Source organism: Leptinotarsa decemlineata, unplaced genomic scaffold (assembly GCF_025532065.1).
Source record: "Leptinotarsa decemlineata unplaced genomic scaffold, Ldec_3_MD MMD2_tig00000090_RagTag_RagTag, whole genome shotgun sequence".
In the NCBI taxonomy this organism is placed as follows: Eukaryota; Metazoa; Arthropoda; class Insecta; order Coleoptera; family Chrysomelidae; genus Leptinotarsa; species Leptinotarsa decemlineata.
In genome coordinates this window covers 2,153,804-2,442,161 of record NW_027412541.1, presented here as the reverse complement: position 1 = coordinate 2,442,161, position 288,358 = coordinate 2,153,804, and the positions used below count along the sequence as shown (strand labels likewise).

At 34.0% G+C, this 288,358-nt stretch overlaps 3 protein-coding genes and 2 long non-coding RNA genes across 8 annotated transcripts; 3 read left to right on the top strand and 2 right to left on the bottom strand.

Moving 5' to 3' along the window:
* The first annotated feature begins 13,910 nt into the window (after positions 1-13,910).
* Positions 13,911-33,971, top strand: LOC141481220 (uncharacterized). Its single transcript, XM_074172422.1, has 5 exons — positions 13,911-13,944; positions 14,869-16,698; positions 17,596-18,313; positions 21,521-21,689; positions 33,609-33,971. Exons 1-5 carry the CDS (start codon positions 13,911-13,913, stop codon positions 33,969-33,971), a joined length of 3,114 nt encoding a protein of 1,037 aa, XP_074028523.1.
* Positions 33,972-41,232: 7,261 nt separating this feature from the next.
* LOC141481180 (uncharacterized) lies at positions 41,233-107,008 on the top strand. 2 transcript variants are annotated; one of them, XR_012464792.1, is made up of 4 exons: positions 41,233-41,529; positions 79,034-79,142; positions 82,131-82,341; positions 106,518-107,008. It is a non-coding gene; the product is annotated as an uncharacterized lncRNA (long non-coding RNA). The 2 variants fall into 2 exon arrangements; XR_012464791.1 differs by lacking the exon at positions 82,131-82,341 and having other exon boundaries at positions 41,238-41,529.
* On the bottom strand, positions 78,839-97,233 carry LOC141481181 (uncharacterized). The gene is made up of 3 exons (XR_012464793.1): positions 97,081-97,233; positions 82,106-82,278; positions 78,839-79,166 (listed from the first exon to the last, which is right to left on the bottom strand). It is a non-coding gene; the product is annotated as an uncharacterized lncRNA (long non-coding RNA).
* Positions 107,009-142,688: 35,680 nt separating the features above from the next.
* Positions 142,689-238,138, top strand: LOC111514125 (obg-like ATPase 1). The gene is made up of 11 exons (XM_074172326.1): positions 142,689-142,845; positions 154,579-154,764; positions 165,804-165,860; positions 181,927-182,054; positions 183,833-184,008; positions 193,734-193,811; positions 198,694-198,791; positions 212,806-212,949; positions 224,708-224,804; positions 228,838-228,967; positions 237,887-238,138. The coding sequence occupies exons 2-11, from the start codon at positions 154,580-154,582 to the stop codon at positions 237,985-237,987; spliced, it is 1,194 nt and encodes a 397-aa protein (XP_074028427.1). The 5' UTR covers positions 142,689-142,845; position 154,579; the 3' UTR covers positions 237,988-238,138.
* On the bottom strand, positions 237,940-287,241 carry LOC111516888 (uronyl 2-sulfotransferase homolog pip). 3 transcript variants are annotated; one of them, XM_074172324.1, is made up of 5 exons: positions 284,100-285,019; positions 281,393-281,550; positions 278,334-278,474; positions 238,487-238,653; positions 237,940-238,427 (listed from the first exon to the last, which is right to left on the bottom strand). In XM_074172324.1, the coding sequence occupies exons 1-5, from the start codon at positions 284,439-284,441 to the stop codon at positions 238,276-238,278; spliced, it is 960 nt and encodes a 319-aa protein (XP_074028425.1). In that variant the 5' UTR covers positions 284,442-285,019; the 3' UTR covers positions 237,940-238,275. The 3 variants fall into 3 exon arrangements, with proteins under 3 accessions (XP_074028425.1, XP_074028426.1, XP_074028424.1); XM_074172325.1 differs by lacking the exon at positions 278,334-278,474 and having other exon boundaries at positions 284,100-285,034; XM_074172323.1 differs by lacking the exons at positions 237,940-238,427; positions 238,487-238,653 and adding an exon at positions 256,879-257,728 and having other exon boundaries at positions 284,100-287,241.
* Between the last annotated feature and the right edge of the window lie 1,117 nt (positions 287,242-288,358).

The window sequence follows — 288,358 nt, the reverse complement described above, 5'->3', positions numbered from 1 at the left end:
TATTGCGTAACTATTCTATTATTATATGGAGGTGCCCCATCTTGTTGAAACCACATATTCAGTCGAGTTTGTATTGGTGAATTCTCCAAGAGATTCGGCAACACATGTTGTAGAATAACCAAGTACCTTTCCCCATTGAGGATTCCTTCGAAAAGATGGGTCCTATCAAATAACCATCAATGATTCCGCACCAAACATTAACCCCCACACAGACTGAAATCCCGTTTCTTACACCCACTGAGGGTTCACATCAGACCAATAGTGACAATTATGTTTGTTTATTATACCGTTGTTATGGAAACGGCTTTCATCACTCCATAATATTTTTTTCAGAAACTGATCGTCATCATGAATACGGGTGGACAACCATGCAATGAAGTTCAATTCTCTATCAGCATCTCCTAAATATGGGAATATACACTGCAACATTGTGATTCTGATCAGTAGCCGTTTTTGGTTTTTTTCGCTTCCGTTCATTAAAACATCCATTTTGTGTCAAAGATTTGGCTAAGCCAACGAATGATTTGTCTGACGGTAATTTTCTGTCAGGATACCGATTAGCGTAATAATAATAATACTATTTATTCACCATTTGTGATACATAGCGTATATATGGTAGGTCAATGATTATTTACAAAAAACAGTACGTCACTTATGAATAAAATTATGACATCAAAGCTTAAATAAAAATTAATATTTGCATATACAAAGGTATAGGTACTTTCTTGGTACCCCAGGTACCCAGGTGCTGGATCTCTACGTAAATAAGAGGACCCTTCGACACCAAAATCATCTGCCCTCACGAAATATGGATATTCTTTTTCATTTTTAGATATTTTCCCGCGGAGTTTTATATGGGACACCCCATATATATATATATATATATATATATATATATATATATATATATATATATATATATATATATATGTATATATATATATATATATATATATATATATGTATATATATATATATATATATATATATATATATATATATATATACAACTGCGGTAGCATAAATTTCGAAAGCTATCCTGGGATGCCATCGGGAAACGAATACACAGGTTTCTAAAAATAATATGAAATCAAGAAAGGTTACTGCAGTCGGTTGATTGGTCAAACCACCAAAACTTACATAAAAACTTGTCAAGTTGACTTGGGTGTCACACCAATAGGTGGTTCCACTTATTTCTCGGTTGAGTTTACACAGTTATTTTTATCAAGTTCTTTTCTTGGTTATTCACATTTTGTTTCAATCGAGGACCGTCTGCCCGGTACTGACGGTGCCCATTAGGCTGAAACAACTGTCTATCGGTGACCCTTGAATTGAAATGTTTTATGAATACGATGGAACTGTATGCACCCACCTTTACTCATTTTACACAAAAAAATATATAGAAATATCTTGCTTCACATGCCAGTCATTCAACTGCGATTCTCTATACCAGAATGAACAGTGGAAAGGTCGCTTACAAGCACCAACAAACGTAATTTTACATTCGATCAAGACGGAAAATTGAATTTCTATCGGCGAGAATATCATCATCCATCTGGAAATTCTTTTGATATTAAGTGAAACGTTATTGTGATTTCTCATAAATAATATAGACAAAATTCAATTCTCGATGAAAAGTATATGCATCATAAAATTACGCCTTCGGATGCGAATACTTCAATGCAGAAAGTAATTTTTAAATTTTTAAATTAAAGTAATTTTCATCGTTCAGTTCGAAAAGTCAAATGTGAATTTCAAATAAATTTTTGAATTGAAATGAGTGTACGAGTATTTTTTAGAAAATACATTTTTTGGTTTTCTAATTCCCCATTTTTATCAAAAAAATGAGGGAAACTTTCGAAGTTTCCCACATTTTTTGTATGAAGATATAGAGAAGTGAAATATCAAAAAGGATTTTTCGAATATTTTTTTCTATTATCATCTCTTATCAGAAAACGTTATTTATGCGACCTCTTCCCTTGCCTGGAAATACTGAATTTTTTTCTAGCACTCCACTCTCAAAGTCACTAATATATAGTTTCATTAACAGTCGATCTAAATCCATACAGGTATTTTCTTTCCTTGACTTCCTGACACAACATTGTTAGGTTGTTGTCTTCAAGCATAGGACATATATTTGTAAATGATTTTTATTCTTCATCTAATAAAAAATATCATTAAAAGGCAACAATTCCTGTTAAAACCAATTCACCCTACGCTACTGCTTTGAATGACCTATTCGGACCGCGCTGTCCTAAAGTTGCAATTTGTTCCTTCTTTAACGCGATGTCGGCATGACGATGAGATGCTGGCGCCACCGACTTAACGCGGCGCTTTTGTCTTAGCCCCATTTCTAATTGAGTTTTTGTTAATTTTACGATTGTTTCACTTCGCCGAAAACTAATTTTCATATTTTCTGTAAGCCTAACTTCCTGTAGCATTTAATGGTTTTTGTATTTAATCTAATTGATTTGCTTTGTGTAAAAAATTATCCGCAAGTTCAATTCCAACTTTTAGATTCTGGTATATCATACTGAAAATGTTTCAACTGATCAACAATATTCACCAAAAATTGATAGGTGGTTGTTATATTCAATTTGATCATTACTTTCTCACAAAATCTATATTAATTGGGCAATTCTATTTCAATTCCAATATTTAATATATTACAGGAGATCATTACCAAAAACAACACAAAAGTGAAGGAAAACGTAGAAATATGTTAAGTATTTGCTATTACATGAATATGTTATGCACTCGTGAGTGAAATTATTTCAATTGCAACGCTTAGATACTACAAAAATCGATAACCAATTCTGAGGTTAGATTTCCATTCTTCAGTCATTTAACGATCTTCCAGAAAGATGATTTGTATTTTTCTAAACATAGCTGTTCGCTGAATTTTTCCTTTTAGATTCACTTGTCCAGAAGAAGAAAACAGAAGAAGAGGTAAAATAATTTTGCAATAAATAAAATATACAACGAATATCTGAATGTTTTTCCTGGACCTGCTGTTCGAATTGAAAATCAAGATTTTGCCCACTTGGTGGTTCTTTCGAATGAGGGTTGAATAAAAATTATGAAATATTTTTAGGCGTCGAATATAATACTAATAAGCAACGTGAAGTACTACCTAAAATCTTTGACAATTATAAACTGTTGCAAATTTCTGATGGTAAGCAAAATGTGCTTTGGAACATCTGATGAGAGTGGACAGTTTTCGTAAGAGTGATCCCACTGGCTAGGGAATCCATAATCGTAATAATCAGTTTCCATCTCGTTATGTCCAAGGAAATTGTGATTCCCACGTGAGTAATGGGTATTGTTTTTTCACCTCTTCTGAAATAATGAATGCAGTTTTCTTTGAAGAAAATAAGCAAATAAAGGTAACCTTCCTATAATGCTTCATCTGATGGTAAACATTAAATTTGGATGATTTTTTGTACGTTCAAACAAAGAGTAATTTTGACGAAAAATGAGAATTGAAAGTTTCTGTTTTTTACCACTTCCATTTGCAACTAACGTTACTGCAGTTTCATCCATACATTAAACTCATAATGTATAAGTTTGAAAATGTCATTATACGACGAATCTGCAGTAACGTTAGTTACAATAAAAGTGGTAAAAAAACATAGAAACTTCCAATTCTCATTTTTCATGATGATTTCCTACCACGTAGTAACGGCTACATCAATTTATTGAAAGGGATTTCCTAAAAACATTAAATGTGTTAGTTGAAAAATTTATACCATTATAACATTCAGTACAAAATATTTTTCCATTCTGTATTCTGATGAAACCATCAACAGAACTCAAATCTAAATGTTACCAATAATTCATCGAAAATTTCGAATTTCCCATGAAGTGTCACAACCTAATGATGACGATAAATGTGAATAAATTTTCCAGTCATTGAATGCTAAATGGCCGGGTAGTGAGAAAATGTTCATTGAATATGTGCCTATGCGGTGTGATATTCCCCTAAAATGTTTCCACAAGGATAAGTTCGAATAGTGACCTAAGCTAATTGACATTTCGCACCCTACAATCGAGGCTGGATATTTGACAGCTTTTATTGTTCAATATTTTTGTTCATTCGCATTCCGTATTTTGGTATCGTCATGAGTGGAGAATAAGCGAAAATTGTGAAAGTTAATGAGTAAGTGAAGAATAAAACAGACCAAAAAGATTTCGAAATGATCCAAAGAAACAATTGAGTTGCAAATATTATAAAAATGCAACGGCGCATGTATTGTTTGATGGAATTAGACAGTCTGTTGCACTGGTCATGAACAAATTTTCAGTGGAAACACCATGGGCTCATGAGAATGCAATGTCTTTCGAAGACTTCAGAAACCAGCAACTTATTACCGTGGATGTGTTCATTTGAATTCAATGATACATTTCCATCAAGCAGAATGGTACAAATTGTGACAGTCAACATCATTAGGTGAGAATCTAGTCTTTCCTCTTCAAGGTTTTCTTTCTACTGAATTTTGAGAAGAGAGTGTTTGGTTAGGTTTTTTAAGATGTAATCAAATGTGATAAATAATCTTGAATTTGTTATAGTGCAGAATTTTTTTATCCCAGCATATCTTAATACATGAACCTAAGTTGCGAAATCGTATTAGTAAGACCATTTGTAACCAACTCAAGAACGGCTAGACCCATTTTCATGATTTATTATTTGTTGGATTTATATCCGCCCGAAGTATAGCAGAATAATTATTGACAAAATATTTGAAGAAATTGAAAATTAATATAAATAAAATGTCGACGTTGGGTTTGTTAGTTTATGACTGTTGTCATAAATGAGTGTTATATTATAATAATAGAAAAGTTGGCAATATTCATCTTAGTGTTATTCACAATGCGGAATATTGTGAATAATCCACTGTATATGCAGACTCATACAACGAGAGGAGCGTCGTCTTCAGTGTTGCCAGGTCTAATGTTTTTTCAGGAGATCTCCTGCTCATTTGTCAAAACTACATGCAGTCGTACAAAGGCTCACGAAATCTCAACATTTTCTGAAGATTTCTATACTTGAAAAGAAGGTGAGATCTTGACAAAAGTTGAGAGACTTGTTCTCAATGTCTCAGGTGAATAATGAACCTGGTCTAAACATTAGTGGTGGTAACAACTAACCAACTGCCCTGATCATTCCAGAATGATACTGATTTTAGAAACAAAAGGATTGAGATTGCCAACTTAGTGAAGATCCAAAACGTGGAATGTCTCTTCTTCACTCTCATGGAAAGATTAATATCCCAATATGATAGGTTGAACCAAACTAACCAAGTTGGAGCATTATTAGGAGACTGAAACTGCTGATGTTGACTTGTTGTGCAAAACGCGCATCGTAAGAGTGTGCTCTTGTTCTGGTATATAGTAAAAGTATTAGAAATATCACTATCAGGAAATTCCTTTCCAAATATCGCTATAATATACATCTGCAGACCAAATAAGGAATTGGTTGGTTTTTTGAATATTTTTTCTGGATTGTTGAAAACGCATCAAGGAAACAAATAATTACTGGTCACCAATAACAAGGCCCAATGCAATAGTCCACTATATCACCCTGTGGAGAGGATGGCATGTTTTGTCATTGAATACATTTTGCAAATTTGGTCAAGCAGATCTAAATGAATTGTGGACAGTATATGTGGAGAAATCGGAAGGCTAGAAAAAATTAACGACTACAGTGAAATTGGCCGCGGTGGTAGTGCGCCCGACTCACGATCGGAAGGCAGTGGGTTAGATTTCCGCCGCGACCAGATATTTTTCTCGAGAGAATTTATCTGGTTGAAGCTGGGATGATTCTGCAACCGTGTTAGGAATCACACATTAAAAGGTAAAACCTCGTTAGTCCTTAGCTCGCATAAGTTTCTTAACTTCTGAGAGTTGTCGTTCGTATGGGGGTGACAGCTGATTTTAAACAGTCATCCAGAGAGGTGTCACGATGTACAGTTCATCGAAAAAAAGAAGATTGAGCTTAGCGAAACATGCACTAGTTTTGTAAATTTGTTTATATACTGACTGACAAAAAAGTAAACAACTATATGTTCTTCCAGGTCGAAGCGTGGGAGCAAGTTATGCTCTGCGAACCTCCCGTTATTCTCATATTGCATCTGAAAATTTTCAATTGCATCTACGATGGTTGCACGAAGATTATCAGGGCTTTGGAGTATGAATTAGACTAAAAATTTTATTCGATACTGTAATCGTGGAAAACACAATAGGTATCCTGAAAAGAAACAGTAGGTACGAGCTATTCGACGTCTTGTACCACGACAGCAAAGAGGCCAACAAAGGACACTACGTAACCGATGCCTTGTCAAGAACATTTTAAATTTTTCTGGTATTTTTTATTGTATGATATCTTTAATCAATTTTATATGTGTTTGAGTATTTTAACATTATTTGTACCCTATATATGTATGTGTGTATATAGATATGTATATGTGTGAGACCTAATGTTCTTTAGGCAATAAAGCATCTTATTACATTACATTAAGACCGTACCTACTACTTGCTAAAGATCCAAGGAACGTGAGTTCCTTACTTATTGTTCTAGAGGGGCAGCGGTACTATCCAACCTAAATAATGCCCCGTAGGGGGATGAGCTCCCTCCATTTTGTTGTAACTTATATTTCATTTTCCTTTTGAATAAATAATTCCTCATATATCAATATGTACGGTCGGTTGGTGACGAAAAAACATTCTGTTCTCGAGAATGAATATTTGATTTATAAAATTTATAAAATCTGTGTGACTTATTGAACTGATAAAGATGCTCTGAGTGTATAGAACTTGCCGGGTTTCCAGTTTAAAGACTTCGAGAGATCGAATTGTTAGGTAGCATGAAGCCGGTCTGTGGTTAAGATAGATAGATAGATATCCTTCATTAGTTCTTTGTAGGTGTAGAACATGTCAATTACAGTAAACATTACAGAAGTAGTAGAAAATCATGAAGCAGTATCATTAATATTGGTTAAGAATATAAGAACATAAATGGCCACAGATGTATAAATAACAAGGTTATCACAGTCAATATACCTATATTAGATACATAACACGAACATATACATCTATATGTAGGGTTCAAAAGAGACTAAACTGCGTCACAATGCAAAATGATACGACATAAAATATTCAACGCCAACAACATCAGTTTAAATTATCATTGAAAAATTCTTCCAGCGAATAATAAGCTTTGGAGAGAAGCAAAGTTTTCAATTTATTCTTCAGGATGATAAAAGACAAAGTTCTGAGAGATTCAGGTATCTTGTTATGAATATTAATGATTGAAAATTATATATTTTTTGAAGATGAACTATGTCTTGAAAGACCCGGTCAATTAGTGCTTTTATAATGCTGATGCTTATTCAGGTTCATCAGGGTTGGAAAAGATAACAATAGTTTAAAGATGCCTCAATAAATCAATAAATAAAGTTCAATTCTCTCAATGATGCTGGGTGCGCCTATGACTAAAACGTATGTGAAATGTCATTGCACGACTTCGGAATCGTGATCACGACTTGCCGAAAATCGACATGAGTCCTGTAATTTGATATACCAAATTATACATCATCAAATACATACTCGTATGAGTGTTGGCCGAATATAAATGCCTCAAATTTGGTAAATTGTAAGGTGAGCTCCATATTATCATGTGTGTATTGCCAATGAAGTACATTACCCATATTGTTTATATTCTAGTGTAAAACATAATTTGAAGATAGTATTGGCCATATGACGAAGCATGAAAATCATTGTTATTATGATGGTTAAAACTTGTGTGTTATCAAATGGTGTGTTGGAAGGTGGTACCTAACATCTGTTGCAATTTCAATTCACGAATTTATGAAAATGGCATTCGCACTTCAATGGTTGCAGTAACCAACAGTGAAAAAGATAATATTCTAATGAAAAAAATATAAATCTCTCCAATTTCGAATGAATTCAATGGTATAAAAATAACATACAATAACATAACATACATACCAATAAAATTAAATAGATATGATATTTTAGGTTTTTCTGGTCCCATGTGAATGAATACAAAAACTGTTATAAAATACCAAATGAAATTTATTCTAATGATCTAGTTGGCAGCAACGGAACTGATATATGTAATGTATTCTCTGATTCTCATTACTGTTTACTCAATCGATCCTTTTGACAATGTACCAAAATACGCTCATCATACAACCGTCAATATAAATGAATTCAATATAAATTTAGCAGATGTTTTTAATCGAATCGTTGATTTGCTACACCGGGAAAAATGATTGAAATTTACCTCGGAATTTTCATTTCGAACGAAGAAAATTACTTCAGTTTTATTGAAAATATACTTTCTCTATTGAATAATTCACATCCCCGAGCGTAATTTCAGTAGGCAATGTACTTTTCATTGAGAATTAAATATTCATCTAATATATGTGTGAAATCATAACGTATTATTTCATGTGAAGAGAATTACTAACTGGACGATGGGTATTCCCCCTTAGTGAAATGTAAATTTTCGCCATCTCTTTATCGAATGTAAAATCACGCTTGTATTTGTGAGCGATTATTGTATTGTTCATTCTTGACTACAAAAGCGCATTGGTTTGTCTAACGTGTGCATTAGAATATTTTTGTTGTTGGTGATAATAAGTAAAGAAGGTGAGTACATTTCTTGTAAAATTTCAATTAGTAGTCCAATAAATAGATGAATTCATTGAGTTTTCTCGTTATGCATTATAGAGTGTTTTTTTATTACAAGTATATCCTAACCTCACATCGCGAATTATTTCATACTGTATGGAATAGTACAACATATTTTAACTGATTTTCAAATAATTACAGAACATATATTTGAAAATGTTTGTGATAATTACTGAATGGTATTGAGAAAAAGAGAAAAAGAGATATACTCGATAGCAGTGGCGTGAATCATCATTGACGCCGTATGCACGATCCATTTTAAAAATGACTTTCGATGAGGAATAAAGTTTCGTATTGGTGGTTGCAAATATCGGACAATGTTAAATCGTAATTTCATTCACCTAAAAAATATCTGAACGTTTTATTCGTATCTCTCATAATTTTGGATAAATTTGAGGATTTGTGATTCTTATTATTGAACTTGAAAACATTTTTGCGATGGGAGGCAAGTAGGAACTCAAAATTGGAGAAATTGAGAAACACTTTAGTACCTTTTTGTTTCTGTTGAAGAGGTGAACAAAACACTTCATCACCACTTCATACCATATCATTATAGCTATACTTGCTATATTTCAGAAAATGTTGGAAAACATTTGGAAAAATCAAATTTTTTATTTAAACGGTTGAATATGTATCAAAAATTTTTGAGAAATATTAATATTGAAGTCAAACTAGTAGTAGTTTTTCTCTAGGAATGTGTGTTCGTCAACTTACTGTGTTTTTAGATTTCTAAACCTATTCATTTGATGAAATTTCATTTCTCTTTTAGGATAATAACAGCAATTGAGGAAAAAAGAAAAAGAAATATTACTTTCATTTCTCTTTCCGAATAATACCACCATGAGCAAGAAAGAAAATGTGTTAATTTGAAGAATGGTTTTTTTATTTTCTACTGTTATTTGACTTTTATAAAAGAATTTTGAAAGAAAGAAAGAATTTCAAGAATGTATATGAACTTATTTTGTATATACATATTTTTTTAATATATCAATGTGTAATATGTCTTGTGCATTCAATTATCTAAATTATGAGAAAAATGGCCAGTCAACATCCGATTGAGGTATCATTGTCTTCAAATCTACTCTGAATACGGACCTTCTTACAACGGAATATCCCAAGGTAATATAACCCGTAAATGGAAAATTACAATGTAAAATTTTATCAGAGTATAGAATTCCACTGTGAAATTATATAAGAGTGTGAAATTCTGTCAAGAGTGTAATATTTCGATATAAATTTATATCGCAAATTTACCCTATAAAGTTTTATTTCAACACAAAAGTACAGTCAAAATGAAAAATTACACTGAAAAATTCCACACTTGTCTTCGGGGTAGAATTACAAAATAATATTCCGCATGGAATGTGAGATCACACACGAAAGTAATTTCTCGCTAATATGGGCGGTAATTAAATTGCCACCGGTACCAGTGGAAATTTTTTTACCAGTGTATACTAATTAAATTTTGGTCCAGATGCTATCCCTTTATATTCCATCTAAAGTTCCACCTTTTTATTCTTCAAACCTATAGACTTCTGAATTTCATCAGTTTGGACTTCCATTGTCTGAGATAATATAAAATGATTTGAAATCCCTGACAGAATCAATAAAATTGAACTAAATAGCTGAAAATAACAATTATTTTAAGCAAAACAACCCTGAAATGAAATAACAATAAAATAAAATACAAACCATTGAAGAAAATCCGCATTGCCGATCGGCGGGAATAGCAGTGCATGTTTGGACTCATCAAGATAACATCAAGTGATCCCAAGGTGATATCATCCACATGGAGGAATACTGGTTTAGGAGGAAATCCAAAGAAGCCGCATATATGTTCTCCAACAACGCATTCAGTTAAGATACCAAAGAAATACGCAACATATGAAAATCCATAATGAAGCGGAAAACGGCCAACTACCGCCAAACAGTCAGCTCCTGCTAAACCGGTGAAACAGAGAGAGGGAAGAGGGGGTACTTGAAAGCACTCGAATGACCTATAAATAGTCACCTCTTTGAGGAATAAGTCCATTCATCACCCCGAAGACGACTGTCGGTACTAACAATCGAAACGTCGGCGTCGTGAAGTAACTTGGTTTGAAGTCTTCCGATTTTCATTTTTCATCGTTGAATTTTCAATTGTTGCTCGTATTTTATTTTATTGTTATTCATTTCAGGTTTTTCGCTTAATATAATTGTTATTTTTAGCTAATCAGTTTCATTTCATTGATTCTTTCAGGGATTTCAAATCAATTTATACCATCCTAGACAATGGAAGTCAGAACTGATGAAATTCACCATGAAACACTGTCAATCACCTTCAAACTATACACTTCTTATATACAAAGTTTTTAGAAGAAGAAATTTTTCCTAACTTCTGGAAACACGGCTTCATCACTTCAATTTTCAAATCTGATCGAAATGACAATTCAATATGTATTCAATCAGATTATATCGTCACAATAAATATTTCGTGGCTTTGCAGGAAACTCCACCTACGATACGGGTTTCTTACAAGATGCTCTTGATAACTTAGTTAGTAGTGGTTGATTCATACCGATCCGAAGTCCTCCTCCCACCACTCTACCTTGGACCACGTCACACGACCTTGACGTGGTAACCTCCAGATGACTTTGACCTCGACCTTGTATGTATGTTGCAGCCACAAAAAAGTCTCGCTTGTTTGAAAACAGCCGCTCGTTTTTAGACAAGCTTTATGTTTCGTACATGCTCATAACGTTTCGAATAGCTTATCCAACATATCTAATGTACAAGCTGCCGCATCGTAGAGAAGGTGTGAGAAACGAACCGAAGGCATGATCGAGGTATGATTGAGTCGTGAAAATGAAAAAGAGTACATTCGTAACAAGCTGCCTATGCTAATCTGAGTATAACACCATTAGCAGTCAAATAGAAAGGGAATATTTTCTGATGATACTCTCATGAATATTAATTTATATAGTTTTGAGGTGCCCTTATGAGTGGCAATGTTTCTACTTTTCATTTTAAACACAATTTTTTCATCGATTATCTCCACATCAGCCGCACCCATTTGCAAATTCCCCGTTTCAGTGTTCATGTATAGTATCGTATGAGGGATTTCCTGATAGTTCCTTTTTTTGCACCCAACCACCATCATCAACTGATTCAACTAACTGTATATTTGATGTTATTTTTTAAAAAGCTTGAAGGTCCTTTGTAGAAACCCCTTTGACATCATTTTCCCCGTGATTGTTTCACACGTTCTTCAAATTTCGGTTTGAACTCACTTTTAATATTAGCTTTTGCAATGTATGGTGTAGCAATATTTGTTTTTTGCATACATCTGCTTTATTTGACATGCTCCTTCAGTATTGGCTGATTTTGCTCGCAATAACTTGACTCATAGATTCTCTCGAGTGCTGATTGATCACCTAGGCAACAACTTTTGACATAATTGAATATCTTTCGAATTACATCCATTGATTGAATCTACTTCTTTTTCAATAATATTTCATAATTTTTCCCTTCGTAATATATTCACTTCGAAACTATGTATGATGAAGTGTCGTCTACACTACCTAATATTTAGATGATGCAATTTCTTCAAGAAGGTGGAGGGTATATGAAAACATCGAATCCTTTTCGATAACTTCCATCTCGCATTTCTCTATCCTTACTAAAAATCCATATTTATTTTCCTAACATCTCGCATACAACTCGTGCACATCTGATGACACATGATCGGAAAATATATTGGTGAGATTCATATCATCTTGTTTGAACAATACTATGCAATTTTCATTATTTCGGATTAATGGTTTCGGTGCTCGTGAATATGTTTGGGATAGCTAAAAACAGTCATGACGACTCATTCTGAAATATGATTGTTATGATTTGTGGTAATATTTTGGTGACCCACCATGTTTCATTTATTATCATAGGTGTCTGCGCATTTGCTCGGCCCATCTGTCGGGTCAGCAGTCAGTCATCAGTTGACATACGTAGCATTAACATCCATTGTCTCAAGCTATACATTTTTCAATATTATATACTTCGAACAGTATTCATCATTTTATTTGTGGTTCAATTAATCACATGCATGCAATCATAATAATAATTATGAAAATCAACAATCACAATCATTCCACAACTTTAAACATGGTCCTTCGATAGCCAAATATCATTAAAACGGTTGAGAATCAGCATCGATAACATACAACAAGTACCAACAAATCATCGATCAAAATATTAATTCAATCAAGAAATCATCGCAAATCAGACGTTACAAGCCGTCGATTCCAGGCACTTTCAAAAAAAGGTTGCAATCGAGTATTGGACAAAGAAGTCAACAAATACAAAAACAATTCCTAAGTCGAGATAAGTTTTTCTACATCCGACGAATAAAAAGAGATCCTAATTTCCACAATCCGTAAGTCAGTTTATGTTCCCTTTTTGCATTTATTTACCGTCAATATTTGTGTAGGGGATTGGTGGACTTATGTTTTACCTTTCAATTTGCAAATTATTTAAATTCATTTAACACAAATAAAATGGACGAACAATTAAAATCATTAGTGGCTCGCCGTGGCCAACTAAAAGGCCAGGCCACTAGATTTGCTAATTATTTGCTTGATTCTGGGTTACAGCATGATCGCTGGGAACTACAGGAAAGAGTAGCTAAACTTAAAGAAAATTGGTATGAATTTGAAAGAACACAATCAGCCATTGAATTATTAGATGATTCTGAAGCACAGCTGGTGGAGAGGGAAGCATATGAAAAAAAATATTATGAAATGATTTCCAAATCAGAAAATATTTTAACACGTTATGTTAGTGGCACCTCTTCTCCTGCAGCATCGAATCCTCTTAATGAGTTCCATTTGAAATTACCTTTAATAAATTTACCTGAATTTAATGGATCATATGGTACATGGTTGCAATTTTATGAAACATTCAAGGGTCTTGTTCATGAAAATTCTGTTTTGAATAACATTCAAAAATTTTATTATTTGCAGTCGTGTTTGAAGGGTGATGCTAGGCAGGTTGTGCACTACTTAGAAATTTCAGAAAGTAACTATGATATCGCGTGGAACCTCTTAAAAGAACGATTTGAAAACAAAAGGGTAATCATTCACAATCATGTAAAAAATATTTTTGATTTTCCAAATATACAAAGGGAGTCACATATTTCTTTGAGAAAATTATTAGATAACATGTTAAAACACACTAGGGCATTGAAAGGTCTTGGTGAGCCAGTGGACAGTTGGGACACTTTGTTAATTCACATCATTACAACCAAACTTGACTTTCAAACGCAGAGAGATTGGGAATCCTCAATCGACAAAAACACGAATCCTACATTCAAGGCATTAGAATCATTTATTATTAAAAAATGTCAATTGCTCGAAAAACTCGACAGTAAATCTATTCAAAAACCTAAAATTAATGAAAAGTCATTAACTCATATCACAGTCAATGAAAAAACTTGCATTTTTTGCAAAAAACAGCACTTAATATATCAATGTTATAAATTAATGTCTTTATCAATTAAACAAAGATACATAGAACTTAAAAAACTAAAGATTTGTACGAATTGTTTACGGACAGGACATTCCGTAGAAGTTTGCAGGTCAGCTCATAGTTGTAAAAAATGTAAAAGGAGACATAATTCTATTTTGCATGATGACTCATTCGTTAATACAACAAATAACATTAATAGAAGTCATTCGAACACATCAAACAGTCAAATTGAACAAAACAATTTTGTTGAATCAAGTGAACCCAGCATCTCTAGTGACATAACAAATGCGGCACCTATTCAAACATTGACATCTCATTTTTCTCAAGGGAACCAAAATCAGGTGATTCTGTCGACAGCAATTATTTATATTCTTGATTCTAATAAAAATCCAATTAAATGTAGAGCCCTGCTAGATTCTGCTTCCCAAAGCAATTTCATTTCACTAGAAGTGTTCAAGAAACTCAATCTACCTGCTACTAATGTAAACTTACCTGTATGTGGTATTAGTCAGTCAACAATTAATATATCATCTCAATGCAATATTCAAATTCGCTCAAAAGATGGACAATTTTATAACAATCTTCAATTTCTTATTATAAAACAAATTACATCAAATATTCCGCAATTTTCATTTGATCCCTCGTGTCTAGATAAACCCGATGAAATAGAATTAGCAGACCCAGAATATAACATTTCACAAAAAATCGAAGTATTACTTGGTGCATCAATATTTTTTGATCTCATAGTCAAGGGGCAAATTAAACTAGGGCGAAATAAACCCATTCTCCAGAGAACTCGATTGGGTTGGATAATTTCAGGATCTTTACAAATTAAGAACCCAGAAGCTCATCCAAGTTGCATGTTATCAGTAAACAATTTACTCAACGAGCAACTTGAAAAATTCTGGAGCATTGAAAATGTCACCCAAACGAAAACTCAATTCTCTGATGAAGAACTGGAATGCGAAAGTCATTTCCGCCAGAATTATTTTAGAGATCATGAAGGCAGGTTTGTAGTCAAACTTCCTTTGAAAGAGTCGTACAAGAATTTAGGAGAATCATTGAATGCTGCTATTAGTAGATTAGAGTCAGTAGAAAGAAAGCTTTCTAAAGACATTAATCTTCGTAATCAATATGAGGAATTTTTAAATGAATATGAGCAACTGGGACATATGTCCAAAATTGACATCTCTCTCGATGACCCCAATGACATAAAATTTTATTTGCCTCATCATTCCGTCATCAAGGAAAACAGTTCTACAACTCGTCTACGAGTGGTTTTTGATGGATCATCAAAAACTTCAACAAATCTATCGTTGAATGACGTGTTGAGGGTTGGACCAACAATTCAAAATGATTTGGTTTGCGTTTTGCTGCGCATGCGTATTCCCAGATTTGTTGCAACAGCAGATATATCCAAAATGTATAGAATGGTGAAAGTTCATCCTGAGAATAGAAACTTGCAAAGAATCGTTTGGAGGAGTAATCCATCTAAAGCTATTGAACACTTTCAACTCAACACTGTTACATATGGTACATCAAGTGCTAGCTTTTTAGCTACTCGTTCTCTGCATCAAGTGGGTTTGGACTGCCAAGCTGAATTTCCTAATATTAGTGACATTATCATAAACAATTTCTATGTTGATGATGTTATATTTGGTTCAGATACATTGTCTGACTTAATTCAGTTAAAATATGAACTTAGCAATATTTTGCAGCAAGCAGGCTTTTTATTAAGAAAATGGGTTTCTAATGATCATAGAATTTTTGAAAATAAAACGGATCAATGTTCTTCTACCATTTTTGAAATAAGGGATAGTAAAGAAAGAAAAACTTTGGGTATTACCTGGAACTCACAACAGGACCGTTTTGAATATTCTGTCATTCTCAATTCACAGTGTAACCCCACCAAACGAACAATCTTATCAGCCATATCTCAAATATTTGATCCTTTAGGCCTAATCAGCCCAGTAGTAGTCAATGCAAAAATCATTTTAAAAGAACTCTGGCAAGCTCAATGTGATTGGGATGCTCCAATTCCTCAAAATATTTTAAAAAGGTGGAAAATTTTTATTGAATCACTCCCTGCTATAAATTCTTTAGTCATTCCTCGGCACATTGCTATCAACAATGCGAAGTCATTCCATTTACATGGATTTTGCGACGCATCAGAAGCTGCTTATGGTGCTGCTGTTTACATTGTTTCACAAAATCAAAATGATGAAATCCTATCAAGTTTAGTTTGCTCTAAATCACGTGTAGCACCTGTTAAAGTAATACAGCTTCCGCGGCTAGAACTATGCGGTGCTTTGTTACTTGCTCAACTAATGCAAAAGGTTAAGGATTCTTTGCACATTAACATAACCAGCAATTATTGTTGGACAGACTCTGAAATAGTTTTAGCATGGCTTCGTGCTGAACCGTACAAGTGGAAGACTTTTGTTGCCAATAGAGTCGCAGACATCCAGTCATTAACTGAAGGTTATGAGTGGAGACATGTGAGTTCAGCACAAAATCCCGCAGATATTGTTTCCAGGGGTTTAAATCCTGAAACCTTATCAATCTGCACCCTTTGGTGGAACGGCCCCCCTTGGCTAACTTATGATTCAGATTTATGGCCAACTAATCATGAGACCATAATGTCTGAAGTGCCGGAAGCAAGAAAGGAAAAAATGGTTTTATCTTTTAATTCCTCTTTGAATTTTGATATTTTCTCAAAATATTCATCATTCAATAAACTCCTACATGTAACTGCATATATTTTTAGATTTTATCACAACATAAAATTTAGGAATAAGAAACTAACTGGGTTAAATTCTCATGAAGAAATAGATAATGCAATTTTAAAATTGTGTCGTTTAATTCAAGCACAAGAATTTTCAAATGAACTTACATGCCTTAATAAATCCAAGATTATATCAAAGCAAAGTAAATTAGTTTCTCTTTCCCCTTTCATCGATTCACAAGGTCTAATTCGTGTCGGTGGTCGGTTGAGGAAATCTCCATTAGGTTTTGATCAAAAACACCAAATCGTACTTCCATCCAAACATGCATTCACACGTTTACTTATAAAACATACACATAACAAAAACTTACATGCAGGCACACAATTCATTATTTCTCAAATTCGTGAAAAATTTTGGCCATTAAATGCAAGAAATACTGTACGTAACGTATTACGCAATTGCTTAACGTGTTTTCGAGCCAAACCAACTGATCATTTTCGTCTAATGGGTGAACTGCCTGAAATGCGCGTTACCCCTACAAGACCCTTCACGTATTGTGGGGTTGATTATGCAGGCCCTTACCTACTCAAGGATGGAAAATCCAGATGTAGAACTCTCATAAAAACTTATTTATGTATTTTTATTTGTTTAGCCACAAAGGCTGTTCACGTAGAATTAGTAACAGAACTCACAACAGAATCATTCATGTCAGCCTTCAGAAGATTCGTTTCACGCAGAGGTCTCTGTAGTCATATCTACAGTGATAACGCTACTAATTTCATTGGGGCAAACAATGAATTAGAAAAAATTCACAAATTAGTAATTGATACAATCAAAAATGAACAATGTCAATCATATTTCTCTGAAAATCGCATCACTTGGCACTTTATACCCGCAAAATCTCCACATCACGGAGGTATTTGGGAAGCCGCTATTAAATCTTTTAAGTACTATCTCAAGCGCATTTTAGGGGATGCAAAATTGAATTTTGAAGACATGTCCACTGTCCTTGTACAAATAGAGGCAATTTTAAACTCGCGTCCTCTGATTCCTCTGTCCAATGATCCTAATGATTACCAATCTCTTACACCTGGACATTTTCTAATTGGTGATTCCCTGCTGAGTATACCACAGTCAAATGTCATTGACATCCCGTCCAATCGTTTGAAACATTTCCAACGACTACAACAAATGGTACAGCAATTTTGGAAATGGTGGAGTAGAGACTACCTCCACAGCCTGCAACAACGTTCCAAATGGCAGCAAGATTCCACCAGGTCAATACAATTAGATGCGTTAGTTCTCCTCAAGGATGATAGCCTCCCCCCATCGAGCTGGCGTACTGGGCGCATTGAAGCTGTCCATCCTGGGCAAGATGGAATAGTGCGCGTAGTGACTGTGCGCACGACTAGTGGTAATTTCAAACGCGCAATAAATAAAATTTGTTTCTTACCTGATGAACCATATTGAGCAGTGTGATGAACTGCATGTTAGATATAATTATTATGACATTATTATATTGGAATCGTTTTTCTTTTTTTTTTTGTTTTGTTTTTTGAAATCAATATTTCAAGGCGGCCGGCTATGTTATGATTTGTGGTAATATTTTGGTGACCCACCATGTTTCATTTATTATCATAGGTGTCTGCGCATTTGCTCGGCCCATCTGTCGGGTCAGCAGTCAGTCATCAGTTGACATACGTAGCATTAACATCCATTGTCTCAAGCTATACATTTTTCAATATTATATACTTCGAACAGTATTCATCATTTTATTTGTGGTTCAATTAATCACATGCATGCAATCATAATAATAATTATGAAAATCAACAATCACAATCATTCCACAACTTTAAACAATGATCGTATAATATCCAGTTTCTCACACATTACATCACCAATAAAAAAATATTATTGAATCGGATTTGGCATCGGGTGGCTCTACTATTTTAGCTGCATTATTGCCAAAAAAATAACAACTCTTTGATTGGAGCTAATACTACACGTGAGTACTCATATTTAGGTTGATGAAGAGACGTTGAGTGAAGATAAATATTTGAAAATCGTGATTCCAGACGATGATTCAGCAGAGAAATCACAACTTTTGCCTTGCTGCGTCATTGGCAAAAATATGAAAGACTAACCCTTTGATTCGAGCTAAAACTCATACTCATATTCAGGTTGATAAAGAGACTTTGAATTAAGATAAACATTTGAAATTCGAAACTATTGTTTCGCTACAGTTCGAAGGTTCGATAATCAAAACTCGAACAGATAGTGGAAGTGAAGATCCAGTACGCCGTTTAACACGCCACCAATTTTTTCATCGAAATTATCTATGTAAAATTGTTGTTTCTGTCCAAGTATGTGAATTGTATGACAGTTGTAGATTATATAGGCAGAGATCCATATTGGTAGAGGATTAGTCAATTCCCTCACTACTAATTTAATATTCGAATTACACTTACCGGGCTATCAATATTGTGATCCTGGCACGAAATGACAGAAAAGTTTGGTCAGAAGTGATCCGGGCATGAATCAACTGGATTTTCCATGCAAAAAGCCTGCTATGGCATATTCACAGAATCCTGAAAATTTTGAAGCTAGACAAATAGGGAGATTTCAGGAAGTTCTTGGAATCGATCAAAAGCAGAAGACGCTTTTTTTCGGAGGAAAAAGGGCTGCTTGCCTACTTTTAAATACTTTGATTGAAAGGAAAACGTCGATTTGGTATGGGTGGGGTCACCATCTAAGCAATGGATACAGAGAAAGAGGTGTCATATTGAGAAAAAAAGTTAAAAATATATTTAGAGACTCTAAGGTAGTAGCTTTTGGTCCTGTAATCATTAGAGAAGTATATGATGTTTTACACAAAGCAGAACAAAGTGAATTTTTTGTCAGAATTCTGAAAGAGCCGCTGAAATTGCACTGAAGGCAGCACGCAAATATACGAAGGATGCAGGTGGGCAAAAAGTCACATACCGCGAATCATATTCTTTCCAAAAATTGGAGGAATACTACCACTCAATCCAATTTTGGCCGGTTATCAGCTATAGATAGTTTGGCCGGTGATATAGCTGGTATATCGAAAGCAGTTCAAGCAGAGACAGCGGTAGTTATTATGGTATATTCTTACAACTACGTATTCAATGTGGATGTGAAAAATAACATTATCAGCTATTTTCAAAAAGCTAACTGACCCCTAGCCAATCTGAAAATAATAGACAAATTGGGATTGATGAAACTATCATAATCGTCATCTCTCGTTTATTGATTCACAACAACTGTAATAAGTGTATCATGGAAATGAGTGAAGGAAGCATTAGCGAGTTTGGTCGCAGAAGTGTGGCAGCTTCAACCACTATTTTGCGGGGGAGTCTGGAGTTGGCTTTGATGGAACTTTTGATATGGAAAACGAACAATTGAAACATTTACAGAGCCTGACGAGAGTACGAATTATGCTACTCGTGGATATGTTGGTTTCCACATCTGAAAGATGATGGAAGATGAGAAAAGTAAAAACGTTGAAAAACATTCCTCATCAGAAAATATCTCTTTACGTTTGGATTTAAATCGATGTAACTTGTAAGAAAATGTAAGTATTCTATGGAACGCCGTTTTACTTTTTATTGTCACAAATATTCATTTCTCAATTTATTCACCTAACAATTTATTTGTTTCAATTTAATTGATTCATGCATGGACATATTAAAAACGATTGTTCACAAAATTTGTTCTATTTTAAATGACACTTCATTTATAATGTTACATGAATAAAATTGTTATTTGAATTAAAAAGACTAATGGAATAACTTGAAGCTTTTATTGATTCCGAAGAAAAATATTGTTTCAGAGTATTGGAAAATGGAACGCCAATTTACTATATATTATGCTGAAGAATAATCTATATACATATAGTTCAACTCAGCAATGAACAAACATTTTTATTCAACAGTCAATGGAATGTATTATTCGAGTAAATTCAACAAACGTTTCAATTGCGCATATAATTTTGACCTTTGAATTAAATGTTAGTTATTGATATGACCGTTGAATTATAATGAAACTTGAAATTCACTTTCTAAAAGTAAGTTTGGGAATAAAATGTCAATGAATATATTTGGACTGTCAAAGTTTTCCCATGAAACATTGTTGGTAATATAAATAGACTTTCGTCTGAAAATATAGCAAATTAACTTTCCATAATAAATATTTTTATATGAATAATAAAGATTGTTATATTTCAATTCTATTGGAAGTGTTGAATATTTCCAACATCTACTTTAATGCATTCACGTGGCACGCCGTTTTACTTTCAATTAGTATTTTGTGAAAATGAATTGTTTTGATTGTCGCAATTAGGTGATACATGAATTGAATTGATTGTTGATGATTTTTATTCGTCGCTGCGGTCGAAAGGATTATTACCGTACTATGACCAACGCCATACATATATGCAGTTATGTAGTTCCACAAAAATACGCCCGACGTCAGCGCCGAATAAAAATTATCAACAATCAATTCAATTCATGTATCACTGAAATTCAACAAATAAATCAATTCAATTCTTTTCAAAGGAATATTGTCTACATGCAATGTGCATTGGATGACCTCGAGCGCTGGTACCTTGAAAGGAAGATCCGAGTGAATCCAGAAAAGACCCAGGTGAAAACCATGGGAAGATTGCTATCTTCTCCGGCCATAAAAGTGAGAATCCCTGGAAGGGAGATCGACTGGCAAGCGCGGGTAGAGTACTTCGGTTTTCTAATAGACCGTAGGCTTACCTGAAACCCGCACATCACAACCGTGAAGGCAAAGATCGATGGTCGGATAGCTAGTCTGTACCCTCTGTGAATGCTCCTTGGTTCATACGGAACGAAGCCATCCGCAGAGATTTACAGCTGCCTTCCATTCAGCAGTCCATTCAGTCGAGGAATCGGCAAGTCATTGATTGTGCCGAAAATCATGAAAATCCTTCAGTCAGGAAAGCTATGGATTACACAGTAGACGACCCCTCCCGATATAGAAGGCCTAGACACTATGTCGAATGAGGCCCTCGTGTCCGTCGTTAGAAGATGAACAATATCTTCATCACCCCAGCCAGGGTGGGGGTTCACCGTGAAGGGCGGCAACAATGTCTAAGGACTTTCATGCCGCCACCAAATAATCAGTCTTGACCCGCACGTCTTTCTGACGAGCATCAGTCCTTAGGGTACGGGAGCTAGGCTCCAACCTGCTTGAAATGAAGATGACTTCAACTACACTGCACATATTGTCTTCGATCAAGGACCGCCTGCTCGGTACTGATGTCCAATAGGCTGAAACAGCTGTCTACCGGTGGCTCTTAAATTGAAATCAATATGGGAGTGATCAGAATAGATAACAGAATAGATAACATGGCTTTATTCTAAACCATAACAGATACCAAGAAGATTAAATGGGAAAAAAGGTAACTGTCATTGTGAACAATACAATTGTCGAAGAAAATTTACGGGGACTCTCGCTCTTCTCGAGTTATACGGGGAAAACCAAAAGTGCTGTTTTTGGTTTTTTTTCAATGGAATTGTTATTTCGGAGAATATCGAAAAATGGAAAAGAAAATGTTATTGTATATTCGAAGTATACTATGACTATGTAATGATAAATATTCGTGTCATTTCGTGTCAACATGGCCACCATCAACTTTTATTTTAATAAGTACCTATCTTTTTTATTACAGATATTGATAAAGCGATAAATTTACAATCCAAAGGTATATCACATTCGATATTTTTATAGCATTTATAGCGTTTCAATATGAAACCACTATGCAGATTTCAGTATTAGTATTGCACAAATTGGATACTTTTGAAGGAAACTGAAGGAAACTGACTGTGTATGAGAGTCGAATTTTATGAAAAAATCAATGTTGAAAACCGCATATCGATATCTATCATCGTTCCTGAGTGGCAGTTTATCAACAAAAAGTTCAATATTTTGCCTTAAAATTTCTAAACACGTCTGAGATGTGAGAGTGCCATTATAAATGAACAGGCCGATTATTCTATTCCTGAAAACACCTGCCCACAAAATATTCCAGATCTTTCTTGACTTTTCTGCTCCACAATAGAATGAAGATTTTGTTGTGCCCAAGTATAAGAAATGAATATTACTGGAGTTTTTTCCCAACACCAAATCGTTTTTTTAACACCTCGACACGTGTTTCGATTACCAAGTGATCATCGTCAAAGAGGAAGATTAAACTCGGTCGGTCAGTTTAGTATTCCTCTTTGAAGATGATCACTTGGTGATCGAAACACGTGTCGAGATGTTAAAAATATCGATTTGGTGTCGGGAAAAAACTCCAGTATTATTCATTACCACACCAAAGGTACCAAACAGTGCATCATAAGCCCAAGTATAAGATTTGTAGCGGTTGCAAATGTCGGCACTGCTCACATAAGCTTCGTCTGTCCAAATACAACTTAACAAAAGATCAAGCACTTAGTTACAATTTTCCAGGAACCACTGGCAAAAAGCCATGCGGTGTTCAAAATCTTCTGTTGTGAGTTGATTAACTCTTCTGATCCGTTATGGCTTGAATTTGTGTTTTTACAAATTCCTCCTATTGCTAGTTCTTGGTAGGCCTGTTGATATTTTCAAATTTCGCGTTGATGTTTTAGGATAATTTTCAACAGCTCCTCAAACGACTATTTTTTTCAACTCCTTATTGCTGCTTCTGCATTATCCCCGGTTTGTATAAAATAGACTATCATATCCAATTTTACATAATTCTTACATAATTCTCATACTTTATTGCGAATGTGTTTGAGAATTGAACAAAAACCACTAATTGAAAAACATCTTTACTGAAATCAAAATTTGACAGCTACCAGTGAAGATTTGCATTCTGTTTTATCGTCGCATCGTCCAAAGCCTACTTGATCAAAGTGTGCGTTCCAAAGTCTGAAAGCTCTGTATTTCAAAGAGGACTCAAAACATCAAGTTTGCTACATTTTTGGAACGAAAATTTTAAGCTGCCCGGTACTGACGATGCCCAATAAGCTTAAACAGCTGTATACCGGTGGCTCTTAAATTGAAATCAATATGGGAATGATCAAAGAGTACTTATCTATTTATTTTTTGATTTTCATGGAATTATTTTCTAGCAGCTTGACTGCATTAACCTTTCTAGATTTCATATCATATCTAGAAACATGTGGATTCGTTTTCCGACGGCATTTCAGGTTAGCTTCCCATTTGTTTGTTAATAAAATTATTGCTTTTATTATTGATTAGATGAACATTTTGATTTAGCTAGACTCTTATGTTGAGTTGAAATCCCTTAATTTAATGTATAGAGATTTTTCTCAACACCTCTGGTGGATTCAGGAACAAAGACAATAATTACTTACCCAAAATGATCTTACTAGCAGGTGTTCTTGTAAATAAATTTGAAAAAGACACAAATGAATTAAGAAAATGCAGAACAGTTTAATAAGAAATGTAAAAATTTAAATTCGAAATATGAGTTATTTAAAAAGAACAGCAACTAATTCTAAAAATGTCCTATGGCTATACCGAACTAATTTTCGTGAATAACAGAACGCACTATCTGTCTGTGAAATGTCAATTATTATTTCAGGGTCACTGTGACTTGTTTGTTCTCAATCTTGCATTTAATTGTTTTATTCAATTTGTCCAGTTTTTGTTCTTGGACAATTTAATTTTTTTATATATGCATATATTGTATATTTGAAGTGGAATAGGTGAATACCTGGTTTTCCTCCAATGTTTTGTGTAGTGTAAGTTTGTTAACCTTTGGATTCCTCTTCACTCTGTTGGGAATGTTTCAATCACTGGACTTGGACTGGATCTGGCTTATCAGGTTGCATCAGACTTGCATTCAATTATTATTATTCAATACAATATTCAATACAATAATATATGATTTTCTTACTTTTCTGTTAAAATCTTTTTTAATTTCTGGAGACGAACATTTTTCGTGGCGTCCACCTTCGTCGCCTTGAGAAGAATTCATGTAGTTGATAAAAAAATTGAAAATCTCTCACTTTCTTTAGTTACCAACTCTCGATTTTCATAATTTCAAATTTTCAACTTCAATATCACAAAAACTATCTGTTCTACGATTTTGCTACCTGTTCCTAAATTTACTTAACAATTATGTACTTAATGGTTAACCTCACTTATGTCTGAATATAAAATTTTTTCATAAGTATCACTTGACGTCCGTATCTAAGGAAATGGTTTACAACAATATTATTCGAAATTTTCATCTTTTCTAAATATTTGCAATAAGTTTATTATGTCTCTTCCAATTTTATTTAATAAGTATCATTTTGTTTTCTTCTGATATTGATTCACAACCTATGTCGGTTCTCTGTTTTTTGAAAATATATAATATTTGGTATAAAAATTTTTAAAATTTGAATTTCCCACTCTTTCGTACTTGTTTCCTGTCAAGTCTATGGGTTTCTATACATGTACAGGATGACCTCGCTGTACTTTCTGAATTTTCTGAATCTGAATCTGAATTTTCCTGGGCTGCTGTAAATATCTCCACATATATCTGTATGTATATATATGATTAACCAAGAAATGTACTCAATACAAATAACTACGTAAACGCATATAAATATATATATATATATATATATATATATATATATATATATATATATATATATATATATATATATATATATATATATATATATACCGGGTGTCCCACATTTTATGTGACAGGCAATATCTGGTTTGTTGAAGGAGATACACAAAAATGTTTCATACAAAAGTTTTAGGAGTTCATGAGCGCTATATTTTGATATAATTTTTAAATATACAGGGTGTTTGGTGTAGGTGCTACAGACCAAAATTCCATTTTGCTACGTTAAATTCTGATATCATTTCATGTTTGGTTTTTGAAATTCGGTTACGGCGTTGTTGAGTTATTGCACTTTTCCTTAAATATAAAGTTTCAAAAAAACTTATTCACTCGTACACGAATCCAGTGTATATCTTTCATTAAATTGAACTAGACTACTACTGAATACAAACCATTATTCTCATTTCTACGATACGATATCGATATCAGTTGAATATAATATTGAAATTCTTGAGAATGTGACTAACTTGAGGGTGAATTGCTTTATATTGCACAATTTCATCAAGTAGCTTACGCTTGTTGATGCCCTAGTAACAAATGTTGTTGAATTGTATCTACTTGTCAGTTCGATTCAGTGATTCTTTGCAAAACAGTAACTGTGTTCTTTGTGCGAAAACTCCAGTATGCCTTTCGCGATTAGTCCAAGTGATTGCATTGATATGTTATTAATTTTTGGGAAATGTCAGAAAAACTGCCGTCAAGCACAACGTCTATACCAAGAACGTTTTCCAGACAGACCCATTCTGTCACGAATTACTTTTTCGAGAGTTGTAGAAAAATTGCGAACTAGGTCATTTCCTTCTACTATAAAGCATCGTCATCATACGAGATCTGTTAGAACTGAAGATTTAGAGATCAATGTGTTGGCTTATATTATTATTCATCCACATGTTTCTATCCGTACTCTTGCAGAAGAAGTCGGTGTGAGTAAATCTAATGTACAGAGAATTCTGAAAGAAAATAAATACCACCCATTCAAAATTCAGTTGGTACAAGGTTTGAAACCCACGGACTTTGAACGACGACTTGAATTCATTGCTTGTATTCAGGTAATATTACATGAAAGTCCTAACATATTTAGTCAAATTTTGTGGAGCGATGAATCGCGATTCCACAATAATGGAGTTGTGAATGGACATAACAGTCACTATTGGTCTCAAGAAAATCCCCACTGGGTCCGCGAAAGTAACTTTCAAACTACTTGGGGTATTAATGTATGGTGTGAATTGTTCAATCGCCGCATCATAGGACCTTACTTTTTCAATGAAAATCTCAATGGATTGCGATATTTACATTTTCTAGAAACTGATTTGATCCAGTTGATGGAAGATATTCCCATATCAGAACGACAAGGAATTTGGTGGCAACAAGATGGTGCTCCTCCTCACAATTCACAGGTTGTTACTGAATATCTGGATAGAACGTACCCAAATAGATGGATTGGTAATAAGGGTCCAATTCGGTGGCCGGCTCGTTCCCCAGATTTATCACCGCTTGATTTTTTCCTATGGGGTTATTTAAAAGATATTGTTTTCACTACTTCCCCTTTGAATGTGGATGATCTGAAAATGAAAATTCGACTAGCGTGCAGTGATATTACGCCTGATATTATAAGAGCGACTTGTACGAGAGAAGTGATTCGACGTTTCGAAGCCTGTATAATATCTAATGGGCATCACTTTGAACAATTTTTATGACTTATTTCTAGGTACCTACCATTCTTATGAAATGATTTATCAAGTTATATTATTTACATTGTTATTAATTAAAGATTTGTTTTCGAATACACCTCTTTCAATTTCGCAATTGTTTCATATCCAAAATGATTCCTGACTGAATTCCACAACTCAAAATTGAAACCATTACTTCGAACACCCAAAATTTTGACTAATTTTCATGTGATCTGATGCAGAGAGAATAATTGTATGAGATATTTTTAAAAATAATAGTCGTTCTCAAGATTTTATATTTTAAGCAATAACTCAACAACACCCCCAGATAGCACAAATACGTCTCATGGACGTTTTTAAAACGTCCTGCTTGGACATTCAGGACATCCTCAAAACGTCCATTTTACGGACGTGGACATCTTATGGACGTCGTTGTAACGTCCATTGTTAATAATCAGGATATCTTTAGGACATCCATAATAGGACATTACAGGTCTTCAAATGGACATTTACAGGATGTCTTTAAGACGTCCATTTGAGAACATTTCATGGACATAAGCAGAAGCTCAAAAAGATATTCACAGGATGTTCTATTTGTTTCTGTCATGCGTTTCTGTAGGCTAAAAATTATTTATTTTTTATTCATTAGGTCAGATTGCCTCGAGAAGATTAAGAAAATATTGAACATTTCAAAATATTTTATTTGAAACATCCATTGAAAATAATAACATAAAATAAATGATTATATTAAAACTTTTTCGTAGATTTCACGTCCTTCCTTCGCCCTTTTTAGTCATGCCAGAATCGACATATCCGTTTCCTGTCGAGATTTGGCCATGTTTGCCTTCCCAGCTGAACCTGAAAATAATTCAAATTGCTCATTCCAAATGAATGGCAGATGATCAATATGAAAATCCAATCTGTATTAAATTATTATGGATATCTAATGTAGGCGGTGTCTAAATAATATACGAGTATACTCACTTACGATATGAGCTGCATTTTCCTTCACTTCTTCCTATTGAAAACTGGTGGCTTCAACACATTCGGCTGTTTGTTCTCATGATGAAGCTGCGGACGGCGGGATGAGTGTTTAGGGAACAGATTGCGAATGCCGTTTAGCACGCATATAATGTTTGTTTGAATTTCATCTAGACATTATGAATTCACTAACCTTTTAGCTTTTTAGTATTCAGTAAGATACAGTGCAAACGTTAATAAGTCGACCACAATCACTAAAACAGTCGAATACGAGTAACCCGAATGACAATGACAGTCACGCGTGACACACAACAACACAGAACCACAGGTAAGGAACCAACTGTTCACAACTATTAGATCATGCAGGCTACGCTATATTATTATTCCTCGCAAACATTCGCTATACCAATATGATCTAAAACTGTTTTAGTCATTGATTATTGGACAGTTCAGTGAGCTGAACTGCATTACTCACCTTTTTTTGTCATTACTTTCAGAAAATGTTGACATTGAATAAATTAAAATATCAATGCCACCAAAGGTGAAGAATGTAATAATTAAAATCGACCAGACTTCCGTACAGCCGACAGTAAAATGCAAAGACGCGTTCTGTGGTTGGGACTCTGATGGCGGGAAGTTTGAAATTGTCATTTCAAACGGTCGCATGCAAATTGAGTTAGAAATGCGTTAATTATTGGCCAACCCTAATTCCTAGTTCCTTTGCAACTGAACCAACACAGTTCAGTAGTTTGTAAAATTGCATTATACAACCTGCCCCAAGTTATTAACTTAAGTCCAAAACTCCACAATTTGAAATCAGTCTTGCGCGTGCGGACATGTTACGCATGACTTCGTGTTTTATGTATCAATTTGGAAATTGAAAATCACATAATATAATTCCTAAAACCCCATTCTCGAGATATCAATGTTTGAAATTGTTCTTTGATATGACCTATATGACCTTGATACCTATATGTTGGATAACTACATACACAGTTGGCATTACCTTCAAATGTTTTACTGCTAATTGATGATTTAATAATGTTATAACAACGTCTTGCTGAATGAGACGTTTTTTGTGTAATAAACATATATATACGCCGTCTTTTATAATCATTTCATTATAATATATCCTGATTTTTTAATGTTTCTCATGAAATAATACAATGCGAACGTGAATCCAATGGAAATATAATAAAGTACCTAGAATGGACGTTCTACGGACATATATTTCTGGACGTCCCGAGGATTTACTAAACTGGACATACTTAAAACGTCCAGACTTGGTCCTGGACATTCAGACGATAAATGGACATGTAATGGACGTCTTTAAAACGTCCTGTGCTATCTGGGCCGTAACCGAATTTCAAAAACCAAACATGAAATGATATCAGAATTTAAAGTAGCATCTGAATATGTGATAATATACAGGGCGTTCTATTTTAAAAATGGAATTTTGGTCTGTAGCACCTACACCAAACACCCTGTATATTTAAAAATTATATGAGGATATTCACATCCGCCCAAAAAAATTCAGATATGAAAGTACAGCGAGGTCATCCTGTACATGTATAGAAACCCACAGACTTGACAGGAAACAAGTACGAAAGAGTGGGAAATTCAAATATCAAAATTTGTATACCAAATATTATAAATTTTCAAAAAACAGAGAACCGACATTGTTGGGGATGCAGTCAAAAAATACTGGGCTGTTGTTTGAAGAATACTCTTTGTTATATGGTCGAGCTTTCGAGAATGTTTATTCCCTTTATCAAGACATCTACAAGAAAATGAAAACATTGCAACAAAATTGTAAAACAAATAGATAAAAAATGTACTTACTAACTTGAGGTTATAGTAAAAAGTTAGACGTTGCAATAGGAAAAACAAAGTTAATACTTTTCATCATGTAGAAAAGTGTCACATATTAAATTTTTATGTTTCAAAGAAAAAATACAAAACTTATATTATTTAAACATTTGAAAGATTTGAAATTTTAAAAATTATTTCACTGACCATGCATGGCACTCACTGGTAGCGTGGTAGCAACCATAAAGAATGGTTAAATGTCCTAATGGTTAAATGTCCTGCTAAGATTTCTGATTTTATTATTTGAGATTAAAGAGGGCACCATTCCATCAAGGACTCCAATAATCAGAACAACTATCTTGACAGAGTGGTCTGAAGCTGACAACTCCACGACAAATATCGTCCTGCTCTGGTGGTCGAGAAGGACTACGTCAGGCTTGCTAGCTTGTATGAACCTGAGGGTGGGGAACGAGTAGTTTCAATAAATTCGGTATTCCTCGTTCCCCACAACGGATTCAATATCCCCCGGAGCATAGGGTGTCTAGTCAGTACCGTAAGAGTGCCGTAGATGGTCCTTTGGGGCCGCGTTATGTCGATGGATATCGGCCGACACCGCATATGCTGGACATTCCGATGCAAGTGCATCGGAATGTCCAGCATTCCAGCATACCTATCTTGCGACTGCGGTAGAACAAGGTGTTGAAAACCCACTCGACCTGAGGAAAGCGAAAGTCAGGCGCTTTGGTAAGCCGAGACCCTATGCATGGGCTTATCCTTGTGTTTCCGCAGAAGTAAGGTGATCTCTGCGGCTTTTATATGACCTTCTTGATGAACAGGTTCTAACACGGTGACAGATTTGTGATCACCTCATTCAGTATCTAAAACTGCTCAGGCAGTTGCCCTGAAGAGAAATCCTCCAATTCCTGCTTTTTCGTGGTCGCGGACCATGCAGAGAAGGGGATCCAGGCTGTATCCAGTACCATTCTATCATGTAGACACTCTAAACTCAAAAGTCCACGGCCTCGCTGTTGTCGGGGAAAGTACAACCGTGGAACGGACGATTTGGGATGCAAACTCCTATAGAGATGCATCATTTTTCGGGTCTTTACGTCAAGTCGATACAGCTCCTTCCGAGTCCACTTTACTACTCCAAACGAGTAGAGTATGATTGGAACGGCAAGCATATTTGTTGCAGCACCTCTGTTCTTCCTCGACAGTTCCGATGACCAGATCTGTCGTCGTTTGTGCTGATACTTGCCGCGGAGAGATTTTTTCACTGCTTTTACCTCTTGTGAGTGGCGTTATTCCATCTCGAGGTAAGTATACACGTCTCTCCGGCATTCAGATGGTGTAATATGCTTTCATCTACGAGCTGCACATCCTCTCCGTAGTCCCCGCATCGTCCTCTTTTGAGATGGACCATTGCACATTTGTCTATCCCGAATTTCATACCGATAACATGCGTGTACTCTTCCATCACCCTCAAGGACTGATGGAGATCTTTTTCCTCAGAGGCATTAAGTTTAAGATCATCCATATAAAACAAATAAAGAAAAATGTAACTCAAACCAAATTTCAAAAACTCGTCGGGATATGATTAATGTAAATATTTTTTGTATGGAGAAAATATAATAAAAGATTAGCTGAAATTTTTTACAATCAAATCTTTTGACGAGTAGAAGAGTGGAAGGAATGTAGCGGCTGAATTCTAGTGCAATTTATGTTTATCGCGATTTCCACCATCCATTTTCCTAAATATGGCGAATATATATGGCCGGCCATTCATGGTATGTCGCATGCTACTTGTGCCAGGTAATTGGTATGCATTCATTTGGTGCAACGAGGAAGCAGCATGCACAGTGCTTATTAAGGCGGGATGTGGCCCCAATAAAAGCACACTACATGTCCATTATCCTCGATTGTTACTGAAATTAGAGTAATGAGCCGGCTACGGTCTCTATACGGTCTATCCGTTCGTCCTGCGGGTCAGGATGTGGTTTTAGAACTTTTAATTTTTGAAAAGACAATCACCATCATTAGCATTTCACTACGTAAATAACTACCAATTTCAGTATTAGTACCGTAAAATAGTATGGCAGATAGTGCACTCAACTGTAATCGGTTGGAGGGCATCGGCATATTGTTTGCATTGAACTAATTCACTTCAAGAGCCTCTTATTGATTTAAATTATTTTTCAAACAATAGTATTCATTTTCACTAAAGCCGTAAAAATTGCTGTCGATGATATCAAAATACTATCGAAAATGAATTTTATTTTCTGAGAAAATATGTCAATAATTTTTTATGACTAGAAAGAGATAATCCCAACAAAATACTTCACATTGTAAAGAGTATTCTCCCCACTTCCGACGAGTTTTCATTTCTGACAGATTCGGTAGTTGGGCTACAACCCGAGGAAAATTCGCAATGAACATTCGGTACCAGGACGTCATTTCCACGAAATGACTCAGTTTGAAAGGGTAGTCGGCGACGACCGTCCAACTATAGACGTCACCTTCTCGGGGTCAGGCTGGATACCTTCCTGAAAGACTACATGTATCTCAAAGTGTGAAAATATAATTTACATTTATCTGGATTCAATTTCATATTATTATCTCGTAAGCAACATACATCTTTTTGAAGATTTTCCAGATGTTCCTCAAAAGTTTTATCCAATATTACAATGTCATCTGAGTATGTGAACGCGAATGGTTCCATATCTAGGCCTATCACGATATTGATCAAATTTTGTAACGAAGCGGGAACTGAATGCAGTTTCAAAGGGACATGAGGAACTACACAAAGTCTGCTATCAGAAGAGAGAACAAAGCATTTTTTACACACGAGCTTAGTAATAAAAATTCTAAAAATACTTTGAGGGCTTATAACGTTGTACCTGGCAAGTCAAGCACAGTTCCAAATAATTTGAAAAACCCTGCTGAAATAAATGAATTTTTTATCAACTCTTGTTACAAAAAACTTCGTGAAGAATTACTTTTCTCATACGAATACAGAAAAGTAGTGGAATCAGATTTTGAATTTCAATGAGTAAATGACTTATTTGTTTATCAAACAATAAATGCTATAAACACAAATGCTGCCGGTAAAGATGGATTAAATTTAAAACTATTGAAATTATGCTGTCCACATATCATTCCTTACATCAGACACATTATAAATTTTTGTTTAACCCAAAATATTTTTCTTGAACTTTGATAAAAAGCAGTTGTAAAATTATTGCCTTAACCTTCCGGGACTAACAGTACGTCTCTGAGACCGACGATTACGAATTATTCCGAATACGGCCCGATTGCCAGCGTTACAATTTTGCCCTTCTCAGTACCTTCCTAACTAATTAGTGTCTGCTGAAGCATCAAAGGTGGATGTTGTGACTGTTTTCCTCATTTGAGATTTTACGTGATCCGTCTCGAAGACCGATGTTAGTCGTCCCGTTACTGTTTTGATTTAGTAAAGTGGTAAGATAATTTTTTTTTTCTTGGAAATGTTATATTTTTTTAATAGTTGCTTAATGATTTCAGATAAAAATGTCTTCATGGTGTTACGAGGAAGAAGTCAGAAGACTTCAACAGCTCTTTGAAGAGGTAGATAGCGATATAGAATTAGCTGAAGACAGTGACGGTAGCCTAGAAGAAGATGAGTTATTGGTTCAGGAGGAAAACTCGGATACCGAGCAAGAAATGTCCGACGATGATATTGAAGAAGATGCTGCAGAACCTGAAACCAACAGGTCTGTTCGTATCCCTTGTTTCATTTCCAAAGATGGCACCAGATGGAGAAAACATTTTACCAGATATCCAAATGTAAGAACACGGTCAGATAATATTATAACAAGGTTACCAGGAGTAAAAGGTTTAGTAAAAGAGAAAAAAACTGCAATTTAAATATGGAGTTTATTTATCACTGACACCATGTTAGAAAGAATTGTCGTCCACACTAACAGACAAATAGAAAGGAAACAATATTCTAAGGATAGAACAGCCAGACTCACTGATATTGATGAACTGAAAGCCCTACTTGGGCTGCTTTATATTTCTGGAAAATCAAAAAGTGGTCGCCAAAATATACGCGATCTGTTCAGATCCAATGTCATGGGAATAGAGATTTTCGGATTGACAAAGTCCCTTGAAAGGTTCAAGTTTTTGCTGCAAAATATCCGAATGGACGATGTTACTACACGAACAGAGAAGGTGAAATTAGATAAACTAGCAGCAGTAAGAGAATTTTTTGATGAACTAAATGAAAATTTGCCCAAATATTTATCGCTGTCGAAGTATGTAACTGTGGATGAAATGTTGTGGTCATTTAGAGGTCGCTGTGGATTCAGAGTCTATATTCCATGTAAACCCAACAAATATGGGTTGAAAGTTTATTCTTTAGTAGACACAAAAATGTTTTACACTGCTAAAATGGAGATCTATTGTGGTACACAACCAGTGGGTCCATATAGTTTAGATACATCCAATATTTCACTAGTGCCAAGGTTATGCCAACCCATATGGGGCTCACACCGAAATGTTACTATGGACAATTTTTTTAGTTCTACTGCCTCAGCTTATAAACCATTGAATGATTATGGGCTGACAGTTACAGGTACACTGAGAAAAAACAAACCACAAATTCCTAACGAAATGAAAATGAAGAGACCTGAAGGAACAACTATATTCGGGTATCAAGAAAAGTGTACCCTTCTGTCGTACATTCCGAAAAAAAATAAAAATATAATTCTCCTCTCTACCTGGCACAGGGAAGATGATTCGCTTGATAGTGAAACAAATAAGCCACAAATTATAATTGACTACAATCGTACAAAAGGTGGAGTGGACACCGTTGACAAATTATGTGCAGCTCACGATTGTGCAAGAAATACACGGCGTTGGCCTATGGTAATTTTGTATGGTGCCTTGAACATAGTTTCTATTAACTCCTATATAATTCACCAAAATATTAATAATAAAGATAAACCTCCGATTCCATGAAGATCATTTATAGAAGATCTTGGATATCAATTGGTAGAAGCTCATGTTAAAAAGCGTGTCAACTCTAATGGTCTTCCCAGAACAACTAAATTGAGAATACACGAAATCTACACTATTGATGAAAATCAAACTCCTACACTTCCTGCACATGGACGTTGTTTCTACTGTTTCTCCAAAAAAAGTAGGAAAACCAGATTTAGCTGTCACAGGTGCAATAAATTTATGTGTTTGGAACATCTAACCCCCACATGCAAGGAATGCATCAAAAAATTTAATGAACTTTAACGACAGAATTTCAGTTTCTGCCAATTCTAACAATTGGGTCTATTGTTTAGGTTAAATTACTAACATATTTGGAATATATATTGCTTTACATTTTTACGAAAAAGTTACAATTTTAGTTTTTACTACTTAAAGTTGGGTCTCACGTTTTTTATTTTATATGTTTTTGAAAAGTTTATAATACTTTCTTGTACATTTTCAATAATTATACAACATGCTCTAAATGTCATTTTATACCCTACCCTAACTATAAAATGCTTCAGCTGATGATTATTGAAAACATAAAACCTTTTTTTGTGAGTCGGTCTCTGAGACCGATGTTAGTCCCCGAATTCCACTCAAACATGTTAGTCCCGGAAGGTTAAAAGTCAAGTCCACTTGAATTCAAAGATTTGCGTCTAATAAGTATGCTGCCAACTTTATCGAAGGTACTCCAAAGGGGTATAGAAGTTCAAATAAAGAAACATTAATCACTATTCATTATTACCTATATCGCAATCTGGATTTCGAAAAAATTATAGTTGTACAACGGCACTTCTCCATATTATTGATGATATTGTTCGAGCCTCAGACAAAGGTGAGTGTACTGTTTTGGTCTTGCTAGATTTTAGCAGAGCTTTCGATACTATCAACCATAATTTATTCAATAAAATTCTACATTGCATAGGACTGTCGAATAACGCTAGGAATCTCGTGGCATCATTCCTTCGAGAATGGTCCATTTTGGGGCCATTGCTGCTCAGTGAGAACTCTTCAGATTTGTAATGGTCACTTGTATGCGTATGAAACTCAAATTTATAATAGTTTTCAGTAGTGGAGTCATGTGACCTTATCAATGAGGAACGTGATATGTTCCTTGAAGTTGCAGGTTATCACTGTCTTAGTATTAATTGTCTTAAATCTAATGTTTCAGAGTATCACTGTCTTAGTATTGAAAGCACTAAATCTAATATTATTCTTTTTGGCAACAAAAACAAACGAAATGAGATCTCTGTAACTATTGTAATAAAAAATGAAGTACTTCAAAACGTGAAGCCAAAGGTTCAAGTATAATATTGGACTCCGATTTGAAATTTGGAAAATACATAAATCAGCGTATTCAACATGCATACTTCACTTCTGAAACTATATATAGCAATATATATATTTCCTGCCTATTCAAATAAAGTCAAATTTGTGTGAGTCATTAATACTGTCCATATTTAATTATGCAGATGTACTCTGGATTCTAGTCCAATTCTTCTTGTCAAATAAAAATACAAAAAGTACAAAACTCATGCTTACGATTAATATTTGGTATCCGCAGAAGAGAACATATTTCACACAAATTGAAAGATAATGGTTGGCTAAATATGAGCAATTGAAGGAGATTACATGCTGTCGGTTATTTTCAAAAAATTATTTTCGATAAAACACCCTCATAGTTGCACAGAAAAATCACCTATCGATCCGACATACATAATCTAAATGTCCGATATGAAGGAACCCTTTCACCGCCAATCTTCAGATTAGAAATTCAAGAAGGCCTATAAGAAACACTTGTTTTGGATGATATATATACGATGATATATATACTGATATACGCACGATGGAAATTATATCAGAAATAGCTGTAATTGTTTAACTTTTAGTCTTTTATTCTTTTCTATTGTTAAGTTCAACACACCTAGCGATATACTTGAGGTTAAGTGGAAGAACAGTATATGAGCTGATTTTATATCATGTTATAAACTGAACTTCGCCTTTTGCTTTGGGACAAATTCACATTATATATGTATTGTATTCATTATATATATGGAAGAAATAAAGTCATTTAATATTATTATTATTACTATTAGTAAACCAAATGACATAACGGTAAATTGAAATAGAAACAGTAAACGCCGTAATTGATACACTTCCTGGGGTCAAGAGAACTTGCCAGTATCCTTGACGGGTGTCCAGGCTGAAAATATAAAGTTCCTCTTTCGAGTTTATCTGAAATTGAGCTTATGAACGGCAAGGAATACGTGTCGTTCTCGATCATAGCGTTGACTTCTAGAGAGTCAATGCAAAACGGGGTTTTCCAACACCACGGGATTTGTGAAGGTCCAATAGTCTCATATTTTAGTTATCCATTTCTTCATCAATAGTTTCTCGAGTCTCAGGACGGTACCTTTGGGGACACGTTTGATGTCGATAATTATAGACCCATATCAATAATATGCACCTTCGCCAAAGTATTTGAAAACCTCATCTATAGCAGGTTATATCCTCATTTGAACAATGAAATTACACCACTTCAACATAGTTTTATGAAGGGTCGCTCGACAATTACCAACCTTTTCAATGTTACCCAATATAATTTTGAAACCATTGATAAGAGATCCCAAACTGATGTTATATATACGGACTTATCTAAAGCATTTGACAGACTTAATCACGGATTACTGCTATCGAAATTATACAGGTACGGCTTTTCTCTGACCTTGATCCAACTTTTTATATCATACTCCACTGACAAGCGTCAGTATGTTATATTTAATGGCTTCAAGTCCGTGGAATATACAGCTACCTCGGGTGTTCCACAAGGAAGCAACCTACGTCCACTTCTTCTTAACGCCTTCATAAACGACATAAACGACGAGGTCATTGACATCAACTGTTTGATATATGCGGATGACCTGAAATGGTGTTGTGAGATCAATGGCATCGAGGACTGTCTTCAACTCTCCCTCAATCTGAAACGTATTGAGCAATGACAATATCTATCCACTAATTGGATTTCCCCATGATGCATTGTTAGCTAGACATGCTATGAATAGCTTGAGTTGCCGTGATTGTCATTCCACAATTTTTCTTTTTAAACTGATTAATAATTCAATTATTGACCCACATATTCTGCAAAAACCTAATTTCAATGTACCCAGACCAACCTCTAGAGTGATTAATCCTTTTCATCTGCCAACACCGCGTACAAATATTCTGAAACGTTCACCTCTGCATAACATGTGTATCAAATGCAATTCTACAAGTTGTCAGCTTGACATTTTCTACTGTTCCATCTCTGAGATTGGGTCTTTTTTACTTCAGCTAATTCCATATGTATTGTTTTCATCTTATAACTCATTGTAATTGTATTGTATTTTGATTTGATTTATATCCCTATTCTGTAGTTGGGTGTAACCTGTAGAATAGTGTATAAATAAATAAATAAGGTTAATATAAAACTACCACTGACAAAAAATTTCCATTGTAGCTCAAATATAAGAAATTAAATTGAAAAAGTCCTCGACCGAGGACGAAACGTCTTTATATACATAAAAAAGGAAAAACTTTTTTTCAACAAGAATCCAACCAAGAAACCCCATTCCAATAAATAAATAAATAAATGAAATACATTTCATGACAGCGTACCATCTCGTCTACAACGAGAACAGAATATTCGTGATTGGTTTCGACATTCATACTTCATGTGATCTCAAACTCCACATCTCCAACATATCAAGGAAGAATGGTTTCGAAAAGAATGTGTGTCACGTTGCGGTACTCGTCTATTTATAGGTTGAGGCAGTGAGTTCAGCCGTGTTGCAAGCGGTATGGCAGCTGAAGGTGTCGGTGGGTACGGTGGTAGCGGTTGCTGCGGAGCTGGGTGAGGCAGCATTATACCGTGAGAACATCTTGTCTGGAGAAAATACTTTCTGAACAAGAAATATCCTCTTAACATCCCAGGAAAGCCACTGCGAAGGATTCTTTACTACAGGCTAATTCCTTTTAAGCTATGAACCATCCTGCAGGAGTCTATTCTTCTATTAGCCAAAATACAGATTATTCTTTGGATAACAGTTGTATATCAGCTGTCTCCATTTTCGCTACAGTTCCAGTTTCAATGTAATTGTTCAGATCAGACAGATGGCAAGATTCATTAGACACGATGGTTACTGGTTACCAGTCGACGTCTCAATTCGACAACAGTTTCCTCAGAATTTAACTGTAGACTCCCAGCTATATCCAGCTGTTATGTTACGATACTTGTACTTGGAACATTTTATCGCAATCTCTCGAATTAACAATTCCAAGTTGCAAGTCCCAGTTCAGCATCACAACGTTGACACAGATTTCGGTTTCGTTTTCTCGGTAACAGTCTTTTAATTTTATTCAACTATTTATCAATCACGGGAACCAAATCGATATTGATTACGGTACGGTTTTTCCCTGGGAGATGTTTAACACATTAATGAAGTCCCTGATTTTCCTGGGCTCACAACTCGCACAAAGACTCACAAGTTGCTTGTAAATCAAACCCTCCGGCGCCAGTTTTTAAATGGTACGCTCCAGTTCCCGGATAGCGATCATTTAATTTTGACAACAAACAGAATACCAATTGATACATTGATACACAATGATTCTAGCTCAAGTTTGATACATATCCTTGTTACTAACAGATAGAATAAAATAAATTTCCGATTTAAAACAATTGTGGGGCCATCCTGGTTAAATAAAATCAAATGAAAACATTTAAGTATGATATAGGAATGAGACAAGGTCAGTATAATTCATAAACGAAAAATAAATGTTCATAATGAAAAATTCATTACAATATGCTGGAATAATCAACATAATACGATTATTAAGAGAGCCCCTAAACAAATTCAAATATGGAGTCTTCAGTAATATATTCAGCGCAGGCGCAGGGTACTGAGCAGTGTTTATTGTAAATTGCAAATTGAAATTACTCAAATTTTCTTCGAAACCACTTGAAATATCATTTAATGAGTATTGACTTTTAGATAGAATTACTCTCAACAAAATATTTTGTATTATCATATTATTTTTTTGAAACAGAGTTAGTTGCATGCAAAAGGCATTTTGACAGTGTAGAGTCTGCCAAGTTCGAATAGTAATTGTCGATATTTCATCTGCCAAAGTACTAAGGTTTTTAGAACCTACAAAAGCTTTCCTACTTTTTCCTAGTGTATTCCCTGATCTCAGACTGTCCAAACGCTCTACAGAAAGCTTCGACCTGCGGCAGGTCTGGTTTGTCAAGTTTGAGTCATGGCAAATGTTTTGTCAGGTTTTATTTCAAAAGTTCTCGGCGGCGCGGTAGCCAGTTCCGTTGGCGTGAGTGGTTGAATCTACTCATCTAATCGAAAGCTATGTGGAACGGTGGTTCTAGCCCCACACCCGAACGATCGATTTTAACGGCCTATTGTTCAACACGTGTTAGAAATCGCACTTTGAAAGGTAAAACCGTGTTTATCCTTTCTCACCCAAGTTTTGACTTCTTAGGGTTGTCATTCGTAGAAGGGCGACTGCTGATGTGGTGTCCTGTCAAGACAGTGAGTTTTGGTGGTTGACAACATTCTCTGACTGGAAGTGTGACGAGCACTTCTCAATTCATCAGCAATCAGGGGTGAAGAGCTCACAGCCGCCCTGCGGTCCATCAAACATTGAATATGAGACCCGTGTTATCCCACCAACCCGATCTTAGCATCATAGTTGAACACACCAATATATGAATTTTGGACTTGAAATTATCCACCACATTATTATTATTCATTATTACTTACATTCATACACACTTCCGTCAAGAGAGAAGAGGATGAATATTTGTTCTCACTTATCTCAAGTTTTTCTTTTCCAATAACAAAGGTATCAAAAAATTGGAACTTAACTCGCCATCCTTAGGTTCAATCTTCCGTATGGCTGTCAGTAAACGACTTAGTGTTATATTCAAATTACTTTCTATTTTTTAACTCGAAGGGAAGAAAAATTAGTTGAATAACCACAAAACGACCCTAGGTGTTTGGAAAAATACTTCAAAATTCATCACCATTTTCTAAAGTTATTTAATTGAAATGTTCAATATCTAGAGTAAGAAACACCTTCACAATTTTTTCTCGAATGTATCTGCCAGCATCCATCAGTCGCTGCTTGCACTTAATCAAGCATCAAATAAAATGGTCGTAGCGATATATGAATATTTAATGTTGCAGTTTAATGATAGACATCGCCACGCCTTCGAAAACACTTCCACTCGCCAATTGGTCAAAGCCGCAGGTGGGGTACTCCGAGAGCAACTCGACGTGCACGCTAGCTCACTTTATAGTCACTATCAGTAATGGTTAAGACAATCAAATTAGGACTGAGCCAATCATTGCAACTGTGTCTGTTATCAAACATTCATTGGAATTTATGGAAGGTGAGGAAGATACTAATTTCGCGTTATTAAAGCGATTAGTGAATAGGTATGCGAAATAAAATATTCATCAAGTTGAACTAGTTGTTTAGAAACAATCAAATATCATTATCAAATAATAGTTCAAGCAATTTTTTTCAAAAACTGGATGAATCAAAATTCGAAAACAATTTTCTCTTGATTTTTTTAAATAGAACACTGTATATTTTACTTTACACTTGATTTTCCCATGAACAGCTCTTTCTAAAAAAAACGAGTTACATGGGTATATACCGTGTGATTCGAGTGAGTTATATCATAAAAACAGACAACATATTTTGGAAACGAATTTCTGAAAATAGTTTGATTCTTAGTGTTATTCTTTCCACAGAAAGACTATGTTATTTCATTATTGAGAAGATATAGATATTCAGGGTTTTTTCGAGTAGGTAAACATTACGTTATATTTATGGATTCTACATTGTAATTTTTTAGGAAACCTAAACCCGAAATATTTTGGTGGTAACGATCCCAAATAAACCTACTTAACGATGTAAACTCTTTCGTAGAAAGTATGGTGTTCAATGATGTTTGTGAATATTTTGTTCTCTAACAGTCTTTACGTTTTCAACATTGAGTCTCCTGAGAGGATTGGTCTCCTGAAGTATTCTGCCGGAATACTTCAATGTTGACATGATATACTTTTTGAAACTAAATTTGTTATGACTTCAGAACTCATCCATACAATTCCATAATTTTGAAGAGCTTCTCAAGATGAAATCACATCTTAAATGAAATATTGAGTGTTTCATTCGAAATCAAGAAAAAATTATCCGAGTCCGATTCACCTAGTATACAAAAAAATTATTGTGGTCAAATTTTTATTCAATAATGAAAAACTACATTTTTTGAAGATCCAAAAAACACAATAGTGAAATGAATATTTTCATTAAAATGTAAACGGTTGAATATATCAACTTTTTGACATAACTTCTGGCATACCTTTTCAACTTTTCAAATTAATACATATGTTCCATTTGCTACACCGTACTTTTACTAGACACCCTGTATATTGGAGATCAGAAAATCCCATCGCAATGATATCTAAAACTTTTTATGTAAATAATTTCTTGATAACTTCACTGCTTCATTTCACACTTTTAATAGAAGGCCGATGTGGCACCGAAAACTTGCTCCTGAATCCTTTGCTGTTTTGGTACCATTAGTGTATATCTCAGTCATCAACTTTGTTAGTATTTTGGTGTTTGTATAAGATTGAAGTATTCAGACTGTTGAGCCAAAAGTTGAATGGCGAATATAACGTTATATTATTTCGTGCCCCATTGAAATATTTCAAAATCAAGATTCTCAAGAGCTTTACTACAAACCAATTAGAAATAGAAGATAGTGTATAAAAAAACGAAAATATAATTGATATTTTTTGTTTAGAAAACAAAATTGCTCGGTACATGTGAATTGATATAGGTAATAGATAAAGTGAATTTTCAAAAGTACTTTTTCTTTCGTGTGATTCAATGTTAATGTGTTAATGTGGAAGTAGATGTTTCGAGGGAGCTTTTTTTCTGAATTTGTATCTGAAAGTAACTTCTGTATGTGATCTACACATCTTTGTATATAAAGAGTTCATTGTGAACTTATTTGCTTCCTTCCTTCCTTCCTTTGAAAGTTTTCCACGTTTTTTGTATACAAATAGAGAAGTGAAAGAATAAAAAAACACGAATAACAGAAATATTGTTTATTTTATTCAACTCGTCAAGTTTATTCGGAACAAATGTTGCAACTGAATTTTAAAGAAATTATCCTTAACCAATTGAGCTGAAATTTCACATACACGATTAGTTTAGAAAACAATACACGATTAGTCGGTTGATTTTATTCTACATTCAATATGGTAGACCTCCCAAGTTGGCAAACTAATTTTTTCAAACACCGTCACTGTTTATTAAATATATCGGAAGCCCAAGATGAAGAACTAGTTTTTTATGCACTTCAATGAAATGAGTATCAGAAGACATTGATTCAAAGTTTATTGTCCTTCCGAATGGACTCAGATACACTAACGAAATAGATCGTATTTTAGACGTGAAAGTAGCGTTCAGAACGTCTTGTCCACTTCAACAAATATCAGGTAACCGTAAAGGCAAGATGTTGGAAAATAAAAAGTCGGTGATGTATGAAGTGAGTTATGAGGTATGTGACAAAAAATGTCAGTCAGACTAAGCAAGATATTGAAACTCGTTTTAAAGATCACGCATCACATATCCGATATCAGAGATCGGACACATCTAGTGTCGGTCAACACACCTTGGAGAACGTCCCGGGAATAAATGAAAGCTGCCTGAAATTGTTGAGATTGGTACATGAAACTAGATTCTTGGGTGCGAAGAAAAAGCGAAGTGTGGCATAAGAACTATGAATAGTGACGATGGTTCTATTCCAAACAGCCCATCATTTACCTTCATTTTGTTGAAATTTGCATGAACTATCGGGAACTTTCCCGAGATTATTTCCCGTAAATTTTTACTTGAAATCATTAATGTGTGTTGGAAGATGAAAGTGTACCCTATTAGAAATAAATAGAGTCCAATTGAAGAGTTAGGAATTAGTTTTCTTCATCTCCTGAAGATACCAACTTGGTGAAACTCGCGTCGAGAATATCAAAATTCGTTATGTATATTCAATCACTATTTATTGTCATTGAAACACACTCGAAACATAAATGACATGTGCAATTAATTCAATGGAGCCGAAATAAAAATAATCATGAACTAAATATAACGCGTGGAACTGTGGGAAAAAATTATTGACCAGGTTTTCTTCAGTAGTATTCTAAACGATTATTACCTGGTATCAGGATTGGGAGATATACAGTGGCTGATACGATTTATACTAAATAAATATTTTTTTCAAAAAATATATGAAATATGTAAATCATGACACTGAACACATTTACAGATATCTTAGTGCCATTCACAAATGCCATCATTTATCCGAAAAATAGTTCAACGCTAGCATTTCACATTAAGACCCGACTCCTTCACCATAATAGTTATTAATTTAAAACAAATTACACTGATATGTGAATGAATCGGCTAATATTTGCTGAAAATCCATAACGTATTCAAGAAAAACTTCATTGTGGGATTTTCACTAAACAGTTTTACAAAAAAGCAACACGTGTTTCGCTATTCAATAGCTTCTTCAGGTGTGTCTATGTATACGCCTGAAGAAGCGGCTTAAATGTATAATAATTTGGTTTAATCCCTATTTTTATACGAGAAAGCGTTCGTTTAAAAGCAAAATTGAATAAATTATTAGTTCGCACGCATTTTGAATAATTGAGCTTGGTGTATAAGGGATATAAGTTGGAATTTTTGCCAGAAAAAGGAAACGATGTTTTTGAATATTTATCTGAAATTATGTTGCGATTCTACTAATCACAACATCCACTTCGCCCCAATATCACAAGACCACGAAATTCGAATGATCTCAATGAGTCACATAATTCGTGAGCATACCATTCAAATAACATTAAAATACAGGGTGTAACTGAATAAGTGTAAAACATTCAAGGAGGTGATTCCTTATCGAAAAAAAGATAGGATCTTTCATATAAAGAAACTTCATTGGAGCATCCCTTGTTAAGATACAGCCCCTTAAAGGGAGTACATAAAATTTTTATAACAATTTTTTTCACAAGCACTGAAAAAGTTACAATATTGAAATTAACCTGACGTTTTGTACTATCAAAAAGACACTTGACCAGTAATTCATTTGGTTTACCCCATGGTTGTAAGGGGTGGAAAACGCAACCCCTAAAATTTATTTCCAATGTAACTTTTTGTCTTATTATTTGTTTACCATTTCAAAATTTATTCTAATCACAACATTCACCTCGTCCCAATATCACAAGACCACGAAATTCGAATGATCTCAATGAGTCACATAATTCGTGAGCATACCATTCAAATAACATTAAAATATAGGGTGTAACTGAATAAGTGTAAAACATTCAAGGAGGTGATTCCTTATCGAAAAAAAGATAGGATCTTTCATATAAAGAAACTTCATTGGAGCATCCCTTGTTAAGATACAGCCCTTTAAAGGGGGTACATAAAATTTTTATAACAATTTTTTTCACAAGCACTGAAAAAGTTACAATATTGAAATTAACCTGACGTTTTGTACTATCAAAAAGACACTTGACCAGTAATTCATTTGGTTTACCCCATGGTTGTAAGGGGTGGAAAACGCAACCCCTTAAATTTATTTCCAATGTAACTTTTTGTCTTATTATTTGTTTGCTAGTTCAAAATTTATTCTAATCACAACATCCACCTCGTCCCAATATCACAAGACCACGAAATTCGAATGATCTCAGTGAGTCACATAATTCGTGAGCATACCATTCAAATAACATTAAAATACAGGGTGTAACTGAATAAGTGTAAAACATTCAAGGAAGTGATTCCTTATCGACGTCTAGATGTCGGCGCATTGAGCCACGTATTCACTCAAATATTCCTGGAGTCTCCCTGATTGCCCTGCACGCATCGATGATGCGGTTTCTTTAGTCCTCTACATCGCGAACAGGAGTACGATAAACCAAATGCTGTAAATGGCCCCAAATAGAGAAATCAAGAGGATTGAGATCCGGAGATCTAGCGGGCCAGTTCTGTGGTCTTCCTCGACCTATCCACTGATTTGCATATGTTTCAGTTAAATGCTGACGTGCTACTTGACTAAAATGGACGGGAGCCCCATCATGCATAAAAAACATATCCCTTCTGACGCCCAAAGGAACTTCCTTCAGCAGTATACTGCCTCCAGTATACTGGATGCACTTCTCTTAAAAATTGAACGTATGCCTCAGCATTTATTCGAAGAGGTAGAAAATGAGCCCATTTAAATCATCCCCAATAACTCCGAGCCACACGTTAAGAGAAAACTGTTCTTGATGGTTAGTTTCAGCCCTGGGGGCTGAACTCAAAAATGACACTCTAATTATATTCAAGGGTAGTGAGACCCATGATAATATACGGTGAACTGACTTGGTTGACAAGAACAAAACAATCGGGTACGGCTAGGATATTAGGCGGCATACAAAGACTGGCATGAATGAGTGTCGCGGGAGCTATGAGATGTAGATGTGCAATGGTTGAAGTCCTACTCGGACTTCAACCATTGCACATCTGCATATAAAGAGAAGCTCGACTATGGACAGACAAGCTTATGGAGGGGTAAACCCCAATCAGCTAGTCACACGGTGCAGAATACTTGAAACTGTACAATGAACTGAAGGCAGATCCAATACGGGGAATGCCAGTGGATAACATAGTTCCGCAGTACAACTTTCAAAAGATTTCAAAATCATCATACCAAGTAGAGAGGACTGGCAAAACGGCCCACCGATAAAAGCGGAAGAAACTTGGTATACAGATGGCCCAAAGACCTAAGAAGGAGTGGGAGCCGATATATACGGAGGCAGAGCAAAGACGAGAATCGCAGTCAGCCTCGGACATAATGCAACTTTGTTCCAGGCAGAAGTAGCGGCCGTCGAACACTGTATAGGAGAAATAAACAGGCAGAAGGTCACAAATAAAACCATTGCCATTTTCTCCGACAGCCAGGCGGCAATTAAGGCGCTCAGCTCATTTCAAGTCTTCCCAAAACTGGTAAGAAGAGGGTCACAAGGGCAATGGGGAGGCCGATGTTCTAGCCCGTGAGGAAACTACATTCGTCTATGAATTCTATCTTCTTCAGAAAGTCACAATTTCTTCCAATCATTTCCAGCATCCAATTGCAAAATTCAAGACGGTTCGGAAAGTCTCGCGGTAACAGTGCCTGTACTCGTTGGAGATGGTAAGGGTATAAGAGTTATTCCTTTAAAATTCGAAATACCGTCATATGATCAACATTTAGCTGGAAAGCAATCTTTCTAGTACTGGTGGTAGGTTGTTCTTCAATCAAATTAGGTACTGCTTCCTCAAGCTGTGGTGTTCGTACTTCTCGATGGCGACCACAATCCTGCGTTCTTTTGTCGAATGAACCACATTCTCGTAATCGTTGATGAAGTCGAGCAAATATTCTATGTGAAGGATGCTGCCGTTGAGGATACATTTCGGCATATCTTCTAGAAGCTTCCAACCCATTCTCCTGCGACAGGCCGTAAACGTAATGCATATCAGCAATTTCCTCATTTGTGTATGCCATTTTAATAACAAGTGAATTAATAAAGTAACAAATTAAGAACAGAACAACAACACACAATTAGTATTAATTCAATTTCGAAAATTCACAAACTAACAGCGTCATACCAATTTAATTGTCACTATTGCTAATAGCCACCTACTAGATTGATTCATTTCGTATTTTCGCATTTATGACGATGTATCTTTGTAGTTGTTCCTAAAATATTTTTTGCTGCGAACTGGTTTATTTTGGGTAAAAACCCCAAGAGACATTTTTTGTTTAGAATGAAACAGGCTATTGGTGATAAATTTTTAAATGGTAAACAAATGATAAGACAAAAAGTTACATTGGAAATAAATTTTAGGGGTTGCGTTTTCCACCCCTTACAACCATGGGGTGAACCAAATAAATTTCTGGCTAAGTGTCTTTTTGGTAGTACGGAACGTCAGGTTGATTTCAATATTGTAACTTTTTTAGTGCTTGTGAAAAAAATTGTTATACAAATTTTATGTACCCCCTTTAAGGGGCTGTATCTTAACAAGGGATGCTCCAATGAAATTTCTTTATATGGAAGATCCTATTTTTTTTTCGATGAGGAATCACCTTCTCAAATGTTTTACACTTATTTAGTTACACCCGGTATATCCAATGTATTGAGATTTTGGCAAGTTTTCATGTTATTTTCAAACACATATTTCTAGTTCACTTTGAATCATACAATCGTTTTTTCATGGCAAATACCACCAAATTAAAATGCGTTAGACAATCTATTCAACTGCAGCGAACTCAGTCTTTGTTCAGTTTGGTATTGATTCAAAAGTCGGAAACAAACTTCTATCCAAAATTGATAGAAGAGATTTAGAATATTTAGCATATACTTCAAGATCAGACTTCCGAATGTCAGCGTATACTGAATCTTGAAAACGATACATACAGCAACAACAGTCGTTGGTGCAGTTTCTCAGAAGTATAAGTATCAGTTAACAAAGGAAAGTCCGAATTCTCAATCAAGTTTACCCATGAATGAAAACTCACTGAAAACACCATACTGTTACTGTAGTCATATGCATTACTTCTTACCTGTATTGATTGCAAAAACAGACAGGAAATAAAGAAGAATACTGAAATGAAATATTTAGAAACGAAGGGACAAGATTCAAACAAACAGTAATTTTATATCACACGTGAAGTTGTTAGTTGAAATTGAATACCTTGATGTTGTCATCAAGGCATTTCAGTGAAGTTTCAAATATATGCAATATCAGACATTACCATTATATCACATGATAATGATCCATCTTAGAAAACCCAATCAAAGTTATTGTCAAAATTGCAAGTGGTTAACAACTTGAAGAGTTTGAATACGATATGTTATTCACAAATCGGACATACCTAGGTAACTAGGAAACCTGAAATTTCTAGAAGTCGACTGGATAATGAATTTCAGGAAAATTATAATACCATCGATATTCTTTTGGTAAAACCACCTTCATTCCAAGATATTTTAACAGATCATGGAAACTACTATATCTGGATTGGAAAATACAGTATAGATCAATGATGGATACCTCTTAGAGTTCTTGTCGCGGGGTTCTCACTAGACTCACTGCTAGTCTCACTTAGACATAAACATGCAAACCTCAGATACGTATTTCTGTCTCTTGGACGTTATCGACACGGTGTGGCTAAGTGCAAGTATAGACTACACTTAGTTGCAGAGAACAATATAACAAAAATGACAGCCGCACTTTGTAGTTTTGGTCAGATTGGCTCGGGTTAAAGGCTTTACCAAGGCAGCTTCAGTCACCTATGCGACATTTCGGGTCCAGGATACAAACGAAATTGTACCATGAGATGTTTTGGTGCAGATCTAAATCAATAAAAATCAAAAACACAAACGGCTAATGCGTGTTTCTGGCTCATTGGCCTGATCAGTATGGTGATGCTTAGTGCCGGGATAGGCGATACTTAGTCGCAAGAAATAATGAAAATCGATTGCTCCATGCCACAAGTATGTGGGAATTATTAATTTGTCAAACATGTAGATACCAGTTGAGGGATAGTTTGATTATGCTGTCTTCGAAACTGTCGAATGATAAATAAACCTCCTCTGAAGATGTGTATTCAAATATGGTATCTACAAATGTGCATACAACTTGGTTTTCGATTCCTGACCAGTCAGTGTGACCATATCCTCCAATACTTCAACTCCTATGCCACCTGTTCAAAAACCTTCTTACCCGATTCTCGTTATGAGGAGGCGTGCCATTACATTGGTAATATAACCCATGTCTTGTATCAATCGGTACATTCTCCAACAAACTTGATGAATCATTCCGGAGGAAATCTCTATAAATTTCTTCATTCAGAGGCCCATCAGAGGAATATGGTCCTATGACCTTATCTCCAGTTATGTCCCTCCCCAACCATCTGTTTTGGTTTTCAAATTCTATCATCCAATGGGGGTTCTCTGTTGAATAATAGTGCATATTATGTCTTTTTTTTAATATGGACTCGTTAGAAAAACCATTTTTCAAAATATTCGGATTTTCGCTAATTAAATTCAATGAATTTCCGCAATACCGAACTCTAGTATCATTATCCGTTTCAAAGAGTTCTTGATGTAGCTTAATTTGGTAAGGATAAACTTTATTTTTGATCAACATTCTGTTTACGAATCACTTCTCTCAAAAGTGACATTTGGTTTTCTTTCCAAACACACCATTGACTCAGATCATAGTTTTCCTTTGATAATGTTCAACTTTCATATACAGAAAGTAATGCTCAAAAAAGAAAATTTTCAAAAATATGTAATATTTTTTACTTTTCAAAACGGGTTTTAGCCTATCGACTTTTAATCACTTTTCCGAATATATTCACAATAAAAATCAATGATCAAGTGAACAATGACTGAAATTGAAAATTGAAATTGAATAGGTTTGGATTATGATCTTGGGATTTCTTGATTTGGTAAGTCAGTAGAGTGCAATTTGTATTTTATTTCGATCTCTTGTATTTGTTTATTGTATTGGTGAGTTTTATTTGATTCACATTTTCATGTGAGTCGTCACAGTAAAGTTAGGGTCTAGTTACTGTTTGTAAGAGCATTAATGCAGAGTTTCAATGTTCAGTTACAGTTACATTTAGATAAATGAATCCATTGGTTGATTAGGACAGTAACAGTAACTGAAATTGTGAGAATGATGCATAACTAGTCTCGAGTGTTACGTATGATCCATATTTTAAATTCATGGCTGGTAATTTCATCGCTGTTGGGAAGAAGCGTTATATTCGTATCGCTGTAAAACTCTGTTTTGGTAGCTCAGCTTTCAATTTTTTTATGATTTCATCGGAAAATAGTTAACATATATTGGTATCATCACCACCAACTCTCTAATTAATCTTCAAGACTCCTTTTCATTTTTATATGATGATCGCAAACACATTTTGTAGTTCTCTCTGAAGATGATAGTAAAAACTATGGAAATATTGAAAATATAGTGTTTTGAAAGTATAATTCGTTTCTAATCCTCCGTTTACCCTAAAAGTTCTAATATTTGTGTCGCAACCTATCAACAGTTCTTGATGCCTCTGTAGTTTTATCTTCCATAATTTTTCTCTTGGAGGTCCAGGGTTTCTATATTTGAGCACTATCAATTTCCGCCACAATCTTTGTGATATTCACTGTGTTGTATGTTTATTTTACTTATATTGCGAGTCAAAAAAATGGCTGCTTCTTCCATTCAATTTCCATAAGCATGGGTAACGAGATTATCCATATCCACAGTTTTCCTGTATTAATTCGACAGTTTCGTTAGCGATTCCTGATAAGCATGGATAGCATCGAGCACCTTTTCAGTTAGCGTTTAAAGGCAAGGAATATCGTGGAAAGCTAATCCTGAGTTCACTGGAGAAAGTTCAGGAATCTACTAGATAATAATTCCAAATAATCAGTGACAAAATGAAGAAGAGGTTTGACGGGGTTAGGTTAGGGACTATTCAACCCTCCACCGCGAACCGCAAGGTTTATTGTGGCTCACAGATATTCACACTCGACCAAATAAACCGAGCTCTTTAACGAAGACGATCAGTTTGTATGGTGAGTGTTCTTTCCGGTCACATGGTAAGAGTACGACTCTGCCAAAACTCTAAAAACCTGATTCGTTCCCCAGCGGGGTAGGCACAAAGTATGTGGTCTGCTGTTTCATCATTTTCCAAACAGAGGCGACACACACTATCTTCCGACAGTTCGAATCTCTGCATATGATGTTTCCAATGACACTCACCTGTAAGAAGGCTTGTTAAGACATCATAGTTCATCCCTACTGTAGTCCAACAACAAGCTTCGAAGAGTGAATAAACGCCTTGGAGTGAGTCAATCCTGGCGTTCAATGATTGTTTGACAAACCCTATTTGTGATGTGTCCGAAGAAGCTGCATACAGCACCTTATTTTGCAAGGGAGTCAGCAGCCTCATTGCCTTCCAGGCCAGTATGGCTAAGAATTCAGAGCAGAGACAATTTATTGAATCTTCTTATCGAGGAGAGTCGTTTTTAGCAATTTGCTACCAATTTAGACGTTGCTCGGTAGGAGCTTCCAACGAGAATAATTTTATTGCCTTCTGTATGAAGTTGGATTCTTCCAATTTCTCCGCACATAATTCAATAGCGTGAATTTCCGCTTGAAATACTGTCGCATAAGGAATCTATGCGACTAGGCAGGTTGTGGGGTCTGGGTCTGCGACTGAAAACACCTGTACCAGAACCTGTAAGTGTTTTTGATCCATCTGTGAACCATCAACTATCTCCTGTTAATATTTACTTCTCCCGGAGGATCCAGTCCTCTTTACTCAGGAACAGTACTTTATAAGGCAGTTCGTAGTTGACAGTTGAAGTCAGGGACATCTCAGAGAATGTTTCGACACATTTCATGGCTGTTTGCTCAACCAATCTCAGATAAAGAAGAGTGTTAGCCTAAGCTTCACAGAATAGTACCATAATCTCTTAATTGGTTCAGGAGAGGCATCGGTTGTTGTTGAAGATGTTATGTGGGAAAAAGTATCTTAAGATAACGGGAATGTTACAAACCTAGACTTCAAAGAATTTCGCCTGGTTTTACCTGTGTTTAGAAATGTTAATGAACGTTGAGATACACAAAAAATCAGATGAAAAAAGTGGTTTTTATGGTCAGTTTACGTTCATTGTTTTAATGAAAGACGTATTTGTCTCAACACATCATTGTTAGAGTTTCACTAAAAAGCTTCTTCAGGCGTATACCTACATGATTGAAAGCAGCCATTGTATAGTGAACCACGTGTTGCGGATTTGTGAATGTAAAAATATCACAATAAAATGTAAATTGAATACGTTATCACGTACTTTCATTGAATATCGGCTTATTCCATTTAATGAAAGATTTTGAAAAATAACCGTTGACACCTGTCAGTGTGTCAACATTTCACGAATTACCGCCAATACAGTAGTAGACTTAATAAGTATACCCATGGGTATAGTTTATATTCCAGCCCCAAAAATATAACACTATCATAAATATTGTAATATGTCTCACCGATTTTCCACTAATGCTCTCCCAACAAGGACCATATCATATTGGCAAGAAAGTTTTAAGCAAAAATAACAAATTTATGCAGCCTCGTAAAGGACCATCTATTTATAGGAACCGCCTTCTCGATGTGAATGTAATAACGTTACAAGGACCACACACATTCATCGAACGCATACATATGAAACTAATAAAATAGCTGTCACTCCATATTGGGATAGATGTAACGAATTGGCATATCCTTTCAGCAGCATGAAAAACCAGATGAAGATTTCAAAAAAAATGAATATATGTTGGCCCATGCAAAACATAAGATAGTATGGTATTGATTTTGATTATGACTAAGAATGTATAGAATTATATTGTTGTTAAAAGTTAAAATTTTAACTTTTAATGATTAATTTTACTACAAGTAAGGAACGAGTTCTAAGAAATAGAGGCTGTCTTTCAAATATTCAGCATTGTGACAAATTGAAGTGGTAGACTTTCCGAAGGAATAAAAGTTTCATATGTCGAATACCTACCTTTGGATAGAGATTGTGCCTGTTCTGATTGAATATGTTTTTCCGTTAACCAGCTATCGCTACGAACGAAAACTCGCAAAAGTCGAAACTTGTGCAAGCTGAAAAGTAACGAGGTCTCACCTTTTGAAGTGTGATTCCTTATACGGGTTGGACGATAGGAAGTGAAAATCGAACGTCAGACCTTGCAGTTCGAACCAATGGTTCAAATCGGTTATTTGAAGTAAAAAGGCACTTATTCAGCCCGAACTCGATTGCAATTATTAAGTCCATTGGCGTCTCAGTGGGAACCACAGCCAATAATATTGAGAAAAAAAGAACTCTGCTGACTTTTTTCGTATTTTTTAATTTTTTTTTTGGATAAGGCGACTGAAAATGCAACTTTTTGTCGCTTTTGTTTTCTTCATATCAAGCTTCGTTTTAAAAAAAAATCACTTCTGAAAACATAAAATAAAAATCGAAGGGAAATAATAAACAATGTCGACCTTAAAGTGAATGAGCAAAATGTTCACTTTCTGATAAAATACACGACTGCAATCGATTTGTCATTCTTTGTCTGACATGTTCAGTAATACCTGGATTATTCCTTATGAGAATGTAATTGTCATATCGTATCAATCAAGAGGATTCATATCAGGACTGCGAACTGGCCAATTTTGCACGTCCAATCCAGCGATTGGGGTGTGTGATGTCGAGATGCTGACGAGCAAGAATACTGCATATATCACATGTTGCCTCTTACAAGTACCGGCACTTAGATATTCTAACGAAATGGGTGAATGATCTCACAAAAAGTCCGTGTAGGATTCACCTATTGATCTTGCTGGTAGAAAAAAATGGCAAATCATTCCTACCCAAACGTTCAGAGAAAATTGTTGCTGAAAATGACTTTCGCTAATAACGTGGGGATTTCCGTCGGTTCAAAAATGGTCAATATTATACACCTTGAATAATTGTCACATTTTCGCGAATATGATATCCTCAGTAAGCCCGCAGGTATAATTGGATCTTTTTCTCTGTCATTCGTTAATTGAGATAGTTTCACCGATTTTTGGTCTTGTTTCAAATACATATGTTACTGCAAAATCCTTTTTTCAATTTCAAATGTTTTTTTTTGAAGATATACACCACCAAGAGATGATATCAATCAGTTTAGTGAAATGTGCGTCGAGAGACAGCATTTTTGTTCTGGTGAAGGAAATTTTTTTTCTAGAGAGTCATTCAATGAATAAATATGCCTAATTCAGTACAATATTTTCAGGTACGTTGACAATATTATACATTTAATAAAAGAAAATATAGAACTAGCATTGAAGATTTAGAATATCTCCTCATATGGAAAATCATTAGTAAAAATAAAATACATCCTTCAATTATAGTTATGTTAAATTTCAGTGAATAGGTGTGTTTTTTCAGTACACAATTTCAACTTTTGATAATGATCACAAATACTTGCTCACGGGCTAAATAAATGATTAATGCTGATGAAGAATGATATGTAAATAATTCTGAAGATTTATGTCACAGATGTGCCGTCAGTCCACCAGAATATTTCCAACCAGGTTAATAGTGCATTGTAGCAATAAAAAAATGAAAGAAAACCAGATGTTCCTAGTAACCGTCAGCTTCGTAGCCACGCGAGATCCCGGAGCGGTAATGGCACACGCGTCGGTCATAGCGAACTCCTGCGGATTCCTAAATGCTTCTTAAGACGAAGAATAGACTTTGAACAGTCGCTGTAATTGCTACGTATTAATTCAATTTGCTAACGCTTCCGGTGTTGACAATGGAAACCCTTCTGCATGGTCCGGATGCTGGTTCCTATCGAGACTTGAATTACAGGTCTTAACCCTGTAATTTTGCCACAAAAGATACTTTGTAGTGTGTGACATGGGGTGGAGACCTTCCATAAAAGAGGTAAAATGCGATTTGGTCGCTTATATATGAGGGTGTATAACAGACTGTCGTCATACATCATACATCTGTCCGTTTTCCGTTATTGCCCCGTTATCAGTCATAACAGTCATTGCATTGATTATTTGGGAGTATCTAATGATATAATAGTGAAAACTTTGAAATATTTATATCATTATTGCCGATGAAGATTTCGAGAGAAAGTATGTATAAGAGCCGCAAATAGCACCTCAGATCTATTTTTAAGATAAACCTAAACATTTCAATGAAGTATCATAAAAAACAGTCTAAGTGAGAGAAAATAGTCATGAACTATGAAGTTCAATGAAGGATTTGAGAGTCACGAAGTCTATAATTTGTGAATGTTTTGGTGCTCTCACTGAAGTACTACAAATTAAAACAGTATAATTTTCAGGATAATGTGTTTTCAATTAAAATTCAATCTGAAACAAGCAACACAGTTTTGAATGAATTGTGATAAATTTTAGTCTACAGATAATAGCACCAATACAATATTCCATTTTGTTCCGTTCCTTTCTGTTCCGTTTTGTCCATTCCATTTCGTTTCAATACGTTCCGTTCCATTATACTCCATTCCATTCCGTTCCATTTCATTCCATACTATTCTATTCTATATTTACATGACACTTTTAAAATTGTTATTCAACTACTTCAGAAAAAATATGAGTTCGAAATGAACTTTACTTTCTTCAAATTCGTTGCAAACCACAGTACGGTCATATTTGCAGTTTCATTATTTATCAGATTCTTTTAGTTTTTGTCATGTATTTCATGAATTTAGTCGTAGTTATCAGAATTAAAGTGTTTTCGTAACTAACCATAGGTGAACCACCTCATATTGAAATAGCTCAAAATATGTGTTCCTGTTCACCAGCTGTCATAACCATTCAAGAGAAAACCCTCAAAAGAGAAAACTTCTGAGAACTGAATATTAACAGATTCTTATCTTTAATATTGCGATTCCTAGCACATATTATATGCAGCAAAAACACATCGTTTCTCAGAATAGGAATCGATTTACGGTAGTAAATCCGGAACAGTCTACTTATTCCGTCGCGAATGTCTGTGTCTCCTTCTACTGTGTGGAAACTTTTGAAGAGGAGTAGGTATCATCCATACAAAATTAAAATGGTACACCAATTAACTGAAGATTACCCTGTTCGATAAACAGAATCTGCGAAATCATGACGGAAACCATTGCAAGGCATTCTACCTATTTCCAAAATATTTGTTATACTGAAGAATGTACATTTTTTTTAAACGGCAATGTTCACAGACAAAATTGCCATAATTGGATTGACACCAACCTTCATGGTTTCCGGTAACACATACCAAATATCCAGAAAAAATTAACGTTTGGGCAGAAATATTGGGAAACCATATTGTAGGACCTCTATTTGGTGGATCACCATCACATCACTCCAGACAAGTAAGAAACTATTCGGATACTACTTTTTCCGGTCGTTGGATTGGCCGTCGATGTCCTGCAGAATAGACCAGCCCGCTCGCCAGATTTGACACCTTTGGACTTTCTTTATGAAGCTATTCGAAGCACAAGGTGTACGAAACTGAACCTGCTTCGATATTGGATATACGGCAGAGAATAATAAATATATATATATATATAAGAGGAAGGGTAGTCGTTGCTGACTAGTTAAGAATAAAAACTATTGGATAGTGGGGTATTGCAGCAAGTAAATGAGTACTCTTTTAAGTTAGTCCAAGCTTTCGGAAAATTTTATTTCCATCATCAGGGAAACTACAATAATATAAGTTTTAAGGTAAAATCAAAAATATTAATTGTTCATGACCATCCTCACATAAGATGTAAGTCATGAACAATTAATATTTTTGATTTTACCTTAAAACTTATATTATTGTAGTTTCCCTGATGATGGAAATAAAATTTTCCGAAAGCTTGGACTAACTTAAAAGAGTACTCATTTACTTGCTGCAATACCCCACTATCCAATAGTTTTTATATATATATATATATATATATATATATATATATATATATATATATATATATTTTATCGTGGGTTCAGCAGTCAATTAATGTGAAAACTTTCGAAAAAACGGATTTTATTTACAATATTTGACAACTATTAAGTCAATATTTTATACAGTGTTCTTATATATATATTTTTCATATTTACTGTAAGTATCAATATTAACTATTTTGTTAAAATTAAACCAAATTGTATTTTAGACAGCCCTGAAGAAGCTTTAAAATAAAGCGAATATTGTAAATAAAAATAAATATTGTAAATATATATATATATATATATATATATATATATATATATATATATATATATATATATATATATATATATATATATATATATATATATATATATATATATATATATATATATATATATATATAGGATATCCCATATAAAACTCGGCGGGCAAATATCTAAGAAATCAAAAAGAATATCCATATTTCGTGAAAGCAGATAATTTTAGTGTTAAAGAGTCCTCTTATTTACGTAGAGATCCAACACTGGGCGTGTTCCGTTAGGGCGTCGCGACACCGATGCCAATTTTTTTAAACGTTAACCCAGTATTTTCAATTCATTTTTGAATTCTGCATTAAATTCTGAATTCAGGCATATAGCAGCACACTTGTGGTTTTCCTTGAATACTGATGAAAAAAGACAATTTTATTACGTATTATAAAGAGGGCCATGAATATAAAGTCAAAATGAATGCAATAATACGAGTTTATTATGAATCCATTAGTTATGATTTCATTGCCTGTTCAATTATATCTAGTTGCGTATTTGTACAAATTAAAATAAATGGTTCAAATTACATTATAACAGAATTATAACAGAAAATATGTTACCTACTTTGACCATAACTCGAGTAACATGATGATAACGAAATCAATTTAGTAAGTGTTCGAACTGACTCCCTTCACGTAGAATATACATATTGCATCTTTTCCCGATTTGTGACAGCTAAAAGCGTCTCTCGCGTTATGGAAGCACAAACATTTGTGATACTATTTTTCAAATTCTCTACATTTTGTGGACGTCGCATATAAACTAAGTCTTTGATATATACCCACATAAAGAAATCTAGTGGAATAATATCTGGACTTCGAGCTGGCTATGGTACTGGACCCTTATTTCCAATCAATTTCTCATTGAAAGTATCATCCAAATATTGGGTAACTGTTCTATTATTATGTGGAGGTGTCCCCCCTTGTTGAAACCATGAAATCAGTCGAGTTTTTATTGGTAAATTCTCCAAGAGATTCGGCAACACATGTAGAAAAACCAACTACGTCTCCCCATTGAGAATTCCTTCGAAAAAATGAGGTCCTATCAAATAACCATCAATGATTCCGCACCAAACATTAACCCCCCACACAGACTGAAATTTCGTTTCTTGCACCCAATGAGGGTTCACGTCAGACCAATAGTGACAATTATGTTTGTTTATTATACCGTTGTTATGGAAACGGCTTTCATCACTTCATAATATTTTTTTCAGAAACTGAAATACGGGTGGACAACCATGCAATGAAGTTCAATCTTCTATCAGCATCTCCTGAATACGGAAATATATTTTAGTTATTACAAATGAAACATGAAGATTATTACCTGAATGTTGTCCTTGAACCAAATGTATTTTGTATGGATGGAATTTGTTTTTTGACAAAATACGTTGTATTGACGATTTCGAAATGTTACAATGTATTGCTACTTGTCTGATAGAACTATATTTGATCTAGCACTGCAACACTGTGTACTGATACTCATCAGTAGCCGTTTTTAGTTTTTTTCGCTTCCGTTCATTAAATCATCCATTTCGTACCAAAGATTTGGCTAAGCCAGCGAATGTTTTGTCTGACGGTAATTTCCTCTCAGGATACCGATTAGCGTATATTCTCACTGCTTCTTTTGAATTCCTTCTTGCTTCGCCATGAATACATATCATATCCAACTTTTCTGCATTTGAAAATTGAACCATTTTTCAATTTTGCAAAAAACCAACACAAAACTGAATACACTTTCGTCAAATCTGACAGGTCTATTGCATTTATTTTGACTTATTCATGGCCCTCTTTATAATACGTAATAAAATTGCCTTTTTTCATCAGTATTCAAGGAAAACTACAAGTGAATTCAGAATTCAGAATTCAATGCAGAATTCAAAAAGCAATTGAAAATACTGGGTTACCGTTTAAAAAATTAGCGTCGGTGTCGCGACGCCCTAACGGATGACGCCTAGTGCTGGATCTCTACGTAAATAAGAGGACCCTTTGACACCAAAATTATTTGCTTTCACGAAATATTAATATTCTTTTTAATTTTTCAGATATTTGCCCGCGGAGTTTTATATGGGACAATCTGTATACAGGGTCTTTCACGACGAGCGTTCGTTAGGAATATATGGAGAACGATTCAAAATATAAATTTGGAATTTTGTGGTGGTGGGTTTTACAAAATGACCTTCTCAACTAACAACAACCTTTTCAACTCCCGGTCTCTTTCCGTTATACCGAAAGTTGAGGGCAACTTCCTTATTTCAAATGGAACATCTTGTATTTATTAAATTTCGCAGCACATTTTAGGCCCACTTTGTATAGCAACGCCTATACCCAAATTCGTTAGTTTTCGAGATATTAATTTTTTTTTTTGAAAAATTTGACAGTTACAGCACCACTCCGAAAAAATCATAACTCATAGAGAGTAACAGTTGAAAATGTGAAATTCCACAGAATCACGCCTTAAGCATCAATCCATGAACAGGTCCATCCTAATTTTCGAAAATAATTTACAAGGTGGTCAAAACATAACACAATACCAGTTTTCCAGTATACCAGTATTCAATATTGCATTATCCGACTTGAACAAACCTAAGGACCTCGAGTTTTTTTCGAAAACAAAACAAAAGAACTACAGAAAAGTCCTTAAGGTGCTCCTTAAGGATTTGAATGGCTGGAGATCAAATCCAATTGAAAAAACTTTCTCAGGAATTCAATTCCACATAAACGCAGTTCCCCGAATGAAAGAGTTATCAGACAGTGAAGTTCGAGGTGTACTGAGTTGAACCTCAAAACGATAAGAAGCCGCAGTACGTGGCGTTTTTCTGATATGTAATATTATTGGTGGAAGCAAATCACCTCTTGTGAAAGTATCTATGGAAGAAAGCCAAATCTTTAACCGTTCTTCGATGTTCCAGATTATCAAGGTTGCAAGTGATGTTCGAGTCTCCAATCAGGCGGATGGCTCTCTTACGGATGGAATCCAGCATGGGCGCAGCTCCATACAAGAGAACAATACTCTAGAGAAGGTCTGATCTATGCTTTATAGAGCAACAAAAGTTGATGATGTGTGTGATGTCAGAAATTTACACACGCCAAGTTTCTATAGAATCTAATAGATACATCAACATATGGTATATAAAAAAATGAAAAATTATCCCAAAGCCAACAAAATTCCTAGTTATTTCCGTACTGTGTTCTAGAGATATGTATTTCTCACAGTTAATTTATAACCGTGGATCAGAGAACAGCCAAAAACAACCAGTTCAAACATCCAACATCAGCTAAGAAGAAAGAAGATCTCTGAATGGTCTACGTAGAGATAACACCATCAATATCCTACCTGCAGATAAGAGAAACGCTACTGTTGTGATTGATAGTGATGTTTACGAACAGAAGATCGAACAGGTTCTTCAGAAAGGACAATACACGAAGATCGTTCAGCATCCAACTGCATCAACTGAAGGAAAGTTGTACCTGACGAAAAAACACCAAGTCAATTTTCCGGAAAAGGGAAGATCATCGCTAACATCGTACCACAGTAAGCCCCCTCACTTGCATCGATTACCTAAAATCCACAAAAAGGATGTTCCGTTCAGACCGATCATTAGCTCCAGAGATTCACTTACTGAAAACTTTTCCAGATTTTTACTGTCAATATTACAACCATTACAAGGAAAAACTTTTTGTGAATGATTCCAGGCATTTCGTTAAAATAATAGAAGCAATCGAAGTCACAGAGCAGGATCAACTGATCAGTTTCGAAACGTTCCTGTCAAAGAAGCACTTTCAATCTTACAGAGGAAGCTTTGCGGAGACGGGGACCTGGAAGATGTAACGAACTTACCGATACAAGTAGGTAATCATGGAATTACTAGGATGATGTGTACGAAACTGCTATTTCAAAGTAAAGGACGAATTCTTTACGCAAGATAAGGGACTGCAAATAGGATCGTCACTTTCACCGGTTATAGCCAACATATATATGAAGTGGTTTGGCAATTGAAGGAGCCCACAAGTAGCCCCGAATCTGGTTGAGATACGTTGACGACACCTTCATAATAGGGAACTATGGGAATACAGAACTACATACCTTCCTGAAGTTCATCAACAACGTAAGACCTTTTATCACTTCCACAATGGAGAAGGAAGTCCACAATGAATAACCATTCTTAGACGTATTGGTGAAAAGGACCGACACTGAATGGAAAACATCTGTATACCGAAAACCCACTCACACGGGACAGTATCTGAACAAGAAATCCAACCACTATCATTCGATTAAGCGAGGAATCATCAAGACTCTAGTAGACCGTACTTCTGGACACTGCAATACGAAGGAAGGTTTCGAGAAGGAACTAAGCATCAACAAAAATGACCTTCAACGAAATGGTCACTACAGAGTGATGGTGGAACAGACTTTGGCTGGATGTCAGCAAGAACCTCACAAGGAAGAGAAGCCATCACAATCAGTACTTGTACTTCCCTACATCAGAGGATTGTCGGAAAGGATAAGAAGAATTTGGTCCTGCTTCAGATCCGGAAAATCTTTCCGTAGCAGCCCCCCGAAAATCAGGCCACTGAACCCGAACTGAGATTCTAAGAATTGCATTTACCGGATACCCTACAAGTGCGGAGAATCGTACATCGGTGAAACTGAAAGGCCATTGAAAGTTGGCATTACCAAGTACAAGAAACACATACATCGAGGAGAAACCAGCATATCGGAATTAGACTCATCAAGTGGTCTCTAGCTGAAATTATCCCTAAGGAGGAATACTGGTTCAGGAAAAAATTCTGCTAGCTGGCTAGCGTAGAAATATGCAAGATATGGAAACCCATAATCAAGCGGAAAACGGCCAACTCACGCCAAATGGTTATGTCCCGCTAAACCGGTGAAGCGAAGAGAGGAAAAGAAAGCACTCGAATGACCTATATATAGTGGTGTCTCGAAGGAATTAGTACATTCATCACCCGATGACGACTGTAGATACTAACAATAGAAACGTAGTGAAGTAACTTGCCTTGAAATCTTTCAATTTCCATTTCTTGTTGAATGTTCAATCTTCAATTGATGCTAGTATTTTATTTCATTGTAATTTCGAATTTTTGCCTAATATAATTGTTATTTTTCAGCTGATCTTTGTATTTTTATTGATTCTTTCAGGGATATCAAGTCATTTTATATTATATTAGACAATGGAAGTCCGAACTAATGAAATGCAATAAGAGCAATGATTGTTTCAATGATTTTTTATCCCACAATACTTTCAAATTTTTTTCGTTCGATGGAAGGAAACATCATGGCGAATCATTTCTATGCAATGCAATGTCCATTAACTGGTTGTATATCAATTCTGATGAAAGGATAGACCGATTACAACGGTTAATTATGAAAATGTTTTTAGTTAAGTCAATTCTCTGACCACATCGTCTTTCGCTATAATTAAAATGTGATAATCGGTTAAGAACAGTGGTGACTCTAAAATTTTGAACTATTCAAGTCTATATATACTTCTTCACTTTCATTGTTTTTATTCCTCAAACAAAAACACAGAAAATGTCAAAAAATTCCTGGTAGGGTCAGAGCATTTTATTGGCTGTTTTATGACAAATTTTTCAGTCTTTGTTCTATTTATTCATAACTTACCAAAGATTTGAAAAATATATTTAATTTATATATTTAATTTTATATTATTGTCGAATCATATAAGGAACTCAAGATTTTTAAAATAAAACAAAATTTTGTTGAACGAAACAATGAATTTCCGAAACCATAGGTAAGAAAATTATTCATCGATAAAATTGAGAGGGTTTTTGACTTTCTGCTACTCCGTCTTAATACAAAAAAATGTGGGAATTTTCCAAAGATAGGAAAGAAAGCAATCAATTCCAAAAGAAGTTACTCTATACAAAGATGTGTAGATCATGCAAAAAAGTTACTTCCAGACACAAACTAGAAGAAAAACCCCTCCTGAAACAGGTGCTTTCATATAAACATTGAATTACACGGAAGAAACATTCTTTCGAAACAAATACTTCTATATGAACACTGAATTATACAAAAGTTACTTTTCTTTATTTAGCTTGTATTCCAAATATTCGTTATGGAATTTAATCTGATATCATCCACAGGATTTCTACACGATATACTAAATATAAGATGAAAATTTCATTTACATGAAACACTGTCATCCTCACCGCTAGACATCGATGTTTCCCGAAAGTCACTTGTCCGAGGGCTCTTCAACAAAATTCATGAATGCAATAAGTTCCTGACTAAACTTTTTTATCTAAAAAGAGTTAAATCACGCAGTGCTGCGTCAGGATGAACTGCTCAGCTTGCCCTCCATTGCTCTCATCATATTTCATTTTTTACAAAATTCATACCGGGTCATCTGATTGTTTAGACCTCAATTTAGTAACAGACAATTTGACAAGCCGAAGGAAGGAATTATTCTCAACTATTCAAATGTTGAATGTACATATATAAACCACATCTAAAATGTCATGTTGATTAGTGGTTAACTTGAATGTATATTTTGCTTAGATATTAGGTTACATACATGTATCTTCAACGAATTTCATTACTATGTTTGAATTTTATAGAAATTGAGTACTTTCCTTTTTTGAAAATATACTTACTTATGAGCTGTCCCCTAGCATTTAATGATTGCAACCCCATCCCAATTCTTCACGTAGGTAATCGGCCTAATAATATATTTAATTTTGATGATACGTATAATAGTCTGGGTCACAAGACCCTTTCTTTGGAATTTCTGTCCAAGGGCACCGTAAATTATGATCCAGGGCTCCAGGGCTGTAGCAAATTTTTGAGGGGGATTTTTATCGGTGATGAATATTATGATTTCCAAAAACAAAATCGTTTCTTGAAAAAAAAATTTTCATTGCTTGAAAACGCATTTGTTGATTAGCAATTTTTTTTGTATACTAAATATGAATATTAAAGAACATTATTTTTTAAATCATAATTTCTATTTCTCTTTGATATTATGAAATTTTTCTTCATTTACATTTTCTTTATTTATTTAATGGACAAATTGTTTTGAACAGATTAATTTTTACGATATATTTTTTTTTAATTCTACCAAAAAAAATATTGGAAAATTTGTTGAAAATAGGGAGAAATATATCGTTGAAATTATTCTGTTGAAAAAAATTGTTTAATAAATGAATGAAGAAAATATATTTGAAAATTTCTTTTCAGAATATCAGAGAGAAATAGAAATTATGATTCAAAAAAATGGTTTCTTAATATTAGAAGCAAAAAAAAATTTGTTTGAAGGTGATTGACAATGTTTCGTGATGAATTTCACTAGTTCGGACTTCCATTGTCTATTAGATAAAATGATTTGAAATCCCTGAAACAAGTAAAAAAGAATAATTAAAAAAAGAGAATAGTTGAAAATAACAATTATATTAAGCAACAATAAACCTGAAATGAAATGATAGTAAAATAACCTACAAGTAAAAATATAATAATTGAATAAATAAAAATTAAAGGAATGCAAAAAGAAAATAATAAAAATAAAAAAGTGTAGAGATTCCAAGTCACGTTAGTTCACGACGTTTCGATGGTTGGTATCTACAATCGTCTTCGGGTGATGACTGGACTGATTCCTCCGAGAGATGACTATTTTATAGGTCGTTGAAATACTTTCACTTTCTCTACTTTCCATTTTCCGCTTCACTGATTCCGTGAGAGATGACCGATTTGGCGGGAGTTGGTCATTTCTCGTTTGATGATGGGTTTCCATATGTTTCGTATATCTACGCTGGCCTGGCTGAATACGTTGTTGGACAACATGTATGCGGCTTCCTTAAATTTTCTCCTGAACCAATGTTCCTCTCTGTGCAAGATCTCAGCTTGGGACCACTCGATGTTGTGTTGATGGGTCCAAACATGGTCTGCTATTCCTGATTTGCTGGTTTCTCCTCGCTGTGTGTGCTTCTTGTGCTCGGCAATGCGAATATTCAATGGCCTCTTAGTTTCACCAATATAGGATTTTCCGCACTCACAGGGTATCCGGTAAATGCAATTCTTGGAATCGCAGTCCGCGTTTGGGGGCCTGGTTTTCGTGAGGCTGCTACGGATAGTGTTACCGGATCTAAAACAGGTTCTAATGTTGTACTTGGAACCAATTCTTCTTATCCTCTCCGATAATCCTCTGATGTAGGGAAGTGAAAGCACTGGTTGTGACGGCTTCTCTTCCTTGCGAGGCTCCTGCTGTCTTTTGGCCAAAGTCTTTTCTACCATCGCTTTGGAGTATCCATTCCACTGAAGATCACTTTTGATGATGTCTAGTTCCTTCTCGAGACCTTCCTTTGTATTACAAAGCCCAAAAGCACGGTCTAATAGAGTCTTGATGATTCTTTTTTTGTCGATTGATGGTGGTTGGATTCGTGGTTCAGATACTGTCCCGTATGAGTGGGTTTTCGGTATACAGATGTTTCCCACTTAGTGTCGGTCCTCTTCACCAAAACGTCTAAGAATGGCAATTCATTGTGGATTTCCTTCTCCATTGTGAAAGTGATGGAAGGTCTCACGCTGTTGATGTGGCCCCAAACGCGGACTGCGATTCCAAGAATTGCATTTACCGGATACCCTGTGAGTGCGGAAAATCCTATATTGGTGAAACTAAGAGGCCATTGAATATTCGCATTGCCGAGCACAAGAAGCACACACAGCGAGGAGAAACCAGCAAATCAGGAATAGCAGACCATGTTTGGACCCATCAACACAACATCGAGTGGTCCCAAGCTGAGATCTTGCACAGAGAGGAACATTGGTTCAGGAGAAAATTTAAGGAAGCCGCATACATGTTGTCCAACAACGTATTCAGCCAGGCCAGCGTAGATATACGAAACATATGGAAACCCATCATCAAACGAGAAATGACCAACTCCCGCCAAATCGGTCATCTCTCACGGAATCAGTGAAGCGGAAAATGGAAAGTAGAGAAAGTGAAAGTATTTCAACGACCTATAAAATAGTCATCTCTCGGAGGAATCAGTCCAGTCATCACCCGAAGACGATTGTAGATACCAACAATCGAAACGTCGTGAACTAACGTGACTTGGAATCTCTACACTTTTTTATTTTTATTATTTTCTTTTTGCATTCCTTTAATTTTTATTTATTCAATTATTATATTTTTACTTGTAGGTTATTTTACTATCATTTCATTTCAGGTTTATTGTTGCTTAATATAATTGTTATTTTCAACTATTCTCTTTTTTTAATTATTCTTTTTTACTTGTTTCAGGGATTTCAAATCATTTTATCTAATAGACAATGGAAGTCCGAACTAGTGAAATTCATCAAAAAAAAATTGTTGATCCGCAAATGTGTTTCTTTCAAGAAACGGTTTTGTTTTTCAAAATGATAATATTCATCACTGATAAAAATTCCCTCCAAAAATTTCAAATATCTTATTAACAATACATTTGTTTGTAACAATTTTTCAAACAAATAGAGCTAAAAATTATGAAAACTCATTTTTATATAACTTTGAATGATGAAAATACGAATAAATTGGAATAATAAAAAAATTTTTTTCATTGCTCCAATTGAATTTTTCACTTTTTAACATCTTTGATTATCAATAACAAAGTGGTAAATCGAAATTTTTTTATTTTTCCAACGGGAATCTTTTTTAGAGGCATCCAAAGAAAGCTATAAGCAGTGAACAGAATTTGAGATTTTCAGTTTAAAAATTATCAGCTTTTTTCTGTAAATTTGAAACTCGTGAGATATCTTATATAAAATAATCCCATGAAAAATTTTTTTCCATGAATTTTTATTTATTCAAGTATCTAGAAGGTATGTGAATTCATTTTTCTTAATAATGATATTTAATGGGTTAAAATAATTTTTATTTTTCAAAGGTCCGTATCGGTCAGCGCGTGAGGGACGCGCATCGCCCGCTTCGAGTGCTATTTTCTCCTCTGAATTAAAATTATAAATATTAGTGGTAGAGTTCCGGTAGGTGTGACTTTATGTAGAAAATTTCCTCCTCTTCAAGGATATTTTTTCAAATTTCGGATAACTTCAATATTTTCCGAGATATTTGCAAAAATCCAAGCTCCCCCCTTTCTTACTTAATTGTTTATAACTTTCGCTTTTTTCAAGCCCTCTTGATATTTTTAAAAAAGCTGCTAGAGGTCATCCGAATGGAATGAGCCCTGGATCAGAAGTTTTAAAAAAAGGATCTTGTTATCCAGACTATGAGTATAGTTCAAGTAAACGATATAGTGCCCCCTACCCTCCAGCAGTTCCCCTTTAATAAAATAATTAGGGAGCTAACTAATTTTGTTATTCAATAATCATTTCCGATTATATAAGAATCACAATAACTGTATTTTATATATATATATATATATATATATATATATATATAGAACTAACAAATAATGGGGCTGAGCAGCAAATGAAAGAGTACTCTTTAAAGTTTGTCCAAGCTTTCGGAAATTTAATAAATTGTTTCCATCATCAGGGATGCTACAATATGATGGTGTAAGTAATATTAATATATAATTATGAGTGGTTAGACTTACAACTTTTTGAGGATGTTTCATACGGTGGTCATGTAAAATATTGGACACAACATGATGGATGAACATTGATACAATACATTTATAAAACTGGTTAAAGGATGTCTAATATTGGATAAAATATTTGTGAAAAACGTTACAGTTTAAAATTATTTTGAAGGAAGAATAATGTCACATGTCGAAATTTCACAAAACATTAATTTGGAGGGATTGACAGATAGTTGACATGACATATGTCAGTGGTTCTAGTGATAAAGGCTGTTACCAACTTTGACTTGTAAAGAATTGTTATGGAAATTTCTACCTGTGCAGCTTTATTCTTTTTTTATTTTTTTAAAAGTGAATATAGGATAATAACAATTGGATTGAAATATATAATACATTATTCTATTAATGAATTCATTGAAACATTGTTATATGGATTTTTATCTAACGTCAAAAGATAGGAATATATCTCACTAAGATGATTAATGTCAGTTTTTTTGTTGATGCAATTTTCATTTTCAGCAATGAATGCCATTTCAAGAAAGGATCTTTTTGTTAAATGTGTTTCACTAGCTAAGACCTTAGTGGCATCAAAATTCATATGGTGGTCAAATTTATTGACATGTTCAGCTAAAGCACATCTTTCAGGATGGTGTCTACAGTCACTTTTGTGAGAAGTTATTCTGGAACTTAAAGTTCTTGACGTTTGACCAACATAGATTTTGTTGCAAGATTGACATGGAATACTATATATTACATTTATTCGAGAAGTAAGGAGGGGTTTATCTTTAACTCTGGTGTGTAAAGTTCTTATCGTGAGTACTGCTTTAGTGGCTATTTTAATATTTGGTAATTCATTGAAAATTCTAGAGAGTTTGGGAGTGATCTCCTTAATGAAGGGTAAAGTACTATAAAAAACTGGAGTTGGAGCAATATTAATTCCATTGTTATCAATTATATTTGGGTTTGGTGAGGTTATATTAATGTCTGATATGGATGAGGAATTAAACAAAATATTTTTTAACATACTCAAAGGATATGAATTATCCAGGAAAAGTTTAAGCAAAATATCAAGATTTTTTTTATGGAATTGGATGTCAGAGATTTTCAACACTCTATTTTTCATTTGTTTAACTAGATTCACTTTCATCGAGTATTTGTGATATGACCAGTAGTTGATATATCTTCCTGAACTACAAGGTTTTCTGTACCAATCTATCACAATATTATTATTGGTAGTTCTTATGAACCTTGTGTCAAGAAATGGCACGGAGTGGTCAGTGTCTTCTGCTTCCATAGTGAATTGAATGTAAGGATCATAGCTGTTAAGTGTGTCAAGAATCTCTTCAGTACAATCCATTGGTAATGCAACGATGATATCATCAACGTATTTTTTTAAAAAATGAGGTTTAAAAGATAAGACAGGTAATACTGTGTCTAAAAGGTCATCCATAACATATGCAGCTAGGATTGGTGAAATTGAAGCACCCATTGGTGTACCAAATGTTTGTTTATAAATTTTGTTATCGAATGAAAAATAAGTATTGTCAAATAGGAATTGAATAAGGTTAATGAAATTGTCTTCTGAGAGAGTACAATGCAATTTAATATTGTTCCATTGCTTGTGGATTGCTCTTATACACGCATCCTCATATACATTGCTGAACAGGGATACCACGTCCAAACTGGCTAGAATGTAATTAGGTGGTAATGAGGTGTTGTTAAATTTATTTGTTACCTCGAATGAATCTTTTATGTAGTATTCATTGTCAAAGTCATATGCCTTCGTCAAGATATTCGTTAACAGTGCAGCAATTTTTTCGGTAGGAGATCCTATCGAGGCTACAATTGGTCTTACTGAAAGTGTCGGTTTATGTACCTTGGGTAGAGCATAGAACTTTGGGGAAATACCGCTGTAGCTAGTCAGCTTCTTTCTCATCATTTCATCAATTTGATTTGATTCTCTTAGTTTTTTTATCAAGGAATTGGCTTTCGTTTGAATGGAATTGGTAGGATCTTTATTTAATTGTTTATAAGCAGAATTGTTGTTGATAATGTCATTAGACAATTGAATGTATTGATATTTTTCCATAACAACCGTTACATTTCCTTTATCTGAAAGAGTGAGGATCAAGTTAGGATTTTCTTTTAAAAAACATTTGGACTTAAAGAGAAGATTTCGATAAAGGAAATGTAACTCTTTCAGATAAAGGAAATGTAACGGTTGTTATGGAAAAATATCAATACATTCAATTGTCTAATGACATTATCAACAACAATTCTGCTTATAAACAATTAAATAAAGATCCTACCAATTCCATTCAAACGAAAGCCAATTCCTTGATAAAAAAACTAAGAGAATCAAATCAAATTGATGAAATGATGAGAAAGAAGCTGACTAGCTACAGCGGTATTTCCCCAAAGTTCTATGCTCTACCCAAGGTACATAAACCGACACTTTCAGTAAGACCAATTGTAGCCTCGATAGGATCTCCTACCGAAAAAATTGCTGCACTGTTAACGAATATCTTGACGAAGGCATATGACTTTGACAATGAATACTACATAAAAGATTCATTCGAGGTAACAAATAAATTTAACAACACCTCATTACCACCTAATTACATTCTAGCCAGTTTGGACGTGGTATCCCTGTTCAGCAATGTATATGAGGATGCGTGTATAAGAGCAATCCACAAGCAATGGAACAATATTAAATTGCATTGTACTCTCTCAGAAGACAATTTCATTAACCTTATTCAATTCCTATTTGACAATACTTATTTTTCATTCGATAACAAAATTTATAAACAAACATTTGGTACACCAATGGGTGCTTCAATTTCACCAATCCTAGCTGCATATGTTATGGATGACCTTTTAGACACAGTATTACCTGTCTTATCTTTTAAACCTCATTTTTTAAAAAAATACGTTGATGATATCATCGTTGCATTACCAATGGATTGTACTGAAGAGATTCTTGACACACTTAACAGCTATGATCCTTACATTCAATTCACTATGGAAGCAGAAGACACTGACCACTCCGTGCCATTTCTTGACACAAGGTTCATAAGAACTACCAATAATAATATTGTGATAGATTGGTACAGAAAACCTTGTAGTTCAGGAAGATATATCAACTACTGGTCATATCACAAATACTCGATGAAAGTGAATCTAGTTAAACAAATGAAAAATAGAGTGTTGAAAATCTCTGACATCCAATTCCATAAAAAAAATCTTGATATTTTGCTTAAACTTTTCCTGGATAATTCATATCCTTTGAGTATGTTAAAAAATATTTTGTTTAATTCCTCATCCATATCAGACATTAATATAACCTCACCAAACCCAAATATAATTGATAACAATGGAATTAATATTGCTCCAACTCCAGTTTTTTATAGTACTTTACCCTTCATTAAGGAGATCACTCCCAAACTCTCTAGAATTTTCAATGAATTACCAAATATTAAAATAGCCACTAAAGCAGTACTCACGATAAGAACTTTACACACCAGAGTTAAAGATAAACCCCTCCTTACTTCTCGAATAAATGTAATATATAGTATTCCATGTCAATCTTGCAACAAAATCTATGTTGGTCAAACGTCAAGAACTTTAAGTTCCAGAATAACTTCTCACAAAAGTGACTGTAGACACCATCCTGAAAGATGTGCTTTAGCTGAACATGTCAATAAATTTGACCACCATATGAATTTTGATGCCACTAAGGTCTTAGCTAGTGAAACACATTTAACAAAAAGATCCTTTCTTGAAATGGCATTCATTGCTGAAAATGAAAATTGCATCAACAAAAAAACTGACATTAATCATCTTAGTGAGATATATTCCTATCTTTTGACGTTAGATAAAAATCCATATAACAATGTTTCAATGAATTCATTAATAGAATAATGTATTATATATTTCAATCCAATTGTTATTATCCTATATTCACTTTTAAAAAAATAAAAAAAGAATAAAGCTGCACAGGTAGAAATTTCCATAACAATTCTTTACAAGTCAAAGTTGGTAACAGCCTTTATCACTAGAACCACTGACATATGTCATGTCAACTATCTGTCAATCCCTCCAAATTAATGTTTTGTGAAATTTCGACATGTGACATTATTCTTCCTTCAAAATAATTTTAAACTGTAACGTTTTTCACAAATATTTTATCCAATATTAGACATCCTTTAACCAGTTTTATAAATGTATTGTATCAATGTTCATCCATCATGTTGTGTCCAATATTTTACATGACCACCGTATGAAACATCCTCAAAAAGTTGTAAGTCTAACCACTCATAATTATATATTAATATTACTTACACCATCATATTGTAGCATCCCTGATGATGGAAACAATTTATTAAATTTCCGAAAGCTTGGACAAACTTTAAAGAGTACTCTTTCATTTGCTGCTCAGCCCCATTATTTGTTAGTTCCATTCCTAACTAGTCAGCAACGATTACCTTCTCCTCTATATATATATATATATATATATATATATCATATATATATGATATATATATATATATATATATATATATATATATATATCAAATCAAATTGAAATCAATATGGGAATAATCAAAAAATATATATATATATATATTTGGTAACCAGTTGTTGTCCATCTTTGCAATTGGCTGCACCGCGCTGATGAGGCCAATAGCCAGAAACACATGTCCGCGGTTTGCCCCTATTTTTTGAGTGTTCTGTCCACGAATTGCCTCCTTTTGATTTATATCATACACACTCGTTAATATTTATATCTCTGTATTTATATCCTGGACCCGGAAGTCACGCAGGTAGCTATAGCTGCCTACGTGGTGATGTTAAATGATGCCTGGGAATTCTAGGTCTTCTAATTGAAACCACAAATGTGCGGTTAGCTCCTGTCAGTGACACCGTATATGTGTGATGTTTTTCATTTTTGGTAACCAGTTGTTGTCCATCTTTGCAATTGGCTGCACCGCTCTGATGAGGCCAATAGCCGCGGTTTGCCCCTATTTTTTGAGTGTTCTGTCCACGAATTTCCTCCTTTTGATATATATATATATATATATATATATATATATATATATATATATATATATATATATATATATATATATATATATATATTTTGAATGATGCAACTAATTTTCCTTTATTTTAATATTAATGTAAGTCACAAAAAGGATTTGAAGTTTTATAACTTCTATCTAATTATCTGCGAGGGCTTTCGCAGCTGTCGAATATATATGTCAGAACTCCAACTGAAAGTTGGAGTTGGAGAATGGATGAAAAACTACTGGAGAATTCTACTGAAATATTTTCGCTGAGCTGACGTTCTGGGTTTCACCGGAAGTGACGTTATCTTTGTTATTTTTAATGACACACCCTGTATTTCACCTCATTTCTTAATTTTTTCCATGATCTAGATTCTAACTCATGCATTATACCCTATACCCAAAATGAACCGTTTTCGAGTTATTCGAGTTTTTTTAGAAAAAGTGACAGATGCAGCCTCTCGAACATACGTCATTTTCATGTAATAATATGCAACTAGTGAATCGTGATAATTGAAGGTTGAACGGATCACGCATGATTTTCACGTCCACTGAATAATCCACAGGGTGCGCAAAAATTAGGGTCCAATAAGTCAAATGGGAACCCCCATTTTTTTCCTCAAGGATCAATTCTATTATGAAAATAAGGCCCTAGTTATGATACACTTCCCTATACCCAAAACTTATAATTTTGGTGATATTCCGCAATAGAAGTTATTATCACGCGAGGATTTACGTTTTTACCCCCCAATTTTGTCCGATAAAATTTCTTTGTTGCCTAATTTCCATTGAATCTCCTATGAAAAATAATCCCATATTTAAGACAAAAATCATGATTAGAATAAACAACAATTTCAAATTTAGTTTCAATGCTAAACAAGAACATGTGACACTTTTGTCAACCGCTTTTTTTATTGCAACAAATGTTCAAATACATTGCCTACAACTTCTAAGCATTTTACACGTCTCCGTATGACGTCTCCTGGAGCTCGTCTTATGTCCAGTGGAATAGAGTTAGAATACACCTCGTTTTTTATATAACCCCAAATAAAAAATACATTGGAGTTAAATCGGGCGATCGTGGTGGCCATAATTGAGGACCGTCGGTTCCAAACCACTGGTCGTTATGAATTTCTTCTAAATACATCCTCACCATCTTATGATTAGGTGGAGGTGCTCCAGCATGTTGATACTAAATTTTTCGATGGTCAGCGAGCGTCAGTTTTTCCAAATGATCCGTATCGAGATTTTTTAAATATCTAGGTATCGTTCACCTGAAAATAAAAATACCTGTTGATCTGTTATGTATTTTCTAGATGCTATGAACATTTATTACATAGCTACCTTGATGCCATTTTCTTGAGTGATGTATTTTAATTTTTTTTAATCAATGAAACAATACAATTCCGATACTTCTCAACTAACCATTTGAATTTTCGTCATAGAAGTGAAGCATCACTATTGCGTCGTCTTTAACAGCGCAGTAAACATTGAAATTCCAACGGTCTTGAAATTGACGTTCCCGAACTGAATGCGGGTTTGTATCGCTCCAGTAGTGAGAATTCCGCTTGTTGAATATCCCATTTTTGGTGAATTTCGCTTCGTTATTCCATATAATATTCCTCAAAAATTGATCGCAAAGTAAATTTTCCTCTCATAATTGGATAGCTTCAGGCCATGGACTAAAGTATGAGAATACGGATGCCATTTACGTTTTGCTAATCTTCTCTGCATGGACATTTTATTCAATCCCAAATCTCGTACCGCATCTTTCAAAGATGCTTCTGGAAAAGCAGTGAAGCACTGTAATCGCATTATCTTCATTGTCAACCACCGTTTTAGTTTTGATAATTTTCCTTTCGAATGATCCAAAGTTTGTGAGATTGACGATTAATCTTTTAATGATATCTGGAGATGGTTTCGATTTTTTTGGATACCTTGTAGCATAAGTATTACATGTTCTTGTTAACACCTTATTGCATTCGCCATAAATGACCAATAAGTTAAAGAAATCGTGAATCGTGATTATTATAACCAGCACGAGCCATATTGTACCTTCTAAGAGCACGAATCTGTTTACTTTATTTCATTTGTCACCAAACATTGTGTTGAAAGATGGACAGCAGCCTAGTAGAAATATCAACATTTCGGGAAAGTATGTAAGTATAATGGAATATCTCCAAAATTATAAGTTTTGGGTATACGGAAGTGTATCATAACTAGGGCTTATTTTCATAATAGAATTGAACCTTGAGGAAAAAATGGGGGTTCTCGTTTGAAAAAGTTGAGATATTTAATTTTTCTTATTCACTTATTGGACCCTAGTTTTTGCGCACCCTGTGGATTATTCAGTGGACGTGAAAATGATGCATGATCCGTTCAACCTTCAATTATCACGAATCACTAGCTTCATATTTTTAAAAATGTTAATTTACATGAAAATGAAGTATGTTCGTGAGGCTCCATCTGTCACTTTCTCTAAAAAAACTCGAATAACTCGAAAACGGTTCATTTTGGGTAAAGGGTATGATACGTGAGTTAGAATCTAAATCATGGGAAGAATTCAAAAATGAGGTGAAATACAGGGTATGCAATCGAAAATAACAAAGATGACGTCACTTCCGGGAAAACCCGAAACGTCACCTCAACGAAAATATTTCAATTGAATTCTCCAGTAGTTCTTTGTTCATTCTGTCAATTTTCAGAATCGCCCTATTTCCAGTTTTCTATGTAATGATCGCGTTAACTCGTCAAGATATCTCAGTTAAAAAATCAAAAATCAAAACTCTGCTTTACTTTGCCAAGCTTTCGCTTCTAGTGGGAAGCTTCTTCAGGGCGATAAAAATGAGTAAATACCAATGAATTGAACATATAAATCGACGAAAGAAAGTTAAACATTAATGTTTAACATTAATTCCTGAATAGTGAACCTCAAAGTGTTTTGAGTTGAACTACAAACTAATCCCAAAGAAATCGAGTGAACACTTCCTGAGAACGTATATATTTGTGGAAGACAAGTAATCCTCTAACTTTCCTTCATTATTTCAGGCTATGAAATTTATTTGATATTTGAGTCTTCAATGAGGTAAATGACCTCTTTTGGATAGAAACTAGCAGGCTTAGAGTATATGCCATAAATGAAAACAATATTCTCAAAAAGGTCTCGTTTGAGCTTTATGAAGATTTAAACTTACTGAGATGTGCAGAATTTTCTGATTTGAAAGTGTTCCATTGTTTGGTGAAACTACCTTTGCTATTCCTGCAACGTGACTATGGTTTGTCATATTATTGGGAGATATCGAAAATTGATAAATACAGACAGCGGAATTGTCTGTTTAGAAAACAAATTGCAGTATTCTCAGCATTAATGTTTACATAGTGGAAATACTTTTCCACTATGTTCCGAAAAATTGAATTCCCCCGAAAAATTGAATCAAGAAAAGATTCCAAGTTATTCTAAACTGAAATGACTTTGTTTCAATATCACAGAGATGTGTTTATACCTATAGTTACTCAAACTTACCCTCATTGCCCGGTTTAATTTAGGTTGAAGTAAATTTCTATCATTTTCGGAGGAAAATGTACAAAATGATACTACACTAAACTAACGTGCGGTAGGATGATTGTATTGTACACTGATGATTTTCTAGAAAATAGACCTTGCTCAAAACCTTTGCTAACTCTTTTTTCCCAAAAAAATAATTATGATTTTAAATTCGAATCTACGAGTAGGTATTCAAATTTCTTCGTTCTTTCTGGAATGCAATCACCAATTTTGAGCATGAGTCAGGATATACATTTCATTCACGTAAGATACATAGTATTCATTTTCCATTTATATTGATGTGTAGGTACGTTTCAAAATTCATCCCTAACAATTGATTGAATGGGGCATTTGCATGCATCTTCTCACAAATATATGAGTGTGTCATCTACTGAAAAATGATAACTACAGATCTACAAAATAGCAGCCAAATCATTTATATACAAAATAAAAAGTAGAGGATCTAGGACATTACCTTGTGGAATACCAACATCGAATTTAATGACTGCTCACGTACAAACAAATGAATACTGATTTTTGATAATGAAAATTCATGTTTTTATATAGTTTGTTACCTGCTCATTTCAGTGATGATTTGTATGATCCCTTGCAAAAATTGGCAACATTTGTGCCTTGTTAGAAACCTTATGGAAAATTTCCCTGATTTTTCCACCGGCTTTCACACAATTCTTTTTTCTAATACGCAATTCATAAGAAATTCACAAAGAAACGTTTTTTGTAACTTAATATCTGCCAATTCAGTGATTGTGTTAATAGTTGAGTGTTTCTTCCAAATGATCGCTTCAGTTGTCGGAAATGTATCGATTTGATGTTTACAGTGGAGTGTTTCTCAAAATTACTTTTTCCGTTGTCATATGGAAATAACTCCTTTCAAGAAATAGATTAAATTTGTCACTATGTACGATTAATTGTAAATATCTTGAAACTTGATTTGCCTAATTGATAATTCTAAATACACCCATTTCTCCTGTTACAGACGGTTCATATTTTTTGCATTCAAATTCGAAAGAACTACTAACTGCCAGGTCAATAATTTACAAAACTGCTATATAATTGTCATTATCCTTGAATTATAACCAAATTATCCATCTGTCATTAGGTAGCTTACAAGTGAAATGTTGATATAAGTGAGTAATCTCGTGATTCCCTCCTCGTTAACTAACTGATCCAGAAGGCTTGGTCTGACGCAGCATACCATCAAAATGTCATTTGCCCTGTTAATTTTGGGAGTAGCCGATTCCTTTTATTATGCTTTATTGTGATAATGAAAATTACTGTTGTTCATTAACTTGAAAACTTACTGGCTTATTTCTAAAGTATTACATATGTAAAATAGTACGTTACCCGTAAAATTCAGTGAGTTCATTTCATTACGTAAAGCATGGAGAGTGTATTGAAAAATAATAATGATCACTATTTATTTTTATTCATGTGCTTGCGTATACATTGACTGTAAAAAAACTGTTTCTGAGACTTCTTTAATTTGTGATGCACTGTTTGGAACCTTTGGTGTAGTAATGAATATAACTGTACTTTTATCCCAACAACAAAGCGTTATTTTAACACCTCGACACGTGTTTCGATCACCTTGAAGATGATCACTTGGTGGTCGAAACACGTGTCGAGGTGCTAAAATAACGGTTTGGTGTTGGGATGAAATTTCTTTGATCATCCTACTGACTACAAATTGAATACTTCGTGAAGTCTTGAACTAGATATTTCGGAAAAATCTAGATAAAATCCAATCATTTTTGCAAATAATTGAATATCGTGTTGAAATTGTTTAATTCAACTATGACCAATATCAATAATTACAGTTCTAGGAGAGGGAAAACTCATCCTGGGGCGAAAGTAAATCGTGGATCTCCATGGCTGGCATTCACTTTTTCTATGAACGTTTCTTCAAGAAGTAATCTGCAGATACCGGTAGGTACTAGAATGTCGAACGTTCTGGAAAATATGTAATGGATAATTAAATTTGACCAGTAACTTTTAAATTTTTGGAAATCATATGATCGTTTGAATGGTAACTATTGAAAATTCTTTGTAATTCGGTCTTGTTGAAATTTGTAATTCATTTTCTATTTTTGATGAGAAGTTTTGCGTACATGATATTGAAAAGAAATATTACTTATCATATGATATCATTGATATCATACGTATCATAAAATTGACATCATATACAATGTCACCGATAAAGTCCGCATCAAATGGGAAACTTTTTTATTTATCGTTTTATGTGAAATTTGATTTTGGCAGTAGATTTTGCTTAAGAAATGATGTCAAATGGCGTCTACAAAATAGGTCACGTGATTTCCTTAACCTGTCAAAATTGACATTTAAAAAAAGAAACATCGAAAAATGACATTATTCTTCAAAATATCCAAAAATATCAAAGGATAAAAACATTTTCTTTTGTAATTTTATACCCACACACCAAGTTTCAAACCCATAATAAGTATTTTATATTTTCACTATTTTTCCACATTCCTGCTTTTTCTACTTATCAAAATTTAAGCACACCTGTACTAAATCATTTATTTTAACTAAACTCGTCACCGAATTTCTTTTTTTGTAATATAATAATATTTTAAGAGCCTCTTTGATGTTAAAAACAAATTTTGAAAAATAAAAGTTGTCAAACTTGATGCAAAGTTCATCTAGTTTCAACGGGGCTTTCCAAACTATACAGTACTTGAGTTTTTTAATGAGCGAATGGCCTCACAATATGAATTAGAACAAAACGGAACATTAGGAAACAATATCTTGGAGTGTTTATTGTTTTTTTAACAAAAAATACAGTAGAATTTAATCTTAATTAAAAGGAACTGAAAATAAACATGTACCTATACCTAATAGCAAAAAAACACGAAAAAAAGACTCACGACATTAAATACACTACATTTCTGTATGTCTTCCATCGCGTTCTATGCAGATAATTGTCCTTCTTGATACATCTTTTATTGAGTTGCTGATACTCACAGGGTTTATGTTTAAAATAGAGTTTCTAATAACAGTTTCTAGGTGATTCACGTCACGAAAAGGTCTTTGTTTATAAACGATTTGTTTAAAGTAACCCCACAAGAAAAAATCTAGTGGGGTTAAATCTGGCGACCTAGGCGGCCATATTTGCTCCATATTTCGCCCAATAACTTTGCCCCTGAACATTTCTAATAGTTTCTCTTTGACTTGTCTTGAACTATGAATAGGAGCCCCGTCACATTGATACCACAGACTGTGTCTTATTTCAACCGGCATATTGTCCACTATATCACTGATCTCAGTATTTAGAAATTGCAAATAATCCTGAGAAGTTAAATTGTGTCTAAAAAAGAATGGTACCATTACCTGATTATTTAAAACACCGCACCACACATTTGTTTCAAATGAATATTGGTCCCGACATTCTATCACAAAATGAGGATTTTCCTGAGCCCACCACCTACAATTCTGGGAACTGACTACGCCGTTCGATGTGAAGGTAGCTTCGTCGGTCCATAGGATTTTGTAAGGAAATTTTCTGTTCAATTCTACTTCTCCTTGGTACCAGAAAGAGAAATCTAGTCGAACATCGAAATCTCTTTCCTTTAAGGTATTTATAAATTTGGGTTTGTAGGGTTTGAACTTATTTTTATGTAAAATTGCTCTTACGCTTTCTCTTTTAACGCCAGTTCTATCTACAATATTGGTAATACTTGATTTTCCCTGTTCGATAACATCCAGGCAGACAGCCAACTGAACCTCATCATTATTGCGTGATGGATTATGACGTTTTTCAAAAGTATTCTCAACTGAACCAGTCAGTTTAAATTTTTTTAAAATCCTACTTACAGTGGATTGCTGTACATGTCTACCAGGATGTCTTGCGTTAAAAATATCAGCCACTTGTCGATGCAATGTGTTTTCACCACAAATTAGCACAATTTCAATTTTTTCTTGTAAAGATAACATATTATTTTAATTTTCATACATTACATTGAACTAACGGGCATTAATTTATTCAGTGACAGTGACGTTTTCTAAAACACATTATGTAGTTTCATATTTTTTCGCATCCTACCCAGTTTTTTTAAATTAGTGTTGTTAGCGGAGTAGGTAAATGTAAATACTATGAGTTTTTTTCTTTTATTGAATGATGTTTCCTAATGTTCCGTTTTGTTCTAATTCATATTGTGAGGCCATTTGCTCATTAAAAAACTCAATTACTGTATAGTTTTGAAAGCCCCGTTGAAACTAGATGAACTTTGCATCAAGTTTGACAACTTTTATTTTTCAAAATTTGTTTTTAATATCAAAGAGGCTCTTAAAATATTATAATATTACAAAAAAAGAAATTCGGTGACGAGTTTAGTTAAAATAAATGATTTAGTACAGGTGTGCTTAAATTTTGATAAGTAGAAAAAGCAGGAGTGCGGAAAAATAGTGAAAATATAAAATACTTGGGTTTGAAACTTGGTGTGTGGGTATAAAATTACAAAAGAAAATGTTTTTATCCTTTGATATTTTTGGATATTTTGAAGAATAATGTCATTTTTCGATGTTTCTTTTTTTAAATGTCAATTTTGACAGGTTAAGGAAATCACGTGACCTATTTTGTAGACGCCATTTGACATCATTTCTTAAGCAAAATCTACTGCCAAAATCAAATTTCACATAAAACGATAAATAAAAAAGTTTCCCATTTGATGCGGACTTTATCGGTGACACTGTATATACCTATGTCGGGGTTATGTTACTGTATAAACTCAATTAAGTACGATTGATTATGCAATGAGGGAGTGAACTTGTTTGAAAACCCAATTATCTATGTGAGAGAATTATTTTTTTAGGTTATTATTAAAAAGATGACTTCGAAAAAATCAACTTACTTGTTACTAACGAGGTCTTACCTTTCAACGTGTGATTCCATCGTAGGCTAGAAACACCGTTCTACATAGCGATCGATTGAATGAATATAAAACGAACCACTGACGCTAAAAAACCGGATACCGCCCCTTCCTTATCTAGCTTGCTGAACTACATTTGAATTTTGGAAATTTATGAGTAGTTGTCCTCATTCGAGCTGAAACAGTTGCTGAATATGGTAAATCATTCGAATAAGTGAGATTTTCTACGTAACGAAATTGTAAGTGGTATATTCATTTTGAACAATTGTCATTTATAATTATTCAACAGAAGTTTTCATATTATTTCAAAACACATATTTCAACTTTTTAAGTTTATTCCAAAAATAGTTTGAGTTTGTCGGTCACTGTTTTGGACTTTGGTAAATTGTATTGTAATGTTGATTGATTGCGTCCATGAAATGAAATACATTTTTGGGAGAGTTTTTCACATGAAATTTTGTTCTGGAAAATTAAAGTTGAGCCCAAATTCAATGATTGCGTTAGGGTTTCAGTTTCCGATGTTTGATATATCATTTGTTTGATGATATATTATTATCATTTGGGAATTCTGTGTTTGAAATCGATTCGCGGGCGACTAATAAAAAAAATCAGTGTCTGAGAATTTTAGAAATTTTAATGTGTTGGAGACTAGCTCTATGATTTTCATAACATAAATATTCTCGAAAATTCATCTTTTTTTATTGTCATCTGTTTAATTATCGAGGAGACCTTAATTGAGACGATCTCTCCGTACTCATTTTGTTGAAATTTGGATTGGGTTGAATAGCTAATAGTATTGGAAGTTGATTTTAATTTGTATTTTGATTTGATATAGGCGTGGGTTGGTTTGTCCTGAAATTTTGGAATGAGTTTTTGATTTTTGAAACCAAACCTCAACCGGTTAGGTGATACTAACCAGTGTCGTTAAGTAATACTGATAGATAATAGTTAGGTCACTAGCATATAAAAACACTAACATAGGTATTAGTAAAATTCACTCATAATGATCTCCTGAGGATGCTAAACTTGATTAGCGAAACGCGACTCGCGAGAACGTAATTTTTGTTCTAGTATATTCACTAGAGGAATAGTATGCTTTACGTGGGACCGTTTTTGAAATTTCATCATACTCACATTTCCCCACTGTGTTGAATATAACAATTCTATGTTTTTGTACCACTTGTATTCGTACCTAACGTTACTGCAGTTTCGTCCTACAAGAACATTTTGAAACGAATACTGCCTTGGACTTTTTTCCAAAACGTCAAGCGTTGTGAATTAGCTCAGCAGCTTCAGGGAATGCTTGTGGGCGGAGCTCCATACATGAGAATAATACTCCAAAGAAGGTCTAATCTGAGCTTTATAAAGCACCAAAAGTTACTGAGGTGTGTATAGTTTTCTGATTCGGGACAGTGTTCCGAAGCAGACTTTGCAATCCCAGCGACATGATTGTTCCTGGCTTTTTGTGGCATTGAATTTAACCTGGTTAGTTTCATCCCAATTCGAAATCACTTCTAGTTTCTCATTAAGATATGCAACCTCCTGCTTCCAGTGAAGATGTGCTTCCGCAGCTAATGTCTGGTATCCAAATGGAATTACGAGACAAGCGTGATGGCATCTGAAAAGCAATATATTGGATTGTTCGCTATTTCCAACTGGTTGATATACAATAAAAAGAGGGTTTAAGACAATATGGATACCTAGGGAACACCATCGTTGATGATAAATGTATTCGAGATATATCCATCCACGGCCACTTGAAGGGAACGTTCTTTCAGGAAGCTGGAGAACCATACACGAAAAATGATCCGAAAAGCTATAGCATCGAAGTTTGGCTAGCAAACCCTCATGCCACATACGGTGTCAAAGGCCTTAGAAATAAAAGTTCTTTGCGTTCATTTATTCTAATTTTGCAGCTGTTGCGATCATTAACAAACCTAGTTCGATTGTCGCCACTAGGATTTTTGCACCACTGCCAGTAGACAGGATTTTTGGAGGCGACAGCTTGTTCGCAATTTTTGTTGGTACATTGGATACCGGAGATGTAAAGCTTTAAATAAAAAGCTGTCATGAAGGTATACAGCGTGTGTAGTGTTGAGGACCCGTGGGTATAGGCAGACAGGCTAGACACAGTATAGGTAGACAGACTAGACATAGTAGGTAACATAATACGTTTTGGAAAAGTTTTCTGTTGGGGAGTTAAACGCGGGACGTTTGGTGTGGTAGCCTTTGAGTATAATCTCGTCGCTAGCGAGGGATATTGAAAGTGAATGCGAATAGTTGATAGATATGTGTATTGCGAGTTCGGTTGGTTTTGAACACGGTAATATTGGCATTGGAAGGTATCGTAGCTGCATTGATAACGCAAAGTCGAGCTTGGAATGAGAATATTTGGGTATACTGTGCTAAAAATTACATTGTATACCGGAGGTGTACAGCTTTAAATAAAAAGGTGTCATGAAGGTATACAGGGTGTGTAGTGTTGAAAACACCCATCGTTAAAGGAAAGCTGTCATTTAGGTATACAAGGAGTGTGTACAGCATTTGAGAAAAAACATAGCACTCAGCGTTAAATAAAAAACATGGCGGCAGACATTGGGCGGAATATACAGTGTCTGTGTTTGTGTGTGTGTGTGTGTGTGTGTGTGTGGACAAGGTGGTGGTTATCGAGTTCGAGTATATATAAAAACCAAAAAATCAATTATTTATTATTATTTTTGCAAACATGATCTTCAATATATGTTGTTGAGAAATCTATTTTGAATTTTGTATCGAACCACCCTGTAATATTTTTTCATATTGAAAATACTATTTTTGTCACAAGAGTTGTCAATTTTTGCCAATGTACTAACGCCAATAAAAAGTAAAAAAGTTTTTGCCGATAAATCGCATTGTTGTTGGGGTTTGCAGTGAACGCTGTACGAACAGTAGTTACACATTTAACAATTTCCATTGAACTGAGAGAACCGAAGTTAAACGGGTAGTTTTTTCTTCTGGGCTCTACATTTTTTGGCGACCGTGTCAGGACAATTATTGTCATTGGGACTGTTTAGATTACCCTTCAAGTTCTTGCTGTTCTTTCCGAAGTAAAAGTATGGAAGGTAATGAAAAGCATCGTTCCATTTTACGTAGATCATTTACGTTACTAACATCTGATCTCGAAAAGTTAATGTCAGCAACATCACGCGATAATCAGCAGATACATATATAATACGACCTAATTCAAGCAAAGATGGAGAACCTACAAGTTGTAGATGATAAAGTGTTCTAGGACTTCCTGCAGAGTGATACTACCGAGGATGAGTTATTGGCGGACATGGCAAATTGTGACTCTTACAAAAGGAAGTTTGCAGCCCTAAAACTCTAATATGAGGAAATATTCAGAAAGGAAACCCATGAAGTAGAATACATCGATGATGCAAATATTGAATGTTTTCACGTCGGCATGACAGGTAGACAGGTAGTTTCAAATTACCTTTAATTGAATTTAAAAAGTTTGATAGTGACATTCGAAACTGGTTACCATTCTGGTCTCAATTTAAGAAGATCCACGTAGCCAGAGATATCGAGGCCGTCGATAAACTTGATTTGATTCAGGCAACTGTAGAGAGTTATGCAGCTATTGTAGAAAATTATCATCATATTATCGACGCCATGTTATCTCGTTTTGGCAGAGAAGATCTTCAAATTGAGGTCTACATCAGAGAATAGCTGGAGTTGGTTTTGTGTAATGCTACATCTAAATTTAAGCTTGAATTGGTAATATTGTATGACCAGATCGAGACACAGATTCAAGCGTTAGAGACTTTAGGCATTATTACATCAGATAATTGTTCTGCGATGCTTTTTCCTCTCATTGAATCATGCTTACCTCAAGATTTATTGAGAGCAGTGCAACGTTTCCCGCATCGATTTGAACCTGAAAATTCAGGAAGTGCTACAAATGTCTCAACGGGGTCAGGTCCGGGAAAGTTAGACACTCGTCTCAAAAACCTCATGAAGTTTCTGAAAACCAAAGTTGAAAACGAGCAGCTTATTACATTGGCTTCGGAGGGTTTTGGTTTCGTCGGTCAAGGTAACTCCAATTCTAAACTATTGAGAACTGTTTCGAACTCTTCGGCTAAGAAAAATGTGAGTTCACCGGTACCCACCGCCGCAAAATTGTTCTAATCACATTGGTGAACACTGTTTCAAGGCACAGAAGATGTCTTTGGAGCAAAAGAAACGTATTTTGAACAGTAACAAACTTTGTTTTATATGCCTGAAAACTGGTCATACATACATACAAAAAGATGTCGTGGACATCCTAGAAGTGCTATCTGTCAAAAATTTCATCTGGTAATAATGTGCCCTGATTTGCCTAGTAACAAGGAATCTCTCTATACTCTTGATCATAGTAAGAAACCAGAGGTGGATCCTAACATTAACAAATCTCTAGCCACCTAGAACAACTCACGAACCTATGTATTTTTGCAAACTATGAGAGTGAACATATTTGGTGCTAATGGGTCAAAGTACGTGAGTGTCATGAATGTAGTTATTTCTGCTACTTACTGTACCTAGATGCTTTGTCCATGGATTGTACTTGTATGTAAAAAGTGATAACGAAAATGTGTGAAAAGAAAATAAAAGCCAGTCTATCTCCAGCTGTTGTTTCTATTCAAGGAACCTTAACAGTGAGGACTGTGATCGATAGTTGTTCTCAACGATCATACATTCTTAAGTCAACTGCTGTGAAATTGGGATGCCAATCAGTGGGTAAGGAAAAATTGTTTATTTGAGGGCTCTCAAAATGAACGACTTCATGAATGGTATGTGGTCAAATTAAATAATCCATATTATCCATATAATTTAGAGGTTTTAGACCAACCAATAATATGCAGTGAGGTTTCGCCTGTCTGTTCTGGACCATGGATTGAAGAACTCAGAGATCTCAATATTGAGTTGTCAGACATTGGATCTGCTGGACCTATTGAGATTTTGATTGGTGCTGATTCAGTCGGACAAATCTTCACAGGAAATCGTCACTCATTATCCAATGGTCTAGTAGCCTATGAAACTTCATTCGGTTGGGTTCTTCTTGGAAAAATACCAATGCACAACAATCTGAACAAAGCTAATTCTTTGATCAGCTCAACCTTGTCGTTTCTAGTGAAGGATTTCATAATCAGTTCTTTGTGGGTGGGATCTTGATGTATTGGGTATTGAAGAACCAAGCAAACTGAGAACATGGGAGGAATTGGTATCAGTCGCCAAAGTTATTTTTTCAGACACCGTGACAATTAACAAAGAAGGTCGTTATGAGGTCCGGTTACCTTGGATTGATGGTCACCCATCACTTTCAGAAAACGATCACCTTGCCAAAAAGAGACTACACAATACTCTTCATAAATTACAGAATCAAAACTTTGTTCGATCTCATGACCAAGTCTTCAAAGGGTGGCTAGAGGAAGGAATAATTGAGATAATTTCATCTGAACATGACAAAAGCGGCATCCATTATCTGCCTCACAGACCAGTCATAAAAGAAAATAGCCTTACAACAAAGATCCGGCCAATGTTTGATGCGTCTGCTCATGAAGAAGACAAGCCTTCTTTGAATGATTGTTTGGAAAAAGGTTAAAATTACATTGAATTGATTCCGTCAATTTTGCTTAAATTTAGAGAATACAAGTTTGGAGTTGTTTCAGACATCGGTAAGGCATTCTTGCAAATTAGTCTTCACGAGAGAGATCGAGATTCTCTTCGCTTCTTATGGGTTGATCAAGATGGAAATGAGTTGACTTTTCGCCATCGTAGAGTTGTTTTTGACGTTAATAGCAGCCCTTTTCTCTTAGGAGCAACAATTGAACATTTTACATGAGTTCCAAAATTGCTGTTACCAGAATTGTGGAATAAGAACCTTACCTGGTACGAGGCCTTAGATGAAGACACATCTGTTGAATTTAGAAATTGGTTTCATGAACTGCCTAGTCTATTAGAAATAGCTATACCTAGATGAGTAGATATTGCTCCAACTTCTAATGTCATTTGCTCTAGTCATTTGCCAGTAACACAGCCTACTTTGCAGTTATATTTCTACGTGTTGTTAAGAATCAACAAGTATATGTCCATCTCCTAGAAGACAAGTCTAGATTGGCTCCTAAACAGAAGAAAGGGAAAATGTTTACAATTCCAAAGCTAGAGTTACTTTATATTTATATTCAATCTGAAAACTAAAAAAGCTTGCCGGAATTGTGGACCACTGACTTGCGAGGAATTAAACGCCGCTGAAATCTTCATTTTGAAAATTGTTCAAAGAGAAACTTTTCCAGACAAAGAAAAGGATAAAACCATCATCAATCTGTCTCCTTTCTGTGATGGAAATGGGGTTGATTTGTCTTAAATCTAGAGTATCATCTTGTACAGACTACAATTCTATTTTACTTCCTGCTAAACATCCTACAGTTCATCAAATCATTTTTCAGGAGCACGTACGATCCTGTCATGTAGGAACTCAAGGATTGATGGGCATTTTTCGAAAGCAGTATTGGGTACTAGATGGACGTCGTGCCGTTCGATCTGTTATTGTTAAATGCTTCTCGTGTAGGAAATTCAATGCAAAAAAGTTGACTGTTAACTCCCCACCATTACCAATCAATCGAGTTCGCAATGCCAATGTGTTTGAAATAACAGGTATCGACTTTGCTGGACCTTTGTTTTTGAGAAACGGAGACAAAGCTTATTACATTTATCTATTCACTTGTGCTGTTTATTGTGTGGTACACCTCGAACTAACTACTTCGTTGTCAACTAATGCTTTTATGTTGGCTTTGAGACGATTCGTTGCTCGCAGAGGTCGGCCTAAGACAATTTATAGTGACAACGGTAGATGTTTCGTTGGTCTAGAAAATGCTTCTGGAAAACTTGACTAGTCTAAAATTCCGGAACAGTGTTTGTCACAACGCATTACTTGGCGTTTCAACCCTCCGACAGCCGCACGTTTAGTTGGTGTTATAAAGACAACACTTCGAAAAGTGTTGCGTCGGGCTTCCCTGGACTATGAAGATTTAACAACTTTGGTTTACGAGTGTGAAGCTGTAGTAAATAGTAGATCAATTACTTATGTATCTAACGATCCAGCAGATCTGGTTGCCTTGACTCCTGCTATGTTTTTAAATGATCTCAGTGACGAGTATGGTATGCCTGCTTGTGATCAAATAGACAGAAAGTCTCTCTGTCGGTAAATGAGATACAAACAGAAATTGAGAGATGATCTGCGTCGACGTTTTAGAAATGAATATTTGGGAACGCTGAGAATTGCATCAAATAAAATATCACGAAGTTTCTTCCTTGGTGAGATTGTTCTGGTGGGTAACGATAATCAGAAGCGCATTGAGTGGTCAATGGGTCAAATTATTGAACTTTTACCTGGGAAAGATGGTGTAGTTCGCCTGGTTCGGGTTCAAACTAAGAATGGTTAAATTCTTCAACCAGTACAGAAGATGTATCCTTTGGAATGCTTGGATCCGGATGTTTCTGTGAAATCACTATCGGAACATGTTGCAGAAAAATCCCAGTTGCCAAGTCTTCCAGTTGAAGAAGTTGATAGTGCGGGAGTGAATTCAAAAAGCAGCGTACCCGATTCCGTTATGAAAACGCGTAGTGGCAGAATTTAGAAAAAACCTGCCGGATTTAATACTTGACATTATGTGAGAAATAATATTACGAATAATAATATTTCTCAGGTGGGAGAATGTTGAGAAATCTATTTTGAATTTTGTACCAAACTACCCTGCAATATTTTTTTATATTGAAAATACTATTTCTGTCACAAGAGTTGTCAATTTTTACCAATGTACTAACGTCAATAAAAAGTAAAAATGTTTTTGCCAATAAATCGCATTGTTGTTGGGGTTTGCAGTAATCGCTGTACGAACAGTACATAAACATTTTACAATTTCCATTGAACTTAGAGAACCGGAGTTAAATGGGTAGTTTTTTCTTCTGGACTCTACATATGAAAACTTATTTTTTGTTTTTGTTTTGTCGACATGAAGTAGATTAGATTAGATTAATATGGGGCTTCTGTGCTGAACAGCCACTACACTGCGACCTTTGCAGGTCTATTGTGTGTGCCCTCATGTATGCTAGAGTTCCTTGTTTAGGCCCGTCCCTGTAACTGGACTCCATAGGCCAGACCTCAAGTTCCCCATATATTGAGAGGGTTGTGGTTTTTCCTCCCCTAATGTTGCAAACCTTATCCTTGACGGACCTTCGCAATAGCATAGTATGTGTACGGAGGTTTCCTCATCCTCTTGGCAAAGCCTGCATAGGGCTGTGTCTGCCAGTCCGATGTTGTTCACGTGTTTGTTGAGTCTACAGTGTCCCGTCAATAGCCCAGAACTCTAGTTGATCGCCTATTCAGACTTAGTAAGTACTCCGTGAATTTTGGCGATGGCTCTTTAATGAACTCCTTGGCCTGTCTCATACCCGGTGCCTTATTCCACCATTTTTGAGATTGTTTTACCTTCCAATTGCTGTTACAAGTTTTTCGCAGCACTATTGCTGTACCACAAAAGGGTTCTGGGCCAATGGGGGAGCATTGTGCTTCTTCTCGTGCTAGTGAATCAACCTCTTCGTTGCCCTTGTATCCTGTGTGACCTGGTACCCAGGCTAACGACAGTATGTTTTGAGCACCTAGTTCTTTTTTAGGCAGTTCCAGACCAGTTTGGAATTGACCTGCATGGAGCTAATTGCTTTTATAGCTGTTTGGCTATCAGAGTATATTGCAACAGTCTTTTACTTAAATTCTTGCCTCAGTAACTCTTCTGCGCAGTGACGTATTGCTGCTGTTTCTGCCTGGAATATCGTCACTTTTTTACCTAAGCTTTGTGAGACTTTTGTCTTTGGTTTAGTTATATAGATTCCTGCTCCTACACCTTCTTCAGTTTTTGAGCCGTCTGTGTAACAGGCAATCCCTGCATTTATTGGAGGTCCTCCCTTCCATGCCTCTCTGCCTGTTATAATTGTTTTGAAGTTTTTTCCGAAGCTATATTGGGGAAGCATCTCATCACATGACATGAAGTAAGTATTTTGACGTTCGTTTATTGTGAAGACGCAGTAAATTATGGATCAAGAAAATATGAAATATGATTTAATAACAATTTTCAGTTCAACACCACCTTCACCTACAAATGATGCTAGGGCTAAGTATATAATTTTCTGGGGTGTGTATTTTTAGACAGTAAACAAATGAAGATTCATTGAATTTGATCAAATAACAAATTTTCAGCACCTACACCCCTAAGAGAAGGGGAAGAACGTGAGGGGGTGTCGGATGCGGAGGTCGATTTAGAAAGCGGTGAGGATGATGTTTTACAGACATAATAGGGCCTCCAGAGCTTTACGAGTCACATTCCCAATTTTCAGTTCACAAGACCCAACAACAACATCATCATCAGAGATTTCTATTGAAGAAAAAACATCTGTGGAGGAGGATAGTGAAGAATGTACGGAGGTGTCAGGGGAGAGCTGTGAAGAATATATAGCGGAAGGAGGTGACCTTCTTGGCTTGATAGACCCCCAGACATAAGTTAGTTATTAACCACCAATAACTAAAATTTATATTCACAATTTGTTTTTCCAGCTTATCGCCACCCCTTGCAAAAAAAAACATGAAGAGAGTAATTCTCAACCCTTCCAAACCTATCCTTTTTTCCATCCTTTTTTGTTCCCACCTAACCTGATAGATGTATGTTGCAACGTTCTCGTCGTATCTATCGTTACGGATAAGTAAGGATTAATTCCTTAATCCTTATTTATTCAACTTATAATAATTGAATCACAAAAGTTATAGGAAAAGTTGAAAATTGATATTATAAACTAAGTGATTTCATGATTTTGAATTACTAAAACTTCAAACAAAAATATATGAAAAGCCTATTGTATAAAACATAATTTAATATGTATTACTAAAACACTGGGGTTGGAAAACTACAGATACATAACTTAAAAATTTGCCAAATGTATATAATTGCCAATGAAATTTTTTCTATTAAGTAACAAGTGACTTTTTGGAAATTTCAATTATCTACAAGTCTTTCGAATTACTAAAATGAATGTGAAACAAACAAAAACGCCATTTTTCCATAAAATATTAATTTTGAACATGTATATATCTATAAATAAAAATTTGGAAATATCGGTAAAATGACATTATATTCTAACAAAAAGTAAAAAACATTAAGTTTTTCCCGAAGCAGCTAATTTGTAGTAACTCATGTATAGTATTCACCCAGGAAATAATAACAGTATATATTTATTCAATACCCATACAAAGTCGGAAAATGTTTAATAGTTGAACCACAAAGTTGTAGAATATTGAAAAATTATTAACAACCTAAAAATGGTTTCACAACAAATAAAACCTTTGATTGGAATAATCGAAAAATAGGTCACAGAAAACACCAAAATATTCACCTTGAACTTGTCAAAACCTGTAATCCGTGTCGTCATTCCCAACTTTTTTGATGCGACCACACCTCGTGTGAAATAAATTCGTCGTATTAACCGAAACTTTGACAGAAACCCCCTTTATAATGGACCAAGCCAACACTCAACTTTCGATGTGACCATACCCTACTTGATAAACTGGTCCGGAATCAAAAAATCATAACACAAAATGAGTTTTTGAAATTTATAATCAATTACATACAACAACAACATGCATAATATTTTCCGGAATAAATTCTAGAGAATATTTTATCGCTGTAAAACCACAAGTGATAACTTGAAAAATAGTTGCCTGTCTGCACCGAGATTCATTTTTAAACGGCGATAATATATATATATATATATATTTATACATATAAAATATAAATAGATAAGTACTTTTGGATCATTCCCATATTGATTTCAATTTAAGAGCCACCGGTAGACGGCTGTTTCAGCGTTTTGGGCATCGTCAGTACCGGGCAGGCGGTCCTCGATTGAAGACAAAATGAGAAAAACCAAGAAAGTACTTGATAAAAATAGCTGCGTAAACGCAAGCAAATCATAAGTGGAACCACCTATTGGTGTGACACCCAAGTCAACTTGCCAAGTTTTTATGTCAGTGTTGGTGGTTTGACCAATCAACCGACAACTGCGGTAGCAGAAATTTTGGGAAGCTAACCTGAAATGCCATCGGAAAATGAATCCACATGTCAGTACCACCTGCCCGGTACTGACGATGCCCAATAGGCTGAAACAGCTGTCTACCGGTGGCTCTTAAATTGAAATCAATATGGGAATGATCAAAAAGTACTTATCTATTTATTTTTTGATTTTCATGGAATTATTTTCCAGCAGCTTGACTGCATTAACCTTTCTAGATTTCATATCATATCTAGAAACATGTGGATTCGTTTTCCGATGGCATTACAGGTTAGCTTCCCAAATTTCTGCTACCGCAGTTGTCGGTTGATTGGTCAAACCACCAACACTGACATAAAAACTTGGCAAGTTGACTTGGGTGTCACACCAATAGGTGGTTCCACTTATGTTTCGCTTGCGTTTTGCGCTTTTATTCTGTTTTCCGTCATTTGGACGGAAAACAGAATAAAAGATATTGTACAAGAAGTAAAACAAGATGCAGAAGTTACGGACCGAGTCGGTTTTACGTTTTGCTCGAAATAGGCAAGGGAAATAGGAAGGAAATAGGCAAGGGAATTATAGTGATTAAAAATAATGACCATCTTTGCCTTGCTAGAGCTTTGGTGGTTGCTAAAGCCTATGAGGACAAAGCCCCAGATAAGCAAAACACCGGAGAATCATGAATGTGCGAACGTGTTGTACCCTAGATTTGCTGAAAAAGAGTGGCGTAGAGATACCTAAAGAGGGTGGCGGCATAAGCGAACTCAAAAAATTTCAGGATCATTTGTCAGATTACCCAATCACAGTATATGAATATGGAAATAAAGGGCGAGCTGTTATTTACGAGGGAGTTGGTGGGGCTAAAAAAATTAACCTCTTACATCACAATAACCACTACAATGAATACAATGAATTAGTTTCGCTGACTGTTGTAACTATTACTGTGAAGTATGCCACGTACCCGTCGAACATAAGGAGGAACACAAGTGTAACAAAACTTGTCCAGCGTGTAAGCAATCGCCACCTTGCCCCAACGAAAAGAAAATATTATGTACCGTCTCTAACAGAGGTTTCAAGGCCAAGAATGTTTTTCAATCATAAAACTGCCAAGATCTGTGAGCAGATAAGGTGTTGCGAAAAGTGCCTTAAAAAGGTTCCTAAAAACAGATAACATGTTTGTGGGGAACATTTTTGTAAACTATGCAAAGAATTCAAAACTACTCCACACAAATGTGTGTGGAGAATGAAACTGTTGTTGATGTCTGAGGAAAATGTTAAATTCATCGGCTCGCACAATTATTTCATGATGCCTTTAGCTAAATTACCCAATGCTTCTGGGTTGGATGGTGTAAAGAAAGGTTACTTTCCAAACCTTTTTCAATAAAGCTGAAAACAGGAATTATGTTGGACCAGTACCTGCTCTAGAATATTATGACCCAGAATCAAACAATTATACAACCAGTCTAGAAAAAGACAAGGATCCTAAAAAACAACTCATTGAATGGCACAAACAATTATCTGGACGGGTTTATGTCTTTGACTTTCAGAAAGAACTGGTGGAATATTGTCAAAGTGATGTGGATATATTGTCTCGAGCGTGTCTCAAGTTCAGAGAACTGATGATACAAGAAGGCGGCGTGGGCCCTTTCATAGATGCCATTACATTGCCATGGACGTGTAACAAAATATTCAGGAGAAAGTTTCTGAAACCCGACCCCATGGGGCTTATACCTAAAAATGGATATAGATGGTGTGACAATCAGTCGAAAATAGCCGCCCAATGGCTGTTGTGGGAGAAGAGAAATAAAAGTATCAAGATTCAACATGCTGGTCGATGGTCTGAAGCATCCATATTCAATTTGGAAGTGAAAGGTTTTTGTGAGGCGACAAAACAAATTTTCGAGTATCATGGCTGTTATTTTCACGGATGTCCTTCCTAAATGTATAAAATACAAACGCAATGACCATACTTTCGAAGACCCTACCGTTACTATAGAAATGCGTTTTGAGGCAACCTTGGCGAAAACTGCACGTTTGCGACAACTTGGCTATGAAGTCATAGAAAAAAGGGAGTGTTCTTTTCGAAAAGAGCTACAGAAAAATCCAGAATTGCGCATTTTCACCGAAAACCATCCTAGCTCAATTACCTTTAAATCCCCGTGATGCTTTCTATGGTGACCGAACTGATGCTACGAAACTATACTACAAATGTGAAAAAAATGAAAAAATCAAGTACGTCGATGTGTGCAGCCTGTAGCCGTTCATAAATAAATGCGAAAAGTACCCTCTAGGACACCCGGAAGATTTTGTTGGGGAAGAATGTAATACTTTGAATTTGAATGACGTTGATGGTATTATAAAATGTAAAGTTTTTTCTCCTCAAAATCTATATCACCCCGTATTACCGGTGAAAATGAGTGGTAAATTGATGTTTTTTTTTTTGATGATCGAGTTGTGAACATATGGCTGTTGAATGTACTCACATTTGTGAAGAAGAACGAGCTACCTCTGGTACTTGGGTGATAAATGATCATGAACATCTATGAAAACTAGAAATACGAAGTTGTACAATATGATCCTGGTACCAAGTCAAGTGGCCTATTTTATGAATATATTTACAAGTTTTTGAGAATCAAACAAAAAGCTTCAGGTTGGCCCTCCGATTGTATATCAGAGCAACAGAAAAAATAATATATTCAAATTACTATGACAAAAAGGGGGTTACCTTATGTGCTGAAGAAATCGAAAATAATCCTGGACGTATGAGCAAGCTTATTAGACATGGTTATTAACGAAAACGCTCCCGACGAGTATATAACAACAAAAAATATTTGAAGGAATCCTGAACACTATGTCATCACCAATTTCAAAACCGATTTATAAGGCTTGTTGACATCACTCTGTATAATTTTTTTTTGGAATTATTGAAAAAATGTTGTAAATTGCAAACCTTAACATTTTTGTGGTGTAATTTCGAAACTTTTTACAAAAATTTCTGTTGTTGTTCTCACTCTGTATTGGAATTATTGTATTGGAAATAGAGAAAATGTAATAATTCTTACAATACTACATTCTAAGACATTTCATAGCGAGATTCTCGAAACCGATTCATAAGGCTTGTTGGCGATACTCTGTATAATTTTGTTTTGGAATTATTGAAAATATGTTGTGAATTGTACACCTTAACATTTTTGTGGTATAATTTTTAAACTTTTTACAAAACTTGCTGCTGTTGTTGTTGTCGTCACTCTATATTGGAATTATTGTATTGGAAATATAGAAAATATTATAATTCTTACAACACTACCTTTGACATTTTATAGCGAGATTTTCAAAACCGATTTATAAGGCTTGTTGGTGTCACTCTGTATAATTTTGTATGGGAATTATTGAAGAAATGTTGTAAATTGTACACCTCAACATTTTTTTGTTGTATAATTTAAAACTTTTTGGGAAACGTTGTTGTTGTCACTCTGTATTGGAATTAATGTACTGGAAATATAGAAAATGTTATAATTTATAGTGTGCGATTTTGAATACCTTTACCTACCTTGTTATTGTTACTATCGCCCAAATTCAAATAAACCAATCAAAAGACTAATTATTATCATAAAAACACCTTTTAATTGATTGTTTTTCATAGTTTTTGTTGTTTTTCAACAACTTTTCAATTATTATCCACACTTGGGATACAAAAATCTCAATTAATCAATTTAAATAGTTATAATTGTAACGTTCAAAATATTTTGGTTTCCACATTGGCCGACATTGGTAATGATTTAAATTTCTGAAATATTCCCATACCTCAATTTATCTCACGAACGTGGGTAACTTAATTACAATAAATATAATATCTAACTCACCTCAAATTATCCTCTGTGCTCTTCACTTTTACCACATGAATATATTCTTTACAAAAACTCGCGCACAAAATGAAATGCCATAATTTTCACACTCAACAATAGGTTTAAGATAACGCGCTACCCAACGGATTTCTTATCAAACGCCAGCCAACACGGTTTAATTTTTAATAATATGGCACAGTGTAAATACATGGTCGGGCATCAGGACTTTGTACGAAATCCATTTACCGAATAGTAATGAAAATGCTGAAATTTCTACACTTCCCATACAAGTTGTGACAAGTAGTTGTATGATGATGACATCATGTACACAAAAATTGTTTCTTATTCTGGGTGTCGACATAATTGTGTACGCCACCAAAAATTTCCCCCTAAACACACGCTCTATATATAATAAGAAATTTTGAAAATTGGTTAATAGAATGTTGCGACAAATCTTCGCGTCTGGGTCCTATCACAAAACTGCACTTGACTTCCTATAGCACGCACACACAACAAACAACGTATTTTGAAATGACATTGGTGATTACTTCGTTACCCCCCTCAAACGTTAGCTCAACAACAGGTAACTTCCCGACACTTTTGAAAATATAAAATAAGTATGTTTTTCATTGGTACCACACATTGAAACACTCCCATTATAGCATATTTTACCACGTCTTGGTGACCTGTCATTTTGTTTTACCTAACAGCGTTACGTTATGTTTTTACGAAAGCGCTACACGAAAAGCGTTACACGAAAACGTTACGCTATTTAGGAAAACGTTACGCTTTTTACGAAAATGATACGAGACAGCGTTACGCGAAAAAACGTTACGCTAATTAAGAAAACGTTACGCTTTTATGGAAAACGATACGCGAAAGCGTTACACGACATTTGATTCACACCTTATGACTTCTCGACAACACTACACACACACAAACACACAGACACAGTATATTTCGCCCAATGTCTGCCGCCATGTTTTTTCTTTAACGCTGAGTGCTATGTTTTTTCTCAAATGCTGTACACACCCCTTTTATACCTAAATGACAGCTTTCCTTTAACGTTGGGTGTTTTCAACACTACACACCCTGTATACATTCATGACAGCTTTCTATTTGAAGCTGTACACCTCCAGTATTCAATATAATTTTCAGCACGGTGTACCCAAATATTCTCATTCCAAGCTCGACTTTGCGTTATCAATGCAGCTACGATACCTCCCAATGCCAATATTACCGTGTTGAAAACCGTCGTAAAAACAATAACCTCTTTGTTGACACATCCCGTATACCTATTATTCAAACGCACTCGTTAACCGATATCGCAATAAATTGATCGTGTTCAAAATATTCATACGTTATCAACGCTGCCGCTACCTCTCAATCCCAGTATTACCGTGTTCAAAGCCTTCGTAAAAACAATAACCTCTTTCTTGACACACCCTGTATACCCATAATGTTCTCATTCCAATTATCAATATTAGCGGGTGGATTGGATACAACCGAAAGCAGGAAAAATTCATGGACGAAGCACTCAAAAAATAATAAGCAAACTGCAGACGTGTGTTTCTAGCTCATTAGCTGTCATCAGTACGGTATAGCTAATAAAGTGGAAGGTTGCAATACTCCGTTGCAGACACAACACCAATGTTATGACTAATTGGAAATAATTTTGTTTGTTCGGGATATCCAGACGGTTCACTCCGTCCGAAGCAATTCTCTCGGTACTAACCAGGAGCTATTACTTCGAAACTGATATATCGGTGGTTCTCCCGACCTAATAAAATTAATTTTATCTTTTCATATATAGAAAGTTACTTGCGACGAATTTTTGAAATGGAAGACGTTGCACAGGTGCCTGATGTTTCAACTTCAGCTGTCTGCGCGGCATGAGCAGGTTAGCAAACGTTTGCGCTCAAGTGATGGTTCCCCAAAACCAGAGACGAGCTTCACCTGCACGTCAGGTGAAGCTGACGTGCAAAAACCCTCATATAGGAAAGTTGTCGTGGGTATCAAAAGTAGGAATCTTGCAACTTGACTATCCGACTACCCCATTAACAGAGAATATACTTTGTGCCTGCCCCGCTGGGGACCGTATCAGGTCTTTAGAGTTCGGCAGAGCCGTACTCTTACCATCTGACCTGAAATACCACTCACCATACAAACTAATCGGCTTCGTTAAGAAGCTGGGTTCATTTGTCCGAGTCTGAATAGGTGTGAGCCACAATAAACCCTTGCGGGTTGCGGTGGAGGGTCGAATAGACCCACTCACTTTAGACCTAACTTAACCTAACCTAGTTGAATTGCCATCATGGATCTCCCCAACATATTTCGATAACTTTATGATGCACGAAAATGAAAAATCCCGTATAATTCAATAAAATAGGACTTTTTTGACACTGAATAAAACTATAATTTAGATTATTTTCAAATATATGCAGATGCGATTGCCGACCTTCTATAAATATCCATTTAAGAATAAAAAATATTTTCTGAAATACCCTAATTATACGCCATTATAGTGCAATCACGCAAAGTTTCTGATCAGATTCAACTTTATAAATGCTAAAATTTTAATTTGAAATGGCGCCGCCGTTTTACCCGCAATTATTAACATGGCCGTTACTTGCTGGTACTTTATAGATGTAATTTAAGGAGAAATTACTAGTTATTGACACGTATATGTTGTTTTTATTTAGTTGCACCAGTATTACAACGATTTGCATGCACAAATGTTCATCTGCATATTAGAAGCATTCGAAAATACCATGAGAATTGCAATCTGATGAGTGGAATTTCAGCTCGGAATATTGAAGTAATGAAAGTTCAAGTGAATTAGTCATTTGAGGAGAATAATAGAAGTAAAGTTGTATTTTATCAAATGACAGTAAAGTAGTGTTTAAAGATAACGATTACGAAACTTCATACGATTCTCATCCCATTCTCTAAAATTCTACTCAACATTTATTTGATCGATTTTGGGTTCGATTGATTTGGTAACCTAGAACCTTTTTTATAGGTACGTAAAAAAGGTTCCGTAGAAAGACTATTATAAAGACGTTTTTAGTTTTCTATTACTTTTTTATTTATATATAAAACTTCCAAATAAATGCAAGAAAACAAGAAATATGTAAATCATCCAGGCGCTAACTGAGAGATGGAGAGATTGTTCAGTGTCAATTCAGAACCATTATTAGTTTCGCTGATGACACAGCCGTAGTATATCGCGCTGATACTTAGAAAGAGTTTAAAGACGAGAAGCAGGTTGCTGAAAATCAATATAAAATAACTCACTTTTTATCTTCCACTTATTTCACCAACCTATAAAACATATAACAGAACATATAAAATACCTTGGCATAATAATGGATAAAAATGTAAGGTGGACTAAGCACGCAGAACATGTTGCGAATAAAATAAGGTCTCTCCTGATCATATTTTAATTTTTCAGAAATATTTTTGATATAGCACAGTTATGAACATTATATTTCAGTCTAGTACAGTCTCATATCAACTATGGAATAATTGTGTGTCATCTTGAGGTTATCAATGTTACTCAAAAATTGGTCATCAAACATATTTTCAATACCGATTATACCTATCCGTCTGAAGCACTTTTCACAGAATCTAAATTTTTCACACGTAGACATCTATACTTTCTAAGACTTGCAATGAATCGCAAGTATAAATAGAAATTAATTCACAATTCATTCACACCTGCTTCAAATGTATTCGTATAATTCTACTTGTATTCATATGTTTTAACTCACATTAAATTATTATAATTATTCATCATTAGGGGCACTCTGTAGTATTGACTCTTTCTGAACAACTTTGCAAATGTGCAGTCATCAATGACATATGACATGACATATGACATATGACTCTCAATTCATATATGTATATGGTGTATGAATGACAATTTTTTTTCATGACTGTGTTAGGAATCACACGTTAAAAGGTAAGACCTCGTTAGTCCTTAGCTCGCACAAGTTTCTCAACTTCTGAGAGTTGTCGTACGTATGGGGGCGACAGCTGATTAACGAAAAAACAGATTTTAAACAGATGTTTCAAACAGACAGATCGTATCACATGCAATGTATCACCCGCTACCGACGATGGTCAGTAGCTGGTCGATTCGACGTAAGTGCTTTGTTCACCCACTCAATCGACCGCTGTGTGAGTCGTTGGTTCGAACCCTAGGCTGAACGATCGATTTTCACAGTCTATCGTCCAACCCGTGTTAGGAATCACACGTTAAAAGGTAAGATCTCGTTAGTCCTTAGCTCACACAAGTTTCGACTTCTGGGGGTTGCCGTTCGTAGGGGTGCGAAAGCTGATTAACGGAAAACATATTTTAAACATATATATTTTTAGATATGGAACAAAATTTGTGACTGTAGATCATTTGCACAATACCAGATTTAAAAAAAAATCCTCAAGAATTCCTAAAGTAAGCACATCACGAAGTCAAAGATTTATCACATACTTTCACCCTATTTCCTATGCAGAAGTTCCATTTGGAATCAAGCCTATCACAAGTGATAACAGATTTAAAAAAATAAATAAATTATGACTAATTGATATAACAATAGGTAAGGTAAACGAAATATTGGAAAGAAAAAATGAAGTAGTGATACAGAAAAAAACACCACATGTTCTCACAAATAAGAATATAGATATTTACAAGTATAAATAGAAATTAATTCACAATTCATTATTTTTACTCCTGCTTCAAATGTATTCGTATAATTCTACTTTTATTCATATGTTTTAACTCACATTTGTAATTATTATTCATCATGAGGGGCACTCTGTAGTATTGCAATCTTTCCGAACAACTTTGCAAATATGCAGTCATCAATAACATATGAAGTATGACATGACATACGACTCTCAATTCATATATGTATATGGTATATGAATGACAGTTTTTTTTCATGACCGATATTTTAGATTGAAATGCTGTTTGTTCACTGGTTCATGATATTTTTATTCAATTTACCATTTCAACTAACACCACGCACAAAATGTATTGACTTACTTTATTGTTTCACATGCATTTTGATGTCATGCACAAGCTTTTCATGTTCATTTTTGCATTTCTTTTTTGTTTATATGTATATGTATATATATATATATATATATATTTCATATGAAATAAGTATTATTATTATTATCTCCCCCATCTGTGGGTTGGACAGAAGAATCGATGGAAGACCACAGGAGGCTCCCCAAGGCGGTCAGTTGTAAAGCCAAGCTTCCACATCGATCTTTGAATGGGATACGTTCTCTGTCTTTCTTCACTGATTACTCACCTTGCAGATTTTAAATTACAAGTTGCATAATTTATTTTACAATAAACAAAGTCATTCCTTACTTTTTTGACTTTCTGCTTCTCAATCTATATACCAAAACTTTTCTCTCTCAAAAATTAATCTATCCCAAAAATATACCACTTTCAATTATCGCGTTTTGGAAAGTTTTTGTGATATTTTCATAAGTTATATATCGGACTGTTTATCTAATACATTAAACAGAGTTGAAAAATCATGTTAATTATACCATGTACGAATCTTCGGGTGATAACTCAACTATTATCACCTGAAGACGATTGCGGATACTAACAATCGAAACGTCGTGAAGTAACTTCGTTTGGAATGTTTTAATTTTCATTTCTTGTTAAAAATTTTTTATTCTTCAGGTCGAGTTAGTAGTTCAATTTTTTTGTTTTTTTGGTTGTTGCTTGTATGTTATTTCATCGTAATTTCAGTTTTTAGCTTAATAAAATTGTTACTTTTCAGCTAATCTTTATTTGTTACAGATTGTTTCAGGGATTTCAAATAACCATTTATATCATATTAGACAATGGAAGTCCGAACCAATGAAATGCACCACGAAACATTGTCAACCACCTTCAAACAAACGTGGGATATGTTTGTTATACAAACCGGGGAAAATACAGAGGCATTTATCTTCTCTCTGGTTACCTCTCACGAGAGGTATCTAGAAAGAAGACAACTTTTTTGAGATATTTTCAAAAGATTGCGACACAACCTAATTGATGATGGTCAATTTGAAAAGAAAAGGCCGAAATTATTTTCACTTCCAAGTGGTTGTTGAAGACGCGGTTCACCCGGACGACAGTACCTACATCAAATATTGCTGACCGGGGAAACCTATCCGAATATTTTATTCATGGAAGATGAAAAGCTATACTACTTACTCGTATACTCAAAAAAATAGAGTCATTCTATTAGTCACCGAACGAGTAACATATTTTCATATATTGAGTTAACCTTACATATTTTCAATACACCGTTAACTTTCTCATGAATATACATAAAATAACTTTGGTAATGAATTATTATGGATGACATATAAATGATAACTTGACCCTCGATCACAATAAACTGCATAAAACCAACAAGGGGACGGTCAGTTTCATGAAATGAATCCATAAATAAAATCGCCATAAGTTTTATCCTCCTCCACTCCTATTCCAATATATAGTTCGGAGAATGATTCAGAACTTTTGAAATGATTTATTCATTGGATTATTTATATGTGGATGAAAGTTGTTGCTGAGCTATAAATTTTAATAAAAACGATCCAAAAACCGTGGAATATTCTGCGGACTATTTGTTTAGGAATATTGGCAGATGAATCTGAAATATTGAGCATCTATCGGGGAAATATCATGAATTACTTCACATCAATTTCTGTCGTAACAATTCTTCAATTTTTTTATTAAATATCGAGCAAGGTATGTTTTGCTACTGGCACAAAAATAATATTAAAAGAAACAAGATCTAAATCGAAAATCATGTGTTGCTATTCGAATTCATTTCTCATAATGGATATCTCGCCAACAAGAAATAAGGAGAAATATAGTGGGTTAGGTTAGGTGGGTGAGAAATATAGTTGGGTTAGTTGCGCCTCTGACGAGACTGCAAATTGTCTCTGTCTCTGACGAGAATGCAGTTTGGCCACTCAGAACTTGACGCTACTGTATAGCCGTCGATGCCGTTAATTCCGAAAAAAGTTATTGCTAAAAATATAATATTGAATTTTTCACTTTCTCGTATATCTAGACATCAGTAGTAGTCTAAAATTCCATCGTAGGTAACAACCTACGGTGTAGATAGTTGGGAGAGATGAATATTTCGAGATTTTACTTCAAAATTTTAATTTTTTAATGTCACCTCGATACAGTCTTCAGACACGGTTGGATTTCTGGTAAGGGTATTGGTACATTGGACGAATATTACTGGCGTTTTTTCCCAACACCAAACCGTTATTTTAACACCTTGATACCTGTTTCAATCACCAAGTGATCATCTTCAAGAGGAAAATCAAACTTCCTTCTTGATCTTCCTCTTGAAGATGATCACTTGGTGATCGAAACACGTGTCGAGGTGTTGAAATAACGGTTTGGTATTGGAAAAAACCCCAGTAATATTCATTACTACACCAAAGGTTCCAAACAGTGTATCACTGGTACATTGGAAGTTTCGTCTCCTCTTGGGGCTTTCTTCACGAGATGTATGTATAAAAATCAGTTATACAAATTTAAGTTAAGTAGCTCTTATTTTTAGTTACCTTTCTCACCTGCCCAGGTGTCACTGAGCAAATTTCATAAACACGCAGGCATCGTCCATAGATATTCTAATATCTAATATCTATGGACGATGACGCAGGTATTCAAAACACACGAGACGCTACTGAGACTCTAAGGTTTCATCTGTGTAAAAATAAGTTATGTCTGATCGCTCGGGGATCTTGGACTATAAAGCAATTGTACGAATATCTTGAAAATCAAAATATCGTTCTGAATTTTTCAAAGGCAAATTTGTAATATACCGTCCTTAATTATCTCTATGATGCGTTCTATAAAATATATCCTTGCATGGAGAGAAAGTGATTCCGCAGTTAGTTTGAGATTGAAAAATACTTCTTTTCGTGGTGTGCTCCTCTGAACCTGTCAAATTTGACATTTTTTTGAAAATCCCCAAAATTTACAAAAATGCTAGAAAAATTTGTTCGGTTTTTAATTTTATACATTTTTTCCGAATTTGAACTCTCTACTGTCACTTCGACATTTTTCTAATTTTTCCAATTTTTCGAATATTACGCTCTACCGACTCAAACTGAACATGATTCATAATTTCATAACTTTGATGAATATGAGACTTTGAACTCATATCTTGCACAGAAAATACCAACATATTTGTTAACAGAGGAAATTAATGCACCTTCAGAAGTTCATCTTTATGGTTACAAAATTCATCTAGTTTTCCAATTTCATTTTGTAACGGATTCGAATTTCCAGTGTATGGAAATGATTTCATTAATGTCATATTGTTTATTTTTACCATTAGATGTGAAAAAAATGAAAGCAAAATAACCATAAACAATTTCTCAACAAAACACTCAACAATCATTGATTTATCTCGATAATAGCATGAAGAACCCAAATTCATCATTCAGTCTACCCTCTTGCTTGTTTTATACACATTATACTCCTTTCATTCATAGACCATGAGGTATTTTTATTGAATATGGTATGGTATAACACTCCAGAATGGTATTATGTAAATGTTCTTTGTTTGCAATGGTGTGTGTTTATACACTTCTTGTTTCAGACAACCCTATAGAAAAAAGTCCATTATAAATGAGTCCGGTGATTTTGGTGGCCAATACTTTTACCAATTTCGTCATATCATTTTGCCCTCAGAATCTGACTGAACAAACATTGTTTCACTTCTATAAACTGATACCACGAATTTCCTCTAACATTTAGAGGCAAATTATCCAAAAGTTTAGAAAATTGATTCATCATGAAATTTCTGTACATGTCTGCGTTCAAATTTTCTCTAAAAATATATGGTTCTATTATTTCGTTATGTAAGAAACTACACCATACATTTGGCTTGAATGAATATGGATCACGGCTTCCAGCGACAATTTTTGAAACTGAGAGTTCCGTTCGATGTGAAAGTTGCCTCGGCTCTGAATCAAATCCTGTAGGAGAATTTGATATCATTTTGTCACAATCAAAATGCAAATCCTACTCGAATATCGAAATGTTTTTCTATGTTGTTCTTCATTATACATTATTGGATTATGTGAAACGATAATGCCCAGATCCAGTTTCTTTGAATGTTTTCAATACAAGCAACATTTCGATGGTACATTCTCATCACATGAAAAACAATATCCACGTTGTCTTGTACGGATAACTTTGCACTCAAAAATCGATAGAATGAAGTAGAAATAATTTATGGTGTAAGACTCTGCCTAAGTGACAAGAATGAAAACAATGTTGTTATGCAACAAACATTTCTTCACATGTATATTCCTCATTGAAGGAAATTAAATCTGAACCGTGATTTTTTTGTTCCTTTCGAAGTAAAAATATCACAAATAATATCCATTTGAATGATTCACAGAGACTGCCATGTATTTGCCAGTGGCCTACCCAGAGTGCATGGGTCTGTAATACATGGAAAGCATCGATAACCTAACCAATTCTCAAATTTGTGATACTCAAGAACAAAATAGCCATTCATTTACAAGACAACCAGAGGCCAGAAAGCGCTGTTTTTTTGTTCCAACGAGATTCAGCAGTGCTTCTCTATCTGATATAGATCTCGCCAGTGGAACTAGGCCGAGTCGTCAAAATAACGATCAAATTTGGCTATTCTTATCAAAACCATTGCCAAGTAAGAAGTGGGCATGATAAACTAGTAACGCATCTAGATGATCAGCAGAAAAGTATCAAATATAGTAATTACCTGGTAAATATTTTGGTAATCAAAATTGTACACTGTAAACGAAAAAAATGTAGAGAATAGACTTTCTAATTTGTCACAAGTTGTGATCTCATATAATATAATGATAGTTTGAATTACTTTCAGTCCGGATGGCACAAGTCTGCTGATATTGGTTATAATCAAAACTTCTTTGACACTTGTTCGATTGATGACCTATTCATTTTGTAGAAATTCATGTTGAATAAAGAATGAGGAAAATAACTTTGGTCTATTTTTTTTATGTCATCGACTACATTGGTCGTTAGCCTCGTGTCCTGGGTAGTCAATATTAATAAGATGTAGCAAAACAGGAGCATTTTTCCTTTGAGTTATTTTATGTTTACTCCGTTAACGTATATTTTTGATACATCTTTTATATATCTGTATGATGGATTGCTTGCCACAGCGATCCTTGGCATGTCTAAAAACCGCGAAATTATCGAAATGTACAGAAAAACCGCCACTGTTTTTATATTGGAAACTATTTTATTGAATTGCGTTGAAAGAGAGAGATTTGTTGAAACGAAGTAAATGTCCGTGGTTTTTATTGTTATCCACACGATATTCAGTTTACTATAATTTGCCTGGGGCCTGAAAGACTAAATCATACTTGTAGTGTGGCGACCCGTGCCTGCATATTATTTAAGATAGGCAATGTTAAAGCCAGTAGTATTCTATCGTGAGAATCAATTACATCTCATTTTAGCTGTATATTTGTGAGTGACCATCCATTATTGTGTCTTGTATTGTTCACTCATTCCACTTCAAATCAGTAAAAGTTTCATATTATAAGAGCAGCCGTCTGATTTTCCCTGACCACCCGTAAAAAACCCTGAGAAAAAAACCCCTTTCTTCACAACTTGGCGCCCAACGTGGGGCCAGGGTTTTTTATTGCTGTTTTATGATGGCCAGCCCAACATATAACTTGAGAACTTATGATGCACTTTTAGGAACCTTTGGTGTAGTAATGGATGTTACTGAAGTTTGTCCCCCAACACCAAATCGTTATTTTTAACACCTCGACACGTGTTTCGATCACCAAGTGATCATCTTCAAAGAGGAAGATTAAAACTCCAGTAATATTCATATAACTTGAGAAGCAAAAAAAGGATGATTATTCAGGAGGAAAGTGCCGAATCGACGGTGAATGGAAATTCCCACCAAACAAATCATAGGAAAGAACAAGGTTATAATTTTCAAATTTCCATATCAACTCAAGAAAATGTTCCATCTACACGGTCATTGCCGTAGGTGTTATATTCTGATTTTCAACATCTTGGAGCCAATTTATGCAAACACCACTTCAGTACCATACCCAGGGGGAAACATTACAATGAGTACAGTCACAGATTCCAATCCGTGTTTGAACGAATGTTCAACTCTGTCCCAGAAGCATTTTACAGAAATTATCAGAGAAGAAGTGAAAAAAAAAATACTGGCTATTCCTGAAATTAACAAAAATAGTAATTATGTTCAATTCGTACCCGACTGTAACAATATCAAGGATACCAATAGGGATAGTTGTAATGTAACTGGGCACGATTTTTTTCAATCAAGATTTTGCCTCCCTTTAGGTTTAGCAGAAGAACAAAAAAATTAGGGTGGCTCAATAACCAAAATGTTCTTATAGTAGGGAATAATAGTTGTCCTATACCAAATTGTAGTCAAATGAACAACAGACCCAGAAAAAATAATTTCGGGGATCTGAAAGCCTGTAAAACATTTTCTACTTTTGATAACGAGGGTACTTCACACCCCCTAGATTTTTTGAATTATATTGAACAACATTCTTAGATCTCAGTAACGTAAGTTTCAACCAATTCACACTCTGCATCAGTAACTTGTTTCACACACCAGCAAAACTTTTTATTTCAATAAATATTCATCAATGGCCAGACATTTATATCCCCCGTATAGTAAGGTCATGATACCTCCCAAAACGGTATATATAATACAAATACGTTTCCGGTGGTTGATAAAACATTTTCCAAACCGAATCATAAACATTTTCGAACAAAAAATATTTCATTGTTAGATTCACGAATTGAATCCGAAACTGCGGAAAACTAGAGTCCATACCAGACCTAGACCTTTCTAACCCTTACTGGCAGATACCTTTGAAACACGAAGATCGAAAATATACCGGATGTATCGTAGGAAATGAAACTTATCAGTTTTGTGTTCTGCCATTTGGCATCTCAACGGCGGTTAGCTCCTTTCCCTGGCAATTTTCACCATCCTTGGGGAACAGTACGATGACTTTTTGCTCACATATTGACGATTTGCTCGTGATGTCAAATTCGTTCCAGGATCATTTGATACTTTTGGAGAAAGTGTTTTCAAGGTTGAAAGAAGCGGGCCTAACTGTTAAAGGAGAAAAATGCCGCTATATTCAGAAGGAAATGCATTTTTTAGGCTACATCGTGAGTTCATTAGTTATGCGCCCGGATCCCGAGCGCATACCTAACGAACGGATCCGAGTTCAAAGAACGTTAAGGAGGTACAGAAATTCATTGGGCTTTGTAATTATGATACCACTTTACCACGAATAAATAAAAGTGATAAAAACTTTGGAAATTTCATTTCTTTTTTCTTCATTATGATTTTCTACCATGTAGTAACGGCTACATCCAGCTTTATTAAACGTTATTTTCTTTATTCTATGTTCTACTATTTCCCAGCTAACGGATACGCACTCAGAAATGAGTACCTAATGAAAGGAAAAATTCCCAGAGACCTTGGTGATATACCTCATTAACTCCAAAATTGAGTGAATGAATGTCCGTTTCTTATATCTGTTATATCGTAATAAATAGTCATGCGTATTTACAAGAATGAATCCAACATAAAATTATGATACAAAACTTGACAATAGAACGACAAAATGGCAATTTGTACAAGTATAATATAGACATGCACATTCATGTAGAATTATTTCAACTGTATAATTTTGGATTCGATTCTCATAAATATTTGTGTGGTAATTACAATGAATTATATTAATTACAGTGTATTACAGGTGATTATTCAATCCATGCTCGTTACACTGGCTAGTTTTTTCATAAACATTGTATTTATTATTCAATAATGCAATTACATTGCCTAAATGGATTCGAAAATTATTCCAGCCTCCATTTTATTTTGTATATTCCCTTACCAAGATAATTACTGAATAAAGCTGATTATTGAATTCGAGCATGTAGAACAGTGATAATTGAAAAAAAATTCTTACAATCATTATTGAGTATAGTAATGTCAATTGTTAAGTTTGGTGACAATTGCCGAAAAAATGGCTCACTAGAATAATACCGCAATAGGAAGGCCCACCGGCCTTAGATCATTCTACAATTAGTTTGTTATTCAGATCTCATCAATTGGAACCTGGTATTTGCATAATTGACTTCCACGCCATAATTTGGAAATATCTAATCGTATTTGAAAAAATGAAATGAAACATGCCAGATTTTGTCAAAAATGATTAAAAAAATAATAAATTTTTTGTAGAATATCTAACATGAAAATAATGAATGCAAAAATCTTGAATTATCAAAGTCTGCCTTCACAACAACGACGGCCACTTTTCCGGGAGATAGCAGGCCGACAACATAACTCCTTATAATTTGTTCTCAACACCCCAAATCGTATACACGAAGTGAAGATTACGTCATAATCCCGTTACTACTGGCTGCATCGTCGTTATCTGTTTGTCACATATCCATCTTTTTTAAGATATTTTTAGAAAATAACATCTCGACTCAACACCGGGAACCAACACTAAGTAACCGTTCTTCTCACCACAGTAACGCCTTTCGGTGTTTTTTTTGTCCTATTTCTGCCGCTTTTGATTTGGTATGTGTATGAAACAAGCAATTAAAAAATGCGGAAATAATTGATGAAAACAGCATCTCGACCAAACCAAGGTGTCTTTTTTCTACTGAAGGAGGTTCCGTATGATAATGATATTCACCACGGTATTAACTGCTTCTGCCCAAAGTTTTATTGATAGATCTCTAACGTTTATCGTTGATCGTGCGCTATTGGTGACTTTTTCGTTCGAAAGCAACATTTGGTTTCGGTGAATATGTCATTGTCGAAAATTGATACCTGATGGTATGTCTCGCAGTACGAGTTTCATCTATGAATGACATACGATTTTGACTAACTTGGAACTGACAGATTGATTTGAAACTTTGTACACTCATCAAGAATCTGTGACAATACAATAATTCAATAATTTTATCTCATTATTCTGATTAGAATCGCTAGAATTGAATAATTTCCTCACACAGTCTCTGTGTAAGAGCAAGTGAGACAACCACACTGTCTGCGCATGCGTATATAGGTAGTATATAACAAATGGGCTTGAAATAGCAAGCCAAACTAAAAAATCAAAAATAATTCCAAACTAATTCAATATTGTGTTCAACCTATGGCTTGATGTAACTAATGACCATCAATAAGTCTGAAATCAGAATAAATCTATTAACAAAAAGTTAATTCAGTTGTGAAAAAGCGTGTGGTGCTAAATATCCATTGTAATAAACACTCGGTTACAAGCTGTTTGTCAGATTGGAGCCATGATAAAAATATAATTTAAAGTATCCCACGCATTTTTACAACAAAATTAATTTGTACACAGACTTAGTCTGATTTTAGACTTATCAAAAATTAATAATCTCCATGTTTTGGTTGAACCAGCGCAATAGAAGTTTCAAGCATCTATACAGCAGAAAGTATTGTGGCATTGTGACATGTCAAGTAGAAATGTCTTACGAAACAGTAAGGAAAGCATACAAGCAAATAAATTTTATCCGTATGAAATGAAAATTCTTAAACGCTTTATGACGGCAATTTCAACAGGTAAATTGAATTTTGTGAAACAATGACGGATTTTACTAATAACGTTACTGGAGCGATGAAAATCGGAGACTTTTCGGAAAGGTCATATACAGTACTCAGAGAAAGTGAACGATTGGGCTGATTCTCTTGGGAATTCTGTCTTCGGACCTTCATGCGTTGAGAAAAATATAACTGGTGAGCCTCACTTAAATATGCGTGAAGAAATAATATACCCCTTAACAACAGCTAGTTTGAAAAATCAAATTGATTTGGTAACATGATTTTGCAAAACGATCTTATTCACTTCCAACACGATGAAGCCACATTACTTTCTTTTAGTTAGACAGTGATAGACAGCAGTAGAGTAGCCACCACGATCACCCGACTTGTCTCTAGAGTTCTGCTTGTGTAGACATCTAAAATCGATCGTTTATAAAATACACCCTCGCAATATTTGAAGAGAACAATAACAGCTGCGTTTAGAAAACTTCAGGCAGAAAGTTTTTGAAGACAGACTTTATAAATATTCTGACCATTTGATACGATAAGTAACTCTCTACTAATTTTTCATTTCAAAACACCTGATACTTAATATCTGCACGGTTTTACTTGATATATCCAAAAGTACTCGTAAAACCTTCAAGTATGTGGTATTTTCGAAAAGGTTGCTGAACAACCTTCGAAATAGGATGTCACTTAACCCCTCTTCCATTTGAGATTCCAGAAGTTGTGTACCTATGACTTTTTAGAGGGTAGAATTTAATTGAAAAGTAGACTTCTCAATGTACCCTAAAAAATTAGTTCGACCTGTTTTGATATATTTTCAGATTATCTATAGAAGGTAGTATGTTTTTAAATTGACATCCTGTATGTTTCCAATGTATTTAGTTAACTTAGAGGCGGTTAACTGAGACGGTCAACTCGACATTTGCCTAATATACGAGTATTCAACTATAATCAACGATTTTCAAGGTGTTATATATACCATTTAACGTTGAGATTTTATATGCATCACTTATATATTTTTAGAAAAAAGTATGAGAATAGAAATCGAAATTATGTATGTATAGAAAAGTTATATTTCAGTAAAATTTTTCATGAATTTACAGCGTATATCCATGTTCAGCACATTATCATGTGTTTCCAATTTTTTTGATACTTCTATATAAAAAACTTCATGAAAGTAATGATGTGATCACAGTGTAACAGCATAAATCTGAGATTGAAGTGATTATGACTTCCATTGTCTACTATATAAAATGATTTGAAATCCCTGAAACAACTAAAAAAGAAGAGTTGAAAATTAATAGCTAAAAATAACAATTATATTAACCAAAATAAACCTAAATATGAAATAATAGTGAAATAAAATACAAGTAAAAATAGAACAATTGAATGAATAAAAATAAAGAAATGAAAAAAGAAAATAAAAATAAAAAGTGGAGAGATTCCAAGTCACGTTACTTCACGACGTTTCGATTGTTAGTATCTACAATCGTATTCGGGTGATGACTGGACTGATTCCTCCGAGAGATGACTATTTATAGGTCGTTCGAGTACTTTCACTTATCCCCGCTTTCCATTTTCCGCTTCACTGGTTTCGTGGGAGATGACCGTCTTGGCGGGAGTTGGCCATTTTTCGCTTGATGATGGGTTTCCATATGTTGCGTATTTCTACGCTGGCTTGACTGAATACGTTGTTGGACAGCATGTATGCGGCTTCCTTGAATTTTCTCCTAAACCAATGTTCCTCTCTGTGCAAGATCTCAGCTTGGGACCACTCGATGTTGTGTTGATGGGTCCAAACATGGTCTGCTATTCCTGATTTGCTGGTTTCCCCTCGCTGTGTGCGTTTCTTGTGCTCGGCAATGCGAACATTCAGTGGCCTCTTAGTTTAACCAATATAGGATTTTCCGCACTCACAGGGTATCTGGTAAATGCAATTTTTGGAATCGCAGTCCGCGTTTGGTGGCCTGGTTTTCGTGAGGCTGCTACGGATAGTGTTACCGGATCTGAAGCAGGTTCTGATGTTGTACTCGGAACCAATTCTTCTTATCCTCTCCGATAATCCTCTGATGTAGGGAAGTGCAAGCACTGGTTGTGACGGCTTCTCTTCCTTGCGAGGCTCCTGCTGTCTTCTAGCCAAAGTCTTTTCTACCATCGCTTTGGAGTAGCCATTCCATTGAAGATCATTTTTGATGATGTCTAGTTCCTTCTCGAGACCTTCCTTCGTATTACAGAGCCCAAAAGCACGGTCTAATAGACTCTTGATGATTCCTCTTTTAGTCGATTGATGATGGTTGGATTCGTGGTTCAGATACTGTCCCGTATGAGTGGGTTTTCGGTATACAGATGTTTCCCACTTAGTGTCGGTCCTCTTCACCAAAACGTCTAAGAATGGCAATTCGTTGTGGATTGTCTTCTCCATTGTGAAATTGATGGAAGGTCTCACGCTGTTGATGTATTTCAGGAAGGCGTCTAGTTCAGTATTTCCATGGTTTCATATTATGAAGGTGTCGTCAACATATCTCAACCAGACTCGAGGTTTCTTGTGGGCTTCTTCGAAGACCAGAGTTTCAAACCACTCCATATATATGTTGGCTGTGACTGGTGAAAGTGGCGATCCCATTGGCAGTCCCTCACCTTGTATAAAGAATTCGTCCTTCAGTTGGAAATAACAGTTTCGTACACAGCATCCTAGTAATTCCATGATTACTTCAATAGGTAGATTCGTTCTCTCTTTCAGGTTCCCGTCTTCGGATAGCTTTTTCTGTATGATTAGGAGTGCTTCTTCGATCGGAATGTTGGTGTAAAGGCTTTCCACGTCGAAACTAATTAGTTGATCTTCTTGTGTGACCTCAATTAACCCTAGTAGTTCGACAAAATATGTACGAATTACTAGGATGCTGTGTACGAAACTGTTATTTCCAACTGAAGGACGAATTATTTACACAAGATGAGGGACTGCCAATGGGATCGCCATTTTCACCAGTCATAGCCAACATATATATGGAGTGGTTTGAAACTCTGGCCATTGAAGAAGACCACAAGAAACCTCGAGTCTGGTTGAGATATGTTGACGACACCTTCATAATATGGAACCATGGGAATACTGAACTAGACGCCTTCCTGAAACACATCAACAGCGTGAGACCTTCCATCAATTTCACAATGGAGAAGGAAATCCACAACGAATTGCCATTCTTAGACGTTTTGGTAAAGAGAACCGACACTAAGCGGGAAACATCTGTATACCGAAAACCCACTCATACGGGACAGTATCTGAACCACGAATCCAACCACCATCAATCGACTAAAAGAGGAATCATCAAGAGTCTATTAGACCGTGCTTTTGGGCTCTGTAATACGAAGGAAGGTGTCGAGAAGGAACTAGACATCATCAAAAATGATCTTCAACGGAATGGCTACCCCAAAGCGATGGTAGAAAAGACATTGGCTAGAAGACAGCAGGAGCCTCGCAAGGAAGAGAAGCCGTCATAACCAGTGCTTGCACTTTCCTACTATCGGAGAGGATAAGAAGAATTGGTTCCAAGTACAACATCAGAACCTGCTTCAGATCCGGTAACACTATCCGTAGCAGCCTCACGAAAACCAGGCCACCAAACGCGGACTGCGATTCCAAGAATTGCATTCACCAGATACCCTGTGAGTGCGGAAAATCCTATATTGGTGAAACTAAGAGGCCACTGAATGTTCGCATTGCCGAGCACAAGAAACACACACAGCGAGGGGAAACCAGCAAATCAGGAATAGCAGACCTTGTTTGGACCCATCAACACAACATCGAGTGGTCCCAAGCTGAGATCTTGCACAGAGAGGAACATTGGTTTAGGATAAAATTCACGAAGCCGCATACATGTTGTCCAACATCGTATTCAGCCAAGCCATCGTAGAAATACGCAACATATGGAAACCCATTATCAAGCGAAACGGTCATCTCCCACGGAACCAGTGAAGCGGAAAATGGAAAGCGGGGATAAGTGAAAGTACTCGAACGACCTATAAATAGTCATCTCTCGGAGGAATCAGTCCAGTCATCACCCGAAGACGATTGTAGATACTAACAATCGAAACGTCGTGAACTAACGTGACTTGGAATCTCTCCACTTTCTATTTTCATTTTCTTTTTTCATTCCTTTAGTTTTATTTATTCAATTGTTCTATTTTTACTTGCATTTTATTTCACTATTATTTCATTTCAGGTTTATTTTGGTTAATATAATTGTTATTTTTAGCTGTTGATTTTCAATTCTTCTTTTTCAGTTGTTTCAGGGATTTCAAATCATTTTATATAGTAGACAATGGAAGTCCGAACTAGTGAAATTCATCATGAAACATTGTCAATCACCTTCAAACAAACCTTGAAATGATTATGTTCATATGTGGCCTAATTTTGCCCTAAAATCGACATTTACCATAATAATCACACATCACACCCATCACTACCTACTTCCTGACTCTGTCTATTATTTTGGCACGGGTCGCAAATATGACAGTCGATCTCCGCCTTCCTGGTAATAGTTCTGTGACAATTGAATGCACGTCTGCAGCTGCAGAGGGCGGTTCGGTCCATGCTGAAGAGGACGTTGTAGGATACACCTCCTTTGACACATGGTAACATACAAAAATGGGGGGATTTGCTATTTATTTCATAACTTATAAAGGCATTAATGCGAATGTTCTGCCTTCTCATTTGATGATTCGATAAGCACGCGTGATTGTTTGGGAAAACAGGACCCCCAGAGGGCCCCTCTTAATTCCGAATAATGTAACGACGCTGGTGATCGTAGAGGTGTATTCATGAGAAATTAAGTCGTAGGGAGATTGATTTTAGAATATGAATTTCAAAATCGAACTATGTCAACAAAAAAGGCAGCCAGCCATCCGAATACACTCTCTTGATCCTTTGGAAACATTTAAAGTCGTAAATGATCCCCTAGTACAGTATTTCTCAAACTTTTCAAATTCACGGCTCCCTTATGTTTTTTGAAGGGTATCGCGGCGCCCCGAATGTAAAGACTACACTAGATATTTAATTAATAAAAGTAGGTAGATGGCTGTCGAAACGGATTGCATTTTGCAATTACCGATATTATCATATTATCAGAGGATTTTCATCAATAGGTACCGACGTATTACCTTTACTCTCAGTTATCTATGTTGTAAAACGGCGACCCAGGGCGCCGCGGCGCACACTTTGAGAAAAACTGCCCTAGTAGCATGATTCTTATAATATACAATATAAAAATGTACATTGCACATTTTTGATGATTCTAAAAAACAATAATTTGACTAGAAAAAAAACCATGCCAAGCATGATTTTGATTTGTATTTGATCAACATCTATCTGTCCATAACTATTTATCTTCTTAACAAAAAAAGAATTAAGAACAGAAGATTGATTCAGTTTACTCTATGACTTACAACAAAATACAAAAATAACACTCCGAATACTACTTCTCTGTATCTGTAGAGTAGGGAGGGTGAGTGTAAGCCCACGCACTTAGGCCACATGTGACCCATTCCGAATACTACTTATAGAGATTTTCAAAGTTTTCAAAACTATAAACACCAATGTCATAAGTGTTCTCGTTCCTAATTTGTGGCTAGATATTAACATAAAATCAACATTGAATCTGAATAATTTCATTTATTTTCAACTTTTAATTCAGTTTCATATCAGGATTGACACTTTGTTCAAAGAATATGGTTAGAACCCATATCAGCACGTATAATTGAAATAATAAGATTAGTCGAAATTTATACCCATTGCAGCAAATTTTTGACAAAGAAAGTGAGAGAGACAAGAAAGAACTTCGAAACCACTATGTGATTTCTGCTTGTGAGGTTGCAGTCAATTTTGAGGACGTCAGGGAGTAAGCTTTCGGAAATGTTTATTTCCTTCTTCAGGACTCATATCGTGAGTTTGAGAGAAGCTATCCCCTTCATAACCATCAAAACTTATCGGTAATCTTATACAGAACAAACAGTATTAATGTAGATTCAATTTATCTATCTAATCTGCAATTAAATGATTGAAATCTCAAATATACAACAGCATGATTCAATTGAGAATATTAGTTTAACATAGTCACGAAAAACGTCATCACATAGACGTGTGTAGGGCTTTTGGCCCATCATCAGTGTGGTGCAGCCAAGTATGTGGATGGGTAACACTTGGTTACCAGAAGAAAGAAATATATATGCACGGAGCCACCAGCAGGAGCCAGCCGCACATTTGTGCTTTCAGTTAATAGATCTTGTGTTTACAAGAAAAGTATCAAAATTACCACGGATGCAGCTATAACCTGCGTGACATCCGGGCCTAGGAAATGATACAAATACGAAGGTTATCGATTGTGTTGATATAGATAAAGAAGGTATTAGTCGGACATAGCACTCAAAAAAGTGGCAAACTATAAACACGTGTTTCGTGCTTTTGGCCCATCATCAGCGGTTGGATCCTGCTGGAGGCTTCATGCATTTGTATTTCTTTCTTCTGGTAACCAAGTGTTGCCCATCCTTATACTTAGCTGCACCATACTGATGCGGGCATTTTGCGTCCACCAGAAGTAATGTATTTAGGGTGAATATAATTGCGTATATTGAATATTTATGTTATTTCAGAATCGAGACACTATTTCATATTTCTCTACTTTAAAAAAAAATATACGATTTTTTCACTTTCGAGTGATTTTGCTTCCTTTCTCTTCATTATCTATATTGATTCCTCCCTGTATATTTTGCTCACATGTCTAGCACTTTTTTGCATCCGCAAATGTATATTATTTGTACATAACAACTATTTTGCATCCGCGATGTTGCCAAAGAATCAAATCGTAAGATACCAATTTAAATTTAGATTTCACCACTCTCATTCATGTTATGTCTTTCCCGACATATGTTAGGACGAAAATGAGCAAGTTTTATGAAAATGTTGTGGAAAAGTTATGAACAGAAATGAAGAATAATTTTTAAAAAGCAATCCAACTTCCAAATTCAGTACAAATTTTTTTTTGATTGAGTAAGCGAAATTCTTAACAGTCATGTCAATAGTTAAGTTATTTGGATCAATAAAGGAAGTGGTGCAAAATATTTAGTTGAGATAGTTAGGTACAGAGAAATACTTATCAAAAATGGGAAGAGAAATTAAATCAAATGAACAATTAGAATGAAATTGAAAAAATATCAGAACACTTAAATACGTATGCTTAAAATATGTTTTTCCGTTGACAAGCTGTCGCACTCCTACGAACGAAAACTCTCAGACGTCGAAACTTGTGCTAAGGACTGACATGGTCTTACCTTTTAACGTGTGCTTCCTAACACTGATTGGACGATAGCAAGTGAAAATCGATCGTTCAGCCTGCGCTGCGACTTGAACCATCGGTCGATTGAGAGAGTGAACAAAGCACCCATGTTGAACCGCCCGGCAACCGACCTTATTTCTAAAGAAAACAAATTATTGTGGTCTGAAGTGATTCTCATAAACTTCTGCACCTTGACCTGATTTCCTCTCTAATTGAAGATTTTTTGAATATTATTTCTCATTTAAAATATTCAAATGACGATATACAAACTGAGAAAAAAGTAATTTAAATCGTGGATTATCAATTACAGAACAGCTTCCTCTGAATCTGTTTAAAAAAAATGTGAATAGACGAGAATACCGGCAAAATCTTTAATTTTCAAGAACTTAACTATCACTAATTTAATATTTATTTTCTACATTTAAAATAATAGGGTATCTAATCCTAGTTTATTCATTGAATTATCTAACTTCATTGTAACAAATAAATTTCAATAAAATTTAAAATTTCATCTTATAAATCTATTTTCAAAAAAAATTGTATACCAATTAATTAGTACTAATTAAATCATATTATTTGTATAACCGCAACTGCTGGCACACATTTTGTTAATATTATTTTTATTATCAAATCAAAATTTCTTCAATATTTGATATTATTTATTGCAAATTATTTTTATTTAAATAATTTATTCACTCAAACTTACATTTGAATTTAAAAAAAAAACTTTATTTATAGGCTTCAATCAAATCTATTAAAATGTTAATAAAAATCAAAAATTACATTTTTTTATTTTCATTTTTTTCATTTGAATTTTTAATTTCAAACTTATTTTTAATCTAAAAATTTTTATTGAAGAAAATATTTTTTTCACTGAAAAAGTTTTTTTAAATTTTTTTTAATCAACTCATTGATTCAAACTTAAAATGAATCTTATTAGAATTTCTTATTCTGAATTTTTATCTCTTATATTGAAAAAAATCAATCAGAATTGAATTATTGAATTATCTGATTTATTTCTCTATCTTTTAATTCCTTTTCAAAGTAAAATTCAAATTATCTATTTAATTATTCATTGAGTAATTCCACTAATGATTTATATTCTTATCTGTATGATAGTTCATCAAGTAGTTTCGCTAACGCTTTCAATGACCCTTTTTAAATAGAAATTTCCCCAAAATTCTATCTATACAATAATCTTACTAGCACCGCTAACATTTTCAATTATCCTTTTTTGAATAGAAATTTTCCCGAAATTCTATCTATTCTGTTGAATAGATCTATTCTGTTGAATAGATAGAATTTTGTTATCTATTCTGTTGCATAGATAACAATCCAGGGTTTCAATCACCCTTTTTAAACAGAAATTTTACCAAAATACTATCTATTCAACAGTCTCAAGTAGCTCTGCTAACATTTTCAATTATCCTTATTTTAAAGAGAAATTTTCCCAAAATGCTGTCTATTCAACAATCTCAAGTAGCTCCGCTAACACTTCCAATTCTCCCTTTTTTAAATAGAAATTTCTCCAAAATTCTATCTATTCAAAAGTCTCAAGTAGCTTTACTAACATTTTCAATTATCCTTATTTTAAATAGAAATTTCCCCAAAATTCTATCTATTTAACAGTCTGAAGTAGCTCCGCTAATATTTTCAATTATCTCTATTTTATATAGACATTTCCCCAAATTTCTATCTATTCAACAGTCTCAAGTAGTTCTGCTAACACTTTCAATTTTCCTTATTTCAAATAGGAATTTTCTCAAAATTCCATCTATTCAACAGTCTCTAGTAGCTCCGCTAACATTTTCAATCATCCTTATTTTAAATGAAAGTTTTCGCAAAATTCCATCTATTCAACAGTCTCAAATAGTTCCGCTAACATTTTCAATTATCGTTATTTTGAATAGAACTTTTTCTAAAATTCTATTTATTCAACAATCCTACTAGCTCCGCTAACACTTTCAATTATCCCTTTTCAAATAGAAATTATCCCAAAATTTCATCTATTCAACAGTCTCAAGTAGCTCCGCTAACATTTTCAATATTCCTTATTTTAAATAGAAATTTTCCCAAAATTCTATCTATTCAACAGTCTCAAGTAGCTCCGTTAACATTTTCAATTATCCTTATTTTAAATAGAAATTTCTCCAAAATTTCATCTATTCAACAGTCTAAAGTAGCTCCGCTGATATTTTTATCCCTATTTTTTTTATCCCTATTTTGAATAGAAATTTCCCCAAATTTATATCTATTCAACAGTCAAGTAGTTTCGCTAACATATTAAATTATCCTTATTTCAAATAGAAATTTCTCCAAAATTCTATCTATTCAACATCTCAAATAGCTCCGCTTACACTTTCGATTATCCCTATTTTAAATAGAAATTTCCCAAAATTCTATCTATTCAACAGTCTCAAGTAGCTCCGTTAACATTTTCAATTATCCTTATTTTAAATAGAAATTTCCCCAAAATTCTATCTATTCAACAGTCTCAAGTAGCTCCGTTAACATTTTCAATTATCCTTATTTTAAATAGAAATTTCCCCAAAATTCTATCTATTTAACAGTCTGAAGTAGCTCCGCTAATATTTTCAATTATCCCTATTTTATATAGACATTTCACCAAATTTCTATCTATTCAACAGTCTCAAGTAGTTCTGCTAACACTTTCAATTTTCCTTATTTCAAATAGGAATTTTCTCAAAATTCCATCTATTCAACAGTCCCTAGTAGCTCCGCTAACATTTTCAATCATCCTTATTTTAAATGAAAGTTTTCGCAAAATTCCATCTATTCAACAGTCTCAAATAGTTCCGCTAACATTTTCAATTATCGTTATTTTGAATAGAACTTTTTCTAAAATTCTATCTATTCAACAATCCTACTAGCTTCGCTAACACTTTCAATTATCCCTTTTCAAATAGAAATTATCCCAAAATTTCATCTATTCAACAGTCTCAAGTAGCTCCGCTAACATTTTCAATATTCCTTATTTTAAATAGAAATTTTCCCAAAATTCTATCTATTCAACAGTCTCAAGTAGCTCCGTTAACATTTTCAATTATCCTTATTTTAAATAGAAATTTCTCCAAAATTTCATCTATTCAACAGTCTAAAGTAGCTCCGCTAATATTTTTAATTATCCCTATTTTGAATAGAAATTTCCCCAAATTTATATCTATTCAACAGTCAAGTAGTTTCGCTAACATATTAAATTATCCTTATTTCAAATAGAAATTTCTCCAAAATTCTATCTATTCAACATCTCAAATAGCTCCGCTTACACTTTCGATTATCCCTATTTTAAATAGAAATTTCCCAAAATTCTATCTATTCAACATCTCAAATAGCTCCGCTTACACTTTCGATTATCCCTATTTTAAATAGAAATTTCCCAAAATTCTATCTATTCAACAGTCTCAAGTAGCTCCGTTAACATTTTCAATTATCCTTATTTTAAATAGAAATTTCCCCAAAATTCTATCTATTCAACAGTCCCAAGTAGCTCCGTTAACATTTTCAATTATCCTTATTTTAAATAGAAATTTTTCCAAAATTCTGTCTATTCAACAGTCTAAAGTAGCTCCGCTAATACTTTCAATTATCCCTTTACAGAAATTTCTTCAAAATTCTATCTATTCAGAACATATTTCGGTGTATCCTTTCCGAGGTTCTGGTCTATCATATATATTTCTCACAATCGAAGAATCTTTATTTAGAGTCGTAGGGGGCTGTAGAAAACCATTCCTCAGAGCCGTAGGGGACTGTGTGGCATGGTTAAGTTTTTAGAAACGCAAGTTTATAAATGCACAAAATGGAAATCTCATATAACTTCGCTAATGATTTCAATGATCCCAATTTCAAATAGAAATTTCCCAAAAAATTCTATTCGAAATTGAAATCTATTCTATTCAACAATCAAATAGTCACTAACACTTTCATCTATCTTTTTCAATAGAATTTCCTCCCGAAATCCTATTTTATAGCCATATTTTTGCCTCGAGAATATTTTAAGTAAAAAAATTTTAATAGATTTAAAATTTCTGATAATGTTTTTTAATTTAACATATTTTGCAAAAAAAAAAAATTCCACAAATTTTGAAAAAAATTCAGCCCATTACAAAAATTCTATGAAACCTAGTGAAATTTTTGCAATTTTTAAAGGTACCTTCCTCAAAATCGGTCAAAATTGAGTCTTTTTTTGGGTACTTTTTGCTTTCAATTTTTTATTTTTATAACTTATATAATTTATTTCTGATACATCTTTCCTGTAATTTTTTTTATTAAAAAAAATATATTTCAACATATTTTTTTATCACTCGTTTTTTAACAAATCAGCACCTAAAACTTTCAAAATTGAATTCTTAATAATTTTACCAATAAATTATCATTGGCAATAATTCAATATATGTATATGATTTTCATTCTTTAATTATATAAAGATTTTTTGGTTTATTAAGGATAAAAGAACCTTTTTTTTTCGAATAATTTTATGGTATTATATAAAAATTATATTTATTAATAATTTATTATATTTTGTTAATTATACATAATTATATTTATATACTAATGATTATATTATTTTTAATTTTTAGTACCTACTTTAATATTGAATATAATTCCCATAACTTTGTGTAATGTAATTTTTTGCATTTTTTTGTATTTTTTTTCTTAGGACTTTTTCTGATAAAAAATTTTTACTGGAAAATTCCTTTGAAAATAAACATAAAATACCAGAAAAACTATGCAGCAAAAGTTCATAAAAAAAATACATAAGCTTTCTCTAATAAAGGCCTTGGTATGAGTTATAAGAAAAAGTATAAGAAAACATAGGGGAAAATCCCCCTCATAGAGTTTCTCTAATATAATAAATTAGCCAAAAATGCCCGATACCTGACAAAAGGATAATTTTTATAGAATCAATCATGTGTGAAATTGCCCACCACCACACTCTCGTAAATTACATTTAATAGCATTACCCATTTCTACAAATATCAAAAATTTGTGTACATTGAATACTAAAATGTATAAAGATAAGCTAATTAAGCTCCTGGATCCATACCCCATTTATAAAGGTTTTACCCCTTTTCTTCATAATTATAAATATATTTAAACTATTATTTTTTCCTTTTTAATTTTTGGTGCTCTGATTGCTATTTTTACATATTCTTGATTTGGAATATGGATTGGTTTGGAAATTGATTTTCTTTCAATTATTTCCTTATTGAAATCCCCGCAAAGATTATACCTCCCTGAATTAGCAATAAAATATTTTATCACGCAAAGATTGGCATCTGTAGTTGTTTTGTTTTCAATTTTGATATTAAATAATTTAAATGAATTCATTTTCAGAAATTTCAATTTTTTCATAAATTTAATATTTAATTCAGCCCTTCTAGTGAAAATTGGAATAGCAAAAATAGCATTTACTCTATTAACTTAGCAAAAATTGAATCCTATAGTTATTTTAACGTATAATCTCAATACAATTCATTTTTTTTGTTTTTATTTCTGCTATAGTAGGAGGAATTTTAGGATTAAATCAAATTAGATTACGAAAAATTTTATCTTATTCCTCTTTTAATCATATAGCTAGAATATTAGCAAGAATATTATTTATAAAAATAATTTGATTTTGGTATTTCTGTATTTACTCTCTAATTTTAATAGACATTATTGTTATATATTTGAAATTTTGCAAATTTTTTATTTAAAACAATTTATATATTCAATAAATCAGTATAAATAAAGAAAATTATTTTTTATTCTATTTTTTTTATTTGGGATATTTACCCCCTTTTCTAGGATTTTTACCTAAATGACTGATCACTGATAGTTTAATTGAAAATAATTTTGTTTTAGTAACTTTCATTCTAATTACTTTTACATTAATTCCTATGTTCTTATATATTCAAATAACTTCCTCAATGTTATTTTTTTTCAGGAATGAATCAATTTTGATTAGCCCCTCAAAATTCAATTTTTGAATTATTTTATTAAATAGATTTACTTTAGTTGGATTATTCGAGGTAGTACAAACTTTCAATCTTCAAAGTTGACAATAGATTTTTATCTAAGCCTTAAAAATTGATTTCACCTTCAAATTTGCAATTTAAAATCATTTTTGACTATAAGACTGGCATACATTTTTATTTCGTAAATAAATTTACAATTTATTGCTTATTCTCAGCCATTCCACCGAACAAAAGGTTATTCTCGACTTATAAAAATATTGAAACTTTATATTTTATTTTTGGAGTAGGAGTATAATAGGTACTTCATTAAGAATTTTAATTCGAGCAGAACTGACAAACCTTGGAACTTCAATCGGTAATGATCAAATTTATAATGTTATCGTAACTGCTTATGCTTTTGTTACAACTTTTTCATAGTTAATCAACTTCAACTTTTCAGACTTCAATACAAATATATGGAAATTCTGATCTGGGAGTCTCGAAGTCACGTTTAATGGGTATTACAGGGTTGCCACGACTTTTGGTCAAATAGGAGTGAAATGAAAATATACATTATGTATATAACGCTCGCGCTCCCAATCGGATTTATGATGAACTAAAAATGTATGTTTACTTTCATTTTTGGCATTAACTTACTTCCATTGAATTGTCTATTACTGACATCTGGTAAGGAGAGAAGGAAAATTATCTCAACCAGAAACAAGCCATGAATATATCCGTTGGGAATCTGTAATATGGTTGGTTTCGGTCGTTTATCTAGAGAGATATTTACGATACGTCCGTATATCGGACGCAAAATAGTCACGGAAGCAAATATATGTATATATATATATATATATATATATATATATATATATATATATATATATATATATATATATATATATATATATATATATATATATATATATATATATATAAAATCTAGAAAGGTTAATGCAGTCAAGCTGCTGGAAAATAATTCCATGAAAATCAAAAAATAAATAGATAAGTACTCTTTGATCATTCCCATATTGATTTCAATTTAAGAGCCACCGGTATACAGCTGTTTCAGCTGTATACCTATTGGTGTGACACCCAAGTCAACTTGGCAAGTTGACTTGGGTGTCACACCAATAGGTGGTTCCACTTATGTTTCGCTTGCGTTTACGCAGCTATTTTTATCAAGTACTTTCTTGGTTTTTTCTCATTTTGTCTTCAATCGAGGACCGCCTGCCCGGTACTGACGATGCCCAATAGGCTGAAACAGCTGTATACCGGTGGCTCTTAAATTGAAATCAATATGGGAATGATCAAAGAGTACTTATCTATTTATTTTTTGATTTTCATGGAATTATTTTCCAGCAGCTTGACTGCAGTAACCTTTCTAGATTTCATATCATTTCTAGAAACATGTGGATTCGTTTTCCGATGGCATTTCAGGTTAGCTTCTCAAATTTCTGCTACCGCAGTTGTCGGTTGATTGGTCAAACCACCAACACTGACATAAAAACTTGGCAAGTTGACTTGGGTGTCACACCAATAGGTGGTTCCACTTATGTTTCGCTTGCGTTTACGCAGCTATTTTTATCAAGTACTTTCTTGGTTTTTTCTCATTTTGTCTTCAATCGAGGACCGCCTGCCCGGTACTGACGATGCCCAATAGGCTGAAACAGCTGTATACCGGTGGCTCTTAAATTGAAATCAATATGGGAATGATCAAAGAGTACTTATCTATTTATTTTTTGATTTTCATGGAATTATTTTTCAGCAGCTTGACTGCATTAACCTTTCTAGATTTCATATCATTTCTGGAAACATGTGGATTCGTTTTCCGATGGCATTTCAGGTTAGCTTCTCAAATTTCTGCTACCGCAGTTGTCGGTTGATTGGTCAAACCACCAACACTGACATAAAAACTTGGCAAGTTGACTTGGGTGTCACACCAATAGGTGGTTCCACTTATGTTTCGCTTGCGTTTACGCAGCTATTTTTATCAAGTACTTTCTTGGTTTTTTCTCATTTTGTCTTCAATCGAGGACCGCCTGCCCGGTACTGACGATGCCCAATAGGCTGAAACAGCTGTATACCGGTGGCTCTTAAATTGAAATCAATATGGGAATGATCAAAGAGTACTTATCTATTTATTTTATATATATATATATATATATATATATATATATATATATATATATATATATATATATATATATATATATATATATATATATATATATATATATATATCCTTAGCATGAAAAGAATACTCAAAAAATGAGGGCAAACCGGACACGTGTTTCTGACTTTTGGCCTCACGAGCGCGGTGCAGCCAATTGCAAAGATGGACAACAACTGGTTACCAAAAATGGCTGCACCGCGCTGATGAGGCCAGAAGCCAGAAACACGTGTCCGCGGTTTGCCCCGCCCGATATCATCTATATCTCTCTATGCTAGAATGAAAATGTCTGCCAGAATGGGACTTAATGGCGAGTCCATAGGAGGACCTGTGTTTTGAAGATAAAAATTATTATCATATTTGAAGAAATTTCGTTTCAGATATGTATCATACAGATCCATATATAACTATGTACCGAATTTTGCAAACTCTTTGATACATGTCTGAAACAAAATTTCTTTAAATATAATAATAATTTTCATCTGTAAAACTCAGGTTTCCCTATGGGCTCACCATTAAGTCCCATTCTGGCAGATATTTTCATGGACTTACTAGAAAATACTCGCATCCTTAATAATTCCCTTTTCCAGAAACAAATTGTCTTTTGATTTAGATATGTTGATAACGTACTAGTTGGTTTTGACGATTCATACAGACAAATTATTCAATTTTTGAACTTTCTCAATAGTCTGTATAACAAAATTAAGTTCACAGTAGAAATCGACCAAAACAAGGAGCTTAACTTCTTAGATTTGAATATTCCAAGAGTCAATAATGGTTTCCAATTCAATGTCTACTGGAAAAACACGTTCATAGACTGTACAATTGCCTTTGATTATTTCAGTCCACTCTCACATAAGTTATCCGCGTTTAGATCGATGGTACACAGAGCTTTCGCAATCCTTTTACCTGAAAAAAATTTTCAAGATGAACTAAAAATAATTAAGCAAATTGCATTAAATAATCAGGTACCAATTTCTCTAATAGAAATGATAATATCACGTAAAACTCACAAAACATTTATGAGTAAATTATACTTAAACTGCCGAGAACACAATATAGTCAAATATAGTAGCATCAACTACGCAGGTAAACTTTCAGAAAATATTCAAAATTATTTCTCTAAATATAAAATATCAACACCTGTTTAATTCCAAACCCAAACGGGATAGAATGAAAAAATCAGGTATATATAGAATAGAGTATGGCGAATGCTCTGCAGTATATACAGGCTAAACCGGTAGAAATTTTGTCATAAGACTGCGTGAACACGTCTGTTTGGACAAAAAGTCTACAATGTATGAACATCTTCGAAAATCAAAACACAAGATAAATGAAGATAACCTCAAAATTCTACACATATGTAATAAAGGAAAGGAAATGAATTTGTTGGAAGCCATGGAAATTAACAAATCAATTAAAAACCAGAAATATATACCCCTAAATCAGCAACTCAATTTATGTAAGTGTCCTCTCTTGAATTTATAAGTTAAACAACCCCTATGATTTTCAGTGGTGAATTTTAAAGTTGGCATCCTGGTTCGCCCAACTACCTGTCTATCAAATACCTGTCCTTACTTCTCACCTGAAAACTCTTGATATAACCGAGTTTTCAAACTTCACATTTCAGTTTTATACTTGATAATGGGGTCAAAACCGGTCGTATAAATAAAATCAACTAATAGTGGTAATTAGACAAAAGTGTTTCATTCATTTCATTAAGCAGATAATAGTACTAGTAAATAACTGAAATAAAAATGGTTTTTCAAGGTGTACTGAATGAGACAGCCATCTTGAGTTGATACCTTTGATTCAATTGTGGAAGACTGAAGAAACATTAACTTCGGTTTTTCATATACGAAAATTTAGGTCGTATACGACCTAAATTCAGTTCAGTTGGACTATAGTCCAACTGAACTCAATTCTTTGGAATGTGTTGAAATAGTTCATGATCACAGGAATAAATTATTTATTTCTATGCCAAAAACACTTTGTTGTGAGATTTCCAGTACACAGTTTCACAAAAACGCAATATGTGTTTCGCTATACAAAAGCTTCTTCAGACGTGTCTATACTTACTAAAACATATTCACTATTGAATAACCTTATAAAAGGCACAATGCTATACCACAATGCTATACTTTGTATCATCAGAAATAATCAACAAGACTAGAACTAGTAGATAACTGAAATAGTATTAGTTTTCCAACTGATACTGCATGAAATAACTAGTGAATGATTCGAATCACAATAGCTAATCGTCAATTCCGTAACATAACAAATATCGCTATCATCGCATAATTTTCCCCTCCGGTCATCATACCACCATCAACAATTTGCGATAAAACAAAATGACGATCCGAAAAACTGTACAAACAGTCTGAACCAAGTTAATAGCGATACCAGATTGTCAAAGGCAGCCCAGAAAGTGTACCCTGAGGTAGCAAATCACCGAACGTCTGCTGTATTATCACTATAATCATAGTGGCCAGCAGCTTCGAGATTATTCAAACATGGCGACCGCGAGTTTCTCGGCACCGTCATCATCCCATATGGAAATTATCAAGCACTATAATACAGATAAACGTTTCTGCACGAATCCATAAAACGCATTAAAATGTTTTGCCGAACCCTCTCATTGGGAATATTTAAATTGGGCGTGTTCTAGAGGCAAAGCTGGATTTTCAATCATTTCTGCTGAGATTAAGAGGCTTTGAGTTAGCGGTTCGCGATTGGGGCAAATCAAATGGATTGGTAATAGGTTCCAATGCTAACAACTATGCAAATATATTCACGAAGGAATGCGCATATAGAGATAATTATTTCTGTTTCTATAGTTCCACTTATTTTTGAGGCTTTTCATTTCATTTTCAGAAAACAATTCCAATAAAGATTTGTTTTGTCGGCTTCTTGTTTTCTTTTTCACTATTCATAACCAATAAGTTGACTTTTGTTATTATATTAATAGAATATTTTTGGACTAATAATTTTTCAAATATTCACAATTCGTTCATTTTGTGAATTTAGGTTATAACCAAAATATCCTCTGAATGTTTTTAACAGAGGTGTGTATGTTTCTCTGAGCTAAAATAAAATCCAATAACAATTTCAAACGAATTTCGTAATTTGACCTTCATCACGAAATAAATGCATTAGTATACATGGTTTTAGATAATCAAAATAAGTCTCACATCTTGTCGAAAAAGACACGTACTCATTAGAAACATGAATACGACACAGCATTTTGACTCATTTTGATAGTTTGATAGAGTCCAATACAAGAGATTCTTCTTTCCTGTTTGGGGCTTTATTCACAAGATGGAACTGTACCCACTTCACAGTAGTTGCAACAGACGAAGGTTACGTATATGCGGTCGAGCTACGATGAAATCAGTCGAGTTTCGGACATACTACTGTCTTGGCTGGATGCGTCCTGCACTAACGAGAAGTAACACCTAGAAACCAGTCCAGTATACAGGTGATCATTCAATTGATTTCAGCGAGGTCCACCTGCAGGACAGAGGAAGCTCCTGCAAGAATTTCTTCTGTGAAAAAACAAATGTCGGATATTACTCAGTATCCCTCGTTGTATTATACTCCTTCTGGTGAAAAAAACAGAAAAAAAGATCATTTCATGAGATACGTAATAGATATATGGATTGTTCCCCACACCGTAGAACTTCTTCTACAAAGAAATTCTATGGTTAGAAGTCTCCGTGGAAGCAACCTTGATTGGTTATGCTGACGATATTGGCCTGATATTAGCCTGGTGGTAACGGTGCTAACGAAAAAATTCTGCTAATTATCATCGCAAACCACACGTTGGTTGTGCACTTTAACTTAATGACTATAAAGCAGGAAGTTGCGCTTCGCGATGTAGTTTTGTCAGGAGGGTCAGAAAAGAGAAAAGAATTTATGAAAGTCGAGAAAATCTTCATTGGCAGCAAAGATAGTCTAAATCTCAGTCTTGGCAGGACATGGCATCCAATTTTTCAATCCTGCAATAGCAGCATGCTGGGAGTACAGGATCCTAAAGAAAGAAATATGAGGTTGTTATACTGTCATAGAATCTATAATGCTATATATAATGCTATATGAGGTAATGAAAAAACCAATTCACAGGAATACCCTACTGAGAATACAAAGAAGATCGGCGATATTTAAGATCTCGTCAATAAGAGTTTTACTTTGCAACGTAGATTGAAGAAGGTCTTCATTTGTAATGATCCGAAATTTTTGTATAATATTTCACTTGAGAACTTCTAAATGACGTATCACATATTGTATTCGAAAGTTGAGGAGGGAATTGGAAGCGTATAGTCACGAATTTCGCATTGACGTCAAATGGTTTCTTCTGAAAACCTCCAGTTACGGGTGTCGGAAATTTTGAATACATTTATCCATTTAGGATATATTCATGATGAAAAGGTTTCGTTGAAGAGTCCTGAAAATAAAAAAAATGGAATTGACGTACATATATTTTCTATAATCTGGAAATAACTTACCAGCACATGATAAACATTGATAATAATGAATGATGTTTTATTGGAAATGAAGTAGTTCATTATGGTAAAAGTGCATTTATTTTACTTCAAATCACATAATGAACAAATGACAATACAGCCGAAATGAAAATTTAAATTTACAATAATTCGCATAGAGTCAAAAATTGATACTCGTACAGGTATCAAATATATAGTTATGAATAAAATATCAAAAGTTTCCACGGATCTCTCTGTTTTCTGGAAATTGTATTGTATATATAGGTATTATATATAGATCATACAATTTTCTAAAAAACCGTTGTCTTACATTTATAACTAAGGACTTCCAATCCTGACAATCATTGTTACATATATCTGAGCTAAAAGAAAGGAACTAGAAGTTTTGTTAGGAGAATGTCCATAGATAGAAGTGTTTCAAGAGGAAAAAATATACCTGTAGGTATCGAAAGCGAAAGCCATTGCACCCAATTACTTATATGAGCGATCTGCAATTATGTAATTGGCTTTCAAATGTAATTGTTGCGAAGTGTAAGGATGGATGATATTTTATTGCAAAAAACACATGCGCAGCCATCATGTATGTCTAGATTCGAGAATATATTTATATATTTTTATTCAAAAAAATTCATAGGCACATGAAATTGCAAATCAAGGTACGAGTATGAGTCTTGAAGAAGTCAGGAAAGACAAGTTCTGTCACTAATAGTTGCAGAAAACCAGCGAAATGCCAATCAATCATTTTGTAAAAAGACATCCACTGTCTGTCATCAAAGTGTTTGTCGGTCGTAATTTTAGAAAACCGCAAAATTGTAACGATTCAAATGGACAAAAGCCCTAAAGGACAATACCGCTGCCACATCCGGACCTCGCGGAACTTCAATGAACTGGCGAAAAGAACAGAATACCACTAAAGTGTCATTTGTGTTGCCATACACATTACAGAAAACGAAACAAAACGGCATGCCGACAGGAAGTTCCTATTCGATACCACTTTGTTAGGATTTCCTTCACTAATAAAAATGTTATGTGGGTGAATTGGCACAATGATATTTAAGAAACTTTTTTGAGGTGTCTCGTTACTTGTTAGGCCAGTTGGTTATCGTCTAACTGAGTACAATTTGTGCGTAGGTGGAAGAATTTATAAACAGGAGGTTGTTGAAATGGAAATTGTTTATACATTCTATTCTGTTAGTGTGTTCAGAATATACCATTTGAAATACTGCAGTTGAATTTTTTTCTTTAAATTATTGTACTATGCTATAGAGTTTGGCGTACAACCATAAACCCATAACATACATTTCTAAGTAGTCAATCAATAACATTGACATAATTCACGTTTCAAAACTCCTTTGACATCTGTCGAAGGAGTGGTAGGCAAAATTCTCAAATACAAGATACTGAAAAATAAAACATTTTTCTTTGTGAAAAATACTTTGATTTTACGCAGTTACTTTTTGGGGTAAACTAAAATGTTCGCCCTTTCTACATTTATATAAAGTTCCCCATTATAATTTTCATATTTTTCAGTTTCTGGAAGGTGAAAATACCCAACAAAGGTCGATAAAAAATGTTCTATCTCTTCGTATATTGATTTACAAAATTCTTATGAACTCCAAACGATAAACTAATGAAACTGCCTAGAAAATTCAGACTGAAGATGAAATCAATATATTTTTGATAACTGTAGGATGCATCCTACAAAAATACTTCTCAACCAGAGCTGTAAAAGTTGAGATCATCTCCTGATGACACCAAAAAAAATTCTGGTGTGCTGGATAGGTATTTTTTCATCTACAGTATTACATTGACAAAAAACTCATTACTAATCAATGTGTCTTACCAGGAAAGAGAATATACATGGAAATTCAGTTGAAGCATTCAACTCACACCACTCAGAAGCATTGAACACCAAACTCATTCAGATTTATACTCTCGTTACTTCATTATTTTATTCACACAAATGAAGTTCTAATCATATACAAAGTGTCCCAACTTTTATTTTAGTACGCGGTACTGAAAGAAATTAATCGGGGCGATTATGAAAATTCTAACACACCCAAAAGGATTGTTAACGGAAAAAAGAATTGAAACTATGTTTTTTACCACTTTTATAGGCATAAAAGTGGTAAAAAATATAGAAAGTTTCAATTCTCTTTTCTTCATTATGATTTTCTACCACGTAGTAACGGCTACATCCATCAATTTAATAAAAGGGTTGTTTATCTTTGTTTACTAATAACCGAAATGCCATACGAGAAAATTCACATGGTTGCGAGAAAAATGCAAAATAACACACGCAATTTACAAAATTGAAAAATCTGAAATTGAATGTTTCCCAAAACTCATGTTTGTTACGAAAATAATAAGTTCAAATCTTCTACTGAAATTATAGGCGCGTATCATGATAATATTCTACATGATTAAAATAATATGTGTAAGGTGATTTGAATTTGAATGAAACCATGCCCAGTGATTATCGGTAGCTGAATATGTTTCTAATATCATATTATTAGTAACTTGTACGTAGAATTACTTCAGGAAGCCGTAATATGCCCAATTTGATCATGACTCTTGGGCATAGACGAAAATAATGTTTATAATTTTATGAGTCTGTTTCGAAAGAGCAACCTATTCGTAAAAATCGATATTTCAATTAATGAGAATTTTTTCAGAACGTGAGAGATTTCTATTTTATTTTTCATGATAGGGTTTATATATACCTGAAACTCAATGGTACACCTCAACATTAGAAGCTATTTCTGCGAGAGAAATCTCAAATAGATTTTTTTTATATTGTACTATCTGCTTCAATTCCATTATGACTTCTTGTTGTACAAACTGAAACGAAATGTTGTAAATTTTCCTAATGAAAAGTACTTAATTGTTTCGGATAGAAAATCGTGAATAAAAATTCATTGTATGACCTACATGCATGTTCAGTACTAATTGCTGATTAACAGTGTCGCGGTTTTGTAAAGTACTGGGCAAAAATATTACATGAAGTGTTATTAAAATGAATTTTGATTAATTCAAGTATCGACCAGTTCCATCACATATACTTCTTTATTTTTTTTCTTTGATAAAGATAAAAGATTATAACTGAATAAGTAAAAGGTCAAAAGGTTTTTTAAATAGAATGAAATATTCACCTATTCGATACATTTCAGACGGGTAGGTGTATTCGAATATTTGAGTTTGTTTTTAACTCTTCAAAATGCCAGAAATTCAATATACTTATAACTTTGCAGAAACACTTTATTGTGAAATTTTCACTAAACAGTTTTATAAAAACATAACACGTGTTTCGCCATACAATGGCTTCTTCGGGCGTGTCTTTAATCATAGTATAGTAAATACACACCCGAAGAAGCCATTGTATGGCAAAACACGTGTTGGGTTTTTGTAAAACTTGGTGAAAATTTCAAAATGTAGCGCTGCTTGATTTTGTATGGATTATCATCAACTATCGGCCGATTCCATCGAATATATTCTTTCTAATAATCACCACTAAAACTGACCATTTTCGACCGATTTACATGACATTTGTTTTGAATTTTATATCTAACGAAACATTTCTTGTTATTCACTGAGATATAAAAAATGTCTTATTTCGATCATTGCTGAAACTTTGTTGAATTCGAAAAATTTTGAGTATGAAACTCACGCCATTTCTAACGTAATCAGAGAAAGTGGTAGGTAAATGTCAAAACTGGTTTTTGTATTTTCATAGACCGTCCTTACTGTGAGTAGTTTTGCATTTTATCACTTGCAAGGAAGGAAGATATTTGTTATCGGTAATTGATAATTTTACAAAATGTTGTACTGGGGTATTTTGAACGCCTCTCTCATTATTTTCAGTGTTGTGTTATTATTGGGATAACGAAGGGAGGAAAGAGCGATATCCAGAGTTTATCAAAAAAACAATTTAAGTTTGTATTTTTATAAGTACAGATATACTCATGAAATATGAAATTGCGATTCATCAGAAAGGAGCATTTGGGGCTGATATATAGTTTTCTTCAATTTCTTTGACACTAACTTGCATGCTTCTCTGATGTCTGAAGATCTCTGAAGATGAATGCATTCAACTATTTGTTCAGGGAACACCATGATTCATTTTTTTATTTCAGTTCAATTCGGTAGATTTCATAGCTGAAATAAATAGAATATACGTTTCATCTTTGAAAACCATTTCCTTTTCTTCTAATGGAATCTGCCCATAAGCACACTCAGAAGATATGGAAAAAATTGTCTGATTGGAGACCCAAACATTATATAGTCATGATGATTTGAAACATCGAAAGAAAATTCCGTCTCTATTCAGAATATTACAGCAATCGGAAGTGTTCCAGTTGCTAATCCGTCAAAATTTCTACTGATTACGGTGGTTCAACATCATATTTCCATGGAATTACTCTTTTCGAAAACTATTTCACTTAGAGAATGGCATCCTTGTAGAATAAAACTCAAAATGCCGTCTTTATAAATGAATATAATCTACTTATATCGTTTAGATCAAGATTAAATCGCAGGTTTTGCTCAGAGCTTTTACAGTCAGGAATTATCGTTATTAAATCGGTTTATTAACATTGTACGTTTTGGAAATATAATATGCGTTGATCACTTGATTTGTTTAGTCGCGAAACTCCTTCCAGGAGTGTTGTTAACAATATGGTTACATGAAAATTATCTAGTATGATAGAAAGTTAATTTGTTTTGAAAATGGCTCATTAAAAAAACACTTGGGATAAAGATTAGACCTTGGAACCTGCTTCTAGTAAGAAAAACCAGTAACTACTACTAACAAACTAAGTTATTTGGTAATGTAGCAGAGAGGAAATGTATTCTCATAACACAAGCTATTCTATTATTTTAATAATTTCATCAACATCATTAGGAAAAAGCTACAAAAATCGATTATATATGCAAAATTACAGCGTTATAATTCAAAGAAATTGCCATTAACTTGCTGTTAGTCAGGTTTTACCGTGTTCAAAAGGTTATCTCATTTCCTTTCCAATGCCAAAGATAAAGTGGACAAGATGGAGAAATCTGGATTCCATAAGCTTTAGTTTCCGGAGTGTAAGAGTGTTTATGTGGGACAATGTGTTCCAAAATTCTCAAAACGGTATGTTGAACATAAAAAATCCTTCAGCTTATGATTCGACGTTTTCAAACCATTCCTTGAAATGCAACCACAAGTTCCCGAATCTAAACGATACGGAAATTTTGTACTAAGCAAACAAGGGTTGAAAACTCAATTATTTGGAATCCTTGGAAATTTATAAGCATAAGCACTGCGGATGTAATCTGCTAAATGATCAAATCGATGTAGTTCACTCACCAGTTTTCAAATTAGCGAATTACAGTTAAACAAATGACTGGTACTCAATTAAGGACTTCTATTATCACCAACAGTAGATATACTTATAAGGGCTAACATTATGATTTATTTTCAGTTCATTGTGTTTCAAAATGTCCTTATAGGACGAAACTGCAGTAACCTTAGTTCATGAAAAATGAAATTTGACAGGATGTTGTATCTCATCGTAATTTACAAAAAAATGTTCTTTTATCAAATATAAATATTATATAGATTTATCTATCGACGGCAAATGAATCTAATACGGGTTTATCTAACTTGTCAGTATTACTTATTATAGAGCACGAATTCTGTCCATATTAGCACGGCCATTATTGCCAGACCATTTTCTTGCTTAGCAATAGATTTTGTGACTATAAAACAGTAGGTATATATATATATATATATATATATATATATATATATATATATATATATATATATATATATATATATATATATATATATATATATATATATATATGAAATCTAGAAAGGTTAATGCAGTCAAGCTGCTGGAAAATAATTCCATGAAAATCAAAAAATAAATAAATAAGTACTCTTTGATCATTCCCATATTGATTTCAATTTAAGAGCCACCGGTATACAGCTGTTTCAGCCTATTGGGCATCGTCAGTACCGGGCAGGCGGTCCTCGATTGAAGACAAAATGAGAAAAAACCAAGAAAGTACTTGATAAAAATAGCTGCGTAAATGCAAGCGAAACATAAGTGGAACCACCTATTGGTGTGACACCCAAGTCAACTTGCCAAGTTTTTATGTCAGTGTTGGTGGTTTGACCAATCAAACCGACAACTGCGGTAGCAGAAATTTGGGGAGCTAACCTGAAATGCCATCGGAAAACGAATCCACATGTTTCTAGAAATGATATGAAATCTAGAAAGGTTAATGCAGTCAAGCTGCTGGAAAATAATTCCATGAAAATCAAAAAATAAATAAATAAGTACTCTTTGATCATTCCCATATTGATTTCAATTTAAGAGCCACCGGTATACAGCTGTTTCAGCCTATTGGGCATCGTCAGTACCGGGCAGGCGGTCCTCGATTGAAGACAAAATGAGAAAAAACCAAGAAAGTACTTGATAAAAATAGCTGCGTAAATGCAAGCGAAACATAAGTGGAACCACCTATTGGTGTGACACCCAAGTCAACTTGCCAAGTTTTTATGTCAGTGTTGGTGGTTTGACCAATCAAACCGATGGCATTTCAGGTTAGCTTCCCAAATTTCTGCTACCGCAGTTGTCGGTTTGATTGGTCAAACCACCAACACTGACATAAAAACTTGGCAAGTTGACTTGGGTGTCACACCAATAGGTGGTTCCACTTATGTTTCGCTTGCATTTACGCAGCTATTTTTATCAAGTACTTTCTTGGTTTTTTCTCATTTTGTCTTCAATCGAGGACCGCCTGCCCGGTACTGACGATGCCCAATAGGCTGAAACAGCTGTATACCGGTGGCTCTTAAATTGAAATCAATATGGGAATGATCAAAGAGTACTTATTTATTTATTTTTTGATTTTCATGGAATTATTTTCCAGCAGCTTGACTGCATTAACCTTTCTAGATTTCATATCATTTCTAGAAACATGTGGATTCGTTTTCCGATGGCATTTCAGGTTAGCTTCCCAAATTTCTGCTACCGCAGTTGTCGGTTTGATTGGTCAAACCACCAACACTGACATAAAAACTTGGCAAGTTGACTTGGGTGTCACACCAATAGGTGGTTCCACTTATGTTTCGCTTGCATTTACGCAGCTATTTTTATCAAGTACTTTCTTGGTTTTTTCTCATTTTGTCTTCAATCGAGGACCGCCTGCCTGGTACTGACGATGCCCAATAGGCTGAAACAGCTGTATACCGGTGGCTCTTAAATTGAAATCAATATGGGAATGATCAAAGAGTACTTATTTATTTATTTTATATATATATATATATATATATATATATATATATATATATATATATATATATATATATATATATATATATATATATATAAATATATAAAGTTCACCCAGGAAAGTAACTACGTAATATACATCACTGAAAAGTCCAGTTAGTTAGTAACTTATCTTAATTATGAGTTTGATCTATAAATGGAATAATCAATTGAAGTAGTAGTTAGTTTCCGTTAGATAGTCGACGTTTCGAAATTGTCCTTTTCCGTTTACAAAACCCAAAAATTCACTCGACAACTTTCACAATTGTAAATAGCTATATGCCTCATGATATAAGTCAGAAGAATGAAATGTTCATCACAACATTCACACGATTTTTCATTTACTAAAAATGCCATTTAAGAAATAAATACCAATAAATCTTTTTTATTTGTACTTTATGTGATTTAGTTTGCAATAAATTATTATTATTTGGTAGTGTTAATTAATGTTTTCTTTCTTAAGGTGGTACAGCCTGTCGTAATGATGTATTTCGGTAATTCGTGTGCCAACAGAAATCAATAGACGATCAAAAGATTCTATGCTCATTCTAAAATAATTGAACTTGTTTGGATGTTCTTTCAATCTGTCGAAGAGCTTATAAAATTGCCCGTCAAGAAGTCGTGAAATAATTATTGGATGTACCCAAAATGTTTTGTTCCTTTGCTTAATTTTTCGCTGTCTCAGAATAAGCGCAACAATACAGATGGCTTCCACGATATCCACTGTAGACTGAGCTGTGAGGCAACTATTTTAGTCGCCAGCGCGCTGGTGGACAATTCATGGGTGAGTAAATTGTTTAGTTGCTGGTGATTAAAGTTGCCAGTGCGCGGGGGGCCTTAATGAGTGATATTTCCAATACTGTTATTTTTTCTTCCAAACAAATAAGCGAGGTTATCGCAAATGTACTGCAAAAATTGACGTTCGTTGACATATTCGGATTGTGGGACCTTTACTGGTAACAGATTCATTCTGAAGTTCGCTATTTGGAGTACTGGGTGGAATGAGGTGATATTGCATCTTATGTGGGCGTTCCAGAAATGATGATCCAAGCATAACGTACCTCTAGTACCTCTAGTATCAAGGTACCTCTAGTAAGGACCATTTGTAAAATATTCAAAAAACAAAATAAACCATGAATAAATGAACAGTAGACGTAAAAGAAAAATACGTATTTCAATATCGATGAATGGGAAATTTGAGTTTGTAAATCAAAATATAACAAAAAACGTTACGTATGATTTCTCAAAGAATGAAACGTAGTTCCTGTTTCACTTTCGACCGAACTATATTGGTCAATCTATATATATGTTGATACGCGCGTTCTGTTCGCATTGATGTTGAGTCATTGAGTCATTGAGCCACAATTATGAAATGTGTAGTCGTAAACATCAAATCAGTTGACAACAAAAAATTTGTTGAAATCGTTTTCTTTCATATATTTCATATCCTAATTCTGATGAATTCTCATTCAAACAGTTCTGAAGGCTCATATCTTCAATCTCGAATTTTCTGAGATTGAAGATCACCTACTTACCTATCATAAGTCTGTTAAAAAACCTTATGTTCTTTCATTAACCAGCGGTCGCACCCCTTGAAACGACAACTCTCAAAAGTCGAAACTTGAACGAGCTATGGACTAACGAGGTCTTACCTTTTAACGTGTGATTCCTAGATTCATAAACTGAGTTATTTTGTTATCTGCAAAAATTACTAACAAACAACAAATGTTACTGTTGAATGAATTACAATGAATACTTGATAGTATTTCAAAGTCTGTTTGAACTGGCAATCTAATTTTTAATTCGGACTGTAGATTCATTCTACTAGACGGTACGGTACTAGTATGGCATATGGCTGATATTGCACTGTATAATCAGGTTATTCCTTAAAAATACTTTCAGAAAAAATAGGGTTGTGCACATACATTCAAAGTGGTTCTGCAATCATGCAAAAAATAATGTAAGGAAAAAGACATTCAACCGTCCCTATTTTAAACAGAAAGTCAGTATGAGAATATTTTAAAAATGTAATTTCTAATGCAGTTTGATTATTATCAAATAATAATTTGACCAAAATCATTTTTCTATATTGGCTGAAATGAGTTGAGGGTTGCAATTCCATTTAAATCCACAGCTTACGGATTAAACAAACTTTGGTATATATTATTACTGAAGTTATAACATAACGTTTATCCCATTCTGATGGGAATATCGGAATGAGCACTAGCTTGTCATTTCTGAATAATGAAGCTTTCCTGTTTTAATTTTTAAACGGAAAGTCTGTTTCCAATAATTAACAGAGAAATTAACATATACCCAATTAACTTTGATTATGAAGCTATTTAGTCAAATGAATAATGTTATCATGATACTAATGCCATCATCCCTCCGTGATATGATTGACTAATACTAATTTAAAAAAAAAACGCGGTAATTGTGGCTAAACTATACTAATATTAGACACAAGGCGGGGTTGATTATATCTTCCTTTATTTCCTCACTGCTTGCTACTGTATGCATGTGTGTTAGCTTAGGTTTAGGTCATGGAAGTGCGAGCAAATGCAGCTATCGGTTGTGTCCCCGATAGCTGATCGGGTGTTTAGGTACCCATGATATCAACACTGGATATGAGAATAACAAGAACACTCCTGGTGCTGTTATTCCCTAACTGAATGATATCCCAACAATGAGTTTGTTCTAGAATGTGTGTATCTGTGCCCAAAGAATGTATTTCCATAACCAACGTAACATTCAACATAGCAGGCGCCCTTTCGCCGTAGGAAGCCTTGTCACCTTGTCATCCTATCGAAAACGAGGGCTTCTCAGTTTTCCCCGTTCTGATCCTGGTAACTAGGCAACGTGGTGCAGTCAGAAAGTGACTCAGGTGCACCCTTTGCACCAAATGTTGCAGCTGAAGCAGAACAAATTCCCCCTGAGTAGGTCAGCAAATGTTTACCCAAACTAGAAAATGTATGGCTGAATATAATGTATCGACAGGTGTAGCTGACTTTTAGAAGTCTTCATATGAAAATAATGTTGCGGGTAGGTCCGCCGATTTTCTATTGAAGTGGGACATTCTTATTATGTGTTTTTGACTGCGTCACTTCCACCACAATCACCTCTGAAATGTTTAACGGCATGGGAGTCGATTAAGATTTAATTTTGAAACATTCATAATTTTCCTAAAAGTAATTTTTGGATTTTGAAAGTTTTTCTGACAATTTTATGAAAAAAATTTTTTGACAATTTCAAGTCCTCACGTTAAATTTTTGTTTTTATGAACAAATAGGGCGGTATTTTCATTTGAATAGTTGATTATTTTCAAATATTTTTAACATGTACCTAGATATGAGTTTTGGCGTATTTCCTCCTCACTCTGTACAAATGGAATAATTTGTATCACACCATATTTACCAACTTTACCTATGAGTTTTGGCGTATTTCCTCCCCACTCTGTACAAATGGAATAATTTGTATCACACCATATTACCAACTTTACCTATGTATACCTATGTTTCTTTCTTGAACACAATATGTAACATATGTCTACTAATTTATTACTTCTCTAAACCATTTTGTACATCACGGTAACAACCAGTAAGTGTTATGCAGAGAACAAACATGTGCCCTGCCGAATCTAGAAAACTCCTTTGGTTGGCATTTAGCAGAGTCCCAATCCTTATTTTACAGTTGCGTTTTGACTTCTTCTGTCCTTTTCTTTCACTAGTTGTAGTACTGGCAACTCGCAATAGTAGCAACTATCAGTGGTGTAGGTTAGTGAAACCACGTTTAAAGTGTCTCGTATTTCAATCAATTGGTTAATATTGTTACTAATGTGAGTATTCAGCTTAATTATATCATTGACTTAGTGCATGAATTGAATGTTTTAAATGACATCCGAACTAGGCGTGATGGTAGAAATGGGGGACTAAATATATTTTAGGTTAAGTACGACATTTATCATTATTTCATCAATGAAGCATCAGGTGTTTATCCATCTCATTTTGAATAAGGTCTTAAATAATGTATTTTACCCAAAACTTTGATTACTCTAGCAAATTATTAAAATAATATGTTTAATACATTGATGCTGAAAATTGGTATGAATGGCGCCATCTCCTATCGAGTAACTAAACCTAAAATAAACGAGCGGCAAGTTTGAGTCACATATCCAAACATGGATGCATCCGAACTTACAGCTATCGATTGAACCTGTTGAAATTCAAAATCATTGGTCTGAACACTTGCCTGGAGGATGTAGTATGCAAAATTATATTAATATCGAACAGCAATTGATGGTAAATTCAAAATTGTAGGCTTTGCTGGACTCGAACTTGTTATTAGGTCCGTTTTTAAAATAGCCCAAGACTCAGAAAAAATCTGCACGTTACAATTTCAGTATCAGATTGAAAATTGCTATTTTGTGGAAATTAAGTTGCAGCAGGTAATGTGTGTTATTAGACGAATGAGACGTTGAAATAACTTAAATGAAATGTTGAAATTTGAATATTATGATGATAATGCATGCCGAGGCAAATCTATAAAAACCGTAGATATAAATTGTTATTGTGTTCGCCAATCTCTACAGGTTACCAACTCATATTCTCTATATACGGGGAATAGGAAAATATTTTCTATTCTGAATTATAAGTTTTTTCAGAGTTGGGAATTTGTGGAAGATACTTCATTTCGTGAGATCATACAGGGTGTCAATTTGGAAACGTACCACCCTCTATATTTCGGCATCTATAGAAAATCTAAAAATGAGTCAAACTCATTTTTTAGGAGGACAGTTCGTAGGCTACTTTTCATTTAAATTACATAAAACTTCTAGCAAGGGCAGATACAACCCCTAAAATCTTGAAAGGTATAGGGGCTTACGTGAAACCTCATTTTGAAGGTCTTCAAGATACCTTTTCAAAAATACCACATACTTGACCTTTCTTTTCAGTACATTGGAGAAATCAAGTAAATTCTTCAGGATATTCAAGTGTTTTGCAATAAAACACAAAATTAATGAAAAGAAAGTGATTTCATTAAATGTTCCAAATGTTGTCTATCATGTTAAATGTTAAAAAATGCCCCCAAAGTCTTCTCCAATGTTCCACTTATTCCTGATGTTCTCTACACGCACCTGGCATTTCCCTCCTAAAATATCCCAAAGTTGTATTTGAATACAATAGGATACAGATAGGAAGAAATTTAGAGGCGATAAATCGGGTGATCGTGACGGCCATTTATTACTCTTCTTTGACCAATCTATTTGTCAAGAAATCTATCATTTAGCCACTATCTAATTGGAGGAAAGTAGTGTGTTGGAAGTGAATAAGATCGTCTCGCAAAAAATAAAGGTCCAATAGTAGTATTCCCAAGAATACCAGCCCAAACGTTCACTTTCTCTGAATACTATGTATGACCTTTCCTAAAACGTCGTGGATTTTCATTGCTCAAGTAGCGAAAAACAAAATTGTCCAATTTAGAAAAAGCGCACTCATCAGTAAATCGTTGAATATAACTGGCCGATACTTGATGAAAATCCATATTGAAAAAACTAATCAATACAGTTTATTGTATGATTTTCACTATAAGGGTTTTACAAAAACCGCGACACGTGTTTCGCTATACAATAGCTTTTTCAAGCATAAACTGAGATATACTCTAACCTAGTACCTATTCGTCTACCTAAATAATAAATCTACATGAAAAGGCCAGGTATGAATTCATTAACAATATCAATACATTTTTCGCAAGTATACCTGTAAATATACCTAACTATTTTTACCTGCGAATGAACAGATTCAATAATGGCGAATTATTCAATTCAGTTTGATCGTTCATAAGATGTTGAGAGTTTTTGAATTTGTTTATTTCCATACTCTCCAATAGGTTATGTTTCAAACCTTTCTTCTGAAAATGGAGGGGTTCGTATTCATGGTTGAACTCATGTCCCTCTAAGATTAAATGGCTAGCATATGTGGAATTTATTTTTCCATTTTGAAAACTATATTTGTGTTCCTTCATGCGAGCTTTGAACGTTCTTCCAGTTTGACCTATATAAAACATCGGACATGACCCACACGATAATTTATACACTCCTGATTTTTCTGAAACTGAACTTTTATCTTTGTTATTTTTAAATGTGCACGCCTAAGTTGTTGTTGGTTTCTAAAGCAGTATTTACACCTTTGCTGTGCAGAAAATCTGAAATATTTGTAGTGGGTTGGCCTAAGTAGGTTAAGGTTCTATAACTTTTATCCTCTTCTCTTCGAATTGGGTAAACTTCTTACAAAGCTTGACTGTATAACTTTTTTGATAATAAAGAATGTATCATACCGCTATCGTAATCATTGTTGACGGCTATTTGCTTTATTATATTCAGTTCTTTATTCAAATTCGCTTCTGATAAGGATACATTTATCAGTCTGGATGATACTGTTAAAAGCTGATACCTTATGCTGATATGGGTGAGTGGACGAATTATGAATGATATATCTGTATGTGCCGGTTTACGATAAATTGAAAAATAATGTTTGTTGTTAACTTTTGTTATTGTCAAGTCCAAAAAATGTATAGATTCGTCCTGTTCCATATCCATTGTGAATGTGATAGAAGGGTGGAGAGAATTGATGAACTTCAAAAAGCTTGTCAACTGTCTGTTCGTTCCCGTGAAGGACGTGAACAGGACGAATCTATACATTTTTTGGACTTGACAATAACAAAAGTTAACAACATACATGATTTTTCAATTTATTGTAAACCGGCACATACAGATATTATCATTCATAATTCGTCCACTCATCCATATCAGCATAAGGTAGCAGCTTTCAACAGTATGATTCACAGACTGATAAATGTACCCTTGTCAGAAGTGGATTTCAATAAAGGACTGAATATAATAAAGCAGATAGCCGTCAACAATGATTACGATAGCGGTCTGATACATTCTTTATTATCAAAAAAGTTATACAGTCAAGCTTTGAAAGAAGTTTACCCAATTCGAATAGAAGAAGATAAAAGTTATAGAACCTTAACCTACTTAGGCCACTACAAATATTTCAGATTTTCTTCACAGCAAAGGTGTAAATACCGCTTTCAAAACCAACAACAACTTAGGCGTGCACATAAAAGTTCAGTTTCAGAAAAATCAGGAGTGTATAAATTATCGTGTGGGTCATGTCCGATGTTTTATATAGGTCAAACTGGAAGAACGTTCAAAGCCCGCATAATGGAACACAAATATAGTTTTCAGAATGGAAAAATAAATTTCACACATGCCAGTCATTCAATCTCAGAGGACATGAGTTCAACCATGAATACGAACCCCTCCATTTCCAGAAGAAAGGTTTGAAACTTAACTTGTTGGAGAGTATGGAAATAAACGAATTCAAAAACTCTCAACATCTTATGGACGATCGAACTGAATTGAATAATTCGCCATTATTGAATCTGTTCATTCGCAGGTACAAATAGTTAGGTATATTTACAGGTATACTTTCGAAAAATGTATTGATATTGTTAATGAATTCATACCTGACCTTTTCAGGTAGATTTATTATTTAGGTAGACGAATAGGTACTAGGTCAAGTTTATGCTTGAAGAAGCTATTGCATAGCGAAACACGTGTCGCGGTTTTTGTACAACCCTCATGATGAAAATCATATAATGCACTGTATTGATTAGTTTTTTCTCATCAGTAAGGCAAATATTCAAAATATTGTGGTTTTCATTTATAAAATCTGTCATTGTTTCACAAAATTCAATCCTCCTATCGAAATGGTGGCATAAATCTGTTGAAAAATTTTAATTTTTAATGGGTGAAATTTATGTTTCCCTCATTGTTTCGTGAGAATTTCTACTAGGCGTCCATAATGCGAAGGGGGTTCTGCAGTAAAGGTGCCAAAACTTTCATTTGCACCGATTATTTCAAAATACGGGGACTGTTTCTTTTTGTTTTAGCAACGGTACCAGTTTCACGGAAGTTAGCAATTAATTTCAGGACATATTCATAATTTCAATAACTGTTGCGATATATTTCATTGAACATTGTTGTCGTTCTTTTTGTATATCTTTGGCATTTTTCATTAACGAGCCCATAAATACGAATAATTTCAGTTTTTTATTGGAGGTGAACACCATCGTTAAAAATAATTTAATGAAAGCACGGCTTGTAATTTGCAAACCTGATTTTACAATAACGTTATTTTAGCAGCCAGAATAGGTCTCGGGATCAAGGCTTCATCTGGTCCTTTTTTCCTCTGTATGTGTATTGTATTCTACTTTTGGAATGTGGAAAAATAGGTGGAACGACCAAATTACTGAATGACGTTTTTTGCTTCATTTTCTCACAACTCTTCAACTAGCTTGTCAGTTGTGACTACCACAAAAGTTTGGTTAAATAATTTTCTAAAACTCGTTCACAGTATTCACCAGATTCGTCGCAAATTGCTAACTAAAAAGGTCAAGTATGTGATATTTTCCAAAAAGTAGCTGAACGATATTTAAAATGAGGTACCACTGAACCCTCCTTTCCATTTAAAATTTTGGGGTTTTATCTGCCCAAGCTAGAGAGTTGATGTAATTGAAAACTACCCTACAATATGTTTTCCTCGTTAATAAGCTTGACGTATGAATTGAAAGGAGTATATTTTTAGGAGAGATTTCTGTGTCACCTGCGGAAAGGGAGTTCGAGTGCAAAAATCACATTTTCGGAAAAATGCAATTGAATGTTTAATAATTTTTCCAGAATCTACATATGGATAAAATTCCAGTTTTAAAGCTTTGAAATTTTGGCAGTACTTTTTTCTTAATTATGGAACTTTTTACGAATTGTTTTAAATTATCTGTACTTAGTGCGTTCAACACTAATTCCATCAGTGTAAAGTGTGTTAAGTGCTTAATAGTACCTTGAAATGTTGGCAATTTTATGCCATATTTACCCCGTGAGAGCTTAAGGAAATGATATGTGAACAATAAATTTCACTTTTTTCATAAGTTTCTTTATTGAAACACAATAGCTAGGTGAATAATAATAACATGTCGTACTTAGAATTTTTTTTTATTACAATATTATTATAATTGAAAAAATGGCATGAATAGCTAGGAACGTAAACAGAACAATAACAAGTAATACAAAACGTGCTTGTAAAAAACAATTATCAAAGAAGTAAAAACATAAAAAAAGTTGAAAATAATTGTTGCTTTCCTAAATATTATCATATCTCGACTTCTTCATCTTGGACATTGGAGTACACATCAGATACATTACCCGAATTAAGGTCCTCATAAAATTTCTTGTATGTTGGATCTATATAAGAAACTTAATTCAAGAGATCATTTTTTCAATTGGTATCATTGGTGATTCCTGATACCTAAGAGGTGGCAAAAGTTTTACAACCTTCCCTTTTTTCTTGAAAGAAATTGTTTTAAAAATTCTTCATTCCTGACTGTTAATTCATAGAAAAGATTTCCAGAATTAACTTTGCGGTAAGTTAGCCATCTAACCTCACCCCAATGCATCACACCATTATCGTTATTTCTTTTTTCTGTTAATTAATGCAGATTTTTGTAATGCCGAGAAATTTTAAAAGTTTGTTCTCTCCAACTCGATTACATGAAATTTATTTTTTCCCTGGTGTCACGGATTAATTGCGCCCAGTCATGAGGGTGTTCAAACGGTCCGCTGAGACGGGCATGAGAGGTATCGCACTCCATATGAGTGTGGCCTGGAATGAGAAATTTGTGGTTTATCTCTTGTAGGCTACTGAAATTTTGAAGAGCTACCCAGAACATAAAAGCAATATGGCTATTCTTGTTTTGGCCAGGGCATGAATCGGAGTAAATTGTTACAGATGTTACCGTAGGCTCAAGAATGTTGGTGAAAAAGTGATACAAACATGATCCAATTTCGTTTGCTCTACGGCCGGCGAAGGCTTCGTGCCACACATAACAGTAGGTTTGGTTTTTGTCACAATCGAAAATGGTTAAATCAAATGTCCATAGTGTCCTTTCTTAAAAGGAAACTGAATTTTTTAATAATGGAGTTGCAAAGCATTGTTGTTGCAAGTTGAATGTTAAGGTTTTCTTGTATGCATCATTCTGCGAAATTTCTTTGTTGTTTCGCTTTTGATCATAAGCCTGGTCAGCATCAGATTGATGTAAATGCAGTTTTTCTTGTATCATCGTTTTGTCCTCCGCTTGAGCCAACTTTTTTTCACGGGTCAGTCTGTCACAAGTCGCGCAGGTATCGACGTTAGGTTTTTTAAAGTGGAGATTCATCCCATGAAACGCTTGCCGAAAAATTGAGAAAAAAGCAGATCCCGCTTCGAGGATCGAGGTCCTTCTGTATCCTGCATTGTTATAGTTAGTTGAGAAGGCAAACACTTTTTAGAGCAATCTCGGCGGGAATAATGACTTTCGTATGTTGGTATTTTTTAAGAAAATCTCTAACGTCATCTCTTAAAATTTTGCCGCGATCATCAGATGAAGCGCCTCTATGATCTGGTGAAACAAATCCAGAAATACTATTTTGTATAAGTAGTAGGTTGTGGAGTTAAGAGGAAATATTAAAAAGTTAACCAGAAATATGGAATAACGGCTCGTGAAAAACGTGTTAAGTACAAAAATATGTTACATTACTCACATTCCACAAATACTTAGGATACGGAAAATTTGTGCCCAATGGGATAAGAATACTTGACTCTCTTTTCACTTTTCACAGGTGAAAGTTGTATTTTGAAGTTGCAACCCATGATGTACGGTGGAATATTGAGCGCAGTAAGTAATAGCCACATCACTTAGTCCATTAGGCACAAAAAAAGAGAAAAAAATTAGCTTTCTGGTGATGCCCTTAGCTCAAATTTCACAAATTTGTACTTACCTCACTTTTCACAGGTGACACAGATTTAATTTTGGGAATTTCCTCATCTTTATACACAAAAGTGGGAATCTTCCAAAATAAGAAAGAACGCAGTTAATTTCAAAATAAACTAATAAACTATTAACAAAGATGTGTAGATCATACAAAGAAGTAACTCTCAGATATCTCAGAACTGGAAGAAAATGCCCTCTGGAAACGACTACTTTCATATAAAAATTTAATTAAACGAAAGAAACAATTCTTTCAAAACAACTACCTCTACATGAACACTGAATTATACCAAAGACACTTTTTCTTATTCTGATTGTACTCCCAACATTCGTTATGGAATTGAATCAGATATCATCCAAAGGATTACTACACAATATTGAATATGGAACACTGTCATTCTCAATGGCGGACATCCGATGTTACGGAAAGAGACGTTATTACCTCCTCAGCACCAATCTGAATAAGACTACAAGATGAAGCATTCAATTAATTCAATAAATTACAACTTTTTCACGAATGGGTTAAATCTACCTACTCATGACATCGATAACAATACGTAATGACAATCATTCGCTTCTATTTAATCCCAGCCATAGGAAACTTATTTGAATTGAAAAGGGTATATTTTTAGGAGAGAATAAATTTTCGGAAAGAAAAGTTTTGGCTTTCTATTTCTCCATCTTTATACAAAAAAATGTAAGAATCTTTCAAATAACGAAAGAGGGGAATTAATTTTAAAATGAACTATTAACAAGAATGTGTATATCATGCTAAGAAGTAACTTGCAGACGCAGACTGGAAGACAAAGTCCTCTCGAAACAACTACTTTCATTTAAATATTGAATGACAAAAAGAAAAAAATATTTCGAAACAACTACCTTTATATGAACAAAATACATGTTGTCAGATGTAGGATTCAAGCAATTATAGCGAAACACGTGTTGCGGTTTTTGTAAAACCTTTGATAGTGAAAATCATACAATAAACTGTAATAATTAGTTTTAATATAGTTTTTCATCAAGTATCAGCCAGTTCTATCCAATCAATTATTAGGAAAGCGATAAAGTAAGCAACTACTCCTTTTATTCTATCGTGAGAAGAATAGTTTTTTAAAGTGTATCGAAAAGGTTCTCATCAATAGAAGCTGATGAAATGAACTTTACTTCAGTATATGCTTTTGGTTAGATCTTGAATTGAAGTGACATACCAATTTTCTTGAAGAAGGGCCTTCCTACCACTCATGAAATTTCATGAATTCATCAGGATATAATCTTCAACTAGCACAATCGGAAATATTATTTGCAGACTGAACGTAATAACATTGACATATAGTCAGTGGGCATACTTGAAGACTGGCTATAAATCAAATTATCTAAGAACAATTCGTTCGGGCCAGTCTCATCTCCCTACACAGTAGGTCGGATATAATCCAACGCCCTTCGTGGTATTAGCCAGGGGAGTAGTTGTTTTCTGATAGGTGCCAGTCCATTAACCTACTGTGTAGGGAGATGAGATTGGCCTGAACGAATTGTTCTTAGATAATTTGTAATGACATTGAGCAATCGAAAGTCTTTTTTATGACGAATACGCGATTACCAACAATAGGTTTTCATCTATGTGTTGCAGTTTGAAAACTTACAATGGCTATGTTTGAGCAACCAAACAAAATACAAGAAATCACTGAAAACTACTTCTATAATAGGGAGGGAAAACAAAATGATGTAATAGCTAACATGTTTTCACTTACCCCCTCGGCCACAATCACCCTAACTTTATATTCTCAAATGGCAACCTCTTACTTGTGATACCTTATCTGAAGGCTCCTAAGAAATAATGCTCTTCAATGGTACCTCACAAAGCTATATTCTATGAAGTAAGTTTTGTTTTATTAAATAAAACCTTAGTTATTCAAATTTAAATTTTATTTTCTGATAATAAAGTAATTTTTAAAAACAATTTTATTACCATCATAGTATTAGCATTAAGACTTTTCAACAACATACGCCTGTATGTTGTTGATAATTGTTATCTGCAACAATGGTTACAACACAAATGAACTTGTGGAAATGATTTTTATTTATGGTAGAGAAGATCAGTGTTTGTTGAGAACAACTAAGGTATTTTAACAGAGGCAAATGGAAAAAAGGATCAACCAAGACATAAGAATTGAATTTTATGAAATTATGACAGCTTGAATTATCGCAGACCTTGGCTCATCAAAAATATTTGGTCTAGTGACGGGTGCACTTTTTATTCAAATGGGCACGCAAATGAACAAAACTGTCGTTACTGAAGTGACGAGAACCCATTACTATTTAGAGAAGGGCATACGCAATATCCCGAAAAAGTTGATGTTTGCGCTTGTATATTGGTAGTTAAAATTATTGGTCCACTATTTACAGAAGGAAATTCAAATGGCGAAATGTATGCTCACATGCTAGAAAGATCTATCAAACCTCGGATAGTTCATGAATTAGAGAATCAGGGAGACATACACGGTAAATTATCATTAGAAGAAAATGTATTACATTTTCAATAGGATGGGTCACCTTCTCATTATGTAATTTCAGTTAGACAATGGTTAGATAATAATTATGCTAATCAATGGATTGCAAGAAGAGGTCCTATTGAATGGCCTCCTAGATCCCCGGACATATCTCCTCTCGATTTCTTTCTTTGAGGCCACGTAAAATCAATAGAGCAACAGAAGGAAATAATAATCCAAAAATACCGAGCTATTTCCAGAGAAACATTCACCAATATACGTCAATAGTTTGAAATTAGACTTTATTACTGTCTTGAAAAGAATGGAAATCATTTTGAACATTTGTTAAAGTGATAAATAAATAGTGTTTTATTCAATAAACCAAAAACTACTACATCGAATGAAGCTTTGTAGGGTAGCATTGAGGAACATTTCTTGAGAGCTGTCATCATCAATGCCTCATTGCCTCTTTAGCACCAATCTGGATAACACTACAAGATGAAACACTCAATTCATTCGTGACTTCATGTCACGAATGAGTTGAATCTACCTATGTCATCGATGACAGTACTTAATTTTATGAACGAATTGAGTGCTTCATCTTGTATCTTGTATTGCTGAAGAGGCAATAATTCAAGTGTCTTATTCCGAAACATCGGATGTCTGCGATTGAGGTTGGCAGTGTTCCATGTAAGTGAAATTTTACCTCTTTCACATTCATTATTGTGTAGCAATCCTGTGAATGATATCAGATTCAATTCCATAAAGAATGTTTGTGAGTCCAAAAGTATTTTTTGTATAATTCAATGTTCATATGAAGGTAGTTGTTTCTAAAGAATTTTTTCTTTCGTGTTATTCAATTTTTATATAAAGAGAAGGCTTTTTTCAATGTGTATCTGAAAGTTAGGTACTTCTTTGCAAGATATGCACATGTTTGTAAATTGTTTTTTTGAAATTAATTACTTCCTTCCTTCCTATGGGAGCCAATATATAGCCACACTGTATACAGGGTGTTTCAAATTCGATCCTCACCATTGGAATCTCGAAAACTATGAGAGATACGAAGATGGTTGAATTGATGTATTTTTATTCTTCATGTATTTCATGGAATGACTGTTTTCCTATACAATGGCAACCAAAACTTGGGATCACTTTTTTCTTTATTTTTCATCCTGTAAATAATGCTACACCCGGAAAGTCCATTTAATGTTCAAAAAATGTAGGGTTTGGCTACTTTTTTCCATCAGAAATGTATTTTATTTTAAGAAGAATTATAAAAAAGCCGTTGAAAGAAATGAATATCCTTTTATATTCAATGCCAGACAAAAAAATTCCAAACAAAAAAATAATGACCTTCATCCACATAAAATGTCAAATAATACATGTTAACCAAAACATTTCAGATAATTTGGGATTTTGCTACTTTAATTCCTTCAAGATGATTTGTTCGAAGGTAGTTGACAATATTTCATGGTGTATTTCATTAGTTCGGACTTCCATTGTCTGATATGATATAATATGATTTGAAATTCCTGAAAGAACAAATAAAATTAAAAATTAGAATGAATAGCTGGAAATAACAATTATATTAGGCAAAAAACCCTGAAATGAAATACCAATAAAATGAAAATGGACGAAAAATTAAAAGATTATCAGACAACTTCAAGAAAATATTTCATTCTCTGGAGAAACAAACGCCTCAAGAAGTTGTGAACTGTTTAGTGAATATCCCACAACAAATTTCCAATTCAATACGTAATTATGGATTTTTATCAAATGTCGGCCAATTCCATCACATAATTCTCAACAAATATAGTACTAGCCAACAATAATTGAAGTAGTCATGCGCGTAAAATTATGTGCTACTTTTATGTAGTACATTGAAATATTACTGATGGATTATACTGAAAAGTGAAAGTAATTGTTGTATTCTTTAATTTGTTTTTACACTTGAAAGAGTAGCACTCAAAGAAAGTTAAACCATTTCTTCAAGATTGAGAACCGTTGTCTCATGGAAGTTCTACCTGACATTTCGATAGTATGCATGGTTAGCATCTTCAGAGATGCTTTCAACTCTTTTTAGAATCCACTCACAACATCTGAGAAGGAAATAACTCTGAAGAAGTCTGAAATCTAACTAAACGTCAGGAAATAATTCCATGATTCAACGGTGCTGATTTCTTTATGATTCATTATTACTATGTTCTTTCTTACAGAATGCCACCAAAAAAAGTTCAGGAACCAGAACGCAAGCCGTTGATTGGTAGAGTGGGCACTAACTTGCGAGTGGGCATCGTGGGAGTTCCGAATGTTGGAAAATCGACATTTTTCAATGTTCTTACCAAGAGCTCAGCTGCCGCAGAAAATTTTCCCTTCTGCACCATAGATCCAAATGAAAATAAGTATTTTTTATCTCACTATTTCTGCACGAATATATTTTCAGAATTACTAGTCATGTACTAGGTTAAAATTACAATTTTTGATAATGAGAACTATTACATAAATAGAAACGTAGTGATGACATGAATCGTGATGTAATAGTAAAAGTTCGATAGAAGTTCATTCCCGTTCATTAAAAGGTATATTTTCAATTATCATACCTGGAATTATTCAGATAATCTATTTTTGCTACTTTTTAAAAAATATTCATAATGAATTATTAATCATTCTAATACGCCATTGCGTTTTCCAGTGAAGCTGCACTAGCTAAATAGAAGACTAATTACTAGTTAATACCATATAAAATCTACCACATAAAAATAATGATTAGACCTGGAAAATTATACCACGCCGCCTATGCCACTCAAAGAAACTGCTGACGTTCGGTAACTTTTTAGTTTTTATGCCATTGACGTCGTATAGACCATGTACCCTGTAATGAAGGTACTGAGTGATGTTCTATCATAGTGATTAATAGAACATAATTTTTCGGGTTCGGTTAAGTTGGCATCATTTCCTACTTATTCTCTGCACAACACTACTTATCTACAGATATATTCTACTTTCAAAATTAATATGGTTTTCTCATTCATAAGGCTTAGTTCTTGTGAATTCTTGATCCAAACGAACAATCTAAGATAGTAGTACTATCCCCATCGTAGGGTTTGATATTTTCCAAACGAGATTCGAAAAGATTCCAGTCGACCCTCTGAGGTTAAAACTCGAGGCATTTTTGGAATTTTATGGTTATTGTCTTCGATTGACAGATTAGTCAATAGTTGCAAAATAAATTCAATATCGTTTTTTAAAGTTTTGATTTCGATCAATAGAATTCAGTATCTATCGATCGGCAACGAAGTAACTTTTAAATTCAGTATATTGAATATAATTAGTTATTTTCGCAAATAAATCTAATGTCAATATCCAATATTCAGTTGGAATTAACGTCACTACCCTTTGTTTCCCAAAGGCCCTAAACAGAGGTTAGGAAGGGTTACGGGAAAAGGAATTTGGCACTAAGAGTTTTGTAATTGACCGTTGTAGTGTCCTGGTTTCGTTCGCGGTTCTTTCTCTGCACAGATCTCCTTGAATCCCTTTGATCCTCGCTGAAGAAGTTGAAACTTCAAAGTCACGAAAACGATTTCTGGTACAATGCAAATGTTATTTTTCACGATTGCAACAATCCTACCGACTGTGCCAATTATATATTAGGCATCGAAAACTTAATTTCTAAGAAGAAAATCGATTTCACATAAGACTCAAGGGAACGTTTATTCTTTTCGGAAGCAGAACAAAGAATGAATATTTATTAAGACAATTATTATGAGATTCGAAATGTAATGAGTTTATATTTCCTAGTTACTAGTAACTCGCACTAAAGGAGATATTTTTGTTTCATGAAAGAAATCCTAACTGAGATATAAGTCACAGGTATATTCTTGATTTGACGGAAATAACTTAATCTAGTTCACAATTACCGTTTCACAGAATTTCTTTTCGTCTTCTTTGAAAATTATGATTGATTTGCCATTTTTCACAACGTTTCACTTTTCTGTGAAGATGGGCTTGAAATGAAATGAAATGAAAACACTCGTAACCTCATTTTTTTTCAATCGAGCTATTCTTTGAAGGCTCCAAAAAATATTGTTCATCTAGCAGGATGCACTGATGAGGCGTAATACCTAGATTACGGTCTGTAGGTGATCTACTCGATTGATTTCCTTGTGTGAGGTAACTTGCATAAATGCCTATCAGATATAATTCATTGTCCATCATGGTATTAGTCTGGAAGTAGTTGTTTTCTGGCTGGCATTTACCAGATACTTCTGTGTAGGGATGTCGAGAGAGATGAATATTTCAAGATTCCACATCGAAACATTTATTTTATTATACGTACGCATATCTCCTGACTACATTCATCAGACTTATTTTGAGTCCAAACTCATTTTTTTGAATATTGAAAAATGAATTAAAATATCTATGGTTTCATTTCATTCTTGATATTCACATATCTTTCAGTTAGTCTTTCTTGATGCCAATCATTATAATCAATGACCTTTCAAACATCAATCGAAAGTACCACGTGAGACTGTAAGAAAGGCACAGCAATAAAGATAAATGAAACTTCTTTAACCCTTGATCAGGCTCGTCTGGAGTACTTGTGAGAATAATATGTGATATAAGCAATTATATCAGTAAAATGGTTAGAAATGAAATGCAAAAGAAATATTTAGATTTTTTTAATTTTCAAAAAAAAATATGTGGTAATTTTCCCTAAGACTGACAAAAGCAAATCTTATGTGGGGATTATATGACCTGTACCTTATAGTATGATATAAATAAGTGTATTTCAAAAATGTTTTATTGACAAAATCAAATACTATAAATGAATTTTGCTTTACTGAGATGTACGGAAAGATGCCAACAGGAAAAAATACAAATAGGTACTTCACATATCTTACACACATATTTGTTTTTTTTATTGGCTCTAGTGCTACAAAATTTACACCTTTTGAAGAATGATACAGAGGGCATATGAGTTAGTGATGTACCGAAGGTTCGGCTTACTTACTGACTCCGGCCATATCCGGCCAACCGGCCGGATGTACTGGCTCCGGCAATAAAGGCACCGGATGCAGGGCGGAGGTATTACTTTATTTTAAAAATAAATGAAAACTAAAAATGATGCAAAACTTTATTTTACATGTTATATAAACAAACAGTCGTAACTACTTACTAGTATTCAAAACTCAAATGGGCAAGATTATGGTGTATAAATAATAATTTTTCAGCATTTCTTGGAGTCAATCTATTTCTTTTATCTTCGTAAATGTTCCCCGCTTCAGAAAAGCTTCTCTCTGAATACATACTGCTTGGTGGACATGAAAAATACTTATTTGCTAGTTTGTCCAAATCAGGAAACGCGTGCTGGTTATCTTTCCAAAATAATAAAGGATTAGATTTTCTATCGTTTAATGGAAGGGTTAAATACGCCGAAATTTGTTGTGATAAATTTTTGTTTTTTTTTGTCTTGGGAATAGCTAATGCATCGCCTGATGATGTGCCTGCTATGTTCAAGTTAGATTTCGATGTCGATGCTGATTGAGCAATTTCTGAGTAACAGTCGAAAATTGATTCCCGTTGCCTCTTCGAGGGGAGAGAATCCCCAATACTTAAACTGTTGCTGGATTCACTTGAATATCCATCATTGGATTGTTCATCTTCTCGAAGTTTTAGTGCCTCTACTAAGAGCAAACGTTTAACATATCCGGCACTTTCTTCATTTGAAAAAAATGCCACTTTGTAACGTGGATCTAAAATTGTAGCAACCGAACATTTTTCTTTTTTTTCATATTCGCCAAACCTTTTGTGAACTTCTTCCACCAATGTTTGTGCAGAGTGCCCAGACCAAATGGATGCACTTTTTTTAGATATTTTTTGAGCATAACAATTGAAGGTATTACATCGGATAAATAAGAATCTGTACCGCTGCTAAGTTGTTTACTTAGTTCTTCAAATGGTCTTAATATAGTCAACAGTGATCCAATTAAATCCCATTGGTTTTTGGTTAAATTATCAATATTGTTTTCATTGGCGTAGATTGATATGCACCTTTTTTGCTCATAGAGACGCTCTAGCATATTAAACGAAGAATTCCATCTTGTAGTCACATCTTGGATCAATTTTTTGTTTGGTAAGCTGATGTCTTTTTGAATAAGTTTTAGTTTGTCACAGGCTGATGATGAATGATGAAAATGACCTACTATTTTCCTTGCCACTCCCATTGCGTCAATTACGGCCCTTTGCGATTTTAAAGATGACAAAACTACCAATTGTAATGAATGTATAAAGCATGAAAAACTTTCAACGCCTAAGTCATTGCACCCTTTCACCATATTTGATCCTCCATCTCTAATTATCAGGAGTATGTGTGATTTCGCTAAATTCCATGATTCTAGTAAATTTTCATATTTGGCACAAATATTTAGACCTATGTGATTCCCGACAAAGTGTTCACAATTTAAAACAGCATTATGTTTTGTAAACATAATTCGATCTATCCAATGACCAGTTAAACTTAGAAAACTTTCGTTATTTTCCTGGCAAGTCCAAATATCAGAAGTTATCGAAATGTGCTCTGCTTTTTCAACTAATAAACTTATTTTGTTTCTCAATCGGGAATAAATATCCGGAATTATGTTTTGTGAAAAATATTTTCTAGATGGCAAATTATACTGAGGTACAACATGCGACATTAATCGTTTAAAACCCTGATTGTCAACAATTGAGTACAGTTGGTTATCTAGGCACATTAATTCAGCAATTTTATAATGTAACTTTTTTTTATCGATGATTTGTTCCAATGATAATTGTGTGTTGCTTCCTTTTTTTACGTTTTCAATATTGGTTTTTTCTTTTTCATTCTGCTTAAGGTTTTTTCTTCGGATAATTTATTGAATTCTGGAGGGTGAACTCTTTTTTAATGTCCAAAAAGTGGTGTAATTGACGCTGCTTTGCCCATGCCTCCTCTTGAAATTATTTTTTTTGTAGTAATTGCACTCTGCTTTGCTTTTATCATCTTCACTTATTGTGAAGTGACTCCAGATGATGCTCTGCTTTTGTCTTGACATTTGTTTTTAAGTTTTTATTAAAAATTAACTTTTTATGCTTTTAGTTTAGGAAAGAAGTGAGTGAAGAACAACTTTTATTTTAGGTAAAAAATATGGTTATTATGTTATGTTATTAAACGCCGGTACAATGAAAGAAAACAGTGTTGTCACATCTTTGGTGTGAATCAGCTGATAGATTATATGTTTACATGGAGCTGTAAAGAATTATTGTTATATTTAATACATCCAAATCTTGATTAAATTGTTTTTTCCACTACTAATGTAACTCGAAATGTGTAAATGAATAAGTTCCAAGTGAAACTTGGCGAATGTATTGCCATTTAGAAGATATTTGTCAAAATGTCTTCAAATTATTTACGATCATCGTGTAAACGAAGATAGGCATTCACACCAAAATATTTGACATTTCAGCGCCCCCTATTTTTGACGTTTTGAGTTACTGACTTCGGCCTCCGGCTGAATTCCACCTTCGGTACAACACTAATGTGAGTGTCAACTTTTGCTGAGCGAACTCCATTTGGAACCCCACATACCATAATTATCATCGTCCTCGGATGATTCATGCAATCTTCTTCATCTTCCAATTCAGTAGCCTATAGAGGTATTGTCCATTCATAGAACTTTTTCCGAAATAAACACATAAATTTTATTATGTGATTTCGACTATATTTGGACCATTCATTGTTGTGGCCTTGAGATTTAAGTCATGAATTATGAAAATTGAAACAAATACCAAAAACATTATCAAAGTGCAGCTGCACTGACGTACAAACTATATTTGAATTGAAGGGGTTATATTTTTAGGAGTGATTAATTTTTGGGAAAGAAAGTTTTTGGCTTTCTACCACTACCTACATCTTGATAAAAAAAAATGGGAATCTTCCAAACATCGATGTATACCAGTAAGGATGACAGGGTTCTATGTAAGTGCAATTTATTACCATTGATTTAAAGTAGAACTCCTGTGAATGATATCTGAATTTCATTCCATAACGAATGTTTGGATTACAAACTGAGTAGAAACAAGTATTTTCTGTATAATTCAGTGTTCATGTGAAAGTATTTGTTTCAAAATAATTTTTTTCTTTCGTGTAATTCAATGTTTATATGAAAGTAGCTGTTTCAGGAGGGCTTTCTTCCAGTTTGTGTCTGAAAGTTGCTTCTTTGCATGCTCTATACATCCATGTATAGAGTTAGTTATGTTCAAATTGATTACTTCCTTCCTTTCTTTGGAAGATTCCCATTTTTTTTTATCAAGATGGAGTAGTAGAAAGCCAAACACTTTCTTTCCCAAACTATGTTATATCGGCATTGGTATTTATAATAAATAAACAATAATATTATTTACCCTAATTACACAAAACAATGTACTTACCGAATTCTTTGATAACTTTTTTTAACAAAATTCAACAAATCTTGCATCGGAGTCATTCAAAACAGTTTATTTCTATGCACTACTCGACGTCTGACAGCCTTCACATAGAGGGTACGTTCCAAAATGTACTTACTTTGATTGGTTGGTATTTGCCAGTAAACATACGCGATTAGATTATGACATATTGTGGGAACAAATATTACCAAAACCCGTTCAGAACAGTTTAAATTCTAAGTGGGAATATAGATTCCAAAGCCTGATTAAGGGTTAAATGATGATTTAAATAAACAAAGACATTAATCGAGGGACAAAAATCCGTATATTTCTCGAGAAGACCATACACAATGACCACAAAAATTATTTTTGGGCTGATATTTCTCAAAATTCCATTCTTGGTTCTCTATTCATCTTATGACAACGTTTTTGGCAAGATTAGACTTGCCATATTCTATGGTGCCGTAGGGCCCGTAGGATGTAGTTGTGGCGTAGAATGCCCTCATTTTTCGGCGGCGTGAATGCTTGACGGGAAGCGTTCTGGTTGATTGGTGGGTTAATTGGATGGTGACTCGACTGGCAGCACATTGATTAACTAGTCAACACTATTTTTGTTACATGAACTTTATGATGGTTTTTGTATTCAGCATTTCGAAAGACTTTCAAAAATGTATTGAAAACAAAATGAAAGTTCATTTTTTCAATTTGTTTAGTTATACTGTTCGAGAAACTGATTGTTTACACCCCTATTTTCCTTTACCGTAAGCGTGCGGCCCAAAAATAATAACCTTAAAAAATCGACATCATAATATATATTACATTATCAACACATGAAACTTTCATCAAACAAAAAAACAAACAATAAATATTACGAAAACATCATTAACAAACGCGATAATAGAAAACTTAGCTTCACCCCTACATCTTTTCAGGTACAAAATTGGTAAAACCTAAAATTGTAGGAAATTTGATTTTAAATGATTTTTTCTTTTACAATTTTTCTCGTAAAATTGAAAATAAACGAGTTGTTCAATAAAATAAAATCCACCCCCTCTTTTCCGGTATAAATCGAAAAATATCAATCCTATGGAAAATTGTGGAGAACCAAAATTATAGGAACATTTTATTTTCAACAACTTTTGTGAAAACTATTTTTCGTATAAAATTTAAAATAAATGAGTTAATCAATAAACAAAAATCAACTTTTAAATTCAAGATGGTGGATGACGCAACGGGTCTGGTACCCCAGGAATTTAAATTCAGTTACCATCTCCCAAGAATTCCGAAAGAAAATGGTCAGTAAAAATTTTTGCATTGTCAAATCGTAATTCGACTGGGCTATTATGGCGAGCAAGGGAATAACACAGAAGGTTGGATTTTACATGGAATGTTCGGCATGTTTCTATTATACAAGAATTGTTTGAATTGAAAGGAGTATATTTTCAGGAGAAGTAAATAATCGAAACCTTTCTTTCGCAAAAAAAAGAAGTTTTAGTACTTGAAGATACATCGAAAAACAACGAGTTTCTGGAGAATCGATTTTCAAGGAGAGGCGATAACATGTTCAGAGATTATAGGATTTTTTTTGGAAATAGTTTACACCAAATCTTATAAAACTAAAATAGTTCGTAATTTATCACCTGGAATAATTGTCGATGACTCAAAATTTGTAGAAGAATCGTCAGTCCCGTCAAAATTAGAAATTTACGACAAAGTACTATTGAAATTCGAACGAAAAATGGGAAGAAGCAAAACAGTTTTTCTAATAGATAGAAATCGAGTCCATAGAAATGAAGGTGACTGGAAAAACTTTACCAGAATTGATGGGTTACAGGGTGATTACTTTATTATTCAATGGAGAGGATCGTGCTGAAGAAATGCACACTTTTGGTAGAAGAAGAAGGGTCATCCTTTATTGATGAGGCTGGAGGAGACGACATACAAAGAAATAAACAATACGGGATGCCTATCATTACTGCCTAGTCACATATTACGATAATTACTATTGTGGAAAGTAAATAAAGATTTTGCTGTTAAATTCCTAGTTGCGGTATAGCTGCTCCGTAGCGAATTTGACATGAAAAAGTTCGTTGACTCTCCAAGATCTAATCCGACTGATCAACCTCCAACTGAAATTCCACCAGAAAGGATATGCGTTGTAGGTGGAAAAACTACCATCTGTAAAAATGTATCTAATAATTTTGAATTATCCTACGTTAAAGGGAATATTTCAAAATTATAGAACCCTACAAAATCTCATCAGCCGAAAGTTTGGATGTGTTGAATAATGATAAAAACAAGGACTCTTTGATATATGGTTATTTGAATTTCAACATTGCCTGAAAACTTCTACAAGAATGTTCTTTTGAAGCTCTGGTTCAATTTTATCGCCTGAAACGACTTGGTTTCGTTATCAACAATTTTACAAAGAAGTCTTCTCATGTCCAATACATGATAAAATACGAGCTGATTCCGAATTTACCATTCGAATCATCCAGAACCTATAACCGAAATCCACCTTTTGATAAATAATTAAGCAACTGGAATAATTAAGGCTGAAATGCGGAACTCAAGCATCAGTTGCTAGAGAAACAACATAAATAGTTCATTGCAGAGTGGGAAGAAAAAAGCCGAAAAAGATTCATGGAAATTCTTGAAGAAAAAAGAGAATAGAGATATGAAGAGAAAAGAAAAGAAAGAAAATCTCCGAAACAATATTAGTCAGGGTATGGTTGAAAATGTCTAGAGAGAAATGAATGCCATATCACAAGTCAGCTTCGATTCGATAGCAAAAGGATCTTGACAGAATTACAACTAGACTAATCGGAGTCATTTGAAGAAGTGAAAGTGAGAAAGTGAAATTCCATTCACCCAAGTCATATTTGATGATAATTTTCACACTAGAACATTCAGAACATCTTCTACAAAAATCGTACTTTATCGATATTCCAGCGGTGTTACGATATTTCAATGGAAGTTGTTAATCGACTTTCATCCTCTGTCTATTTTTTCTCTTCAGTCGATTTGGAAAGACTTACGGTACAATACTTCGAAAACAAGAATCATTTCCACATGTTCATTCCTATGGATTTCAAAAAAAAATTATATTCAGTTATTCGGAGAAGTTGCATTTGTACCTGATTGCCCGGAATAGTTTGGAAAGGATGATCCACTAAAGTACGTAAATATAAATGTTTTCAAGTTTCCTTTAGTTGCACCGAAAGTTGCTATTATCAGACCTCCAAAATGTGAAAAATCGACTCTAGCTCGAAGAATCAACGAAGAGTACGGTATGCAGAGGTCGCCAGTAGAGGTAAGACTGCCAGATTTGTTTTGTCCTGATCACAATTTCTTTCTCTGGCTCAGACTATGGAGCTGGTACTAAGGCAAGGCTGGGAACTCACAGACCAAATGATTGCTAATAACATTGAAGCCGTTAGTCTTGATTCGCTTGCTGTCATTTAAGTTGTGGTTAGAAAAGTGAATTACTTCCATAAGATTTCTTGTTATATATTTGCTTTGAGTACCTTAATATGAAACGTACCTTTCCGCAAAGCGTTCTATTCTTCAACCGAAATTTGATGAAATAGCCTTTGATTTGTATTGGGCCTTGAAAATCCTGTAGAAAAATTAATTAACTGCAACAGGTAAAACTGCAACACTCATCAAGAGGTGAAGCAGACTTGGACCAATCCAGTTCATCTCCTGATAACCTAATTCGATTGGTGAAACACACATGAGAAGAGTGTTGCAATACTGATATTTGTTTTGGAGTTATTATATGACAGGAGTTTCAATTCTATCATTCATTAATTTTATATTACTTGAAAATCAACAGTTATTTAACCACCAAAAGAAAAACTGAGAATCCGATAAAGATGTCTCTCAAAAGCTTTTTAGTTTGTCCGCATGTACGTTTTTGGTATGTACATTTCACAGGACATTTCATATTTGATGGTTTCCCAAAATCATTCCCGGAAATTCCAGGAAATGGTTTGATAGAGAGTTTCAAGTGTCACAAGCTATCGGATTCATTATAGATATGCTTTTCAACATATATTATTATCACAGTAATGCACATGCGCATAAAGATTGCCGTTTGAGAGTTGTCAACATGCAGGTTACGTCTTTGGAATTTTTGGAGGGACAATTTTCGAGAGTTCTTAGCTCCGGTGGTGAACCAATGGATATTGGTTGTGTGGAGACCATATAGAATCATTCGCGACAACACCCGACATCTTTCTATCACGTTACAATAACTATTCTCTTCTAAAACAGTTGTCCAAGCCGTTTTCGAGGGTGGGGTCTGCGTCGCGTCGTTTGCTACGAAAAAGACAAGTTATTGACAAAGGAAAACCCATACGGTTTCTCTATAACCATACAATTTTGTTCAGTGAGAAAACAGTGATTATAGTAACCATACATTTTTGTTTAGTGAGAAAACAGTGATTATAGTAACCATACATTTTTGTTCATTGAGAAAACAGTGATTATAGTAACCATACATTTTTGTTCGGTGAGAAAACAAGAAATCCAAGAATTCATGAAAGAGCTTTATCTGTTTCTTTCGGAAACTAATGTCAAAGCAGTCGATAATTACCAATCAATGCAATTACCCATCAATGAGTTAAGGTTTGAACACTACGTCGTAGACCCATAATAATCAAAGCAGTTCAGTTGATAACTAGGCGTACATCTGTGATTCGAGGTCTAGATACTGCACCTGTCAGCACCTGTCGCAGTCCAAATTTACCTCAATGTACATACGGAAAAATTCAAACCCAATTATAAAGAATGCGACAGTTTCAGGATAACATGAAGTCTGTCATCAATCCTTGGAGTCATTCGTCAGTGAAAGCACTGAAAGTGTTGGAACTGCTATATCAAAATTATTAGATAAAATAGTCAATACCATTGTAGCTGAATAATGTCATATTACTGTAAAAGTGAAAAATGTGTTTGAATCGTTTTATACTATCATTGTATTTTTTTCAGCACATAGGGTTCCTGTTCCAGACGAGAGGTTCGATTATCTCTGCGAGTATTTCAAGCCGCTGAGGTAAGTACGAGTATATTCATTCACAAATTCATTGATCGTTATTAGACAGTCCGTTTTTTAGCTGATCCCACTACTGCTAAACGGCAAGACTTACAATGTCTGTTAAATTGGACAAAAGGTTACTATTTTGGGAAACTAGAATAATATCTTTTCATATCGAGAGTATCAGTGGTTGTTTTTGAAATACCGCCTCCACTTCCAATAATATAAAAAAGACAGGAACTTTCAATATTGTTTCGTATTTGTTGTAATCTGATATGAACCAATTTTTATCATTGATTAATCAACATTTTTTAATAGTTTTTTTCATTTTCATTTGTTATTTTAATTACCAGATACATCAGTAATTACTGTGCTGGTCGATTGTAAAATCGAGATAATAGGCTTATGGTATGAGAAATATGATACGGTTACTACTAATTTGTAGTTCCAATTTATCTTGTAGAAAGTTTACCAAGAGTTATCCATTTTTGGACGCGAAAGTAACATTGAAATCTTCTACTAAAATTACTGGCACCGTGTGATAGATAGTTTTCTCCTTGCGCCTATCTTCACTAACTTATACCTTCATCTCAACTTCCGTTCGTCTCGCTTGATCACACTTTTCGTAACGCTCTTGTCACGCATTCACCAGCTTACTCTCCAAGTCGAGCGTGCGTGAAGAAGTTTTACTTAAAAAATGTGGGTAATTTTTTTACATAGATATGATGAGTATTGCTCAAAATGAATAATGATAGGAAGGAAAATATTTATTTTTGCATCTGTCTGGGATGACAACCAATATCCTGAATCATATTTACCTCACAGAAAGTACATATATAATGTGAAAGATAAACATTGTTTTACTACACACATGTCATTTCACTTACGTCACCACTCCTTATTATATTTGTATTGTACTACAACAATGTGTAGGCATCTTAAGATTATTTTCCGAAACGTCAACCATCTAATTATTTTTAATAGGAATGTAGGTTTTTACGGCTGGCGTCAATGTTTTGGTTGGTTTCCGGGTTCTGCCGTGGTCTTCTTTGGTTATAATCTCCGAATGTTTCGACTGCAATTGCGGCAGTCATCTTCAGTGGCGTGGTCGAAGTACTCTTCTTGACGTGTCAACTGAAACTTTTTCAGTTGACACGAGAAGAAAAAAAGAAATCAGAGAAGAAATTTGGTTGAATAGAATGAATCAGATGCTTAACACTTTTGAAGGAAGGGAAAAATGCTGGTAAAACAAGTGAAATTGATTGTCGGATGCCAATACTACACAGATTCACCGGTTATTTGTTTCAAGATTCCTCGAAGTGCTGAATCAAATTGGACTTATTCGTTTTGACATCGCCATGTAGGGCTACTTCCTGGGGTATACATTAATTTAAGGATTGCTAAAGAATATTTTAGTAAATAGTATCCGAAGTGAGCAGGAAAGGTTTTGATATGAGAGGCAATAAAACTTGGGAAAGTCGTTTTTTTGTCTCAAAAAATCACAGCCAAAGTATATGCTTGGGGGCAGAGCTCCATACATGAGAACGTTACTCCAAAGAAGGTCTGATCTGAGCATTATAAAGCATGAAAAGTTGCTGAGGTGTGTACCGTTTTCTAGTTCGGAACAGTTTTCCAAGCCTTTGAGAAGCAGCCTTTGCAATTCCACCGACATGATTGGGCCAAGACATATTGGTGTCCATTTTAACAATCAACAAATATATCGAAGCAGAAAGCGTATCCGGTTCGGAGACATTTATATTTCTGGAGAAAATAGATGCCTGGGTTTTAGTGGCATTGATTTGAATCTGGTTAATTTCACCCCAATTCGAAAGCACTTCTTATCATCATTAAGATATGCAACCTGCCGCTGCCGGTGAAGATGTGCATCCGCAGCCGATGACCTGGAATCCAAATGGAATGGCGAGACAAGTGTGCTGTCGTCAGCAAAGCAATATATCGAATTCTTGTTTTTTCCAATCAGTCATTAATATACAAATCCGAATTGTAAGGGGCGAAATGAGTCCCCGAATATATTTTTAATTTTGAAACAAGAAATTTTAGCCACCAAGCGTCGAAAAAATGTGCCAACAGCATTAGGTCTTATACCACCACACCATAAAGAATTGGGAATACTTCTGAATCAACTTTTTCAGCAAATAGAAAAATACATATTGATGTCAAAGAAGAGTTTTTCACCTTCAGATCAGGAGTTTTTTGATAAGAAATCTTTGAAGTCCACCTGATTATCCTGTGTGAAATGATCTAACAGCACGTAAAACATTTCAGTTACATGAAGAGGAACCAATTTTTCATTTTCATTTCCTGGAACGTTGAGTCCTAGGGTTTGAGCAAGGTAAATGTTTCATTGTTGAAAGTAATAATTGAGTCAGTCGAAGATGAAATTCGTAGAGCCGAAGTAATATCACTACCAGAAACTTTATAGATTATTATTATATATTTACTTTTATTTTGTTTTATTGGTGATGAATATTTATCTCCGGGCGGAAATTTTGAAAGATTGAGAGGATTTTCACAGTTCCCCTGATTACTGAAATGGTGTATTCTTTATATGGTTTTTTGGATGAAGGAACACAAAACGATGTATACGAAAAACACACAAGGTTTTTCCAAGACTCCAAAGAATTCGATTGGATACAATTGTCTATTGTATTGGCTAATGAATCAGCAGCAAATATCCTGGACGATTCAAATATTCTCTTCAAAATGCTCACATTCTCTTTCAAGTATTCTAAATGAGCATTCAATTTTATGAATTGGGATTTTCATTGAGCAGTAATGTTCGATCACTTGAAGATTCACTAGTATTTTGAGGAAGAGGAATTGAATGAAGTTTTTCCTCATATGGATGTTAAAACTACGATTCGCATTGAAAATCAGATTACAAAAACGGCATTCCAAGTTTGATTTGGGTTCAGGAAATACAATAATTTCGTTTTGATCTGATTCTCTTCAGGATGTGACAACTTTCTTGACTTGTCATTTTTCATGTTGAGAATAGATTTCACATAGAAATTTGGCAAATAGATATATTTTAGAAAGATGAACTTCTTGATGATAAATTTAAACAATATTTCACTCAAATCAATACATAAAAATGTTATATGCTAGTTTAGATTTGATTATTTTTAATACTTTTAGCAATGACATCGCGACACTGAAAATCAATTAGAAGTTTTGCACTACACTCAAGTCTTGTATCGTAACTAATGTTTTGTTATGCGTAGCTGAGCCTTGTTTTTAGGAGTTTACTAATTTTTGCATCGATTGAAATGAATGAAATTATTTTATACATTCTCACCTAAATTCAGAATCGTTCTTGTTTCGAATTGTTGACATTCAACAACAAAGTGTTCCAAATATCTGAAATTATTAACAGTTTAATATCCTTACCAAAACATAAGGGACAATTTAATACAAGTAACACCTTATTATGTGTTTATTGTCAATTTTTGCTTTGTTACCTGAAAAATAACATACAATTTGGAATCCACAAAGATTTCATGTTCGTGTCATCCTATTCTTAGTTGAATATGAAATTGACATAAAAAAGTTCAAACCCTGGCATTTACCCATCCCATTGTGTACATGAAATTGGTACCATCGCTATAGAAAATGAGTTTTCCTGTGCTGAATAATAGAAAAAAAAATACAACATACAATTTCCTTAAGTGTACAATTTAGCAGATCCTTTGATTCGATTGAGTAGTCCTTAACTCAAATAAGATTCGTGAGACGCCTGGGGAAAGACTGACGCTTTGGCATTTCCTTTACCTTACCCGATAATTTCAGTAAACATTCGATTTGCTAAATGAAATAACGCTAAGTCCTTTATGACAGAGCCGGGGCAAATGGACGTGTTACAGCATCATTTCCTAAAACTGTTTCGTGCGTTTCTTCGACAAACTGCTGTATAATGTACCGACCAATAGAGTCGCATTAAGGTATGGCCGCGTCCATGGCCTTTGACACGCGATCACAATGCGTCAAATTATACATCTCGGATCTAATTGACGGTAATGTACCTATTGCGATTTATTTATGGGATAAAGGGGGGGTCATGGTAACTGGTATTGTTTCAAATGAAATTTGGTAATTAGGTGCAGACGAATAGTCAGTAGGGGAGGAGACCCTCTAAATATCCTAAAATGAATTTTGAGTTCAGAGTTAATAATACTAATAGTAATAATGATAATAATAAAAATAATACTTTTGTACTTTCCCCGACAACAGGGAGGCCATGAACTTTTGAGCTAGGAGTGTCTACATGACAGAATGGTGCTGAATGTAGCCTGTTAAGTCGTCAGGAGTTCGGAACCTCTTCTCTTCCGCTCTGACTTCATCGATACTATGAGAGCCAATAAGAGAACTCAATTCTTCTGTATCGGTTGGTGTTAAGACTAGTGTAAAATGTAAGGTAAAATTAAAATCATATCCAAAATTTAATTTGAGATATGTAATTACTGAGAGTGTGTTGTTCAGAAAGTTAACTTATGATAATCTCAGCATTCCTTCGTGGAGTATGTATCAAATATTTTAATTCATTAACAATTCTGTCAGTATAAGCTTGAGGCATCATGTACTGACTCAAATGGTGAAAATTGCATATCGATATCTATCATCGTTTCTGAGTTACAGCAGTTTCGAAAAGTTGCTGTAACTTTTTACCTGTCAAAATTTTCTTGTTTCTATGAAAATATTTTCAAAACCCTTTTTACGTAGAATTCAATGGTGGAAAAAAGTTATTTTTTCAAATAAGATATCAATAGTTATTGGTGGAAAACTATTTTTTTTGATGAGGCACCCTGCATATTTAATAGAACTTAAAATTGCCCTTCCAATGATGTTTTGCTAAAGTCTTCTTTAAAATACAGAGGTTTTTGATTTTTTTAATGTACACTTTGAAACGCACACTTTGATCAAGTAGGCTTTGGATGAGGCGACGATTAAACAAAAAAAATTGTTCAGTAGTAGCCATCAAATGTTGAGAAAGCTTTCCACAGCAGTAATTAAAACGCATAGTTTCAATAAAACTGATAACAATTTATACTATATTTAATACTAATGAATGAAACTTCAACAATAATAATAATAATAATAATGAATTCGGTATAGTTTTCGACACTGAACGAGGTGACCACAACTCTGTCACCGAGTTGGAACCCGTTCAGCAAAAAGCTTATATAAAAGCCGCAGAGATCACCTCACTTCTGCGGAAACACAAGGATGAGCCAATGCATGGGTGCTTATCAAAGGGCCTGACTTTTGCTTTCCTCAGGTCGAGTGGGCTGAAGTCGGAAACTGAGGGGATCATCATGGCTTGTCAGGATGGTGTCTTCAACACCTTAGTCTACCGCAGTCGCGTGATGGGTATAAAAGTTCCTGACACAAGGTGCAGGGCCTGCCGCGAGTCGCCCGATACCCTAATGCACTTGCTGTCCAGCATATGCGATCTCGGCCTATATCCATCGACATAACGCGGCCCTAAGAGTGCTATATTACCATCTACGGCACTCTTACGGTATTGACGAAACACCGGTGTTGTCCTACGCTCCGGGGGATATTGAATCCATTGTGGGGAACGAGAAGTGCCGAATTTATTGGAACTATTGGTTCCCCACCCTCAGGTTCATGCAAGCTAATAAGCCTGATGTAGTCCTTCTCGACCACCAGAGCAAGACGATATTTGACATGGAGTTTTCAGCTCCTGGCGAGACGAATATCGTCCGAAAAGAGGAGAAAAAACGGATAAAATATCGAGATTTTCTCTTCGAACTCCGCAGACTCTATCCAGACCACTCTGTCAAGACGGTTGTTCTTGATCAAAGTGTGCTTTCAAAGTCTACATGAAAAGACCTGAAAGCTGTGTATTTCAAAGTTGACTCTAGCAAAACATCAAGTGAGCTACATTTTTGAAAAGGTAATTTCAATCTCTATTGAAATATGCATTAAAACATAGTTTTCCATCAATAACTATTGATATCTCATTTAAAAAAATAAGTTTTTCACACCATTGAATTCTTTGTAGAAGGTGCTTTGAAAATGTCCTCATAGAAACGAGACTTTTCTTACAGAAAAAAGTTCAGCAACTTTTTTTAGAAAATGGCCATTTTCGAAAAACATGCTGTAACTTACAAACGATGATAGATATCGATAAGCGGTTTGTACCATTAAGTTTGTCATAAAATTTTTCCCTCAGCAGTCATCACTTTTCATCTATCCAGTTTCGAAAGTGTCCAATTTGGCTGTTCGGTTGATGACCAGTTAATAATTTTTAATTTTCATCTCGTTGATAGTTCAATTGTAATTTAAATTTTTTTGCTTGATATAATTTTTTTTTCAACTATTCTTTTTGATTTTTTTATAGATTCTTTCAGGGATTTCAAATCAATTTGTATCACAATAGACAATGGAAGTCCGAACTAATGAAATTCACTCCGAATACTCTGCCTCCCGAATTAATTGCCCGCTGAAATTAATGACAGTACCTATGAAACAGAATTGAAAAGAATCTTTAAACGTTACTTACCAGAATCGCACTGAATGTTTCATTCACTAACTTGAAAATGATTTGTTTTTTTATTAAATTGTTTCAAGGACGAACGCTTGAAAAACCCGTGGTAATGGTCTCTAATAAGGGCTGCCAATTTAAAGGCGCCTACAAGGCGGTGGGAACGTTAAATATTAGAATACATAATCGAACAATTTCAGAAATTCCTCTCAAATGGCAGTTAAGCTCAAATTGATATTGAATTAATAAAAAACGATCGAATGATTGATATTACCAAACTTGTGTATATCATCACGGAAGAATCTTATTAGGTATCGGAATATTGGTTGATGAGATATGCTACACTTCTTGATAGTGGTCTTCTAGAAGTTTCTACTTATGTGACTTTTATAGTAATCATCTGTATCGTACATTTTTTCATTCATTATATAGTATTTTTATTCCAGAATAATAAAGTCTATGAGTGTTTTTCATACAGCTAGTCATTTGGTCTTTCTTTGTTTATCTTTTTTTGCTCTACCTCTCGTTGCAAGTAAGAAGTTTCTCAAACTGTTTGTTTGAACAATCGAGGCTGAGTTTGAAAATGATTAACTGCTGAAAACTATTCGAAAAAAATTCCCAACTTTACGTCGTTATCAATGGACATTTTTTTTCTATAATTTGATTCAAATGAAATAACTGACCATTGCGATTCAAGAATCAACTACGACAAATGTGAAAATATGCCAAGTAGCAATAAAGACATTCTCCAACGAATTAGTAGGTATTTTGTTGAAGGGGATTGAAAATCCATTGTTTTTTTGAAGGCGGTATAAATAGATATTCCTTCGAATTATACCGTCAACAGACAGGGAATTCTCAAGGAACTCGAGGAAAACAACATTTTTTTGGAGCCGAACGTATCCACTGGCAGAAAGTGTTTGGTTATCGACGAAGAAGTCAAGAATTCTATTAGGAGAACACTCTTTTCACAAAAAAACGAAATACCTACAATAAATAAAGTTTTGTCAGTTATTCGTGAAGACAGTTTTTTCCTGATATAAGAAGAACTAGATTATGGAAGATATTACAAGAGTTGAACTACACTTTTGGAAAACACGATAGAAAGAGCATGTTAATAGAAAAATTAGACATTGTAGAATGGATAAAAAACTATTTGACGTTTCGAAAACTTCATCCATCTTCATTATCAAACCTACGATCAATTTGATATCAGAGTTAATAATAATAATATTAAATTGATTTACATCAAAGGACGAATTATAACTACAAATTATAATGTTTTGATTTAAATAGATAATGATAGTCTTTAAAACTCCACCAGATGATACATATTTATTTTTATATGCAAAATTTTATAAATTCAAGTTACTGACAAATAAGATTTTTTTCAAAAACGTAATTCATCAAATACAGTAATTTTTTGCCCTTTCTACATTTGTATTTCTTTTTAAATTCAATATTCTGATTATTTTATAGATCTGCAGAAAGTAACAAATACTGATTAAAAAATTATTTCCAATATAAATTGTACTCAAAATAGAATATTTAAACAAAATTAGTTTTTACAATATTTCAATTATCTTCGCATCATTAGATTAGATTAGATTAATATGGGGCTTCTGAGCTGAACAGCCACTACACTGCGACCTTTGCAGGTCTATTGTGTGTGCCCTCATGTATGCTAGAGTTCCTTGTCTAGGCCCGTCCTTGTAAGTAGACTCCATAGGCCAGACCTCAAGTTCCCAAGATCTTCGCATCATACAGAACATATCATTAGAAAATTTATATGAATACCCCAAGTACGACGCCTATTAATACAATTTTTAACGAAATATCATAAACAGCGTTGGCGCCTCTTTTGCAGTTCTTTGTAACAAGTCACTATTTTAATGGCTCCTTAATGACGTCCTCAAGGGGCATAGCGGGTAGAAATATCTCAGTGACTTTGCGGATGAGTTGCAGTGTCACTTGCTTTGATGTACCGGCATGTTTGCAATCTTAACATTTTTTCACTCTCAAAGAATACCGAATGTACTATAGCAATTTTTGACCATGATAACATATTTCTTTATGGCCCGAAAAAAAATTTAACCGGGAGTCATTAGATTAGAACATTCAGTGCGGGTTACCTAATCTTTGGGAGGAAAATTATTTAACAACGTAGATAAATCAACATACATGCCCTGAAAGTAATTTCATGAATCATCAAAAAATCATTGATGAAATAAAATAGAAATACTACTTCATCTGCTTCAACTTCATTAGTTCTTTTCCTACATCCACAGAACGGCTTCAGTGAGAATATTGTGAATAGTTGTGAAAAATCTGCTGAAAGTGAAAAATTCCTTATTGAATTTGCACAACATATGTGTTGACATTTAAAAGATCTACCTACATGACAGGTTTCAGTTTGTATTTGAAATTTTGTGAGCTATTCTGGAAGATCGTTTTATATTTTATTTTTCAAATTAATTGTAACCTTGTACCAAATCTGTTTTGCACCTATCATGGCTGAGAAGCCAAAAATGAGTCCAAAGTTATTTCCTCTTCACCCACAGTCAATGCAAAAAGGTCCAGAGATAGCTTGTAATATTTCATGCGAATGTGAGGCACTGGATTAAGGGAGTCGAACAACCCAAATTATGTCCAGGCGAATATGAAGACATCCATCATGGGACTTGGTTCGTGGGAATTTCAACTATTTTTCAGCTACAAATCTGGATAAAGTATTTATCTGTTCTGATGATATTTTATATTTTTTGTCATTTTCACCATGTAGGTAAATAAAATAAACTGATTATATCCTCATCGGAATAATTAATCGTATTTATCACCAATTTTCAAAACACCTCTCGTGTATGAATTTGACAATTGTAAAAAATTTGTATTAAATCGCCTTCTCGCACAAGCAATTATTATTTTTCAACATGTTTGTTATTCAACAGAAGTTGTATACAAATACTTTTCTCAATAGGAGAAGGGTGAAAAAGTGGAAGCATACGTGGCCTCAGCTGAGTTATATAATGATTATTTCCTTCCTGGTGGCTAGGCCACCAAAATAGAGTTTTATAGAGATATAACGATTTTTCTTAATAGCGATAAAAGTGACAGCTATGAAATTAACATCTAGATGTAGTTATTCACGAATCATTTTTTTTTAATTCCATTGACTTTCTTCCCTGAATATTCATCTCACCTTATACACACCATTAAAGTTTTCAATAATATGACATAGTTTTTATAAAATTTGTCATGAAAGGGCGCCTACATTCTCTGAATATCGATATTAGGTATTGAAACAATCAAAATCTGAATATAGAACTCATTCAAGTCAAAATTGTAAATGGAAAATTTAAACCATTCATATTTATTTATTTATTTATTTATTTATTTGACACTTTGGTATATTGAGTACATGTGCTAAGTCATAATTAAAAAACAAAAATAAAACTACAGAAGTTGAACAATACAAAAACAATAAATATGGTTCACGTGAATTTATTAGAAACTTTTCTGCAGGATAAATCTAATAAAATACTCTTCGAATACACCATAACTGTCTGTAACACTTTTGAATACACCATAACTGTCTGTAACACTTTTCTCCTCGTTCGATAATATTCTGACAATTGAAATATGGCGGCACTCCATTTGTTCATATCTTTATATTGTTTTTTCTTATTATAGCTTGCATTATTTTTTACACAACATTACTTCTATGCATATTTTTATTGATATCAATTCCATGATTTCTTTCGCTTTCACGCCCTCTGCTCTTTTTTATTTATAAATACTTAAAACTTGTATTCTTTCTGTACATTTTTGATTTACTGTTATTTTGGTATCTCATATTCAAATTAGTATGTTATGTCCGTTTTGATATAATTATCACTTTCCGTTTGTCGTTTCTAAACTGCTATTTAACATCATTCTTATGAACCATAAGTTACACATCTACTTTCATCAATATTTGATATAAGCATGATTGGCAAAATATCCATTAAATATATAATTATCACCTGTGCAATTGAAATAGCTCTGACAAATACACAGAGCAAGCAATTCGTTGCTTAATAAGTTAAATGTACCTGCTGTCATTTATGATGATTACCAAGAAATGAACACAGCTATGGTCACAATGAAAATGATCCCTAATGATAGAAATTGAAGCTCACGAGACAAATTGGACTAGAACAGTGTAAGACCACTGATCCGGTCTATAATTTGTCGCGATTTAGTAATTTGTTTGTGAGACACGTCTGCTGCCTTCGGGTTATCTGTGATGCGTTTCCGAAATTTTGTAGAATTTACAATTTTCTTGGATTTGGGGGCGTGAAGGTGTTTATATATCCCATAATATTTTGTAGTTGTTTCAAAATAGTTATTTGTGTATTGGTCTCGACGAAACCTGTTATTACGTGTTTTAAAAATTACCTATATAGTCCCTATATATTCGTAAATTAATTGTTCATTGAATTCAAGATTCACTTTGACTAATTTTTTTAAAAACACACAAAAACACAATAATTTGTTTTCTTCACCAGATACCGTCCTTACAGATACATTTCACACTCGTTGTTCATTTCGTCGAATAGTTTTTGATACTGTTTTTTCCAAGCTTTTCAATATTTCATTAATTTTTCGGTAGACATTGTATTTGCGAAATATTGGTCACAATCTCTACTAGGACGTCTGCAGATAGTGGTGTTAGGGCAAACTTCTTATTTTCGGCGAAATAAGATGTTATTTAATGAAGGAAAGAGAAATGAAACTTTCTAAGTTTTCTTCATTATGATTTCCCACCATATAGTAACGGCTACATCCATCAATTTATTGATGTTATCTACCTTTTTTGCTTTTTATTCAGGAACAAAACTCTCAATAATTATGGTAACTTTATGAAACAAAAACTATCTCAACTTCTCAATACTGAGTGTGAAATCAAGTCATAACGTCCTTCGCGTTCGCAAATGGTTACTTTGGCTTGAACAAAATTATTTTCGTGACGAAGATAAACACCTGTTCTGTAATCACTTCGACTACCCGTACTCTGCCATCCGGAGCAGTAAAAATTTGCGTAACTTTTCCTCTTGACAATGAGTTTCTGGAAAAACTATCGTCTGCAATAATTGACTATGTCTCCTTCTGTAACATCACTGCTATTGAACTGCCACTTGCTTCACTTTATCAGCGAGGGTACACCGTTTCCAGAAAAGTTCCGCATATCATTGTACCACTCACCATTGTTTTCTCAGATGTGAAATCGTATCAGCAGAAATACCCAGTGAATTGATTCACTTCATTAAGCTTTCCGATAAGGAAGTGGTTGGTTGTTGGAGCTTCCACACCTTGATGTATTGAAGACACATAAGTTGAAGGATGGCTGTTCACTGTATACAACAATAAGAGTATGCAAAATCTCTTCTTTTGGGCTCTGTTGGGTACGAATTTCCTTTAAGGCACTTTCAACAGATTTAATCAGTCTTTCCCATATTCCTCCCATATGACTTGCTGCTGGTGAATTCTTGGGCCATTTTATATGACAAATGCAGCAAAACTGTTGAATTCGGTTTGAATCTAGTTCTAGGATGGCTAGTTTAATTTCTTATTCAGCTCCACAGAGTTTGATCCATTATCGGAGTGTATTTGTGATGGATTACCTCTTCTACAAATGAATCTACTAATTGACATGATGACAGAGTCCGTATTGAGGGAAGAAGCCAGTTCTAGATGAATTGCCGTCGTTGATATACAAGTGAAGATAACCCCGTACCTTTCTTCCTTCCTTCTGCCTATTGTGACCGTTATCGGATCAGAATATTCATGCCTGTAAACAAGAATGGTCTGCATTGACATACTGTCCTGAAATCTGGAATTAGTTCCATCTGCTGAGTTTCAACCATGGCGTTTTTCTTCTTACATATAACGCAGGATGATATACAAGCTTTTATTGCTGATCTCACGTTGATTATCCAAAATTTTACCCCCAAATGGTTTTTGATTTGTTGTGTTCCCTGATAATGATTCAGTTTATGATAATGTCTTATCAACAACATGGTCATCCAGTTTCTCCAATCCAGAACGATTGGATGTCTCATATGGATATCTAGGTGTTGTTCTTCATGCAATCGTCCAGTTAGTCTCAAAATATCTTGGCCGATAAATAAATTCAAATTTCGAAAACGACTTTTTTTTAAGGATTCTTCATACGATTTAACCTCTCAATATCTTCGAAGAAACAACTCACTTGTGATTGCCTAATAATTTCGAGTTCAGCGTTTTCAAATTCTTCAACCGTGAGCTCATCTGAGAAAATCTGAGGAGTTGGTAAACCAATTTTCTTCTTCATAAAATGAATGAATCTCATCACCCAAGCGATCGATCTGACAAGTCGTAAATAATTCAAAATTCTTGAAAAATTGAAAATTTTTTCACGTCTCTTGTTGATTACAAAAACAAGATTTTTTTTCTACTTTTGTATCATTTTCTATCTTTTCTTGCAGTTGAGCTACGGAACTTGGTAGAGTTGATGACTCAACAGATTCATTTGGTGGCGGGATTCCAGCGGTGGCTCTGCTACTTCTTCGAACATCACATTCGTCTCATGACATCATTCAATTGGGATTTTTACAAATTTGACAGCATATTTGATATTTTCCCTCTTAGAATGCGGCTTCAACTTAAAAAGGTACTGAACAAAACTCGAAAGACCAAAATGTTTGGGTAAACTTGGGTAATATTCGGCAAATAAGATTCAATTTTCCTTTTTTGCTTTCAAAAAAGAAAAACTGATAATAATTATGGTAACTGTATAATACAAAAAAAAATTTCAACTTCGCAATACTAGATGTGAATTCAATTGACAACAAGTGGAAAAATTACGTTCGTCATAAGAGGATCATAGAAATTATTTATAAATTATGTATATATGATGACCATCTCAATGATGCGTGTTATTGTTGTTTATTGATTTTTTCATATATGAGTTTATATTATTTTTCATCACTGAAATATTTGGGAAAACTTTTTATTTCGTTTTAATTTATGACATTAAAAATAAAATAAATACAACAAATAATGGTAAAATATTTCAGTGATGAAATAATTATTTTTGTGAAAAAAATATTTTGGTTTTATATTATACAAAAATTGTGGGAATCTTTCAAAGAAAGGAAAGAATCAATTTCAAAAAACAACTCTATACAAATGTGTAGATAATGCAAAGAAGTAACTTTCAGACACAAACTGGAAAAAAAGCCCTCTTGAAAGAGCTATTTTCATACAAACATTAAATTACCATTTCAATCATGATTATATCACATGTCGCATATTTTTCAAGCTGAAGAAGATTGGTATTTCTAGTCAATGAGAAATATTCATGAACCTTTTTTGGGAAAAAAATATTTTGGACTTATATTTCTCAATCTCGATACAAAAATTGTGGGAATCTTTCAAAGAAAGGAAAGAATCAATTTCAAACAATTAACTCTATACAAATGTGTAGATCATGCAAAGAAGTAACTTTCAGACACAAACTGGAAAAAAGCCCTCTCGAAAGAGCTATTTTCATATAAACATTAAATTACCGTTTCAATCATGATTATATCACATATCGCATATTTTTCAAGCTGAAGAAGATTGGTATTTTTAGTCAATGAGAAATATTCACTTCTATGAACCTTTTTTGAGTTTTTTCACGTTCCACAATCTGAAAAATATAAAAATTGTAATGGCTTTATACAGGCGAAGAAAAGGCAAACTTTTTAGTTCACATCGATAAATTACTGCGTAAATTTATATATAAAAAACATCTTTTTGTCAGTACCTTGTCGTATTCAATAATTTCACTGATCAAACAAGATTTCAGTCTGTGTGGGGGGTTAATGTTTGGTGCGCAATCATTGATGGTTATTTGATAGGACCTCATTTTTTCGAAGGAATTCTCAACATGTGTTGCCGAATCTCTTGGAGAATTTACCAATACAAACTCGACTAAATATGTGGTTTCAACAAGATGGGGCACCTCCACATAATAATAGAATAGTTACCCAATATTTGGATGATGAGAAATGATGATGATGAGAAAATGAGAAATGGATTGGAAATAAGGGTCCAATACCATGGCCATCTCGAAGTGCAGATATTACTCCACTAGATTTCTTTTTGTGGGGATGACAAAGACTTAGTTTATATGTGACGTCCACAAAATGTAGAGGATTTGAATAATAGTATAACGAATGTTTGTGCTTCCATAACGCGACAGACGCTTTTAGCTGTCATGAATCGGGAATTACTAAAAAAATGCAATATGTGTATTCTACCTGAAGGGAGGCAGTTCGAACACATACTAAAACGATTCATGTTGTCACTAATTGATTTCGTTATCCTCATGTTAGTCGAGTTATGGTCAAAGTAACATATTTTTTTGTAATTTGAAAAATTTATTTTAATTTGTACAGAAATACGCGACTAGATAAAATTGAACAGATAATTGATATCATAACTGATGGATTTATTTTATTAAACTCGTATTATTGCATTCATTTTGACTTATTCATGGCCCTCTTCATAATACGCAATAAAATTGCCTTTTTTTATCAGTATTCAAGGAAAACTACAAGTGTGCTATATGGCTGAATTAATAATTTAATGCAAAATTCAGAAACCAATTGAAAAGACTGGGTTACCATTTAAAAAAAAAAAGGCGTCGGTGTCGCGACGCCCTAACGGATGACGTCTAGTGCTGAATCTCTACGTAAATAAGAGGACTCTTTGACACCAAAATTATCTGCTTTTACGAAATATGGATATTCTTTTTCAATTTTTAGATCTTTGCCCGCGGAGTTTTATATGGGACACCCTGTTTATCACTAATTGTTGCACGCTAACTCATTTCATGAAACCCTCTTAAGTGGCGATCTTCATTTCTATATTAATAATAGAAATTGGGCAATTTTTTTATATTTGAGCTACTTGGTGATATTACATATTTCTATTATTGTCATAATAAATACCAACATTTGTAAATAAAAAAAAATTAGTAGTAACTCACCAAGTCATATATTGTATATTCTGTCACGTTTTTTATTCAATTTTTCTATTAATATTTGATGTGAACACTTTCATACACGTTTCAATATACCCAAGCGTTGATTAATTATATGCATTCCTTATTATCCAAAAGGCAAGTTTTTTTCGCATCTGTCTGATATAAAGGTCTGTGGTAGTAACTGTGAGAATTCGATTCTCGTAAAAGGTAGGTCGTAGGTTCAAAACGCACCGGAGTTATTTATCAAGTTGTACGCAAAGTAAGGTTGTGTATAATGTAAAAATATGAGTAAAATGTGATGACGTATGTTTAATGACATGTCTGTAGTAATATATTGCAATACATTTTTTCTTCTTGATGCTTTTCACTGACCACCATATTTAAAATTTCCTAGATATAAATATGAAAGATTATTTTTCTTTACAATTCCGGAAATTGGGACGCCACAAAAGAAATGTATTTTGAAAACGTCATTATGATTCTGTAAATTATTTTCATTTCAGCAAAGTGCCAGCGTTCTTGAATGTTGTTGATATCGCTGGTTTAGTCAAGGGAGCCTCAGAAGGGCAAGGTCTTGGGAATGCGTTCCTTTCCCATATAAGTGCATGTGACGCAATTTTTCACCTTTGTAGTAAGTATATCCAGAATGTATCTGAATAATTTTCTGTTTGCTCATCTCATTAGTACGGGCTCATATATTCGAAGGTAGTGAAGTTGGAAAAATGTCATTTTGGCACTGTACGAAGAAATTTATTCCTTTACGCATTTAAAATTCCTTCACAGTGCCGTAGTGGCCCAGGGGGCTGCACCACGAAATATTGAATGAAACCCTGAATCATAATGTAACTCATTTCAAAGGCCTTGAAGAAACAAACCTTTCTGCACAAACTAGAAGTCTTTACAGTGATCCGTTTCCGATTGATAAGGAAGATCACTAATGAACTCCAGTCGTAAAAAAAGTATTATTTTATTTTATATGATATTCAAAATGATTGCCGCCAAACTCTTGACTATAAGAGAGTCTACTTTCAAATTCCGCCCTTATGTTTGTCAGAATTACTCACAATTACTCAAATTCCGGCCCGTACATTCAATTCCTAAGGATTTTATGAACGACTTCGTCAATCGTCATCTGGCATTGTGATCACTTCAGTATCGGCAGTTGTGACTGAAATATATCCGATAGAGGCTGTGTGGCAATGAAATGTGCCATGGTTTTCATAAAAATGCATTCTTCGATCTGAGCCATCTTCATTTAGTTCATGTATAAAATGGATTTAAAGGCATGCAATGTATACTGTTTCAAAATTTCATGAACTGTTGATTTGTCTGTACTTACAGGGAGACAATTTGAAAACTTACAATGGCTATTTGTTTGAAGCTGGTTGACAATGTTTCGTGGTGTCTTTCATCAGTTCGGACTTCCATTGTCTAATATAATATGTATAAATTGATTTGATAACCCTGAAAAAAATCATAAAGGTTAACCGAAAATGACAATTTTATTAAACAAAAAACTGAAATTACAAAGAAATAACTTACAAGCAACAACCAAAAAAAATAAAAATTGAAATATTAATAAAATCTGAAAAAATTGAAAAATTAAAAATATTATTAACAAAAAATAAAAAAAGTAAAATTAAAAGATTTCAAACCAAGTTATGTCACAACGTTTCGATTGTTAGTATCCACAATCGTCTTCGGGTGAAAAATTAAAAATATTATTAACAAAAAACGAAAAAATAAAAAAATTAAAATTAAAAAATTTCAAACCAAATTATGTCACAACGTTTCAATTGTTAGTATCCACAATCGTCTCAAGGTGACTGGACTTATTCCTCCGAGATCTGACTATTTATAGGTCATTCAAGTGATTTCACTTATCCCCTCTTCCCTCTTTCCGCATCATTGGTTTTGGCGGGAGATGATTCGTTTCAGAGAACTATATCGAAAAGAATGAAATCAGAAAATGTATTAATAACTTTTTTCATATCAATGTCACAAAAAACTGATTCAAGGAACACTGCTAGAAACTCAAAACCAGATAATGTAAAAACAAAATTTAAAAACTCATTTTTTGTTGGACTGCTTGAAATTGTTTTCATTTGGAAACGGGTTATCGTACAGACCTCGAGATTGTTGAAATGAAATGAACTACATATATATACAATATAGGATTCTACTTAAGATTTTGGGGTGAAGCCCTAGCGCTGCCCCTGCATGGGTGAAAAAGTTGTAAGTACGTGGAAAAGTAGATTTTTGGGTACATATTCAATAGCCAAAATTTTTTTTTTATCTTCACTGTCTTCGGAAATATCAACTCGTACTAAACATTTTCGGACACCCGTTATATCACAACCAAGACTTGAATTCTTGTTCATGTATTCTATCTATCATCATTTTTTGTAGGAGCCTTTGATGATGACGATGTGACTCATGTCGAAGGAGAGGTTAATCCTGTCAGAGATCTTGATATCATCAGTGAAGAATTAAGATTGAAGGACGAAGAAACTCTTTTGAAAAATTTGGAAAAATTGGAACGGACTGTTGGAAGAGGTGGGGACAAAAAGTTGAAACCTGAATATGTGAGTTCTATTTCTTATTTATCTCCTCAAATTTTCATGTAGCAATTGAGCAATTTTGCTCCTGCAAAATTACATTCATTTATTCATTACTGGTAACTCCCAGTGGATGGAATCTGTTCTGTCTGTTTAAAATCTGCTTTTCCATTAATCAGCTGTCGCCCCCATACGAACAACAACTCTCAGAAGTTGAGAAATTTGTGCGAGCTAAGGACTAACGAGGTCTTACCTTTTAACGTGTGATGCCTAACACGTTAAACATGATATATCAACATTTCAGAATGCTAACATTTAAAAATATTGTAAACTAAAACCTAATAGTTTCAATCTCGTCTTAAAAGCTACTAAGTATTGACAGAAACCAACCTATTCTCAGTGATTATAAATATAGTTGAAGTAGGTGAATGAAGGAATTTTCAATTCAAAACAGGAATATATCTCGAATATTTATATCAGATAACTTAAAATAGTCGACATTTCGAACAGTTCATAAGATGAGCGTAAGTAAATTATAAGTTTGAAATGCCTTTCTCGCAAATCAAATTTATTTTGTAAAGGGACAATAACCAACAAATAAAATATCCCAACGTCATACATTTATTTCTGTCATTCAAGGATTGGAACGGTGCCACCTACTGTTCTTACCATTTGTATCAAAAGGAGTCAATTCAAAAATGCATCTCAGAACAGGCAAACTCTAATTAGAAGTGTAAGTTTAGGACGCTACTTTTCGGAAAATGCACATAAAAAAATAATAAGTCAGTAGAATTGAACGCCAATCAAAAATTATGTGCTACTTGACCCCCTTTCCCATTAAAAATTCTAAGGGTAACATCGACCCCTCCTGTCGGTTTCAAATTGACACCCTTTATGTTTGTTACATGTTTGTCAACGAGAAACGTGAAGATGTTTTTGCGATCTAATTTCCGGACAGTTTATTTCAGAATTGAAAAATATATAATCGGCATAAGCCTAACGAGTGCTAAGTATTCGAAGGTTAGTTTCAATACATGTTTTAGATAGATAGAGAATATATGCTAGGAAATATTTTCAGTTTGAAAGCAACACATCTTAAGAACTTACTTTCAACTCATTCTATGCTGTTAATATGAACTTCATATGTTAATGACCAAACACAAGTATAATATTTTTCAACGGCTTAATGTATAATAAAGATATTTATTGGAACATTTTGATTGACATATTTGTTATATGCTCACAATGGAGATGTAAGTCTATGTTCATATCCATAATAACGACTATTCATATGTAACGCATTATAAAGGTTCTCTGATCATATTGCTCTCAAATCCACATTTCTCTACAGAGCAGTGAAATGTAATGGTTTTGAATTTGGAAACATTAACATAAATGTAATTTTGATTAAATTAATTGGTGAACATTATAATGTCAACCTGTATATTGATGCAGTTCTGCCATTACTGTGAAGTTATCAGTGAACTTCAAAATTTCACAGTGTTTGATTATTTTTCCTGGTATCGTTGATGAACATATTGAATAGAAATACCTATCCCTAAGTAACTTTCTTGTGATACTCTGAAAATTACTGATATTTCCTGAGAGTAAAGCCTTCTATTTTCACCTATTTTCACCTAGTTGTTTTCTGATAGACGTCAGTCCATTAAACCTACTGTGTAGGTATGTTTTGAAGTTCATTTGCTTTAGATTTGTTTACTGCCAGTCTTCAAGCATAGCCCACTGACTAATAAGAAAGAGGAATCGGGCAAATTACGGATATGCAGTTAGTTAGTACCTCGTCCACCAGATGGAGTGACATTTTCTGATGTTCGCTCCAACTTCGGAAGAGGAATGAAATACTCTGAGAGAATTCCGATTTTCAATTGTGGAATATCATTGACTTTAGGTCGATGATGGTCACTATCTTACACTGATGAGTGGCTAATAAGCCCGAAACCAGTCTGCAAGTGTGCCTGTTCCATAATTGAAGGTCGACTCTTTCAGTTGTATTGCCAATTGCATATGCAGGAAACTTTCTGTGAAGATTCCTGCACTGACGCCTGTCGGATATAATCCAACGCCCTTCGTGCTATTAGCCAGGGGAGTAGTTGTTTTCTGATAGGCGTCAGTCCATTAAACCTACTGTGTAGGTGGCTTGAACGTTTTGAAGTTCCATTTGCTTTAGATTTTTTTATTGCCAGTCTTCAAGCATAGCCCACTGAATAATAAGAAAAAAACAGTTGTTCTTACATATAATTTTATGGTTGAGTATGTCGAAGGCTTTGGAAAAGTTGGTGTATATTACGTCAAAGATTTCAAGGCATATTAACAAACTAGCGGTAACTTAATATTTAATATTTTTGGATTTGTCATGACTGAATCTATGTTGACTATTACTTGTTTTAATGGGGTCTTTATATTGTCCGAGATATCTACAAATACTTAGAGAGTGGTTATTGTGGTTATTGATCTGCCATTTTTTAATGATGGTTGCATCACCAAATATTAAAATTGGCATTACGTGAGTGTATTTCCATGAGACAGAAATGTTTCCCAATCCAAGTGAGGCTGAGAATAGTATGAATAATGGTTTGGCGAACACATACCGACTATTTATGAGAAACATTGGCGAAATACCATCAGGCCCAGGACCTTTATTACAATATAATTGCCCCAAATAATACCATAATCGGCTGTTAAGTCATTTATACTTATCTTCTTCTCATAAAAATATCGTTATCACTACTAGGTTTGTTTACGGACTGTTTTTTTTGTTAAATTTATTTTGAAGGAACTGATTACACTGGTAAACACACAGTTTGCTGCCGGAAATTTTTTTACTGTTTTTAGGTAATTTGGGTCTGTTGAATCCAAAAATGTCACCAGATTTGCTCCATCAGATCGTTTTCAGAAAATACGACAATAGATTACATTTCTAACATATATGGTAATTGAACGCAGCACTACCTACATATGTGTAGTGCTGCTACCCATCAAATAAACGAAACACGAATAAAAAGTAAGATATTTATTGTACAACAATATACCTACAAAAATCATCACACATATCTGCCAAAAAAACTTAACTTTTCATGTAACCTAACCAGCATCGCAGCACAAATCTGTTATTCGGCGTCACCTAAAACCCTTCTTTTATATGATTTTCTTGCAAAGGCTTTGATCGGACGGCCCCTTTGAAGACTCCAGCAGTAATCCGCCATCATGTGAGTGTCCCATCTCCCCAGATACCTCCCTTCCATCGTTTTGATATCTTGGTGGAAGCGTTCCCCTTGTTTCTCACTAAGGTCACCAAGATTTTCTGGGAAACGGTCTAAGTGACTGTGGAGGTAATGAATTTCAATATTACTAAGTGCAGGGAATTTGCTGGACAAGTATTCAAAACAAGGACGATTCTGGTCTAGGGCCTTTACAAATTATTTCATCAGTCCTAGTTTAATATGTAACGGAGGTAATATTATTTTCTCTTGGTCGACCAATGCTTCATTAACTACGTTAACTTCTCCTTGAACTAAATCATCTCTAGAACTCCATCATTTTCTTCTACTCCAGTGTTGGTCCTTAGCCCTGCTATCCCAAAGACACAGGAAACAAGGAGATTTTGTATAGCCACCTTGTTTTCCCAGGAGAAAGTTCACCATCTTAAAATCAACACAGATCGCCCACTGATGTTGGTCATACTTAATGTTTTTTAGCACCAGCGATATTGTTTTATATTCTTCTTTCAGTTTTGTAGGATGCCCAATTGGTATACTTCTATATGTGTTGCCATTATGTAGAAAGACAAACTTTAAACTTCGTTTGGAACTGTCGATAAAAGGACGCCAGTGATCTGGTGTATACTCCGATACACCCATTTTTTCTAACAGTCCTTATATATTGTTACAAAAAAGCATATCATCTTGCTGAGAAAAAAAAGGAAAAGATCTTTTTCTCTATTATGGTAGTATGTAATTTTGGTGTCTGGGTGAAGAAGTTTTTTTCCTTTAGTCTGGAGGCAAGCAACTCGGAAGAATCCTTTGGAATGTTCAAATATCTAATAAGATCGCTTAGCTCTTCCTGATTAAAGCTCTCAGGACGTGTTGAATCCCCTTCAAAATCTGTAGTTCGTCAGATAATGTTTCGACATTATCCTCTGGTAACGTAGGTAGGCTGCTAAATATTGGAATGGACATCTGCTCAAGCTGATGTGGAATTGGTCTTATTGCAGAATCCAGATTAGGATAGGTCCACATAACGTCACCCCTAATAATTATTAGGGGTGAACTCATATATTGTAATATGAGGTTCAGATAATTCTTATCAATATTATATGTCCATTCCATAAGTTTGTTGTCAGAAATCGTAAAATTTATAAGTTAGGTGAAAAAGTTATTATGATTCAAATTGTATGATTCAAAAAGTGGATGTATCTCGAGTATGAATGGTAAAAATGAATGGAAATCTCACAATGAAGTGTTATTTAAATATGTTTTAAACGATTTTCATCAAATATCGGCTAGTTTCGTCAAATTCATCCCAAAATTTGGATGGACGAAATTCTTTCTGTTCTCGTACAATGGACCATGTTTTAATTTTTTTTTTTGGTATTCAATTGAGAATAATTGAAAATCATCTGATACGAGTATGTTGCTTATCATCCCTAGTTTTTCAATTAATCTAGTCATGAGTCACAATGGAGAATATGTGATTAGCACGTGACCTGTGACCATTCGGAGCTCTTGCTGTTTTCACTAATAAGGCAACACCTGTGGGCTGGCACCCCTGCGAGCATCGCTTCGAGGCGTACGTCAGCGGGGGCCGATCCAAGCTCGCCCAGAATGCGGCCCGTGCCCGACCCATGGCCTGACCTGTCAACTAATCGTCTTTTCGAGAATAATCGAAATGTGTTTCTTTCAAGTTTAGATTCGTTTTCAATGGAAGAGTTATGCTTCATCATGTTAGTTGTATTTATAGTTTAAGAGGAGTGCTTATCAATCGTAAATACTTTATTATGAATTACTAGTTACACCAATAAGGCGGTAGATTTTGTAGTAGTAATTTGAGCTTTTAAAAATAAAACTAGACCATATAAATATGAAACAGCATACAAACAACTTCATTAATTACTCAAAACCAACTTGTCACACTTATACTTTCAACTTACTCACTATCGCTTACTATTGTTACTATATCACGTATAGTCAACGGGTCAGTTTAAAAATACCTGATTAAATAAACATTTCAATATCGTGAGTAGTACTAAGAATCCCATTATAAAATGAACGACTTCGTTTACCCTCATCTTAGTTTTGATTCTAGTTATACTTTTACGAATTCATTGTGCATTTTTGTCAAAAATTGAGCGATATTGTTGCGAACCTAATCAATTAACGCGATCAGATTCAAGAAATTTTCAAAGTCAGTAATTTTTTTTGTTACCTTTGGTTCAGCTGTATCTGTTTAAAAATATCTTTTTCTAATCTGTTTTTCCGTTACCAGCTGTCGCCCCTCTATAAACGACAACCCTCAAAAGTCGAGCCCAATTAATACATTCCTACTTGAATACGAGAACGATAAGAAAAAAATCGCCTAGTATTCAGAAATTCTTTCCATTACACTTCCTCAAAACTTGACTTATTTCGAAAAAAAATGTTTTCTTTTTCTGTTCGTTTTGTTCCAGTTTCTTTATTGTTTTCCCTTTATTAAAAATATGTTGTAATCTATTTTAGTTATCCTGACAAAGGTAATAAATTTACTGAAAGCTTGACAGATAACTCTCAGTCCGACTTAGAGCTTCTCCAACTTTGAAATTTCAAATACAGACTTGTATTTATTGCAGCAATCTTTTGATCAATAATGTTTAAATTATATCATAACTCAAAGTTGAAGTTTTTAGAGAGTTTCGATAATTTGATGATCATCAAATACATTTATTATTTATTATTATTTGTTGAAATTGATCAAATGAAAAAAATTTTTAAACTCTCTATGTAGCATAGCTGATTCTCAAAAACTTCACTAATCACCTGAGACAGCTTCATATCTCAAGCTTCCAAGCCAACCTCTAACATGTCCAGTAAGGGTTTTCCACGTCGTACCACTTCCAGAAGTATAACAAATATTTGAGATGTTTTTCAAGAAAAATGGGCTGATATTTACTTCAGACTGTAAATGAATTCATATGAAGTTTCTGAGAGAAATATATATTCCACAAACCATAACAAAAGTTTCCTAATATTCAGAATACTGGAGAAATAAACTCATATATCAATTTTGCTTTCACTTTTCATTTTGGTGAATTTTCCAAATAACATTCAAAATTTTTCAATAATTTCGAATTAGCTTCAAATTAAAATAGGTGAATCAATTTACAGCTTATTTTTTTCAACACTATATAAGAAACGTTCTCATAAAAGACCGTAATCTTAAATTAAAAAAAAAAAACTTTCAATTGATGTAAACAATTATTCATTATTATTCATTAAAACACAATTTCTAGAGAATTTTTAGTTTTTAAGATGCTCAGGGTAATAAACTCAAGGAAACATTTTCTTGTTAACTCATTTTTATTCATAACTCATAAAATAATAGATTTAAAACAAAATGGATGAGCTGAAATTATTGATAAATACATCGGATAAATAGTTGTGTGAGTCATATAGTCATATTTATTATAGTTTATAAGATATTTAAACATAAAAAGTGAAAAAAATCCTAATTTTTTCAAAACAAATGCTATAAATGGAATAAAAAATTGGATAAGACGTTGAATTTTGAGCTAACTTGGTTATTCAATTAATAGAGATAAAATAGTTTTTTCATTGTATCTCAATTAGTTTATAAGTTATAATGAGTTCAAACATAAAAAACCAAGTGAGAATGATAGTTACAAACAACACATTTGTTTGTAACTATTTTTACAAAATAGCAGATGCACATTTTTAAAAATTATTTTCATGTAGCTTCTGGTCATAAAAAACGGAACGATATTAATATTAAAAAAATATTTTCAATGATTAATGAATATTTTTAATTTCAAACTTGAATTGTTGATAACAAATTTAAAAAATATATTTATTTTTTTTTTATTTTATTTTTCCTACGGGAAAAAATAACTCCAAAAAAGAAAAAAATCTCCGATTTGTTATTAAACAATTATCGCACTTGTAATGTTCCTGTTCAAGTAGAACAAAATTGTTAATTAATTAATGATTAGCACCATAAAAAAAAATTGACCGTGGATTATTGTTCATTCACTTATCCAGTAGGTGCCCGAATTTGTTCAATTCTCAATTTTGATATTTAATAAGTTGAAATAATATTTTTCCATCAAAGGTCCAAAGTTGGCGTGTCTTGCACTAGCCAGAGTCCCCATTTCAGGACGTATTTTCAACCCTCTGATAAAATTATGAATATTCGACCTACAGTTCCTACAGTTTCAAATTTGAAAAATTTCAAATAGTTTTTGAGATATTTACAACTTTTTTTTTCTCAGATGATTGTTTATAATTTTTGCTATTTCTGCAAGCGGCAATTGATTTTTTTAACAAATCATCTACACGCTATTCCGAATCGAATGACACCTTGTTCATATTTTTTGGAGGCTTAGAAGAAAGTTTGAGTTGGAAGGCACGTGTAAAGTAGACTATATTACTACTAGGTAACAACGCCACGATTTGAATATTTTATTCGTTTTTCAAGTTTTTCTACAGGTAATAATCAATTATCGATAGGTCAAAATGGATTGATCGTGCGTATTTCCGTTGTTTATGTAAGGAAAAAAAATGATCTTCCAGATTAGCAATGTAATTCTATATTTTGTAGTTGAATTTCAATTGAAAACCCTTTTCACGCCCTATATTCAATAAGCTACATCAGCTTCTCGATAAATATTGATGAAAAACATTGACATTTTGAGATTTTTGGACTCATCTTGATAGCAAGCTAACACAGTCATTTCTTAAATAAATTTGAATTGCAACCAGCAACAATTGCTTTTTATCCATAGATAATCTGGTAAATATTCGTTGAGGAAAATACATGAATTGCACAATACATTTTTTATTGACAAAACATTCTTGATCAGGAATATAGGTTCATATAGCTTGCTAAAAGAATTTTTTTACATAATATAGTCGCAAGATATAACACTAATTAGTAAAAACATAATAATGTAGCTAATATACTAAAAACTAAAAAATAATTTGGAAGGTCCTAGGAAGCAGTCTTCACACCATTCTCTTTAGCAATCCACGGTATTGATCAGATAGAAAATAATAAAATCGTTGGGCGTAGCGTAACCTGAGTAAATATTTAAATACTACGCCCAACGATTTTATTATTTTATTAAGTACATCATCTACATCATTATTATTTTTTTCTTCGAATAAAACCGTTCAACATTTTTTTTACTTATTTTATTTTCGAAGTTTTAGTTTCTAATTTTGTTATCCAATTCTTCTCATTCCGTTTAGTTCATTTAGTGCCTCAGTTTTATGAGGTAATATGTACCTATCCTTTTCAAAGTGTACTACTATTCAACTAGTTAAGCCCTGTCATCTGATATCCATATTGAGGTAGTTGTGAAAAACTATGTAATCTGCCGTTTTGTACCTGTGGCCATTTTGAATTTGCTTTTTTTTTTCAAAGTGTACTACTATTCTACTAGTCAAGCCATGTCATTTGATAACTTTATTGAGGTAGTTGAAAAAAAAATGTAATCCACTATTTTGTAGCTGCGGCCATCTTGGATTTACAAAGATACACAATTCATCAAATTGTATTATCGTCAATACTAAATGTGTGTACCAAATATCAGATCAAACTGTCAACAGAAAGGGGGTCAAACTTCAATTAGTAAATTTCATCCAAACAAACAAAAAGGGTGAACTAAATGAAACCGTTCAAAAATAAATAATTTGGAGTTTGTCACTGTTGCGTCATCCCGATTCTTCTCTGATTCGATCGTATTATCAAATACACCGCATAAAATACGCAACAATAGCCTACCGACAATATTTACGGCCTCGTCGATATTCCAAATAAAACAATATAATCATTTCATTCAATAGAAACTCAGTGAATGAAGAGAAAAGAGCAGAATTTTGTTGATTGACTGAATCTTAGTGTCACTAACACGTGTGGCGGTTTTGTGAACTGTCCAGTGAAAATCTCACAATAAAGTGTTACTTGATTGAATACGTTATGAATTTTCGTCAATTATCGGCCAATCAAACTAGCATATAATGAAATTAAAATTGGTTTTTCTGGTTCCAAGTCACAGAATAATTCATGACTTGGTACTAATGTATTAATCGATGTGGATAAGATGCTGTTAACAGTGTCTGCGAATTTTCAGTGATTTAAAAATATGATCTAATTTTTTTTATTGTGAAAACTAAATCAGCTCATAATTTTAACAAAACTTTTAAATATGCTAATCATGTAAAACGTGTTGAAGAGACATTGATACACTGTATAATGTGTTCTCACATTGAGAATTACTGGTGAAAGTTCACAGTAAAAAAATGATTACTTATTGCATTTCTTTAGTTTTAATGAGTACTAGAAAGTTGCAAGAAAATCTACACATTTAGTTTCTCGTGGGCGTGTTGTTTTAAATCTAGGAATATTTGGACTCGATTAAATAATGAATCCAACTTGAAATATTCCACCTATTTCAATAATTTCATTATATTTTACATAGAATATTAACTTAGTTTCAAATGAGTTTATTATCTTTTTTCCAGGACACGCTTCTGAAAATCAAACAGGTTTTGGTGGACGAAAAAAAACACATCAGGTTTGCTGATTGGGATGGCAAAGATGTAAGTAAACGTGTTTTTTGAATATTTAATTTATTATGTTATTCAGGGTAAACAAAATTGACCTTTTTCTTTTTACTTCCGCGATGGTGTAAAGTACCTACATAAAAAAGAAATTCAATCGTCATGGTTTTATAGTACTGAAGTAGAAAATGAGTTTCAGCCTAATGTCGTCAGTTGAAAGTGGTACACGTAAAAATATTCGAAAAGTGAAAACACAATTTTGAGGGGGTTATATTGTCAAAAACTTTTGAATCATTTTCAATAATTTAGATACTTATTACGACTGGCATTCTTTCCAACCAAACGCCGCGTTATAAAAAAATTGAATAGGAAAAAAGGAAACGTGACCTCTGTCGTGAATTCCTATACGGCTTTTAAAAAATTCAATAAAAATTAAATCTCTAGGCGATTTTGATCAATATTCATGATGAACTCTTAAGAAAATGTGAAAAGTATTTGATTGTTTATAAAAATTTATGATTTTTTTGTTTTCCGGTATATGACGTCATAAATACTTATAACCTGAATTTCACTAGTTCGGACTTCCGTTGTCTACTATATAAAATGATTTGAAATCCCTGAAACAAGTAAAAAAGAATAGTTGAAAATAACAATTATATTAAGCAACAATAAACCTGAAATGAAATGATAGTGAAATAACCTACAAGTAAGTGATGACCCAGTCATCACCCGAAGACGATTGTAGATACCAACAATCGAAACGTCGTGAACTAACGTGACTTGGAATCTCTACACTTTTTTATTTTTTATTATTTTCTTTTTGCATTCCTTTAATTTTTATTTTTATTTATTCAATTATTATATTTTTACTTGTAGGTTATTTCACTATCATTTCATTTCAGGTTTATTGTTGCTTAATATAATTGTTATTTTCAACTATTCTTTTTTACTTGTTTCAGGGATTTCAAATCATTTTATATAGTAGACAATGGAAGTCCGAACTAGTGAAATTCATCACGAAACATTGTCAATCACCTTCAAACATACTTATAACCTGTTTAATAATGCAAATACGGCAATGGGCCTGGTGAAATATCTGTCAAACTGTATTTAAATTATATCCATATTTCTTATAGTTGCATATATAGTCGTATAGTTGCATAACTCATTTATATTTTTTCTATAATTGTACTTTAAAAAAGTAATGAGTGTTGAAAAAGTAATAAGTAGATTTTTTTGTGAAATTTTGTAATTTCAATTAAATTTCAAATAAACAGCATTTTAGATAGAGGTTTTTATTATTCAGTATAATATAATGAAATTTAAAACATAAAACTGAAATATAGATACAGTGGGCGGCTAAATTATGGAACAAATTCGTTATTTCACAAGCTATGTACCTTTGACAAAAATCCTAAAATAGAACGATTATTATTTTTGAATGCCGATTTTTGAATGTATAGTCTGAACATATTACGACATAGTGATTGTGAGATTTTTTTTAAATTGAAGTTAGGTTTCGTATGTTTGAAGGTGGTTGCCAATGTTTCATGGTGCATTTCATTAGTACGTACTTCCGTTGTCTATTCTATTCCGTTGATATAAAATGATTTGAAATCCCTGAAAGAATCAATAAAATTACAAAGATAGCTAAAAATAACAAATAAAATTAAAGTAAAACAATTAAAAATTGGAAGATTTCAAGCCAAGCTACTTCGTTTCGATTATTAGTATCCACAATCGTCTTCAGGTGATGACTGGACTTATTTCTCCGAGAGATGATTACTTTTCGCTAGCTTGGCTGAATCCGTTGTTGGAACAAATAAATGCGGCTTCTTTGAATTTTCTCCCAAACCACTGATCCTCCTTGCGGATGATATATGATTTTCCATACTCGCAGGGTATCCGGTAAATGGAATTCTTGGAATCCCAATCCGCGTTTGGTGGCCTGGTTTCCGTAAGGCTTCTACGGATATTGTGTCCGAATCTGAAGCAAGTTCTGTTGCACCCAATTATTCTTATCCTTTTCGACAATATTCTGATGTAGGAGGAAGATCAAGTTCCATCATCACTCTAGAGTAACCATTCCGTTGAAGATCATTTTAATGATGCCTAATTCCTTAGGTTTTGTGAGACTTCATTTGAAAAGTCTTTCAATACTGCATTCAGTAGTGATCAATAATTTTTTGTCCTTGTACTGAGTGACCGAAAACTAATTTCATTTCAGTGGGATAATAACTTTAAATCCTACAAAATACGGCAGTTGAGTGAGATGTCCAAACTGTCATCCACCAGCAATAAGCAAATCTATGGATACATTCCTCTTGCACATTGCGAATAATTTCTGGAGTAATTTTGCTAATCCCGATTCAAATTCTATATTTCAACTCCTCTAAATTTTTCGGTCTACATACACAGGCCTTCGATTTCAAATGGCATAAATCTGTAGATCTTACGCCACATTTCTCGAAAATTCCAAATAACGCTTCCCTGTCAGAAGAATAAGGGTCAACAAATCTGTTTATTATTATCCATGCCCAAACATTGATTTTCAGAGGGTGTTCACTTACGAAATTTAAATGATAGGTTTAAGAAAGAAATCACTAGGAAAGTAAAAGGTTCCACTAGGAGTAAAGGGCTCCAACATACTTTCCTTCATCAAGCGTGTCATACACATACTGGAAAAATATATCAAATGCACCTTCCGTTGACCTACTTGGTCATAATCCATGCTGAAATTTAGAAGTGATGCCAAACCAATCCAAAAATACTAGCTACATAACGATCTTTAAGTCGCTCTCAGAACGGTGCCTATGCAAAAGTAGCGATTCACATTGTATTTGAATCGCTGGAGATTAAATCCATTTGAAAACACGTTCTCAGGAAGTTTATTCCACATAAACTCAGTTCTCCAAATGAAGGAGTTTTTAAGCAGTGAAGTTCGAGATGTACTGTGTCAAAATGATGAGCATACAGTCGGTCGCGTATTTCTAATATGTACCGCGCTTGGTGGAATGAAATGTACCAAGTCACTTGAATATTTGCCATGAAAGTATCTATAGAAGAGAGAAAAATCTAGTTATTGCAATATATTGCTAAAGATCATGAATTATAAATATCAATAATAAATCAATAAATGTATGGAAGAGCAATTCCTGCGATAATTTATCATACGCAGATATTGAATCCTGCCATTTGATTGGTCGTAATTTTATGGAACCATCAATAAAAGCCATTATTACTATTATTATAAATTCAACCATCGTTAGAAAATTAAGTAATTAATTACTTTTTTGATGTTCCTGTTGATAAACAAGAAAAACATTCGTGTTCTACTCGCTATCAGCTGATTTTGAAATACAATTTTGTCAGTCTTCATGATACTTATTCTTCAAGCAAGTGTTTTACTGCATTATTGTCCATAAGAATGAAATTAAAATTAATTATTAATCAATTTAAAAAAATTATACGCTATGAAAATTGTGTAAATTTCAATCTACCAAGGAAGTACATTCTACATTTACTAACCCTTGAGACAGACCAAATATACGCGGGCTTGGGCGGCTATAGATGTTTCACATCAAGATCAAGGCTGAAAACCAATGGATATCTTCCAAACATACATACAGTTTCCTAGTTAACGTGAATGTTTAAATTATTTCTGGAGATCTTAAACTTTATTGATGTTTTATTGAAACAAGAGGCACTAATGGGTTTGCAACATTTATGCATGAGAAATATTTTGATTTATTTGACAAGCTATTCAATATTCTATTGATCTGTTATGCTTGTTAGAGTATATTTCAAAATGAAAACAGGCACTTTAAATTAATTTTTTTCACCGATTGTATATCTATCTGGTATCATCGTGACTTCGTACAATGTTAATGTGGTATAATAATATCACCACCTGGTGATCGTCTTTATTCCGAATAACACTGACACCATCTATGAACATTTTTGCACAGCGGGAATCACTTTACGAAGACCTAACAAATCCGAAATGACTCGCATTTTCTCGTCGATTTATCATGATCTTTTTTATGTTTGCGTGACAGATAAATCGTTGACTTTGTGAGAAATTGGTATGTTAGGAGTCAGGAAGATACAAAAGGTTCTTGTGATATATGGTGTGGATTTTTTCATCGAATTACGACGAATAGGATGTCCATCATCAATTTATCGTCTGATGAAATTAATTGAAGAGAAACGGTGGAAGAATGACTCTGCTGATAGATATACTTTAAATTCATTGGATTCTAAAGTTTCAATTGTAAAAATGCTGTTCCTTCAGATGATGTTTTGAAATTGGATGATCAAAAATTTGTCAACAATAGCCTTTTCCTGAAAAAAAAAAAATACGGATAGATAAAAGATGAAGTCTTTCTTTTCGAGGAAGGTTATTTTTTCAAACAATATAATTCCAAAATAGTCGGCAATGAATTCTCAGAAATGACTGACGTTTTTGCCTTAATCTGTCTCTTGCAGTGGCGTACGGAAATTATGCTAAACAGGTGAGGAAAAATGATGATAAAATATATAGACACACACACAACCTTGACAATAAAGCTTTCGTTTCAATGCAATAATATTTCTGAAAATTTAGTGCCTATTATTCTGGAATTTTAGCATAGCGGCATATCAACAGGATCAATCACCTCACAATTTATATTCCGAAATGTAGTCTTCCTGGTTATATCCCGAGATGTAGCTTTGGTATATAACTAGAATTGTTCAAAACCTAAGTTTACTCATTCAACATAAGCCGGTGTACCTGATGATAGTAGGTACCTAATCATTGACTGGTAATCAGAAAAATATTTTCTTCCTTATGGCCATATACATTGTCTAATCAAAAAGTCAGTATATTATTCCATTTAAGGATAAGGTTCATCAATATATATTCTTGTTTTTTTTTCAGATCGAAATTCTCAACAAATATTTATTTTTAACTTCTAAGCCAGCACTCTACCTCGTCAACCTGTCTGAAAAAGATTACATTAAGAAGAAGAATAAATGGTAAGTTAGTTCATTTGAAAAATATGTTTTTATTTTTGCTGAAACGAAGAGATAACCTCCTTATTGAATCTAAACGTAATCAATAAAAAAATATATATATGGATATAAAAATGATGGAAATATCTTAAGGCATGTATCAAATACTTGAATTATTTCAATCACATGATATTTATGTAGTGTAGATACTCATAAGCTTTATGAAAAGAAACTAATCATATATTAGATATATTTCCCGTTATTTAATTCGACTTCAGTTTCTTTCATTTCCAGTCATTGAAATAATATCACAATGTGTCTTTAATACCTAAACTTGCTTACAGTTTTCACTAGATTTCATTTGGAAAACTAAAAAAAAAGTGATCACGAGTTTTGTTTTCCCCTTGTATGAAAAATCGCTGTTCGGTAAACTTATGGAGACGAAATGAAAATACACAATTCTAACGATATAGGGTTGAAAATTTTCCCCATTCCATTTGAACGAGTGGGAGATATTTGGTGGTGAATGAACCCATTTATGACATACATTTCAGTAAACTTCTGAACCACCCGGTATAAACCCAAACAATCCTATATTTTTGAGAAGTCTGCCCAAGAAATTCAGTCGGGTGAAAATATCTAGAATATTGTAAAAAAACATAATTTTGGTCTGTCACACATTTATAGGACACCTTAACAAATTGAACATTCGGACCTCGCATCATGTTAATGAGTCGAGAAGTAAGTTGAACTAGCTGAGTAATGTGACCTCTTATTGGAATCGATCCTCTTCGTATTAGTGCTTTCAACAGAAAAATCTCAAATTACCAAAAGTAAGACAATGTTTTTTAAAAAATAAAACAAATCATCGTTGTTTGGAACTTCCGATTAGTTTTATTGAAACTCGAATTGAGTGGCAATAGATATATCAATTCGTTTCAATAATATATGTATCGGGATAAAATTCCATTGGCCCACAGGACAATTTTAATTTTACAAAGCTGATGAATTAACAAAAGATATATCCAATAATTGGTGCAATTATGAAGGAGAAACACTTTTCAATTCAAGAGCGTTATCTAAATTATGTCAATATGTGGCAGCAATGGAACATCAATGTTACTTAATTTGGTATTTTTCGCCACCAACGAATCAAAGATATCAATTTATGCAACTCTACTGAAAATCGAAAGTTCAATGGTGCGTAGAGGAATTTTGTGGCACGAACACAAATTCGTATCGTAGCAGTTCCTAATAGCGTGGAGTAAATATATTTGAGAAGATAATAGATAACCCTCGAAACGTTTCAGAACTGTATCTTCTGTTTCAAAACATATTGTGATAAATTTGTTTTGATTTTTGCCACATAGAAGAGGAAAATGAATAAGGTTCGATTCAGCTTGTTGAAACAGCTTGTTTCTCATCTGGTGATGATGCGATGATTGTCAGACCAATGATCACTTATGGTGGCCTGGTGGCTTTACAGCAAACGGCTCAGACGAAGCCCTCTGGCTTACGGAGACAGGCTTGTCTGGCTATCAGTACCACACCGTCAGCGGCCATGAATGGAACCTGAATGGAGTGGCCATTTAATGATGGATCTGAAAAACATATAGGAAATAAATAGTAACGAAGCAATTAACTGATACATAATAACATTAAATTGAGAGAAAAGAAAATAAACTCATAGAAGAAACATTGAAAACTGTGTTACTATAATGTGAAGTAAGACAGCTTTTCAAGTATTTTTTTCTTTGTTGCATAACTTTTTTGAATATGGTTTGAATAATCATTCTTCATCAAACCTTTTCTCTCTGTTTATTTATTCAACATTTGGGCCTATATCCTTCAACTGAGTGCATTATCAAGAGACATTTTTTGTCTTTTTGAAAAAATATATTTTGGAACATTTATGATATGCGTAGTTTCAGTCTAGTGTAGAGCGGCTAAAAATCAATGAATTAGGTTATACTATAACTCAAAAGCGGTATGTGTGGAAAAGTAAGCAGTTCACGTTGATGGTTCTCTTATACACTAAACGCAATATCATCGACGATAATGGTTAATCGAAATACTCCGCATTTGAACAACACTATTTTGATAGACATTAATTATCGAAACCCTTCACGATCCTGATCGATTTGATAGGGATGAGTGGGGGATAGGTATCTTGATTTTGACCAGAAAATGAAGTACCTTCAAACATTTGAATAAATTTAAATTTTCGTCATAGTCCTTATAGATATTACCAACCTTAGTAAAGGGCTCCGCAAACCAAAGGTCGTTTTAGAAAAACCTGAAACATGTCGATTTTTAATTTTAATGTACTACATTTTACAACAAAATTTCATTATACAGGGGGATCCATATTAAAGTGATGATGTACTCGGTAATTTTTTTAAATGCAACACCCTGTATTTGATGTCAGTTTTAGATAATCCGTAACGAGCTGATTCCGAAAAGGTATGATACTTGGTGTGTACCGGACAGAATTTGAAAGATGTGCGCTTAGAAAATAAATTTTATTGATATCTAATAAAAATAGAAATTAATTAATTATTTTATATTTTTTTCTAATGATTAATTTAACAATGGGAAAGTAATCCAGTAATAAATACATGACTTTATTTTGAATGTTCAAACTGTAGTCATTGCTGTATTTGGCAGTAATGGTCTTGGTGACAGTTATCCATCATGGCTTCACAAAATTCTATTCTTCAATCTGGATCATCCTTGTTTGATTCCTTAAGAAGTTCTATTTTAAAGGGATGCCATTTTTCCAATTTTAATACTTTGTGTACAGTTGTTTTACTGACATCGAAATCACGACTGAACTTACGAGCAGAAGTGTGCACATCTTCGTCAAAAGCAAGTAGAACATCATTTACAGAAGGACGACCTGATTTGCGTGCATTTTCAGCTGTACCAGTTTCTCGTAATTTCTTTTCAATCTTACTTACTACTGACTGCGTTATGCGTCTTTCTAGATATTTTTCATTAAATAAGCTACACACTCCCATCTGAGTTCGCGATCTGTCCCAATATCATATCATAAGTATTTCAATTCTTTGCTTAACATTTAAATTCATTACTACTTCAAATTAATTCGAAACAATACTACAGGATAACTGCTGTCCTATTTACTGAACGTCAATCGAAATAATGACATTTCACAATAACAAAAAAAACTAGCCGCCTAGTTTTTTAAATTAATTAAAAAAAAATACTTGTTAGCACGGTTACTGTCAACTACAGCAAGGACTACAGTTCGAACATTTAAAATAAAGACATGTATTTATTACTGGATTTCTTTCCCATTGTTAAATTAATCATTAGAAAAAAAAATTAAATAATTAATTAATTTCTACTTTTATTATATATCAATAATTTTTTTTCTAAGCGCACATCTTTCAAATTCTGCCCGTTAGACCCCAAGTATCATACCTTCTCGGAATCAGCTCGTTATCTAAATTTATCTAAAAGTGACACCAAATATAGGGTGTTTCATTTAAAAAAATTACCGATGACGTCATCACATTAATATGGATCACCCTGTATATTGAAATTTTGTTGTGAAATGTAGAATATTGAAATTAAAAATGGGCATGTTTCAGGTTTTTGTAAAACGAAATTCGATATTTCCAGTTTTGGAAATATCGAATTTATTCCATACACTTTGCGGACACACTGTATACATATAATCATCACTATCACAATTACTGTTGGTAATGATTCAATTATTTTTGAAGAAATGAATATTTTACAAACAAAACTAGAAGAATGACAAATATGTTTTTAGACAGAATTGTTCACAAACTTCATGCATGGTCTTGCTGCATACGCTGAACTCCTATTATACGATTTTCTGTTACTAGAGTGGAATGTGGATTGTGTTTAAATACTGTAAGAAATGACACTATATATAAATTAAAAATAGGCTGAACTGTCTTTGTCTCGATGTTCTAACTTCAATATTATGCCGATTCAGCATAATGTTGACTTTCGCATGACTTTTGACTTTCGCATGACTTTTGACTTTCGCAATCCTAATGCGAATATGATATCAAATCTCCAACAATTTCTACAGAGACTGAGATTAGTTGCTTAAGAAAAATATAATGTTATTAAAATTTCATCATCAAAATTCTACATAATGTTTCAGTTTTTACTACCGAATCATCCTTCGCGACAAACCGAGTGTTATAATCAATGTGAATAAAATTGTTATATCCCGAGAAAAACGTAATATTATTAGTCCGGATATCATGTAATCACCACATCTTGATAAATCAGAATTGATCTAGGTCCTAGCAAGCAGTGGGTCGTATTTTTCTGATTTCAAAATAGTGATGCACCAGTCTTAGCGAAGAAACAATATTCAGTCTTTGTGAATGCTGAAGATTTTATATCACATAAGATTCACTAATGAAATTCCTCATCAGCAATGTGATAAAACAAAGCGATAGTCAGTTTGATCAGCACAGATTCTCGAAAAGTCTGAAATACAGATTTCTAAAATTACAAATACCTATATCCTGCACACCAAATATGTTTTATCGTTGTTGAGATGGGTACTGCAAATTATGCAGATGAAGCTTCAATTCTGTAGACTAACGTAACAACGGGGTATTGAATATAAGATATACTCGTACATACAGTGTGCGATTTTTCGTACAGGCGTAGACCTTCATGGGGAAAGGGGAAATTCTCGATATTTATGTTCGCGTTGGAGATAACGAAATAAGTTATTTGAAAAAGTTGCGTAGAAATAGTGAAATAGATTTTGACCATACATACCGAATTTCAAACGAAAATTCGAAATTTGTTTTTTTTTTTAATTTTCATATTCAAGTCCCATTTTCAATTAATGGTTTCGAATAAGAAGCTACAGAAATGATAAAATTGTCAAAATCATTGAAATGAATATATTGAATTAACTAAAATTGAAAATTATTATTTTATCAAATGTAAGTTAATCGGATTTTGTCTCCTTTACTAGCATGTCTCCAATTTCAAGAAATTTTTCATATTCCAACCAATATTCGCAACCAATCATATTCCTGTTGAATATGATTGGTTGCGAATTTGCCACATTTTAGATGGAAGATCGTCATTCTCAATGTTTCGAAGCAGTCTCATATTTTGTGTTTCAACAGTTTTCAATTTTAACGTTTAATTTTACGAGAAAAATTTAAATAATAAGGTTATTTGGTGGTGCTCGAAGTAGCAGACAAATTGCTCAAGAATTCAACAGAACACATCCGCAACGAAATAGTATTCGACATGAATCGGCAGCATCCGTGAATAAATTTTTTACTCAAACTCATTATAACGAATTTATTTCAAGATTCAAATTCTGTGTATATTTTTTGGAAGACATAATTTTTTGTGTAGAAGTTGATTTTTCTTGTTTTTTCGGGATTTTCAACCTCCCATAATTTGTAAAATCAATAAATATGGTTCAACAAAGAGTCTGCTCAAGTGTAATGAAGGGCAAGATAGAAAGTTCACCCCGAATAGTAACTGTGTAATATAAAACTCAGCAACGAACGATGCCGAAACTTCGAGGAATAACTTTCCTTTATGCACCAAACGCACATATCATTGATGATGTCTGCTGCAGTAGCAGACGAAACGTTTGGTGGTTCAGGTTCTGTTCGACCTCAGTTTACTAGCCCGGATTTTGTTCGAGACTCCGGCCGTGGAAGTCAGTGTTCTTATATTGTAACCGTAAATGTTCCAAATTATTTTGAAAATACAAAAAAAAGTAACTTATGTTTTTCTACATCTCCATCATTGAACAAAAAAAAATGCGGGAAATTTCTTTCTTTTGTAAGTTTATCACATTTTGTGTTTAAGTAAGTAAAAAGCCGAAAGGTTTTCCACCAAAAAACTAATCTATCCTAAAGAAATTTCTTTTTCACTTCGAATGAAATTTCTATGGCTGGGATTAACTAAGCGTAAGAATGTGTATACACATACGTACTGTTTTAATGACACGAGCAAATTCTCTTTCCCGGTTACAAAGTCGTGCTTCATCTTGAAATGATATCCAAAACGGTGCTGATGAGGTGATAAGACAAAGGTATTGTCTCGAAACTTCGAAGTAAACCATCAAGTAAACCATCAATTTCATAACGAATTATCGTATTCCAAAATGAATGAAAAAAAAGTTATTTTCGTGTAATTCAATCTTCATATGAAAGTATGTAGTTGGAAGACATTTTTCTTTTCATACGATGTGAAAATAGTTGTTTCGAAATGTTTTTTTCTTTCAGTTTATATCTGAAAAAAACTTTTGTGAATCCTCTACAAATATTTATAGAAAGTTTTACTGTAGTTACTTTCTTTCTAAAACTAAAGCAGTTCATTGTATAATTTTTACTTTAAAAGGTTTTACAAAAAAGGCGACACGTGTTTCGCTATACAATAGCGTTTTCAAGCGTAAACTAAACTGTTGCATAACGAAACACGTGTCGTGGTTTTTGTAAAACTCTTTATAGTGAAAATCATACAACAATCCCTATTAACTAGTTTAAATATGGATTTTCATCAAGTATCGGTCAGTTCTATTCAATTACTCTCTTTCTTCCTTCCGTTCGACATTTTTCACAGTTAGTGAAAACACAACAAAACACTATTCAAAGTTATAAATGATAGACACTCAATAAAAATATTCGAAGAAATTCCTATTTGAAAAATTACTTCCTGAATCGCAACATACACATCGCCCCTAGTTAATGACTAGAAGCAGAGCTAATTAGTCGTCGAGCCCTTCACCAGTACCGTCTACCAAACGGAACCATAATGGTCTCTGATTAGCTTTGATCTGACCGCTGAACACTATCAATTGCTCCTAATTTACTATTCAACGCCATCAACTCACGTGAACTTTGCCTTTCTCTTTGTCGCGATAACAGAGTGGTGTGTGGAGGACTTAATTATATTGATCGATATTTGTTTACGGTAGGTGGGTGGTATGGGTTGGTGCGAAATACAGATTCTCATCTAGTCAGAATTATAATGGCCACTTTTCAATTCAAATAATAGCGGATTCAGTTTAACGAACATATAAAATATTTATAAGAAAATAAGTATTTAGAATTATTCATCTCTCTCAACTATCTACACAGTGGATTCTGGTAAATGTCCGCCGGAAAACAACTACTTTCCTGGCTAATATCATCCTGGATATTGAATTATATCCGACAATCATTCATGCAAGATACCTCACAGAGGTTAGTCTCGCAGATGTTTCTTGTTCATCCAGCAGCAGAAACATGTTGAAATTATTCGAGAAGAGTCACCTACAGACCGGTTTCGAGGTATAACCTCTAACTAGTGCAGGAAAGATCCGACCCAAGCAGTGCCTGGGACCGATTTCAACACGAGTCGACTGCATGCATGACACCTTCGTCTAAGAGAAAGATTGTTAACTAGAACAGCTCCATCTCGTGGACAAGGCACCAAGCAGGAAAGAAACATCCCATATACCAATAGTCCCATAGAGTCAAAACGTGTCTGAAGACTGTTTCGTATGTGATATACCGACATTACATATCCGAATTGAAATCTCGAAATATTCATCTTTCTGTACTATACTTTTTTTTGATGATATTGTTTCCTGTTATCGATAACGAAAAATGTGGTTTTGATCTTGGGTAAGATTAGATTAGGGCAAAAGTGAGTGGGTCTATTAGACCACCATCGCAACCCGCAAGGGTTTATTGTGGCTTATACCTATTCACACTCGACCAAATTAACCCAAATTCTTAACGAATCCGATTATAGTTTGTATGGTTAGTGGTCTTTCAGGCCAGATGGTAAGAGTAATGCTCTGCCAAACTCTGAAAACGTGATTATGTCCCCAGCGGGGCAGGCACAAAGTATGTGCTATGCTGTTTCATCATTTTCCAAACAGAGGCTTCACACACTGTCTTTCCCCCCATGCCCCCTCCCGGGTTGAGTACCCTGAAGTAGAAGCTTCCCCCCCAGCTATTTAGCGAGGAGAACCTACTACCCCACTCCATCCACCCCCGCTCTCCGAGCGGTCCTCAACTTGCTGATGGGCACTTCAGCAAGATTGACATCTGACCTTTTTTTGGTCGAAAGTCAGCCTTTAGGTGCTTTTACTTTCTTATCGAATCTTCGTTTTATCTGACTATTCCTAACTGAATTTAAGCATGGGGCCCCCAAAAAGTAACCGGCGGCGTTGTGTTATGTATCGAGCGTTTCTCAGTGCATCCAAGAAAAATTTTTAGAGTCGCGATCGCGGTCGAAGTGTTCTTCGCTGAACCTACCTGGAAGAGAGTGTTATACTTATCTGAGCCGCCTGACGGCGACTAACGGGGGCGGTCTGTTATTCTGTTTGGTCGGCTTTTCTCGGAATCTGGGGTCATCTATATTTAACGCATCGTGTAGATCGCGGAACGCTGGATTTGAGTGCGATCTGATTCTATCGAACGTGCTTTCTGCATGTTCTCTCATATACACGTCCACATAATGCGTGTCCAGGTCTAGGTCTCTGTATATAAATCTGTTGGGTATATAATAAGGTGCGTTTACAGCGGCCCTTACGCTCGCATTCATAAACGATTTGATCTTCTTTCTGTATGTCTGTGCGGACTGGCCCCAGGCAGTGCATGCATACAATATTATTGATATTAGAATCGTTCTGATCATTAGTAACTTGACTTCCAATGCCATGTTACTGCTTCTTCCTATGATCGGCGCCAGGCGTCTTCTGGCCTGTCTGGCCATTCCTATTCTCTGCTGTACGTGGGCCTGGAATGTTAGTTTCTTGTCTAGGATGACCCCCAGATATGTCGCTTTGTTTGTACACGGAATCTCTTGTCCGTTGAAGGTGACGTTGCCTTCCGGTTGTACGAACCCGCGAGTGAACAGTATCGCCTGACTCTTGTCAGGGTTGATACTGATCTTCCACAAGTTAGTTCACTCCTCCAATCTGTCTACCTGTTGTTGAAGGTATCTCGTAACGTGTGATCTCGCCAGCAGGGCCGTGTCGTCCGCCGTATATACGGAGTAGAGGTGTGGCGAAAGGACTGCACCTTGCGGGACTCCTGCCTCCAGTATTCGAACTGTTGATAATTCGTCTCCTACTTTGCAGCGGCATCGCCTGTCAGCTAGAAAAGACTGAATTAATCTTACCATTGGTTTTGAGTATCCAAAATCGCTCATCTTGGCCAGTAGCCCGTCATGCCAAACTCTGTCAAACGCCTTGGAGACGTCTAAGAAGATAGATCCGGTATTGTATCCACTACCCTCAGGACTTGTAGCTCTGTTGAGTGTTCTGATCTAAAACCGAATTGTTCGTCGGGGAGGTTCCCTAACTCTCTGGTTTGTTCTTCCAGTCTCTTCAGGATGACACGGTCCGTCACTTTGCTTACGGATGGCAGTAAGCTAATTGGCCGGTGGTTCGCTGGAAACAGGTGGTTCTTCTTGGGCTTCGGTATGTGGATTACCGTTGCCTCTTTGAACGGGACCGGGAAGTGTTGCAATCTGGGTATAGCATTTATGATGTTGGTTATGGCTGCTATACCCTTTCGCGGCAGCACTTTCAGTGCTCGATTTGTTATATTGTCTGGGCCTAGTGCTTTCCGAGTGGCAAGACGTCTCAGTATGTCCTTCACTTCCTCAGGCGATGTCGGGGCCTGGGGTTGCGCGTTATTTGTCCGTTGTCTAAGCCTCTGTACCGTTCTTTTCACCTGTCTCTCTATTTCGTCTACCTCGTCTGTGAACGGGACGTCATTCTCTCTGCACTGCCTTTCGAAGTTGTCCGCGAATGCTTCCGCCTTCTCCTGGTCAGTGTAGACAATTCCTTGCTCGCCGTGTATCGGTTGGCAGGGTCGTCGAGGTCCATTTCTGGACCGCTTGCGCGATCTTTTGCTGCTCGGCTGTCAAACTGCTAAGTATTTTTACTAGGTTATTTTCGTTGTTTGTTGGTGGTTGTCTCGGCTTTTTTAGCCGATTGTTGTTGCGGCTTCGGCGTCGGTCTTTCCGCCTATCTGGGTTTGTTCCAAGCTGAAGTTCTCTGCCTCGGGAACATCTTGCAGCCTCTGTAGCTTGCCAGATGCGCCTCCATACAGTTCGCGCATTTGGCCGGCGTGTCCATTGTTTTCTTACACTCTCTGGTGTCGTGGTTTTCTCCACACTTGACGCAGCGTACCGTCGAGTGGCAGCATCTCTGCGAGTGGCCGAAGAACTGTCATCGATGGCATTGGGATACCAGTCCCTTGTTAATTCTTTGGGGTTCTGCTCGTACTATGAAGTTTACGCATGTTCGTTGCGTAAAAATCTTCTCTTCACTTTTTGGCACTTTCACCAAAAACAGTGGCAGTACCTTCCTATATCTTCTAGAGGTCATCCTGGGACACTCTATTACCGTATACCCTTTTTTTGCCAGATCGTTGGCGACGTCTGCGGGTTCTACGTTTTCTGGTATGCCGCGGATGACCGCGTGCAGTGGGATTTCCTTCTTTACTGAGTATGTGTGGAAGTCCAGTTTCTTGCCTTCCAGGTATTTGGTGGCTTTACGCCACTCGTTTTCGTCGTTGGTGTATAGGTATATGCCATCCCTCGTGAGTTTGGCTTTATTGTAACCTATCTTTCTTTGCTCTAGATTTTTGGAAATCGCACTCCACTTTTTGGCGTCGTGGATTACTATTGGCGTAGGCTTTCCTACTTCCATCGGTGGTCCGCTTGTCACTTTTGGGGATGATTCCCCTTCTTCTGAGTTTTCTCCCTCTGTGTTGTTCGTCTGAGGTGCGTTTTCCGTTTCCATGTTTTCCGTGGCCTGTTTTTCTGCCTTTTGTTTGGCGATTTTTGCGGCTTTTTCTTGGACCTGTCGCTTTCTGGTTTTCTTGTTGGGTCTCGCCTTTTCAACGAGTACGAACCCGTCTTCCTCTGAATCTGAGTTCGATGCGCTGTCCGGGCCGGGTGGCCTCTTAGTTTGACGCGTTTCCTCTTTACTTTCGGCGTCTATTTCCCTTTCCTTGGGTTGCTCTTGTTCTTGTTCTTTCTCGTATCTTGTATCGGTCTCTTCGGGTTTTTCTTCTCCTTTTGCTTTTTGCGTTCTTGACGGTCCCGTGTCCGTCCTCTTTCTTTGGGCGAGTATTCCCTCTACCTGATTTAGCCTTTCGTTAAGCTGTTTAATCATATTTGTCAGCTCTTCCCTTTGCTGTCTGAGCCTGTAGTTTTCCCTTTCTAGGCACTCTAGTTTTTCTTCCATCTCCATATTGGAGGCCTAAAAACGTAAAAAGAATTCCTAAAAGAGAACACGAATTCTTTCTTATGTGTGCTTTCGCACACTCAGTTCTGAAAAGAACTAATTGTCTTAGTGCTTTGTTAAACTCGGCACTATTCTAACACTTTGGTATATCTCTCTGGATAAAATTCTTATCTCTGCACTGTCTTCCAAGAGTCCGAGTCCCTGTTTATGATGATTCAGACTACAGTGACCTGTGAGAAGGCGTGTTTTCATCTTAACGCCATCTAGAATTTTATGATGATGAAACACTATCTAATATATATAGGGTTGCAAAATTATGTTGGTTTCACCATTTTCACGATTTTTGATTTATTGGGTTTGTGTCCGCCCGAAATAGCAGAACAACTATTACATTGAACCATTTGATAATTATTTAAAAAGTTGGGGGTTACACAAATTGAGGATTTTTGGGTGTGCTAGATTATTTGACAACGAAGTCGTAATGCAATTACACTGTGGAATATTGCGCATCAATTTACTACAGATGAAGAAGAGAAATCGCACAAGAGTAGGCCAGTGTTGCCAGATCTACTGTTTTTCAAATAGATTTCCTGTTTTGGCTATGGGGCTACTTTTCTACTATTTGAGAGTAGAAATCTGTGGATGCTTTCACTTTTTATAATACTTTCCAAATGATTAAATAGTGGAAATTATAATGTATGTAATATATATTCATGAAATATATTTTCTACTGTTAGTTTGTTGTGAATTCATCATCGAACAGAATATATCGGTATGCCACCTTAGGCTCACATAGAAATATCGTATCTTAAAGCATAGATAGATAGGTATAATTGGAACTTCTGGCGTAAATGAATCTAAAAACCACCATCTCTCGACGTGCATTTCTCTAACCAAGTTAGCATCATCAGGAGATTAAATGGAATTTTCATGAAAAGGGGTTTTATGAAAAGTATTTTCTAAGATTGAATTGTACTTAGTCCCTAGCTTGAAATTAACAAATAAATGTCGACCTGTATGCTTAGTATTTATTTTTCATGAGAACGCACTTTACAAAAGTGTTCTTCGTGTTCTTCACACCAGTGTATGTCCCTTCTAGGGTTTTCGATAACTACTTGAAGTATTTCTAACAGGCATCTTCTTCGCATACAGTTTTCGTAAACTCTTTTCTTAATGATTCCGTTTTTGTGGACGGTTTCGAAATTCTACTGATCGTTGAATAGTGAACTTGTTTTTCTGAATGCCGTTCGTTGAAACACTGCAGCTTTTCGTGTTATAACCACAAATCAAATATACTTCTGCCTTTAACTCTGGATGACTTCATTTCTGGATGAGACATTTGTGTGATGACACAAGTTTCAGTAAACAAGAACTCCTAACAGGTGAGTTATGAAAAGTCATACTATTGAAATATATACACTCGCAGAGAAAAATATTGCATATTTTATTTTAAGCCTTAACTTTATGTTTATTTCTATTTGTCTGATAATATTTAATCAGTACAAGCAACAGTGACGACAAAAATGAAAGTTCTTTGAGGCAACATAATAACAGTTCAGTACTTATTGTTTCTTCCCCTAGCTCTAACGATAGCCTGCATCCTCCTGGGCATACTCCGCAAAAGGTTTATGATGGTTTCGTGTGGAATTCGATTCCATTCTTCCTGTGCAGCAATTATTCGTATGTCTTTTTAGGAGGATTCAAATATGTTCTATGGGATTTGCGTCAGTACTGTTTGGTGGCCACTTCACTGCCTCGAATCCAACAATTTGAAGATACTGGGTGACTGTTCTTGCAGCCGGTGCACGAGCATTACCATGCATTAGCACGAAATTGTCGTAACCAATGAATCAGCCGTAAGGTAAAACATGCTCTTCAAGGATGTTGCGTATGTACCAGTCAGCATTCATTCTTAAATTCACCTCTATGAGCTCGGTGCGACGACCTTCATACCCGAATAAAAATAATGACACTGAAAGCATCGGCTGCAAAAACCTTAACCATTTTGTCATTTCAATAGAAGGTTACAAATTTGAGTATTATTTTCATTTCCTAATATTTTGTTGTATTTTTGAAACAGATGTACTTTATTCTTGAACGAATTCAATGTTTTTCGGCCTGTCCTGAATGCTGTTTGACTTGAAGCCATTAAATGCATCTGATATGGTCGCACATGCACTAACTTTTGGAGGTACTCAAATTTCGACTGTGCACATAACAAAAAATATACCATTCGTTGCAAATTCAATGGACCACATAGTAGTTTTCGTTCTAAAATTTCTGAAGAACCCATATCTGATGAAATGAAATGTATATCAAGTTAATGGCGCGTGATTAAAATATAATTTGGTTTCATTTTCAATCTCATTCAGTACATTTGACGTTGATTTCTCTTCTAATTTATTATTGTCCATCTCGCTGTCGGTCTGTCAACGGCAAACCGCAGTGAATGATTAGAAGCTAGTTTACGTAACAGTTGTATTTTCGGATGGAACCACAACAAAAGAATTTGGTTATACCTCTGACCTACATCGAAAACGCTAATTAAAACCTTGTCGAAACATCCCCAATTATTTGTTATATCTAGGTACAATATCTTGACAGATGTAATGATAACCTGTCGATACACAAAAGGTCGTGTCTGCTGGGGTGCGGTTATCTTTTATGACTATTTTTTATGTAGCCGTGTAGTGATTAATACTTTTGAATTGACTTTCTATTGAATATAACATCCACCATCTGTCTGATGCTCGGCACGAAAAACGTTTCTTATTTTTATTTTGTCAACAGGTTGATCAAAATCAAAGAATGGGTTGATAAAAATGATCCGGGATCACAAATCATTCCATTTTCCGGCGTTTTCGAACAAAGGTTACTCGAGGAAGAAGATCCAATATTGAGAAAAAAAATTCTCGAAGACAACAATACAACTAGGTAAGTAGACTATTTCGAAAATTTTAAAGTTTCAAAACTAAATCCTGTCACTTTTAATTTTATCTAATATTTATTCTTCAATCATCCTTTCTCTCATCTCCGTTCGTTGTGGAAACTCCTAATAAGCTTGCGGATTTTTTCGTTCAGTTACAAGACTCTTAGCTCAATAACTTGAAAATAACAAAAGTAGTGTAACTGTGGCACTACATTTGTTATTTTCAAAACAATAGATAAAAAAACAATTTTGTGTATTAATTTTAAACTGCTTCTTGATGGGAAAAAATACCGTTCAAGCGAAGCAATGGATCAAAAAAGTGATAAAAGGATGCGCTCCATTGAAAACAACAATTAAACGTTGGTTTTCTGACTTCAAACGTGATGGTAGAGACAGTGATGATGCAAAACGCAATGAACGTCCAGATAAGGCAGTAACAATAGAAAAAATTTAAAAAATCCACAAATTCGGTTTGAATGATCGAAAAGTGAAGTTGCGTGAGTTAGCTGAAATTGTAGAGATATCAAAAGAACGTGTTGACTTTATATTGCTTAGCATTTGACTATAAGAAAGCTCTGTTCGAAGTGGGTGCCGCGCGAGCTTACTCTTGACCAAAAACAAGAACGTCTTGATTATTCTGAAGTGTTTGGCCATGTTTAAACATTTGTGATGCACTGTTTGAAACCTTGAGTGTGGTAATGAATATTACTGAAGTTTTATCACAACACCAAACCGTTATTTTAACACCTCGACACGTGTTTCGACCACCAAGTGATCATCTTCAAGAAGAAGATTAAACAGTTTACTCGAAGTGTTGTAAAATATCGGTTGTATATTCTCAGGGTCGGCGCGATTCCCGAGGATTTGTGGGTTCTTGGAATGAAAGTCTTTGGATTTCCTTAGCCACTGTCTGTTTATTTAACCAGCTGAGTTATCCCGGAACTTTAGATTGATAGAGGAAACAGTATTCACCTCGTAAGCTACAAAAAAATACATATTTTTCCAAATGGAAAACACAATTGCCACAATAAAAATTTCATATGATAAAATTCGGAAATTACAAGATTACATAATTTGGTTAACGTACCTACAAAAAATACGGGTACAAGCCAGAATCTTCGAGATTTTGCTATATAAAAACCCCAAGCACATTTATAACCAGAGGTGTTTCTGTATGAGAAATCAGCACTAAAAAGCACTCGTAGAATCAGATAATTCCGTTCTGGCATTCAACTAGTTTTGGCAATTCGAACCTAAAAACATTTTTCCACCAGAGTAGAATACGTGGCACCCTCTATCAATGAGAGCAGTAGAAGCGCAGTACCAGCGTAAAGGAAATAATTTTCGTTTGCTCTCGAACACCAGTCGAACTAGGCAATCGTAAATACATGAAACATTTATAGACCGGTTTTAGTTCCGGTTAGAGTAATATAAAAAAGATCTGCTACAGTGTTGAACTAACGGTTTGGTGTTGGGATACAACTACAGTAATTTTCATTTTCAAACATAAAAAACCGGAATTTTTTTGAATAGAACTGGCCGATACTTGAATATCCATATTAAAACCCATTAATACAGTTTATTGAATGATTTTCACTATAAAGGGTTTTACAAAAACCGCGGCATGCGGTACATGCTATACAATAGCTTTCTCAATAGCTTACGCCTGAAAATGATACAGGCGGAAAATAATACTATTAGTAGTACTCACTAGCTTGAAAATAATACAGGCGTGAAATAATACTGTTAGTATTATTTTACGCCTGATGCCATTGTATAGCGAAACACGTGTCAAGGTTTTTGTAAAACCTTTTATATACAGTAAACTATATTAATGAGTTTTTCATAATTTTTTGTCGATATGTGACAATGGATGAAACATGGAATCACTCCGGAATCAAAACGATCGTCATCTGAGTGTAAAGCAACTGGCAAACCTCGTCCAAAGCGCTTGAAAGCACAACAATCGGCTGGAAAGGTTGTGGCCTCTATCTTGAGAAGGGAAATACCATCAACAGTGAATATTGGAACGTTTGAAAGCCGAAATTGTACCGCATATGGCAAAAAAAGAAATGTTGTTTCATCATGGCAGCGCACCGTGTCACAAGTCAATGAAAACAATGGCAAAACTGTATGAAATGAACTTCGAATTGCTCCCACATCCGCCGTATTCGCCAGATTTGGCTTTCAACGACTACTGGCTGTTCGCAGACTTTAAAAAAATGCTTATCGGTACGAAATTTCGCTCGAATGAAGAGGTTATTGATGAAAATGAGGCCTATTTTGAGACAAAAGATAAATCGTTCTACAAAAGTGGTATTGAAATGTTAGAGCGGCGGTGGAATGATTACGTTTTGATGAATAAAAAACACGCTTTTGAAGAACATCGAACTAAAAAGTTGAAAATATTTTTTTAAATAAGCTTAAAACAATAACGAACGAAAAATACTAGTATTATTGTGAAAAAAGCGACGGGCGCCTAATTTACAAAAAATATGGCACAAAGCGCCCACGCTTCTTTCACAATAATACTAGTATTTTTCGTTCGTTATTGTTTTAAGCTTGTTAAAAAAAATATTTTTAACTTTTCAGTTCGATGTTCTTTATAAGCGTGTGTTTTAGTTTTTTGAACTATATTTTTAATTTTTCAGTTTTGTATGCTATAAAAGCGTGTTTTTTTGTCTTTTTAAACTATATTTATTTTATCTAAACTTTGAGATCAATCAGCCGTATATTGTTTAGAAAAATTACCATTGATATTTTCGTACAGCGCCATCTGCCCGCGAATAGATCAAGTAATAATGTCGATATATCAAGGAGTTACGTACATCGCCATCTGCCCGCGTATAGATTAAGCAATAATGTTGGTAATTCTGTCAAATACAGATCCCGAGCTTGAGAGTTACAAATATACATACATACCGGTGAAGCTAATATAAAGCGTGTAAAAAAGCGTTTTTTTTCTCAAGCCCGGGACTTTTCAGCCCATTATATTGATAATTTTAGGCTCAATGTAGGCTCCTTTGATTTCCCAGCGCTGAATGTCGACGTGTTGTTTTTTTTTTAATCTGTGGAATTTTTTGCAACTATTGATCTCACAATAATTTTTCTCTCACTTTAGCTTTCTTGTTTGGGTATTTCTTTCGAAAGAAATATATTTGGAAAGTACAAGGAACATTAGAGCGGGTCAGAATTGCCATCTGGTGGGTGTAATTTCATTACTGATTGAAGAACTCTTGAAATATTTCATCATCCATTAGTAATCAGTATTTTGCCTAGCGAGATTTTTTTACGACTGTTCATTATTATTGTAAGGTCACTGTTTCCAAGAAGGATTTTGATTCGGTTCTGTCAGATTAACAGTAAAGCTATCAGAACCCACAATTTTTTTAAACTGCACGTGGAAGGCGACAATATATTTTCAAAAAGATTATTCCACTTCTAACATATGCAATTCTATCGAGGAGCGAAACTTTAATAATTAGCGTAATGAAGAAGCCTAAAATCATCCCAAAACTATTGCAAGATCAAAATTTACGAAATGTTGATTTGTTTCTGCCAGCTCAACAGTAAAGCTCACTGAATTTTTGAAAAAAACAACACATCGAAATTCGGCTTTTGGGTTCAAAGGAGCCTAAAATGAAATTTAAAAAAAATTAAAATTAAAAAATAAACATTACAGCCTCTACTACGGGTGAGGTAATCACCCAAATATTCAATTCAATTTAATCCAAAGACAAAAAATTATCCAGTAGTGTAGTGAAGGAGGCTGAAATGAGCCTGAATATATCAATTTGCGCATGCTTTTCATTCAGTTGCAGTACGATTCATTTTTATTTATTGATTGTACTCTTCACAAATTTTTTCAAAAACTACACCTCACGATTTGATCTTGTGGAGATCAAATCCTGAGGTGTAGTTTCTGATCTTCATCAAGTAACGGCCGAATCAATCAGAAAACTCTTCACAATTCCTAATTCAAAAGTTCTACACAATCATTCTGGTCTTCTCGAGATATTACAAAATTTGATAAGTAACCATCCTTCGAAATATTCTTGTTTTGGCTTCTCAATCTTTATACAAAAAAATGGGAATCTTTCAAAGAAAGTAAGGAATCAGTTTCATAAAGGTAACTCTAAACTAAGATGTGTAAATCATGCAAAGAAGTAACTTTCTTTGGAAGATTGACACATTTTTTTGTATAAAGATGAAGAAGTAGAAAGTCAAAACCTTTCTTACCCGAAAAATATAACCCTTTCAACTTATTCTTGTTTTCTTTTAAATTTTCCTTTTTTTTTTGTTGTTTCAATTTCTGGTTTAATTTTGCCTACTAAGTAGTTTCGCTGATTCAAAAATAAAAGTCTGACTTTTCTTTTGTTCTTTTGGACAAATTCTGCATACTATGTATTATTTACTTTGTGCTGGCAAAGATTCTATATTCACTCAATATAATGATTCTCTGTGTTGTTTCGAATATCGAATTCATAGACACCGACTTTTGTCGAAATGTCATAAATTATCAAATGTATAGATCAGAAATTGATTATATCAAATTATTTCAGGCCATATTTACTTTGAAATGATTGTTTACTCATTTCAAAACATTTCATAGAACCAATCGTTTCAAGCATGTTTGAAATAGTTTCAGAACACTGTTTCTCGAAATCTTACACATAATCACAAGTATCCGCTCGGTACACTCTCCACAACATTTTCAGTAACACAGCAAATTACGCGTACAGTAAAATGAAAATGTAACCGCTTCACTATAGCTGTTAATTGAATAATTTGTAAAATAAAAATGCTTTTGAAAAACGTTTTCAACCAGCAAATCGTATTTTTCTGCTTTAGAAAACGACTGGTAATGACAATTCGCGACGCAAACATAATGAAAAAAAATAGTAAAACAATTTCATACTATAGGTACTTTCAAGCTAAGTACCTATTCAATTTTTTCACATTAGGAATTTATCGATGTCATTTTTTGAATGTAATTTATCTGTTATCAATAATTTGGTCTTAATTTCATCACCCTACTGCCCTCGAATCTTACATGATTCCGTCCCCAATTTAAAAATTACCGACGGAATGACAAATTCATTCCGATTTCTGACCACGCTCATGCAGTCGGTATCTTTTCGTCGATAATAATAGGTTTCGGAATCGAGTCGTCTGTCTGCGTTCTCTATCTCCTACTCGAATCATTCACTAAAAAAAAACGTAAGCACCGATGCCATTATTGTCATTAAGTTGAATTTACCATTGTGCAGGCCCAGACGAGAGATGAGTATGCGACGCAGAGAGCGGGAGTAATCTTTGGGCTATAAAGAATGAACATAGGGTCGTTAAAATGTATTTTTGGTCATTAGTGTCTTTTTAATAAATTTGAAAGATTTAAAATCTTGGTAAATATAGGGTGCGGAGAACATTCACATTTTGAAATTAAAGTTGGATCCGTCAATGAATAGGTTAGTTGCCATTCTGCAGACCAGATTGTTAACTTTTGGTGTTATTATTACAAGGAAAATTGTGATGAGTTAATCGATTTTTATACTAATGGAAACATATTATTAATAAATAATTTTGAACTGCAGAAATTTCCTTCGGGTATCTATTCTATGATCTATATAGGTTGTTTCCCAACAATGTGTTTATATTTAAGGTTATTTGAGAAAATGGATATTCATATGCAAATGAAATTGTAGTAAACGTCCTAACTTCTGAAGTAGTCTTCTATAGTTTTCAGATTTTTTTTGGAACTGTGATGTGACTAAATATTTTTGTGAAACATAGTGAATGCTGACACAAAATTTTTTATTTATATGTCGAAAATGTACTTCGTTTGTTGATGGGCATACTACTGATTTTTCTCTTGGACTCACATTCTCTAGAAATTGCTGGAACTGTTTCTTGTGGTTGAGAAAGAAACTATGAATTTTGGAATATGTATTCAAATTTCATTTAATCACGTCTACACTATTTAATGTAAGATGATCTGAATTACGTACTAGCCATTGGTAACATTGTTATTTACTTGCAATGCACTGTGTGGAACCTTTGGTGTAGTAATGAATGTTACTTGATTTTTATCCGATCACCGAACCGTTATTTTCAACACCTCGACACGTGTTTCGGTCACCAAGTGATCATCTTCAAGAGGAAGATTGAACTAAATCTACACACAATGTTGTCCTTATATATATATATATATATATATATATATATATATATATATATATATATATATATATATATATATATTAAGACCTGCGTCTTAACTGTCTTAAACTCAATTTTACCAAGTGATCATCTTTCTCTTGAAGATGATTACTTGGTGATCCAAACACGTGTCGAGGTGTTAAAATAACGGTTTGGGGTTAGGAAAAAACTCCAGTAATATCAAATTTTACAATGTTACCTTATTTACTAGTCAGGTAAATTTGATAACTAAAAATATTTCGAGGTATTACCTCTCATTAGTCCCGGGAAGACGACCCAAACAGCATTGTGCCTGGGACTCGATTCACTTCAACGTGTCTTGACTGCATGACCTTTAACCTTTATCTGACAGAAAGATATGTTTGTTAACTAGTAACAGCTCCATTTCAAGAACAAAGTCCCAAAAGTGGGGAAGAAACATCCCGTGTACCAATACTCTAATGGAAATATCAAAATGAGTCTGAAGACTGTGTAGGGAAGAGATACATACATACGTATAAGAAAATAAATATTTCGAAATGGAATCTCATAACATTCATATCTCCCAAGGTACCTACAAAGTAGGCTCTGGTAAATGCCTACCGGAAAACAACTACTTCTTCAGCTAATACCACGATGGACATTGAATTATATATGTCCGACATTTAAGCAAGATACATTACAGAGAATAATCTAGTAGGCATGTTTCGAGATATTACCACTCATGAGTGCAGGAAAGATCCGTCTCAAACAGCAGTGCCTGCAGTCAACACGCCTCGACTGCATGCATAACACCTTCGTCTGAGAGAAAGATTTGTTACTAATTACAACTCTATCTACTAGAACTAGATGGAATATGTCGCTTCTCTCAAGAACTTCGAATTATGAGAGATGAATTCATTTATAATTTGATATCAATATCAGCTCATGCCGATGCCGTTGACATACAAAAAATTAAGCTCAACAACTCGGATTTTATCATTAGTGATGAACTTGCGATTGAACACCGCGAGAGCTGAAAAGAAGAAGGTTTTCTGAAACTTCTGTAAATTGTACGATGCGAGAAAACCTCACTGGAAATCAACTCATATCACGTACCTATTTGGTAAAGTTTTTGAGTTTTAACTGTGTTACAATAGAGTAAAAATCGATTCAATTCGAGTGATATTCACGAACGTAATAAAAAATAATAATTCATTAGATGAGTATCAAATTATCACCGAAACTCACTCGGTAATATCAAAAAACATAGATTTGACTTATATGAACATTACCACTCAAAATAGTTACAAAAAATACAGGTCTATTTTTCAAATTTCAAAGTTGAGGCTGTCCGACGACTCCTTTATAAAAATCATATGACACAAGGAAACTTCCAATTTCAATGTTCAAAGAGATTTTTTTAAATTCTGCAAATGAAAATTTTCGACTTTTCCCGTATATCCCTGGAACCAGTTGTCAGTTTTCCGTTTTATTCATTAGTCGTTGTATGTAGGCTTTCACGGCGAATGTTTCCGGGCTTATCGGCCGTAGTCTGCAGGTTTTTATACCTGACATTTCGTCTGCCCACTGCGGCAAATATCGAAGGCGATGCGGCAACGGTTGGTAAACTAAAAACGGTCCCGATGCGTCTGTTCTTATAACCGGGTGTCGGACGGCCAACTGTTCGTTATCCTGGTCCAACCCTCCTTCAATTATTGGGAGAATCTTTGTGTTATGAAGTGCCGGAATCCATGTCTTATTGATGTTTGACATTTCTTCCTTGCGCTTTGAATTATTCTTTTGTTTATGTATTTCTATGGCCTCTCTAAAAAGCCTCGGATAGTATCCTCTGGGTTCATCAAGAACGTTAACAATGTCATGACTGCTCTCTGAAAGAGCGCGTTCTGCAACTACCGATGTATCTGTTTGACTATAGTGGTTACTTCTTTTATATTCAGTCAAGAGCGATTCAACGCGTCTTTTAGTGGTTCCGATGTAGAACGAATCACAACTACACGGTATTTGGTATACTCCTGGGATACCTAATGTATCCTTGGGGTCTTTAGCTGACCTGTGACAACTCTTTTCAGCCGTCCGACACTCAGTCCCGTAATAAGTGCAAACGTACCATAACCGTTTTCATTTTGCGCATCGCAGCAAAGTATATAGAACACTTTAACAGTTTTTTTTCGAGGACAAGTTTTTTTTCAAGGACAAAACACTGGCACTACAGGAAAATTCTTAAGGCGCTCTAAGAGCGGTGTCTGTGTGATTCGCCGATAATAAATTCATTTGAAAAAATGTTTTCAGGAAGTTTATTCCACATAATAAAGACGAAACTTGTGCGAGCTGAGGACTAACGAAGTCTTACCTTTTAATATGTGATTTCTTATTCCAAATGAAAGAGTTTTTAAACACTGAAGTAGGAGGTGCACTGAGGTGAACCTCAAAACGATGAGCAGTCACAGTCCGTCGCGTATTTGTGATATCTACCGTTCTTGGTGGAATCAACTGTGCCAAGTCACACAAAATTTCTATACCTTTGACACCAAATGATTTGAGGCCCATAAATATAGTACCGGCAATATAAAAAATTTTAGAAAAGGCAGCCTATAGTCAGATATACTCTTATGTCTCTGATAATAACATCCTGCCTGAACACCAATCTGGTTTTCGGAAAAATCACAGTACATCTAGTGCTCTGTTGAAAATGACCGACGATATTTTTTCAGCCACCGATAATGAAAAGGTCACTCTTTTCTTGTCTCTCGATTACAGTAAGGCTTTCGACACCATGAATCACGATCTGATGTGCGCTAAACTTGTTTTTTTTTGTTTCAGTATGGAGGCATGTGACTTTATCAGTTCATTTTTAAAAAATAGAAAGCAACGTGTTGTGATGAAGGGTAGTCAGTCTGATAATATGAGTGTATGTCATGGAGCCCCGCAAGGTTCAATTCTCGCCCCACTATTTATTATCTACACATCTGACTTCTCCAAGGTCCTTAAGTTATTCAACATTCATACATATGCAGACGACAATAACTTGTACTACTCCGTTAAAGTAAATCAGCTTATTGATCACGAATCATCGCTCAATAATGATATAAAAAATCTTGTTCAGATTTCGCAGCAACACTGTCTAAACCTTAATCCTAGTAAATCATCTTTAATAATTTTTGGAAAAGCCAAAGATCGTGGAAGGGCCATAGATAATATCGATTTGTATATTGATGAACATTCTGTGGAATTGACTGACAAAATAAAATGTTTAGGATTTCATATAGACTACAACCTCAGATTTGTTCATCAAGTCAATACTCTCATTCAAAGGTCGTACGGTACTCTGAAACATCTGTATTCAAACAGACAATATCTTAGTAGGTCTCTCGTACTGACGTACTGATTCTATCTATGTTTAATTATTGCGATGTCGTTTATGGCCCTTGTATCGATTCCATAACTTCTGCAAGAATTCAGAAAGTACAGAACGCCTGCATTAGACTAATATTCAGCTTGAATTACAGAGATCATGTGACCCCTTCCATCAATCAACTTAATTGGTTAAAAATGCAAAACAAGAGAATTGCATTTCGCTTGTTTCATTCACAAACTGATGAAAACAATAACCCACTTATTTGGTAAATAAACTTCTTCCCAGACATTCCGAATCATAACAGCACTACCTATGAACGATCCTTCACGTATCATGCTGTAACAATGTATAATTCATTCACTGAATCTTTGAAAAATTCATCACTACCGCTATTCAAAAGTAAACTTAAAACTGAATTGCTCAGCCAACACTGATCCAAGCATAAACAATTGAATTTAATCTTACTATTTATTATCCTGAAGTTGCCATTTATTTTTTGTAATGTTTCTTTATTTTTTCAAACGTGGTTGAGTGGAAGAATAGCGCTTTGCTAAACTCCGCCACGTAAAATAAAGACCATTTATTATTATTATTATTATTATTACTTGAACACCTCCCGTGAAAGTGTTTGACGTTTCCGGGCGTCGCAAGCTTTCGCCCGATTCGGTCTTTTCAACAAAGTATTATTTCAATCCATTTAAAATGAAAATCGAGGAATGAAAAACCTGAATACTTGGTGTATATTAGAATAACCAATGAGCCATCAACAAAAAATTCGGTGAATTAATTTTTCAGTTTTCGATGGACAACCAAAGATGTAAAGAATATTTGAATAGCTTTTGGTATATTCGCAAAATAGAACCCCTTTTGAACTAGTTTACCTAAACTGTCCATAAATTTCCAATCATTTGTTGGCGGAGCTTGGCTCGAATCTTGAGTACTGTATGTGAAATTACGAATGAAATGCCACCTTAATCATTATTTTCGGTGAAATTTTGTGAAATGACATTTGTCGATCCCTACATCTCGATCAAGTTACGTGAGTGAATGCCATAACAGAAGAGCTAACTCAAACAACAACATCAAACTATTAATAAAACATCAACTTACAACGCAAGATGAAACATGAACCAATAAATTGATGCAGTTTCGTCCTATAAGGAAATTTTCAAACTTATACAATAAACTAACAATGATTGATTACATTAGCCCTTATATAACACCACTGTAGGTAATAATAGAGGTATCTAGCTTGATTGAGTTCTGAATTTTGTTTACGAGTGACAGTGTGGACATGCTAATTTGAAAACCGGTTAGTAAACTAAATGGATTTGATCATTTAACAGGTTGCACCCGCAATGTTAATGCTTGTGAATTTCCAAAGATTCCAAATAATTGAGTTTGCAACCCTTCCATATCGTTTAGATTCGGGAACTTGTGGTTACATGCCAAGGAACGGTTTGAAAACATCGCATCATTTTTATCTAGTCTGAACGATCTTTCATGTTCAGCACACCATTTTTGGAAATTTCGGCCACATTGTCCCACGTAAACACTATTACACTCCGGACACTCAATCTTATAAACTCCAGATTTCTCCAACTTGTCCACTTTATCTTTGTCATTGAAAAGGAAATCAGATAACCTGGCATGTGGCCTGAATGCTACTTCCACATTGTTTTTTCTGAAGAAATCGGCAATTATCTCTTGTTCTTTTACCAAAATATATTAAAATTACCCATTTCTTGATTTCTGATTGTTTGATCTGGGGGTATTTAATCTGTAATCTGTAACATGAACCATTCAATTCAATGGAGTTATTTGTCCTGAATATTCCCGATATTCGAATTTGTGACAAATATCAACAGCACCATTTTTTTAGGTATACAGTGGAAATACTAATAACTACTGTTTCATTTTCTATAAACACTTTGTTTTTATTCACAACTCTTATCCCTTTATTTTGAAAAGTTGTTATTATCTCCAATAATAACGTTGTTATCAATGTTTATAAGAGGTCTCATATTTTCCAGACTTCGAAAAAAGTTATATTCTGGAAGAACAAAGCAGTCGACACAACAAAAACTTTTAGTGCAAATTCTCTACGACTAGGAGAAAGTCTATAATATTATACTGAAAAAAAAAAACTGGGAATAATTTGTGTAAAGATATTTATAAAAAATTAATAATGATATCGTTACTTTCAGCGCTCTTGATAAAATCATAGTTCAAGGATACAAGTCTCTGCAGTTAGAATACTTCTTTACCTCTGGACCAGATGAAGTGAAAGCTTGGACGATACAGGTAATTGATAATTCAAGTATTTTTTATGTCTAAGAAAAAAAAAATATATACTTATTGAATTCAATAATACTCAATGGATTTCAATTTATTCAACAAATCAAAGTATATGTAATGTTATGATGAATACTGTTTCTATTTATATAATTACATAAAATGTTCATGTGATCTCATATACTCATTCAGATACTTTCATTTTATTCTTCTTCATTTCAATTTTCGCGAATAGCATTTTGATAAAAAAAAAGTATATATTAATCTTTGCAGATTTTCGTATTTTCCTTCACTGAATATCTTACTACTTCTTTAAAATATAGCACAGAAAAATAATGAGAAGTAAACTGATTTACCGTGTTTCGAATGAATAGTCTATTTTCCTGAATATTTTTATACTTACAAAATAGAAAGAATAACTAACTACCTCAGGTAGATCACATCTTGATGAGAAAACTGCAACTACTCTGTCATCATGCCAAATCGAGTGTGTCATACAAGAATACTCATTAGAAAATTTCCAATGTTTCTTCACAAACTGCGACAAGTGGAAATAAAAGGCCCATTAAACTGCCAATGCGAAAGTAAATAAATTGCTCCTGCCCTGAAATTGTCTCTGGAAAATTTGCATGAGAATACATGCTCTCCGTCGACCGGAAAAATGTAAATGATGGAAAACGGTATGAACGCTTTCGAATTTTCGGAATAATTTCACGTGAATCGGCTAGAATTTACAATGAGTTGAATATAAATTCCTTGAATATTGAGAGATGGTGAAGAAGGAACGTCATGTAATTCATATAAAATGTCTTAGGAATCATGCAGTTGAAACTCGCTCCATGCTGTAGAAATCAGGAAATTTATGTATTATTAAAGCATCTGTTAATTCAATAATGTGAGAAATTGAAACCTCAGCTTGATATTTTTCTAAGTAGTGAGCTAGTCAGAACTATTTTAAGAATTCTATTTATGATTGAAAGGTAACAATAAAAAAGGGGTGATGTTCTGACACCACAAGTGGTGCGTGTGCGAATTGACCTTTGACCAGGTATTTCTTGTTAGAATTCATAAAGTTGAAAGTGGATTGATTCTGCTACGAAACATGGTTAATCGGATTGCAAAACGACATGATGATTGTAGGTGCTTCGGGGAATTATTACCGCCCAGACAAGATCTATAGATATCCAATAGAGGTCGGAATAGATGTCCATAAGATATACCCCGGTGGACTTGAAATGAATATTCTTTAATGGATATGCTATATACATTAATAATATATTCATAAAATGTACAATTTCTTATGGATTTATATTTTGGACCTTCATGAGATATTCTTTCTCCGAAACAATAGTTGTTAACTCTGAAAAAAAAATTAAAATAAGTATAGAGCCACCCACAGGTCGGTTGGTAGTCGATCGGTTTGACTGGGTGCTTTGAAAAACAAAAATGAAAATAAGTATAGAGCCACACACAGGTCGGTCGGTAGCCGATCGGTTCGACTGGGTGCTTTGTTTACTCACTCAATCGACCACCGTGTTGGTCGGTGTTTCAAGCCGCAGGCTGAACGATCAATTTTCACTTGCATCGTCCAACCCGTGTCAGGAATCACACGTTGAAAGGTAAGACCTCGTTAGTCTGTAGCTCGCACAAGTTTCGACTTCTGAGGGTTGTCGTTTGTAGGGGTGCGACAGCTGGTTAACGGAATCACATATTTTAAATATTTATTTGAACAAAAATTGTACACAATATAGGAAAAAATCAAATTAAATGGCTTATGAAAAATTGGTGCAGAACTGAAAGTGAAATATTAAAACGTGTACATTTTGACATTGGAGCAAATGGCCGAAATGCTTATTCAACGGAATTTTGGATAAGGTCGCAAGAATTTTTATCCTGTGATCTTTAACTTGTTAACTATGATTATCATATTTCAGTTTCCGATCGAAATAATATTCTCCACCCTGGTGAACAAAAACTCAAAAGCTGAAAAATTTCCAATAATATATGGAAATTGTAGGAGAATTCTAAAAAATTCAAATGAATAAAAAATTAAACATGGAAAAACTGTAAAGTTTTAATAAAATGAAAAAAAAGATGTACAGGTAAATAGTTATAAAAAGCAATTTTCACTATACTGCACTCCACTCCACTCTCCACACTAATGAAAAGAATTTACTCCATTTGTTCATCAAGGGCAGGAACAGTTAAAGCCGAATTCAATAATTTATAAAAATCATGGTAGGGAAAAAATAGCCTGTAAAATTCATTAGAATGTTTCAAAAGTTTTTCCGTTTTCGTGAGTCTAATTCAAATTGTAATATGTCAGTAAATACCTATTCAATTCAATCAAAATGAGCGCCATTAGAATCAGTGTACTTTTGCCAACGTAACACAAATCGATTGATTCCGTCAGCATGAAAATTGCGTGCTCGGGATTCGATGAAGCTGACAAAGACCGTTTCTGCCTGGTCCTGAGTGACAAAAGGTTTATTGATGAGAAAGTTATCGAAGTGCTTCAATTGATGGGATCTTTTGGCGAGTATGGTGGTTGACGTAGATCTTCGATGCTCAATTCGTTTCGAACGGTGATTTGTGAAACGTGCTTTTGCCGGCTGCTGTTGACGCAATTTTCGGTATATTTCGTCGGTTTCCTCACGATAAGATCACTGTGATGGTTTGGCGCGGTTGCAGAAAATTATAATGAATAACACCAGCCACTGACCACCATTCAGTAACTATGGTCTTTTTTATGGGTTTTCACCTTTGGGAAGTACATGGGTGGCTAGTCGATGTTCAACCACTGTTCTGAACGTTTCCTGTTGTCGTAGAGGAGCCACTTTTCGTCACACGTGACGATCCGATCAAAAAAAGGGTCTTGTTGGTTACGCAAAAGCAAAGAAGGATCATTTCGAAAAGCGACAATTTCTGTTGATCGTTCAAAACATGGGGCCCCCAATTTTCGAACTTTTTAACTAAAACCGCATGGAAGCTGACGCTCAGTTCTGCCATCCCACGCACAGTGTGATGGGTCAGTCTGCACCAGGGTCCTCAAACCTCGTCCTGGATTACTGTAGGTCGACTACTCCAGGGCTCATCTTCGATGCTAAAATCTCCGGAACGAAATTTCGCAAACCAACGTCGAGCAGTGCATTCATTGATATTATCATTGCCAAATGCCTGGATGATATTTCGCGCTGTTTCGACAGCGCTTTTGTGCAGTTTGAATTCGTAGAGGAAAATTGGCCGCAAATTCTTTTAAAAAAAATCTGTTTAAAATATGTTTTTCCGTTAATCAGCTGTCGCCCTCATACGAACGACAACTTTCAGAAGTTGAGAAACTTGTGCTAGCTAAGGACTAACGAGGTCTTACCTTTCAACATGTGATTCCTGACGGTTGCAGAATCATCCCAGTTTCAACCAGATAAATTCTCTCGAGAAAAATATCTGGTCGAGGCGGGAATCGAACCCACGGCCTTCCGATCGTGAGTCGGGCGCACTACCACCGCGGCCAATTCCACAACTTAACTACTTCATACAATAAGCTGAGAAGAGGCAAGAAATTAAAATTTCAGTATTGTAATATAGTCAAGTTTTGATTGAAATGAACAGTCTTCATAAAGACTTTTACCATATGACTAGTATTTTGTGAACCGCAACCCTACCTACTTGGGTGGTGAAATAATTAATTATATTTTTCAGCGCTTTGGTTCAGTTTGAATTCATAGATAAAAATTGGCCGCAAATCGCTCAACCACATTATATAGTAATAAGCTGAGAAGAGGCGAAAAATTAAAATTTCAGTATTGTCATATAGTCAAGTTTTGATTGAAATTAACAGTCTTCATGAAGACTTGGACCATATAATTTGTATCTTGTGAACTGCAACCCTACCTACGTGGGTGGTGAAATAAATAATTATATTTTTTCATATAAATTTGCCAACGATTAAGAGATTTAAATTTTTCAAATTTGGTAAAGAAGTGTTCACCTTCATCTGCAATTTATTGTCTTCAATCTATTGATCAATTAAATAATTTTATAGAAAGGCACAAAGGCACCTCAAGCAGCAGGACGCATCCATACAGATTTTGAGAAGGGTTTCATCATGGCTGAAGTTATGAAGTTTTCAGATTTTAAAGAAGAAGGTTCCGAGTCAGCTTGTAAGGCAGCAGGTAATTTGTTTCAAATTGATTCTAGGTTTATTGAATCTTCCAACATTTGATTTTTATATATTTTTAATTTTAATTCATACCCTATTATGTAAACATTTTTTCTCTATATTACTGGCAATAATGGATTATATAATTACCGACCTCAAAAACACATTCGAGTGTTACGAGCGCCGCGCCTTTGAATGTACCAAAAGAATCTTATGTTTTGCTTTTGTCTCAGGATGACGCCATCCAACTTGGGCTAATGCTATGCGAGACTACCAGTAGAACAATCGAATCGAACTTCATTTATAGCAACTACAATTTTTTTTTATCAAAACAAAAAATCAGTTGATGTAATTCAATAATTTTTTGGTAAAGGTTTTTGTCATGATATCGGCGAGTTGAAGTATAGACTACACGTAGTTGGCAGCCAGTGATCCATTCTCGACAACATAACGAATATAATGATATTTCACACCTACATGTTCAATACTTTTATGAAATTCTCGATTGTTCGCAAGTTTTATAGCACTTTGATTATCAATAGACGAATTATTTTTCGAAATATCAAGTCTTTCAACCGTCCACGCCAAATTTCAATGCCAATGAAACGTTTTGCTTCACCAACATTCATTTCGAAATCAGTTTTGAGATGTGCCAATATTTTGAAAATCACTCTGTCATTGATAAAGAAGGCTTCATATACAATTCCAGCACCCAAACTTCCCACGAAAAAGCAGTGCTCACCATTCGTTTGCTACAGCTCGAAATTCTCCAGGAATTTTTGCAATTTGTGGTTCCAGCATCGTGGAGACTGAGACTATACATACCACTCTGTATTTCGAAATCTTTTCACTGTCTCATATAGAACATAAGTACTCACTGACACAATTTTTTTTTATTTGATGGGTTCTGCAAGAGATAATTTGTGGATTCTTTTATATTCTTATATCCCACATAAATAATTCTTCTATTTTGTACATAATATTTCTTTCTCAGTATGTTTGGATCTACATACAGGCCCAAATATCCTGAAATGATTCAAATTTGGTTTTCTACCGAACTAGTTTTTTAGGGTGTTGGATGATTTGCTTGATTCCAAACTGATGTATTGAGCATATACAGTGTGACAGACATAAAATGTAGACACCCCTGTATTTTAGTCATTTTTGAAAGCAGATATTTGATTCTTGGTACAGGCATAGACCTTCATAGGCCGCACTTTTCGCAATACTTAGCCGGAGTGACAGTCTCAAACCCAGTCTACTGTGTTTAAGGGCAAATTCTCGATCATGATACCGAACTGAATTATTTGAAAAATTTGCTTGGAAATCGATATCTACCCTACTAACCGAATTTCAACTCATAATTCGAATTTCATATTCAAGTCCGATTTTCAATTAGTGATTATAAATAAGATGCTACGAAAATAATAAATTCATTATAATGTAGGAATAAGAATAAGAAACGTAATATTCATTATGAATACATTTCCTTCATTTTTTTCACTATTTTATCATTTCTATGGTTTCTTATTCGGAACCATTAATTGAAAATTGGTATGTAGGGGCAAAATCGATCTCTAAGGAACTTTTGCAAAATCTTATTTCTCCAACGTGAAGCAAAATATCAAGAATTTTCTCTTTTCGCGGGATCGCAATAGGGTTTGAGGTTGTCACTCGGGCTAAGTATTGCAAAAATTGCGGCCCATAAAGGTCTACGCTTTTACCAAAAATCAAATATCTGCTTTTAAAAATGACTATCAGAAGTGTCTTCATCTTAAGTGTGTCACATTGTAGATAGCAGTATTGGCAGCTTCTAATCATAGCTCCACACTCAAATTTTTCGAATACAGTATGAAATGTGCATCGTCAGTGATAGTTTTCATGGCTCTAATCTTCTGTTGTGTGCCGAGGTTTCACATAAAATGCGTTTTTTTTTTTTGGAAAAAGTTCTGTATTCTCTTATTGGAAAATTCAGTTCCATTATCAAATCTGAAATTATTGAATGCATTTCCAGTCTATTTTTTCACAAGTGTTTTAAATTTGAAGAATTTTTCTATGCTTCTATGCTTCAGATTTATATTTCAGAAAACAGATAGTTTATCAGCCAATACATCAGACTTGGAGAAAAAGAAATAATCATGATCCATGTTGAAGGGAACGAAAAACATTATTGTGAATAAGTTTTTCTGGTTTTCTTGCTTTGGGATGATCAAAAAATTTTTGAAACTTCTTCGGTTCTGTTATCCCAGCTTGTAACTTTCACAGAAGTCAGAGTCATTTTTAAGACATGCCCTTTGAACTGCAACTATTTAATGTGTATCTGACATACTTTGAATTGATATTCTCCATTCGTTCATGCCTTAGTTTAAGACTATTCGTAGTTATAGTGTTTGCAATTCAATTTCGTCAACTTTCATTAGCATTTTAAACGTGTTGCCTCGTCTCAAACCACAAAATTCGTAATTGTCATAGTCAGCAGTAATGATGACACCTTCATCATTAATATTTTCGATTTATAGTAAATTTCACCTCACTTGGGTATGAATAGGAACTCTGTGATTACTTTGTCTTTCCAAATTCCACCAACATTTGTCTTCACTCGGGCGTCCTAAAGTTGTCGCTGGCACTTTTACAAGGAAATCTGCAAGCATTTGCTTACTTTTCCATGCAGTTACTAGCATAACAAATTTGGATAGTGAGCTGCTGATAATTTTTGAATTCATTGCAACATCAGATGAATTTTTGTGAAGAAGTAATTTCAACAGATTAATTTCACGCCAGAGGTTATAAATTCTACTTATCAAATAACCGATCTTCATTGACAGATGATCCATTGACTATCACCTTGTTATCTTTCTTCTCCCATTTCTTGAGTTCATCAGTATTCGTGTTAGTTTTCATAGGATTCTCTATTGTTATTATTTCCATCAATTCATGGGACCCCAATACAAAGGGAACAGTAAATTTCCATAACACGAAGTTTGACCGTCGAATTTTACAATTATTGCAGTTTCAGCTTGAGCCATTTCACTTTTGTTAAACGTCTGTGTCAATATACTGTATGCAGCACATACTTTTTTTTTCAAATATGCAGGGCAAAGTACTATGATCCCATAATTTTTTGCAGAAAATTCATCATTTATGATATTATGTTATAATAATGTAATAATAATAATAACTTTTTCTTAAACTTCAGTAGAGTAATTTTATGTGAGAGAAAAAGTAGAGTAATTTTTCACTTCAGCAGAACAGTCGAACTTTATTGATAGATACTAGAATTCAAATCAAAATGATAATGATTTATGGGTAATAACGTGCGACGATGTGTAGTGACGACGAATCAGTAAATTCACTCCTCGGAAACAATGAAAAAGAATAAATAAAAATGAAATGTTGTTCAAAAGATGTTGCAGTATATGTGTGCAAAAACTGTAGAAGTGTTTTTCATAAAAGCCTGTGTTAAAAGGTTACCAAACTTGAAGTCGAATGCTGTGAAATTGATAAAACAACTAAATCAAAGCATACCATACACGAAATTGAAATAAAACAGGTAATAACGAACAATGACTATCAAAAACAACTGTTACATGAAATGCAAGAAAAAAATAGTATCCTGATGGAAACAATAGCTTGTTACTAGACAAAACGAAATATTTGGAAGAAAAACAAATCATATCAAAGCAAATGCCCCAACAAAAACTGTCAACAAACAACTTAAACAAAAAAGAAGGCTCTTATTCCCAAACTGTGAAATACGGTGAAACGGCGAAACTACCAGTAGATACTAAAACTAGAAATCTGTACCTAACAAATGCTTCTCCGCGAAGCCAGATGGCGGCAGATCTGCCATTGAGAAATAAAGGAGAAAAATCACAGTTAACGGAAATCGTTACAAACTGTGAAAACCAAAACCGAAAAGAAAAATGATAGCGACAAGGAAAAAAAGTACGTGAATCCAGAGGATGTCAAAATGAGAAATAAAATAGTCTTTGGTAGCCAAGGCGAAGGAACAGGCGATGGCTTTAGATTTCACAAACGTAGGAAGAAATATCCAAATTCTAATAGAAGACTAGGAACTGCGGAAGTGAACGGAGAATAATTAGAACATGGATTTGCAGGAGCAGACCGGAAAGTTTGGCTCCATATCTACAGGGTGAAAACACACGTTTCTGCAGAAATGATAAGGAGCTACATAGTGAACAAAGATACTTCTGAAAATAAAACAATAGGAATCCAAGAGCTCAACAAAGAGTGAACACAACCAAAAGACAACTAAGCAATATCAAATTACTCAATCTTAACATACAAAGTCTAAAAAATAAAGTCTTACAAGTCCTTTTGGATGAGGTATCATCGAAAGTTTTCTGTGTCACAGAACATTGGTATCAAAGAGATGAATTAGACAAAATCAGCCTAGGTACTCTACAATTAGTGGCCAATTTCTCCCGAAGTACATCTCGCGGAGGAGGCACAGCTATATATGAATCATCTGAAATAGAAATTGGCTCGGTTGAAATACCAGTGACCCGATATGAAAAACACTTTGAGTTCTTATGCTATAAAACTAATCTGAACAAAAAACCTTGCTTTATAGTATGCACATACAGATCTCCATCGACTACTACATAAACAGTATGGGTCAAATTTTGGAATTTATTGCAAATCGCTCTAGTTATATCATAGTGTGTGGTGATTTTAATGTATATTTCACCGAAAATGACTCATTATCTGTGTTGCAATTGTTCCTGCAATATGGTATAACCTCGAGCGAAAACTCTCCTACTAGAATAAGTAAGATTTCATCAACTATGATAGATAACATTTTCACAAATATACCTTTAAATATATCAGAGTGCATAGTTTATACAAGTACAGTACCTATCTGATCATTTTAGTCAAATATTGAATATAATGCACGATATTGAATCGAAAAAGCAAACTCATTGTAAGAAACGAATATACTTTGATGCAAACATATCAAGATTTATTATAGCGCTGTCTACTGAAACTTGGGAGGAGGTCTATGAGGCAAGCAGTTCAAGTAGTAAATACAATAACTTTCAAAACACTTCTTATTACCACTTTTATCTAGCTTTCCCTCTGTCCATTTGCAAACGAAATTTAACCACTGATATTTGGATAAACTCTGAGATAAAACAATATTCAACCTATGTTCGCGATCTCTACCATCTTTATATTGAAACAAAGAGCGAATTAATATACATTAAATATAAACAAGAAAAGGGTGCATATAAAAAATTTCTTTCATATTACAAAACATCAATAAATGATAATTATATAACAAATTCCAAGAATAAATCGAAAACAATGTGGAACATTCTGAAAAATACAAATGATGCTAAAGTAACAAATAATACCTGCATCACAATCAAACTCAAAGGAATTTGCTACAATGTTTAACAACCACTTTACAACCCAAACATGCAGTAAGAACTCAGGTAGTACAGGGTTAGCGAAGAACAAAGCCACAATATTTTTATAAACGGCTAATCATACAGAAATATACAATATTTTGAACGACCTACAACCGAAATTTGCTAGTGGACTTGACTCCATTCCCCCTTTAATTTTAAAAAAAGCTGGGAGATACATTTGTGATCCTCTGGTAGATGCAATAAATGAAAGTCTGATATCTGGTATCTTCCCAGATAAGTTGAAAATAGCAAGAGTAATACCGATCCACAAAAATGGAAGCGGATATAAATAACTATAGACGGGTATCCATTCTACCTTCGCCTTCAAAGGTCTTTGAGAGAGTAACCTACAAGCGATTGCAAACATTCTTGAATCTTAGTGAGATACTTCCTCCACAACAATACGGATTTAGACAAGGGATGTCAACTGAACTTGCAATTCATAATGCGATAACAGAAATTATGAATAATATTGGAGAAAAAAGTAGGGTAGGAAGCTTTTACTTTGATATATCAAAGGCCTTTGACATGGTCAGTCATACTATTTTACTAGATAAACTAAAAGATTATGAAATTAGAGGCAACGCACACGACCTTATAAAATCATATTTGCCTGGAAGATACCAAGTCGTAGACATTCAAAATGACCAACAAACTTATTCTGATAGAAATCTAATTACTCAAGGAGTTCCACAGGGGTCTATCCGAGGACCAATATTGTTCTTGATATACGTGAATGACCTTCCACAATTACTTGGTACAGGTCTAGTCTGTCAAATCGCAGATGATATGTCGGTAACAGTGTCTGGGTCTGATTCAAGAGCTCTCTCCAGTGGGTTATCTGAGGTAGCGGAAAAAATGTTCAGGTGGTGTTCGGAGAACGGATTAAAATTGAATACAAACAAAACAGAAATAATCCACTTCTGAACTTTTCAAAATAGACAGGAATTGATCTATGTCAAATTGGACCATAAATCTATTCCAGAAATAAACGATTTCAAATTTTTGGGGGTCACAGTTGATAGCAGTATCAGATGTGACATACACGTGTATAAACTGAACTCAAGGTTCTGTTCTGTTGCAGGAGTAATTCGAGCAACAAGGGATGAAGTCTCGTTGAACAGTATGAAGGTATATTACTATGCACATGTTCAATCTAGTATTCTATATGGAATTTTATTTTGGGTCACATCTACTATGGCGAACAAAATATTCAGAACTCAAAAGTATGTAGTTCGCTCTATGTTAAAATTACCTTATGGGTCAAATATAGACCATACTTCAAAGAACTTGCTATATTAACCGTTCCTTCCTTGTACTTTCTTCAAATAGTAACTTTTGTAAAAAAACACTAGGTACCACATCTTTACAAGGAACTGTGATCATTATTTTGATCAAATGGCAATAAATACTAGAGGAAGAACCGACCTCAGTATACCAAAACACACAACATCATTTTATGAGAAGGGACCCCATTATAAAGCCGTTAAGGCATATCAGTCACTCCCAACTGAAATAAAAAATACTCAGTACCTGAGAAAATTCAGACTACTAACGATAGAGTATCTGAAAAAAATTATTACAGTTTCAACAGCTGGTAATGGGTCTTGATGTAGTTGTCTCATAAACTTTCAAACTACAATAATTTTTAGTAGATGTATTTATGCCTACTTGTATTTACTTCATTTAGTCAATGAAGTGTATTGTAATCTTTGTCACCGTACATACATTTTAATGCATTGTTTTATAACCCCTGACGTGCTATGTTCTCATTTGATTTTATGGCAATAAATAATAATATTATTATTATTATTATTATTATTATTATAAACAAATAAAATGAACTAAACCTAATTCAACAACAATAATAACATTCATTTTCAACTGGTAGGTACACACCCAGTATCAGAAAAAATATAAATACCTATTATGTAAATATAGTAGTTCAAGACCTAACATAGAGAAAATAAAGTAGTGAAATTAGATACATTGCTTGCAGATTTGTTTGTAGGTATCTATCAAATTCAAAGTGGAAAGAGTTTAAAAGAAGCATGTATTCATATCCTGTTTCGAGGTACTAACCCTGATATTAAAAAAAACATGCTTTATACATTTCATCTACACATTCAGCTGTCAATTGCATTTTGATGAAGTGATGACTGAATGAGCATTGCATATACCAGTTATCTTCTAATGAGAGTGTTATTGTGAGAAAAGTGTGAATAATTGTAATTGTTTTCATGAACAGTTTTATATTACATGTAGTAATTCATGTTTATGATGAGTCAAATTTGGAATGACGTGAAATGAATGAATTGAAAATACTTTTCTCATATCAGAAAAAGTATCTTTTGAGAAACAGTAAATATATTGAAAAAATATTATATTTTTCAGGAGGAATTAGTTTTTGGGAAAAAAACTTTTCACTCTTCAGTTGATATATAAAAGAGTTGAACTTCTGAAGAAAATGAGAAAAATATTAAGTAAATAAAGACATTTACTAAGATGTGTAGATCATTCACAGAAATTTCTTTCAGTTGCATGCTGTAAAAAAAATCCATCGGAAAAATTACTTTCAATTGAAAGGGGTCTATTTTTAGAAGAGATTAATTTTTGGGAGTGAAAGGTTTGGGCTTTCTACTGTGTATCTCTACGAAAAATTTGAGTATCTTCCAAAGAAAGAAAGGAGGCAGTAAATTCCAAAAAGAGTACAAAGATGGGTAGATCATGTGAAGAAGTAACTTTCAGACCTAAACTAGTAAAAAGCCCTCTCAAAACAGTTACTTTTATGTTAACATTGAATTACACGAAAGAAAAATTCTTTTGAAAAAATGAGTGCATTTGAAATTTCATAACAAACGGATGAATATTGTTATGGAAATGTCTCCAATATAAAAATTGATGTAAAAGTTTTATGAGTAAAGGTGTACACGATTCCTTTCATTTTACTCTACAAAGGTACCCAACTAATTTATTCTGGCACTGGCTGTAAAATACCCACTGTTATACCTCAAATTCGAATGTATAGAAAGATAAAGACATAATGAAAGTATTCAACTAAATTCATTAAAATCCCAGTTCATTAGAAATCACTCTCAGAGTATACCATCCAGATAACAGTTTTTTATTCAGATTTCTTGTTTTCCTCAAAGCTGAGATTTTTATCTGAGAATGACCCTAAGAATTGACATACTTATATACATTTTTTGATTTTATTAACTCTCCTCTAATTTGAAAAGAATCAACAATGTATTCAATACGCTAATTGTATTTACTTCTCTTTGCAACCTAGCTTGTATTCATTTTAATTATTCTAAATTAAATGAAGTAACAAAATCTGATTCAGCAATTTTAATTTTTTAAAAAGGAATTTGAATTTAAAAAATTGTTTACATGAAAATATCAACATTGTTTCTATTCACCCTATATAATGATACTTTCTTTCATTTTATTGCATGTTTGAGAAAAGGAAACCATTAAAAGATTATTCATTTCAGGAAAGTATCGGCAACAAGGAAGAAACTATGTTGTAGAAGATGGGGATATAATATTTTTCAAATTCAATGCTGGTGCAGGTTTACAAGCCAAGAAGAAATGATTGTCAATGTGTATTACTGTTTGCATCATGGTTTATTTATATATTAACATGATCTTTTTTTATGCAAGCATCAACTGCTGACTTCTGTCATAACAATTTTGATTATTTTATATTGAAAATATTCAATAAAATTCATGATTTTGTATTGCAATTATTGAAGTATATCTTGCATATTTTATATAGTGTTTCACATATTCATAATTGTGAATAAAATAATCTGTCATTCTGATATTAACGTTATTACTATTATTTCATTCAGTCTTTGGTTTCGATTTACTTTTTTTGGAATCAATGAAAGGTATGTTCTGTATATATAATTTTCAGCTGTTTGAATAATCTGGCTTTTATCCAGTTATAAAAATCAATTTCATCAACTAGACTCTCTTCTAACTTTCTTCTTACAATCATTGATATTTTTGGTTTCCCATACTTTGGAATATCTAAAAGAAGACATTGATTAAATAGATAAATTGAATATTACCTTTTGCTCAATCCATACTCAACAGATCATTTTCATAAACTTTTGTTGCTCCTTTGAAGAAGTATGGTATTTTGTTTTCCAATATTTTTAATGTTGCATTCATTTCTTCCAAAACTCCTACAACAGGAAAATACCTGACGACATTATTTTTTGCTATCTGTAGAGCCCAAGTGCTGTTAAGTACCCTTGAAAAAAAATTATTTAGTTTTACGACAGGTAATATATGAAATTTAAAAAATTGATATAAAGCTGACACAAAAAAAACATCAAAAACTATATTACAGAACATCTGGGAGTGATTACTACGTCCTTAAAACATCTCTAACAAGTCATCAGAATATATTCGTAATATATTCATTGGTTTCAGATATTTCTTTAATGTCTGATGACCCCTTATATGTAGGTAAATGTTTTGTTTCAGTGTGGTGTGTTAGTGTTGTGGATATTGTTTTCTATTGTACTAAGTATATCGTTTGATTGTGTTTTTGTTTGAATCAAATCAAATTTAATCTTATGACAGTTGGTTCAAAATAGATTGCTACAAATTCTAATGAATATTGTACATTTGTTTGAAGGTGGTTGACATTGTTCACATATTGATATTGTACACATATCCTTACATAATTTGTGGATAACCTTTTCATGGTTAGAATAAACTTGGGATGTCATTGACGTGTGTCCACTGACACACTTATCAACTGATTCAAATGATTCTAAGACATTAACTTCAAACCATTTTTTGATTGGGCCATTATATGCTACATTACCGTGTTCAAAGGTTGAATAAATAAATTTACATCTTCTGAAGAGATGGAAGGCAGCTCAGAAGATTGCCGATATATTCTGGCAACGTTGGTAACGTGAGAATGTGCCATCACTATTCAAATGAAGCAAATGGCACAACAAACAGAATTCTATCAAAATAGATGACATTGTTATAATCTAATCTATGAACCTAACGCACCTCTGAACTGTTGGCTCAAAAAAGAAATAGTTCATCTTCATCCAGCAAAAGATGGAAAAATACGTGTTGTTGACATGACAGCCAAGAAAATAAATTTTCGAAAACCAGTCTCCAGGTTATGTGTGTTGCCAGTACACGACTAGAACGAAAGAATAGTAATTGTTGAGTTTATTTCGTTTATTTAATTCAAATGTATCACATTCTGTATAACTATATTTGATGTTTTGTTGAATTTTGATGTTTTGTTTAAGGTAGCTGTGACGTTGGAAAAATAGATAGGTCGAATATATTTACTTTTCATGAATTTTATAGTTGATTTGAAACCAAGGTGAGACAGGTTGTATAATTGTTTTAATATGTTTTTTCTTGAAATTTTTGGAAAATGGTATAATATGATAAGTAGAAACATCACAATAGATATATTTATTTGATCATGTTATGTATAAAATACATTTATGACAAGTCAGAAAAACAAATAAATGCAAGGTACAAAGTTTTCTATAAAATAAAATAAACAGTAAAAATTTGTAACAAGTTTACAGGGCACATTATAACATATTAACAACTTAAGTGTGGAGGTTCGACGAGCATCTTCCTTGCGTCAAAAGTGTGTCTACGCACATGTTCTAAATATTCTGAAGTGAAATAAAAACAGTTTTTTTTTTTAATAATTTTTATAACTTTTTTAAAACAAAACATATTCATATTTTTAATAGTGGCAGGAAGTGCACTATACAATTTGAAATCATAAGAGTTTTTTTGTGATTTCATCAGCCTGAAATGTTGAGGTCTAATAAAATTGCTGTTACGTGTATCATGATTGTGTAAACTGGATTGCTTGGGAAACAAGGGGGCTACTTTTGTGAATATCTAATAGGCTTGAGTAAACATACAAAGAAGGCACCGACATAATTTCATGAGTGATGAATGATTCACGGCAAGAATCCCTAAAACCGATTCCAGCAAGAATTCTCAGAGCTTTTTTCTGTAATATAAAAATGCATTGGGCATCACTAGAATTTTTCCAAAGTAGAACACCGTAAGAAATGTGGGACTGCATGAGTGAGCAAAATACTATTTTCAACGTAGTGAAATTTGTTAATGGTTTCAGCTGTCTAAGTAAAAATAAGGCACTCGATAGCTTACTTTTCAAACTTGAAATGTGGCTTGATCAATTTAGCCTATTGTCCAGAGTAAAACCCAATAATTTGACACACTGGAATTCAGGTAAAGGCAGAGCCATAGAAACAATCATATTTTGTGATTTTTCTTATTCATCATGAGTTTGTTGACACTGAACCAGTGCTCCGCTTTTTCTTGTATTTCCATAGACTTATCAACAAGAGCTGAATAATTCCTAGAAGAGTATATCAAGGATGTATCGTCAGCAAATATTACACTGTGACATAACTTCATATAGTTGTAAAAATCATTGATGTAAATAAAGAACAAAAGCGGTCCCAATAGCTCTTACTACCACTTCCAGGCATTTGCATTTTTTTAGTTTGAGACATGTTTTTCCTGACAAAAGCTTCTGAACTTCATCATCTTGTTACTGTTCTTCTTTCCATTTGCTAAGGTTCATCAAATTTTTTAGAGATATGTTTGAAATTCTTGATAAGGCGTCAGTACTTTTGGATCTAGAAATATGCCTAATGTCTGTTGAAAACTGACAAATAAAATCCAGGTATCAGGTTTGTCTGGGAAAAATAGTTTCTGGTTTTTTTAATAAAAACAAACATCAAGGGTTTATGATCAGATTATATTACAAATTCACGTCCTTCAAGCATGAAAAAACAAGTGTTTTATTGACTCATAAATCGCAAGAAGTTCACTATCATAAGTACTGTATTTTGTTTGGAGCATTTGATGATTTTGAAAAGAAGAATCCCAATGGTTTCCAGTATCCCTGCTGAAGTTGTTGTACTGCCGCACCGATATTACTATTTGAAGCATCCAGCATCAATGCTAAAGGAAATGATGAGGAAAGGTGGGCAAGTAAGGCAGCGTTAGCTATGACTGCTTTCAGTTGCGCATTTTACTATAGTTTTTTATTGCCTTTGGGATTACTTTTTTGGAATACATTGAGTGGGGGCTTGAATCTCAGAAGCGTTTGGAGTGGATTTTCTACAAAAGTTCACCATTGCTAAAAACCTTCATAGAGATTTTGAACCTTTGAGTTTCTCATAATCTAAAATTGATTGTTGTATCACCCACCACCCACATTTCATCATCAAGTAAAAATAAAGTTTATGCATTAGATACATTTTTAACTAAGTACTTGAATATTTTGATTTTGGTACCATTATTTTAATGTAATGGGGTTGGTAATAAAATGAAATATTCTAAGTTGCTAATTCTAATAAATTTTACCGTTTTCAGTTTTTTTTTTCACTAAATATAATATAAATTGGTATAAATATAAACTCAAATTGCTTTGTATTAAAAAATCAAAATGGTTGCACGTAATTTAAAAATTCTCATAAAGCTCTTTGCTATATTTGTGGTGATTTTGTAATTGAAAAACACCAAAACAACATTACTGTCTTTGTGAAAAAGTTTGCATATTTTGGTATAGAAATCAGTAATCAAGACAATTGCTGGGTTCCTCACAAAGTATGTTATACATTTCTGTCGAGGATCTATGGAAACTGTATGAAAAAGAGAAGATAGCTTCCAAATTTGCAGTACCCATGATATGAAGAGAGCATAAACATTATTTAGGTGATTGTTATTGTTGGTGTTCAGATGTTAATGGATATAACTCTGAAAATAAAAAAGTTATTTTTTATCCTAACATCCCAAGCGGAGTTAAATAATTCAGTGAGAGACTTGGGTTTGACTAGGGAAAAAGCAGAATTAGTGAGTTCTAGACTAGAAGAGAAACATTAATTGAAACCGGGAACACATCTATTTGCTAGTATAGAACAAGAGATGAACAATTCACTCAATTTTTTCGGCAGGGCAAGGATCTGGTTATGATATTGACAGTCTGATGAATAAATTTGGTATTGAATACAAATAAGAAGAGTGGAGACTTTTATAGACTCATCAAAACAAGCTTGAAGGGTGTGCTATTAAATAACGGATATACTTATGGTTCAGTGCCTGTGGTACATTCAATTCATATGAAGGAAACGTTCGAAAATCTCAATATCATTTTAGACAAATTTAACTATACAACTTATGATCGGATGCTGTGTGGGGATTTAAAAGTTGTTCGTATGCTTCTAGGTCAACAAAAGGGATTCACAAAGTTTCAATGTATTATATGTGAAGGGGACAGCCGAGCCAGAGGGATTAACATTGGTCTGAAAAATAATGATCCTTAAGAAAAACTTCGGGACCTGGCATAAAAAAATATTCACATGCAACTTCATTTGACCCCAAGAAGATTCTTTTAATCAAAAGAGAAATGAAAATTTCTATGTGTTTTACCACTTTTAATTGTAACTAACGTCAGGTACTGCAGTTTCGTCCTATATGGACATTCTCAAACTGATACAATAAACTAAATAGTTTATGAAACTAAACTTCGAGACCTGGCATAAAAAATATTTACATGCAACTTCATTTGACCCCAAGAAGATTCTTTTAATGAAAAGAGAAATGAAAAGTGGCAAAAAACATAGAAATTTTCATTTCTCTTCTCATTATGATCTCCTACCACGTAGTAACGGCTACATCCATCAATTTATTGAAAGATTCTTTCACTTCCACTGCACATAAAGTTGAGTTTGATGAAACGATTTGTTCAAGCTTTGCCTAAAGATAGTGATTGTTTTAAATATTTGTGTGCGGAATTCCCTTATTTAATGTAAATTGATGTTCGATTCAAACATATAAGTAACAATGAATGAGAAGGAACAGGAGTCTTGGATATTATTTAAAGAAGTTCTGATTGAGATTTTGGGTAATGCCAAAGACCCGAACTATAAACTTATCGTAGCTAACATGACGAGTAAGCAAGTTTAAAACTCTTGGTTGCCTGATGAGCCAAGTCCACTTTTTAGTCAATCATTTTTTCCTAAAAATTTAGGTGATGTGAGTGATGAGTAAAGGAAACGGTCCCATCAGGAGATGAAAGAGATGGCGAAACGATACCAGGGACGGTGGAGTATCAAAATGATGGGTGATTTCTGTTGGTCACTTCACAAAGAACAACAGAACGCAATTCATAGTTGAAAAGCCTACGCAAGAAACTTTACGGAGAAACGAAAGAGGTAATATAAAAAAAATATTATAGTTTGAGTATTTTATATTATAATTTAATTTATTAAATATGATTGTAAGCGAAAATGTAACCAATTAATAACACTGTAATTTGCTAAATTTGTATATATCAAAATTTCCCTATTTTTTTTAAGTAATGAATCAATATCATATTGCGAAAGAATGATGGGTAAGTAGAAAAATGATATTAAATACTGTTAGGGAATCCAAAAATATGTAAGATTTAGGAAAATTTGTTTAAAAAGTTTCCACAAATATTTTTTTCGTTGGCCTGTGTGTTTCAAATGATCTGGATGTTCTTTCTCATTTTTAGAAACTATCAGGAAATTTCTGGAAAACAAAACTCAAGATCTGCAGTAATTTGCTGAATATATCATTGACATGTCTGTGCTGCGTTTTATAAACCGACTGTCATTTTCAAACTTTTTCAAAAAACACTTCATTGTGAGATTTTCACTAAACAGTTTAACAAAAACGCAACACGTGTTTCGCCATACAATGGCTTCTACATTACATTTCACCTGATCATTTATTGTTTCGGTCGGTAGCCAAGCGGTTTGGCGTGGGTGCTTTGTTCACTCTCTCGATGACTGCCGTGTTGGTCGGTGGTTCAAGCCCTAGTCTGAACGATCGATCACAAGCACTTTTCAAAGATTGAAACGCAATTTTTAATGGCCACGAAGGCACCATATTTATGTTGGAAGGCGACAGTTTTAAAGTTTGTCATGAAATAATAAAGTGTATAAATTTGTATTCATTTTTTATTATTAATCTGATGAAAAAACTCCGTACTTTACTGACACGAAAGTTCAGGTTATGGCGTTTATCAAATTGATTGGAGGATTATTTTGATTTATTTTTCAGTACACATGTGAATTAGCTTCAGGAATGACAAAGTGGCCATAATAATTTGAGATCAAATAAGTAACTTAGAAAATGTCCACCTTGGTAATTTCAAGTTATCTAGTTCTAGAGAGAGGTTGTTTTACAGTGAAATGAAGCAAGCAAGCGGAAAAAATAAGTTGTTGAGACTTCAGTAATATATAGATCATGGATTCAAAGTGAAATATTTTTTTTGTTATCAGAATAAATGAATGGAAACATTGGGTGAAGCTTCAGGGGAGGAGGCAGGATGCTCCAACGGTCAAGAAAAAAATGACAAAAAGTCACTTTTTTGAAGTTTATAATGATGATCTCAGAAATGAATCGGAAGACAGTTGTAGACTGAAAGTTAATAATATGTTCAATAACAATGAATTAGAAAACTTGAAAATTATAAAGTAGGAACAACAAAAAAAAAAGAAAAACTTCTTCATAAAAATAATAACCTTGAATTTTTCAATGTTATTGTAGAAGAAACGGAAAACTCTGGTAATACATTTTTATATGAAATCATCTTAAAATTGCCAAGGAAATATTAGATTCACAATTAAATAACATAATTGAAACTAAATCCTGAGGGATAAATATGATTGGAATTACTTTGAAAACAAAAAAGCAGCAAATAATTTTGTAAATGATACAAAGATTATTAGGAAAAAGTTACAAAACTGACATTCCATTCAACTATGGGAGGGTATGGCCAGGAAGATTGATAACATTATTTCAGAACAAGACTCAGAAAGAAATATGGACAATATTTAACATTAAAAATATGAACATAAGAGAAATACATTTTTCCCGTAACACAATGTTTCAATGGTTCAGTATATGGCAATGTAGAGAAGCACTGAAGACGGGAAGAATTGATTTTCTTGTTTAGAAATATGCAAATCAGAGGAACAATTTGACCAATGTAATAAAATGATATGCTTATATTGCAAAGATTAGAGTCATAACCCAAATGATGAAAATGCATCGACTTTGAAAAACAAAAGTGATCAGAGAAAAAATGACTTATTCGTTTTTGAAACATACTTCTTTATCCGAAACAACACAATTCAATTCAATTCGGTTTATTGTCCAAGAAACAAAGAATGCTTATGATTAGGGACTATTACTAAATGCAAAGTATAATAAAATAACAGAAATAACATACTTTACAATGAACACATATTAGAAAACAAAATACCAATGAAATGCAGTCAAATAATGAAATTGATTACATAAATTATATGTTGAAAACATGTAATAGAAATAAAATGCAAACTATGAAATTCCACTAATTATATTTTTTTCAATTAATATTTCAATTTTGCAATGGAATAATCCTATTTAATTTTTTTTGGAATTGAATTATATATAATGATCCCATCATGATATATCGACTTTTTTCCAAAATTTGTTTGTATCTCAATTAGTGACAGTAATTTGGTTTGTTTTAGTGACATGATTGTGAATATGTCCAATCGGAATAAAATTTAAGTTTGATTTCTTTGTATTAATTTTTACAGAATGAATGAAGCCGCTAATTTTGAGTTTATAGAGTGAATTCAAGTCCAATAAAAAAATTGGTTTATATAAGTTCAATTTTGATTCCAAATATGCATATATTAATAAATATGCTTCTTATTATTTTGTTTTGTAAGGTTTTCAATTTGAATTTTCCAGTACTTGAAGTGATAAAAACTCAGACAACAATTCGATACAAATTAATGAAAGACTAGGAATAATACATAATGAAAACATACATAAAGTTGAAAGAACTCACAGTAAAATACTGAATAATACAGAACCGACAAAAAAAAAGAGAAAATAGTTGCACGGAATATGACATGACTAAACACAGAGAAAATTTGCTTTATCCAGTTGGACAATCATCCCAGATTCAGATTCACTTAGGTATAATTTGAATGAGAGAAATATGTTTGAATGGAATGAAAGCACAACATTCTCAAACAACAAAAAAAGTGCCCAGTTCAGGTGGAAGTAACAATAAAACAATCTTGAATGAAGATGATATAATGAAAGAAGTTTTGGACGATTATAGCAGAATTTGACAGGAAGCATAAAACAAGAGTCCATGGATGATAATACAACTCATAATGATAGTTAATCAGAATATTGATCTGTACCTATACTGAAGAAAAAAAAACAATGGCCGGAAAAACACTCACATTATTTCAATGGAACATTGGAGCAAATTAATTAAAAAAAATTAAAATATAGAAGTCAAAAATAATTCCAATTTCACAATTTTAATAATAACAAAACATGTAGGGAATTTTCTTCTTTAGGATAGAGTTTTTCTTATCCGAGGCAACATTTCAGTATGTGGTAGTTAATGCTTCAACCCTGCCCTGAAGCGAGAAAAGTTTTCACCCTATAAACAGTGTATGTAGCATTACAGCAACTACTTGTGATCTACTCTGAAGGTAGGAGGCAATCAATTGTGAATCTAAATTAGAAAATCTGTAGAATTTTATTTTATTGATTAGTATAGTGTGAGAGACAGAACATTTTCTTTATATATCAATGTATTATTCGCATGAATATCCGTTGCAGAAGAGTTCTCTGAACTATTCAGTATTTCATATACTTCACTTTCTATTGCGGGATAGAATATGAAAGAAAATTGTACACAATATTGAATTCGGAAAGGAAATCAGTAGGTAAATGCCTTGTACGTCTTTGTCAGCTTGGATCGCGAATGATTATTGAAATCAGTTGGAGATGGCATGTATTCACAAGACTCTCCTTTTTTACCTGTGTTCTATGATTTCAACAGGTTTTAGGTTTGTTCTTAAAATTCCCGATTTAATTTTTTATGGTTATCTTTCTGTGTTCTACAAGAAAACCTTCATACTATTTTTTTCCAAACATTTTTTATAGCTCTTAATTTCATCATTACGAGTTTTTTTCAATTTTATTATTGTATTGAAAATTTTCATTAATTTTTTTATTTGTTTCAGTTGGTGATTTCCACCAAAATCAATATTGAAGTCACAACCTATTATGACCTCAATAGTTTTCTGACAAAATTATTTTAAAACGCGAAATAATTAAGTTATGAAGACATCAAAAATTTCCAGTTGGTAGACAATAGACTGCCAGTTAAATATTTATGTTTGTTGGCATGAACAGTACTTCACAGATTTCGAAATGTTCACTGATTTCATCAATGTGGTACACCGGTTCAGGCTTTGTAGCGTCACTGATTCAAATACTCTACTCGTCCATGGATTTTTTGTCTTCTACAATAGTGAGATACCAGGTGAAATTTGTGCATTTTCAACTGCCCCTTTTTGAAGCCAGTTTTCGTTTAACATCACCATCGTGATTTCTTTTCTTTTGCTATTTTGGTGATAGACTCAACTCAATTTTCACTGAATATTGAGATGCATAATGGACTAACAGTTGTTAATTGTTTTGCATCCCCTTTACTTTCTCTGATACTTCCTGGGAAAGGCGAGGGCATAAAACATGTTTTCCCTTCTGGGTTTCGTCATCTTCATATTCAAAGAGCATTACAAAATTATGTTCTGATGCTTCAAATTGGGACAGGCATGGATACAAATTTGAATATGTTTGATTTTATTCAATCATACAATCTATATCTATACAGCGTGACTCACGGTCGATGGTAGGTTAGACGTTTCTGGAAAACGCAAAGCATGATTTTTCTGAAAATTTCACCTCTCACATTTCCATACCTGTTCTATCGATCTAAAATATTTTCAGTATTGCGGCGTTGCCACATCCATCAAAAAGTCCTAGCAACTTAATTTTTTTAAATGGAACACCCCGTATATTAATACATTTTTGGAATCGCTCTGGTATTTTGATACTTTTTTGTTAATAATGTTCTATACCTATCTCTATCTGTTTTCGAGATAAAAAATAAATTGTGCTAAAGATGGTCCAAAACATAGCCTTAATTGAAATTAAGTACATCAGGACTCTCAATTCATGAAAAGTTGATATTTTGATGATAGTTTGGACAAACTCAAAATAGATAAATAACACCAATATATGCACCATTGTGCATAAAAGTAGTCAAAAGTTCATTTTTTCAAATGAAACCCCCTGTATATTACTCGGTAAATTGAAAGACGGTGAAAAATGCTTCAAAATGATTTATTATGTCCCTATACCTAAACCGTCAAGTTTTCTCAATAAAATCGCTTCTTCTAGAAACATTATTTCTTTTTAGAATTTGGATTTAGGTAGCAGTGGAATTATCAAGCTTATAGCGGTGCGGTTACTTTTATAAGTAATTTACAAAGAGTTATCGACGGTGTTTCGAATCATCTTCCAAAATGAAAGCAAATATTGATTATTCAAACGAAGTTCTTATGAAATTATTTATTATACACATGAACAAAGTTATCAAATCATTTTCAAAACGTGTAAAAAATTCAAGCAAATGTATCCTGAATTAACACCAATGAACGAGAGGAAGTTTGTAAGGTTACAAAATAATTTCCTTAACTATGGCTCAAAGTTTCCAGGGAACAACTGTACCAAAAATCAGTCATTTCTAGGTAAAAAGTGAGATTTTGTGAGCTAAAATATGTGAAAGTACAGACAATAACAGAATAGGATGATTCAAAATAACATAATTGTAAACAAAATATCACATTTTCACAATAAATGCTGAAAATGTTGTCCATTACATTCTAAACACTTTAAAATGTTTTTTTGTGCGCGACTTGTGGTTGCTTTTTCAATTTCCTGGGGATCAAGATCTTCAATAATCTGCACTATTCGCCGTCGCCATTCTTCTTTGGTAGGCACTGGAGTACTGTATATCCTTTCTTTTAAAACACCCCATATAAAAAAGTCAAGTGGCGTGAGATCGGGTGATCTCGGTGGCCAATCCCACGGCCCTAAATGCCTAAAACAACGATCGTCGAAGAGTTCGTCAAGTTTCCTGGAAACTTCCTGGGCGGAATGAGCTGGCGCTCCGTCCAGTTGAAACCACGAATTCCTATATTCTTCTAAAGACAAATTTTCAAGAAAATCGGTTACAGTCGTCCTCTGCATTCAGTGTGTCTTCATAAATGAACAAGCTAATTTTATTGTTCTGCAGAATAGGGTAAAAGAGGGTAATGGGGGTCACTTAAGCGAGAACTCGAATAAAAGTGTAATCATAAATAAACTATTTATTGCAACCGCCTTTAAACATCATATACTTAACTATCATTAGAAATAATTATCAGCCACTCTGGCAATCAACTTTGGATATTATAAAATTAATAAAAAAAAACAGTTTCGAGGCCCATTACACAAACATGAAGGTAATGGTGGTCACCCTGGGGGCAATCGGAGTCAAAGAAAACCTAGCACATATCGCAGACATAACCTTCAGCTGACTTACACCCAGTGCATTTTGCGTGAGCCCATAGCCCACATGATGTGCATCTGAACCATATCTCGTTATTCTTTCCAAAATCGTTGCATACCAGGCATCTGTTTCCAGCATCTTCTGCGTCAGTGTCAACATCTGATACAGAAGTTTCATTTGCTTCTTGTAGTACTTGGCGCTTTGCATTTTCAGGACCCCTCTTCTGTATTGTAGTCTTTTTTCCCCGACCTTTACCTTTCCATCTCTTTTGTTTTTCTTTATCCCCTGATTTTTTCATTTTCTTATTTTCTTTTTCTAACAGCTTTATTGGCGTTGAAGTTAAAATTGTAGCGTGGTGCTTCTTTCGGTCTTTTCTTGTATTCATAACAGGTGTTTTATCTGGCAACTTGATCAAATCATGCAAATTAGCACTAATTTGATTTGACGTGCCAGCTGCTGGTGACATAATATCTGGTTCAGAATCAAGTGTCTCGTTCAGACATCCCAAGAACCGGTGGATAAATTTGTTTTGAAGTACTCGAAACTGGTGAGTGAAATTCTTTTGATGTGCTAGGAATCATGCTGGTAGCTGGGAGAGTTTCATTGCAGTCTTGGATTACAATAGTCTCAGATTGGAGAGTTTCTGCAGCGAAGAAATCTTCTTCTGTGAATACTTCCGGATTTAGTGGAAATATTCCAGTAGCTCTAAAACCAGATTCTCCTTTACTAATAGAGGCAACATTATTAAATACGTTTCTCATCATAAGGTGTTATCTTTTCTGCAAGATGGCTTTTCAAAAATAAGTCACATTCTTTTTTATAGGCCATTTTGAGCGGATCAAAAAAAGAAACGTCCAGAGGTTGCATTAACAAAAAGGTATTAAATTACTAGAGCGATTCCAAAAATGTATTAATATACGGGGTTTTCCATTTAAAAAAATATAATTGTTATGATTTTTTGATAGAAATGGCAACGCCGCAATGCTGAAAATATTTTAGATCGATAGAACAGGTAAGGAAATGTGAGAGGTGGAATTTTCAGAAAAATCATGCTTTGTGTTTTCCAGAAACGTCTAACCCGCCGTCGACCTTGAGTCACGCTGTATACTATTATAAATGTGAAAGTTGGTGAGGATGGATGTATGTAGGTAAGTATTTTCATAAACTACACCTGAATTCAAATCACTGTTACGAAACATATCGTGATATATTTTTCAAATAAAGTTTTTGGAGATTAAATCGTGAGGTGTAGTTTCTGAAATTACTATGGATCTTTATGAAGTAGGTAACGGCCGAATTAGTCAGAAAAGTATTATGTTTGTTTGTGGCTCTTTCACGTCTAAACGACTGAATGGATTTGGATGAAACTTTACATAAATACATCTTAAACATCAGAATAACATATATGCTACAATTACTAAAAGTTTTGTGTGATTTTGGTCATAATATAACGATAAGTATTAAGTAAGTCGGTAAAATTCTTGCTCCCTGAGAGTTATCTTGGCGTGCGCTGTCTCTACCGTTGAAGTTACATGCAGATAATGCACCGTAAGATTGTTTATCTTAAATAGTTTTCCAATAAAAGTCCGTGTTAGCATATATCTCTACCTCTTATGTGGTAGCCACTATATGCAAAATACTGAGTCATAAATACAATTAAAATGGATACTTTTTTCACAATGCACATTTTAGAATATCTGTCAAATACTTATAAAAATTAATACAATTGTCGTTTTGAGTATTCAATACAGACAAACTTTGTTTTTTACAATAAGTAATTTGGACGAATTTGACGCAACGCATCAAACCATTACGCGTCGCATCTACTGTAGGACGTCGTTGACGGTTGTGTTAGTTTCGCGAATTTCCTCATAGGTAAGATAATTCGATTATCGAAGCTATTCTTTACTTAGTGCTGTTGGCATATATTTTTAGTTACAGTATTTCTAAAGTAAAAATATGAATTACTAGGTGTTGCCCGCTCTTATATCAACGTATAGCTAAAGCTACTGAACCTAGAATCTTGAAATATGCAGGTAGGTTCTTTGTATAGCGTTAATAAGAATTAAGAAAGGGAATCAGGAATTTCCACCGTCAAGGGGAAAAAAGAGGGGTTCATAGATTGTATTGAATTTCGTCAGTTTTAAAGCTGAAAACCTGAAGTTTTAGGTAAGTAAAAAAATATTGTAACTATTTGTTTGAAGTGGTCTGTCACGAAAGTTAATGTAACAAACCAAATTCTACGCGGGCAACAACCAGTTATTATAGCAAACTACAGCCTATGGTGAAACGCCTAAGGTGTGTTTATTAGGGATACCAATTTTGTTTATTCTAATAATTCCTAGAAGGGTTGCATATAAACTTTCAATGAAACCGTTTGACTGCGGGTTCTTCACACTAGGAAATGACTATTTGTTATCTTGAAGTTTACAGAGCTTTGTTGAATTCTCGACCAAAGTGTCAATTAATTCTAAATGGAGTTCTGTAGTTTCAAAAGTATATCAGCTGGGTATTCACTACAGATTTTGCTATTTTTTTTTCGTATGGGAACATCTAGGTGAATTTGTTGGGTTCGTCTAACTCCAACGGTATAGGCAGCGTACGCCGAGATAGCTCTCGGGGAGCAAGAATTTTTCCAACTTACTTAATACTTATCGCTACATTATGACCAAAATAACACAACACTTGTAAAGTTTCATCTAAATCGGTTCAGTCGTTCAGGCCTGAATGAGCCACAAACATACATACATACATCCATCCTCACAAACTTTCACATTTATAAAAAAAAATCTGTTTTTCCGTTAACCAGCTGTCGCACCTCTACGAACGACAACCCTCAGAAGTCGAAACTAGTGCGAGCTAAGGATTAACGAGGTCTTACCTTTCAATATGTGATTCCTACTAATAGTATATAGATATAGATAGTATGATTGAGTAAAAACAAACATGTTCAAATTTGAATCCATGCCTGTCCCAATTTGAAGCATCAGAACACAATTTTGTAATGCTCTTTGAATATGTAGATGACGAAACCCAGAAGGCAAAACATGTTTATGCTAATATAGGCATTTAATTTATTGGCAGTCTAGCGTTCACCTACTAGAGATTTTGATGTCTTCAAAACCAAATTAATTCGTGTTTTAGAATTATTTACTCAGAAAACGTTATGATAGGTTGAGACTTCAATATTGATTTTGGTGGAAATCACCAACTGAAACAAATAAAAAATTAAATGGAAATTTTCAATACAATAATGAAATAAAAAATTCGTGATGATAAAATTAAGAGCTATAAAAAGTGTTTGGAGAAAAAATAGTATGAAGGTTTCCTTGTAAAACACAGAAAGGTGACCATAAAAATCAAATTAGGGATTCTAAGAACAATCCTAAAACCTGCTGAAATCATAGAACACAGGTAAAAAAATATTGTCATATGAATACATGCCTTCTCCAACTGATTTCAGTAATCATTTGCAATGAAAGTTGACAAATTCCTGAGATGTAAAATGCATTCACTGAATTCCTTTTAGAATCCAATATCAGTGTGCAATCTTTCACATTGCATCACATTCTATCCCGTAATAGAAAGTGAAGTATATGTACTGAAGAGTTCAGAGAACTCTTCTGCAACGGCTATTCATGAGAATAATACATTGATGTATAAAGAAAATTGTATGCCAGTCTTCATTGACTCTAGTAAAAGCGTTTAAGTGTGTCAGTCACACTATACTGATCAATAAGTTGAAATTCTACGTGAATGAAATGAATAAAAACACTTTTGTCTAAATATCACTGGAATTTTTTTTTTGTCACCGGTTTCGAGTTTGATCCCATTATCAAGTATAAGTATAAAATAAGTAAGTATGAGTATAAAAATGAGTTTTATACTTGATAATGGGATCAAACCCGAAACCGGTCGTAAAATAAAATTTTCCAGTGATATTTAGACAAATAAATTGTTTTTATTCATTTCATTTAAGTGATCAAGAATTACCATAAACAAGTCATCAATAACACATATTAAAATTCTACGGATTCTCTAATTCCGATTCACAATTTATTGTCTCCTTCCTTCAGAGTAGATCACAAGTAGTTACTGTAATGCTACATACACTGTTTATAGGGTGAAAACTTTCCTCGCTTCAGGGCAGGGGTGAAGAACACATACTGAAATGTTGCCTAGGATAAAAAGAACCCAGTCCTGAAGAAGAAAATTTCCTACATGTTTTGCTACTATTTGATTTGTGAAATTGAAAATGTTATTTATTTGTCTATTTTGATTTTTTTATTTCATTTGCTCCGAATGTTCCATTGAAATAATGTAAGTGTTTTCCCGGCCATTGTTTTCTTGCTTTAGTTTATAAATCATTACTCTGATTTATAATAATATGGGCTTTATTCATTGACATACATTGTTTATAAAGAAGAAGTAGATACAAAAATCAATGAAAGGGCGAAGTTCAGCCTGGAGGATAGCATGTTTTACATAGAAATATAAAAATAATTACCTAGTATACATTGGTAAGTGAGTAGTTCATGAATCTTTGTGAGATATTATTTAGCTTTAATAAGGTAAAATATAGCAAAACATACACGTAAGTGTGACAAAGGGAAAACCATATGAGCAAGGCATAAAATGAATATATTATCTATCCAGAAGATTTGTGGGTCTGATTCATCATCGTTATGAGCTGTATTATCCATGGACACAATTTTTGTGATATTTTGTTTTTTGCTTTCCGTCAAATTCTGCTATAATCGTGCAAAATTTCTTTCATTATATCATCTTCATTCAAGTTTGTTCTATTGTTACTTCCACCTGAACTGGGCACTGGATAAAGCAAATTATCTCTGTGATATGACTGAACGTATCATATCCCATGCTAGTATTTTCTGTTTCTAGTCGGTTCTCTAATACTCAGTATTTTACTCTAAGTTATTTCAGTTTTATGTATGTTTTCATTATGCATTGTTTCTAGTCTTTCATTAATTTGTATCGATTTGTTGTCTGACTGGTACCGCTTCAAGTATTGGAAAATTTAAATTGAATTATGTTGTGCTTGGAATAAAGAAGTGATGCTCCCAAAACGAATAGGAATATCATTTTTCTCTTATCACTTTTATCATTCATATTCGATGCAAGTAGTAGATTTGAGCCGGTTCTAAGCCTCTCCCCACCACTATGACGTCACGTGGGGTGAATGACCCTCCCCCACCACTCTGACGTCACGTGGGGTGAATGACCTAGACCGACTCATGCCTCCCCCCACTACTATGACGTCACCAATGACGTAATGGTGTAATTAGGGTGACCTCCTCGGCGTGTAGCTGTGTAATGCATATTCATCAGTGTGTCCTTACCTCTCTCGATGCCGTCCCCCACCACTTGACACCCCCACCCTTCAACCCCCCCCACTGGACACTCCCACCACTGGACCATGATCACACAGCCCCACCACTCGACCATTGGTGGGGTACCACCTCTACAACCAAATAAAAACATTTGAATAGTCTCATCATTCCAAACTTGACTTACTGTCCAGTGGTGTTAATAGTAGTTTCAAGTTTTTACTCAAATAATAATCAAAAATGAATTCTAAAGATATTAATGAAGTTTTGACGAGATTGTCACTCGAAGACGAGAATAATTGGTTTTCGGATGAAGAGGGGGAAGTTCCCAACAACGTCATCGAAGGAGAGGATGGCATCATCGAAGTAGAGGACGACTTCATCGAAGTAATTGATGATGTTATTGTAGAAGAAGAAGAAGAAGAGGGTGAAGCCCTGGTGGTCGCTAGGGGGCTGGAGGATGTAGGTGCCGATAACCTACAAGAGATGAATCCTGAAGATATTCAAGATGAGGGTATCGATGATGATCCGGCGACTGACAATGGTAACGTCATCTTAGGTATCAAGTGGATGAATGTTAGTGATACGGTGGATGATCGTTTGGATCTGTATTGCGTGACAGACTCACACGTGCGGATACGAACAATTAACAACACCGTCCACATGTTATGTTGGTGCTGCTTTAGATTCTACTCACATAGAAATGATAATGGGGGCCATCACGAGCATGTCGACCTCCATTATACGATATCAATGATGGGATTGACACAAACGTGGTGTGAAACGTGTGAGAGGCCTTTAACAAACTTTCGAATGTTAGATGCTTGCATCATTTGTAATAATGTCCCTTCACACATATTAGAATGAATATTTTTTTCAACTTTATTATTGTTATAATAAATATTATCGTTCTCATTATGTTGTTATTACTTTGATAGCCAATTTTTGATAGGAAAAGAAAAGTTTTTCTCGAAGAAATATTACTAACAAAAATTATATACCAATAATCTAAATGATGAAATTTTTTATTTTATATTGGTTTTTATTGGCTATATAACCTTCCACAATCTGAAAAAAATCAATAGAGAATCTGCTTTTTTTTCCATGAAATTCCTACATAACTCATGTAAGTCTTGAAGACTGGACTCATATTTTTCTATAAACGCAGTTATCTCACACAATAAAGGGCAAAATGTATTCATGAATTCTGCAAATAAAATTGAAAAATGAATATTAATATTTAGCTGACTTGTGTCAAAAGAAATTGAGAAATATATGATATTCGAGGTAAGATTTGAATAGCAAAAAAAAGGTTTTGAAAATGGAAAATAACTGTTTTCCAAAACGTTAGCCATTGAAAACGGAAAATAACTGTTTTTCGAAACGTTAACCACTCAAGAAAGCTGAGTATTAATATTCAAGTTTTCAATTTTGTAGGCAAAATTTATGGATACAAGTTGCTGACTAATTGGACTTTCCAGTAGTTCATATTATGTAGTAACTTTTCGAGGTGAACTTTTCAGTTCACCCTTTACTACACATCAGCAGATTCTCTATTGATTTATCTTACCCAGTATAAAAATATTCTGAGTCACTAATCTCAATAGGTCGTTATTCTATTTTGAACTCACATATTGTTTTATTAAGGAATGGTTATCGGTACTGATAAAAGAATATAATATGAGTTGCAACATTTTATTGTCATTCAATTTTTTTTCATGAAATTTCTACATAATTCATCTTAGGAAGTTATTCTTCTTCAAACTCACATATCATTGTTTTATTAAGGAATGGTTATTGGTACTGATAAAAGAATATAATATGAGTTGTAACATTTCATTGTCATTTATTTTTTTTCATGAAATTTCTACATAATCCATCTAAGTTCCGAAAACTGGACTCATATTTTTCTCTCTCTCGCCATAGATTCATCAAAGCGCCGATGCGCCTCAGAAACTGTTTCATTCAAACCATTCGCATTCTCGTTTACGGTTTGCGACACTGGAGGCATGGAAGTTGAAGGTGATGGATTTTCAACCTTTGGAGATGATTGTAATTGGGGCGCTGCACCCTCGTTCCTAATTTTTCTAGGTGGTTGCTCCGTATTCTTCTTTATGTTTTCACCACTCCTTTTTCTTTTTTTTGGACTCTTATCCTCATCATCTGAGCTAATTTCGATAATCTCTGATGGGGGTAGCACAACCTTCGAATATCCATCATCCAAGTCCAGTACCAAATCTAACAAGGCTGGAGTTGGAATTGGCGGTGCTATTGTGGAATGCAACTGCGATTCCACATCGTCATTCAATAACCGGTTTGGATCGAAATCTTTGAGGAAGGACCTTATATTAGTAAATTGTGGGGCCGTAGCTTCCTGGATGATTATATTCTGGTGAACAATCACCCGCCTATGGTATACTTCATCCAACTGCCGCTGATTCTTTAAGGTTGATGGGGCTGGTGATGTATTCTTCGATACAGACATGTTTCTGAAAATAAGTTAGAAAGTATTAGAAAAAAGAAAGAAAGCAATCAATTTCAATAAAGTAACTCTACGCAAAGAAGTAGGTTTTACACACAAATTGGATGAAAAAGGAAACTTTCTGAAAACAGCTACTCTAATATAAATATTGAATTATATGAAAGAAAAATAATTTCCAAAGAAATACTTTCATATAATCATTGAATTATATAAAAAAAACACTTTTTCTTTGAGTAATTCCATGCAATGAAGTAACTTCCACACGCAAATTTGATGATAATTTTCCTCGACGTTTCAAATGTACCAAACTCTACGAGATTTTGATCCAATTACTGGAATATACTTCGATGTGGTTATCGTCTTTCGGGATATGGGTTTGAATATATTTCCGATGTCCTATTACTGTTTCTATCGTATTTGTAATAAATTTGTGTCATATCTATTTTTTCTTCATTCGTGAAAGCCATTTTTCACCAAAAATTCAATGACTTGTACAATAACAAAATGTCATTGAGTGCAATAAATTTAAAGTCAAATTTAAAAACATCAAAGCCAACACCTATTATGATAAGAATTAATTTTTTTTTCAATATCTCCAATTTTTCGAAAAAGAATGATAACTGATGATACAACATTGCAATGAAATGCTCACGTTTCGCTTGAGCGAAAAAAATATATGATATTGAGAAGTTACTAAATTTATCGGTTATCCTTAAAACACAGTCAGCATGTTAACTAGGAAACATTCAGAGAGATCCTTGACTTGAGCACATTTTTTAAAATTTTCGAGAATTCAGACATAAACATCGCTTTCAAAACTATTCGTAAACTTCAACAGACTGATTGAAATACAGGGCTTTTCATGATGAGCGTTAATTAGCCGTTTCTGACAAACTATTCAACGGATCAATCTGAAAATTTCACAGTATGCATAAATCAATATAACCTATACGACTAAAATATTTCAGACGAAGCGGCGTTGTCGCTTCTACTATAAAGTAGCGGCTTCTTTGATTTTTCAAATGAAACACTCCATATATAACATCATATTATGATTCATTATCACGTTGTCAACAAATTCATATACTATTTCCCTATACCTATCTATTACCGTTTAGAAGATATAAATTAATTTCGATATTTTTTTACCAAACATGAACTTTTATAAATGCTGATAATCTTGAACTAAAACGATCAAATTTTAAATCTAGTGGAATGATACTATGAGGATCTTCACTCCCAGTCATATTTTTATTTGCCTCATACAGGGTCTTCAAAAAAAATGCAGATTTTTGATCTCATGAAAAAATGAGTGGAACTCAATTTTTTCAAATGTAACACCCTGTATATTTCAACATTTTTGAGCTCTACATCCAATTTTAGAATAACTTTGTTCAGATAATACTATTTCTATTTCGAACCGTTTTCGAGATAAAATGTTTCAAACGAAAACTGATGTGATTTTCTTGCTCGTTTTTTTTTTGAATTCATCACTTATTTTGGATATTCAACATTTTTTTTATACTGAGTAATATTTCTTTTTGATCCAGTTTTTTTAACTATCTCAGATCAGTCAATTCGAAATTGGTATGTACCTACCTTAGAAAAAGTTACAATTTGTATACATTGAGGTATTGGTCTCTAACGTACAACAGTACACAATAATATTTTTTAAAAGTGTGCTTTGAAAAAATAAATAAACCAATTATTTAACGTCAGACTTTCGTTGGTGGTTTGGACTGATTGTGACAGCTACCAATTATAATAGAATAATGTCAAGATTAGGTTACAGTAATGAAGATTTCTTGAATTTATTAATGATTTATGGTGAGTGCAATAGAATTGCAAGTAGAACATGCCGAGTATTTCATGAAAGATATCCACAACTTCCGAAGCCGAATAATAATGTGATAAATCGACTACTAAAAACTGTAGGTTGAATGGAACCTTCCGTCCAAAAATCATTCGTAAGAAGACTAAAGTGGATGATGATGACAATGGTATAACAGTTTTGGGATACTTTCATGCATTTCCAAATGCTTCTCTGCACGAGGCTGAAAAGGAGATAGGTATACCCTACGTGACAATTTGTCGAATTCTTAATAAGCATAAATGGCATCCCTATAAGTTCTACTGTGTCCAACATTTGAAAGAGACTGATGTACCTCGTAGAGTGGAATTCTTTGAATGGTTACTTGTCAAGACTCAAGAGGATGAACATTTCCTTGACAATATCATATGGACAGATGAGGCCAAGTTCACAAAAAATGGAGTTTTCAATAGACACAATAGTCATTATTGGGCGCCAGAAAATCCCCATGTTTTCCGCCAAAGAGGTTTTCAAGAAAGATGGCAATTCAATGTATTTTGTGCCATAAAGAATGAGTCACTTTTTTATATCGAGTTTCATGATGATAATTTGAATGCATCAAAATATGAAGATTTACTGAGGAATGGAATTCAAATGATTTCAAATAATAGACCAAGAAGAGAACGTGTATGGTACCAAATGGATGGTGCTCCACCCCATAATTCTCATTCAGTCAGAGAAGCTTTAACCGAAATCTTCGAAGACAGATGGATTGGTAATAATGGACCTTTTCGTTGGCCTCCTAGAACACCAGATGGCAATTTATTAGATTATTTCATGTGGGGTTTCATTAAAAATGTGGTTTACTCTACTCCAATAACAATAATGGAAGATATGAAATCGAGAGTTACAACTGCTTTCAATAGTTTGACTCCAGACTTGATCAGAAGCGCTACACATGACAATATTTTAAAGAGATCACATGTTTGTTCAAGTAGAGGTGGAGATGTATTTGAACATATTCTGAAATACACTGACGATTAAATTAACTCATTAATTCATGGGTTTATTATTTTCAGTTCGTGTTTCAGCGTTAATAAAACTATTCTTAGCAGAGAAGTTTCATTCGATGGTTGAGGAGTATTATCTTTCCATTGTATTATCTGTGACTAATTGAGAAACATCAAACGAAATCTGTTTTACAAAAATGAGTGATGAACAAGGAAACCATGTCAATTTCCATATGAAACAGTTTATCTCGAAAACGGTTCAAAATCGAAATAGTATTATCTGAACTAAGTTAATCTAAAATTGAATGTAGAGCTCAAAAATGTTGAAATATACAGGGTGTTCCATTTGAAAAAATTGAGTTCCACTCATTTTTTCATGAGATCAAAGTATCTGTAAAATATTGTAGGTGTGTAGGTCATATTGACTTATGCATACTGTGGGATTTTTAGGTTGGTCCGTTGAATAGTTTGCCGGAAACGGCTAATTAACGCTCCTCATGAAAAGAACTGTATAATAACTTCATAATATAATAACAAGTTTCACATATTTGTTGCATACATAAAGAAGTCTAGTATATGTCTAGTATAAGTCTATATGCCTTAGAAAATGATAGGAAGAATGATGAAATACTTGAAATTGTTAGGATCAATGAATTACTAGACTTTTGAACCTATCTTATGAGGAAGATGTTTTTCCTTCTTGTTGGTAGATTGCTAGCGTTCAGCCTATTCCCGAAAAGAATGAAAGAAAAATAATTTCCAAACAAATACTTTCATATTTCGAAGACAGATGGATTGGTAATAATGGACCTTTTCGTTGGCCTCCTAGAACACCAGATGGCAATCCATTAGATTATTTTGTGTGTGATTTCATTAAAAATGTGGTTTACTGTAATAATGGAAGATATGAAATCGAGAGTTACAACTGCTTTCAATAGTTTGACTCCAGACTTGATCAGAAACGCTACACATGACAATCTTTCAAAGAGATTACATGTTTGTTTAAGTAGAGGTGGAGATGTGTTTGAACATATTCTGAAATACACTGACGATTAAATTAACTCATTAATTCATGGGTTTATTATTTTCAGTTCGTGTTTCAGCGTTAGTAAAACTATTGTTTGAAGAGAAGTTTCATTCGGTGGTTGAGGAGTATTTTAATAATTATCTTTTCATTGTATTATCTGTGACTAATTGAGAAACATCAAACGAAATCTGTTTTACAAAAATGAGTGATGAACAAGGAAACCATGTCAATTTCCATTTGAAACAGTTTATCTCGAAAACGGTTCAAAATCGAAATAGTATTATCTGAACAAAGTTAATCTAAAATTGAATATAGAGCTCAAAAATGTTGAAATATACAGGGTGTTCCATTTGAAAAAATTGAGTTCCACTCATTTTTTCATGAGATCAAAGTATCTGTGAAATATTTTAGGCGTGTAGGTCATATTGACTTATGCATACTGTGGGATTTTTAGGTTGATCCGTTGAATAGTTTGCCGGAAACGGCTAATTAACGCTCATCATGAAAAGCCCTGTATGATAACTTCATAATATAATAACAAGTTTCACATATTTGTTGCATACATAAAGAAGTCTAGTATATGTCTAGTATAAGTCTAGTATAAGTCTATATGCCTTAGAAAATGACAGGAAGAATGATGAAATACTTGAAATTGTTGGGATCAATGAATTACTAGACTTTTGAACCTGTCTTATGAGGAAGATGTTTTTCCTTCTTGTTGGTAGATTGCTAGCATTCTGCCTATTCCCAAAAAGAATGAAAAAAAATAATTTCCAAACAAATTCTATCATATAATCATTGAAATATATATATAAAAAAAACACTTTTTTCTTTGAGTAACTCTATGCAAAGAAGTACCTTTCACATGCAAATTCAATGAAAAAAGTGCATCTCAAAACAGCTACTACTCAATATGGTGATCAGTTTCAAAAAAAAAAGTAAATCTACGCGAAGAAGTAACTTCCACATGCTAATTAGATGAAAAAAAAACCTTTTCGAAATAGATACTTCCATATAATAATTGAATAATTGAATTGAATTATTGAATAAATTAACCTCACATATAAAATGTGATTCAATCAATTGAATATGATAAGTAAGTGAAGTAGTTTGTACTTACAATGATCTAACTACTGACTGAACTTTATCGTTTGATTTGATTGTTTTACTACGTTGCTTGATCGTGTCACTGTGAACTCATTCAATGGACTAATGCAGTGTAATTATGCTTTGCGACATCCTCGTGTTTGGAGGAGGGGTTGAAAGTTTTATCTCAAACACTTTTGATTGGCATTGAAAGTTTAAAGTCGTGTGACGTCAAAAGCATACACCTCTCTCTTGTTCTATACTTACGTGTTTTATGTTGCTCTTCAAAGTAGCTTGGTTGCTTTACTAAAAATTTTAATGACTCTAAAATATATATCGCTGGTACTATTGATAATTTGGTTCCATAGAAAACAAAATCCCAGACTTTCTGTAATATGTAGGTACACAACCTACGTAGATTTACGACTTTGGCCACTAATAAATATGGTTATTTTATGGGACATTTTGACACACCTACACGAATGAAATGCATTGGAATTTTCAAGTTTATTGTACGGTCCACCTTCCTGGGATAGGTAGACAATTCAATAGATCATTATCAGGTTATTATCATGTACGGTAAACAAGTGGCTAAACCGAGTATTCAGAAAATTCGATAATAACGCTTCTGATCAAGTCTGGAGTCAAACTATTGAAAGCAGTTGTAACTCTCGATTTCATATCTTCCATTATTGTTATTGGAGTAGAGTAAACCACATTTTTAATGAAACCCCACACGAAATAATCTAATGGATTGCTATCTGGTGTTCTAGGAGGCCAACGAAAAGGTCCATTATTACCAATCCATCTGTCTTCGAAGATTTCGGTTATAGCTTCGCTGACTGAATGAGAATTATGAGGTGGAGCACCATCCATTTGGTACCATACACGTTCTCTTCCTGGTCTATTATTTAAAATTATTTGAATTCCATTCCTCAGTAAATCTTCATATTTTGATGCATTCAAATTATCATCATAAAACTCGATATAAAAAATTGACTCATTCTTTAAGGCACAAAATACATTGAATTGCCATCTTTCTTGAAAACCCCTTCGGCGGACAACATGGGGATTTTCTGGCGCTCAATAATGACTATTGTGTCTATTGAAAACTCCATTTTTTGTGAACTTGGCTTCATCTGTCCATATGATATTGTCAAGGAAATGTTCATCCTCTTGAGTCTTGACGAATAACCATTCAAAGAATTCCACTCTACGAGGTAAATCAGTCTCTTTCAAATGTTGGACACAGTAGAACTTATAGGGATGCCATTTATGCTTATTAAGAATTCGACAAATTGTCACGTAGGGTATACCTATCTCCCTTTCAGCCTCGTGCAGAGAAGCATTTGGAAATGCATGAAAGTATCCCAAAACTGTTATACCATTGTCATCATCATCCACTTTAGACTTCTTACGAATGATTTTTGGACGGAAGGTTCCATTCAACCTACAGTTTTCAGTAGTCGATTCATCACATTATTATTCGGCTTCGGAAGTTGTGGATATCTTTCATGAAATACTCGGCATGTTCTACTTGCAATTCTATTGCACTCACCATAAATCATTAATAAATTCAAGAAATCTTCATTACTGTAACCTAATCTTGACATTATTCTATTATAATTGGTAGTTATCACAATCAGTCCAAACCACCAACGAAAGTCTGACGTTAAATAATTGGTTTATTCATTTTTCCAAAATACACTTTTAAAAAATATTATTGTGTACTGTTGTACGTTAGAGACCAATACCTCAATGTATACAAATTGTAACTTTTTCTAAGGTAGGTACATACCAATTTTGAATTGGCTCATCTGAGATAGTTAAAAAAACTGGATCAAAAAGAAATATTACTAAGTATATCCAAAATAAGTGATGAATTAAAAAAAAAAACGAGCAAGAAAACCACGTCAGTTTCCGTTTGAAACATTTCATCTCGAAAACGGTTCAAAATAGAAATAGTATTTTCTGAACAAAGTTAATCTAAAATTGGATGTAGAGCTCAAAAATGTTACATTTGAAAAAATTGAGTTTCACTCATTTTTTCATGAGATCAAAGTATCTGCATTTTTTTGAAGACCCTGTATGAGGCAAATAAAAATATGACTCGGAGTGAAGATCCTCATAGTATCACTCCACTAGATTTAAAATTTGATCGTTTTAGTGCAAGAGAGTTCAAGATCATCAGCATTTATAAAAGTTCATGTTTGGTAAAAAAATATCGAAATTAATTTATATCTTCTAAACGGTAATTGATAGGTATAGGAAAATAATATATGAATTTGTTGGCAAAGTGATAATGAATCATAATATGATGTTATATACGGGGTGTTTCATTTGAAAAATCAAAGAAGCCGCTACTTTATAGTAGAAGCGACAACGCCGCTTCGTATGAAATATTTTAGTCGTGTAGGTCATATTGATTTATGCATACTGTGAAATTTTCAGATTGATCCGGTAAATAGTTTGTCAGAAACGGCTAATTAACGCTCATCATGAAAAGCCCTGTATTTCAATCAGTCTGTTAAAGTGTACGAATAGTTTTGAAAGCGATGTTTATGTTCGAATTCTCTAAAATTTTAACAAATCTGCTCATGTCAAGGATCTCTCTGAATGTTTCCTAGTTAACATGCTGACTATGTTTTAAGGATAACCGATAAATTTAGTAACTTCTCGATATCATATATTTTTTTCGCTCAAGCGAAACGTGAGCAGTTCATTGCAATGTTGTATCATAAGTTATCATTCTTTTTCGAAAAATTGGAGATATTGAAAAAAAAATTAATACTTATCATAATAGGCGTTGGCTTTGATGTTTTTAAATTTGACTTTAAATTTATTGCACTCAATGACATTTTGTTATTGTACAAGTCATTGAATTTTTGGTGAAAAATGGCTTTCACGTATGAAGAAGAAATAGATATGACATAAATTTATGACAAATACGATAGATACAGTATCAGGACATCGGAAATATATTCAAACTCATATCCCGAAAGACGACAACCACATCGAAGAATATTCCAGTAATTGGATCAAAATCTCGTCGAGTTTGGTACATTTGAAACGTCGAGGAAAATTATCATCAAATTTGCGTGTGGAAGTTACTTCATTGCATGGAATTACTCAAAGAAAAAGTGTTTTTTTCATATAATTCTATGATTATATGGAATTTTTTTTCATTTAATTCAATATTTATATTAGAGTAGCTGTTTTCAGAAAGTTTCCTTTTTCATCCAATTTGTGTGTAAAACCTACTTCTTTGCGTAGAGTTACTTTATTGAAATTGATTGCCTTCTTTCTTTTTTCTAATACTTTCTAACTTATTTTCAGAAACATGTCTGTATCGAAGAATACATCACCAGCCCCATCAACCTCAAAGAATCAGCGGCAGTTGGATGAAGTAGACTATAGGCGGGTGATTGTTCACCAGAATATAATCATCCAGGAAGCTACGGCCTCACAATGAGGTCCTTCCTCAAAGATTTTGATCCAAACCGGTTACTGAATGACGATGTGGAATCGCAGTTGCATTCCACAATAGCACCGCCAATACCAACTCCAGCCTTGTTAGATTTGGTACTGGACTTGGATGATGGATATTCGAAGGTTGTGCTACCCCCATCAGAGATTATCGAAATTAGCTCAGATGATGAGGATAAGAGTCCAAAAAAAGAAAAAGGGGTGGTGAAAACGTAAATAAGAATACGGAGCAACCACCTAGAAAAATTAGGAACGAGGGTGCAGCGCCCCAATTACAATCATCTCCAAAGGTTAAAAATTCATCACCTTCAACTTCCATGCATCCAGTGTCACAAACCGTAATCGGGAATGCGAATGGTTTGAATGAAACAGTTTCTGAGGCCCGTCGGCGCTTCGATGAATCTATGGCGAGAGAGAGAATAGCATTTGATAGACGGACGATGATGAAAGAGCAATTATCTCTCGTTGAAGCGGAAATTAAAAGAGAAAGTAATCTGCAACGTGAAATAATTGCTTTTATTGAAAAATATGAGTCCAGTTTTCGGGACTCAGATGAATTATGTAGAAATTTCATGAAAACAAATTGAATGACAATAAAATGTTGCAACTCATATTATATTCTTTTATCAGTACCGATAACCATTCCTTAATAAAACAATATGTGAGTTTAAAATAGAATAACGTCCTATTGAGATTGGTGACCCAGAATATTTTTATACTGGGTAAGATAAATCAATAGAGAATCTGCTGATGTGTAGTAAAGGGTGAACTGAAAAGTTCACCTCGAAAAGTTACTATATAATATAAACTACTGGAAAGTCCAATTAGTCAGCAACTTGTATCCATAAATTTTGCCTACAAAATTGAAAACTTGAATATTAATACTCAGCTTTCTTGAGTGGTTAACGTTTCGAAAAACAGTTATTTTCCGTTTTCAATGGCTAACGTTTCGGAAAACAGTTATTTTTCATTTTCAAAACCTTTTTTTTGCTATTCAAATCTCCCCTCAAAATTCATATATTTCTCAATTTCTTTCGACACAAGTCAGCTAAATATTAATATTCATTTTTCAATTTTGTTTGCAAAATTTATAAATACGATAAGTTACTGACAAATTGGACTTTTCAGTAATTTATATCACGTAATAACTTTTCAGGGTGAACTTTTCATTTTGCCCTTTATTGTGTGAGATAACTGCGTTCATAGAAAAATATGAGTCCAGTCTTCAGGACTTAGATGAGTTATGTAGGAATTTCATGGAAAAAAGCAGATTCTCTATTGATTTTTTTTAGATTGTGGAAGGTTATATAGCCAATAAAAACCAGTATAAAATAAAAATATTCATCATTTAGATTATCCATAATTTGTGTTAATAATATTTCTTCGAGAAAAACTTTTCTTTTCCTATCAAAAATTGGCTATCAAAGTAATAACAACATAATGAGAACGATAATATTTATTATAACAATAATAAAGTTGAAAAAATATTCATTCTAATATGTGTGAAGGGACATTATTACAAATGATGCAAGCATCTAACATTCGAAAATTTGTTAAAGTATAATGGGGGTCGACATGCTCGTAATCGCCCCCATTATCATTTCTATGTGAGTAGAATCTAAAGCAGCACCAACATAACATGTGGACGATGTTGTTAATTGTTCGTATCCGCACGTGTGAGTCTGTCACGCAATACAGATCCAAACGATCTTCCACCGTATCACTAAAATTAATCCACTTGCTACCTAAGATGACGTTACCATTGTCAGTCGCCGGATCATCATCGATACCCTCATCTTGAATATCTTCAGGATCCATCTCTTGTAGGTTATCGGCGCCTACATCCTCCACCCTCTTCTTCTTCTTCTTCTACAATAACATCATCAACTACTTCGATGAAGTCGTCCTCTACTTCGATGATGCCATCCTCTCCTTCGATGATGTTGTTGGGAACTTCCCCCACTTCATCCAAAAACCAATTATTCTCGTCTTTGAGTAACAATCTCGTCAAAACTTCATTAATATTTTTAGAATTCATTTTGATTATTATTTGAGTAAAAACTTGAAACTACTATTAACACCACTGGACAGTAAGTCAAGTTTAGAATGATGATACTATTCAAATGTTTTTATTTGGTTGTAGAGGTGGTACCCCACCAATGGTCGAGTGGTGGGGGTGTGTGATCATGGTCCAGTGGTGGGGGTGTCCAGTGGTGGGGGTTGAAGGGTGGAGGTGTCAAGTGGTGGGGGACGGCATCGAGAGAGGTAAGGACACACTGATGAATATGCATTACACAGCAACACGCCGTGGAGTGCACATCTCGCTCTCCTACTATGAAACGGTTGCTGCTGCTGTGACGTCACACCACTACTGACTTGGTGGGCTCACACCGATGGAATATTCATTACTTGGAGGATCTTTGAAGTATGCAGACGTATGTTTGTTCACAGACACGCAATGATAAACCCTGTACCATGCATTCACACACACACACACACACACACACACACACACACACACACACACACACACACACACACACACACACACACACAGATACACACACCAACCCTCAAGGTCATCCTAATTACACCATTACGTCATTAATGACGTCATAGTTGTGGGGGGAGGCATGAGTCGGACATGTCGTTCAAGGTCACCCTAATTAAACCATTACGTCGTTGATGACGTCATAGTGGTGGGGGAAGGCATGAGTCGGTCTAGGTCATTCACCCCACGTGACGTCAGATTGGTGGGGGGAGGGTCATTCACCCCACGTGACGTCATAGTGGTGTGGGGAGGCTTAGAACCTGCTCAAATCTCCTTCTGATGCAATTTCATTGCATCAGTAGGAGTTATGACTTCCATCTTTACAATGTAAGCATTTCAATTTACTACATTGGTCAAATTTTTCTTCTCATTTGCTTATTTCCAAACACGAAAGGCATTTCTTTCCCTTTACAGTGCTTCTCCATCATGGCCATATACTGAACAATTGAAACATTGTGTTACGGGAAAATGTATGGAATTACTTTCTTATTCATGCAATATAAATATGTGTCTTGCAAGAACAATTTCTTCAAATATTATCAATATAGATACCTCCATGCAGATTATTTTTCCTAGAGTGATATTGGTCCATATTGATGGGAATATAATCCACATTGATGATCTTTGTTAGATTTTTCCATTTTCATTGAAAATTGAAGAAAGAATTTCCAATATTGCTAATTTTGTTTTCGGCGAAAGATATATTTCGTCTAGGTATTTGAAAAGTATGAAGATTAGCAACATTTTTGCAATAAAATTTGATTGGGTAGAATTCGATTTTCTCCTCAAAGATGTATGATGATTCTATGATGAAGATATTCTAATTTGTTTTTGCCAGAAAGAGGTAAGGATGTATCAGTGTTGTTCGTATAAAAGTTGAGAGTTCTCAAATTTGATTTTCGAATAGTCACAAGAGTTCGGTTTCCATATAAGTGAATGAAGTTTCGGAAACTTTTTTGAATTATTCGAGAAATGCAACACGTGTTTCGCCATACAGTGGCTTCATCAGGCGTGTCTTTACTCGGTTTGTTTAAAAGGGCTTGCTTTTTTTGCGAGATGTTTGGTATTCGTTTGTTGGGTTGTCTATATGCTCATTTTTATTTGAGGCGAATATCGAAAATTTGGATTCAAAATTTACACATGTCAACCGCAAATCTCTTCAAGGAAAAACAGGTGGTTTTTTATAAAATGATTTGTTATTTTGTGATGTGAAATTTTGTTGTTATTTTGATCAACCTACCGCTTAACCTCCCATACACTGCAGCATATTCTAACATCCCTGATGATGGTAATAAAGATTGTCGAAAGCTTGGAATGTGTGTTATAAGAGTACACTGTTTTAGCCTGCTGCACACCCTATGTGCTGCATATACATTTATCGATATGCCTGTATAAACTCTAAATATTACTATTGAGCTTTTATGTCATTCACATTGTGACATGTAATGAAATGATGAGTTTGAATTAATCAATAAATTATTTGCTTCTGTTTTGAAGCTTGTTTTTATAATTCTATTTCACTATTAGGTAATTCAATATTTAATTTTCTTTTAAAATACCTTTCCTAACAATATGAAGTTGTAAGGGTATACAATGTCTGCAAGATAGGGAGAGTCGTATACAGAGTCGTAGTCTGGGAATGCTAGGTCTTTTAATTGGAACAACAAATGTGCGGTTGACTCCTGTTGTTGACTCCGTGCGTATGTGTTGTTTTCTGCTTTCGGCAAACAAGTGTTGCCCATCTTTACATTTGGCTGCGCACCGCGCTGATGAGGCCAATAGCCAGAAACACGTGTCTGCGGTTTACCCCTTTATATATATACATATATATATATATATATATATATATATATATATATATATATATATATATATATATATATATATGTATATATACATATATATATATATATATATATATATATATATATATATATATATATATATATATATATATATATATATATAAACTATTGGATAGTAGGGTATTGCAGCAAGTAAACGAGTACTCTTTTAAGTTCGTACTTTCGGAAAATTTTATTTCCATCATAAGGGAAACTACAATAATATAAGTTTTACAGTAAAATAAAAAAATATTCCATGCTCATGACTTTCTGAATGATTAAAAATTGTATATCAAGTTTCATCTTCACCAATGTCTCATCATTTCTTTTTCAACATCAATGTAACCATCCTCACATAAGATGTAAGTTATGAGCATGTAATATTTTTTTATTTTACTGTGAAACTTATATTATTGTAGTTTCCCTAATGATGGAAATAAAATTTTTCGTTTCCGTGGTTTCTGGTATTTCAAAATGTCATTCAAATAAACTTCAGACTAGGCAACTTTTTCCTAAGTCAATCGACTTTCCACCTCTCACAATTTCCAAATTTCTTATGCTTGGAATACATATACTAGCGGTTCTGATTATACTATAAAAACACATAACATATTTTCAACACATTTATATTGACAGTTATTTTTCTAAGGAAATGATTTCAAGTGATTATGGTTTTATTCTTAATTTTTTCCTCAAGAAACATTCAACCTGTAGTAACGTTCCATTCGAAAAAAAATTAGGAGAAAAATTAAGGCATTGAATTTCCTAGTATATACAATCTCAATAAAGCCGATTGCTCTCGAATAAACCAAGCAGTATCTGCTATTGCATGGGATAACAATTTTGCTGGAAAATCTTTAAACCATAATGAATTTTTTTTTTATAAAACTATTACAAAAATTATAGAAAACGAGGTATCAAAGTACCGTAAAAGTAGGTATTTTCCACCCTACTATAGAAAAGTAATCATACATGCGGTTAAAGAAAAAATAAATTTCAATACAGTGCTTAGAACTCGTTCGAAGAGACTAATCGCGATCGATTTAAAAACTATCTGCATTCTATTGAGAACGAATTACCTTCCAACTCGAAACAATTCCGAAAATATGCCTCTATCGAAAAACAATGCTCAAGTAAAATCCCGAACGAGCTTATTTATGATGATACCACAGCAAATAATGGAAAGGATATTTGCAACCTGTTTTCAACTTATTTTCAAAGTGTGTACACACCAGAAACACATGACCACAATTATGATAGTTCAACATCAAATAATGCTAATAACGACCTGCGTTACATTCAATCCACAGAAAATGAGGTAGAGAATGAAATGAAAGGGCTGGATAATAACAAAGCCGCTAAATCTGATGGAATACCACCATTATTTGGAAGCAAGCTTTAAATCTCCAACAAAACCCCGAATACTGTAATAACGCGGATGTGATCCAAGTTTCAAAATGGAAAGGAAAACATAATACGAAATTATAGGCTTATCTGCGATTTCAAAATTGTTCAAAAAATTCATTTACAAATATGAGCCTTTTCTCGTGAAATACATTATTGTATCAGAACGGAATGGTTTCTTTGTAGGGCGATCATTGGAATCGAATTCAATAGAACATAGTGAATATTTATACAGTAGCATGGACCACAGACTACAAGTCGACGCCATTTACACCGACTTCAGCAAGGCTTTTAACAAGGTTAGCCACAATCTTCTTCTTGAGCAGCGGCTCGCTGAGGTTGGGGTACAAGGCTTACCTATAAGATGATTAGAGTCTTATATAAAATATAGGTCCCAGTCATTAGCAGTTCGAAGATTTAGTTCGGAACAGTACATCACTTCATCAGGTGTTCCACAAGGACCACACTTAGGACCTTTATTTTTATCATATATGTAAAAAAAATAAGGTCGTGTTTTGAGCATGCCAACTTTTTGTTATATGCAGTTGATATGAAACTTAGGGGCTTCCTATTTTTTATGATATTTTTTATATTCACATATTATAGAGCTCGTTGAACAACTTTCATCACAGGAATCTATTCTTTCTGAACTTCCAGAAGGGATGTTCTTTTGTTCACCGCTGGATAAAAACCCGCTGGTTATTTATCTATTTCACCATATATTCTTGAAAAAAACTTTCCAGGGGAAAATTACATCTTGAATAAAACATTCCCTCTGAAAATATAAAGAGATTGTTTTTACCCTGTTTCAGAGCCAAACTGTGGTTCAGATATTACTCGATATCATCATGGCGTAACAGATTTTCCATAAGAGTGTTCTTCGAAAATGGGAACAGTTGAGTACTTGAGCTTTTTGGCATTATTTTTGGAAACTCATACATCGTTTGTACCTTATTATATATATTTTTGAAAGTACTTTTCTGACAAAATACAAATTAGGAAAGCAATATACGCCATTTAATTCAAGAAATCCAACTTCGATATGCCCGTATTTTACGGATAACTTGTGTACTGCTGAATAATTGGAAAACGCCTAATCCACTGATATCTTGAACCATAATTACTCCACTTCTTTGAGACCCATTTTACCCCATACTCATATATGATATAGTTTTGACATTTCTGAATTTCAAAGAAAAAATTGAAATGAATTATTATTCATTTGTTACAGCTTTCAGAAAATCTAGGATAATGAAATAAACGTTCGTAAACTTGTATATTTCATTGGAATCTGTACTTAAATGTAAATCACAATTAATGCAGACGAAATTACAAAAATAAATATTACCGCATGAAATAACTCCAATTACATTCCGGCATCATTCATCAACCAAAATATTCATTAGGTGAGAAACAGGGCCTCAAAAATGCTCTGATATTTCTTTCGCGTCGCAATACCCTGCAGTAATATTTTTTTATTAGTCACAAAGAAATATTTCGGTTCAATTTGTACCATGATGTATAAGGAGGGGTCGAGTTCTCAGTTACGGAAATTCGACGTAGTGAGAATTATAAGTAGTGAGATATCCTGCTCCTAAGCAAATTATTCTTCTTACGTTCATTTCTCACTACATCGAAATCTCACTACGTCGAATTCTCACTACGTCGAATTCTCACCAAATTGAATTCTCATTACGTCGAATTTCAGCCATGTGATATTGATTTGAGTTTCGACAACTTTCCTATTTTGTTGACGTCAGTTGGAGGGATGGTTTCCGACGTAGTAAGATTTCGATGTTGTAAGATTCCGACGTAGTGAGAATTCGACGTAGTAAGATGTTCCTGATTTTGTGCATTTTATTCCACTGAAATAGCCGGGAGAGTCCAAGGAATTCTCTAATAATTCCGTTGTCTAACAGTTCTTGTATTTCCAGTTGCCGTTGATGGGAAATTCTATAAGGTTTCTTGGTGATATGTGGAACGTAACGTCCTCCGAAGCTTCACTTCTCTGGTACAAGTCAAAACGCTTTAAATATGCCAATATATTCCTTCACTAGCTTTACGAATTATATATCGTTCTCTCCTTGTGGCTGGTCCAGGTTTAATTGCTGTAAAATTGTTGGACTTCCGACACGCTGAAATTTTCATTTTCTGGCATCCTCTATTTGTTGAATTACCTCTCTCTGCCTCCGCTTCAAGAGCTCGGGAAATTATCGGTTTTCTTTGAATTAATGAAACCGCTTTTAATATATTATTTCTCGAAAAGATATTTCTCTGTAATTTTTACAAACAGATCTAGCCATTAATAGTCATTAACCTTGTGATGCACTGTTTGGAACCTTTGGTGTAGTAATGAACATTACTGGGGTTTTTTTCAACACCAAACCGTTATTTTACCACCTCGACACGTGTTTCGATCACCTAGTGATCATCTTCAAGAGTAAGATCAAACATCTTCTATTTGAAAAGGATCACTTGGTGATCGAAACACGTATCGTGGTATTAAAATAATAGTTTGACGGTTTGGTGTTGGAAAAAAACCCAGTAATATTCGTTCAGTCATTAACCTGATTCGCAACTTTCAATCACTGTTTCGGATATACGATAATTTTTTCCTTAGCTTCGCCACGCGAACGGTAATGGTCCTGAAATGGATGGAAACATGAATTTCGACACACAGTAGCTGGATTATTTCTATCAGAAGCTATCCTCTGAAGGAAATATGTACCGATCATCTGATTCGTCCGTAGCATTAGCTCCTTCCTCAACTCTATTTTCTCTTATTCTTCTATGTTTGATCTTTCTAGACATTGTAGCATTCGAAAATGCTACTATTTTAACATTTTAAAGATTACTTCAGGTTCAACAAAAATTTCATGAAAAAAGTTATAGGTATCTCTATGAAGCCGAAAAGGTATGGAAAGCGAAATTAATGTTCAACTTTTCAAGAATGGATAGCGCTCAGAAATGTTTAAACACAGTCCAGAGTAACGATAAAATCTTTGAATGCAATGTTGATTGCCTATTTAACGTGATTTCCAATAAATCTTTGTTTTATAAATAATGAATCAAAATCATTAGTTTAATTTTTATTCACGAAAAATATTCCAGTTTTAAATACAGTCAGAAGTTTGTTTTTTATTTATGATAACGATTCAAAGATAATGGTGTCAATCAGTGATTGACAGAAATCGAATTAGTTAAACAAAATCAGCTGTTAATACCTCAGTATATTTTGATTTGAAATGGCCTGTCTTGTCTACAGATATCAATTCCTCTTTTCCTTATCCTGGTCATCGCTGGTGATTACGCCTCTGGTCATATTCTTTTTTGAGTCGGATTTCATATTCAAATTTCAAAAGTCCATATGCCAACTCTATCTCCCAGAGATGGCACCCTGATACTAACCCTTAAACTCTGATCTAGTGGTCATCTACGTACTATTCGCATTTGCGCAGATAGCGGCGGGACGAATAAATGGCGTTCTGAACCGATAAGTTCCATTTGTCGATTTGAACACTCCTCCATAAGATATTCCTCTTGAAGTTGAATCATATAGGATGACTAAAACGCCTCTCGGTAGTTTTTTGTGTACTACCTGCTCCTTTTTTTATTTCATAAGTGAAGTTGAAGTTGTGGAATCTCTACTTCCGAATTGTAAGGAATAAAATTCTCTCGTTAATTTTCTTTGAAGTTTTAAACCTCCTCCAGTGGGGTTGTAGGGACGGTTACACAATAGTACAGGATCTCCGTGGTTTGGAACTATTGATACTCGGTCATTTGCAACTTCTTCCTGCTGAGGATCCCTTGAGCTGTTGTTATTCAAAAGGAACGCGGAAATTAAACCCAACCCTGATTTTATGTTCATCAGAGTCGCTTGTCCAGGAGTAACAGGCCAGATATATTACTTTAAAATAAATTTAATTTTCTTAATTTTATCATTTACCTTAAATTCATGAAATTATAAATTTATATGATTTGTGAGCTAACACACAGTACTGGGTGATCGCAAGGTGAAGATCTGTGCAAAAATTAAAAAATGGTATTGATCCCTTAGAATAAAATATTACTGGTATCTGTATTCCTAAACAAGAACGTTAATTATTGCCGATTAATACTCCGAATAGTAATTGTTTGCTCCCTTTTATATTTTCAGGCTGCTCAATTAAATGCAATATTTTTTTCAATTCATAATGTAGTTTGTCACCCTGGCAGGGCGAACTTTGAACTCTGATTATTGCATTTAGCCAGGTGACGCCCATTACATAATTTTGTACTGTTCTCAGTCAGATGTACACTCAAATGCCTTCGACCTCAATTTTTGCTCACCAAGACGAACAGCTGCCGAAGCTGCACTTTATTTCCAACTGAGAGGAATAAACTTTGCAACGTTCTGCTGTTTCTCTCCGATTTCCGGTATTTTCATTATTCTCAGTAGTTTCTGATCTCTGTACTACCATCACTTTCCAAAGTACTATAATACCTTCCTTTTCCAAACTATCTTGCGCGTTTAAGAATAACAGAAGCAATGAAAACCATTCAACAGCTGCAATGGAGACACTTTTGAATCTTCCTCCAATACATCTTGTGATATTCAATTGATGAAGGTAGATAAATTTCGAAATATGTGAAGGAAGAAAATTTAACGTGTGCTCGTACCACATGACAGCGGAATGAATGTTCGACACAAACTACGCGGTAAATGTGTTAGCCGCAAATAGTGGAAAATGAGCAGTCATCCCGAAAACATGCTTTGTAGAAATATCTGGTATACAGACGGGTCGAAGAAGTAACTTGGGACGAGAGCTAGAATATACTGTGCGGGGAAAATCTTCATTTTAGTTACTCGATCGGTCAGTACTCGTCAGTCTTCCAGGCTGAAGTGTATGCAATCTTTCAATGCCTAAGGAGCAATAATTCAAGGCCCCCAACAAAATGAGCGGATCAATATTTCAACAGACAGTCAAGCTGCATTAGAGGCATTGATTAACCGTGAGGAACTGAGGAAACTGGTGAACAGGATTATATTGAATAAATACTGGGTGCCAGGACATCCAGGTATCATGGGCAATGAAAAAACTGACTTGTGTGCTAGACATGCATCAGCTGTTTAGGTACCAAAATCTTTCGAACGAAACCATTCCGGGAAATAACTATAAAAGAAATATAAAGAGGACCAAACTTATACGTATAGCTATTTGTCTCTTCCGGTGACACAAAGTCGAAATGTTATGAAAAAAATGAGTGGTTTGTGTTGTAATGTTATCCAAAATGATGCTGATGAGGTGATGAAATAAGTGGAATTCAAAGTAAGTAACGGTTGTTTCGAATTTTCGAATGTGTTTTGCGGGTTCTTTTGTATAATCTTAACCGTATATCATGGAAGTTATTCTACAGGATATTGTTCTGAAAGTTTTTCCAATATCATTCAAGTCACAAGGTATGTTATACACAAAATTAGATTTTCTCAAATCAGGTGTAGAATCTTCTATTTGTGTTTTAAGGCTTGAATACCTTATTGAAATTTTGACCCAACACTGAGGAACATTAGGAAGTGATACTAGAAATGTTATTCGTGCTTTCAGTTTTACTACTTGCGGTAAAGTAATTTTACTGAAAAATAATTTTCCAGTAGTGTTTCAGACATTTTGATCATAAAAATGACTGAAAAGTGAAATGTTATTAGTCAAAAAAAAATCGGAGTATATTATGTGAATATTGTTTTGTATTTTAAAAAATTGGTAGGATGAATAAAGCAACTCCACAGAAAAAAAATGGTGATTGAAACGAGATTGTGAATACATTATAAGTGAACATATCATAAATACCTAGACAATGTTGTGAGAATTGGCACCAAAAAATTAAAACTCATGAACATAATCCAACTAACAGTGAGACAGAACAAGAATTGTACTATTGATTGTAAATGGTTTCATGAAAAATTTCCTCAAACTGCTTTATTGAATTGAATTGGAAAACTATACGTAGTGCCAAATCAGATGCCTGTAAGGTTATAGCTTTCAATAACTGCAGGATATGTTTATATTGTGTTAAGAAGAGTTATTTTGTGTACTAGAATTAAAAACTACTATGAACTTCTCAAAATTCCATAATGAAGAGGCTTTATTTATATCAGTACCAATACTTGACAAAAAATATTGATGTGGGAAATTTTCGAAAATCAAAGCCTACATAAGGATCAAGAGACTCTCAAAAGTCACTAAGTAGAGAATCATAATATTGATTGATCCATTTATGAGAACTCGCGGCTCAAATTTTGGAAAACTTTATCATATTAGTGCAATTATTATTTGAGTAACATTAATATAATTGTACACATCACTTTTGATGATGTTTAATATTAAAGCATTTACATTATGCATCTCATACTTACATGCATCGAGGGTTGTGCCCACAGAAATAAGGAATTGATAGGTCATAAGTTTGTCCATTTCTGAAGTTGCAATTATTTTGTTTACTCATCAAACATTTGTAGTAATAATCGTACTTGAATTCTTTGTTTTTGTATAACATTCTGGAAATAAAAGTTTGTTGAAAAAATAGTCATGCACATCACAAATAAACTGTACTCTTATTTTTACCCAGCAAAATTTTAATTTTCTGAAGTGGACAAGTATAGATGATAATACATCAATGTGAGCAAAAATTTGTTCTTCAAACGATATATTCAGATTAGAAAAATTTCAGTTATTAATTAACTAGATTAGTGATCCAATAAGTTTTCTGAAGAAAGGTTGGTTGGGTAACAGAATCAATTTTTTCTTGAAAAAACAATTGTTTTCTTGTAGACATTTTGAATTTAATTTAATTTTTCTTCATGGCTCAAAATGAGTTTTTTCCTGTTAATATTACTATTTCAAAAACCATAACTTTTTTTTAATTGATCCTGTTACCTAATCAACCTTTCAACTTATTATTTGAAATATCACAGCTTACTCAATTTTATGAATATTTGAAATTGAAGGTGAGTCTACAAATTAGAATGTTATCATCTGAAATATCATATACATTTTTTACAATGAAAAAATGTGTTCGTCTTCAATGAATAACTAATTATTTCAAGAAAAGAAAGGACAGTTTATCATTTTACTCACAAAATATTGTACGATAATAAAAAGTCTAAGGAGAAAAAGTTGAAATTAAATAGAATTGTCATATTCCAAGGTTAAATCCACAAACTATCGAATGGATACATTCAATGCTCTTTTAATCGCAATGATGATAGTGATTCTAGAAAAATATCAGCCAAAGGGTTTGCTGAGTCAGGAATAACAAGATGCAGAGGGAACTGGGATTTGTAGCTATGGCTATTCTAATAAATTATTATATATTTTAAGGAGAGATTTTTTTTTGAGTTTTTGGCCTTCTACTTCTCCATCTCGTTACAAAAAATATGGGAATCTTCCAAAGGAAGGAAGGAAGCAACCAATTTCAAAAAATAACTCTATACAAAGATGTACACCATTTAGGTATAGTCGAAGTAACTGGTGCATAGTTAAAGTGTCGGCGTTCTCAGAGGTCAAAAAAACCAATACAGAGAAATAAAGCCGCTGTCAACTAGTCCACGAGGACTGAAGAATTGGCGGCTCGAATTGAATGATTTTCACTAACCGAGTTTTATGATTGGCTGAAGAGTCATAAAATTGAATTTGAAGTCATGTTACGGTGACAAATAGAATGCAAGCCGTCGTGTTGTCAATGTTCAGTTCAGGAACTGATCGCGATTTAAGTGTTGAAATTCGATATTGGTGCAGTTATAATTACTTAAAATTTTTGTTATCTGTTTAAAATGTGGCGTCCTTGGATAAGTACTAATAGTAATAACGAGTATGATAACAACGCAGAATTTTTCCAATGTAGTGATTCCAATAGCAATGGTGAATAATGCGAAAAAGAGATACCAGTGGATTAGATTCGGATGCATTTGAATATTGAAACACAGAGAGTACGTTTCAATGTATATAAAAATCTACAACTCAAGTTTATAGTTTCAAGGGAAACAACATCAGATTTGACCGAAATGTAAAATAGTCAAAAACAAACGTTATGAACGCTAGACGCGATGTGATACGGGATTACCACAACCTTTAGATGTTCATCTAATAAAATCATTAGAAAACAATATTGGACTACTACAAAAGCAATGAGATTCCTACAACTGAAATCATAAGTAAGAAATTGAATACTACTGGCCATTACGTGAGTTGCTGTGACAAAACTCTTCAGAAATGGATAAAGAAACTAGGATTTAGATTTAAAATAATGAACAAACGTCAAGCAGTTATGGAAAGCATAAAAATATTGGAATTACGTAACGAATACTTACAACAACAACTAAATATAGACAAAGTCAACGGCACATTTTCTATTTGGACGGAACTTGGTATGTCACTCACGACATAGTTACGAAAGGGTGGAATGATCGTTCGAGAATATGTACGCCTAACATGTCTGCAAACAAAGGATCGCGACTAATCATTGTGCATTGCGGAGGAAGTAAAGGATGGGTTATGAATTGAGGACTGCAATAATGACTATCATAAGAACATGGAGGCTAATATTTATGAGGAATGGTGTGAAAACACACTGATCCGTAATTTGGATGCGAATAGTGTAATAGTTCTTGATAACTCTTCCTATCATTCGTGACAGCTCATCAAAGTACCAAATAAAAATTCGAGGAAAGATGAAATACTAAGTTTTTTAATGGATATCAATTTTGTAAATTACTATACTGAAAACCAACTACTTGGAGTTTTACAGACAAAAACATTGAAAAAAGTGTATTTCCATCCTATTTTTGTGTTTTCAATCCCATCGAGTTGATTTTGGGAAATCATCAGGCGTAAAAATTATTTTCCAAAATTTGATAAGAAGGTGATAGAGCAAATTAAAGAAGAGATATTCAATATTATGGAAGAAGACTGGCAGAAAAGGATTGAACACGTGATTTTAGTTGTTAAAGACTATATGGAGGACTATATACTTACATATATATATATATATATATATATATATATATATATATATATATATATATATATATATATATGTAAGTAGTATACAAAAGTATTTTCAATTATCACCCTATTATTTGAATATCTACATTTCCACTCACCTATATAGTTATTCTGATTCTCATATAATCAGAAATGATTATTGAATAAGGAAATTAGTTAGTTCCCTAACTATATAAATACAGGGGAACTATTGGAAGGTAGGTTGCACCATATCGTTCACTTGAACTATCCACACAGTCTTCCTTTCTTTCTTTGGAAGATTTCCACATTGTTTGTATCAAGATGGAGAAGTAGAAAGCCAAAAACTTTTTTTCCTAATGTATGATATAGTTATGTATTTGAAAATACACCTTTCATAGTTGGTAGCAACTAAAGTAGTATTGTTCTCTATAAAATTTCCATACTTTCTTACCTGGATATGACTTTTTCCACTGGATTTCTTATGAAGTTTATGTAAGTGGGGAATTGCTTGTCAAATTGTGTGAAGTTGATGAAGTACACATGTCGATCAAAACTCAGTGGAACTGCCTCTGATTTAATTGTATCATATATATCATAAACGAGATACTCCTGCAAATAGACATCACACATGGGTCATCACACATGATGTTAACATGTGATGTTAACATTAAGCTTCAACATTTTTTATCAATAATTATAACTCTCTTCTCAGTATATCGAATAACAATATTTTTGCAATAATTACGTATCCATGAATTTAAGTCGTCTATATTTTCACCGATATATTATGAACGCGAAAGGTTAGGGTTTGAATTTTTTTATAGTGTGATATTCACGATTGCCGAAAAACTTTCAGTCTTATGTTTTAGATAATGCATGAAATTTTTGATTTCGTTGCTTCCATATTTGACGTTTGTCAACTCTAGTGGCTGTCTGTATCTCGGATGTCAGATCTGGAATACTAAATGCTACATTGCAGCTACGCTGAAGGTAGAAACAGTGAACTGTGGGTGTATGTTATCTATACTGAATCAGTGGTCAAAAATTCAGATTTTACGTAACCTCATTTGCATTTGATTTTGCTTGTCAACTGCGAAAGTATTTCCGCTAAGTTAAAACAAAAACACTATAGTTGTGAATGGAAGGCCGGTTCTAGCAAAGTCTAGGGAATTGAGACGTCATTATCATATGAAATATAGAGGTGGAATAGTAAATTCCTGAATTGTGAAGAAAAAAGAAAGAGATGAGACGAATAGCAATATCTGTGTATGAGTCAGATATTGATGATGGTGGATTGACGGTGAGTAGGTAGAGAAAAAAAAATATGGGTTGTATGCCAGAAATGCACCAAAGTCATATCTCCATTCATTTTCGTATTACCTTCAGTTTGTTGATATTTTTTAATTGTGTGAATCCTGTAAACCATTGTGAAATACTATCATCTGGAACTGAAACTTCTGGCCTGATATCTGTCAAAAACACACACGCATTCCGCTAATTGAGTTAGCGTCATCAGTAGATGACGAAACTAAATTTTTTATACATATTTGAATGGACTAAATCAAATTAGCTCCTAGTATAACTCATTGCTATTGTTCCTAATATTAGTTGGAACCAGTTATGATACCTAATCATGTACCTGTTTCCTACAGCTTACTTATTTTGATCAACATACTCTTCACTTGTGATGCCCTGTTCGGAACCTTTGGTGTAATAATGAATATTACTGGAGTTTTATCCAACACCAAACCGTTATTTTCAATACCTCGATACGTGTTTCAATCACCAAGTGATCATCGTCAAGGGAAAGATTAAACTGTTCAATCTTCCTCTTGAAGATGATCACTTGGTGATTGAAACACATGTCGAGGTGTTAAAAACAACGGTTTGGTATTGTGATATAACTCTAGTAACATACTCTTCATCGCAATCCTCATAGGTTATCCGTAAATCCTAGATTTTTACTTTTTCGTCTCTCTTCTTTAGAATTGCCCAACCTTTGTTGAAGCCTATGATCAGTTTTGAAATTCAATTTTTTGAAATCTGGTAACAATTCATATATTTTTTTTCGCATGGTTCTATATCATATCTTTTTCGCTATAGAGACATGCCCAGTCTATGTACAAGAAATTGTAGTCACACCAGAGAAATGAATGGTTTTTTTACTTTCACACTATGTGCTTTTATTTTCTTTCGGTCAATAATCATTGTATTTCAATTAAAAAAAAATGATGGCAACCCTATTCTCAACCCATCACCCATTGAAAAATTAATAAAGAGTTTTTGCTTATATTGGTTCTAAATAATATTCGTAATGTTCTAATGCAAAAATTTTAGATATTCTGTAAATTAAATCAATAATGAACATTTTTATCAAAGTTACTACAGATTAGAAACTTCCTATAGTGAATTTTAATAATATCATGAGTACCTGTATTAACTATTACTCACACTTTCTGAAAATGAATTAAATAAATTCAGAAAAACAGAAATTCATCTACTTAATAATCTTTGAGTAAACGGATGAAGGGACTCATCGGTATAACTCTGTGAAAAAATTAATAATATTTACTGGAAGAACACTCAGATATATTTTTCAAATGTTCATGTATCTTTCAACCAGAGGGATATCCAGGCGAATTGAAGTGAATTATATCATACTCTTTCAATCATTGAGTTCAATTTTTCAAACAATGCCTTGGTGTTGATTGAATCAAAATGTCGTTTAAAATCGTTATGAATCACCAATAAGCTGCTGTTGGGAGATTTGTGCGAGCTGAGGGTGTGTGTTTAACACTTCAAGAGTTTTGCTCGACTTTTCAATTTCGAACTCAAAACTGAGAAATAAAAAATAGAGTGGTTTTGTAGCTATTGAATTAGCAATAGCTACATAGCGTATTTTTAAAGATATTATTCAGCTATTCACTCGAATGGAATCTGATAACTTCAAATTAGTTAAGACTATTTGATAAATTGAATACGTCTGGATATGAGTGGAAATAGATCACATATCCAGAGCTGTGACATTTGATAACATGCCTCATAAGTAGATTCCGACATTAGATTTGAGCTTAGTTCAATAATTTTTCAAATGGAAATTAAGTTATTATGATAGGCAAATAATATTGCAAAAATGATATGAACATGTAATACCTCACCTGTTCCAAATTTGTCATGTATTTCCCGTTTCCTCCTTTTAACCTAATGTGTCTAAAATTATTGAAACCTTGCAATTTTTGTAACAATAAAATCAAAATTTCGGATCCACACTTTGGTACATGATTTAAAAATAAAACATATTTATTAACTTCATCCATTTTGCCCAATTCTGCCAACGATTTGGTTACTTTTTTCCATGGTGATGGCGATGAAACTCTTTGTTCAATAGTTGGTGTTGTTGTTTTTGATTCTATCTTTGGTTTTTTCAGTAACAGAAAACTAAAGAAAACTGTGAATAAAAATGTCAACAAAAGCCACTGTATATATAAACGGAAACGCATTTTTTCAAAATAACATCAAACACTGCGTAAGAAACTTGCATGAGTAAAATATACTCTTATTTGCGCCCGGTACTGCACAGACTACTAAATCTGAAGGTGAAAGGTAAACAAGTGATCAAGAGAACCTCGAATATTTCAGCTGACTAGAAAAGGAAGAACATAATAGTGAGGAGGAACGGTTATCATTACTTTCGATTCAATTCAATATAAATGTTGTTTTGAAAACCGTTCAACAAATTAGAAAATGAAAGTAGGTATATATGAATATACAAGTGATGTAATTTGAGAGTAGGATGGATGGGATTTTTGAAACAGATAATTTGATTCATAGAAACGCTTAGGTACTTTTTTTTTTGTTGGCTCGTAAAATGTTTGTAACCAAATTTATATACTCCATTTCCGTACCGGATAATCCAAAAGATACGCGATAGTTTTGTAAAACTTTTGCGATTGTAGTTACACAATCGAAAAATCTTTCATTCTTCTTGGGACGGAATTTAAAAAAACTATGCCAATGTATGTAACTGATTGAGAATATTCGCCTAAAAAATGAGTCATATAACATTTTCAATAAATTATCACCATATAAATGCACATACAACATATACAATAAACAATTTTGTTTGTATGAATCTTGTTGAGAATGTTCATCTGAAACATGATTTATATAAATTATTTTCATCAAATTTTGGGAACTGTTTCAGTTTGAAGTGACAAATAGTAATAATAATAACAGGCGGCTCACTTCTGCGGAAACACAAGGATAAGTAAATGCATGCAATAACATTGGAGACGTTGGCTTATCAAAGCGCCTGACTTTCGCTTTCCTCAGGTCTAGTGGGCTGAAGTCAGAAACTGAGGGGTTCATCATGGCTTGCCAGATGGTGTCTTCAACACCTTAGTCTACCACAATCGCGTGATGGGTATAGAGGTTCTTGACACAAGGTGCAGGGCCTGCCGCGAGGCGCCCGAGACCCTAATGCACTTGCTAACAGCATGTCCATGATATGCGGTCTTGGCCTATATCCATCGACATAACGCAGGCCAAAGAGTGCTATATTACCATCTACGGCACTCTTATGGTATTTACGAGATACCGGGGTTGCCCCACGCTCCAGGGGATATCGAATCCGTTGTGGGGAATGGAAAGTGCCAAATTTATTGAAAATATCCGTTCCCCACCCTCTGGGTCATACAAGTTAAAACGCCTGATGTAGTCCTTCTCGACCACCAGAGCAAGACGATATTTGTCTTGGAGTTTTCAGCTCCTGATGAGACGAATATCGTACGAAAAGAGGAGGAAAGACGGATGCAATATCAAGGTTTTCTTTTCGAACTCTGCAGACTCTATCCATACCACTCTGTCAAGATGGTTGTTCTGATTATTGGAGTCCTTGGTGGAATGATGCCCTCTCTACTCTCGAATCCTCTGCTGCTCTAAGGCAGAAATTTTAGCCAGACGAATTCTCGGACCCAATGATAACTTACCCTACCGTGTGGGGAATGGTCGTTGGTTGATAATGCTGGCGCGCCCTCCCGAATGTATCGGGGATTCGGGGGATAGGGCCTGACCACCGCATACTACGGTGACAAAAATAACAGGTGGCGGTTCGCAACTGCGAATGAACTACAATCACATTCAGTAGTTTAGTTATCGGAAAGCTGCTTATTTTACGATGAAGACGGAAAGAAACCTATACTGGTACCCAGGAACAGACTGTGGAACCTACGTGGATCTTCAGGACGGGCCTGTAGAGACATCCGGAGGTAAACGTAGACTCACGGGAAACCGTCGTGTAGAATAGCCCGAGTTATATCACTTGAACCTAAAGATAAGAACCGAAGGAAAGCCCAGTTTCAACGAAGAATGAACCGCGAAAAGTTGAAGATATCTGCTACGCGATGTTTTTGAACGAGATAATTAAATTGCGATAGGGTTGCCGAAAATCAAAACACCACTAACATGCTCGACTAGGTCAGTGGTTTGCACTAAATCGTGTGAGCAACTAATTAAAGAAAAAAAAAATTTCAACAAAAAGGGGAGGCGCCACCAATTTTTGTTAGCCAGTTGAAAACCGTGTGTAAAAATTGTGGGTTTCCCCAAAAACTGGCGAAACCCATTAAAATATATAACTTCTCATAACAGTAATAATTCTATTTGCAATGACTAAGGGAGTTTATTACAATGATAAAAAATATAGAGTGGACCCTCTGTTTTCCAATTTCTCACTTTGATTACTAGATTACTACTACCATAATACAGTTTACACAACTCATCTCAATGAGGTTGCTTGTATTTTTTATATAGGATATAAACAAACACCGGTGAATTTCTTCATTCAATTAACTTAGTCTAAACTTAGCTGCTTTTCGGGTGCTCCTTCTTCGTAAGCTGCCAGGAGATGAATACTGTTCCGGCAGTATCGGTAGATACGGATGTAGTAGGAAGCCGTTAATATTTCCAATGGTAATTATTATAAAAGGTAAAGTCCAGGAAACTTTTTCAAGAGAATGAACTGGCAATCGTTTTCAATTTCCCAAATTCAAGCTGATGTAGATACGTTTTTCTTAGGATAATCTAACACCCTCCTAATACTGAAGGGTGTTTCCAACACAAAATAGACGAAGATAGTCCTCTGAAAATTGAGTGAAAATACTGACTATTTGCCCCTTTCAAAAAATCCTGCCTATGCAACAACTTCACAATATCAAAAAGGAACCAGAGTTGGCTGAAAATTCGAAAATCCCGTCCAAGTATTTAATGAGCGAAATAATTCAACCAGGCAATCACTTCATTCAGTAATTCACTGTCGAAAAATTCATTTCCACAAAATTTCCTTCCTTATCATTATGTCCTTGTCTGTGAGGAAAAAAAGAACAAAATTTCTGTACTGACCTAGTTGGTGTCATAGGCGGTTCAGAAAGGTTTCAAATACACTTAAATGCGCATATGGAAATAAATAAACTATCCGATTATTAAAAGTATAAATAATATGTTTAATTTATGACAAAACAATCCCCCCTTTACTCCCTTGAGAAAATTTCATAGAGATAATTGTCTCCATATAACTTAAAGGAGGAAGAAAATAACGACTAGAGGAAAAAAAAAAGTTGATAATAAGAATAAAGTGACTACACACAGTAATGACACCTTGTAAACGACTATTAGTTCATATTCCATCTGAGTCTTCCAGAGGATGACATTTTAAATCCTTCTCATTTCAAATAGATGTTCTACCTTCGGAATCTTTAATTTCGTAAGTCCATAGCGATACTATTCTTGAAATAATCATAGGTCCAACATACTTTTCGGCTAGTTTGGAAGTGAAATAATTCTTTCGATACACTAATTGTCCAACTGCGAATTTGTCTGGACGACCTCGAAAATCGTTTAAATTGTTTTTTCCAAATGTGCTTGTACATCCTGATAAATACGCGAAAAGGGCTGAATTTTATCATTGATTGAATGTTGAGGATATGAAAAATCGATAGGATTGTAAGTTGCAGATTCACCGTCTAATATGACTTCACGTCCAAAATTAACAAAATTGGGAGTGTACTGTGTCACCTCATGTTTTGAAGACCTGATAGCATAAGCAACTTTTGGAAGATACTGATCCCATAGCCGATGATTTTTAGAAACAAAGGCAGTAAGCATGGATTTAATAACGCGATTATTCCGTTCAGTGGGATTAGTCTGTGGATGATAATTGGCATTATAGGAAATATCAAAATTATATTTCATGGAAAGATCTCTGAATAGTTTACACCGAAACTGTACTCCATTATCAACTATCAAAGTTTTCAGAGAACCAAACATCAGCAAGACATTATCTTCAATGATCTGAGTCACAGTACTCGCAGTTGCGGTTCGTAAAGGAAATAGAAGAACAAACTTACTGAATGAATCACATACA

Excerpts from the sequence above, each read along its gene's own strand:
- LOC141481220 (XM_074172422.1), top strand. The coding sequence starts at position 13,911 with ATGTTAAAACACACTAGGGCATTGAAAGGTCTTG. Across the intron at positions 16,699-17,595 it reads CATCCAGTCATTAACTGAAG|CCACAAAGGCTGTTCACGTA; the intron begins GTTATGAGTGGA and ends TTATTTGTTTAG. Across the intron at positions 21,690-33,608 it reads AGATCGACTGGCAAGCGCGG|ATAAAAATGTCTTCATGGTG; the intron begins GTAGAGTACTTC and ends TAATGATTTCAG.
- LOC111514125 (XM_074172326.1), top strand. The coding sequence starts at position 154,580 with ATGCCACCAAAAAAAGTTCAGGAACCAGAACGCAAGCCGTTGATTGGT. Across the intron at positions 182,055-183,832 it reads CGCAATTTTTCACCTTTGTA|GAGCCTTTGATGATGACGAT; the intron begins GTAAGTATATCC and ends CATTTTTTGTAG. Across the intron at positions 184,009-193,733 it reads AAAAGTTGAAACCTGAATAT|GACACGCTTCTGAAAATCAA; the intron begins GTGAGTTCTATT and ends TCTTTTTTCCAG.
- LOC111516888 (XM_074172323.1), bottom strand. The coding sequence starts at position 284,441 with ATGCGTTTCCGTTTATATATACAGTGGCTTTTGTTGACATTTTTATTC. Across the intron at positions 281,551-284,099 it reads ACATGACAAATTTGGAACAG|GAGTATCTCGTTTATGATAT; the intron begins GTGAGGTATTAC and ends GTCTATTTGCAG. Across the intron at positions 278,475-281,392 it reads GTGGAAAAAGTCATATCCAG|AATGTTATACAAAAACAAAG; the intron begins GTAAGAAAGTAT and ends TTTTATTTCCAG.